This window comes from Apodemus sylvaticus, chromosome 8, assembly GCF_947179515.1.
Source record: "Apodemus sylvaticus chromosome 8, mApoSyl1.1, whole genome shotgun sequence".
Lineage (NCBI taxonomy): Eukaryota > Metazoa > Chordata > Mammalia > Rodentia > Muridae > Apodemus > Apodemus sylvaticus.
Window position 1 is genome coordinate 5,722,704 of NC_067479.1, and position 249,926 is coordinate 5,972,629.

At 42.8% G+C, this 249,926-nt stretch overlaps 3 protein-coding genes across 3 annotated transcripts; 1 reads left to right on the forward strand and 2 right to left on the reverse strand.

Moving 5' to 3' along the window:
* The first annotated feature begins 20,297 nt into the window (after positions 1-20,297).
* On the forward strand, positions 20,298-197,776 carry Uggt2 (UDP-glucose glycoprotein glucosyltransferase 2). The gene is made up of 39 exons (XM_052190641.1): positions 20,298-20,499; positions 31,144-31,226; positions 39,822-39,952; positions 40,382-40,494; positions 41,698-41,872; positions 44,945-45,041; positions 48,066-48,138; positions 53,748-53,848; positions 56,943-57,042; positions 59,254-59,314; positions 62,181-62,272; positions 65,267-65,417; positions 67,442-67,561; positions 68,299-68,384; positions 68,833-68,968; positions 72,389-72,520; positions 75,116-75,280; positions 75,452-75,575; positions 75,657-75,755; positions 99,787-99,878; positions 108,232-108,438; positions 109,310-109,441; positions 122,045-122,169; positions 122,987-123,082; positions 124,549-124,651; positions 134,283-134,362; positions 135,425-135,614; positions 138,395-138,553; positions 139,076-139,161; positions 141,500-141,584; positions 142,426-142,508; positions 146,178-146,273; positions 154,735-154,819; positions 155,419-155,601; positions 159,140-159,300; positions 160,228-160,342; positions 171,677-171,793; positions 174,467-174,593; positions 196,388-197,776. Exons 1-39 carry the CDS (start codon positions 20,342-20,344, stop codon positions 196,408-196,410), a joined length of 4,542 nt encoding a protein of 1,513 aa, XP_052046601.1. The 5' UTR covers positions 20,298-20,341; the 3' UTR covers positions 196,411-197,776.
* On the reverse strand, positions 188,355-188,901 carry LOC127691046 (ubiquitin-40S ribosomal protein S27a-like). Its single transcript, XM_052190645.1, has one exon. The coding sequence runs from the start codon at positions 188,863-188,865 to the stop codon at positions 188,395-188,397; it is 471 nt and encodes a 156-aa protein (XP_052046605.1). The 5' UTR covers positions 188,866-188,901; the 3' UTR covers positions 188,355-188,394.
* Positions 197,777-204,192: 6,416 nt separating the features above from the next.
* On the reverse strand, positions 204,193-242,263 carry Dnajc3 (DnaJ heat shock protein family (Hsp40) member C3). The gene is made up of 12 exons (XM_052190643.1): positions 242,046-242,263; positions 229,089-229,199; positions 223,889-224,013; positions 220,900-220,974; positions 215,012-215,164; positions 212,448-212,629; positions 211,937-212,056; positions 210,295-210,400; positions 209,949-210,069; positions 207,348-207,480; positions 205,535-205,683; positions 204,193-204,369 (listed from the first exon to the last, which is right to left on the reverse strand). Exons 1-12 carry the CDS (start codon positions 242,125-242,127, stop codon positions 204,212-204,214), a joined length of 1,515 nt encoding a protein of 504 aa, XP_052046603.1. The 5' UTR covers positions 242,128-242,263; the 3' UTR covers positions 204,193-204,211.
* Between the last annotated feature and the right edge of the window lie 7,663 nt (positions 242,264-249,926).

A 249,926-nucleotide genomic window follows, 5' to 3' on the forward strand; every position in this document is an offset into this window, starting at 1 on the left:
ACTTTTAATTGTGGTAGGATGTACATTATGTAAAATTGCTGTGCCCTTAAGTGTGTCACTTGGCTTCTCCTGATTCTTGGAGCTCATTAATAGAATTCCAAACTGGTGACTATGAGCTAGCTTTCCATAGACATCTTTCATTTCATAACATTTCATAATTTTTATTTCATTTAACAGAGTTCCATATGTTAATCAGGAACTTTCAATTCTATAAATTTTTGGGCCACATCTTTGGAGTTACAAAATCTCTCGAATACTTGCTTTGGGATCTTGGCATAATTATCTTAGGAGAGCAGATTATAGCTTAGATATAGACATAGACATAGATATAGACAAAATGCAGCAGACATGTCCTGGATATAGAAGAAACTCCCACCACTTCAGACATTACCCAGGGAACATGGCCCAACAGTCACACAGATACTAATTTACTTTCAGGGGAGGCTTTAACAAAGTTCATGTTTGTTTTTGTTTTTGTTTTGTTTTGTTTTTCTCTTAAATTTACAGAAGACACCCACAGTTCTTATGGATAGAGATCAGAAAGCAAGATGTCAGTAGGCCTTGTTCCTGATGTGAACCCTGTAGGGAAAATCCTTTGCTTCTAGTTGTTTGCTGGTCTTTCTTCATGATCCTTGAGCTGCTCCTGTAGCATTTCCATGAGTACCCGTTCTTCCCTGGTGGACTCAGACTCTGATGGTTGTTCTTTTTCTGCTTATAAAGACAGCGTTCATATGGCTACTAGATAAGGGCCAAGGCTGGCAGCCTTGTGTACATATAGTAAGCCCTGAAAAGGCTCTACTTCTACATACGGTTCAACGTGTCTTTCAGTGGGAATGCAATTTCACTCAACATAAGACTGGCTTGAGTAACTGCTTCCTCAGAGAAAATAGCCTATGGAGGACTTCTGGTGTTTAGGTTTGCCGACTTGACACAGCCTATAACCATCTGGGAAGAGCCTCCGTGAAAGATTGTCTAGCTCAGGTTGGCTTGCAGGCATGGTTACAAGGGATTTCCGTTGGGCTAAGTGAGATGAGAAGACTCAGCTGTATCTGGACAGCATTGTCTCTTGGGCTGGGCCCAGAACTATGAACAACAACAGCCACAATAACAACTATGATGATGATGATGATGATGATGATGATGACAGTAATAGTAATAATAATGATAAATGAGCTGAGCAGTAATCGTGCATTTATTTCTCTCCTCTCTTGATTAGATATGTGTTGAAACTATCTGCTTCAAGTTCCTGCCTTGGCTTCATCACAGCGACAGACTGTAGGCAGCAATTATGAGCTAACGCCTTCATCCCTATGTTGCTCAATGTCAGGGCATTCATCGACATGATAGAAGTGAAACTGAAATACTACTGTGATGCTCCCTGTCTTAGTCAGGGTTTCTATTCCTGCACAAAAATTTTAACCAAGAAGCAAGTTGGAGAGGAAAGGGTTTATTCAGCTTACACTTCTGCGTTGCTGTTCATCACAAAAGGAAGTCAGGACTGGAACTCAAGCAGGTCAGGAAGCAGGAGCTGATGCAGAGGCCATGGAGGGATGTTTCTTACTGGCTTGCTTCCCCTGGCTTGCTCAGCCTGCTCTCTTATAGAACCCAAGAACACCAGCCCAGGGATGGCACCACCCACAAGGGGTCCTCTCCCTTGATCACTAATTGAGAAAATGCCTCACAGCTGGATCTCATGGAGGCACTTCTCCAACTGAAACTTCTTTCTCTGTGATAACTCCAGCCTGTGTCAAGTTGACACACAAAACCAGCCAGTACAATCGACCCCTTGTCAACTTGACACACAAACACATCATTATTAAGCCTCAACCCTTACTTTCTTATTCATCCCCAAGATCTAAATTACTTTAAAAGTCCCACAGTCTTTACATATTAAAAGTTCAATCACTTCAAAATGTCCAATATCTTTAAAATTCAAAGTCTTTTAAAAATTCAAAGTCTCTCAACTGTGGGCTCCACTAAAATGCTTTCTTCCTTCAAAATGGAAACAAATCAGGGCACAGTCACAACCAAAAGCAAAACTCAAACTCCAATGGTTCAATGTCTGGGATCCAACTCACGATCTTCTGGGTTCCTCCAAGGGCTTGGGTCACTTCTCCAGCTCTGCCCTTTGTAGCACACAACTTGTCTTCTAGGCTCTAGCTACCTGTACTCCACTGCTGCTGCTGCTGTTCTTGGTGGTCATCACATGGTACTGGCATCTCCAAAACACTGCTATCTTCCACTGTAATTAGGCTTCACCAATAGCCTCTCATAGGCTCTCTTCACGGTGACAAGCCTCTGCCCCTATGCATGACCCCTTCAAGTCCTGGGCCATCAATTACAACTGAGACTGCACCTTCACCAATGGCCTTCTGTGGCCTCTCATTGTGCCAAGAGCCTCAGCTGCTCTTCATGACCCCTTCATGCCTTCAAAACCAGTACCATCCGGATGACCCTTACACAGTACCAAGTCCAGCCACAGCACAAAATACACTGTGGCTATCTCTGGAACACACTCTCTGTGCTCTCAGAAAGCAATTCCTAGAAGATTTCACCTCAGTGATGCTGGTCTCTTCTTAATCACTGCTAATTTCTTAACTCCAGCTAACCCTATGTTGCTTAATGTCAGGGCATTCATTGATGTGATAGAAGTGAAACTGAAATACTACTGTGATGCTCCCTGTCTTAGTCAGGGTTTCTATTCCTGCATATCATGTTGGGGAGGAAAGGTTACACTTATTCAGCTTACACTTCTGCGTTGCTGTTCATCACAAAAGGAAGTCAGGACTGGAACTCAAGCAGGTCAGGAAGCAGGAGCTGATGCAGAGGCCATGGAGGAATGTTCCTTACTGGCTTGCTTCCCCTGGCTTGCTCAGCCTGCTCTCTTATAGAACCCAAGAATACCAGCCCAGGGATGGCACCACCCACAAGGGGTCCTCCCCCCTTGATCACTAATTGAGAAAATGCCTCACAGTTGGATCTCATGGAGGCACTTCCCCAACTGAAGCTCCTTTCTGTGATAACTCCAGCCTGTGTCAGGTTGACACACAGGACACTAGCCAGTACACTCCCCGAGGAACCCTTAGGCTTCTTTCCATCCTCGATGGTAATCCTCTTCCAGGTACCGAGGGCTCAGATTTCTCCGAATCTCACTTTTACAACCGTGCCAGCTCTTTCGATGTGCCTCCACCCCTTGAAAGTTTGTAAAGAAGAGAAAGCGGAGCAAGGTGCCCACCCACCCCTCACTTCTGCCCCATACAAGGCAGAGGATTCACGATCCAGCCTCACACCGTCATCAAGATCTACTTTGCTTAGCATGGGGAAGGTCAGCCAGGTTACATAGAAAGAAAACACTGAAATATAAAAAAATAATTTCAGATCTCAGAAATCTGTCCAATAATTTGAAAATGTAAATTGTGAAAGTTAAACAATTCAAACATATATCATGAATCCACTTTGCCAGAGCTACGCACTGTGAGATATATATAACATATGATTCAGTGGTTCATAGCTATCTGTATGTTGATATTGTTTAGGGAATAATTTTTAATTACCTGAATTACACATATTTAAATTTGCATATATATTATTCTATTAGTTCAGTTTTACAGACTATGTATGTAGAGTATATATATATGAAATATTTTAATGTGTATGTGCCCTAATTATAATTGAACACAAGGGATGCCCATAATGATTTAATAAAAGGAAGAAAAAAATCAAAGCCCAAAGCAGTAAATCCATTTTAATTATGTGTGATATCTTGTGGCTACAGTTGTTATATACATATCCATTCATGTGTGCCTTTTATATTCTGTGTCGATTTTAATCTGCTTCTTTTGATGTTTTATAATTATGTCTACATATAAATCACCTCAGTTGAGAACTTTACATACTCATATTAATGCAAGGGATATGAGATGTTCATTTACATTACTGAAAGTAGTTTTTGTATATTTGTTACAGTTGTGTTCAGTGTGAATGGTCTTGTGGACTCGGTGATTAAATGCCTGTCACTTAAAATGCCTGAATCTTAAATACTCTATTTAAAATCGCGGAAATGATATGTTGTTATACAGACCCAATATTTTTGAGGAGAAAGTGTTTAACTCATGAAGGACTCTTTAGCTTAGCAATTTGGGATGCTATAATCAGAGAGTGATTCATTGTATTTCTCAAAGCATAAATCAAATACTGATTGCCTCATAATGTTCAGTTTTAGCTACAAGTGAACTGGGTGGTTTTTTTCTTTTTTGTTTTAGTGCATTTGAAATGCATGAGAATTTGTTTCTAATAGAAGTGTAAGGCTCAATCCTAATTTAGTTAAAGCTGAGTATAATATTAAAGCTCAGTCAATATGTCCTTCCTCTCAGGAAACTGTGCACTCATAAATTGCACTGATGGATTGAACTGCAGCAAACAGGAGTGTAGCTGCTGGCTTTTACCTGAGCCTGACGTAGGCTTCACTTATGTGAGGCATGTGAGAGCCATCTACAGAGAGTTAGGAAAAGAACTCTCCCACAGTATGAACACAGGAGCTGCAAGTGCATGCTTGTGGACAAAGACTCCTTGATGCTGACAGTCTGAAGACTGGATGTAGCATGATCTTGGAATGAATGCAAACCCAGAAAGCTGGCTCTTAGGTCTCAAAATCGCCTTTCATAGTGATAAACAGTGTTGACAGCGGCCTTGGCCACACACAGCAAGCACTTAGACGTGAGCACTGTCCGTGGCTCTATCTTCTCTTTGAACGCCACAAATGAAGTGATGGTTGATGTGACAAGTGAACTGCTCGGAGTTAAGGATGCCCAGGTAGCCAGTAAGATATTCCTAAGTGTCCTCACGAGGGCGTTTAAATCAGGCTGAGTGAAGGAAACACGTGGTCCAGAGATGGAGAAATGGTTTGCATTTTAAGAGTGTTTGTTTGCTGTTCTTGTAGGAAACCCTGGTTCAGTCCCTGGCACCCACGTGGCAGTTCAGAACCATTTGTAAGATGTTCTCCTCCAGCTTACATGCCCACCAGGTGTGCAAGTGGTGCACATAACATACACGCAGGTGCTCACCAAGCAACCGAGATGTGAAAAACAGTCCTTGAGACACACTGCTCTGTGAGTGCATGGTAACTTTCCCACCTGGGAGGAAAAGTCCTGACTTCTTTTCCTGAAATGGGACACCCATCTTTGTCTACCTTTGGACATTGGTTTTCTCCTGGTTCTAGCCCTTCAGACTATGATATTTATACCACAGCTACACATATTTTCAAGCTTTTGCCCTAAGCCTGAATCAGAAACACCATTTTCCTGGTTCTCTGGCTAACAAATGAGCAAACCGTGATATTAGTCAGCATCCATAACTATATGTCAATAATCACAATGAGCCCCTTCTCTTACGTACGCATCATTGGTCATTTCCTCGGGAGTGCTCTGGAGCTGGCAGCGCTGTTGGCTCCCTGACACTTCTATGGCAGAGCCTAGGAAAGGCAGTATATGAGAATCTTTGTTTAAACCATTACAGTTATAATTTAGTGACCATTCATCTTTCCCTCTAGCTTGACCATACTCCTTTTTTCTCTTTTTTTTATTGAATATCATCTTCATTTACATTGCCAATGGTAAAACCTTTCCCAATATCCCTCCTCCTGAAAGACCCCCAGCCCCTCCTCCCACCCCCTGCCTCCACATATATGCCCCTCCACCTGACCCATTCCCGCCTCCCCCCTCTCAGTTTCCCTTTGTTGGGGTATCTATTGAGCCTTTACCTGACCAAGGACCACTCTACCCACTGATGCCCAACAAGGCATTCCTCTGCCACATTTTTGGCTGGAACTATGTGTACCCCTTGGTTGATGATTTAGTCCCTGGGAGTCCTAGAGTATCTGGGTGGCCGAAATCATTGTTCTTCTCACAGGGCTGTAAATCCCTCCAGCTCCTCCATTGGGGACTCCAGGCCCAGACCAATGGTTGGCTGCTAGCATCTGCCTCTGTATTTGTAAGGCTCTGGCAGGCCCCTCCGGAGACAACCATGGCATGCTCCTTTTGGTATACACTTCTTGTAGTCCATAGTAGTGCCGGGGTTTGTTGACTGTTTATAGAATGAATCCCCAGGTAGGGCTGTCCCTTGAGTTTTTCATCTTAGCCATTCTGACCAGTGTGAGGTTTGACCATACTCCTTAAAGGCAAAGCTTTTGTGTTTGTTTTTTATTTGGTTCCAGCTCGCTGATTGGCTGGTAGGCTGGTCATTCAAATACCATTGGCGGCCTTAGAATGTGGTGAAGGTTCTTTACAAGTTCAGTGAGTGAATTCTTACAGCGCATGGTGCAGTCATCATCCCATTGTGCCTAAATCTAAAGTGATCCAATCCTGGGACAATTTGTCTATGCATGACAATATTGCTATAAACTAGCGCCTATAGATAATCATTTATCATTAAAAATATATTATGAGCTTCGTGTGGCAACACACACCATTAGTCCTAACGCTCGGGAGGTAGAGACAGGTGTATCTGTGGGTCTGAGCCTGCCTCGTCTATGTAACAAGTTGCAGTCTGGCTAAGGATATTCAGGAATAAACATGAAAGAGACAGAAGAAGAGGGGGGAGGGACAGAGGGAGGACACTGTAGTCGCCCAGTTCTCCCGGACACCTACATAGACAGTTTGATGCCACTTCTGGGGCAGAAATGTTGAGTGGTGAAACTATAAGTGAAAGTGAATCCTTGCTAAAGCAAGGCTTGTTGTTCCTTTTCTGTGGATTCATTCATCCAAAACATCTCTGAGAGCACTCTGGACCAAGTGCTGTTTTAGGCCCTGGGGATCCAGCACTGAAAAAGAACAAAGGCCTACTGGTACGATTTAGAAACAGAGACAAGGGAAATTCCTCCGGAGTCTGCATGTTTATTTGGTCATTGTGCTGTAAGGAACTTATAAGAATTGATGTGCCTATGTGGGAAAATTAAACTGTGCAAATACGATCTGGGACTAGCTGCTGTGGAAAGGGGCTGTGGTTCACACATAAACACTTCAAAACAGAAATGGCACCAAAATTAGATTAGGTATCTAAATTCCCTCAAAACTTTCTAAAATTTTTATTTTGAAACGTTTTCATCATGAAAAACAGTAAGTTTCAATGGAACATTCATTTAATTTCAACAACTTTTAATTTAATTTTTGAGAATTTCACACATTAAAAACATATTTACCTCATCCCCGTACCTCCTTCTTCCCTCTCCAACTTCTCCATGACTCCAAAATGCATAATCTTCTCTAGAATTAGTTTCATAAATGCATGTGCATACACACACACACACACACACATGTATATACACACACACACATATTACCTATGCACAACCTACAGAGTGTATTTAGTGTTTCTTTTATGTCCATGTGTTTAAGGCTGACCACTTGGGATTGGATAGTCAGGGACCTATCACAGAGAAAATGGATTCTCCCTCTTAGCAGACGCTGCTAGCTTGTAGCACTTTAGGAGTGGTAGCTTGTGAGATTTCCTCCATTCACCTTGGCATGTTGCTGGTGTTTACACAGGTCTTGTTAAGCCAGCCAGGTTGTTGAGATTTCATGGGGCTGTATCCCTGACATGTCCAGGAGACACCATCTAGCAGCAGGTAGCCTGGTCCTCGGATCCTAACAATCATCCTGCCCCCTCTTCCATGATGTTTGCTGGGCTTCACATAGGGATAGCAGTGTAAGTGGACCAGCCGGGGCTGAGCCTCACATAGGGATCACACAGTGTAGATGACCAGCCGGGGCTGAGCCTCACATAGGGATCACACAGTGTAGATGGACCAGCTGGGGCTGAGTTACCTTCTGCACTGTGACCAGCTGTGGGTCTCTGAAATCGCTTCCCTCTGTTACAAAGAGAATTATCTTTGATGACCAGTGATAGCCACACATCTGGGGTTGTAAGAAGTTACAATATAGCTAGGAATGACATTGGTTTAGGGAAACAACAGCAGGAGGTTCTCAGCTGGGGTCTGTGTCCTCTCCAACCACAAGCAGTTAGCCTACAGTACCAGGCATGGATCCCCACCTAGTGAGCAGGCTTTGCAATTTCAATGGTTTTAAAGTCCTGAGAATATATGCTTTTGCTAAATCATTTGACAGTGTTACTTTACAGAGTTTCATTTGTCTCCTAAAAATGCTGTTTTATAACACCTTATAGTAATCAATTCTACAGTCAGATCTCTAGGTCATAATCTAATTTTCACCCAGTTCGTCCTCAAACATTTTTAATAGCTTCTCTGGGGAAAAAATAGAAATACATTCAAAGTTCACACAGTTTATTTTGTTGGTTTAATTCTTGAATATCTTTTTTAAAAATAGTTTTATTTAGTACTTTGGCTCTGATCAATTACCAAGCTAAGTTGAAGAGAATATTTTTGTTTGGTTAGTGGCCTCTTTGTCAGAGGTGAATAGACATTTTTTTCTCTTCTGTCACAGTTGAGAAGAAATACTTTTAAAGAATAAATTTAAGATTCCCTTCTTATAGAAAGGAATTGCCTCACACTTAAGATTTAGATGAATAATTACTGATGTCATTGCTGGCTGAAGTGGTTTCTAAGTCTGGCATGAAGCCATTGTCACAGTGACAAAATGCTGATGTCTTCTTTAACCTCCATGAAACCACAAATGATGCTTCCCTTTCAGCAATTAACTGTGGGCTAATTGGAGATCACTCTCAGGGCCTGTTAACCCTGGTCACAAAAGAAGAGCGAAGACTCTGTGGAGCACTTCAGACTTTCCAGTGTGCTTTTAAATATCTTACAGGAATGGTGTGCTCTTACATGTGTTCTCACAGTGGTGTACTCCGAGTGTTGTAGCTTGGCTATGACTTGAGAATGTCAGCAGAGCTGAGGGTAATGCTAGCATTTGAGAAGAGAAAGCTAAAAGATCAAAAGTCCAGAGTCATCTTCAGCTACATAGAATGAGGCCATACGAGGCAGTGCGGCACAGGCCTTTAAAACCAGCACTCGTCATCGGACCTGCGGATCAGATCTGAGCCATACAGGATATCACTGATAGAGAATAGTTTAATATCTTTCATATTAATATCAATAGTATGCATTGGAAAATTCTCCCCAAATATACATTCTCTCCAAGTATGCATTGGAATATTATCCCCAAAATATACCCTCAGAAAGAGAAGAGCCACAGTACCACTTTGAAAGCATGATGTCATACATTTCTGAGCAAGTTTATCCTATAGCTATTTAGAGTTAACCACATTACAGACCATCTTCTGCTAGTACAATCCCAACTGAATCCCTTCTGAATCCCAACTGAGGAGAACGGAGAAGTGCAAGGTGAAGGGTGAAATTTCTGTATTTCTACTATATAAAAATGACCTAAACTGAGTCAGTAATAGGACTGTTGGTGTCAAGTTGACAAAACTAGCCAGCACACACACTAATGATATATTTTTTGAAAATTTATAACTTTTCTAGAAAGACATTTGTCTCATTTCTCTTCCTCTCCTTCCTTCCAAATCTGTTGGACTTTACTGCCCCCTTTTTGTTATATTACCGACAGAGACATATTTGTTATGCTTTTGACTTTAGCAAGAATGAATTTAAGGTTTCACTATAACTCATGATCCTTGTTAGACTTGAAAAAGCACTTGTTTTGCAGGTCAAAAAAGGTTCCACTTCTTTAGTTTGTGAAGTTTCTCTTTTTTTTTCAGCTTTGAAATGTATATTTACTTTCCTTTATTACCAATTTTATGTCTCTTCAGAAAAAAAATCATGTATCATGAAATAACAAGAGGATCCTGTGGGGAAACTGAGGTCTAGTCACAGTGTTAGTATCTCTGGTCACACTGATCAGTAAGCCCTCTTTGAGGTAATTTGCAGTATTTGTTTGAATTTTTATTATTTTGTATTTAAGTAATACAGATTTATTAAATTTGTATTTTTAGTGTGAAAGAGTATTACATCTTTATATTTGCTAAAAAGTGTCTTACAGGATACATCTTCAAAGAACAATCCACTATTTTACCTCAAAGCCGCGTGTGCAGCTGTCCATACCCTCTTGGAGTTCTGGAAAGCAGCTCAAACTCAGGATACGTAAAACTAACTCATCGGATCCCCAGGTTAGTGGCTGTCACTCTGTTCACCAGCTTGTTCAGGCCACTGTCCTGAGGACTATCACCCTCAGCTTGATCTCTTTCCGGTATCCTTCCCCCCAGATGCCAATCAACAAACGGAAGTCCGTGTCTCAATACCTTGAGTTTTGTCTATGTCCTTCCAACATGTACACTGAAACTCAGGGTGTCTGATACTGGACTCACTCCTTTCCCCTAAAACCAGCCCCAGACTTTCGACAAGTGGGCCGCCCCCTCCCCTCCGCAGTCAGGCCAGCTTGGCTCGCCGCCGATGTTCTACTATCACCGGGTCTGCTCCTTCTTCCTTAGCCCCGGGCCTTTCACCTTGCTGGTGTCGCTCAGCTGCACGATTCCCACCTTCTCGTCTCTGAGTTGTAGCTCTCAAGTTTATTCATACAGTGGCCTGTCTGGTGTGCTCGACAGTATACCTCCTAACTGAAACCAGTTTAAGTGGCACAGAATTACAGCTTAAAAGAAAAAAAAAGAGAAAAGAAAAGAGAAAGAAAGAAAGAAAGAAAGAAAGAAAGAAAGAAAGAAAGAAAGAAAGAAAGAAAGAAAGAAAGAAAGAAAGAAAGAAAGAAAAAGAGTAAATTTGTTATGTAAGTTATGTTAGTGGTTGGATTTGCAGGGAGAGGTGTGTTCAAAGACAAGAAGGTACTGGCCATCTTGGAAAAGGTCACATGAATGTCAGGTATAAAAAATATCTATTCAGACATATAAATAGGAGGTAGGAGTTTTGTGAATATATTTTCTTCAGCTGAGAAGTTAAAATTTCAACCAATTATCCAGTTATCGTTCATATCCTTCACATCAGGACTGGGCAGCTGCTTCAGGTCTTTCCTAAGCATCTCCAAAAGAGTGAGCTTTGCATTTAAGTGTGTTTAGAAGCCAGCGTGTTCTGGTCCACAGCATTAATCCTAAAATGCCAGCAAGAAGCCATGGTCATCCTTATTGATCATTGACAGCTGGGATCTCTTGATTTGTTTTTGTCACTGTGGTAATGCACTGCCAGACGTTTCCTCTTCCAGTGGGCAACGGCTGGCTCATCCACCCTGCGATGATTACTGTCAGCTCTCTTTGTGCGCACACATGTTTCAGAGAACACGATGGTGTCCCTAGCACCACTATGCTGATGCGGGCAGGCTCCACTGCGCGCCAGCTGGCGTCGCTGCTCTCCAAGACTGGCTGAATCGGAGATGAGCAAAAACCAAACCTGAACTACAAATCCAGAAAAAAGCAGCAGAGCAAGGCTGAGCACGAGATGGCGCCTGAATCAGCAGCGGAGATGATTCTGACAGTTTTCTTTTTTTATTCGATATGGTCTTTATTTACATTTCAAATGATTTCCCCTTTCCTGAATCTCCCCTCCCCGAAAGTCCCATAAGCCCTCTTCCCTCCCCGTGTTTCCTAGTCAACCCCCTCCCACTTCCCTGTCCTGGTACCCCCTACACTGCTGCACTGAGCCTTTCCGGGACCAGCGGCTTCTCCTTCCTTCTTCTTGGGCATCATTTGATATGTGAATTGTCTCTTGGGTACCAGACACACTGAAACTAATAGAAAAGAAACTGGGGAAGACCCTTGAGGACATGGGCACAGGGGAAAAGTTCCTGAACAGATCACCAATAGCTTATGCTCTAAGATCAAGAATTGACAAATGGGACCTCATAAAATTACAAAGTTTCTGTAAGGCAAAGGACACTGTCAAAAGGACAAAACGGCAACCAACAGATTGGGAAAAGATCTTTACCAACCCTACATCAGACAGAGGACTAATATCCAAGATATACAAAGAACGCAAGAAGGTAGACTCCAGAGAGCCAAATAACCCTTTTACAAAAATGGGGTACAGAGCTAAACAAAGAATTTTCACCTGAGGAATATTGAATGGCCAAAAAACACCTAAAGAAATGTTCATCATCCTTAGTCATCAGGGAAATGCAAATCAAAACAACCCTGAGATTTCACCTCACACCAGTCAGAATGGCTAAGATCAAAAACTCAGGAGAAAACAGGTGCTGGTGAGGATGTGGAGAAAAAAGAACACTTCTCCACTGCTGGTGGGGTTGCAAGCAGGTACAACCACTCTGGAAATCAGTCTGGTGGTTCCTCAGAAAACTGAGCATGATATTACCGGAGGACCCAACTATACCACTCCTGGGCATATACCCAGAGGATTCCCCAGCATGCAATAAGGACACATGCTCCACTATGTTCAGAGCAGCCCTATTTATAATAGCCAGATGCTGGAAAGAACCCAGATGTTCCTCAACGGAGGAAAGGATACAGAAAATGTGGTCTATTTACACTATGGAATACTACTCAGCTATTTAAAAAAACGAATTCATGAAATTCTTGGTGGGTCGAACTGGAGAATGTCATCCTGAGTGAGGTGACCCAATCACAAAAGAACACACATGGTATGCCCTCACTGATAAGCGAATATTAGCCCAGAAGCTCGGAATACCCAAGATTCTGACATTTCAAATCACAATGACTTCCAACATAAATTTTCTGTAAAGATATGACTTAAAATTCTCAGTAGGATTTAATGCCAAATCCACACCAGTGTTCCCACCAGTTTGGGAAATTTATGAACAGAAAACTCTGCTACATGAACATTAAGGTTTGATATGAAACTTGGAGACAAATTTATAAAGTGCCTGTTAGTTAACTATGAAACTGATTAAAGTCTAAAATTAAAATGCAATATAATCCACTAGAGATCACAGTACATAACAAAACAGAACAATACTTAGTTATATATTTTCGAATGCCATAGCTTGCCATAGCTTAGGGTATGAACAAGGCATTTAATTAGGATTATTTTATTAACTGTAATAATATGGGGTGCATTACTGTTAGTTTTGAACCAGTAAGAAGTTTTTATTTTTACAACTGGATTTCTAAGTCTCCATCAAGTCACTACATTGGCATTTTTATCTTCAGTCATATCGTATATGTTAACGTGTTCATGAAATACACTAAAATGCTTAAGTCCCTGTTGTGGAAAATATTTTAAAAGATCCTGCCATCTCTCCTGCCCGGCCAGGCCACAACACCACGTCCTGGCGGGGCCCTGCTTGGCCTGTTCTATCATGGCTCGATCCCAGAGCATCCCAGCTGTGTTCCCTCTCCGGCATAAACCCCTTTAATCAGCGACCCACATTCCAATAACCAAGTAAATCAAAACTTTTAAAGCTTCATTAACCAATCAGATTTATGTATACGTATTACAATTTACAAGATGTTAATACAATAATTTTAGAGCCAATTGATAACAATAAAAGCTTTATCCCAATATTTCTAACCTTATTAAAAACCCAGCTATTTGTGGCTAGTAAATGCCACACAGGTCCATGACTGAAACCAGGTCGCTGGTTCTCCCTTCTCCAGAGATCTGTCTCCCCCACTCCTAGCTCCGCCTCCCTTTTTCTATCCAATCACAGGCCTTCCATTGCCCTAATGGGATTGGACAGGGAAAATCCTGCAACAAGCCCCTAACCCCCAGATTTATTAGCAAACATTTAGGACATTTATTCTCTGGCCAGTGTTAATGGACCATTGAACCCCTCTCTTAACTTCTGAGACCGCGCCATCACATCTAGCTCTATCACTGGATCTTTGTTGTCGATGTTGGTTAACTGTCAACGAGACACAACAGACTCAATAAGAAGAGACTCAGTTCAGAGCTGACAGGGTCAGACAGGATTGTAAGTATGTCTGTGGAGAACTCTTGTTAATTGACACAGGAGGGTTCAGCACCATCCCAGCGCAGTGATTGTGGACTGTATGAGAAAGCTAGCTAAGTCCAGGCCAGTCAGAGGCAGCCGGCTGCAGTCCTTCTGTTTCTGTGTCAGGTTCCTGCTTAATCATGCCCTGACTTTTCTCACCTGGAGGTGAGAGCTGAAGTAAACTCTTTGCTCCTCTAAGTCGCTTTGGTCAGAGTCTTTTCTCACAACAATACAATGAAACTATAGCATGTCCTCATCGCCCAGCCTCTCCGAGATGCTTCTGAGACAGGCAGATTCCTGGGCTTGTTATGCAGGTCTGCTCTCCTTAGACCGCTCCTTCTGAGACATTCTGGATGACTCCTATGACTCCCCCGCGGAGGAATGAGAAAGAAAGGCCGGTTTATTTAGACTGAGGTGGGACAGCTGTGGGCGGAGGGAGCAAGCCACTGAAGGGAAGGTATTGTGTGAAGGCACGCCTGCATGCAGCGGGGACAGTGTAAACATCCAGGATCGTGAGACACAACAACCAGCACCTTCTCGGGTGTGCTCAAGTTCCGATTTTCTCCAGTACAGCTGCAACCCAAGGAAAGGAAGACCTTTGAGCAGACCATGCAGGCCTTTCAAATAGGGCTCTGCACATCTAGCCTAGAGCCTGGAATGCATTCACACTGGATGAAAACATCGGGCTAACGGTGAAAGTGAAAACCCTAAGGAGGAAGTGAGAAAAACAAAAAAATGGGAGCGGAGCCTCAAAACGCAGTGGAGACAACGAAGGTGAATGAAAAGGTTTATAGAGTCAGCTGATACTGTGAACCCTTTCACCCTCTCTTCATCTCTGTGTTCTAGTATCTCCAACTGAAATAACGTGCAAGGTGCAAATTCCCCTTTTGATGTGGTACTTGGTTGTCTCCATGTCTTTATCCAGATCCCCGCCCCTCTTCACCCTAGAGCCGAAGTATGAAGCCGAGAAGGCAAGCAGGAAGAATGACCTTCCCCATATTCCTCTAGCTAGCCAAGAATAATGGAATTCTGGCCTTTGAAATGGAACACATTGTTATTTGATCCCATTCACATCAAAGGTGGGTTCAGGAGTCTCACGAAAATAGCATTAACTGGTGTAAATTTCCTTGTCTCATAATACTTAATAGACGTGATTTTTTTAGCCCATCCAGCTGCAAATGCGACAGAGCAGAGATAATAATTTAACAGTAAATGCTGATATTTTGTTCTTTAGGACTATAAAGGCCCTTCTTAACTGCAACTCGACTTTCAAGCAATTAGAGTTGACTTTCTCCAATTAATCTCACATTGTGGTCATTATTTTAAGCTTGAAGATAGACTTATAGCAGACAATCCTTTATTGGCATTGCCTACAAAACTGTCTTTTGTCTTCTAGAAATTTCCACCCATGTCTTCTTTCTGTTTCAACTATTGCTTCAAAAGAGATACTTGGAGAAGGGATATGTGAGTTTTGCTCTGAGTCCACGACCAACAAAAGATGGCACCACTCTGAGCTGACTACTATATTTCTAGTTTGGGGGAGACAAGAGTGAGACTCTCTCACTAGCTTAGGCTGATCTTCACATAACTGTCAGAAGAAGTCTATCTGCTCTGCTGTGACACTAATTTTTTTATTTTTATTTTTATTTTTAGTACTGGACTTGAGCTCAGGGCCTCATGTTGGCTAGACACACACTTTCTTTCAGTGAGCTCTGCCACCAACCCTTCCCTGAGCTGTCCTTCAGGGAGTGGCCAGGGACCAACTGAGGCCAGTCTCTCAGGTTGTGTCTTCAGAATGATTAGTGAAGAGGAATGGAGGTCACTGTCTTATCCTTATACCATTGTGTAGAGTACTATCTTCAATGTGGAACTTCACTTTGAAGTTAATTCTACACATTGTGCTCCAAGACAACGTGATCATTTGAGAAATTAAAGCCACAGTGATATTTCACTTCACTTTTGGTGAGGATACAGAGACACTGGAATTCTTGTACACCCGTTCCCTTTGGGTGACAATGTGAAACGGTACAATCACTAAGGGAAGCAGTGTGGCAGTTCATCATAAAACTAAAAGTTCAGTTCCATAAGATGCAGCATTTCCACTTCAGGGTGGAGATCTGAAACAGCGGAAGGCAGAAGCTTGAAGGGATATTTCTGTAATCAAGTCCATGACAGGGCTATTGATGAGTGCTAAAATTTGGGAAAAGTTCCCATGGGAGGAATGAATCAATGAAATGTCCCTGTATGATAACAGGATATTGGGCAGCCCTAGAAATGAAGGCAATTCTGAAAAATCTGAAGCACGGAGAAAGCTTTTGAGAGTTATGCTAAGACAAACCAGTCATAAGGTGTTGCATGACTTTACACATGTGATTATCCAGCGGAGTCAGATAATAGGACCACAGAACACAGTGAGAGAGCAAACGATGAGCTAGCTCTCCTTGTGCCAGGGAAGTGTTTGTGATCCCCAAAACACAGACAGGAGCCCATCTGATACAAATCACAGCAGGATCTTTATTCCATAGGGCCCTTCATGCTGTCATGCAGGACGGTTTTGGGGTGGTGTAATGTGGAGCTCTGAATATCCTTTGGGCAAGGCTTTATAGTAAGCAGCAAACAGGAGGTGCAAGCATCTAATTGGAAGTCTACTGTGGCCTTAACATAATTGGCTGGTGCTGGGAGTCATATCATAAACTTAATTTCTGCTTCCCTGTGCATTGGTGGTCCTTAGGCAGGAGGTGGACTTGTAACCTGGGGGTGCCGGTTTTTTTGGGAAATAACCTAGGGATGCTGGTCTTGAGGGTGTAACTGAGAGACCCTGGTCTTGTTAGGGATTAGCCTAGAGACTGGAGCTAGGCTCTGGTTTTGTTGGGGGGAGGGGGCAACTTGGACACTAATGCTAGGTACCAGCCTGTTAATTTACCTGAGTTCAAACTTAGGTCAGGTTCTCTAAAATGGAGGCTGAACTTAAAAGATTTGGCCTCTCATTACCCTAGGGATTGGCTGCATGCGTACACTTGACACAGTAGACTATAGACATCTGTGTATCAATGTCTCTTATTTGCCTGGTGTGACAGGTGAGCTGAATCTGCCAGCTAGAGATCAGAAAGAACAAGAAAGGGTGAGTTTATTCAGCAGTAAGTCTCAGAAGCTGAAAACATTCAGGGTCTAGATAAGATTTCACAGCAGCTGGAAACCTCCAGGACTAAGCGTAGGTTGGCAGACAGAGGAGTAAGCTGATTGATTCAATCTACCTTCTCTCTTGGCCTTTGATTTTTTTTCTCTGCTTGGCCTCAAACTAACTGTAGCAATCTGTTAAATTTTCTGGCTCCTTCTCACTCTCTGACTTGTTCTGTCTTCTCCTGTGTCTCTCTTCAACCTGTCTCTGTATGACTCTCCAGGTAAAAACACCTTTTTTTTTCTCTCTCTGTGCTCTCTTAAATAGCTTCTCTTTCCTCTCTTCCCATGAGAGTTGGGGATATTCTGTTCTATCAAACCTTTCTCTGATTCATCACTGTGTCTGCCACTCATTTAGACATCACTTTCAAACATGGCTGCTTCTTTCTACAAACTAACTTTACCTTTATTGTTTGGTATTAAAGATGTTTGCTAAGGCTGAGCAGCACCACAACTAGGAACAGTTATCTTCTTCAGTAAATAACACAATCACAGTTCATGGTCTGATCGAATATCCTGCAACAAATCTTATATGGTTAAAATGACCAATTTTATATTTCATGTATTTTGCCACCAATAGTAAGTACTTTGACTTCACTAGCTATAAGTGTAAGTATAGGAGGTAGTAGTCAAATATCAAGTTTCGAGTTCTCACATCGTCAAAACAATTGATCTGGAACCTGCAGTCCCTACCTGCTGTTTGAAGGCCCCCTCGGTGTGCTGCACTTGCAAGCGTGCATGCACGCTATAAGGCACGCATGCACGCTATAAGGCACGCATGCACGCTATAAGGCACGCATGCACGCTATAAGGCACGTCGTTAGAGGTCGGGCAGCTCGGCTATAAAATGCCAGCTTAGTACACACAGAGCTCTGTTTCAATCCTGGGATTTCAAAAACAAACAAATAAAATGGAGTTGGACATTTGTAACTTATTTTAAATAAAACATAGAAAGTTATAAAACTGGATTTGCTGATCCTTAGATTTAAACACTCTCAACCATTATTCATTTGCTTATAACTTTGACATAATCTTGCCTGGGAAGGAGACATGGCAAATTCCTTAAGTTTATACATCCCATTGAAAATAAAGGGCAGGATGCTCTTGCATATTTAAAATATTCCAATTAAAACATGAGAATAGGGACTGCTTTACGACAAAGGGTATCTAAAAACAAAAGGGCGTTAAACTTCAGTTAAACTTTAAGACTTCATTTCAGCTCAGAAAATTAAGATTCTTATTATCTAACTTTATTCTCACACAGCACTATTACAATCACAAAACAAATGTAGCCCACTCTGTACCTTAAGAATTCCAAATGATTTATTCCATGAAACACATTTCTTATTATAAAGAGCCCATTAATCACTTCTTCCACATATAATGAAAACTGCTATCATGAATTTTACATTCATAGTACTCTGAAGTGACTAACCTTGGATTTCGTTTTCCTAAAAGAAAGGAAATGCTAACAAATGATTACATCTCTGAAATGTATTACATCTCTGAAATGTATACAGTTCGTGGCCAACCAAGGGGTTATCGACTCTTAGAACTTATTGATCAAATTTTATAATTTACTGACTTCAGAGTCCTTGGCCACTTTACTGACTTAAGTGTAAAATGTTTTTGGGGGGTTTGCAGTTGGGTTTTTCTACCTGCACCAGGCAATTACATAGAAAAAAAGAGTGTGAGGGTCACCTGCTCATGTCCTCTTATCTTCGAGCAAAGAAACAACCCTGGAGAGATGGTCTCTGTGAGAACATGTGCTAAAGTAATTTCAGTTGCTAAGAAAATACTGTAAGAGATAAAATGTGTAATTGCGTGAATGAATGGACAATATTAAGTGAATTTCATTCTCCCCAAAACAATAGTGTAGCACTCCATTTTTCCGAATTCAACACGAATTAAGATTCTTAGTATCTAACTTTAATTATTTTATTAACTTACTATCTCACTTGAGTTTGTGTCCTTTAATAATATGTTGCATGTAACTTACACAGCAAGTCATTTTTTCGAGTAAAGATTGGCACTCTATGAGGCATACATACAATTATGTATGCCAGTTAAGGCTGGTCTGTCAACATCGAATTTCCTTCCACCCCACATCTCAGCCAAACAAAACATGCTAACAATTCACAACCTACTTCTCCTCAGGCTCCATGACTGGAAAGTGAGTTCACTGCCCTTAGCTTCCCGCCTACCCACCAAGGACCTCCCGAGGCCCTTTCCTCGACATAAATTGTTACAGAAATGAGTGTGACCGGAGTTCTCAAAGAAAGGTGTCATCTACAGTAGGGAAATAAGTAGGCTCTGCGTTCGGGTCCTAAAGGGAAAATCCAGCGACGTGACAGCTGATGAAAGAGTCACTGGGAGAGAAATCAGTAGTGAAGGTGCCACTTTGGCACTGAGATTCACCTGAGCATGTTTTTAGAACAGCATCTTCTAAAGAGAACTAAACATGTGAGGGTAAATGAAATGTGTTCTCTCTCTCTCTCTCTCTCTCTCTCTCTCTCTCTCTCTCTCTCTCTCTCTCTCGTGTGTGTGTGTGTGTGTGTGTGTGTGTGTGTGCTGGTAGCTGGAAGAGGTGGGGTGTACCCACAGAGCAGAAGTGTGCGAAAATGGGATGCTCCTCCTGAACTATTTCCCCGACTTTTCCCTTAAATTTCACCCCTATAACATTTATGGATTTTTCCCCTTCTTTTTCTATTCAGCTGCAATCTTTTGAAGCAGCACCTCTCCACCTGGGCCTTCCAAGGGGCTGAGAGTCAGGATCACACTTCTGCATCATCCAAACGCAAATGCGACAGGCCTGAGATGCTACAGGAGACCACAGATGGCTGCAGGAGACCACTGAATGCTGGGGGCCGGGGAAGCGAGGTCCAATCCTCAGAACCAGCCAGAGAGCAGGGAAAGCGCACTGATAGAAAAATCACAGCCTGCGCCAGCCTTTGTAAGTAATTTCTCAGGCCTGTTCTCGCTCCTGCTTCCCCCTGGTGATTCTAACAGGAAAGCTGGCCCTCATCCAGGGGTCCCTGACCGCTGGGCTGGGGCAGCTCCAGCCAGTGATAGATTGGTCTGGAAGGCCGGGCTCCCCCAGACCAGGAGGGCGACCCTCCAAGGATCCTCGCGGCCGCCGGATGCCGGCGTCCACCCGAGGGCTGTCCCGGACTGCGCCCCTGGACCTCGCCGGCCACGCATGCGCACGCCCACGACCGGCGGAGTAACGGACTGCAGCTCCCCCCACCGGAAGTGGGCAGCGGAGCACCGGGAGGAGCAGACCCTAGCGTGGCGTCTCGCGCTTCCCTCAGCGCGCCATGGCGCGGGCCAGAGCCGCGAAGGGTCTGCGGCTGCTCCTGCGCTCCGTCGTGCTGTGGCTCGCCCTGCTCGGCTCCAGCACGGCGACTGCGTCCAAGGCGGTGACCGCCCACTTAGCTGCGAAGTGGCCCGAGACCCCGCTGCTGCTGGAGGCCAGGTGGGTGCCCAGGCCCGGCGAGCGCTGCGGCCGGGGAGTGGCTGCGGGCGGAGGGACCCTGCATCCCTAGGACACCCCTCCGGCAAGATGCTGCTCAGGCCTCGCGTCTCAGGGTCCGCTCACTGCCCCGCGTCCCCTCGGATCAGAGTCCCCTCATATCCGGAGCCCGCCCAGTCCTGAAGCCACTCCGAGGCGTTCTCCCGCCAGACCCCAGCATCCCCTTAGATCTGCAGTCCTCTGGAGCGAGCCCGCGCCCCCTCAGCATCAGGAGCCGCACACTCCATCCCCTCAGACCCGGAGGCTCTCTGGTCAGGTGGCTTCCTGTCCCTTCGCGCGCCCCGCCACCCTGAGCATCACTGCTTTCCATAGTCACTGCACAACTCTGCCCCTTACTCACCCCACCTTCCCCACGCGCCTACGAGTTTTAAAACTTATGTGTCCCAGGTTCATTCGTGCTCCTGCACATCTTGTTGACTTGGAAGACGGGATGTGGCATTTAGTGCAAGCGCTTATGAAAGGTTCTAGTCAGCAGATAGCGCTTTGGAGCACAATTTTGTCTCATATCCAAAATTAACAGTGGAGAAGGCAGCTTCTCAGTTACACCTTCCTCCCCAAATATCTCATTCAATGTTATTCATTCTGTGAAGTTACCTTGTAGAAAGCAGACATAGGTACTAGCTTTTGTTCTTTCGTCATCCAGCAAACAGAAATAGCAATCCTGCTTCTGGCCCATCCTTGTAATCCCTGAGGATTACATGAGTTTGTGGCTAGTCTGAAGTTACAGAAGGGAAACTTTGTCTCAGTTTTAGTTCTTTCATATTGAGCATAAGCAGTTTTGTAACTTTTTTTATGCATTTACAAGACAACATCCCATGGTTCCAAAAAAATAAAGGAAAAATTCATCACTATATTACATTGCCTTTATTTTGATGGTACATAGAGTTTAAGATTTTAGCTCAAACATGTCTGCTTCCTCTTACCCACACTGCCTCCTGGTAGTGCTTGCACCAGACCCCACACCTACTCCCCATCAGTCAATATTTTTTATTATTTATTTCTTCTCTCCTTAACTATCTGAACAGCAATTCCCCCCCCCAACCTCCTCTCTCCCTAAATCTCTCTGTTTTCCTTCAGAAAATAGCAGTCTTCTTAGGGATGTCAACAGAACATGGCATAACAGGTTACAGTAACACTAGCCACAAAAGACAGGATGAGGCAACACAATAAGAGGGAAAGAGCCCTAAGACAAGAGGTAGAACTAGCTGTTGTTATTTTGAAGAATGAATAGTCTTGAATAAGATATTGGTAAAAACGTGGGTATTGGAAATTAGTTATGGGAAGGGTTCAAAAGGAATGTATTGTTGGAAGTAAGAGGAATGGTGAGTCTTATTATACGCTGACAGTTGTGGCTAACTTAGGTTCAGCCGCGTGTGGACAGCTGTCACAGCTACCTGAGGAGATTTTCAAGAGGTATCTCCAAGATGCCACCTTGTAGCGCTTTCTGCACTGGCTGCAGCACAAAGAGACAAATGAGCCGTGCGGAAATGAGCTACACTTCATGTCTGGAAATGTTCTCAGACTGTTTATATTGGAAAGGATGTGAGAATTATAAAACTATATCAATGTGATCCAGAGAGATGGCCAAGGCCAGGAAGGGCTATGCCTTTTGCTCAATATAGAGAGGCGACTCCTGGATATATTCAGCCACTTCAACTGCAGCTGTCTTAGATGGCAATTCCAGAATACTTACAAAACTGTCTAGAGCAGGGTTATGGTGAGAAAAATAAGTATAATCAAATACTGTCTTATTAATGGATCATACCTTTACCTGTAGCTACTGTCTTAGTCAGGTTTTCTATTCCTGCACAAACATCATGACCAAGAAGCAAGTTGGGGAGGAAAGGGTTTATTCAGCTTACACTTCCACATTGCTGTTCATCACCAAAGGAAGTCAGGACTGGAACTCAAGCAGGTCAGGAAGCAGGAGCTGATGCAGAGGCCATGGAGGGATGCTGCTTACTGGCTTGATTCCCCTGGCTTGCTCAGCTTGCTTTCTTATAGAAGCCAGGACCACCAGCCTAGAGATGGTACCATCCACAAGGGGCCCTCCCCCCTGATCACTAATTGAGAAAATGTCCCACAGCTGGATCTCATAGAGGCACTTCCCCAACTGAAGCCCCTTTCTCTGTGATAACTCCAGCCTGTGTCAATTTGGCACACAAAACCAGCCAGTACAGCTACACAGTGCAGGTTGTGTATACCACATCTCATTCCTAAATAGTCTAAAACCCAAAAGTTGTTAATGTGAACATGACTCAAAGTGGAAAATTCTATACCTGATCTTATGGGACAGTAGCAAAATACAAGTGTACTAAAAATATTGTATAAAGTTATCTATAAGTTATGTATATGTAAAACAAATGAATTATGTATTTAGGGTTTGGTCTCTTCCCCAAAATAAGCATTCTGCATAATCAAAGATTCTAAAACCTAGGAAAGTGTGAACTGCTTATGTGCCCAGGTATATTTAAGCTGTGTGTTACTATTTGACCAACTGAATATTAAACTTACCCCTTATTTAAAGTCCTGTACCATCCCCAACTTTTTTTTATATCCTATATAGCATGTCTCTACTTTTTTTTTTTTTTTTTGGATTTGGTTTTTTCGAGACAGGGTTTCTCTGTATAGCCCTGGCTGTCCTGGAACTCACCCTGTAGACCAGGCTGGCCTCGAACTCAGAAATCCACTGCCTCTGCCTCCCAGAGTGCTGGGATTACAGGCGTGTGCCACCACTGCCTGGCTCTACTTTTAAATCTTTTACTTTTTGTTTTTAAGTCATCATTAAGATGGACATTTAAAGATGTTTTCACTCTCTTCTAAACTGGAGTAAATAATACTTCATTTTATCTATATGTCCTTGATTAGCTTTGACTCCCCTCTCCCCAGAAACTCTTGAAAAGTGGAGGATTATTTGGGATTTAAGCTGGAAGACTTGTACAATTTAATAGTTTCCTGTTCATTTTTATATTAGGGGTATGGGGTTGGGGTTTTTTTGGTTGTTTTTGTTTTGTTTTTTTTGATTTTTTGGTTTTTTGAGACAGGTTTTCTCTGTGTAGCCCTGGCTGTCCTGGAACTCACTTTGTAGACCAGTGTAGCCTTGAACTTAGAAATTCGCCTGCCTCTGCCTCCCAAGCGCTAGGATTAAAGGTGTGCGCTACCACCGCCCAGCAGTGATTTGTTTTAAGTAATATTGTCCATGTAAATAAGCAGTAAGTAAAATTACTACTTTGGCTTCAGAACTACTTGGTTTTTTTAAAAAATTTTTTCATTATATTTTTTATTATATATTTTTATTTTCTATATTCTTTGTTTACATTCCAAATGATTTCCCCTTTCCCAGATCCCTCCTCCCCATATGTCCCATAAACCTTCTTCTCTCCATCCCTTCTCCAATCACCTCCCCCTTTTTTCTCTGTCCTGATACTCCCCTCCAATGCTAGATCAATCCTTTCCAGGATCAGGACCCTCTCCTTACTTCTTCATGGGAGTCATTTATTATGCTAATTTTGCCTTGGGTATTCAGAGCTTCTGGGCTAATTAATATCCACTTATCAGAGATTGCATTCCATGTGTATTCTTTTGTGATTGTGTTACCTCACTTAGAATGATATTTTCCAGATCCAACCATTTACCTAAAAATTTCATGAATTCATTGTTTTTAAATGCTGAGTAGTATTTCATTGTGTAAATATACCATATTTTCTGTATCCATTTCTCCATTAAGGGACATCTGGGTTCTTTCCAGCTTCTGGCTATTATAAATAAGGCTGCTATGAACTCAATGGAGCATGTGTCTTTATTGCATGCCGGGGAATCTGTTGGTTATATGCCCAGGAGAGGTATAGCAGGGTCCTCCGGAAGTGTCATGTCCAGTTTTCTGAGGAACCGCCAGACTGATTTCCAAAGTGGTTGTACCATCTTACAACCCCACCAGCAGTGGACAAATGTTCCTCTTTCTCCACATCCTCGCCAACACCTACTGTCTCCTGAGTTTTTAACCTTAGCCATTCTGACTGGTGTGAGGTGAAATCTCAGGGTTGTTTTGATTTGCATTTCCCTAATGACTAATGATGTTGAGCATTTCTTAAGGTGCTTCTCAGCCATCCGAATTTCATCAGGTGAAAATTCTTTGTTTAGATCTGTACCCCATTTTAATGGGGTTATTTGGTTCCCTGGGGTCTAACTTCTTGAGTTCTTTGAATATATTGGATATTAGCCCTCTATCATATGTAGGGTTGGTGAAAATCTTTTCCCAATTTGTTGGTTGCCTTTTGGTCCTTTTGACAGTGTCCTTTGCCTTACAGAAAATTTGTAATTTTATGAGGTCCCATTTGTCAATTCTTGATCTTAGAGCATAAGCTATTGGTATTCTATTCAGGAACTTTTTCCCTGTGCCCATGTCCTCAAGGGTTTTCCCCAGTTTCTTTTCTATTAGTTTCAGTGTGTCTGATTTTACGTGGAGGTCCTTGATCCACTTGGAGTTGAGTTTATAAAGTGCAAGGAGATAAGAATGGATCAATTCGCATTCTGCTGCATGCTGACCTCCAGCACCATTTGTTGAAAAGGCTATCTTTTTTCCACTGGATGTTTTCCGCTCCTTTGCCGAAGATCAAGTGACCATAGGTGTGTGGATTCGTTTCTGGGTCTTCAGTTCTATTCCATTGGTCCACTTGCCTGTCACTGTGCCAGTACCATGCAGTTTTTAACACTATTGCTCTGTCGTATTGCTTGAGGTCTGGGATACTGATTCCCCCATAAGTTCTTTTCCTGTTGAGAATAGTTTTAGCTATCCTGGGTTTTTTTGTTATTCCAGATGAATTTGAAAATTGCTTTTTCTAACTCTATGAAGAACTGAGTTGGGATTTTGATGGGGATTGCGTTGAATCTGTAGATTGCTTTTGGCAAGATGGCCATTTTAACTATATTAATCCTGCCAATCCACGAGCATGGAAGATTTTTCCATTTTCTGAGGTCTTCTATTTCCTTCTTCAGAGACCTGAAGTTCTTGTCATATAGATCTTTCATTTGTTTGGTTAGAGGCACACCAAGATATTTTATATTGTTTGTGGCTGTTGTGAAGGGTGTCATTTCCCTAACTTCTTTCTCAGCCTGCTTATCCTTTGAGTATAGGAAGGCAACTGATTTGCTTGAGTTGATTTTATAACCAGCCACTTTGCTGAAGTTGTTTATCAGCTGTAGGAGTTCTCTGGTGGAGGTTTTTGGGTCACTTAAATAGACTATCATGTCATCTGCAAATAGTGATAATTTGACTTCTTCCTTTCCGATTTGTATTCCTTTGACCTCCTTATGTTGTCTAATTGCTCTAGCTAGAACTTCAAGTACTATATTGAAAAGATATAGTATTGAAGAGAGAGGACAGTCTTATCTAGTCCCTGATTTTAGTGGGATTGCTTCAAGTTTCTCTCCATTTAGTTTGATGTTGGCTACCGGTTTGCTGTATATTGCTTTAACTATGTTTAGGTATAGGCCTTGAATTCCTGTTCTTTCCAAGACTTTAAGCATGAAAGGATGCTGAATTTTGTCAAATGCTTTTTCAGCATCTAATGAAATGATCATATGGTTTTTTTCTTTGAGTTTGTTTCTGTAGTGGATTGCATTGATGGATTTCCTTATATTGAACCATCCCTGCATCCCTGGGATGAAATCTACTTGATCATGGTAAATGATCGTTTAATGTGTTCTTGGACTCGGTTGGCAAGAATTTTATTAAGTATTTTTGCACCGATATTCATAAGGGAAATTGGCCAGAAGTACTCTTTCTTTGTTTGTTCTTTGTGTGGTTTTGGTATCAGCGTAATTGTGGCTTCATAGAATGAGTTGGGTAGTGTTCCTTCTGTTTCTATTTTGTGGAATAGTTTAAAGAGTGTTGGTGTTAGGTCTTCTATGAAGGTCTGATAGAATTCTGCACTGAAGCCATCTGGTCCCATGCTCTTTTTGGTTGGGAGACTTTCTATGACTCCTTTCATTTCTTTAGGGGTTATGGAACTGTTTAGATGATCTATTTGATCCTGATTTAATTTTGGTGTCTGATATCTTTCTAGGAAACTGTCCATTTCCTCCAGATTCTCCAATTGTGTTGAGTATAGGCTTTTGTAGTAGGATCTAATGATTTTTTGAATATCCTCAGTTTCTGTTGTTATATCTCCCTTTTCATTTCTAATTTTGTTAATCTGGATACTGTCTTTGTGCCCTTTGGTTAGTCTGGCTAAGGGTTTATCTATCTTGTTGATTTTCTCAAAGATCCAGCTCCTGGTTTTGTTGATTCTTTGTATGGTTCTCTTTGTTTCTACTTGATTGATTTCAGCCCTGAGTTTGATGATTTCCTGCCTTCTACTCCTCCTGTGTGAAATAGCTTCTTTTTGTTCCAGGGCTTTCAGGTGTGTGGTTAAGCTGTTAGTGTATGCTCTCTCCATTTTCTTTTTGGAGGCACTCAGGGCTATGAGTTTTCCTCTTAGTACTGCTTTCATTGTGTCCCATAGATTTGGGTATGTTGTGTCTTCATTTTCCTTAAATTCTAAAAAGTCTTTGATTTCTTTCTTTATTTCTTTCTTGACCAAGGTATCATTGAGTAGAATATTGTTCAGTTTCCATGTGTATGTGGGTTTTCTGTTGTTTTTGTTGCTATTGAAGACCACTTTTACTCCATAGTGATCTGTTAGGAGGCATGAGATTATTTTGATCTTTTTATATTGTTGAGGTCTGTCTTGTGACCAATTATATGATCGATTTTGGAGAAGGTACCATGAGAAAAAAGTATATTCTTTTGCTTTAGGATAAAATGTTATATATATATATATATATATATATATATATATATATATATATATATATATATATATATATCAACTCTAATTGGTCCAAAGTCCAAAGCTTCAATTGGTTTCACTGTGCCCCTGTTCAGTTTCTGTTTTCCTGATCGGTCCATTGAGGAAAGTGCAGTGTTGAAGTCACCCACAATTATTGTGTTAGGTGCAATGTGTGCTTTGAGCTTTAGTAAAGTTTCTTTTATGAATGAGGGTGCCCTTGTATTTGGATATAGATGTTCAGGATTGAGAGTTCTTCTTGGTGGATTTTTCCTTTGACCAGCAAGAAGTGTCCCTCAGAGTCTCTTTTGATTACTGTAGGTTGAAAGTCAATTTTATCTGATATTAGAATAGCTACTCCAGCTTGTTTCCTGGGACCATTTGCTTGTAAAATTGTCTTCCAGCCTTTTACTCTAAGGTAGTGTTTGTCTTGGACACTGAGGTGTCCTGTATGCAGCAAAATGTAGGGTCCTGTTTACGTATCCAGTCGGTTAGTCTATGTCTTTTTATTGGGGCATTGAGCCCATTGATGTTAAGAGATATTAAGGAATAGTGATTATTACTTCCTGTCATTTTTGATGTTATTTTTGTTTTAATTTGATTGGTTATCTTCTTTTGGGGTTGATGAAAGAAGGTTACTATCTTGCTTTTTCCAGGATGAAGTTTCCCTCCTTGTATTGGTGTTTTCCTCCTATTATCTTTTATAGGGCTAGGTTTGTGGAAAGATATTGGGTAAACTTGGTTTTGTCATGGAATATCTTAGTTTCTCCATCTATGATGATTGAGAGTTTTGCTGGGTATAGTAGTTTTGGCTGGCATTTGTGTTCTCTTAAAGTCTGCATGAGATCTTCCCAGGATCTTCTAGCTTTCATAGTCTCTGGTAAGAAGTCTGGTGTGATTCTGATAGGTCTTCCTTTATATGTTACTTGGCCTTTTCTCTTACTGCCTTTCATATTCTTTCTTTGTTTATTACTTTTGGGGTTTTGATTATGATGTGACGGGAAGTATTTCTATTCTGGTCCAGTCTGTTTGGAGTTCTGTAGCCTTCTTGTATATTCATGGGCATCTCTCTCTTTAGGTTAGGGAAGGTTTCTTCCATAATTTTATTGAAGATATTTGCTGGCCCTTTAAGTTGTAAATCTTCACTCTCATCTATGCCTATAATCCTTAGGTTTGGTCTTCTCATTCTGTCCTGGATTTCCTGGATGTTTTGGGTTACAAGCTTTTGCATTTTGCATTTTCTTTAACTGTTGAATCCATGGTTTCTATGGTATCTTCAGCATCTGAGATTCTCTCTTCTATCTCTTGTATTCTGTTGTTGATATTTGCATCTATGGCCCCTGATTTCTTCCCAAGGTTTTCTATCTCCAAAGTTGTCTCCCTTTGTGATTTCTTAGTTTTTTCTACTTCTGATTTTAGATCCTGGATGGTTTTGCTCAGCTCCTTCACTTGCTTGTTTGTGTTTTCCTGTAATTCTTTAAGAGATTTTTGTGTTTCCTCTTTCATGACCTCAGCCTGTTGACCAAAGTTCTCCTGTATTTCTTTAAGTGATTTTTGCATTTCCTCCTTATTGGCTTCTGTATTCTCCTGAATTTCTTTCAATGATTTTTGTGTTTCCCTTGTAAGGGCTTCTAACTTTTGATCCATTTTCTCCTGAATTTCTTTAAGAGATTTTTTTATGTCCTTCATGTGTTCCTGTAACAGCATCCTGACCAGTGATTTTAAATCCAAATCTTGTTTTTCTGGTGTGTTGGGATATCCAGGACATGCTGTTAATGAAGAATTGGGTTCAGATGCTGCCATATTGCCTTGATTTCTGTTAGTAACATTCCTACGTTTGCCTTTTGCAATCTAGTTCTCACTGGTGTTAGTTGGTCTTATTGTCAATGCTGGACTCACCAGTGCAAACTGCCTCTTCCTAGCTGGCCTCCGGGTACACAACTGGCCTCTTGTACTGCCTGGAGACTGGGTGCTGTGGCCCAGACTGTTCCAGATCTGGAGGCGGAGACCTGAAGTCTCCTGCCAGAAGCCTCAGGACTGGATCTTCCGTTCTGCAGGGCGGGACTCTGGTTTTTATTTTTTTAATATAATAATATTTTTATTCTTTGATAATTTCATATATACAGTGAATTCTGGCCATGGATCTACCCACTGTTACCCCATATCGTACTGGACCACCCTCCTCACCACTCATGTCCCCTCGATTTTTTTTAAAAAAAGTAACCCTGTAGGCTTAGATTTTTCAAAATCTATTTTAATTATTGTTCTTGAACACCTCAACCTCCCTTTTAGCCCACCTGCCACCAAAGGTAGGGGAAGAAAGGTGAGGAGGAACCTGTTGTGGACCTGTGTAGAAATAGTTCTTTGGGACAGTTCCAATCTTTGTTGTCAGCAGCCCAGTCCACTAGCAAACAGCAAGCACGAATCAACAATGGCACCCCAGTCCACTTGGCAAAAACGAAACATCAATCAGCAGCAGTGGCTCGATCCAGAAGAAACCTTCAGGCCCAGTAGATCTGTGGATGTGGCAAGAAGCAGTCAGAACACCATCAGAAGCTCGTTGGTGTGTTTCGCTCCATGAAGTCAGGACAACTTATAATCAGCAAAGAATGTAAGAGTATTGTCAGGGAAGACCATCACCCACTCTCTGCTGGGTTGTACTTATACTCTATCTATCATCACACACCTCTCAAGCTTCCACTCCAGGAAAACATCGCGTGCCCTTTTACCAGGCGAGTTCTGGACAAGCATCATGGCTGTTCTCACCAAAACATCTTCTCCTAAGACAGTTTCCAGAAAAAAATATCACATGATACAACTGAGTCTACTGAGAAACCAGAAATTTCCACTTCTTAACCCGCTGAGTATAATTAGTGCTACCTACCAGGAGTGATACCCTCAAATAAAGCTGATTCTCCTTTCTCTAGAAGCCGTCAGTTAACTGCTAATAGCTTCTCAGCGTGGGTGGGGGCCTTATGAGTGTGCCCTGAGCTTTCAGGGAAGTGGTGCAGTATGGTCTCTTGAGGGATGAACACCCCACAGACACGTCCTCTTTACACTTTGGCCAGGTTTGAGTCGTTGTATTAATTTCCCTCCAGTGCTCAGAGCTTCTCAGTTGAGGGTCTGAGAGCTGCATTAACCTGAGGGTGGAAAAGTTCTTAGAAGGCAGCTTGGTATGTCCATCCCTCTAACATCCCCTCAGGTGGGCTTCCCAGAGTGCATAGCACCAGACACGAGCTCCCTCCTGCCTGTGTGCCTCAGGCCCAATCAGAACACAGGTGATTACTCACACACACACACACACACACACACACACACATGTTCTCACCACCCAGGCTGGTCACCATTGTAGTGTGGACACACAGACAGTTAAGACTGTTGATGAGTTTTTTCCTCAAACGGTCTGTGGTAGTTTGATTTCTTCGTGTCTTCTGGTCGTTAGCAATCTGCTACTATATATGACTTTTATATAGTATTTATAGAACCATTTTTGTTAATGAACAATAAATGATCATTATATTTACTATTTACCTTTAATGTTCTCATTTTTTCTTACCTTATTGATATTTTAGGAAGAAAAAAAACAAATTACATATTTCTAAGAAGTTAATAATGATAAGGAATTTATTTCCATATAGTGTTACAGTAAATGAATATCAGTAATTTAATATTATTTTTGGAGGTTTGTCATAAAGTATTATTTTGTTCTATAGCGTAGTTTATAGTATCTATTTTTTTTTGTTTTCATCTATTTAAACAGCGAATTTATGGCAGAAGAAAGTAATGAAAAGTTTTGGCAGTTTGTGGAAACAGTAAGAGAATTAGCAGTTTATAAGCAAACAGGTAAGTGATGTGCACATTTATACTTATTACATGCATTAGGTAATAATTAAATACAAACACCAATTGGGTTAGTAAATCTGAACGTTGAATCTGAAGGTTGGGCGGGCAGTTCTGTTGGGGGAGTTCTTGCCTAGTGTGCAAGCAGCCCAGACTTGGCTCACCAGCATTACCAAAGAAAGAGGCACTGTGGTGCGCCCTTGTGATCTTATCACCTGTGATGCAAAGGGTTGAGAAGATCGAGTCATTCTTGGCTCAATACTGAGTCAAATGTCAACCTGGGCGGCATGAGACCTTGTCTCAAAACAAGGAAAGAGGAAAGCCCTCTCTAAACGTGAAAAGATGTTTCGGTGAAAACTGCACTGCCTATTTTTTTAATGTTTTTTTTTATTCAATATATTTTTTAATTTACATTTCAAATTATTTTCCCTTTCCTGGCTCCCCACTCCCCGAAAGTCCCATAAGCCCTCTTCCCTCCCCCTGTTCCCCCATCCACCCCTTCCCACTTCCCTGTTCTGGTTTTGCCCTACACTGCTGCACTGAGCCTTTCCAGAACCAAGGGCCACTCCTCCATTCTTCTTGGACATCATTTGATATGTGGATGTCAGCTTGACACGAGCTAAAAATCATTTCTACAGAGAGAACCTTAGTTGAGAAAATGCCCCAACTCAAATAAATTTGTGGGCAAGCCTGTGATACATACACCTAGTAAGTGATTGAATGTTACCCAGTAATATTCTGGGTTATACCAGCCTTGGGCATGTGTTCCTGGGTATAGATGAAAACAGGCTGGGGTTGTGCATGGTGGTTGAAGTTGTCCTGATTGACATAGTATACTTACGGCAGCCTAGGCTATGTAACAGGAGGAGGAGGAGGAGGAGGGAGAGAGGGAGGGAGGGAGGGAGGACAAGTCTGTAAGCGGCCCTTGTCCATGGTCTGTCCCATGGACTCTACTCCAGTCCCTGCCTCCAGGGTCCTGCCCAAATTCTTGTCCTGACTTCCCTTTGTGGAGGACTGTGATTAGGACATGTAAACTGAAATAAACTATTTCCTACCTGAGTTGCTTTGGTCATTTTATTTTATCACAGCAATAGAAATGCTAAGAAACTATTGTAAGCATTTTTTAAAAAAATATAATGCCACGATGGCCCAGTAAAAGTCTGTAAAAATGATATTTTACAGACAGAGGCGAAAGAAAGAATGTCTCCTGGGAATAATGGACCTCCCCGTACATTTAGAAGCAGATAAATCTCACTTGGCAATTTCTTAAACTCTCCTATTTCCTTATAGCTGAGACATGGCCAAGCAAATATAGATATGTAAGAATCCATCTTATAACAAAAATTCTGCTTTGCTTCAACCATTTATGTTATTATGGTAAAAAGGGCATTCCAGAAATTCCAGTCACTAGTTCTAAGTCACTGCCTTTCAGGACAGATGGTTTCCAAACAATAGCCCAGACTAAGGATATCTGAAAAATCTTATGAGGTCCCTGCCAGAAAAATGAGTATTTGGGCAGGGTAAAAAGAATTTACATTTGAATTGGTTCCCTAGCCACCTCCCCCCACAAGTTAATCTAGTTCCATCTTTAGCTCTTGTTGCTTGCAGACAGGCTATCTCAGGCCCACCTGAATAGCAAGGGAAGTTTTATAAGGAACTGGCCTTTTGTTGTTACAGGCCTCACGCAGGGAGCCCTTAAGGAAAACAGCCTTTCTTGGCTTATACAGGTGTGATTCAGGATACAGTAATACTCAGGAAGACTCAGTTGAGAGGCAGACAGAGACAGTAGATACTTTTGATTTACAGAGAGGCAGTAGATTCTCTCTACCTGAGAGAGAGACACTCCAAGGAGGAATGAGTTAGTTAATTCATCAAGCTGTAGCCAGTTAGCTTTACCAGGCTGGAGGCTAGAGACTGCTACCAGAGCTAACCATTAGAGCTGATCGCCCAGGGCCCATGATGGCCTCAAGCATGGCACAGAGAAGAATGCAACCGGCAGACTAGGCAGAAGTACTCTTAAAAGACAGCGCGAGCCAGACAGCTTCCCAGGCTCTACAACGCTGCCATTTTCACCTGGAAGCTAGACATGAGAACGCCAGGAGGCTAGGTACGAGAACCATCCTTCTTCAGCTCTCGGGCCAGCACTACATCGAGACCAAGATGAAGAAGCAGTTTAGCTGCATGGGCCCTGGACTTTGGGTAAACACCCTGTATTGCCCGAGAAAGCCTAGCTAGCCTTTTACAAATGTATATGATGCTTAATTCGAGATGTTACCTTGACTGGACTTTGAGAGATACCTGAGAAATACACTCAGATTTTAAACCACTTCTGTGGTCATGTCAGTTTGTCATGCTTCCACTGGATCTGTGTCTTCCTGGACCAAGAAACCCTGCTTACTCCCGCGGCAGACCCACGTGGTCTGTAACAATATAACATCTATAGGAAAACTCAAATAATTAGTAATTATTGCATATTAAAGAAAAAATCAAAATTCCTGGGTTACCTTAATTTCTCTGATATGCTATTGGTTTTGCAGTGGGATTGTCTTTCTTGTTTTAGAAGACTAAAGTCCTAAAGAACTTTAAGACTACAGCAGAAGTGAGGGGAGCACGGAGACTTCCTGTCTCCTCTACGCATTCAGAGGAAGAGCCTCCTCACTCAGAGATCTTCACCCGAGTCCACTGGCCTGGAATGACACATTAGTGTCACTTAAAGTCTGTCGCTTAGACTCTTAGTATTGCACATTCTGTGAGTCTAGACAAACGTTTATTGGCCTTGCTGCAATTTTATTGCCTGCGTATTTTGCTTTTAAGCTCTTTATGATATTTCCAATAATTACCCTTAAAAATTCAGATAATGTGTTTTCATATTATCTATAAAATATAATTTCTATTTTTATATATGCCAAAATGTGTATATCTATTAACAGGTAATTACATATGTATATGTGTGTGTATGTATGCGTGTGTATGTGTGTGTGTGTATGTATATATATATATATATATATATATATATATATATATTAGAGAATATAAAAAATGAGGCCATTAAAGCTAGGTAATAGTAACAGAAACTATAGGGCTAATTGTTCTAAAGGAAAGATTAATTTTTTACTTTGAAATAAAATAGATGATATGAATGGAGAGTCCCATTAAAAACTAGAATCCTTAACCATATAGACACAGAAAACTTTTTACTCTAGATTATTAAATAGTTTTATTTTTACTCAGATGTAAATGGAAGATAATTAGTTTTAAGTATTCATTTGTTGCAGTCTGTTTGGCTTAAGCAACTTTGAAGTTTTTCTGTGAAATTCTTGTCTTAGATTCTAAAAATAAAGAGATCAGAAAAGCCTTTGATGCTATTTTAGCTAAATTTTTATAAAACATAGACATTTTTATTAAATTTATTTTCCACTTTACAACCCAATATCAGCCCTTACTCTCCTCCCAGTACTCCCTTATGCAAGTCCTTCCCCCATTTCACCTCCCCTTCCCTTTTGAGAAGGACACCCCCCTTAGGGTGTCCACCCACCCAACCTCACCCCTATTCTTGCACTTCAAGTCCATCAAGTCGCTGCAGGACAAGGTGCATTCTCTCCCACTGAAACCAGACAAAGCTGCCCATGTAGGAGCCGGGATCCACAGGCAGCAGACAGGCAGGCAGGCAGGAAGAGAGCAGGCAGGGAGAGAGGCAGCAGGCAAGCAGGCTGGGAGGCAGCAGGCAGGCAGCAGGCAGGCAGGAAGGGAACAGGGAGGCAACAGGTAGACAGCAGTCAGGCAGGCAGGAAGAGAGCAGGCAGCAGGCAGACAGGCAGGCAGGGAAGCAGCAGGGAGGCAGGGAAGCAGCAGGCAGGCAATATGCTCAGGGTCAGCCCCACTCTAGTTGTTTGGGACCCACATGAAAACCAAGCTGCTCATCTGCTACGTATGTGCAGGGGCCTAGGTAAAGCCTGAGCTCACTCATTGGTTAGTTATTCAGTCTCTGGGAACCCCCAAGGACCCAGGGTAGGTGACTCTGTTGTCTTCCTGTGGAGTCCCTGACCTCTTTGGATCCCTCAGGGTTAGCTTTCCTGGAAAGCATTATTTAATAACCATTATTTTTGTATTGAGAGGTTCCAGGCACTGCTTCAATGATGGTAACACGAGGATGAGTAAACATGATGGACACTCAGTGCTTCTTCATGTGGTGGAGGCGGCACATCAGTTGCGTACACTGTGACAGGGTGAGCGTCAGGTGGTGGAGGCGGCACACCAGCTGTGTACACTGAGACAGGGTGAGCAGCAGGTGGTGGAGGCGGCACACCAGCTGTGTACACTGTGACAGGGTGAGCGTCAGGTGGTGGAGGCGGCACACCAGCTGTGTACACTGTGACAGGGTGAGCGTCAGGTGGTGGAGGCGGCACACCAGCTGTGTACACTGTGACAGGGTGAGCGTCAGGTGGTGGAGGCGGCACACCAGCTGTGTACACTGTGACAGGGTGAGCGTCAGGTGGTGGAGGCGGCACAGCAGCTGTGTACACTGTGACAGGGTGAGCAGCAGGTGGTGGAGGCGGCACAGTAACTGTGTACACTGTGACAGGGTGAGCGTCAGGTGGTGGAGGCGGCACACCAGCTGTGTACACTGAGACAGGGTGAGCGTCAGGTGGTGGAGGTGGCACACCAGCTGTGTACACTGAGACAGGGTGAGCGTCAGGTGGTGGAGGTGGCACACCAGCTGTGTACACTGAGACAGGGTGAGCAGCAGGTGGAGGAGGCGGCACAGCAGCTGTGTACACTGTGACAGGGTGAGCAGCAGGTGGTGGAGGCGGCACACCAGCTGTGTACACTGTGACAGGGTGAGCAGCAGGTGGTGGAAGCGGCACACCAGCTGTGTACACTGAGACAGGGTGAGCAGCAGGTGGTGGAGGCGGCACACCAGCTGTGTACACTGTGACAGGGTGAGCAGCAGGTGGTGGAGGCGGCACAGCAGCTGTGTACACTGTGACAGGGTGAGCAGCAGGTGGTGGAGGCGGCACAGCAGCTGTGTACACTGAGACAGGGTGAGCAGCAGGTGGTGGAGGCGGCACACCAGCTGTGTACACTGTGACAGGGTGAGCAGCAGGTGGTGGAGGCGGCACACCAGCTGTGTACACTGAGACAGGGTGAGCAGCAGGTGGTAGAGGCGGCACACCAGCTGTGTACACTGTGACAGGGTGAGCAGCAGGTGGTGGAGGCGGCACACCAGCTGTGTACACTGTGACAGGGTGAGCAGCAGGTGGTGGAGGCGGCACAGCAGCTGTGTACACTGTGACAGGGTGAGCAGCAGGTGGTGGAGGCGGCACAGCAGCTGTGTACACTGTGACAGGGTGAGCAGCAGGTGGTGGAGGCGGCACAGCAGCTGTGTACACTGTGACAGGGTGAGCAGCAGGTGGTGGAGGCGGCATACCAGCTGTGTACACTGTGACAGGGTGAGCAGCAGGTGGTGGAGGCGGCACAGCAGCTGTGTACACTGTGACAGGGTGAGCAGCAGGTGGTGGAGGCGGCATACCAGCTGTGTACACTGAGACAGGGTGAGCGTCAGGTGGTGGAGGCAGCACAGCAGCTGTGTACACTGTGACAGGGTGAGCGTCAGGTGGTGGAGGCGGCACACCAGCTGTGTACACTGAGACAGGGTGAGCGTCAGGTGGTGGAGGTGGCACACCAGCTGTGTACACTGAGACAGGGTGAGCGTCAGGTGGTGGAGGTGGCACACCAGCTGTGTACACTGAGACAGGGTGAGCAGCAGGTGGAGGAGGCGGCACAGCAGCTGTGTACACTGTGACAGGGTGAGCAGCAGGTGGTGGAGGCGGCACAGCAGCTGTGTACACTGTGACAGGGTGAGCAGCAGGTGGTGGAGGCGGCACAGCAGCTGTGTACACTGTGACAGGGTGAGCAGCAGGTGGTGGAGGCGGCACAGCAGCTGTGTACACTGTGACAGGGTGAGCAGCAGGTGGTGGAGGCGGCACAGCAGCTGTGTACACTGTGACAGGGTGAGCAGCAGGTGGTGGAGGCGGCACAGCAGCTGTGTACACTGAGACAGGGTGAGCAGCAGGTGGTGGAGGCGGCACACCAGCTGTGTACACTGTGACAGGGTGAGCAGCAGGTGGTGGAGGCGGCACACCAGCTGTGTACACTGAGACAGGGTGAGCAGCAGGTGGTAGAGGCGGCACACCAGCTGTGTACACTGTGACAGGGTGAGCAGCAGGTGGTGGAGGCGGCACACCAGCTGTGTACACTGTGACAGGGTGAGCAGCAGGTGGTGGAGGCGGCACAGCAGCTGTGTACACTGTGACAGGGTGAGCAGCAGGTGGTGGAGGCGGCACACCAGCTGTGTACACTGAGACAGGGTGAGCGTCAGGTGGTGGAGGTGGCACACCAGCTGTGTACACTGAGACAGGGTGAGCAGCAGGTGGAGGAGGCGGCACACCAGTTGTGTACACTGTGACAGGGTGAGCAGCAGGTGGTGGAGGCGGCACAGCAGCTGTGTACACTGTGACAGGGTGAGCAGCAGGTGGTGGAGGCGGCACAGCAGCTGTGTACACTGTGACAGGGTGAGCAGCAGGTGGTGGAGGCAGCACAGCAGCTGTGTACACTGTGACAGGGTGAGCATCAGGCGTCTCTGCACGCTGTGAGGACCCGCAGAAGACAGCCCAGGCAGTGCTTGCAGCAGAGAGACGCTTAACATTTTCTAGTTGTGACTGCTTATTATCCAGGACATTTTAACATGATCCCAGGCATTTGGGCATGCAAATAGGTATAGAACCAAGAACCAAATGTTTAACCAATAGTAAGTCAGAAGGAAATTGATTTCAAAAAAATTAGGCCTACAAATAATTGTACCATTTATTAAAGATGTAAGCTAATTTGAAATTGAGTTTCACTAGTAAAATGGTTGTGCATGTTGTCTAACATATAATCCAAACATATATAAATTTGTTACTTACATGCCAAAGAATAACAGTAAGAAAACATTTAAATTTTAGAATTGGGGACATCACTCAGGCAGTAAACCGACTCTGCTGAGGCATGAGGCCCCAAGTCTGACCCTAAAGCCCGCGTGAAAAGGAAACCTGCCACATTGTTGGCTGGAAGCATGTGTACCCTTGGTTGATGTCTTGGGGTGTCTGGGTGTCTGAGGTCATTGTTCTTTCCATGGGGCTCCTTCAGCTCCTCCAGATCCTCCATTGGAGACCCCAAGCCCAGTCCAATAGTTGGTTGCTAGCTTCTGCCTCTTCATTTGTAGGACTCTGGCAGGGCCCCTCTGGAGACAGCCATGGCATGCACCTTTTGGTACACACAGCTTGTCGTAGTGTTGGGATTTGGTGGGGTTTTGGGAGGGGAGAAATTGGGAAAGATTTTACCATTGGCAATGTAAATAAAGAAGATACTCAATTTAAAAAAAAGAAAGAAACAATTTCAAGCAAAAAAAAAAAAAAGAATCTCCTTTCATAACATAATTAATTCTGATCCAAAATGCCTAGCAACAAACCTTTCACTGTTCAAAATAACAGTAATAAATAAATAATACCCCCAACAATGTCCAACCTGAATGCAAGATTGGGGTTTAGTAAAAAGCAGGCATGTAATAAAAAAAAAAAGATACAACTATATAGAGAATAGAAACCACAAGCAGTCTTGTTTGATTGTAAAAGTGCCGCTTTTTAATTTATTTCTCAAATTAAAAAAAAAAAAGGAAGCCTGTGTGTTCCGGTAACCTCAAAGACAGGTGGAGCCCTAGGCCTCCTGGCTAGCCAGCCTCGCCTACCTCGTGAGGTCAAGGACACAGAGAGACCTGCTTCACCAGCGATAGCATGATGACTGAGGAGTACTGCCCGAGGCTGGTCTCTGACTACCAAGTGTTGGCATGCTCGAACGCACAGACATATAACATTGCATTCTATAACTAAGCCATTACATTTCTGTATGTGCATAAAACATATGCAAAAAAACCACTTCTGCTCATAACACTCAGTAGCTGAGAATCTAAGCTGACTGTTTCAGCAAGCTCAGAGGGCTCAGAGCAAGGTGTAGACCACACTCAGGTAATGGAGTACTGAGGTGAGCGTTAGCTCTTTGAGGGCGTTAACGATGGAAGAGAATGGGGCAATGGCTGACGATTGGCATGAATGTATGGCTTATTAGGTTCTAATAGACAAAGCTTGTGTATGCCTGAAGTCACGTTTGAGGTATGTTTCTTGACATACTGTTGACATGCTGATTATGCTCGGCTCGCTGAAGCAGACGGAGTGCTTTCTCTCTCACCAGTGGTTTTCTGCTCACTTTACTACTCTCCGGTCTTTTTCAACTGCAGATTGCATTGGTAACTAACCCATCTGTGTAGTAACCCACATGTTGGAATATTTTGAAGTGAATCTTCCCAGTAGATTTTAATAGCAAGATTATTTTAAAATTATCTTCTTGATTGCTCAGAAAACACTGAAATAGACAAAATAATGTTTTCTTTAGAAGCTTCCCCAAACTTAAAATATGATGATTTGACATTGATTCAATTAGTTCTATAGGTGGGATGTGCCAGTAAACTGAATGTGAGATGCTAACATCTTTTTCCTTTTGTAGAATCAGATTACTCTTACTACAACCTAATTCTGAAGAAAGCTGGACAGTTCTTAGACAATATCCACATCAATCTCCTGAAGTTTGCTTTCTCTATACGGGCATACTCTCCAACTATTCAGATGTTCCAACAGGTAAAAATACTCAAGCATTACCTACTGAAGATGCATATCATAATATATATTAAGCTATTTAAAGTGAACATCATTGATTCAAAACAATTGTATATTTCCTTCTATAACATGTTCATCATTTTATTATCATTTCAGTCATTGATTTTGGCTGAAAAAAAGAAATAGAGTCTACTTGGAGTTAGGAAAACATGAGGACACATTGCCAGTGAAACTGCTTATAATAAAAATTTTATAGAATTAAAAAAAAAAAGAACTTCCATGCATGTATCTCCTAAGACAAGGTTTATTCTATTACATATTGCTTAAATTCTACTTGGAAAATATTTTACCTTAATTAGAACAGTAATTATTTTAACCAGAGTAACAGTTGAGGTTTAGGGCCATACTGTCACGATGAGCTGCTTAACGACATCATCGTTGGGGCTGTAGATCGCTGCTGATGAGCCACCACCTGACGGATGCGCCGCATTTGTGGTGATCCATGCGAAGCGCACCTGTAAAATCAAGGAAATTAAAAAGCTGCTGAATAAGGCTGCTTCCAGGTGAGTGCTGTGGGGAGAATCAAGAGAAGTGGCGTGTGGGGAAGAGAGTTGGAATGGGAATTTTAATATTCTAAGACATTGCACTAAGTTATCTGATGCTATTTATAGCAGTGTTTGTATGAAGCTTTTTATGTCGTTTAGTCCATTTTAAGGGTAAGGGGAAAAAAACTATGTTGCAAGTAGTTCTGAGGACACTAGGAATGTTTTTCATTATCACTGTGGGAGGAGGAGTCTGCCATCCCTTGCTTGCTTGCATATTTATCAGACACCGTGTAAATGTCTACATTTCTGTGTAAGGAAAACATCCCAAACATAGTGGCTTAGAGTAGTAATTACTTTCTATGCAATCTGAGCCCCTCTTCCACCTGGTCTCATCCTGTTTGTGCCTCAAAGACTGAAAGGGTGTGTAAGTGATGGTAACCAGCTTTACAAGTAAAGGTAGAACTTACTAGAAAGTGTAAATAATCGCATGTGCCTGGGAAATAGGTTGTTAGAACTGTTTGGAATGGCTGTGCGAGCCTACAGAACTCCCATGTGTCCTGAACCTATCCACCTGCCCGCCTGTCCACCTGTCTGCCTGCCCGTCTGCCCACCTGCCTGCCTGCCCGCCTGTCCACCTGCCCGCCTGCCCACCTACCCGCCTGTCCGCCTGCCAACCTGCCCACCTGTCCACCTGCCCGCCTGCCCACCTGTCAACCTGCCCACCTGCCCGCCTGCCCGCCTGCCCACCTGTCTGCCTGCCCACCTGCCAACCTGCCCACCTGTCCACCTGCCCGCCTGCCCACCTGCCCACCTGTCCGCCTGCCCACCTGCCCACCTAAGCTCACGCATAGTTCTTCGTATTAAAAACTAACTTTTTAATGAAGGTGTGCTTCTGTATGGCCTTTTATGTATTTGGAAACTACTTTCAGGGAATATGAACTGTAGTGAATGTAATTCTAATTAAATATAAATTTAATTGATTAAAATTATATTATTAAAATGTTCTTCTATTGACAATGCACCAAACTAGAAATTAAAGCATTTTTATAGTCACTTTTGGATAAACCAAATTTCTTCTTTTTTATTTTTACTTTCCTATTTCTATAGTTATTGACATTATGAATTCATTGATAGCAGAAAATATCAAGTATCAGGGTGTATGTCTGATACACTTGTTGACTCTCAATTCCTTTGAAAGTGTGTATTTTGTTTTTATTTTAGGCCCAGGCCTTACCTATTTGAAAGAGATCATAAGTTTCCCACAAGCAGTGAGAACTTACCGGTGATTATTCTCTATGCAGAAATTGGTACAAGAGCATTTGTGGAATTTCATAGAGTATTGTCTAAGAAATCACAAAATGGTAAAATCCTATATGTTCTCCGCCACTATATTAAGGTACATGTTTGCATTGTTTTTTGTTTGTTTAACTAATATTAGTAATTTGTGTTTTTCTCTTTTCTGACCCAGACTAAAGGTTTATCAATTTTATTTGTCTTTTGTATAGAAGACACTTTGATTTCTTGTTTGTTTTGGTTTCTGCAACCTTTCTGTCGCAGCACCATTCTGTTCCAGTATCTGGTGCTCCTTTCCTATATCTCCTTTAAAGTTTAGTTTTCTTACGTGCATCGGGATTCTTAGTAACCCTTGGGTTTCTGTGTTTCGAGCTGTTTCCTTTGTTGCTGCTGTAACATTTACTGTCAAACATTCATAAGGACCGCTTTAGTTGAGTGCAGGCATGTTTAGAACATGTTATTGGAGGAGAGCTATGAACAGAACCTGGGCTGCTCCAACCATTTCCTTCATATCTCGGGTTACTAGATCCTGAAAGAATCTTGCAATATTTTCAGAGTTACATTTAAAAAGCAGGGTAACAGCTGTGGTACACAAGCCACCGGGGGACTGGCCTATTCCATTAGGCATTTATGACTGAAATGTCTTCCCAGTCTCCTCTGTAGTCTCAATTTTTAGATTTTATCATGTGATTTTAGTGAAATCACTGCTATGTACTAGAAATGAGAAAATCCCTCTTAAATAATCTTAAAATTTTTGGTAAACTAGAATATGGCTATTTTAAATATCTACACTCCATACAATGATTAAAATATATAGCAGAAGCCTGGGTCCATTGAATGTGAATATGTTTTGTAAATATTAACATACTTGTCATGAGTTTGTGTGCCTCTAGGCCAAGCATTATTTACAAAGCAGTAAGATAGAAACAGTTCCTTTGTCAGAAACCTACAGTTAGTGGCAGGTGGAAAAGAATCTATAGTATCCTGTGTGTTTCAATAACAGTCAGGCAGTGGTGGTGCACGCCTTTAATCCCAGCACTTGGGAGGCAGAGGCAGGTGGATTTCTGAGTTCGAGGCCAACCTGGTCTACAGAGTGAATTCCAGGACAGCCAGGGCTACACAGAGAAACCCTGTCTCAAAAAAAAAAAAAAAAAAAACCAAAACAACAACAACAACAGCAACAACAACAAAAAGTGTTTCAATAACAATAGGAAATTACTAGAGGATCACGTGATGGGAGTAGAGTGTGCAGACAACACATTCTCTAGAGATGATTTCTTTAAACTCATAATTCTCAATCTTTTCCTTTCTTTGCCAGACGAATAGCAGCAGCACATTATGCATGTAACTTTCTACTGGGTGGAGCAGCCAGAGATAGGAGACATTAGCAGAAACTGGATGTAGGAGATAAAAGTGTATATTTATCTTAAGTTCACCAAGAATGATAATATGTCCCCTTGAGGATTGAAGCTCTGTCTTAAATACTCTTTGGAGAATATAACCAAAACTATACTTCTACTGGATCGTATTGTCCATGAGGATGCTTTGTACCATTAAATAATAACCTGCTACTTAGTGAATGGCATCTTCTCCGTTCACAGAAGCTGTCGTGTAAATCAATCGACATGTGATGTAGTGAAAATGCTCTTCCTTATGCTTCCTTGTGATCAGATGCCTTTTTGAGAGAGAAGAAGAGATAGATTTGTCTTACCTCTTTTGGCCTACAAGTGCTTCAGTTTACACATCCAAGCTTATTAGACCTTAATTCAGTTTAGATTTTAGTGCCTTTCAGAAGAAGAAAGTACATAGAAATTTAATAAACATTTTTCTTTTATTATGCAGGATCCAATTACTTTGTAGTACTGATAATAGAAACTGGCCATGTGGAATTGTATTTCCTTCATGAACTCTGACAAGATGTGTGGCCTTGCAACTGTAGTTTCCCAAGCCACCAGCTGCCATGTTGCTTGGGGTAGCTGAATGAAACTGAAAACTCTTAAATCATTTCAGCTTTTCCTCTCAGTGCATTTTTAAATAACTCAATTTGCCCTCAACGCAGAATTCCTGAGTTAAACTTTAGTGTGAGCAGTGGTTTTAAGTGCTGTGTATCCAAAGGTTATTCATACATGTTCTGATTTGGAAATAAAACAGACCAGGAGATAGGCACTCTGCCAATATACTTAATTTTAAGCCTAAGAAAAGCATTAGGGAAGATAAAAGAGGTATGCAGGCATATAGAACCGTCACTGTGAAAATTGTGCTAGGCAAAAACACATGGCTGCTTTTAAGAATGCAGCGCATGCAGATGGATTAAAACTAGCTTCTACCTGGATTAAAATCCAAACACAGGTGGTTGCAGCTCCATCGTAGGAGTATCAGCTGGAGATGAGGGAAACTTAGACTTCTTTCTACAATCATATCTATTCATCCGTGTTGCCTCTTGCAAAATGAAACGTGATTTGCCTTGCTTGTTGAAGGAATCTCTAGAGATACATTTTATATTTGTCCATTCCCAGAAGAAAATTAGCTACCAAAATTCTGATGAGTATTACAGATAAGTCATTACTTTGTGGCATTTGGAATACTTTAGTCATCAAGAGACCTGGAGAAAGATCTGAGTAAGATTTCCAAAGCACTAAGCACTGAGTGCTTTGTTGTCTCTCTCTCTCTCTCTCTCTCTCTCTCTCTCTCTCTCTCTCTCTCTCTCTCTCTCTCTCTCTCTCTCTCGTCTCTGGTTTCATTGTTTATTTTTGCCCACTCTCTGGTTGTCCTGGAACTAGCTACCTAACGAATGAGAAGCAAATGAGACTGAAGAATCCTAGCTAAACTTCTGTTAGGAAGGTATCATCAACAAAATTCTGGTCCTTTGAGAGACTGTGTAGAGAATAGAAGTGTCTCCCCCCCCCACCCCCAATTATAATAGTATTTCACAGTGGTTAAAAGCTTTTGTCTTGGGAAGTAACTGTAGCTTAGTGCTAGAGTACTTGCCTAGCACTTGCAAGGCACTGGGCACACACACACACACACACACACACACACATACATGTGCACATGAGCGCACGCCTCCAATGTTAGCAGTTTGCTGTGTATCCTAATATGGTGCGGGTACATAAATGTAAAGTGAGATGCTTAACTAAATGTTTCTTCTTTTTCTAAAATAAATGTATTTAAACAGAAACCAAGCTCAAGGAAAATGTACTTATCTGGCTATGGTGTGGAGCTAGCAATTAAAGATACAGAATACAAAGCACTGGATGATATCCAAATAAAAAGTAAGGTTTCAAATGTTTAAATAAGACTTCTCTCTTTTCTGTTCTTTGGCATTTTTCTTAATATAAATAATGTATTTGGTCATGCTCACCTCCCCTCCCTCCCCAGCACATGTTCCTCTTAACTCCACATCCCTTGATTTTTGTTATAACCCAGTGTGTCTGTCTGTTAGTGCTTCCCACGTGCATGTGTAAAGTAATTATTTTAATATAAATGTAAGCAGTGAAATAATCCAGTGACTGTATTTCTTTACCTTATGGTAGTCCCCAATCACCACACAGAGAAACCAAGATTTATTTCAAGATACACTTCTATAGCTGAACAGTTAAATGACCCATCTTAACCTCTTATGCTTATCTGGCTACCTCCCATCCCATCCCATAATACTTAGATACTATTTTTTTCTTTTCTTTTTTTTTATTCGATATAATTTTTTATTTACATTTCAAATGATTTCCCCTTTTCTAGCCCCCCACTCCCCGAAAGTCCCATAAGCCCCTTTCTCTTCCCCTGTCCTCCCACCCACCCTTTCCCACTTCCCCGTTCTGGTTTTGCCAAATACTGCTTCACTGAGTCTTTCCAGAACGAGGGGCCACTCCTCCTTTCTTCTTGTACCTCATTTGATGTGTGGATTATGTTTTGGGTATTCCAGTTTTCTAGGTTAATATCCACTTATTAATGAGTACATACCATGATTCACCTTTTGAGTCTGGGTTACCTCACTTAGTATGATGTTCTCTAGCTCCATCCATTTGCCTAAGAATTTCATGAATTCATTGTTTCTAATGGCCGAATAGTACTCCATTGTGTAGATATACCACATTTTTTGCATCCACTCTTCTGTTGAGGGATACCTGGGTTCTTTCCAGCATCTGGCAATTATAAATAGGGCTGCTATGAACGTAGTAGAGCATGTATCCTTATTACATGGTGGGGAATCCTCTGGGTATATGCCCAGGAGTGGTATAGCAGGATCTTCTAGAAGTGAGGTGCCCAGTTTTCGGAGGAACCGCCAGACTGATTTCCAGAGTGTTTGTACCAATTTGCAACCCCACCAGCAGTGGAGGAGTGTTCCTCTTTCTCCACACCCTCTCCAACACCTGCTGTCTCCTGAATTTTTAATCTTAGCCATTCTGACTGGTGTAAGGTGAAATCTCAGGGTTGTTTTGATTTGCATTTCCCTAATGACTAATGAAGTTGAGCATTTTTTAAGATGCTTCTCTGCCTTAGATACTATTATTGATCTGGCTCTTTGGGCTCCAGATGCGTTTCCACGATCTCTCTCCTGACCCTTTCCTCACGGGTCCAGGTCCTCCATCCTCCTGACACAGCTGAATCTGAATCTCTTGCTCACTCTCTCGCTCTCTCAGGCGATGGACATCCCACACACTTCTCTATTCTGCCCAGCATTTATTTGCAAGGCAGAGAATAAATGGTAAGAACTGTTTACACAAACTCGAGACTGAAGATTCTTGATATAAATATATAAAATTACAATGCTGTATCCAGATAAACAATATGTGAGGGCAGAGCAGTCAGCACTTGAATAGCACAAGGGTGAACTTGGCAGTGTACAAAGGCATTATGCCTGCACACAGGTGTGCTATGCTGTCTGCTAAGGTATGTATGCTAGTCTGCGTACTAATGGGCACTCCCTCTTAAAGAAAAGTGGCTGTCACTCAGCAAGCCATCTGTCACCAGTAGCCGTGAACTCAGGGTGAGACATGCTGACACTTCTGACTAGCTTCCTCTTATACGGGGGACTCAGGCTCCAGAGAGTCCCTGTGTGTGACAGCCGTGTCCTGTCCAGAGCTGAGCATAGCTAGCACGCCTGTCTGCAGCCTTGCCGTCTTCCCTCCGCTCTGCAGTCTTCACTGCCCTGAGGTGGCAGCGCTTTGATACAGATACTTCATCGGTGGCAGAGCCCTGGGGACATTGTTTAAAGAACAAAACACCAGAAATAAAACTTGGTTAGTTTTCCTGGGAATTCCATGGAGCATGCTTTGATTCTATTCATCTCATTACCCAACTCTTCCGAGATATACACCTTCTTCTCTGTGCACCCCAATTGTGTCTTTTTAAAAAAAAGAGAGAGAGCAGTTTGTACTCCCAAGCATTCTGGATGTATGGCCTTCTACTGGAATAGCACCACCTTACGCCCTAAAAGAAAGCTGACTCCCACTGCCAGTGGCTGACTGCCGGGCGTAAGCTGACTGCCGGCTGGGAGATGAGTTTCTAGTCTGCCCAAGCCTGCTCGCCCTTCCTAGCCCGTGTGTCTGCCTGTGCTTGGAGACCTTTCGCTTACTTTACTAAAGTTGTATATCTGTCTTCCTCATTTCCCATCAAGTGTGGTATTTATCATGAGAGTCTTTTTCCTGATACCTATCCCATCAGAAATCATGGTAGACAACAAGTTTTATGTAATGATTGAGTGCAGCAGATATTTTGTTAGCACGTGACTAAATCTGAGCATCCTGCATTCCTGTGAGGCCCAGAGCATCAGCAGAGGGGGTGTGAGCACAGCTGCTGCCCGTGTGTGATACACGGTGAAAGGGCAAACCCTCCACCTCCTTACCCCACTCCAGCTCTGTTGGGGACAAGACCTGAGTATAACATAATATACCATTATTTTGTGAGGTCATAAGTGTCTTTCTACAGACCCTTTGACTGTCTTTAAGATTGCCTGAATTGTGCAGACTCACATTTATTAGGGTGTGGCTCCACTGTGAGGCCTGTAAGCATAAACCATGATTTGCTGTGGGGCCTCTTTCTTATCACTCTGGTGGATAAAATAGAAAGTTGCCATGAAGTAATTTATATAACATTCATTATGAATATGCAGTATGTATCTAGGCCCATTCTTAAGAAGAGTACATATTTATTTAGGATTATGGTAAATATACAAGCATATATGTTAACCTTGTGCATGAAATAAATGTGCATGAAATAAAACAAATAGAATTCAATATATTGAGAGTTTCATGTTCTTTTCCTAGCCTACAAATATTTATTTTTCTTTACTGTAGCTACGACTGATACTGCTATAGAAAATGAGACTGAAGCAGACGAGGTTCAAGGGTTCCTTTTTGGGAAACTGAAGTGAGTCTAAATAGAAATGAAATTGCCTTTATTTTGTACCTTTGCTTTGAAAGTGGTTCATTTGATATGCGATGTTGGCACATGCTCTTTTTATAGATATATATACTGTCTTAGTTTTCAGATTCTATTATTGGGATAAAACACCATGTCAAAGAGCAAGTTGGGGAAGAAAGAGTTTATTTGGCTTACCCTTCCACATCACTGTTCATCACCGCAGGAAGTCAGGAGAGTCCAACAGGGCAGGAACCTGGAGGCAGGCGCCAATGCAGAGGCTGTGGAGGGGTGCTGCCTCTGGCTTGTTTCCCATGACTTGCTCAGCCTGCTTTCTCTAGATCCCAGGACCCCAGCCCAGGCATGGAACCACCCTCAGTGGGCCGGGCCCTCCCCCAGTCATCACTGATTTTAAAAAAACGCCTTACATCTGGATTTTATGGAGGCATTTTTTAAACTGAGGCTCCCTCCTCTCAGATGACTCTGTGTCACGTTGACATAAAACTAGCAAGGACACATACACTTTTATATGCACACCATTGTGTTTATTAAAGAAATTACAGACAGTTAATGTCAAAAAAGAAAGGGAAAGCAGACACCCAAACTACAAACATGCCTGACACTCGTGAGTTCCACCTGGGAGATGACCGCCATGCCCGTGTGCCGTGGATGTGCGTCTGCGATCTTCCCGCACGAGTTCCAGGGACTGTTGTGTACCGCGATCCATCGTGAGGTGGAGCCCTGCATGGGAGTCGGAGTCGGAGTTCTCTCCTCGTGTTGCTCTTGAGCGTTTCTCTGTGCTCACTCACACACATTCGTCTTGGTACAGCTTTCAGGAGAAACATATCAAGTTAAGATACTTGTAATTCTTTAATTTTGATACATACTTATAAATTTATCTCCTAAAATTTACTACCACATCCACCCTAGAATGTGAATGTTTCTGTTTTTTAGAACTGTATGAACAACATACTATTTTTAATATTTTTTTCAATGCATAAAATGATTCTTTTCTTTACAATTATTTCACTAGACTGTCATATTTTATAGTTTGGATTTTGGAACAGACAGCTATTGACAGTTTGCTGCAAGGTTTAGCTTCCTTCTGTATCCTTATTGGACCTTGAGTTTCTTTACTTAATTGCTTATTCCTGACCTTTGCTTTTTTTTTTTTTGCTATATTTTTGCTAGTTTTTGAAACATTTGCCATGTATTGAATTATATACTATTGATGCTTAGTTTCTTACTGATCTTAAAAATGAAATATACTCAATTTACTGTTGTGTCTAAATTGAAATTTGAATTTTATTTCTAATATGGTAGGGCATCCCTTAGGTAATTGGAAAATAGAAATTTGGAACTTTTGACAACTTGTGTATGGGTTTTAATCAGAAAAAAAAGGTTCTATAAACAAAGCCTCCAATTTTATAGAATCATCTAAGCCTTGAAACTATGCAATAATAAACATAATAAAACAGTGACTCAGTTATCAATGTTTGAGCCAGTCCTACGCTGCTCAGCTGCTGTGGTGAGCCACCATGGCCACAGAAACATGCAAAGGAAAGCAGTGTTTGGTACTTACGGCTTCAGAGCTCGAGTCCATTGTTGTCACGGCAGGCGGGGAGCATGGTGGTAGGCAGGTGTGGTACCGGAGGAGGAGTTGCTGGCCACATTCTGATCTATAGGCAGAGAGAGAGACAGAGACCCACCACACCCTCTGTTTGTGTACACCCTGTGGTGCTGTCTCCTTCTGGATTACAGTTGTTACATACTTGAATGTATGTGTGTGCATACATTTGTAAGTAAGAATGCATACTTACAAAGATTTGAAGCATAAAGGTTATATTGTAATAATGAAATCTTTACAACAATTTGTAATAATTAATTAACACTCTAAAAATCTTTATTACAAATGAAGACAAGAGAGGCTTGGGCAGTGCCTCAGTGGGTAAGGAGTGCTCACTGTCTAAGCATGAGGACCTGAATTCCAATCCCATTTTACCCATTGAAAAAAACCAGGCATGCCCACACAGTCTTAGTGTAGCCCCAGTGCTGTGGAGGCAGGGTGTAAGGAGAACTGGGTCTCACTGGCTGTCAGCCTGTGTGCAGGCCAAAACAGCTTGTCAAGGAGTAAGGCAGACTGAGAGCAAAAGATGTGATGTCTTCGTGGCTTCCATATGTGTGCACCCTCAAATACATGTGTTTACCACATACATACACATGTGTGCTCTACCCCACACATGTGCAAAAGATGACTTCTAAAATAAATGTTCTATTAATAATGTGAACCATGTCTACTTAAAATTATGGTGACTCCAACCAGGCAGTATACACTACCTGGTGGGGCCTGTGACTCACATTCAGCAGAGAACTGCCTGGTCTGGCCTCAGTGAGAGAAGACATACCTAATCCTTGAGAGACTTGAGGCCCCAGGGAGTGGGGAGGTCTGTTTGGGGGGGTGGGGGTAGCGGTGCTGTGTGTGTAGATGTGGTAGCTGTTTGTTTGCTTTGAGACAAAGTATGTGGTGATCTGGATCTCACCAAGTAGACTGGCTGGCCAGTGAGCTCCTGGGATCTCCTGTGACAGCCTCTCCAGTGCCTGGATCACAAGTGTAAGATGCCACACCAGGTGATTGTACTTTTGCAAACTGAGTTCAGTCCATGTCCTTGCTCAGCAAGCATTTTAGTCTACCCACCTCTTAGAACAATAATCAAAACAGATTTTTTTTTGTATTTACCAATTCAAGCATCATCTGTAGTAAATCATATAACACTTCAAAGAATTTTTGTTTTGAAAAGAGTAACTGAGTTGTTGTGGAAGAACTCTGTGAATATTTCCCCTATTATAAAATAATTTATAATTCCAAAAGACATTTGAAGGCATGAAATTTATTCCCACATAAAGTTTTCTACAAAATTAAAGGAAGTATAGATTTCAAGATATTACAACCTAGTTGAGAAGTGGAATAAAACCCTATTGTTATTAATTATTTGTAAGATGTATTAACTAGTACTTTGTGTGGCTAAACACTAAAAATTGAATCCAGTTATCTCCCTAAGGTAACATTGTTTCCAGAAATGTTATTCTTGCTCATTATCTTAGTCAACAAGATCAGCAATTTCAGTGTCTTAAGGATATTTGTAATATTAGGAGCTAACGGTTAAGGATATTTGTAATATTAGGAGCTAACGGTGTTAATAAAAACATTCTTTTAATTTTGCAAGCATACAGGACTCACAAACATGTCCCTTCGTGTGTGAAGAGCACACACACATAACATTGTGGCTAGCCTTACGCATGAGAACACACAGGCCTTTCTGGCCTGTTCTTCATGGTCAAACAGAATGGCAAAAACCAGAGAGGTCTATTGTTAATTATCGAAAGGCTACTTATATGAAGATATTAACATATAAAATTAAGACTAGATGTTAAAAGGGTAATCTAGAACAAGAAAATTTGGGTAAAATATTCTCTTATAGAACATAAATTTCTTCAAGATTATTCATGATTTTTGTAAACCACTAAGTCTGTATCAAGTATTATAAACTATTTTAAGTTATTGGTTCACATTATTTTTTTCTTAGTCACTATTATTTTATTACTTTTATTTTTTTTACAGTCCAGTACTCCCTTCCTTTCTTCTCTCCTTCCTTCCTTCTCTTCCTTTCTTTCCTTTTTGTTTGGGCAAGGATGAGAGAAGCGATTAAACAGAAGGGATCCACCCTAAGCTTCCATCTATGGGAGCATGTTTGAGCTGTCCTAGCCTAGGGTGTGTCTCGTGCTCCTGTGATACCGGCAGTGGGGAGACACCTCAAGAGCATGCCTGCCGCTGCTGTGCCAGCCAGCCTGCTGGGTGAGGTCCATGGTTTGTAAGGAATCTGCTCTTGGGCACCTCACCATGTCATTTTAAATACATCTTTTCTCCATTTTATTATTAGATATGTACAATACATTTTTATTAAACTTTTTCTTAGACATGGAAGCTTCAATTTTGGACTATTTACTATCTAAACACAATAACAACTAGCAAGATAAAACCGAAACTTAAAAAAATAAAAAATAAAAAATACCCTAAAAACAAAACAAAAAATGGAGGAAAGGGTTCCCAGAACTCATGAGGCAGTGATTACAACAGCAGTGTTGATTACTAAGTTCTGAGCAAATACTCCCTTCTTCCATTTCATGTGCTTTGACAATATGAAAAGTATGAAATAACACTCATGCAAATGTAGCTCTCTTACCTTGACTCCCTTCCTAGCAGCAAATGCAGATTATAGGCCTCATCCGTGCACTCTTGCTATAAAGAGCTCCCCTGCAATTCCATCTGCTCCAGCCTGTGGGAAACAGCTGAGATAAGGAATCACCCTCAGTATGGTCCAGGTAGAATCTAATTCAGAGGTGTCCTTCGGGGTCCCATCTGTCCATTTTCCTTCCTGGGTCCATCCCCAGGCAAGCACAGATGCCTGTGTTGCTGGGACCACACCTCCTGAGGGCGTGGTCATCCCCAGCTTGTACTGCTTCAGCCACAGGCAGGGTCTGAAGCCATGAGGAAGGACTCGGCCTTCCGCAGGCAGCTCTTGTGTGTTTTACATATTCGTGATTCTAGAATCTGAAATAGAATAATTGGGTGGTTTTGTCTTTCCTTAAAATAAATATTTGACCGGGTGGTGGTGGCGAACGCCTGTAATCCCAGCACTCTGGGAGGCCGAGGCAGGCAGATTTCTGAGTTTGAGGCCAGCCTGGTCTACAAACTGAGTTCCAGGACAGCCAGGGCTATACAGAGAAACCCTGTCTCCAAAAAACCAAATCCACCCCCCCCAAAAAATAAATATTTGAAATAGAAGTTTTTTTCTACTATCAGAAAAAATCTTGCCTCTTCTTTGTGTTTCTATATATTCAATAGTTCTTGGTGTCTCACTAATATACACTGGCTTATAAAAATAAATACAAAGACTTCTATTTAAACAAGAAAGGCTACAATGCCTTGATTTCTTGAGCATTGTAAGAAATAATATTAATATGATGTGTACAGTAAAACGCCATTTGACTACATTATTGTTTGACACTCTAAAAGATGCTTTGGTGTGTTTAACACTGGACAGTGCTAACTTATTTTAGCTTTTTATGTAAGTCAGAGGTGAAACTCTAAAGAAATAGAACAAACTAAGGTTTCATAAGAAGAATCTCTTTGGCCTTTTGGCTAGGACCAAGTGAAGATTGCTATGAGAAGCATGTCTGTAGTTGTAGAGTGGTTTCAGTTTTAAAATATAGAAGCAATACTTAAAAAGACTTAAAATGTAAATATTGGTCATTCTTCCTTCTGCCTTGCATCTTTTACAGGTCACGTTATATTTAAGGATCCATTCCTCTAGATTTTTGTTTTATGTATTTTAAAAAGACACACACACACAGAACACATGCATATGTGCACACATACATTCATACAGAGATATATCTTCCTCATTAAGTTCAATGACTATAGCTGTATCATAATTTATTAGCTTACTTCTGAATTATTAGCCTCTTTCTAATTACAGGAAAGGTTTCAAAAGTATACTGCTTATATCATAATTTGTGGTAAATGGTGAAAATTAACATTACTTAATATTCTCTTGCAGAGAAATATATTCACATCTTAAAGATAATCTGACAATATTCCAAAAGTACCTCACTGAGAGCAGCAAGGAAATGGCCCCTTTGAAGGTCTGGGAGTTACAAGGTACAGTACACACGTCATAAAGGTACAGTACAAGGTACAGCACACACGTCATAAAGGTACAGTACAAGGTACAGTACACATGTCACAAAGGACCACAAGTAATTGTGAAGATATAAATGGATATGAATTGTTAATTAAAACATCACACTTTAAAAATTATATGAAACATGGGTATTTGATACTATCATTCTAAAAGTTAACATGTATTTGCCTTCTCAAATACTTCAAAGTTTGTGGCACTGATTTCAGAGGCAGATGTAATGGCTCACGCTGTAACGTTAGTGGCTGAGCTCAGGCAAGAGGATCATGTTGAGTCCAAGGCCAGAGGCCTTACAGAGCTGTCGACCAGCCTGTGCACAGTGTGAGACTGATGCAGAGAATCCCCTGGAGGTGATGGGCGGCATCCTCTAGTGGACAGTCTCTAGTGAGCAGTCCGTGTTCTGAAAGCCAGCCTCCCATCTGTGCTCTTTCAGCCACGCTGATTGAAGGCAGAGGCAGCAGAGACCTGGAGGCAGGAGGGAGACTAGGGAAGAGAGAGTGTTCAGTCCTATGTGGGGTGACAGACAGGGTAGGAACAGGCATTGTCACATCAGGAAACTGCCACAAAAAATTAATTTTCAATAATTAAAAATCCACAATCCTCAAAAAAGTTTTATTAAATTAGGAGAACTTAGAACCAAATTTTACTTTTGGGGAGCATGTATAGCCGTAATTTCTCAGACCAGGCAGGCTTCTGATAGTTTCGAGCTCAGGCCTTTGGCTGGCACAGTCTCCCAGCTAGGTCAGTTAACTCCGCCATCTTGCCCATGACTGATCATGTGGCTGGCATGCTGGCACAGAATTATCAATTAAAAATGCAGTGACACACTTCATCCAAAGGAAAACGGCTCCCCGAGCAAAGGGTACTGGACTCAGGGTGTCAGGTCGGCAGCAGGTGGTTTCCTCACCAAGTTACCACACTGACTCTTAAATTTGGCCTCAGACAATTTGTGTTTCTTTGCCAGATTTTTAATGAGAAATCTCAAGTGAAAGGGCAAGCAGCTACAAACCTAGCAGTGTCTGGGCCAACAAACAAACAAAAGAGTCCATGACCAACTTTGGGCCAAACTTTTACTTATTTCCACTTTATAATTTCCCTTCTGTATTGTTTGAAGTGATTTAGTAAGTGCAGGCGTGCATCTTTTTTATACACATCTTTCCTCATGTCTTTCCCACACCGTTTTTAACATAGCGGCTTTACTAAGACATAACTCACACAGGAAACAGTGCCCCCTCTGAGCCGCAATGTTTGGTATTCAGAGTCCTGCAGCAGTGCCCACAGTGGCAGGGGACGTGAGAGTGTTCCCATCACTCCAGAACCATGCGCACACTCACTAGCACTCGCCAGTCTCCAGCTAAAGCTGAGGGGTTTCGGATTTCGGCAATTAAAAGGTTGTTCATCAGAATTTTCTGGACAAAATGGCATATGTAATACAAACTCTTTTACAATTGACTGAAATTCTTATAGAGCTTTCTTACATAAGCTGTCCTATTTACTGTCATATTAAACTTCTGAAGATGACGCCCTCTCCCATTTTGTAAAAAATTTAATATTTATCAGTTTGATATGATATGAAGGATTTTTTTGTTCACCCTAATTTTTATACACTATAAATGAAGTTTAAGTCTGATTAGTAGACTTTTGAAGATCATAACTTACAGCTGTAGTAGATGTTCAAGACAATTTAAAGTTCTGTGACTCCCGTGCTTGACTGCCTGATGAGTGTTCTGTTTGCTGTCCATGACCTCATTACTTGATAGTGTCGCTCAGCAGGAAGAGATGTTCGAAGCACACACTCAAGGCACACACACACTGGCAAGTCATCTTTGCACTGATACAAGCTCTTCTTTCTGGACTTTTTTTTTTAAGTATCGATTCTCAAAAAAGAGCTTCCTCAGAGAGACCTGTAAAATGGCCTGTTGGGTTTCATCATTAGGAGATATTTGTGAGCACAGACAGATTCACCGTAGTGTTGGGACTAGACATAATTGAGTAGGCTACAGAAATTGTAATGAGCATTAATTCAGCTAGTACTGATAGAGCTGGAGTGTAAGCCCTGGCCACTTAGCCGAGGCCGTCCCTGGAGACTGGCCTAATCCAGCTGATTCAAAGTTTTAGAGAGATCGCATAGACACAAAGTAGCCTTGTTATTTCAGAGTGGATTCTGTAACCACTCTGTGAGAAATCAAGACTCTCTTCTATGAGCAGCATGACTAAGGAAAGAATTTGACTTTAAAACAACTCTGACGCTTGAGATCAATGAGACCAAGATGACTGCTCCTAACATGTGTGAGCAGCTGTGGAGAACTGCGTGAATTTGTCTTTCAACAGAACTATCATTTGAGTAAAAATAATGCAAAGTATAAATTTAGTTTCATTTCCCCATAAATATAAACTGTCTCAAGAGAAGAGTCAGTGGACTGAGTTGAGTCCCTTTAATGGTTCCTTCACAACCAGCTCTTTTGAGCTGCTTTCCTCCTTTGTCTTTGTTTGTTCTTGAGAGAATAAATGCTACACTTGAACCCGGGCCCTTCCTACGAAAGGCTAGCTCTGCTGCTAAGTGATGTCCCTATCCCTGTTATTGCGAAAAACATATTTATTCTTCAACCATTTCACACATGTATAAAATGAGCATAGTTATTTCCAGTCCTCACCCTTACACGGAAGCCTTTTTCCAAGTAGTCTCCCTCTGTGTGTGTGTGTGTGCATTTGTGTGAGCACATGTGTGTGTGCACACACATGTGTATGCATATGTGTGTATGCATTTATGCATATATCTGTGTGTACACACCTGTGTGTATGTTTGCACATGTGTGTACCTGTGAGTGCATGTGTGTGTGCATATGCTTGTGTATGTGTGCACATACAAACCTGTCCATCCCATTAAGTTTAGTTAAAGTTGTTCACATGAACATGTTGGTTTGTGCTAAATACAATATAATTATCATATATGTATGTATCTCTGGGAAGATATATTGAGTAAAAATAGTTGTGTTAAGGGGAAATGTGTAAAACTGCCACATTACTAAATATCCTGGTGATTTTTTCTTCCAGATCTTAGTTTTCAAGCAGCCTCTCAAATAGTTTCCACTCCTGTTTATGATGCCATAAAGTTAATGAAAGACATCTCTCAGAACTTTCCTGTCAAAGCCAGGTATGCTAAAGTTCATGGTGCGATTATAAGCAGATCCCATTCAGTGAGCTCTGAGGATAACTGATTTCACAAAATGAAGACATCAGTTCTAGTGTGTATAGCTTTTCAGACTTCAGGACTCTTCATTGTATGTGTTTAGTTTTTATTCGAGGGAACTGTTAGATTATATATGTATGTGTAATGTGCCACAGAGAGAACTATTGAATTAGCAAACTGTTAGATTGTATGTGCAGGTATAATGTACTACAGAGAGAACTATTGAATTAGAGGCTAAAAGAACAAACATTTTTAAAATTTATTTTAGTAAGAATTATGACTAAGAAAATATTTTTGATCAACAAATAGTAAGGAAATATTTTTCATTCTTTCGTGGAAGATAATAAAAGTTATTATTCTAAAGAAGTACTGCCAACCATTTTTTTTTATGTTTTGGATTTCAAAATTGGTAATCTTTTAAATGTATAGAGTATTTTATGTAGTATTTTTTGCTAATAAGACATGTACTTTGAACCATTTCCAGGAAACACCGACAGTTGCATTAGGCATACTTTTCATTTCAATGCATAAATCATTTGCATATGCATAGTGACCAGAATACAACTTCAGATCTTATGAGAACTTACAAAATAATATAGCTCTGATGCATCTGTATTTTGTTTAGAAACAACCAAATACAATGCTATAGGTAATGTGAAATTAATATTTATTTAATCATAAACCTATGTTGAGACAGAAGTCACACATGTGTGTGACACGGGCTCTCCTGAGCTGGAGCAGCTTGTTCTCTTGCTCTGCTTTGTAAGGGTTGAATGCTAGATCTTTCTCCTCAAATATATTGTTTGGTCTATTTACTCATAGTTCACATTAAAGATTATTAAATGAAGGTAACTTTACATTTGAAAGATAGATAAATAATATCTGTTAGACACAAGAGATTCCAAAAACGTTTTATGGTCCCCTGAAAATAGAAAAGTTTGTAATTTTCCTTTGTGTGTTTTTAGGTTTTGGGGGTAGATTTTTTTCTGTGTATCCCAAGCTGATCTCAAATCCTCTCTTACAGCCTTCTCCTCCTAAGTAGGTAGGACTGCAGGCCTCATCACGGTGCTGCCTCCCTGACGAGAAGTAGTATAACAGTTGTAGAAAATGGGGGTTTAAATGTGATATTTTTATATATGTTTATATGATGTGCTTTAAGGACATTAAGACCTCTGACTCAGCCAGTTTTACATGGGGAGGAATTTTTAACATTCTTCATGTCTAAAACATAACATGTATGTACATGAAAATATATATTTAGTCATGACTTTTTAATAATAGTGGCTTTTGAAATTAGCTCAAATATAAAGTCAAATAATTTTAGTTTTAATAAGATAGTTAATTAACTAATGAATCCTGAATTGTAGGTATGAGCTACCATACCCCCTCACAATCTTCATTTAGATAATTTCTTTTATGTACACATTGACGATATAATGATAACATTTTAGGGATTTTGTAGGTTAGATAAAAATATATTTTAATTCTGTGCTTAAGTTATAAGACAGTGGCTCATTCTAGAGTGGCTAATAAGAAGTTAATATAATTCTTCCTCCTTATCTCTGAATATTATATCCAAAAATTTGATGAACCACGTTTGGAAAACATTCAAAGACTAATAGTATCTTTATTGAAGTTGAAGAGATAGCATCCTCATAATTATTCTAAATAATGTAGTATGACAACCATTTACATAAGAGAATAGTATGTATTCTAAATAGTTTATAATATACAGTAACATGTATAGGTTATATCCAATTAATTACAAACCATTTTTAATAAGGACCATGACTACCAGGCACAGATTTTTTCTATTTTTTTGAGGAAACAAATTTTTCATTTTTACCAAAGGATGACTATGTTGGTTAATTATAGGTTAATCAAAAAATTTAATTAAGCATTTTGGAAACAAAAGTACTGGTAAATACACTATGATAATACTTAATGCATATAGTGGAAATATATGACATTTTGAGTCTTTATTTCATGTGAAGGGAACACAATGTCAAAATACAGAGCCATTCTCAAGTTAGGCTACAGAAATACCCTCCTGCGGCGTGTGGAAAATACGTGTTCTCTAAAGTGTCACGCTCCATTGAAAACTTGAGTATCCGAAGCACTTACTGAAGGAAGCTTGCCTGCCGCTGTTATCACATGTCCTGTTTGCTCTCCCAGGTCTCTCACCAGGATTGCTGTGAACGAGCTAATGAGAAAAGAAATACAGGAAAATCAGAAGGTTTGCTGTAGTCATATTCAATATTTTCACTTTTCACAACTTAGATTTCTATTTTAATAAAAAGCAAGTGTTAGTCATTTTTTGATTGTTAAAATATTTCAAAGAGAGAAGGTGAGGTTTCTTCAGTGGAGTAACACAGGGTGTGTAAACACACTCTAGTCCAGGGCAGGCCCCATGCTGGGGAGTTAGGAGAAAATGAAAGATGGCAACTCTTTTAAGTACTTTTCTCTTTTCCTTCTTTCTTTCTGTCTGTCTAATTGTCTGTCTATCTTTCTTTTTCCTTGGTTTGGTTTCATATTTTTCTGCCTTTGGGGTTTTGTTGTCATTGTTCATTTGTTTTGATTTGGGGGTTTTTGAGCTTTGTCTTTTCTTGGTTTTGTTTTTTGAAAGAACATGAAGTTTCGTGAGCAATTGGAAAGAATCTAGGAGGAGTTGAGGGAAGAATATGATCAAAACATATTATTTGAAATTATTTTAAAACCCAGTAAATATAAAAAAAATTAATTTGAATCAGCACCATTTGTTGAAAAGGCTATCTTTTTTCCATTGGATGTTTTCAGCCCCTTTGTCGAGGATCAAGTGGCCATAGGTGTGTGGGTTCATTTCTGGATCTTCAATCCTGTTTCATTGATCTGCCTGCCTGTCACTGTACCAATACCATGCAGTTTTTAACACTATTGCTCTGTAGTATTGCTTGAGGTCAGGGATACTGATTCCCCCAGAATTTCTTTTGTTGCTGAGAATAGTTTTAGCTATCCTGGGTTTTTTGTTATTCCAGATGAATTTGTTAATTGCTTTTTCTAACTCTGTGAAGAATTGAGTTGGGTTTTTGATGGGTATTGCATTGAATCTGTATATTGCTTTTGGCAAAATGGCCATTTTAACTATATTGATTCTGCCGATCCATGAGCATGGGAGGTTTTCCCATTTTTTGAGGTCTTCTTCCATTTCCTTCTTCAGAGTCTTGAAGTTCTTGTCATACAGATCTTTCACATGTTTGGTAAGAGTCACCCCAAGATACTTTATACTGTTTGTGGCTATTGTGAAGGGGGTCATTTCCCTAATTTCTTTCTCAGCCTGCTTATCCTTTGAGTATAGGAAGGCCACTGATTTGCTTGTGTTGATTTTATAACCTGCCACTTTGCTGAAGTTGTTTATCAGCTGTAGGAGTTCTCTAGTGGAGTTTTTTGGGTCACTTAGGTAGACTATCATGTCATCTGCAAATAATGATAGTTTGACTTCTTCCTTTCCAATTTGTATCCCTTTGACCTCCTTATGTTGTCGAATTGCCCGAGCTAGTACCTCAAGTACAATATTGAAAAGATAAGGAGAGAGGGGGCAGCCCTGACTAGTCCCTGATTTTAGTGGGATTGCTTCAAGTTTCTCTCCATTTAGTTTGATGCTGGCTACCGGTTTGCTGTATATTGCTTTTACTATGTTTAGGTATGGGCCTTGAATTCCTGTTCTTTCCAAGACTTTAAGCATGAAAAGATGCTGAATTTTGTCAAATGCTTTTTCAGCATCCAATGAAATGACCATGTGGTTTTTTTCTTTGAGTTTGTTTATGTAGTGGATTGCATTGATGGATTTCCGTATATTAAACCAACCCTGCATTCCCGGGATAAAGCCTACTTGATCATGGTGGATGATTGTTTTGATGTGTTCTTGGATTCGGTTGGCAAGAATTTTATTGAGTATTTTTGCATCGATGTTCATAAGGGAAATTGGTCTGAAGTTCTCTTTCTTTGTTGGATCTTTGTGTGGCTTTGGTATCAGCGTAATTATGGCTTCGTAGAAGGAATTGGGTAGTGTTCCTTCTGTTTCTATTTTGTGGAATAGTTTGAAGAGTATTGGTGTTAACTCTTCTTTGAAGGTCTGATAGAATTCTGCACTGAAACCATCTGGTCCTGTGCTTTTTTTTTTGGTTGGAAGACTTTCTATGACTCCTTCTATTTCTTTAGGCATTATGGGACTGTTTAGATGATCTATTTGGTCCTGATTTAATTTTGGTATTTGGTATCTGTCAAGGAAATTGTCCATTTCCTCCAGATTCTCCAGTTGTGTTGAGTACAGGCTCTTGTAGGAGGAAATATTTTCCACATAAATCTTCAATTCTTATCATAAAATGTTTCCCATATTTCAATTAATTTAGCAATGTTTTACATGTCTACTCCTACTACTAGCAATGTTTTACTCCTTAATTTTCCATGAAAATTGTCACTTTTAATGTGTTTATCTGAAATATTTTCCATGTAAATCTTTAATTTTATCATAAAGTGATTTTATTTCCCCTTACTTCCCTTTTCAATAAATAAAAAAATTAAAATAAAAAAAATCTACCATAGCACCCCCAACCCATTCATGGCCTGAAGATCACTCCCCTACAGAGGCTGCTCCTATGAGACTAGCTAAACCAGAATCCTTGATCCAGCTGTATGCCATAAACCCTGACTCCTTGTTCATCTGTATGCAACAGCCCTGCCTAAGCCATCTTCAGCTGCATGCAGCAGTCCTACCTGTCCTTTCAAATCTATGTAACAAATACACTGAGCTTCCAGGGGAAACAAGTAAGCACGCGTGTGAATGTGTGTGAGTGTGCATGCTCTCTCTCTCTCTCTCTCTCTCTCTCTCTCTCTCTCTCTCTCTCTCTCTCTCTCACACACACACACACACACACACACACACACACACACACACATTTTCACTCCCAGAAGCATTTTCAGAGGCATTCCTAAGAAGTTCCTTAATGCCAATAACTACATGGCTCTTGCTCCTGTTCAGGAGCGCTGCATATAGTCAGTGTTCTGTAGTAGACTAAAATGTTTACCACTAGTGCGGGCTAACTGTTACTTTGCTTGATTTCTAGGACCTACGAGATAGATTCGAAATTAAGCCAGGTGATGCTCGTCTGTTTATAAATGGCCTTCATGTTGACGTGGATGTTTGTGATCCATTTAGGTAGGTGTTAAATTATTAATATAAACTATGATTTGTATAAAGATAAACATTTTTCTGAATTTATATTTGTCAAAGTGAAAAACAACATGTTTTAAAGATTAAGAAAATATTTTGACACATGATTAAACATCTTTATGGCTACAGTAGGAGTTTGATACATATATAATGTAAAATAATCAAATTGGGTGATTAGCATTTCTGTCATCTCAAAAGTAATTTCATTGTGTGAAGAACATTAAAATCAGATCTTCCCTGTACTTTGAAATGCACACTAGTGCTGTTAGCTGTACCGACCTGACCCTGCTGTACCGCGTCCTCACCATGTCTTCGCCCCACACTTAAATGAAGGTTTCTCGCTGTGTAATTCTTCCACGGTGGACCACAGCACACAGAGAGACATGAGCGATATGGCAGATGGTAGAACTTTAACTGCTGCATTACCCCAGACTGTCTTTCATTTAAAGTTGGGTCAGTATTACACAGGATTCCTTTGGGACTGGACTGAGCAGCTCTAGAATGGAACTGCAAACAGCCTAAGGTTTTTCCCCAGCAGAAAGGAATTAACCTAGATGGGTCAAATTATTTGTGTCCTGTCAGAATGCTGAGTGCCAAACTGGGATTCTTCACAGCACTCTAAGGTAGGGGGGTAGGTAAGGGGTGAGTGGGTGTGGGTTGTGCTTGTGTGTGTGTGTGTGTATGTGTGTGTGTGTGTGTGTGTGTGTGTGTGCGTGCGTGCGTGCGTGTGCGTGTTTTGGGAAGTTTTCTGGTGCAGTGCCCACTCTCCTGTAAGTTAAAATACGGACTCAAACAGAAGAGACATAGAATAGAGTCGGTGCTATTCTTACAGAGAAGCATAAAATGACTTTGAAAAGTTGATTCCTGGATCGTATGACAGTCTCATAACTATAGTACTTTAATTCAGTTATTCCATTTTAATTCACAGAATATGCTGTTGTTGAACTGAAATTTATAAAATTGTAAAATGTCAGTTAACAGTTTGGAAGCATAAGAAAATACAGATCCTTTCTTACCCTACCCACCCAGTGGGAGGGGGTGTAAGGTGTGTGTGTGTGTGTGTGTGTTAGTGATTTACAGGAAGTATGTCATAGTGTCACCTTCCCTACAGGGTCTTACTATTTAATCCTGGCTGGCTGTCCTGGAACTCTCTGTAGAACAGGCTGGCCTTGAACTCACAGAGATTCACCAACCTCTGCCTCCTGAGTGCTAGGACTAAAGGCTTGAGCCACTGTGCTCTGCTAATGCTAACAGTTTTGTTTCTAAAAGATGTGATGGCAGATTGTAGCTACCAGGATTCACTTAAAGAGTTGTAAAGAGTTGGCATTTTCAAGGTCATCACAAAAGATTGTAAGATAACGCAGGATGCAGAATAATGCCATCAGTGTGAGGGTAGCTGGATAAGAAAAGGGGAGGGAAAAAGGAGATAGAGAAAGGAACATGCCCTGCTACAGAGACATACATAGGAGGGTCCTTGTCTATTCCATAGCATTCTAGTCAGTGGAGAGTGAGGAATTACTATGGCCCTATAGTCTTTGCTAATCTTTCTTTGTTCATTTTTGTAGAATTTTTTTTTAGATGCACTTTTAAGTGAGAATTACATCACTTTCCCTCCTCCCTTTCTTCTTCCAGCATCTTCCAGGTCCCCCTCCCCAAGTCAATGGACTCCTTTTCTTTGATCATAAGCATTTAATATATGTATGCATGTTAATATTATGTTTATATATGAATGCATATGCATATATACAATCCGCTCAGTTTGTTTTGACTGTTCGTGTGCATATGGTTTTAGGACCGACCAGTCTGCACTGGCTAATTTATAATGGAGAGGCTAATTAACCTCTCTCAGCTATAATTAGTTCCCTGTATCTTTGTCTGTAGGGGACCTGGCAACATTTTCCTCTTTCTCCATTGATATTCCCATTGTTCTGGTCTTGCTTATATAGAAGTCTCTGGGAGAGATGGTCTCATAGCAGTCTTCCTGAGGCTCAGGCTCTTGCAATCTTTCTCCCCTCCACCCCCTACTTCCAAAATGTTCCATGAGCTACAGTCGGGGGAGCTGTGATATAGATGTATTCTTTGGGGCTAGGCTCCCCTTGATCTGTTGATGTATGCATTGTGTCCAGTTGTGGTTTTCTGTGGTATTCTCCGTTTGCTATAAAGAGAGGATTCTTTGAGGAGTGAATCGTAGACGGGCATTGCAGCTGGGTGGGGTATTAATTGCCTCTCTCCACTGGCACCTTGCAGAATCTTTTCTGGCACTGTGGAGGCTAGACCACAGGAAAGAGGCTCTCAGGCCAGATTCAGCTTGAGTCATCTGGTGGTATGACCTGTGTGTGTGCTGTCTTTAGCACAGGGGTGCACCCACAGCAGCAAAAGGCAAGCTGTGCTGTTTTCACAGTCAGTTGGACTACCCTGACAACCATTTTAAGGTTTTTCCTGCCCAGTATAGGAGTTTTTGTTAGTCTGTGGCTTTGGGGGAGTTTTTTCTTATCTTAATGGTTGTCTGATTTAATTCTGTTGAACTCCTCAAATACTATATATCTACAAGCATTAAACCTCTGGAGTCACAGCCCTTAAAGCCCTTTAAATCACTCGGTGGTTTTAAAGTAATACCATGCTGTAATTAGTTTCTTAGAATTAGTTACTTTGTAGACTTCAAATTCTAGATAGGCAACTTATTTTACATTGTTAATACACCACTGAAGTTTTAGCATGTAATAGGTCTTACAACATAAAACTCAAATATTTGCTTAACTGAATTTTAACACTGAATTAATTTCAAAATGTTTAAATTAAATTTAAAATATTCAAATTACTAAGGTAATTTTTAAATATTAATGTTAACCTGTCTTCTACACATGTGCATGTACACATACGAACATGTATATACACAATTGAAAAAAATATTATCAAACTTTAGATTTCCAAAAAGGTTTGACAAACTAAAATAAAATACTTTCCTCTCTGACTATAAAGTATTTTAGATATGCTGAAATCAGAAGGAAAGCTGCTGAGTGGCCTGAAGAGTCTTGGGCTCAGTGAAGAAGACATGAACAAATTTTTAAAATTAAATCCACCTGTGTGGGAACATAACTTTGTTTTAGACATTCGGCATTCTTCCATAGTGGTAAGTGCTCCTGCTGTTCCTTGTCCTACAGCCTTTGAATTGTTAAGGCTTAGCATAGAACTATGTGTGTGTAGTCTGTAGAATGCATGTCAGGACTGAGAGGAGGGAGCAAGAGCACAGATCCACTCTCTCCACTCGGTGGCTTCCCATGACAGCTGCTCTCATGACGCATGTCTCCAGCTTCAAGATAAAACAGTCAGAAGACAGAACAGTCCTGTGAGCACCGGCAGTCACCCGCACCAGCTAGTTAGATGTGGGGATGTGAGGACGCTGCCGGAACATGCTAAGACTCATGCCTGGGCAGCCTGCCATGGGCTCCTAGCTGCAGCGTGTGCTGCTGCTAACTGCACCATGCGCTGCCGCCTGGCGTCTGTAAAATCTGTCCCCTCCTGCTTTGCTGAAGCAAGGTGGTTCTTCAGAGACTGTTCTACAGCTGACAGTTGCTGCCCTTCAGTTCTCCCAGTCATCTCTTCATCTTGTGCTTTTTCCAGGCTCCAGTTAGCTCCTACTTTTCTTCCAAGTTCAGCTGAAAAAACCCCTTACTGAGAGAAAGTTTCCGAAACACTGTGGAGGTCAGGGGTTGGGGTGGTGGTGGGTTTGCTTTGGTCTGGTTTTTTGTTTGCTCGTTTGCTTGCTTGCTTGTTCTCCTTCACCTCTCCTGCTTCTTACAGAGTTTCCACGTGAGTTAAAGTGAGGACAGCTTTTCTGTCTCTCCTGGGTTTGTGCTAATCCCAGTGTACAGTTTCTAGAGTTCCAGGGAAAGACTCGGGACTTTAGTACTTCAGTCTTCTTTTCCTGTGGCAGACTGGGCTTGGGGTTCTCACTGTGTAGGTGGAGCTACCTCGTCCTCCTCCATTAGCTTCCGTAATGCCGAGGTGACAGCTGTGTACACCATATCCTCCCCATAATGTTTGTGGCTTTTTTTAAAAACATGAGCTAGAACTTGATCTAAAAAAACAAAGAACAGCAAAGCTAAAGTTGCTGTGTCGTCTCCATAGAACCTTGTCCAGGGCCTCGTGGGCATTCTTCTCCTTTGTCTTATATCTAGGGTGTGGCCCCACTGTCTGCAGTGGCAGTCCTTGGTGCTCAGCTCCACTCTGACCTATGGCCTCTATCTTCTTGGCACTGCAGTATTGGTTTCCTCCTGAGCTCTTGGGAGTCTCTCATCTGTCTGTGTGCGGGTGAGGAGCCAGCGGAGGGATCCCGCAGCCTCTCCCACCGTGCACTGGGGCCTTCCCTGCTGTCTCTTCTCTCCCAGACCCCTTTCTGCTCCCCACCAAGGAGAACAGAGTCGTAGCAGTTTGAGATGCCCGACCAGTGTATTTGAGCTCTCTTCCTCTAGGTTTGAAAGTGTCCTCTGGGACAGTGAAGTACAAGTGGATGCTTCCTCTTGTGCCTGCCCATCTCAAGGGCTAGAAGCATGGCGCTGCTGAGTGCTGCTTGTTACACTCACTTCTTGTCCTTGCATGGCTTCCTTCCGCTTTTACAGTGGCTCCAGGGCGGATGGCCAATCACTACTCCATGAAAACACCTGAGGGAAAGCGATTGCTAGCTTAACTGTAAGACTGTAGAATGGGAACTGGGGAAGAGTGCTTACTGGTTTTGCAGAGGCCCAAGTGCAGTTCCCACTACCCGAGTCAGATGGCTTACAAGGCTTGTGGCTTCTGTGTGCAGTTCCAGGAGGACCTGACTGACATCAGGCTTTGACCGTGCGGGCGTCTGCATCCGTGTACCCACACACCTCCCTCCCTCCCTCCCTCCCTCCCCACCGTCAGCCAACCAGCACACAGACTTTCACATGAAGCAAGCCTTTCTTTTTTAATGAGCCAAAGTTTTTGTTTTTGGAAGCATACAATTGTCATATGTGATATATTCTTTATTCAGTTGACTTTTTATATCAGAAATATAGAAACATCTCTATGTATGTTCATTTGCAGTTTAATACAGTAAAAAGTTTCTAAATTTGAAAGTGATGTAACTATCATCTTAATGTAGCTATAACGGGTTTCTGGCTTCTTTTCTAGTGGATTAATGACTTGGAAAATGATGGTTTGTATGTTAGTTGGCCTACAAGTTGCTGGGAATTCCTAAAACCAGTATTACATGGAACAGTCCCTTCTGTGAGGCGGAATTTTCATAATTTGGTGAGTCCTACATTTATATAATTTTTTTAAAGATGACATTCTTTTTGATTACCTCCCTGTTGCTAGCGGGCACATCCAGCGTAAGGAGCACTTGCCTGGTGCACCAAGGTGAAGCGGCCGTCAGAAATCAGAATTTCACTGTTTGCTAATTGTTATTCATCTTTCATATTGTCTTATAGTGATATTTGTACATATCTCAAAGGAATTTATAATTTGTACTACATTTTGAAGTTTAGTAGTCAAGAAAAATATATAAATTCCATTTTTATAAATGTTTATTGGCTTATTATTACAGTTCTAAATATTCAAACAACTTTTGTGAATTCTGACATATGTAGAGACACCTCAGACTGCATTGCACATGTCTGTATTTTCACAGGGACTCTGTATCTGTTTCCTGCGAGACTCCTTAGGAAGCAGTCGCAGTTAGGCTATTTTTAAAAATCTTCACAGAGGTCTAATGAACATGTGAAATGAGGTCTTTCATTTTGTAGGAAATATATACTTTATATTGTGTATCCACAAAGAATATCTTTAATCTTTTTAAGATTCCATATATAATTATATTTAATACATAACTATAATAAAGCTTCATAAATTATAAAGTTTTATATATTCAAGCTAGTTTTTTGAAATTTTGCATCTTGAATTTCATACTTTACATTACAAAAATTAGACCATATTTAATTTCATATAAATTCTAAGTCTTATAATAATGATTATGTTTACTCTTCTAGGTTCTGTTTATTGATCCTGCTCAAGAATATACCTTGGACTTCATAAATTTGGCAGAATTTTTTTATTTTAATGAAATTCCTCTTCGGTAATTGTTAACTTATATTACTAAATTAGAAAGTCTAGGGCTGCTTATAATGTGTCACAGAGAGTATGGCTGTGGTGTCTAAGGCAGCAGGTGTCACGCTGGGAACGAGGCCAGGGTTGTGGAACACTCTGTGTGCCTTCATGGGAGACCCTGCCCATCAAAGCTGAGCAGCGCTCTTGCATGTCTGTCTGTCTGCTGAGCTGAGGGGATAGAATGATTGCTCTGGAAATGTCTTAGGGCCACTTGCGTGTGTTTGGCAGTTTGCGGGACTGTCATAGCTGTGAGTATGTAGGTGAATAGCCATTATAATCAAACTTTTCAAATAATATTTCCTTCTCCCATATCTAATACATCCCTCTGATCTGGATGCTGCAGTGTGATATTTTAAGGAGTAATTTAGTATTATTCAAAAGATGGTTGTGACATTGTTGATTAATCCTCTTTCCAGAATTGGTTTTGTGTTCATTCTTAATGTGGACAATGAAGTCGATGGAACAACAGACGCTGGAGTTGCTCTTTGGCGAGCTTTCAATTATATTGAAGAAAAATATGATGTATCAGAAGCATTTATTTCCATGACACGTGTGAGTTTATGCACTAGATAAGGCTTTCAGAATAAACAATTTTCTTGTATCTCTATATTTATTATTGTATCATTTTAAATGTATGAAAATGTCCCTAGACTTTAGTGCATATAAATCTGATTCCTCAGATAGTCTAGTGAAATATATACCATTGACCCAGTATTATAAGCAGGCAGCAGGGCCTCTACCAAGGTATATCAGTTTACTTAGGTTAATCTAACTGTCTAAGTATCTAACTTGTATATGTGTGAACTAGAGAAAAACCTAATAGAAATGTTTTTTTTGAAATAGTTTCCTGAGCCAGGTCTTACTGTATTGCAATGATTAACGACACTCTGAATCTGGGGCCCCAACCTTCCTAGCGCTGTCTGTGTCTTTTAGTGCACGTCGCCATGCTGTGATGCACTAAACATACATGTATTATTGACACATATTATTATAGAGCAGTAGTGTTCAGAGGAAACTGTTCCCCTATTGCGATATTTGTCTATCACTTGCCTTTTAATTATCTTCAGTGGTGATCAGTATGCTACTCTTAGACAACACAATTTTAATACAAAGCAGCAAAAAAGCAAAGCTAAGTATGTGAACCAGTCTACAGACTTTGCTAAGTGATTTAACACTAACCCCAACCATATATAATTGTTTTGTTACTACTTCATAACTGTAATTTTGCTACTTTATGAAATGGAATATAAATATCTGACATGTAGGATATGTGATCTGTGACAACCCCCCCAGACGGGTGGAAACCGACAGGTTAAGAACAGCTGCTCTAGGTGCTTCCTAGACAGTTTCAAAGGGCCAGAGGGGTGAGGGACAGCAAGCTGTGTGAAAAGAGATGACACCGAGTCTGGGGAAGGTATGATAAAGAAAAGGCAGACATTTCTAAGAACATGGCTAAGGGAAGATAACAAATGAGTGTTGTGTAAGTAGTGTTAAATTGCTTAGCAAAGTCTATAGACTGGTTCACATACTTAGCTTTGCTTTTTTGCTGCTTTGTATTAAAATTGTGTTGTCTAAGAATAGCATACTGATCACCATCGAAGATAATTAAAAGGCAAGTGATAGACAAATATCGCAATAGGGGAACAGTTTCCTCTGAACACTACTGCTCTATAATAATATGTGTCAATAATACATCTGCATTAATTTTACCAACTTATTGGTTGCTATAAGGGTTTATAAGAAACTTGGTTTCACTTGGGCCTTTCATTAATATTCATCTGTATTATTGTAAAGGGGTCCATATTGTATTAAAAACTGAAACAAGAGGCTGGAGAGATAGCTCCGTGGTTAAGAACATTGGCTGCTCTGCCAGAGGACCCAGGTTCAATTCCCAGGACCAACATAGCAGCTCATAACTGTCTGAACTCCAGTTCAAGGAAACCTAGCATCCTCACACAAACAGATATGCAGGCAAAATACCAATGCACATAAGAAATAAATACATTTTTAAAATAAATTGAAACAAGATATATACTGAAACTGATATATACTGATAGATACTGGAAGTAAATTGCAAAGAAAAGTCACAAATTGCTAAGAACCTCATTAAAAGAATCTTTATCATTTAAAAAAAACCACTGAGAAAGTGAGAACATTACCAATATTAAATCTATATAATCATTTTATATTAGAAATTAATGTGCCTATCATAATTTGCACCTTTCACTTGCATTTGAATTGTCTGCTATATATTGTCTGCCATTTAATCAGAATAATGTTATAATTTCTTAGAAAACCACATTATTCTTGAAACCAAAGTTCCATCTCTAGATCTGCATCTAAATCATAAAACAGGATCAGTAACATCTTTTTCAATTATAATTTATCTAAAATAAATTTTAAATTTGAGTATATTATAATCATATTCTCCTCCCTCCAAGTCCTTCCAGAGCCTCTCCCCTTCCAAACTCACCCAACTTTAAATTCTTATTTAAATAAAAGCTCAATGATGACATTTTACTAAAGGAAGAGATGAGAATTGGAGAGATGGCTCAGTAGGTAAAGTGCTCGGTACACATGGAGGAGGACTTGGATTCAGATCTTCCACACCCACAACAAAGCTTTGTTTGCCAGTGCCCATCTGTAACTCCAGTGCTTGTGTTCAGACTGCACCAAGAAGATCCCAGGGGTGCTCTGGCCTGCCAGTCTAGCCAGACAGTGAGCACTGGATTCAGTGTAGAGAAAGAGAGGAGATATGCCAAGTCAGTCTCTGTCCTCCACATATGCACACACCAGAAGCTCAGCCACACAGACCTGTGCACACACATGTGTATACCACACAGACAATGCACACATGTGTATATACCACACCGATACATGCACAAATGTGTATAAACCATGTAGAAACATGCACACATGCATATACCACACAGACATGTGCCTGCGTGTATATACCATACAGACATATGCACACATGTATATATACCACACAGACACTTGCATGCATGTGCATATACCTCACAGACACACGCACACATAAGTGTATACCACACAGACGCTTGCACACATGTGTATATACCACACAGACACATGCACACACATGTGTATACCACACAGACACATGCACAAGTATGTGTATACCACACAGACACATGCACACATGTATATACCACACAGATATATGCACACACACATATATTCACAGACACATGCACACATGTATATACCACACAAATATATGCACACACATGTATATGCCACACAGACATATGCACACACATGTATATACCACACAGACACATGCACACATATATATGACATACCCTTTTCAGAAAGGAGAGATGAGAAAGAAGCATACAGAGATGCTTAGAACACAGAGTAGGCGAAGATAAAAGGACTACAGTCACGTGTTTACTGAAGAGCAGTCAAAGGAAAAATGAAGCATTTCTGAAATGTCATACTTAAATAATTTACAAATACATTTTAACAAACTTATTAAAATTAGCATCTAATTTGATTAAAATGCAATTAACAGAAGTTGTTACCATTTTGAAAATTATACAGTGTTTTAATTAATTTTTAAGTGATAAATCCTGGTGTAAGTGACCTCTTGACCTGTATATGATGTGCATATTTAGTACCGTTAGAGTTAATAGGCCACAGAGACAGATAATTGTAGCTCAATTGATGGAATACTTGCCAGCCATACATGAATCCCTGAGTTTAGCCCCAGCACTGCATAAACCAGATGTGGCACATACCTGTAACCCCAGCTCTGGGGCAGGGAAAACAAACTGGCATTTGTTCAAGGCCACACTTGACTGCACGGTGACCAACCCTGGGGCACATGTGACCCTGCTTCAAAAGCAACAAGCAGAACTTAAAAAACATCTTTGTTTTTACAAATACAATTAGGTTCTTAGGGAAAGAAAACTAATTGCTGTAAAAAGAAATACATCATTGTTTCCACAGATGTACCAAAAAGTGAAGGGTCCTCGTATGCTCACTGTGGATGATGTGAAGAGTGTTCTTCAAGATAGATTTCCTCAGGCCGACATTTTGGATATCTTGGGAACCCATTCCAAGTATGATGAAAGAAGAATGGTGAGAGTGGATGTAGTATAAAGCGAAACCCCAGACACGAGAGCAGCACCACAGGTCTAACTGCCACGTGAAATCTAAGCCGCAGTGCACAAAGGGGGTTGCCAGAGGCCCTGGGAGGACTGAGGAACATGAGTGAAGCAGAAGTCGGTCGTTCAGTAAGACCAGAAGTTTAAGAAGAATGTTAGACAGGAAGTGATTCTAACACCAATATATTTTCATACTTGAGATGCCTAATGAAAAGAAATTTTAAGATCTCTCATCACAAAAATGTTGAAGATAATTTCAGCTTTCTATCCAGTATTTATCTACTATGAGATGCCGGTGAACTTACAGATATATGAAATGATACATTGAACATCATTGGCTTATCTTTAGTAATTAATATTTTGGAATATGTAGGCTGCTTAATTAGAAGTTGTAGATTAGGAGGAAAAGGAAGAGCTGTATTTCCAGCAGGTAAATATTTTAAAGAGTTAACACACATGCATTGAGGGCTGGGAGATGGCTCAGTGGGTAAAGCCCCTGCCCTGAGAGCATGAGGACCTGAGTTCAGATCCCCAGGTCCCATGTTAAAACAATAAAACGCTGAGAATTATGGCACATGCCTGGGAGAGCAGCGTACCTAAGGATAATTGGCCAGCCAGTTCAGTCAGTAATGAGCTTCAGGCTCAATGAGGCACACATGGACGCACATGCATAAACACAGACAGACATGCACACACATAAACACACAAACACAGACACCAATAAGAAGAGGCAAAGAAGTAGGCATTCATCCGTCTACAGGGTTTTCCATAAACATATGAAGTTAAAAACATCTAAAACTAAGTCTGTCATGTCTCTTGTTACCCAAACTTATTGGGTGACATGATCCTTCTTCATGCCTTATGATAAAGAGTAGATAGGGTCACTGTTGTTGCCGACCACCTCTGCTGGAGGTGTGGCAGGCATCTGTGATGGTTTGTATGTGCTCAGCCCAGGGAGTGGCACTATTAGGAGGTGGGGCCTTGTTGGAATAGGTGTGTCACTGTGGGCATGGGCTTAAGACCCTAGTCCTAGCTGCCTGGAAGCCAGTCTTCCGCTAGCAGCCTTCACATGAAGAAGCAGAGCTCTCAGCTTTGCCTGTACCATGCCTGCCTGGAGGCTGCCATGCACCCACCTTGGTTATAATGGACTGAGCCTGTAAAGCAGCCTCAGTTAAATGTTGTCCTTTATAAGACTTGGTGCAGACGTGATACAGTACTGTGGTTACAGGCTCAGACTTCAGGTCAAGCAGATCTGAGTATAGGTGAAGTTCTGTCTCAACTATGATAGCCATTTGATATTGGAAATGACCTACTCTGCGTCTGTCCTGTCATGTGTGGAGTGGTGTAATAGTGCTACAGGTTGAACATCCCTACCCCATTTCCAAATGCTTCAGAGTCTAAAACTGTGTGATCATGATTTAGCATTTAGATCCTGGGTAAGAATTATGAAATTGTCTGTACCTATTCCAAAATTTAAATGCTTTTGATCCTGTATCAAAAAAAGGAGGACTTAATTGCACATAGATTTTTTAGGCTACTTGTGAAAATGTTGGTTCTAATAATAATCCTAACACTTAGTATCAAATGTCAGTGCATGACTTCTTCACAAGGTGGAGCCCACACACTGTGGTCCCTGTGATCTGCCTTCTGACAGAATCTCTCTGATCGCATATCGCCTATCACCCTGTATTTGTTGCCATCATCACCTGAACCACCATGTTCTCACTTCCCTTCCAGCTCTTGCTCTGCTCTCCCTTCACGTGGACTCTTTCTCCACTTTGTCTTCCTGGAAAACTTTAATTCATCTTTTAAGGCTTTCAGTGCCATTGTCTGACAGGAGCTTTTACTTCCCCTTCCTCTTCCTGCTCAACCTTCTTAAATGATCCTTTTGTGGACCCACTGGGAACCTTGCTTTAGTTTGTAAGTATTTAGCCAACTTCTTGAAGAACATCATTCAGTTCTGTTTTCGGTATTCATAATGTAATTCTCATGGATTTATTCAAGAAATGTTATCTGGCTGGGCAGTAGTGGTGCACGCCTTTAATCCCAGCACTTGGGAGGCAGAGGCAGGCGGATTTCTGAGTTCGAGGCCAGCCTGGTCTGTAGAGTGAGTTCCAGGACAGCCAGAGCTACAGAGAAACCCTGTCTCAAAAAACAAAAAAAAAGTGTTTACTGAATAATATAGATAAATGTTTTAGTTTTAAGTGTCATATTGAACATCAAGAATTAGCAGTACCATTACTGCTTACTTTTGTAAATAACTTTTGCAGCAACCAAAAAAATGTGTTTATGAATTGTCTGTGAATCTCCTACCACAAATAACAGAGCTCATTAGAGAATAGACAAAGAGTTGACAAAGACTAAAATATTCATAAGCTAGCCCTTGACAGAAGACATGGTGTGATTCTTGCTATTTGAAGATAAATAGATTTCATTTGCATGCACAGGTATAAATAACAAAATTGACAACTTTTCCTATGACTTAAAAATATGGCACTGTTTCCTCTTATCTTATATTTCTTTTTCAAAGACCCATATTTTGTTTGACCCTGATATCTTTAATAAATAGGAAGGAGCAAGCTTTTATAAGATGACTGGCCTAGGTCCTTTGCCTCAAGTCCTTTATAACGGTGAACGCTTTGACCTCAGAGAGCTGAACACTGAAGAACTGAAAGGAGCTGTTCTGGAAAAAATGGTGGACACATTTGTGTATCTACAAAGAGATGTTTTTATGGTAAGTGTGCATTTATAAGAAAATGACACAAATAATATAAGTATATTGAAATTTTTAATGGCATCTTAAGTTGTATAAATGTTATTACTCTGATCATTTAGGAATTCATAATTAAATTTATCAGATATATAAATACATGAAATAATAGGTTAATTATAATTGTAATTTTAGGGCACAATAAGGGATGAAACCAGTGCAATTGATTTCCTGATGGATAAGAGTAACGTTGTATCCCGGTTAAATTCTTTGATTTTGCACACTAAACCACAGTACCTTAACTTATTGTCTTCATCAGGTAAATAACTATTCTTATACTGTACTACAATGCTTATGGTGAATGTCTTAGTAATTTGATATTAAACATTTGTTGTTTCAGTAACTGCTGATATTGAAGATTTCTCGACTTTCTCTTTCTTGGATTCACAAGATAAGAGTGCTGTCATTGCAAAGCACATGCATTACTTAACTCAAGAAGGTAATGAGCTTATTTTCCTCTTATTTATTTCTAAAGTAATAAAATAAACTTTAGTAAGGTGCTTGTGTAACAAATGCTACTATAATTCTATTTTTAACCAGGGACTTGGATTTTAACTTGGCAGTTTATAATTCATTACAGTGTAGCAGTTGTTACAGGTGGGGAAAGTCGCTCCTCATGACCTCCATCTTATATGCAGCAGGGCTTCACGTTTGACCTTTTGCCTTTTGAAAAACATTTGCTAATGCATTTTTACCATTTAAAGAAAGTAATAAGACCTGTTCACAGCTATTTTCGTAAGTCTGTGAATAATAATGCAGTTTCTATATTAGAAGAGATAATAGTGCTTCTTCTTTATAATTCAACAAAATCTGGATGTCTTGCTGAAGTTGGGAATCACAATCAGAATAGGAGAAACAGAGACAGCTACACATTTAGAAATCAGAATTTAGGTTAAGAGAAATCTGCAGTTGGACCATAGATTTGTTAAGGTATAACTGACCAAGTGTCAAGTAGATAAAGGGACTTTGCTCAGTTTAAGTTTTCCTTTGTGTGCTCTGCTTTGAGATGTTTTGTTTTGTTTTGTTGACACTTTTCCCCTCTTTTTATTTTAATTGAAATGGATTTTTATATAATATATTCTGATTATAATTTCTTCTACCCCAGTTCCCCATATCTTCTCCCACCCACCTAAATCCTCATCTTGTCTTGATCTCTCTCATTAGAAAACAAACACTTGAAAGACTCAGTGAAGCAGTATAGGGCAAAACCAGAACAGGGAAGTGGGAAGGGGTGGGTGGGAGAACAGGGGGAGAGAAGGGGGCTTATGGGACTTTCGGGGAGCAGGGGGCTTGAAAAGGGGAAATAATTTGAAATGTAAATAAAAAAAATATCAGCCGGGCAGTGGTGGCGCACGCCTGTAATCCCAGCACTCTGGGAGGCAGAGGCAGGCAGATTTCTGAGTTCGAGGCCAGCCTGGTCTACAGAGTAAGTTCCAGGACAGCCAGGGCTATACAGAGAAACCCTGTCTCGAAAAAAACCAAATCCCCCCCCCAAAAAAAAAAAATATATATATATATATATATCAAATAAAAAAAAGAAAAAAAGAAATGCTAAGCAAGAAAAAAAATGTGGGAAGTCACAGTTTCTGGAAGTGGTCACTTTAGAAAGAAAGGCCATCGATACCTTATAGATTATCTGAGTATTGTTTGACTCTTGAAAAGCAAAACATTAAATTTCTCAGACCAACGCAGGAAGTTAGCAGTGGGCATGCTTGCATGGGTCCCTGCCAGCTTCTTCCCAAAAAAAAAAAAAGAAAGAAAGAAAGAAAAGAAAACAAACACTTCTTTTTAAAGATGAAAGAAAAGAAAAGAGTAACAGGCAAATCTGAATAGGACAAACAAGCAGGAAAAACAACAAAAGGAAAAGCACAAGAGGCAGATGCAGAGACACACACATTGGTGTGCACAGAAGCCCCCTAAAAGCACAAAATCAGAAATCATGCTATAAGCAAAAGACCTGTAGGGAGAGAATACAAAGAAAAAATGCATGCAAAGCATCATGAGATAAAAATACGCCTACAACTACCATTGGGTTCATTTCCTGTTGGCCCTTTAGATCTGCATCATTCAGTCCTGAGTTGTTCAGTGCCTGAGAGTTTATAGGCATCTCAACATTTCTGTGCTTGATAACCACCTTTAATTCATTGTGGTCTAACAGGAAGTAGACCTCAATGTTGTCTCAGTATCTTCTATCTGTTAAGAGTTGCTTTGTGTCCAAGTATGTGGCCAGTTATGGAGAAAGTGCATGAGGTGCAGAGAAGAAAGTATATTCTTTTGTGTTTGGGTAAAATTTCCTATAAGTATCTGTGAGGATCATTTGGTTTATCACATCTGTTAGCTCCAGTATTTCTGTTTAGTTTTTGTCCGGGTGACCTGTCTATTGGTGATAGTAGGTTGTTGAATCTCCCACTAACAGTTTGGGAGGATCAATGTGTGATTTAAGCTGTAGTACAGTTTCTTTTACAAATGTGGTTGCCTTTGTGTCTGGGGCATTGATGTTAGGAATTGAAATGTCACCTGGGTGGATTTTTCCTTCAGTGTGTATGTAGTGTCCTTTTTGTCTCTTCTGAGTAGTTTTAGTTCAAAGCCTATTATTAGATATTAAAATGGTTATACTGACTTGTTCCCTGGGTCCTATTGCTTGGAATAGCTTTTTTTATTTATCATTTTATTCATTTATATTTCTAATGATATCCCTCTTCCCGGATACCCCACCAGAACCTCCCTCATTCCATGACCCCTCTGCCCTCTCCCCTTTGCCTCTAGGAGGGTGTTCCTCCACCCACTCACCCACTCTGGCCTCACTGCTCTAGCATCCCTGAAACTGGGGCGTCAAGCCTCCCTCCCCTCCCACTGATGTCGGACAAGGTCGTTTGTCCTCTGCTGCATATGTATCTAGAGCCATGGGTCCCTCTGTAGTCTTTGGTTTGTGGTTTAGTCTCTGGGAGCTCTGGGTGGTCCAGTTAGTTGATATTGTTCTTCCTATGGGGTTGCAATCCCCTTCAGCCCCTTCAGTCCTTCCCCTAGCTCCTCCACTGGGGTCCTCGGGCTCAGTCTGATGCTTGGCTGCATGCATCTGCTTCTGTATAGGTCAGAACCTCTCAGGGAACAGCCATACCAGGTTCCTGTAAGTGGAACTTGGCATCAGCAATAGTGGAAGGGTGGGGGTTGGTGTCTGCAGATGGGATGGGTCTCCAGGTAGGGCCATCTCTGGATGACCTTCCCTTCAGCCTCTATTCCAGTTTTTGTCTCTGTTTTTCCTTTGGACAGGAACATTTCTGGGTTAAAAACTGTGAGCTACATGTGTAACCCCATCCCTCAGTTGGGGGCTGTGCCTATCTACTGGAAGTGGTCTCTACAGGTTGTATCTCACCTTTGTTGGATATTTCAGTTAAAGTCACCACCATTGGGTCCTGGGAGCCTCTCTTCCCTGGAGTCTGGGTCTTTCTAGTGACTGCCCCCAGTTCCCCATCCCCCACGGCTACATGTTTCTGTTCAATTTTCAGACCCTCTGTACTTCTCTCTCTTCTAATACCTGATCCCACCCCTCCCCGTTTTCTCTTCCCCTCCTCTCTCCCTCCCTCTACGTCCTATGACTATTATGTTCCCCATTCTATGTAGGATTGAAAGATGTACACTTTGGTCTTCCTTCTTATTAAGTTCCACATGGTTTATGAGTTTTATCATGGGTATTCTGAGCTCTTGCCTAATATTGACTTATCAGTGAGTGTATACCAGATGTGTTCTTTTGTGGCTGAGTTACCTCACTCAGGATGATATTTTCTAGCTCCATCCATTTGCCTAAGAATTTCATGAAGCCATTGTTTTTAATAGCTGAGTAGTACTCTATTATGTAAAATGTACCACAATTTCTATATCCATTCCTCTGTTGAAGGACATCTGGGTTGTTTCCAGCTTCTAACTATTATAAAAAGGCTGCTATGAACATAGTAGAACATGTGTCCTTGTTATATGCTGGGGTATCTTTTGGGCATATGCTCAGGAATGGTGTAGCTAGGTCTTCAGGCAGTACTATTTCCAAATTTCTGAGGAACTGCTGATTAATTCCCACATGGCTGAGAAGCACATAAATGCTCAACATCCTCAGTCATCAGGGAAAAGCAAATCAAAACCACCCTGAGATTCCACCTCACACAGTCAGAATGGCTAAGGTCAGAAACTCAGGGGACAGCAGGTGCTGGAGAGGGTGTGCGGAAAGAGGAACTCCTCCATTGCTGATGGGTCTGCAAGTTAGAATGTCATTTTCAATTCCTTTATGCTGAGCCGATGTCTAACATGGAACTTAAGGTGTGTTTCCTGGACACACTATGAAGACGGATGTTGTTTTCACATGTTGGTCTGTGCCCTTTGGTCAGGGAGTTGAGACTGCTGATGTTCATGTTATTGATGAGCAATGAGGAGCAAAATTCCTATTTCTTCATTGTGGTATGGGGCTTTTTTTTTTATTGAATATCATCTTCATTTACATTGCCGATGGTAAAACCTTTCCCAATGTGCCCCCTCCCCTAAGACCCCAACCCCTCCCCTTCCTTCTTCCCCCTGCCTCCTGCCTCCAAGTATATGCCTCTCCACCCAAAACACTCCCTCCTCCCCCCACCTCAGTTTCCCTTTGTTCCCACCTCTGTTGAGCCTTTACCTGACCAAGGACCATTCCTCCCACTGATGCCCAACAAGGCCTTCTTCTGCCACATTTTTGGCTGGAACCATGTGTGTCCCTTGGTTGATGGTTCAGTCCCTGGGAGTCTTGGGGCATCTGGGTAGTTGAAATCATTGTTCTTCCCATGGGCTGTAAACCCCTTCAGCTCCTCTAGACCATCCTCCAGCTCCTCCATTGGGGACCCCATGCCCAGTCCAATAGTTGGTTGCTAGCATCTGCCTCTGTATTTGTAAGGCTCTGGCAGGGCCCCCCAGGAGATAGCCATGGCATGCTCCTTTTGGTATACACTTCTTGTTGTGCATAGTAGTGTTGGGGTTTGTTGACTGTTTATAGGATGAATCCCCAGGTAGGGCAGTCTCGGGGTGGCCTTTACTTTAGTCTCTGCTCCACACATTGTCTCCCTTACTGCTCCTGTGACTATTTTGTTCCCTTTCTTAGAGAAACAGAAGCACCCTCACTTAAATCCTCCTTCTTCTTGAGCTGGGTGAATTGTAACTGGTTTATTTTGAGCTTTTGGGCTAACATCCACTTAATAGTGAGTGCATATCATGTGTGTTCTTTTGTGATTGGGTTGCCTCACTCAGGATGATACTTTCTAGTTCCATCCATTTGCCTAAGAATTTCATGAATTCATTGTTTTAAATAGCTGAATAGGCAGGGCTGGAGAGATGGCTCAGTGGTTAAGAACACTGACTGCTCTTCCAGAGGTCCTGAGTTCAATTCCCAGCAACTACATGGTGGCTCACAACTATCTGTAATGGGATTCTATGTCCTCTTCTGGAGTGTCTGAAGAGAACTACAATGTACTCATATACATTAAATAAATAAATATTTTTTAAAAATAGCTGAATAGTTCTCCATTGTGTATATATACCATAGTTTCTGTATCCATTCCTCTGTTGAGGGACATCTGGGTTCTTTCCAGCTTCTGGCTCTTATAAATAAGGCAACTATGAACATAGTGGAGCCTGTGTCCTTATTACATGTAGGAGCACCTTCTGGGTATATGCCCAGGAGTGGTACAGCTGGGTCCACAGGTAGTACTATGTCTAATTTTCTGAGGAATCACTAAACTGATTTCCAGAGTGGTTTTACCAGCTTGCAATCTCACCAACAATGTAGAAGTGTTCCTTTTTCCCCACATCCTCTCCAGCAGCTGCTGTCCCCTGAGTTTTTCATCTTAGCTATTCTGACTGGTGTAAGGTGGAATCTCAGTGTTGTTTTGATTTGCATTTCCCTGATAACTAAGGATGCTGAACATTTCTTTAGGTGCTTTAGAGCCATTTGTGTTTCCTCAGTTGAGAATTTCCTGTTTAGCTCTGTACCCCATTTTTAATAGGGTTATTCGATTCTCTGGAGACTAACTTCTTGAGTTCTTTGTATACATTGGATATTAGCCCTCTATCGGATGTAGGGTTGGTAAAGATCTTTTCCCAATTTGTTGGTTACTGTTTTGTCCTATTGACTGTCCTTTGCTTTACAGGAGCTTGGCAGTTTTATGAGGTCCTATTTGTCAATTCTTGTTCTTAGAGCATAAGCCATTGGTGTTCTGTTCAGAAACTTTTCCTCTGTGCCCACGTGTTCAAGATTCATCCCCACTTTCTTCTCTATAAGCTTCAGTGTGTCTGGTTTTATGTGTAGATCCTTGATCCACTTGGACTTGAGCTTTGTACAAGGAGATAAGAATGGGCCGATTTGCATTTTTCTGCATGCAGGTCTCCAGTTGATCCAGCACCATTTGTTTAAAATGCTGTCTTTTTTCCACTGGATGTTTTTAGCTCCTTTGTCAAATATCAAGTGACTGTACATTTGTGGGTTCATTTCTGGGACTTCAGTTCTATCCCATTGATCTTCCTGCCTGTCTACATACCAATACCAAACAGTTTTTATCACTACTGCTCTGTGGTAGAGCTTGAAGTCAGGGATAGTGATTCCCCCAGAAGATCTTTTATTGTGGAGAAGTTTTTGCTATTCTGGGTTTTTTGTTATTCCAGATGAATTTGAGAATTGCTCTTTCTAGATCTATGAAGAATTGATTTGGGATTTTAATGGGGATTGCATCGAACTTGTAGATTGCTTTCGGCAAGATGGCCATTTTTACTATATTGATTCTGCCAATCCTTGAACATGTGAGATCTTTCCACCTTCTGAGACATTCTTTGATTTCTTTCTTCAGAGACTTAAAATTCTTGTCATATGCTTTCACTTGTTTCGTTAGGGTCACACCTAGGTATGACATATTATTTGGGACTATTGTGAAGGGTGTCATTTCCCTAATTTCTTTCTCAGCCTGCTTATCCTTTGAGTAGAGGAAGGCTACTGATTTGCTTGAGTTAATTTTATATCCAGCCACTTTGCTGAAGTTGTTTATCAGCTGTATGAGTTCTCTGGTGGAAGTCTTGGGGCTGCTTAAGTTACTATCATATCATCTGCAAATAGTGATATTCTGACTTCTTCCTTTCCAATTTGTATGCCTTTGACCTCCTTTTGCTGTCTGATTGCTCTGGCTAGGACTTCAAGTACTATATTGAATAGATAGAGAGAGAGTGGGCAGCCTTGACTGATCCCCAATTTTAGTGAGATTGCTTCAAGTTTCTCTCCATTTAACTTGATGTTGGCTACCGGTTTGCAGTATATTGCTTTCAGTATGTTTAAGTATGGGCCTTGGGTTCCCAACCTCTCCAAGACTTTTGTCATGAAGGGATGCTGGATTTTGTCAAAAATCTTTTCAGCATCTAGTGAAATGACCATGTGTTTTTTTTTTCCTTTAGTTTGTTTATGTAGTGAATTACATTGACAGATTTCCGTATATTGAACCATTCCTGCATCCCTGAGATGAAGCCTACCTGATCGTGGTGAATTATAGTTTTAATGCATGCTTGGATTCAGTTGGTCAGGATTTTGTTCAATATTTTTGCATCAATGTTCATGAGGAGATTGATCTGAAGTTCTCCTTCCTTGTTTGGTCTCTGTTTGGTTTAGTTATAAGCATTATTGTAGCTTCATAGAGTGAGTTGGGGAGTGTTCCTTGGGTTTCTATTTTGTGGAAAAGTTTGAAGAGTATCGGAATTAACTCTTCTTTGAAAAGCTGATAGAATTCCCCAGTAAACCAATCTGTTCCTGGGCTTGCTTTTTTTTTTTTTTTTTTTTTTTTTTTTTTTTTTTTTTTTTGAAGGGAGACTTTTAATGACTGCTTCTTTTTCCTCAGGACTTATGGGACTATTTAGATAACTTATCTGATCCTGTTTTTTTTATTTTTATTTTCTATATTCTTTGTTTACATTCCAAATGATTTCCCCTTTCCCAGATCCCCCCTCCCCATGTGTCCCATAAACCTTCTTCTCTCCATCCCTTCTCCAATCACCTCCCTCTTTTTTCTCTGTCCTTATATTCCCTTCCCATGCTAACATTGGCACCTGGTATGTACCTAGAAAGTTGTCCATTTCATCCAGGTTTTCAAACACTGTTGAGTATAAGCTCTTGTAGAAGGATTTGATGATTTTTGAATTTCCACAGTGTCTGTTGTTATGTCTCCCTTTTCATTTCTGATTTTGTTAATTTGGATACTGTCTCTGTTTCCTCTTAGTCTGGCTAAGGGTTGATTTTTTTCAAAGAACCAGCTCCCTGTTTTGTTGATTCTTTGTATAGTTCTTTTTGTTTCTGTTTGGGTGATTTCAGCCCTAAGTTTGATTATTTCCTGACATCTACTCCTCTTGGGGGTATTTGCTTCCTTTTGTTCTAGAGCTTTCAAGTGCACTGTCAAGCTGTTAGTGTAAGCTCTCTCCATTGTCTTTTTGGAGGCACTCAGAGATATGAGTTTTCCTCTTATTACTGCTTTCATTGTGTCCCATAAATTCTGGTATGATGTGTCTTCATTTTCATTAAATTCTAAAAAGTCTTTAATTTCTTTCTTATTTCTTCCTTGACCAAGCTATGTTGAAGAGAGCATTGTTCAAGGTCCGTGTGTATGTGTGTTTTCCATTGCTTTTGTTTGAGCTTAAGACCAGCCTTAGGCCGTGGTGATTTGATAAGATACATGGAATAATTTCAATATTTCTGTATCTGTTGAGGCCCATTTTGTGACCAATTATATGGTCAGTTTTTGAGAAGGTACCATGAGGTGCTGAGAAGAAGGTATATTCCTTTGCTTTAGGGTGGAATGTTCTATAAATGTCTGTTAGATACATTTGGTCCATAACTTCAGTTAGTTTCACTGTATCTCTGTTTAGCTTCTGATTCCATGATTTGTCCATTTTTGAGAGTGGGGTGTTGAAGTCTCCCACTATTATTGTGTGGGGTGCAATGTGTGCTTTGAGCTTTAGTAAAGTTTCTTTAATGAATGTGGGTACCCTTGCATTCGGAGTGTAGATGTTCAGAATGGAGAGTTCATCTTGGTAGACTTTTCCTTTGGCCAGTATGAAGTGTACCTCCTTATTTTTTTTTTGACAAGTATTGGTTGAAAGTCAATTTTATTTGATATAAAAATGGCCACTCCAGCTTGTTTCTTGGGACCATTTGCTTGGAAAATTGTTTTTCCAACCTTTGACTCTTAAATAGTGACTGTCTTTGTCACTGAGGTGGGTTTCTTGTATGCAGCAAAGCATTGGGTCCTGTTCACGTATCCAGTCTGTTAGTCTATGTCTTTTTATAGGGGAATTGAGACCATTGATATTAAGAGATATTAAGGAAAAGTGATTGTTGTTTACTGTTATCTTCTTAGTTAAAGGTGAAATTCTGGTTGTATATCTATCTTCTATTGGGTTTGTTGAAAGATTACCTTGTTGATTTTTCTATGGTGTGGTTTGCTGCCTTGTGATGGTATTTTCTATCCATTATCCTTTGCAGAGCTGGATTTGTGGAAAGGATATTGTGTAAATTTGCTTTTGTCATGGAATGTCTTGTTTTCTCTGTCTGTGGTAATTGAAAGTTCTGCTGGGTATAGTAGTCTGGGCTGACATTTATGTTCTCTTAGGGTCTGTATTATATCTTCCCAGGCTCTTCTGGCTTTCATAGTCTCTGGTGAGAAGTCTGGTGCAATTCTGATAGGTCTGCCTTTATATGTTACTTGACTTTTTTCTCTCACTGCTTTTAATATTCTTTCTTTGTTTAGGGCATTTGGTGTTTTGATTATTATGTGACAAGAGGTATTTCTGCTCTGGTCCAATCGGTTTGGAGTTCTATAGGCTTCTTGTATGTTCATAGGCATCTCTTTCTTTAGGTTAGGCAAGTTTTCATATATAATTTTGTTGAAGATATTTACTGGGCCTTTAAGATGTAAATCCTTGCTTTCTTTTATACCTATAATCCTTAGGTTTGTTCTTCTCATTGTATCCTGGATTTCCTGGATGTTTTGGGTTACAAGGTTTTTGCATTTTGCATTTTCCTTGACTGTTGAGTCAGCATCTGAGATTCTTTCTTTTATCTCTTGTATTCTGTTGTTGATGCTTGCATCTATGACTTCTGAATTCTTTCCAAGGTTTTCTATCTTCAGAGATGTCTCACTTTGTGATTTCTTTATTGATTCTATTTCCAGTTTCAGATCCTGCATAGTTTTGTTCAGTTCCTTCACTTGTTTTTCCTGAAATTCTTTAAGGAATTTTTGTGATTCCTCTTTAAGGGCTTCTACCTGTTGACCCATGTTCTCCTGTGTTTCTTTTAGGGATTTTTGTGGTTCCTCTTTAAGGGCTTCTGCATGTTGACCCATCTTCTCCCATAATTCCCTATGGGATTTTTGTATTGCCTCTTTAAGGGCTTCTACCTGTTGACCCATGTTCTCTCATATATCTTTAAGAGATTTTTGTGTTTCTACCTGTTAACCCATGTTCTCCTGTATTTCTTTACGGGAATTATTTATGTCCTTCTCGAAGTCCACCATCAACAGTATAAGATGTGATTTTAAATCTAGCTCTTTTCTGATGTGATGGAGTATGCAGGATTTGCTGTTGTGGGAGAACAGGGTTTTGATGGTGCCATATTGCCTTGGTTACTGTTGGTAATGATCTTGTGTTTGCCTTTGGCAATCTCATTAACTCTGGTGTTAGCTTGTCTTGCTGTCTCTATTTTCTCTGTCCTGCAGGCCTGTGTTTCTGTACTCTTGGGATTCCCTTTCTCTCCAATGCCCTGTAAACAGCTGGTTCTCCAGGAAGTATCAGGTGATGGGGTCTCTCCTGTAGCAGACTTGGCAAGGGTCGAATGCCCTGCAGGCTGCTATTTCTCAAGTGCTCTGCTGATGCTGGATTTCAAATGCTCTGCTGATGCTGGTTCTAAAATGCCCCACTTCTACCAGTTTGAATGCACCTGCTGGTGCCAGTTCTCGAACGACTGGCTCCTGCCCATTCTCTAGATAGTATCAGGAAGTAGGCTCTTCCCCATGTCAGAAGGGGCACAGGTCTACCACATCTGACAGAACTGAGTGGTGGCAGTGGAGGAGGGAGGGGTAGAAGGGAAAGAAGAGGAGTGGTGATCTAGAGGTTGCTGGGTAGTGAGCTGCTCTGTGCCTCTAGGGATCTGGGGTAATTCTTACCAATTAACCTGCTCCTGCCAGTTCTCTAGAGAGTATCAGGAAGTAGGATCTTCCCCGAGTCAGATGTGGCACAGGTCTCTGAGAGCAGGATTCCCTCTAATCACAGGACTCCCTGCAGGTCAAATGCTCCCTTGCAGGATATATGCCCAGACAGCTGTAGAGCTGCCTAGCTCCTACATGCAGAAGGAATGCAGGCGGACTGTGTCCCGAGTGATCTTTCTGCACACCTAGCTGAGCTGTGTTAAGCTTATAATCAAGTATTTGACCTAGTTATAACTGGTATGGGGCTTTTATCCCCTCATTTGACTTGATTGTCTGAGGTTGTCCACCTTTTGTGTTTTTCTTGGGTGTGATTAACCTTTCCAGGTTGACATTTTCCTTCTAGCACTTTCCTTAGAGCTGGATTTGTAGATGGATACTGCTTAAGTTTTGTTCAGTCACGGAATATCTTTATTTCCCTACCTATTATGGTTGCAAATGCAGCAGGGCACAGTAGTCCGGGCTGGTGTCTGTGGTCTCAGCATCTGCAGCACATCTGTCCAGGCCCTCTGTCTTAGATTCCACGCTGAGAACTCAGGTGATACTCTAATGGTTTTTAATAGGAAAAGCTTTGTTTTATAAGCTTAATGTTCTGACTATTGCATGTTGTGGGGAATTTCTTTTGTGGTCCATTCTATGTTGGGGTTCTTTGTACTTTTTGACCTTCATAGGCACTGCCTTCTTTAGGTTAGAAATTTTTCTTTGACTTTGTTGATAATATTCTTTGTGCCTTTGGCCTGGATTTCTCCTCCTCCCTGTTCCTTTGTTCCTTTTATTCATAGATTTTGGGCTTTTCATGGTGTACTAGATTTCCTAGGTCGTATGTGCTTTGGTTTTTTGTTTGTTTGTTTGTTTTTGGGGGAGGGGTGGGGAGTTGTTTGGTGGTAATGGTAGGCTTTTTCCTAGACATTTTAAAAATGTTTTCTCTGACTGGGGTGTCCATTTCTTTTGTTGTTTTCCGTGCCTGAGAGTCTTGTTTCCATCTTGGGTCCCATCTGTGGGTAAGGCCTTCCAGGGCTTCTGTCGGAGTCCCTAAGTGTTTTCATCTCCATATCGCCCTCAGTTTGGGTTTTCCTTGTTGATTCTGTTTTCATGTTCAGGCCTTGAGCTGTTTTGTTCATTTCCTTGCAATGTTTACGTTTTCATATAGATCTCTCTAAGGACTCTGCCATATTCATAGGGGATATTTAAGGTCTTTGCTTGTGTTTCAGCTGTGCTGCTGAACTCAGGGCCTGCTGTCGCAGGGTTCTGGACCCGCCCGAGTGGAGATACATTGTCCTGGCTGCCTCTTTTATCATGGCACCTAGGTGTCCGTCCGGGACTGGGACAACTGTAGTGCTAGGTATTGATATCTGGACTTGTCCTTGTGGCTTGGGTTTGTGTTCCTTAGATTCAGATGCCATCTCCAGATCTAAGAGTGTGTATTGGCTGTGGGTTGCCTGGTATGGATTTCTTCTTAGAACCTGCTATGGTGTCGACTGGGGATCTAGTGTAGGACTTTTTCTAGGTATTGGGATAAACAACCAAGAATGGTGATTGGCTAGAAGGGTAGGGGGCTGAGAGGGTGCTCAAAAGAGAAGAAAGCTGCGTTTGCCAGGAGGATCAAATTTTCTCTGGTTTGTTTGTTTGTTTGGGGTTTTTTTTATTGTCTCAAGGAAAGCAAGTAAATAATCGATAGAAGAAAATGGACTTGGGTCATCATGTCTAAATGGCAGTATTCCAACCATTAGCGTGACCTAGAGATGTGATGAATTAGGTTGTAAACATAAATTCTATATTTGAGAGACTTAAAGCAAAAGACACAATTTTTACATGTTCATTTTGAAGTTTTTGAATTGTTGCAACTTTAATCAACCACAGCCTTACTGATAACTAATTACAGTGTGATAAAGATTTTAGTCAGTAGCTAATTTACAGAAAAATAAGTGAAATCCACCATTTACCATCTGCCATTAACTGAGGCATGAAGCATGGATACTGTTGTCTCTGGGAAGGTCTTCCTCTGACCGGCACCTCTCTGCGTCAGTCTCTTGAGAAGAGTGATGCTGACTCTAGGTCTGACAGTCTCAAGCCAGAGCTGTGACATCATTAATGGTGACCCCAATTCTATGCTACGCCCTCCTTGACCAATGGATATACTGACAATGAGAGCCACCAGTTGTTTGGATGGTTTAGCAATTAGGTTGCTTCCATTTGGAATATTATAATTATTAATTTACAATTACATAATAAATGACTGTAATAGTATAGGTCAGTAATTCAATCAGAACTCCATAGAAAACCTGGAACTCTGGAGTCATATATTCCTTGCCTACACAATTGTTATTTTTTTTTAATTCATTCTTTATTTATATCCCAAACCATGCTTCCCAATCCTGTCAGTCCCTCACAGAGTCCCTCCTCCTGTCCTCTATACCCTTCTCTTCTGAGAGGGTGGGGCCCCCCTGGGTATCTCCCCATTCTGGCATATCAAGTCTCCCCCTGACTTGTGCATCCTCTCCACTAAAGTCAGGCAAGGCAGCCGTGAAGACTGCTGAGTGACTGCCACATGTGTTCAGAAGCGGGGCTGGTCCAAAGGCTGGATGTCCTTTGGAAGGATGGTTGGTAGGTTGCTTGCTTGCTTGCTTGCTTGGTTGATAGCTCAGACTCTGACAACTCCCAGGGGTTGAGGTTTGATGACTTTTTTGGTCTTCCTGTGGGATTCCCATCTACTTCAGGGTCTTTGTTCCTTCCTCCAGTCTTCCATAAGTGACTCTGACCTCCATTTAATGTTTAGCTATGGGTAACTGCATCTGTTTCAGTTGGCTCCCATGTAGAGCCTCTCATAGGACAGCTATGCTAGGTTCCTATCTGAAAGCACAACATAATAATGGCAAGGACTGGTGCTCATCCATGGGATGGGTTTCCAGTTGGCCCACGTTATTGGTTGGCCTTTCCTTTAGTCTCTGTTCCACCCTCATTTCTTTTAGACAGGATAAATTTTGGGTTGAAAGTTTTGTGAGTGGGTTGGTGTCCTTATCTCTTCTCCTGGGAGTCCTGCCTGGCTACAGAAGGTGGCCTCTTCTGGTTCCATGTCCCCACTGTTAGGCTAAGGTCACCCACATTGACTTCTGGAAGCCTTCCTTCTCCCAGGTCTCTGGGACTTCCTAGAGATTCTCCCCCTCCCCCAAGCCCCAGGCTGCAGATTTCCTTTCATTCTCCTGGCCCTCTGGGCCTTTCTCCTATCTCTCCCTGCACCTGATCCTGCTTCCCCATTCCTCTCCCAGGTCCCTCTGCCAGGTCCCTCTCCCACCATTTTCCCACCCTCCCTTTGCCTCCTATGATTATTTTGTGTTCCCATCTAAGTGTGATTCAAACATCCTTGCTTGGGCCTTCCTTCTTGTAACTTCTTTGGGTCTATGATGTATATCATAGGAGTTCTATACTTTATGTCTAATATCTACTTATCAGTGAATATATACCATTCATATCTTTTGGGGTCTGGGTTAACCTCATTGTTATTTTTTAGTTCCATCCATTTACCTGCAAAATTTCATGATGTCATTGTTTTTAATAGCTGAATAGCATTCCATTGTGTCAAGGTACCACCACATTTTCTGTGGCCATTCTTTGGTTAAGGGACATCAGGGTTGTTTCCAGTTTTTGGCTAGTACCAATAAAGCTACTATGAGCATAGTGGAGAACATGTCCTTGGGGTGTGGTGGAGCATCTGTTTAGTATATGCCCAGGAGTTGGTATAGCTAGGTCTTCAGTTAGAACTAGTTCCAATTTTCTAAGAAACCGCAAGATTGATTTCAAGTGGTTTTACATTTGTAGTCCCACCAGCAGTGGAGGAGTGTTCCCCCTTTTCTACATCCTCACCAGCATCTCCTGTCCTTTGAGTTTTTTATCTTAGCCATTCTGATTGTTGTGAAGTGGAATCTCAGAGTCCTTGAACATTTCTTTAAGTGTTTTTCAGCTTTAGAGATTCATCTGTTGAGAATTCTGTTTAGCTCTGCCTCACATTTTTTAATTGGGTTATTTTGTTTATTGGAGTTTCAATTCTTCAGTTCTTTATGTATTTTGGATATTAGCCCTCTGTCAGATGGTGGAGTAGTGAAGATCTTTTACCAGTCTTCAGGCTCCTGTTTTGTCCTATTGACCATGTCCTTTGCCTTTCAGTTTCATGAGATCCCATTTATCAATTGTTAATCTTAGGGCCTGAGCCATTGGTGTTCTGCTTAGGAAATTGTCTTTTATACCAATGTGTTCAAGGCTATTTCCCACTTTCTCTTCTATTAGGTTTAGTGTGTCAGATTTTATACTGAGGTCCTTGATCTTCTTGGACTTAGATTTGTGCAGGGTGATAACTATAGGTCTATTTGCATTCTTCTACATGCAGACATCCAGTTAGACCATCATTTATTGAAGATGATTTCTTTTTCCACTATATGGTTTTGGCTTCTTTGTCAAATATCAAATGTCCATAAGTGTGTGGGTTCATTTCTGGGTCTTCAGTTCTATTTCACTGGTCTACCTGTCTGTTTCTATCACCATCGCTCTGTAGTATAGCTTTAGGTCAGGGATGGTAATTCCTCCAGAGATTTATATTGTTCATGATTGTTTTAGCTATCCTGGGTTTTTTATTTTTCCATATGAAGTTGAGAATTGTTCTTTGAAGGTCTGTAAACAGTTGTGTGGGAATTTTGATGAGAATTGCATTAAATCTGTAGACTGCTCTGGGCAGGATAGCAGTTTTCACTGTGTTAATCCTACAGATTGATGAAAATGGGAGAGCTTTCCATCTTCTGAGATCTTCTTCTATTTCTTTCTTCATGGACTGTCTTAGTCAGGGTTTCTATTCCTGCACAAACATCATGACCAAGAAGCAAGTTGGGGAGGAAAGGGTTTATTCGGCTTACACTTCTGCATTGTTGTTCATCACAAAGGAAGTCAGGACAGGAACTCGAGCAAGGTTGGAAGCAGGAGCTGATGCAGAGGCATGGAGATATGTTCCTTACTGGCTTGCTTCCCCTGGCTTGCTCAGCCTGCTCTCTTATAGAACCCAAGAGCACCAGCCCAAAAGTGGTACCACCCACAAGGGGTCCTCCCCACTTGATCACTAATTGAGAAAATGCTCCACAGCCAGATCCCATAGAGGCACTTCCCCAACTGAAGCTCCTTTCTCTGTGATAACTCCAGCCTGTGTCAAGTTGACACAGTACATGGACTCAATGTCATACAGATCTTTAATTGCTTGACTAGAGTTATACCAAGACATTTTATATTATTTGCGGCTATTATAAAGCCCAAATTCATCCATTTCTGCCCATTCATCCTATGTATGAAGGAGAGCTAATGATTTGTTTGAGTTAATTTTATATCCAGCCACTTTGCTGAATATTTTATCAGCTGTAGGACTTCTCTGGTAGAATTTTGAGATCAATTATGTATCCTACTATATCATCTACAAATATTGATACCTTGACTTTTTCCTTTCCAATTTGTATCCCCCATGATTTCCTTTTGTTGTCTAATCGCTCTACCTGGAATTTCAAGTACTATATTGAATAGATAAGGAGAGAGTAGGCAGCCTGTCTAGTCCCTGATTTTAGTGGAATTGCTTCAAGTTTCTCTCTATTTAATTTGATGTTGGCTGTTGACTTGCTGTATATTGTCTTTATTGTGTTTAGGTGCCTGCCTTGAGTCTTTGATCTCTCCAAGTTTTATCATGAAGGGGTGTTAGATGAGATGATCATCTGATCTTTGTCTTTCGAGTTCTTTATTTGTTTATTTAGTAGATTATGTTGATGGATTTTTCTTATATTGAACCATCCCTGCATCCCTGGAATGAAGCTTACTTGTTCATGATGAATAATATTTTTAGTGTGCTCTTAGATTCAGTTTGCAAGAATTTTATTGAGAATTTTTGTGTCAGTGTTCATAAGTGAAATTGACCTGAAGTTCTTTCTTCATTGGGTCTTTGTGAGGTTTAGGCATCACGGAAACTGTGGCCTTATAGAATGAATTAGATAGTGTTCCCTCTGTTTATATTTTGTAGAGTAGTTTGAGGAGTTTTGAGGAGTAGGTAGTAGCTCTTCTTTGAATGTCTGGTGGAATTGTGCACTAAATTTAAATTCATTTGTTCCTGAGCTTTTTTTTTTTTTTTTTTTTTTTTTTTTTTTTTTTTTTTTTTTTTTTTTTTTTTTTTTTGTTGGGAAACTTTTGATGACCACCTCTATTTCCTTGGGGGTTATGAGAATGTTTAGATAATTTTTACCTGATCTTAACTTGACTTTGGTACATAGTATCTGTCTGGAAATTCATCTATTTCATTTAGATTTTCCAATTTTGTGCAGTACAGGATTTTGAAGTAAGACCTAATGGTTCTTTGGATTTTTCTCAGTTTCTGTTGTTATGTTTCTTGTTGTTATGCCTCATAGTTCTTTTGTTTTTTAAAGCTTTATTTATTTATTTATTTTATGTATATGAGTATTCTATAACTGTCTTAAGATAAACCAGAAGAGAGCATTGGATCCCATTACAGATCCATTACAGATGGTTGTGAGCCTCTATGTGGTTGCTGGGTATTGAACTCAGGACCTCTGGAAGAACAGCCAGTGCTCTGTTGAGACATCTCACCAGCCCCTCCCTTTCCATTTGTGATTTTGTTAATTTGCATACTGTCTCTGTGACTTTTAGTTAGTTTGGCTAAGGGTTTGTCTATCTTATTGATTTTCTCAAAGAACCAGCTCTTGGTTTTGTGGATTCTTTGTATTGACATCAGCCCTGAGTTTGATTATTTCCTATTCTCTATTTCTCTTGGGCGTTTTTGGTTCTTTTTGTTCTGGAGCTTTCAGGTGTACTTTTAAATTGCTAGTATAGGATCTCTCAATCTTCTTGTATCTGTTAAGGTTTGGTTTGTGCCTGATTATATGGTCAGTTTTGGAGAAGGTTCCATGAGGCACTGAGAAGGTGGTATATTTTGTTCAAGGGTTGGGAAATGTTCTGTAGAGATCTGTTAAGTCCATTTGGTTCATAGCTTCTGTTAGTTTTACTGTGTCCCTGTTTCAATGACCTGTCTATTGGTGAGAGTGAGGTATTGATGTCTCCCACTATTAGTGTGTGTGGTTCAATGTGTGCTTTGAGCTTTAGTAGAGTTTCTTTGACAAATGTGCATGCCCTTGCATTTGGCCCATAGATGTTCAGAACTGAGAGTTCACCTTGGTGGATTTTCCCTTTGATGAGTATGAAGTGTCCTTACCCCATCATTTTTGATTACTTTTGGTAGAAAGTTTATTTTATTGGATATTAGAATGCGACTCAAGCTTGTTTCTTGGGTCTGTTGCTTAGAAGACTTTTTTCCAGCCCCTTACTCTTAGGTAGTGTCTGTCTTTGTTGGCAAAGTGTGCTTCTTTTTTTTTTCTTTTTTTATTAGATATATTCTTTATTTACATTTCAAATGATTCTTGTATGCAGCAAAATGATGAATCCTGTTTATGTATCCAGTCTGTTAGCCTGTGTCATTTTAGTAGTAAATTGAGTCCACTGGTTTTGAGAGATATTAAAGCCCAATGATTGTTAGTTCCTGATATTTTGATGCTAAAGTTGTTACTGTGTTTGTGTGATTCTCTTCTTTTGGTTTTGCTGTGAAATGATTAATTTCTTGTGTTTTCTTGAGTGAATCTTGTGTTGGAGTTTTCTTTCTAGTATCCTCTATAAGGCTGCATTAGTAGAAAGATACTGTTTGAATTTGATTGTCATGGAATATCTTGGTTTCTACCTCTATGGTGATGGAAAGTTTTTCTGGGTATAGTAGTCTGGGCTGACATCTGTGGTCTCTTAGGATCTGTAAGACATCTGTCCAAGATCTTCTGACTTTTAGGGTCTCTGTTGCGAAGTCAGGTATAATTCTTATAGGTCTGCCTTTATATGTTACTTGGCCATTTCCTTGCAGCTTTGTTCTGTACATTTAGTGTTTTGATGTTTCCGACCGCTTGGGGGTCCGCTGCGAGGGAACCAGGGTTTCTTGGTCCAGGAAGACACAGGTCCGGCAAAAACATGACAAACTGACATGACCACAGAGGTGGTTTAAAATCTGAGTGTATTTCTCGGGTATCTCTCAAAGTCTAGTCCAGTCAACATCTCGAATTAAGCATCATATACATTTGTAAAAGGCTAGCTAGGCTTTCTCCGGCAATACAGGGTGTTTACCCCAAGTCCAGGGTCCATGTGGCTAAACTGCTTCTTCATCTTGGTCTCGATGTCGTGCCGGCTCTGGAGCTGAAGAAGGATGGTTCTTGTGCCTAGCCTCCTGGCGTTCTCATTTCTAACCTCCTGGCGAAAATGGCGGCATTGTAGAGCCTGGGAAGCTGTCTGCTGGGAAGCTGTCTGGCTCGCGCTGTCTTTTAAGAGTACTTCTGCCTAGTCTGCCGGTTGCATTCTTCTCTGTGCCATGCTTGTGGCCATCGTAGGCCCCGAGCCCAGGGCCATCGTGGGCCCTGGGCGATCAGCTCTAATGATTAGCTCTGGTAGCAGTCTCTAGCCTCCAGCCTGGTAAAGCTAACTGACTACAGCTTGATGAATTAACTAACTGATTCCTCCTCCAAGTGACTCTCTCTCTCAGGTAGAGAGAATCTATTACCTCTCTGTAAATCAAAAGTATCTATTGTCTTTCTGTCTGTCTCTCTGACATTCTCTCTCTCTCTCTCTCTCTCTCTCTCTCTCTCTCTCTCTCTCTCTCTCTCTCTCTCTGACTCTCTCTGTGACTCAATTTAGTCTCTCTGAGTTAGTAAGTATAAACTGTATCATGAATCACACCTGAATAAGCCAAGAAAGGTTGTTTTCCTTAAGGGCTACCTGCGTGAGGCCTGTAACACAAAAGACCAAGTCCTCATAAAGCTTCCCTTGCTATTCTGGTGGGCCTGAGACTGCCTGTCTGTAAGCAAAATCAAGAGTCAACAGGTGGAACTAGATTAACTTGTGGGGGGAAGTAGCTAGGGACCAACTCAAATGTAAATTCTACCTTGCCCAAATACTCATCTTTCTGGCAGGGACCTAGTAAGATTTTTCACATGTAAATATCCTTAGTCTGGGCTATTGTTTGGAAACTATCTGCCCAGAAAGGTAGTAGACTAGAACCTGTGACTGGAATTTCTGGAATGTCTTTTTTACCATAATAACATAAGTGGTTGAAGCAAAGCAGAATTTTTTGTTATAAGATGGATTCTAACATATCTATATTTGCTTGGTTAAGCCATGTCTCAGCTATAAGGAAATAGGAGAGTTTAAGAAATTGCCAAGTGAGATTTATCTGCTTCTAAATATACGGGGAGGTCCATTATTCCCAGGAGACATTTTTTTTTCCGCCTCTGTCTGTAAAATATCATGTCTACAGACTTTCACTAGGCCACCGTGGCATTTTGATTATTATTTGACAGAAGGATTTTCTCCTCTTATCCAGTCTATTTGGTTCTGTAGACTTCTTAAACATTCATGGCCATCTCTTTCATGTTAGGGAAGTTTTCTTCTATGATTTTCTTGAAGATATTTTCTGGCTCTTTGAACGGGGAATCTTCACCCTCTTCTATTCCTTTTATTCTTAGGTTTGGTCTTTTCATTGTATCCCATATTTCCTAGATGTTTGTTTAGGGACTCTTTAGATATTTTCTTTGATCATTTCTATGGAATCTTCTATGCCTGAGATTCTCTTTCCGCATCTGTAGTTCCTGTTCCCTTTCCTAGTTTTTCCATCTCCAGGGTTACCTCCATTTATCTTTTGTTTATTGCTTCTATTTCCATTGTTAGATTTTGGGAACATTTTACTCATTTCCTTTGTCTGTTTGGTTGTATTTTCCTGTATTTCTCTGTCATGGCTCCTACCTGTTGGCCTGTGTTTTCCTATAGTTCTTTAAGGGAATTATAATTTGCATCCTCTTTAAATGCCTCTGTCATCTTCATTAGATGGAATTCAAGGCTACTGTCTTGCTCTTCAGGTGTGCTAGCATATCAGGGCTTGCTGTAGTTGGTGAGCTGTGTTCTCATGGTGCTATATTGTATTGGCTTCTGTTGATTATGTTCTTGCCCTTGCCTTTTGACATCTAATTGTCTCTGGCATTGAGCAGGCCTCCAGGGAGGCAGGTGGAGCTGTGTGTCTCAGGTGTTAACAGGCTTTCTGTGTTTCCTGTTAGAGCTGGCCTCTTGGAATGCAGGCAGAGCTGTGGGGCAGTGTGCTATGCATGCTGCTCTGAACCTTTGCTGGTGTAGGCACAGAGCAGACATCCCCCTGAAAGGATAAAAAATAATACAGCCTAACTCTAATGACCCCAAGAAATCAGAAGTTTAAAATGCTATCTCGCTTTGTTAGAAACTAGGTAAAAGGTCACATTCCAGAGCCCGCCCTTTGTTTAGACCTAGCAGAAAGGCAGTGAATAGGTGATCCTGGCCCCATAGAATAACTGGAATTGGGCTAAGCTTATCTTGCTTCTGTAAACTTATGCCACTACCCCTAAGCAGGAGTTCACGCAACTGTAGACATTATAGAAAACTAATTGGTCCACTGAGCGGGCTCCGATAATTTAAACTGATTGGCCTAAAAACTATGGAGTGGTACAAATCAATTGGCTCACATTTTGCGGGCTCTCCATGCTAAGAAATGATTGGTTTGTAATTCGTGGGCTTTGTCGTAAGCTTATAAAAGCTGTCGCAATTCGGCACTCGTGGTCCACAGTCCTCTAACCCTGCGAGGTGTATGGCTGTGGAACCCAGAATTCTGGAATAAGGAAACCCTCATGTTATTGCGTCGAGACCGTTTCTCGCGAGTGATTTGGGTGTCGCTTTCTGGGGTGTGGGGTGCTGGAGCACCCTCGGTTTTTGGGGTCTTACACCCCCGCATACATGAGGTAGAGCCCATGGTTGCTAGGCTTGCTTAGGTTCCCTCGGTGGAAGTGTCTTGCCTGCCCAAGTCAGGTTACACATCAGACTCGAGATGTATCATTTTTAAAAGTTCCATGGATTGAATCCAAATATCTCTGCATTACTTTTTAATAGATTTCAAAATGTTATGTTCAAAGGTGTTGTTCCTATAAGAAATCCAACATGTAATAAATATAGTGTGTTTCTCTCCTAGTGGTGAGAGAAACCATGACCTCAAGTGTGTCAAATAAAAGCAAAAGAGTCAAAGATCAGGCTGGGTTTTATCTCAGAACATCTCTGGGTATTATACCAGGTTATCCTAAAGCATCCAATTGGATTAAATCTCTCCCAACTTAAAGGAATATTAACTGAAAAGTCTTATGTCTACATTTATCATGAAGAAGAAACATACAATTTTGAGGATTTAACACTTGAATATTTTGGGGCTCAGGAGCGGTGGTGGTGAGAGTGTGGTGTGGAAGCAGAATCAGTTTTCCTGACTTCCTCCTTTAAGGAGAATGTTCCAGCCTTCCTGCTAACATTGGCTTCTGGTGGCTGCTAGAGATTGGACACCCCAAAGATTCCAGAGTGGATGGAGGGAGGGTCTTGACCTGTAGTAAAATCAATGTCACTTTTTATTACATTATTTTTTTCTCATTTATAAAGCTATGTTACTATAAATGTTGCTGCTACAGTAATAACTAGTTTCAAATATACTCAATTTTCATTACCTCAGGTTTTTTGATAATTATTTTGAATTAGTCACTTGGCCTACAGGACCAGTTTTTCTGTAGGGTGTACTGGCAGTATCATTTTGTGTGCTATGTACTGATGGTGGATGGAATTATAATTGTTAACTATGACATCAGAATTGAAAATGGGGATTGGAAAGAGCTCAGTCCATCGTGTTGGAAAAGCATGCATAGGTCTTAGTTGTGTCTCGTCTTGTAATCCCAGCTCTGTGGGGAGGTAGGGCAGGTAGATCCTTAGGCTCCCTGGCTAACCAGCCTCATCTAACGGGTGAGCTCTATGCCAGGAAGAGAGTTTGTGTCTCAAAGGGAGATGGACTGACCTGAGACACACATGAGGTTGTACACTGGCTGTGATACACATGTATGTTTGTGCACCCACATACAAATGTGCACCTACATGCACACATTTCCTCCTCTGCATTCCAGTTTTTCATTTGCTGTAGAGTTAGTTACTATAGGTAGTAAACCTTGGTAGAGATTAAATGATGTTAAACTGAAATTACTATCACTGTTTTTTGTATTCACTAGAGATCTTTACATGGTAAACAATAAATATCATGGGGTCTACCCTCCCCAAGGAAAAATATATATGGAAGGCAGTTTACAACAATGGGACCATGAAAGACATAGGACAGTTTTCTCTCCTGCTGAAAACATGTCATTACTGTCCCCAGATCATCATCATCATCATCATCATCATCATCATCGTCATTCTTCTCTTCTTCTTTCTCCTGCTGCTGCTGTTCATCCTCTTCCTTCTCCTTCTCCTTCTCCTCCTCCTCTTTTTCCTCTTCCCCTTCCTCTTCCTCCTCTTCCTCCTCCTCTTCTTCCTCCTCCTCTTCCTCCTTCTCTTCTTCCTCTTCCTCCTCCTTTTCCTCCTCTTCTCCCTCTCCTCTTCTTCCTCCTCCTCTTCCTCCTCCTCTTCTTCCTCCTCCTCTTCCTCCTTCTCTTCCTCCTCTTCCTCCTCCTTTTCCTCCTCTTCTTCCTCCTCCTCTTCTTCTTCTTCCTCCTCTTCCTCTTCCTCTTCCTCCTCCTCTTCCTCCTTCTCTTCTTCTTCCTCCTCTTTCTCCTCCTCCTCTTCCCCCTCCTCTTCCTTCTCTTCCTCTTCCCCTCCTCTTCCTTCTCTTCCTCTTCCTCCTCCTCTTCCTTCTCTTCCTCTTCCTCCTCCTCTTCCTCCTTCCTCCTCCTCCTCATCCTCCTCCTCTTCCTCCTCTTCCTCTTCCTCCTCCTTTTCCTCCTCCTCCTCTTTCTCCTCCTCTTCCCCCTCCTCCTCCTCTTCCTCCTCCTCCTCTTCCTCCTCCTCCTCTTCCTCTTCCTCCTCCTCCTGCTGCTGCTGCTGCTGCTGCTCTTGCTCATCTTCCCTGCTTCCTTTTTGCTGTTTTGTACGTGTTTGTTTCTGCATTTACATGAAATGGATTCCATATTCTCAGATAATTACAGAGAGGCAGAGAAGGTGCATTTAAAACACAGTTTTTTAATATCTTTAAGGTACTTATTTTGTGGGGGGTTTTAATGGGGAATGCTCTTTTCCTTTTAGTTTGATTGTAGAAAACAATATTTTGACTTGACTATTTGAAATTTCCAGATGCTGTAATATCCTCAGTGACTCTGTGGATCATTGCTGACTTTGATGTGCCATCTGGGAGAAAACTACTGCTTAATGCGTTAGAGCACATGGTGAGTGCGGGCTCCTCCTGCGTGGAGGGTCGTCAGTGCATAGACCGAGGAGACAAGTCAGGGCTTCACACACTAAGCTCCATTCAGACCAGGTAACTGACTACCCGGGACACACCGCTGCTCTCAGTGAGCCGTGTCTGCGCTTCAGTGACCTGAAGCAGCTTTGTCCCGCCATTGTCAGCACTGGTTCTCCAGGTTAGTCCAGAGGATCTCGGCTATAACTACAGTAACCTTAATTCTTCTTGTTAGAGGTAATTGTAAATCAATTCTTAGCATTGGTTTCTATATTTCAGGATATTTTTAAATGAATGTTTATATTTCTAAGTGAGCATATATGTGTATACTTTTCCCACCTGACCGTGAAGTTCATAAGTGAAGAGCTTCTTAGATAAGGATCACCCTCTCATGAGGATGTGATCCAGATCTGCCTCAGCTGCACCTGTGACAGGAAATAAGTGCCAGTCTGCTGGTGTGTGTGTGTGTGTGTGTGTGTGAGTGTGTGTGTATGTGTGTGTACTTAAAATATACAAGTATCTTTCTTTACCGCAGTTAATTTAAAATATTGCAGATAACCTAGTCATGCCAGATGACTTGGTGGGTAAAGACACACGTTGGCAAATCTGAGGCCTGAGTCCCAGCTGCAGGACCTACATGGTAGAAGCAAAACCTACTCCTGCACGGTGTCTATGACCTCACATGTATGCTACAGGATGTGCTCACACACATAAAAATAAATGTGGAATAAAGCAAAACTACTTTTCTTAAGAGCACTAATTTTGAAAAATGAGAATATTTAGAATCATAAAATGACATATTGGACATAGAGAGTGAAAAAGATAATCTTTGTTTAATAACGTTATCATACCTCTATAGGTTTTTTCCTGACCTTTAAATTGCTTTTCTGATTATTTCAGTAGTTAGAAATGAAGTTACCCAAAATTCTATGACTAATAGTTGCTATATAAGAAGATTATAACAAATCCTTGTTCATGAGCATGAATGCAAAAATGCTCAAAATATAAACATTAAAAGCAAATATTTAAATTGTCATATTTTACATATTGTGAACATATAAGTTATTAGAATTTTTCAAGTTGTTATTAGGTATGTTTATAATCATGGAAATTAAAACAAATAAGAAATTACATGTTAATGAATATACCATTTTGGTGCTAGCATCAAAAATACCAAATACTAGAAACTAATATAGCAAAGTTTAAAGCGTTAGAGAGAACATATAGAAGTCCTATATGAATAGAAGTGTGTACTATTGTCATTAGCGAAGTGGGTCAATACTGTAAAGGTATTATCTCTCCCCTAATTGATGTAAAGCATTATTACACCTCCAGTGGGAACATCTGTATCTTTTCAAAATTGTCACACTAAGTTGCAAATGTAAGCAAAGATCCCAGGAACTGATAATTACTAAAATACTTGTAAAACAGAGAAGTGGAGAATAATTAATTTGTCATTTCCAAACCCTTCTGTAATGCCTATATAATTGAAACTTTTTTTTTAATTCAAGAATAGGAAAGAGCAAATCAGTAGGAAGTAAAGACCCTAGAATCAGAGCCATGCCTATCTTATTAGCACTGGGATAAAGTTAGCCTGTGAGACAGTAGGAGTAGTCCTTAAAATCTCTCCACATTTGGCACCAAATATAAAACCAATTCCAGATGATGGTGATGGATGTAAGTCTTATGCATCAAAGAGCAAAATAGTAAACGCCTATGACCAGTGTCTTCATGACATCAGAACAGCAATTTCCAGTGGAAGGGAGGGAGGGAGGGAGGAAGGAAGAAGGGAAGGAAAGGAAGGGAGTAAGGAGGAAAGGAAGGGAGGGAGGAAGGAAGGGAAGGGGGGAAGGAAAGGAAGGGAGGGAGGAAGGGAGGAAGGAAGGGAGGAAGGAAGGGAGGGAGGGAGGAAGGAAGGGAAGGGAGGGAGGAAGGAAGGGAGGGAGGAAGGGAGGAAGGAAGGGAGGGAGGGAGGAAGGAAGGGAGGAAGGGAGGGAGAGAAGGAAATCTAATTATTTTAATGGTGGGGCCGAGTTCAGGGAAAGGCCAGTGATGTAGAGAAGGCTGCTTAGCATGACGAGTGAGGAAGTAAAGAAAGCAAGGCCCTGGTGCACCATCTATGTCTATCTGTCCTCCCCTGTCTGTCTGTCCTCCCCAGATGATTTAAGCTTAGATGACAGTGCAAAAGGGTCAAGATCTCTGATATAATAAAACACTAAGATATTACTAATGGGAGTGGCAACTGATACATATATTTTATAAATCATTTCACTTTAAAAATTGAAGGTCCGGAAATAATTAAAAATAAGTAAATATCTGTGTATAATGGTGTGGTACTCCAAAGTGTAAGAGGCTCAACTGTCCAGCAGCAAGCTAGATGAAGACAGTATTCCCCTCATGGAATTCTGTATACTACCAAAAATTACCACACGCCAACCATGTTTGTGAGGCTCATGCTGCAGAGACTGGTGAGAGAGCAAGAGCATCACATGCTACATTAACCCACTTACACCAAGTAGTTAAAGGGGCAATGCTAGAAGTGAGTGAGTAAGAAATGAAGAGACTTCCTATTGTAAGTGGCAGGAAGGGTAATGTTAGGGAGGGTGAGCATACTGACTGAGGATGAGGCTGACTGGTCAGGGGATGTTAGGGAGGAGAGTGCATACTGACTGAGGATGAGGCTGACTGGTCAGGGGATGTTAGGGAGGAGAGTGCATACTGACTGAGGATGAGGCTGACTGGTCAGGGGATGTTAGGGAGGAGAGTGCATACTGACTGAGGATGAGGCTGACTGGTCAGGGGATGTTAGGGAGGAGAGTGCATACTGACTGAGGATGAGGCTGACTGGTCAGGGGATGTTAGGGAGGAGAGTGCATACTGACTGAGGATGAGGCTGACTGGTCAGGGGATGTTAGGGAGGAGAGTGCATACTGACTGAGGATGAGGCTGACTGGTCAGGGGATGTTAGGGAGGAGAGTGCATACTGACTGAGGATGAGGCTGACTGGTCAGGGATGTTAGGGAGGAGAGTGCATACTGACTGAGGATGAGGCTGACTCCTCAGGGGATGTTAGGGAGGAGAGTGCATACTGACTGAGGATGAGGCTGACTCCTCAGGGGATGTTAGGGAGGAGAGTGCATGCTGACTGAGGATGAGGCTGACTGGTCAGGGGATGTTAGGGAGGAGAGTGCATACTGACTGAGGATGAGGCTGACTGGTCAGGGGATGTTAGGGAGGAGAGTGCATACTGACTGAGGATGAGGCTGACTGGTCAGGGGATGTTAGGGAGGAGAGTGCATACTGACTGAGGATGAGGCTGACTGGTCAGGGGATGTTAGGGAGGAGAGTGCATACTGACTGAGGATGAGGCTGACTGCTCAGGGGATGTTAGGGAGGAGAGTGCATACTGACTGAGGATGAGGCTGACTGGTCAGGGATGTTAGGGAGGAGAGTGCATACTGACTGAGGATGAGGCTGACTGGTCAGGGGATGGTAGGGAGGAGAGTGCATACTGACTGAGGATGAGGCTGACTGCTCAGGGGATGTTAGGGAGGAGAGTGCATACTGACTGAAGATGAGGCTGACTCCTCAGGGGATGTTAGGGAGGAGAGTGCATACTGACTGAGGATGAGGCTGACTGGTCAGGGGATGTTAGGGAGGAGAGTGCATACTGACTGAGGATGAGGCTGACTGGTCAGGGGATGTTAGGGAGGAGAGTGCATACTGACTGAGGATGAGGCTGACTGGTCAGGGATGTTAGGGAGGAGAGTGCATACTGACTGAGGATGAGGCTGACTGGGTCGGGGGATGTTAGGGAGGAGAGTGCATGCTGACTGAGGATGAGGCTGACTGGTCAGGGGATGTTAGGGAGGAGAGTGCATGCTGACTGAGGATGAGGCTGACTGGTCAGGGGATGTTAGGGAGGAGAGTGCATGCTGACTGAGGATGAGGCTGACTGGTCAGGGGATGTTAGGGAGGAGAGTGCATACTGACTGAAGATGAGGCTGACTGGTCAGGGGATGTTAGGGAGGAGAGTGCATACTGACTGAGGATGAGGTTGACTAGTCAGGGGATGTTAGGGAGGAGAGTGCATACTGACTGAGGTTGAGGCTGACTGCTCAGGGGATGTTAGAGAGGAGAGTGCATACTGACTGAGGCTGACTGGTCAGGGGATGTTAGGGAGGAGAGTGCATACTGGCTGAGGATGAGGCTGACTGGTCAGGGGATGGTAGGGAGGAGAGTGCATACTGACTGAAGATGAGGCTGACTGGTCAGGGATGTTAGGGAGGAGAGTGCATACTGACTGAAGATGAGGCTGACTAGTCAGGGGATGTTAGGGAGGAGAGTACATACTGACTGAGGATGAGGCTGACTGGATCAGGGGATGTTAGGGAGGAGAGTGCATACTGACTGAAGATGAGGCTGACTGGTCAGGGATGTTAGGGAGGAGAGTGCATACTGACTGAAGATGAGGCTGACTGGTCAGGGGATGTTAGGGAGGAGAGTACATACTGACTGAGGATGAGGCTGACTGGTCAGGGATGTTAGGGAGGAGAGTGCATACTGACTGAGGATGAGGCTGACTGGTCAGGGGATGTTAGGGAGGAGAGTGCATACTGACTGAGGATGAGGCTGACTGGTCAGGGGATGTTAGGGAGGAGAGTGCATACTGACTGAGGATGAGGCTGACTGGTCAGGGATGTTAGGGAGGAGAGTGCATACTGACTGAAGATGAGGCTGACTGGTCAGGGGATGTTAGGGAGGAGAGTGCATACTGACTGAGGATGAGGCTGACTGGTCAGGGGATGTTAGGGAGGAGAGTGCATACTGACTGAGGATGAGGCTGACTGGTCAGGGGATGTTAGGGAGGAGAGTGCATACTGACTGAGGATGAGGCTGACTGGTCAGGGGATGTTAGGGAGGAGAGTGCATACTGACTGAGGATGAGGCTGACTGGTCAGGGGATGTTAGGGAGGAGAGTGCATACTGACTGAGGATGAGGCTGACTGGTCAGGGGATGTTAGGGAGGAGAGTGCATACTGACTGAGGATGAGGCTGACTGGTCAGGGGATGTTAGGGAGAAGAGTGCATACTGACTGAGGCTGACTGGTCAGGGGATGTTAGGGAGGAGAGTGCATACTGACTGAGGATGAGGCTGACTGGTCAGGGGATGTTAGGGAGGAGAGTGCATACTGACTGAGGATGAGGCTGACTGGTCAGGGGATGTTAGGGAGAAGAGTGCATACTGACTGAGGCTGACTGGTCAGGGGATGTTAGGGAGGAGAGTGCATACTGACTGAGGATGAGGCTGACTGGTCAGAGGATGGTAGGGAGGATGAGCATACTGACTGAAGATGAGGCTGACTGGTCAGGGATGTTAGGGAGGAGAGTGTATACTGACTGAGGATGAGGCTGACTGGTCAGAGGATGTTAGGGAGGAGAGTGCATACTGACTGAGGATGAGGCTGACTGGCCAGGGATGTTAGGGAGGAGAGTGCATACTGACTAAGGATGAGGCTGACTGGTCAGAGGATGGTAGGGAGGAGAGTGCATACTGACTGAAGATGAGGCTGACTGGTCAGGGATGTTAGGGAGGAGAGTGCATACTGACTGAGGATGAGGCTGACTGGTCAGGGGATGTTAGGGAGGAGAGTACATACTGACTGAGGATGAGGCTGACTGGTCAGGGATGTTAGGGAGGAGAGTGCATACTGACTGAGGATGAGGCTGACTGGTCAGGGGATGTTAGGGAGGAGAGTGCATACTGACTGAGGATGAGGCTGACTGGTCAGGGGATGTTAGGGAGGAGAGTGCATACTGACTGAGGATGAGGCTGACTGGTCAGGGATGTTAGGGAGGAGAGTGCATACTGACTGAGGATGAGGCTGACTGGGTCGGGGGATGTTAGGGAGGAGAGTGCATGCTGACTGAGGATGAGGCTGACTGGTCAGGGGATGTTAGGGAGGAGAGTGCATGCTGACTGAGGATGAGGCTGACTGGTCAGGGGATGTTAGGGAGGAGAGTGCATGCTGACTGAGGATGAGGCTGACTGGTCAGGGGATGTTAGGGAGGAGAGTGCATACTGACTGAAGATGAGGCTGACTGGTCAGGGGATGTTAGGGAGGAGAGTGCATACTGACTGAGGATGAGGTTGACTAGTCAGGGGATGTTAGGGAGGAGAGTGCATACTGACTGAGGTTGAGGCTGACTGCTCAGGGGATGTTAGAGAGGAGAGTGCATACTGACTGAGGCTGACTGGTCAGGGGATGTTAGGGAGGAGAGTGCATACTGGCTGAGGATGAGGCTGACTGGTCAGGGGATGGTAGGGAGGAGAGTGCATACTGACTGAAGATGAGGCTGACTGGTCAGGGATGTTAGGGAGGAGAGTGCATACTGACTGAAGATGAGGCTGACTAGTCAGGGGATGTTAGGGAGGAGAGTACATACTGACTGAGGATGAGGCTGACTGGATCAGGGGATGTTAGGGAGGAGAGTGCATACTGACTGAAGATGAGGCTGACTGGTCAGGGATGTTAGGGAGGAGAGTGCATACTGACTGAAGATGAGGCTGACTGGTCAGGGGATGTTAGGGAGGAGAGTACATACTGACTGAGGATGAGGCTGACTGGTCAGGGATGTTAGGGAGGAGAGTGCATACTGACTGAGGATGAGGCTGACTGGTCAGGGGATGTTAGGGAGGAGAGTGCATACTGACTGAGGATGAGGCTGACTGGTCAGGGGATGTTAGGGAGGAGAGTGCATACTGACTGAGGATGAGGCTGACTGGTCAGGGATGTTAGGGAGGAGAGTGCATACTGACTGAAGATGAGGCTGACTGGTCAGGGGATGTTAGGGAGGAGAGTGCATACTGACTGAGGATGAGGCTGACTGGTCAGGGGATGTTAGGGAGGAGAGTGCATACTGACTGAGGATGAGGCTGACTGGTCAGGGGATGTTAGGGAGGAGAGTGCATACTGACTGAGGATGAGGCTGACTGGTCAGGGGATGTTAGGGAGGAGAGTGCATACTGACTGAGGATGAGGCTGACTGGTCAGGGGATGTTAGGGAGGAGAGTGCATACTGACTGAGGATGAGGCTGACTGGTCAGGGGATGTTAGGGAGGAGAGTGCATACTGACTGAGGATGAGGCTGACTGGTCAGGGGATGTTAGGGAGAAGAGTGCATACTGACTGAGGCTGACTGGTCAGGGGATGTTAGGGAGGAGAGTGCATACTGACTGAGGATGAGGCTGACTGGTCAGGGGATGTTAGGGAGGAGAGTGCATACTGACTGAGGATGAGGCTGACTGGTCAGGGGATGTTAGGGAGAAGAGTGCATACTGACTGAGGCTGACTGGTCAGGGGATGTTAGGGAGGAGAGTGCATACTGACTGAGGATGAGGCTGACTGGTCAGAGGATGGTAGGGAGGATGAGCATACTGACTGAAGATGAGGCTGACTGGTCAGGGATGTTAGGGAGGAGAGTGTATACTGACTGAGGATGAGGCTGACTGGTCAGAGGATGTTAGGGAGGAGAGTGCATACTGACTGAGGATGAGGCTGACTGGCCAGGGATGTTAGGGAGGAGAGTGCATACTGACTAAGGATGAGGCTGACTGGTCAGAGGATGGTAGGGAGGAGAGTGCATACTGACTGAAGATGAGGCTGACTGGTCAGGGATGTTAGGGAGGAGAGTGCATACTGACTGAGGATGAGGCTGACTGGTCAGGGGATGTTAGGGAGGAGAGTGCATACTGACTGAGGATGAGGCTGACTGGTCAGGGGATGTTAGGGAGGAGAGTGCATACTGACTGAGGATGAGGCTGACTGGTCAGGGGATGGTAGGGAGGAGAGTGCATACTGACTGAGGATGAGGCTGACTGGTCAGGGGATGTTAGGGAGGAGAGTGCATACTGACTGAGGATGAGGCTGACTGGTCAGGGGATGTTAGGGAGGAGAGTGCATACTGACTGAGGATGAGGCTGACCGGGTCACTGCCAGTGCTCTAGTTCTTGACCTACATAGTTATTTATGTAGTTTGATTCACTTGAATTCTGTACTTTTGTTTTATATATTTTATGTATATTTATATACTTATAACATGATGAAATATTTTATTGCCAAAAAAATTTTATATAAAATAGGAAGCTGATGGACTTGCTAATGATTGTTTCTCCTGCTGTTGTGCTGAAAATGAGTTATTCAGTGCAGTCATCATAGAAAGCCTAACAGTAAAAAGAGGTATACGGTAAGGTTAACAGGCTTGATGATAAAGAAGGATGTTCACCTGTGAAAGGTGCCTCCAGTACTAATCATCTGACTTGTCGATGTGTTTTGCAGGAAACAAGTTTTCATAGTCGATTAGGGATTGTTTATAACCCTACATCAAAGATAAATGAAGAGAACACAGCCGTTTCTAGAGGAATTTTAGTAGCTTTTCTTACACATAAAAACAACCTGTTGAGAAGCTTTCTCAGGACACTGGCAAAAGAAGAAACTGCTGAAGCAATTTATTCTGGAGAAAAAATTAAAACATTCCTTGCTGTGGTCAGTAAAAGAACTGTGTGTATTATCTGTATGTGTCTGTGTGCATCTATGGTACACTTCAAAAAATATAATTTATGTACTTAGAGTACCATGATTTGTAAAAATATTAATAAGTATAGGAAGTTGGGAATAATGTATGGCTGTCCCATGGGGCGCTGGTGTCTGTGAGCGGAGTTCCTAGGGCTCCTGGCCACAGGACTTAAGCCCCTGCCTACGTGTGCCAAGTGTATACTCAACATTCGAATTTGTTTCTCAGTCATGCTGACCATATTTCAAATGCCAGCTATCCATGTGTGGCCATAGTTACCATACTGAATGTACAGTAGAAAATTTCTAACATCGTAAGTGTGCCTGGCAACTTGCTAAAACTTCCGACCCCGAGGCCTAGTGGTATTCAAATAGAAGACACCAAGGTGAATTGTATGTATATTAAAGTCTGGAAAGTACTAAGAGCAAGAAGTGTACCTCTGTGAAGCTGTATAAGATCTTTTGCTGATTTCCTAGAATATCCTTTTAGTCCTTTTTATCTTAAATGCTACTTTTCAAGAGCATCTAATATGAGATCCTGAGTTCAGAATTTAATGAACATTTCATTGTGTGTTAAATTTTATTTAAACTGATGTTTACAAACATTTTAATAATCTATAAATCCCCCTTAAATGGTCAAATAATGAATAATATATAACCATATGTAAGTGGAACAAGATTTTAAGACTTTGTGAATGATTTGGCAAAAGAATATTATTTCTTTAAAATGTTCTTTCAGAAGAAAATATTTTAACATAATTTGAATAATTTTAATAATAAAGAGGAACTTACATGAATAAATTGTATTCTGTAACTTCATCTTTTGCTTCATTTTTAACCTCAGGAGATGGATAAGAATGCTTTTGAGAAAAAATATAACACCATTGGAGTAAATATTTTCCAAACTCACCAGTTATTCTGTCAAGATGTTCTTAAATTGCGACCTGGTGAGCCTGGGATTGTCAGCAATGGGAAAGTAAGTGGAATGTCTCACACTTTATTGGACACTAGTGCAATGCACAGAGAGCCAGCATCGTAATGTGACATGTTACACAGTCCATGGGTGGCACTCATATGTTGCACATTAGGCAGAGCTCAGGATAAATAAGACAGTGCAAGAACCCACTGTGCACCCACCCCAGCTGTGGTAACACCTTCATGTCATCTGTAGAACCCACTGTGCGCCCCAGCTGTGGTAACACCTTCATGTTGTCTGTAGAACCCACTGTGCGCCCCAGCTGTGGTAACACCTTCATGTTGTCTATAGAACCCACTGTGGGCCCCAGCTATGGTAACACCTTCATGTCATCTGTAGAACCCACTGTGCGCCCCAGCTGTGGTAACACCTTCATGTTGTCTGTAGAACCCACTGTGGGCCCCAGCTGTGGTAACACCTTCATGTCGACTGTAGAACCCACTGTGCACCTCAGCTGTGGTAACACCTTCATGTCATCTGTAGAACCCACTGTGGGCCCCAGCTGTGGTAACACCTTCATGTTGTCTGTAGAACCTACTTTGGGCCCCAGCTGTGGTAACACCTTCATGTCTCTGTAGAACCCACTGTGGGGCCCAGCTGTGGTAACACCTTCATGTCATCTGTAGAGCCCACTGTGCACCCCAGCTGTGGTAACACCTTCATGTCATCTGTGACAGAAAGCAGGGTGGTCTCCATGCATCCAACTTTACCTTGTTCAGGGACATGTTTTATGACAATACACCTTTATAGCTTGAGACAGTGTACAAAGCATATTTTTACATCTTTTTCTCCTGTGCCTTTTCCCTGCAAATTTTTTGTCACCTGACACTAGTTATGTAAATTCAAAGTATGTTTATGTAAATTGTCATGTCTTTTTACATGCTACAGTCCTTTATAAGCTATAAAAAGCACAAATTCTCATTGTGTTTGGAAAATGTACTATTATAGCTCATTAATTTATCTATTTCTCTTAAAGGCGTGATTATAGCTTCATCTGTAATCTTGTATGACATTATAGCTTTGGTATTTATTTATGTTGTGTACCAGCCATGTGAGGATCAGAGAGATAAATTGTGAGAGTTCGTTCTGTCCCTCCATCTTGATGCCCTCAGGATTGACTGAGCTCAGGCTGTCAGCCTTTCAGAATATGCCTTGGTCAGCCGAGTTGTTTAGACAGTATGTCTCATGCTGCTCTTCTTGTGAGTTGTTGCAGATCTTTCTGCTCAGTCTATAAACAAATACAGAATAAATAGATGATACATACTTATCAGTATTTTTGAGGATGAAAATCTGATTTTATTTTTTACCAGTTATTTCAGTATAAAAATTAGAATCTGATAAGTTTATTAAATAAATAAACTAATATGTTTGACAAATCTGCTTTAACATATCATAGAGCAAATCATCAAATTATCTTAAAAGTCCCTGACCCTGACCCTGACCCTGACCCTATCCTATCCTATCCTAAACTGGACTCTAAATTTTTCCACATTTTTCGTGAATTCTGTTCACCTCTGTTAAAGTCATACTCGTTGGAGCTGGAGGGATGGCTTAGCAGTTAGGAGAGATTTCTGCTCTTGCAAAGGTGTGTTGTGGCTCCTAGACACACACCGGGTAAGCCACTGTTTGTAGCTGCAGGCCAAGGGGTCCAGTGCCATCTCCTGGCCTCCACAGTTACTCCCAACACACATAATGTGCAGTCACACATAAAAATAAAAATAAGCAGCGGCAACAGCAGCAGCGGCTGGACGAGAGAAAGGTCCATCGGCAGCAGAACCAAGGTGACAGGGTCCAGGCAGGCCCTGCGCCCATGACCACTGGCCATCGCTGGCCAGCCGGGCTGCAAGCAGTGGCAGATTTACTGCGCCTTTCACCACACAGAAGCCACTTCAGAACTCTGCCAGTTACAAGAGGCTCTCCTCCTTCTTGGTTCTCGGACACCAGAGAGATCAGACAGCCTGAGGTACGCAAACAAGGCAGGCGTTGGCCTGCACCCAGGCCCTGGGCTGTTGGGGGGCGGGGTGGCCATCAGTGTGCCAACCTGGCCAGGAGGTTGTTTGCCCCGCCCGGCGTGCACACCACTATTTTGCCTACGGGAAGCCAGAGAGTTCTAGCAGGCAAAGCAGGCTAACAGGCATAGCCCGAGGCTAACATAGCGGGGGGAGGGGGGCCTAGGCCCCGACAGGCCCTGGACTACCCCCAGGACCAGGGCTGCTCGGTGGGCCATCTGTGTGCCAACCTGGCCAGGAGGTTATTAGCCCAGCAGACTCTCCCGGCACTTTCAGGGAGCTCAAGCATGCAGCCATCCTGGCCACCTGACAGAACCAATTAACACTCATAGCCCAAGGGGAACTTTGCTTGGACCTTAGCCTGCCAGGCTTTTGCCTAGACTCAGGGCCTGAGCAGCTAGGCTAGCCTTGTGGCACCAACCCGGTTGGGAGTTCAGCTGCCCAGCAGAATGATCAGCACGCGGAAAAGGTCCCGCAGCATACACCCTTCAGCACTCCCTGAAGGAGCAAACAGGCACCATCTGGTTCAGACACAATCTGGGGCAAAGCACACTAGGGCTGCAAGGGCACCCAAGAAGAGGACAGCACATCAGGAATCTGCAGCAGGGGAAACCCAGCCATCCAGTGTTGCAGAAATAGCCCTAGAGCCTCAAACACCAGCCAGAGACAAGACCAACTAACTCCAGAGAAGAAGATAGCAAAGGGCAAACACAGGAACGCTACTAACAGAAATCTAGGCAATATGGCAGCGTCTGAACCAAACTCTCCAACATCAGCAAGTCCTGGTTATGCCAACACACCAGAGAAACAAGATTTGGATTTAAAATCACTGGTCATGATGCTGCTAGAAGAACACAAACAGGACATAAATGAATCTCTTAAAGAAATACAGGGGAACATGAATAAGCTAGAAACCCATATAATGGAAACACAAAAATCACTTAAAGAAATGCAGGAGAATAAGGCTCAAGAAATAGAAGCCAATAAAGAAGAAACACACACACACACACACACAAACTTAAAGAAATGCAGGAGAAAGTGAGTCAAATGGCAGAAGTCGTGAAAGAGGAAACACAAAAATCTCTTAAAGAATTACAGGAAAACACAAACAAACAAATGACGGAACTGAGCAAAAGCATCCTGGATCTAAAAACAGAAGTAGAAACAACTAAGAAATCACAAGGGGAGACAATTTTGGAGATAGAAAACCTTGAGAAGAAATCAGGGGCCATAGATGCAAATATCAACTACAGAATACAAGAGATAGAAGAAAGAATCTCAGATGCTGAAGATACCATAGAAACCATTGACTCAACAGACAAAGAAAATGCAAAATGCAAAAAGCTTGTATCCCAGAACATCCAGGAAATCCAGGACACAATGAGAAGACCAAACCTAAGGATTATAGGTAGAGATGAGAGTGAAGATTTACAACTTAAAGGGCCAGCAAATATCTTCAACAAAATTATGGAAGAAAACTTTCCCAACTTAAAGAGAGAGATGTCCATGAATATACTAGAAGCCTACAGAACTCCAAACAGACTGGACCTGAGCAGAAATACCTCCTATCACATAATAATCAAAACCCAAAATGCACTAAACAAAGAAAGAATATTAAAAGCAGTAAGAGAAAAAGGCCAAGTAACATATAAAGGAAGACCTATCAGAATCACACCGGACTTCTCACCAGAGACCCAAAAAGCTAGAAGCTCCTGGGAAGATCTCATGCAGACTCTAAGAGAACATAAATGTAAGCCAAGACTACTATACCCAGCAAAACTCTCATTCACCATAGATGGAGAAACCAAGATATTCCTTGACAAAACCAAATTTACACAATCTCTTTCCGCAAACCCAGCTCTGCAAAGAATAATAGGAGGAAAACTCTAATACAAGGAGGGAAACTACACGCAAGATAGTTACCTTCCTCCATCAAACCCAAAAGAAGATAACCACTCAAATATAAAAACATCAAAAATGACAGGAAGTAATAATCACTATTCCTTAATATCTCTTAACATCAATGGACTCAATTCCCCAATAAAAAGACATAGACTAACAGACTGGATAAGGAAACAGAACCCTACATTTTGCTGCATACAGGAGACACACCTCAGTGTCAAAGACAAAAAACTACCTTAGAGTAAAAGGCTGGAAGACAATTTTACAAGCCAATGGTCTCGGGGAAACAAGCATGAGTAGCCATTCTAATATCAGATAAAATTGACTTTCAACCTAAAGTCATCAAAAGAGACACAAAAGGGCACTTCTTGCTGGTCAAAGGAAAAATCCACCAAGAAGAACTTTCAATTCTGAACATCTATCCGCCAAATGCAAGAGCACCCTCATTTGTAAAAGAAACTTTACTAAAGCTCAAAGCACATATTTTACCTAACACAATAGTTGTGGGGGACTTCAACACTCCACTCTCCTCAATGGACCAATCAGGAAAACAGAAACTAAACAAGGACACAGTAAAACTAATTGAAGCTTTGGACCAATTGGATTTGACTGATATTTATAGAACATTTCACCCTAAAGCAAAAGAATATACCTTTTTCTCAACACCTCATGGTACCTTCTCCAAAATCGACCATATAATTGGTCACAAGACAGACCTCAACAAATATAAGAGAATCGAACTAATTCCATGCCTCCTATCCGATCACTATGGTGTAAGAGTGGTTTTCAATAGCAACAAAAACAACAGAAGGCCCACATACACATGGAGACTGAACAATACTCTACTCAATGACACCTTGGCCAAAGAAGAAATAAAGAAATCAGAGACTTTTTAGAATTTAATGAAAATGAAGGCACAACATACCCAAATCTTTGGGACACAATGAAAGCAGTGCTAAGAGGAAAACTCATAGCCCTGAGTGCCTCCAAAAAGAAAATGGAGAGAGCATACACTAGCAGTTTAACGACACACCTGAAAGCCCTGGAACAAAAAGAAGCCAATTCACCCAGGAGGAGTAGAAGACAGGAAATCATCAAACTCAGGGCTGAAATCAATCAAGTGGAAACAAAGAGAACCATACAAAGAATCAACAAAGCCAGGAGCTGGTTCTTTGAGAATAACAACAAGATAGATCAACCCTTAGCCAGACTGACCAAAGGGCACAGAGAAAATATCCAGATTAACAAAATTAGAAATGAAAAGGGGGGATATAACAACAGAAACTGGGGAAATCCAAAAAATCATCAGATCCTACTACAAAAACCTATACTCAACACAACTGGAGAATCTGGAGGAAATGGACAATTTCCTTGACAGATACCAAATACCAAAATTAAATCAGGACCAAATAGATCATCTAAACAGTCCCATAACCCCTAAAGAAATAGAAGGGGTCATAGAAAGATTTCCAACCAAAAAAAAGCACAGGACCAGATGGTTTCAGTACAGAATTCTATCAGACCTTCAAAGAAGATCTAACACTAATACTCTTCAAACTATTCCACAAAATAGAAACAGAAGGAGCACTACCCAATTCCTTCTATGAAGCCACAATTATGCTGATACCAAAACCACACAAAGATCCAACAAAGAAAGAGAACTTCAGACCAATTTCCCTTATGAACATCGATGCAAAAATACTCAATAAAATTCTTGCCAACCGAATCCAAGAGCACATAAAAAACGATCATCCACCATGATCAAGTAGGCTTTATCCCAGGGATGCAGCGATGGTTCAATATACGGAAATCCACCAATGCGATCCACTACATAAACAAACTCAAAGAAAAAAAACCATATGATCATTTCATTGGATGCGGAAAAAGCATTTGACAAAATTCAGCATCCTTTCTTGCTTAAAGTCTTGGAAAGAACAGGAATTCAAGGCCCATACATTAACATAGTAAAAGCAATATACAGCAAACCAGTAGTCAGCATCAAACTAAATGGAGAGAAACTTGAAGCAATCCCACTAAAATCAGGGACTAGATAGAGCTGCCCCCTTTCTCTTTATCTTTTCAATATTGTACTTGTGGTACTAGCTCGGGCAATTAGACAACATAAGGAGGTCAAAGGGATATAAATTGGAAAGGAAGAAGTCAAACTATCATTATTTGCAGATGATATGATAGTCTACCTAAGTGACCCAAAAAACTCCACTAGAAAACTCCTACAGCTGATAAACAACTTCAGCAAAGTGGCAGGTTATAAAATCAACTCAAGCAAATCAGTAGCCTTCCTATACTCAAAGGATAAACAGGCTGAGAAAGAAATTAGTGAAATGACACCCTTCACAATAGCCACAAACAGTATAAAGTACCTTGGGGTGACTCTTACCAAACATGTGAAAGATCTATATGACAAGAACTTCAAGACTCTGAAGAAAAAAATGGAAGAAGACCTGAAAAAATGGAAAAAACTCCCATGCTCATGGATCGGCAGGATTAATATAGTTAAAATTGCCATTTTGCCAAAAGCAATCTATAGATTCAACGCAATACCCATCAAAATCCCAACTCAATTCTTCACAGAGTTAGAGCAATTCTCAAATTCATCTGGAATAACAAAAAACCCAGGATAGCTAAAACTATTCTCAACAACAAAAGAAATTCTGGGGGAATCAGTATTCCTGACCTCAAGCAATACTACAGAGCAATAGTGTTAAAAACTGCATGGTATTGGTTCAGTGACAGGCAGACGGATCATTGGAACAGGATTGAAGATCTAGAAATGAACCCACACCTATGGCCACTTGATCCTCGACAAAGGGGCTGAAAACATCCAATGGAAAAAAGATAGCCTTTTCAACAAATGATGCTGGTTCAACTGGAGGTCAGCATGCAGAAGAATGCGAATTGATCCATCCTTGTCTCCTTGTACTAAGCTCAACTCCAAATGGATCAAGGACCTCCACATAAAGCCAGACACTCTGAAGCTAATAGAAAAGAAACTGAGGAATACCCTTGAGGACATCGGTACAGGGGTAAAGTTTCTGAACAGATCACCAATAGCGTAAGTTCTAAGATCAAGAATTGACAAATGGGACCTCATAAAATTACAAAGTTTCTGTAAGGCAAAGGACACCATCAAAAGGACAAATCGGCAACCAACAAATTGAGAAAAGATCTTCACCAACCCTACATCAGATAGAGGGCTAATATCCAATATATACAAAGAACTCAAGAAGTTAGACCCCAGAAAACCAAATAACCCTATTAAAAAAATGGGGTACAGAGTTAAACAAAGAATTCTCACCTGAAGAACTTTGGATGGCTGAGAAACATCTTTAAAAAATGCTCAACTTCACTATTCATCAGGGAAATGCAAATCAAAACAACCCTGAGATTTCACCTTACACCAGTCAGAATGGCTAAGATTAAAAACTCAGGAGACAGCAGGTGTTGGCAAGGATGTGGAGAAAGAGGAACACTCCTCCACAGCTGGTGGGGTTGCAAATTGGTACAACCACTCTGGAAATCAGTCTTGCGGTTCCTCAGAAAACTGGGCATGTCACTTCTGAAAGATCCTGCTATACCATTCCTGGGCATATACCCAGAAGATTCCCCAGCATGTAATAAGGATATATGCTCCACTATGTTCATAGCAGCCCTATTTATAATAGCCAGAAGCTGGAAAGAACCCAGGTATCCCTCAACAGAAGAATGGATGCAAAACATGTGGTATATATACACAATGGAGTACTATTCAGCCATTAGAAACAATAAATTCATGAAATTCTTATGCAAATGGATGGAGCTAGAGAACATTATACTAAGTGAGGTAATCCAGTCTCAAAAGATGAATCATGGTGTGCACTCACTAATAAGTGGATATTAACGTAGAAAACTGGAATACCCAAAACATAATCCAGACATCAAATGAGGTACAAGAAGAACGGAGGAGTGGCCCCTTGTTCTGGAAAGACTCAGTGAAGCAGTATAGGGCAAAACCAGAACAGGGGAGTGGGAAGGGGTGGGTGGGAGAACAGGGGGAGGGAAGGGGGTTTATGGGACTTTCGGGAGTGGGGTCTAGAAAAGGGGAAGTCATTTGAAATGTAAATAAAAAATATATCGAATAAAAAAATAAAAATAAGATAGTCTTCCTTTCATTAATAAATTACTTTATTTACTTTATACCCTTATTGAAGCCTCCCTCCCTTCTCTCCTCCCAGGCCCTCCCTTTTCTCTGCCCACCCCCTCTAGTCCTACTTCTCTTTCTCCTTAGAGCAGGGGCAGCCTCCCATGGATGGCACCTAGCCTGCTGTATCAGACTGCAGCAAGAGTAAGCACAGCTTCTCCCACTGAGCCTAGACAAGACAGCCCAATTAGAGGAAAGCGTCCCAGAGGCAGGCGACAGAGTCAGAGACTGCCCTTGAGGACAAAGTTGCACACCTCAGGCCTGCATAGTCCCATGCATGCTGTCTGGCTGGTGGCTCGGCCTCTGGGAACCCCCATGGGTTTAGGTTAGCTGATTCTGTAGGTTCGCTTGTGGTGTCCCTGCCTGTCTGTTTCTTTGTCTTCCCCATCTTCCCCCAAACCCCATTTATTGTTTGGATGCGAGCCTCTGCATCAGTTTCCATCAGATGCTGGTTGAAGCCTCCTCTCTGATGACAGTTGTACTAGGCTCCTGTCTTCGAGTATAGCAGAGTATCATTAATAGTGCCATTAGCAGAGGTGTGGTCTCTCTCGCAGCATAGGTCTCAAGTTGAACCAGTCAGTCGTAGGCTGGCCACGCCCTCCATTTCTGCTCCACCTTTGCCCTTGCCTATCTTACAGACTGGAGAAACTGTGGGTCAAAAGTTTTCTGGCTGGTTATGGCTGGGTTGCTGTCCCCATCTGTCCGTTAGCCTAAGCCTTTTTTTTCTTTTTTTTAAAGAATCGTAATAATCTCTGAATAGTGCTGTTTTACAAACTGATTACAAACATTACTACTTATTAAAATAAGTATTGATTAGACTTGATAATGAGCAGTGCAGAAGCCCAGTGGTGACCTTACTTCCATGTCATGGAAAGAAATACAGCTTTTAAAAAACAGTTGTCAAGTGTATGATCATCTTTGGCTCCCTATACTGTCCCCTAGGCGAGCGAGTCTTAGGGGTGAACCGTGACAGAGCTGCACTGTCCCTGCGATGCATGTGCTGGGGGCAGCTAACGACAGAGCCTGAAGCAGTCGGAGCAGCTGATTTGTGCTGGCTAATGGGAAATGTGATTTTGATTGTTGTTCACTTTGAGTAGAAATGTACTTTCAAATGTCCAGCACGGTGGATGCTAATGTAGCAGTATGACCCTCATTGCAACTTTTCAGAGTATGATTATGTAGCAGAATAATCGTCTGTGGAACAGATTGTTTAATATTTGAAACCATTTCTGAATTTTACCATACAACCTGTCCCAATGGTAAGGCTGGAACATCTTTAGAGTTTCAATTGTCTCTAAATGACTAATAATGTGAATGCAATAATGGTTGTATAATTTCTGCCAGGTTTTTAATTTTAATATTTGAGACACTATTTCACTGTGTCCTCTGGAACTGTGCAGGGCAGTCTGGCTTTAGACTCACAGATACCTGCTCATCTCTGCCTCCCAATGCTGGGTTTTAAAGGGTGCCACTGGGCTGGAGAGGTAGCTTGGTGGTTAACAGCACTGACTGCTCTTCCAGAGGACCTGCATTCAAATCCCAGCAACCACATGGTGGCTCACAACCATCTGTAATGAGATCTGATGCCCTCTTCTAGTATGTCTGAAGACACCTACAGTGCACTCGTATAAAAATAAATAAATAACATAAAAAGGGGTGCCACCATGCCTAGATAATATCACATGACTTATTGCCAAAATACTAAAGAATTATATGTTTGTATATGCTGTTAGTAAAGTTCTTCTTGTACTTACCATGTCCCATCCTTTGTAAACCATACCGACCTACGTTCAGACTCAGTTGTTATACAAGCTGTTTAAATTTGCTGAAACTTGGCGGCATTGTGTGTACAATACGAGCTGTAGTCTTGTCAGAGGCCAGCTCCAGTGGGGTGTCCAGCACTCCAAGGAGATGCATGGTGAGTGACTGAGGTAAAGCAGGCACACCCTCACACGCGCTTGGTGGATGAAGCAAGGCTCTATCAACTCTGATTTTTCTCTTAGGCCTTATATACTTTAATGAAATCCTCCATGCAGGGAAAAAGTCACAATTACTTCTTAATCATGAATTTCAATCACACACAATGATTACAAGTTTCAGATTTTTAAAAATAAGTTATTCGAAGTTCCTTGCATGATTACTCAGTTTATCCTGTGGTTTCTTCCGCGCACGTGTGTGTGTGTGTGTGTGTGTGTGTGTGTGTGTGTGTGTGAGAGAGAGAGAGAGAGAGAGAGAGAGAGAGAGAGAGAGAGAAAGAGAGTGAGAGAGTGTGTGTGTATGTGTGTGTGTGTGAGAGTGTGTGAGAGAGAGTGTGTGTATGTGTCTGTGTTTGTGCGCGCATGCACATGCACATGTGTCCTATTTTTTTTTAACTGCCAATTTCTCTTGTATTGGCAGGTAGCAGTTTTCAGTTACAAGAAAGAAAATAGATGACCTGTTTTTCTAACTTAACACAATCCTTATCCATCTAGCATAGTTAACCATCTACATGTTCTTATATTGTTTTCATAGCAACCTAAATGTACAGTTACCCAGAGAACTTTAGGTCAGTGATCTTGTAGTTTTCTTGAGACAACAGAAAATCTGTTCAGTCCATTTAGTCTGCCTGCTGCACAGCTCCGAGTCCTCAGGGTGCACCGCCCTCATCAGCAGATTTACAGTTAAAGGCCAGGAAAATCTGATTTTACAGTGGGCACAGAGCTCAGTGACTGTCGTTGACCTTGAGCCTGTCCCCGGTAGCTGAAACTCAGTAGCCCTTAGCAACCAGGTTTGCTTTGCTCTTGTTCTCTGACCTTAGCAGGCCATCCACTAGGTAACTAAGAATGCGTATTTTATTTTTATGTTGTGCCCTAGGTTTTCTGTTACAAAGCAGCTGTCAAAACATCCTGACCTGATTTAATTCATTGTACATAAAACAAAACAAAATAAAACAAAACAAAAAACCCACTTTGGCCTAATCTTTTTAACCATACTTATTTTTAATTTCTCAGAAATCTTCAGCTAAATCATTAATCTGAGTGGCACTGCTTTTTGGAAAATCACCACCATTGTTATGCATTGTGATTGCATTACAGAGTGGGGAATTAGAACCCCCTCCCCCAAGGACAGTCATACAAGGCAAAAAACAGGGTGACAAGACAGCAACAAGTGCAGTGAGGGCTGGCAGCTGCAAGGGTTGGCAAGGCGCTGCCCCTCTGAGGTAAACTCACTTGCCTGCTGCTTAGGTGAGTTCTTTGCCAAGCTCCATACTGACTGCAGCGCCCCCTGCTGCATGCCCACTGCCATAGTGCACCCTGAGCTCCTTAATACGCCTTAATTAGTAAAGAGTTGGCATGCCCAGACAAGCTAACTGTTTAGTAAATGTTAACTTGTGTTTTCTCTTGAAATATTTGGGAACTGCATGGAAGCAGTAGGCCCACTGTGTACTTGACTTTTATGCAGGAGTAGATGACCATGGAGGAGCGAGCCTTAGAGAGGGTCACACAGTGTCAGCGGGCGCTCTGGTAAAGTTTGGTAAACTTTAATGTTGTGTATTATAGAACTCTACATTAATTTAAAATGCTCACGTTTCCCCAGGTGGTGGCAGTGCACACCTTTAATCCCAACACTTAGGAGGTAGAAGCAGGTGATTATGGGTTTGAGGGCAGCCTGGTCAACGGAGGGAGTTCCAGGACAGCCAAGGCAGTCCAGAGAAACTCTGTCTCAAAAAAAGAAAAAAAAAAAAGGAAAGAAAAAAAGAGCAAAAGAAACAAAAAATTTCTAAAAATTTTGCAATCAAGATGTAAATAACAGATTTTATCCTATTGTTGCTTAATTTCAGAGCTTAAAGGACTTTTTTCCACCTTGAATATTATCAGATCTTATACCCTATAAAGTACAGTACTTGGGAGATACATCCAGATTTTTGTACGATAGATCCTGAGGATCAGGCTCTTTCCACTGTTCGATGCTGTGCTTGGTTACACAGGTGAAGGCGAACCAGTTTCCTGGTGTGTTTAGTGACAGAGTCAGCCTTCTGTTCAGGGATAAAAACAAGGAAACAACCACTACAGATTGAAGCTACTTTTAAAGTTAAATTGATATAAAATCTTAAAAGTTAAAAACAAGTTTACATGAGTGCTTTTAGTATTACAGTGCCTGTTTCTGTGTTAAGACCCTGTGATTTATATTTACAAGGAAACATTATTTGACCTCTGATGTCACCTCTGAAAGAGTCTAGTCCTGTGTTCCGTGACTCTTACACTACATTTACTACAGAAGCAGCTGAAGAAAAGGTGTGAAGGACTGTCTGGAACCATTCTCTGTAATCTCCCAAGAGACAACATGTGGCTGCAACACATGTGACATGATAGTGGCCGTGTGGCCTACAGAACCCTCCACAGACGCTCATGGTGCTGTATAGAGCTGACATAGTGCTGGAGGAAACATGAAAAAGAAAAGCATCCTGAATGTCTTCTAGAAAATGTCTATCAGTAACACTATCTTCATTTTAAGTTCTTAGGACCTTTAAAAGAAGAGTTCTACAAAGAAGATTTCCACTTGCTTGAAAAGTTGTCATTTAGTGATTCAGTACAGAAAATTACAAGCATTGTTGAACATATGGAAATGGACTCAAAACAGTAAGTATTTAAAAGTATTAAGCAATTGGTTTGGAAGTTATGTGTTTAAAATATATATTATCTCCCTCCCTGTCTCCTTCTCTTCCTTCCTTCCTTTTTGGTTTTTCTAGACAGGGTTTCTCTGCATAGCCCTGGCTGTCCTTGAGACTCTCCTGCCTCTACCTCCTGAGTGCTGGAACTAAAGGCCTGAACCAACATTTTCTGGTTATCTATTTTCTTTTAAAGTTAGAAATGTTTTGATATTTAGAAAAATAAAGATACATAATAATAAAAGACTGGGAGAAGATGATCAATCCATGTAGAAAATAAGCAGAAAATAAATCATTCCCTTCCTCAGCATCCCTGACTGAGAACAGTGCTCCCCTCCCTCATCTCTGACTGGGGATACTGTGTCCCTCCCTCAGCATTTCTAACTGAGGACATTGCTCCCCTCCCTCATCTCTGACTGGGGACAGTGCTCCTCTCCCTCTGAATCCCTGATTGGGGAAAGTGCTCCCCTCCCTCAGTTCATTCTTTCTCTTTGTTTTGTATTCACCTAGTTCTGTCCCCTCCTCTCACAAGAGGAGCCATTTTTGAAAAGACTGTGCAGAGGTCTCATGTGTTTTATTTATACTTTGGCTTCAGCTGTAAATACCCATTGTAGGTGCTTCTTGTGTTGAGTGTGTTGCCTTACCCAGAGAAGTGTGGTTATACTGTGTGTCCTTTGTAACTCACTCCCGTGAGATAGGCCATAGCTGTACCAGAGTTGTTAATGGTACCATGAACTGTGACGTGCTCTCTTCCTGGAGGACTCACTCACTGCTCTCGGCTTGTGCAGCATGAGCGACCTGGTGATGAAAACAGATGTGCTGATTTCCTCATTGGCCGTGCGTGCCTCTCGCAGTGATGTCACACTACTCAAAGAAGATCTCAGGTAACACTGCTACAGTATCTGATGCTGTCTCTTCTACTGAACTGTTCAATTCATTCTCCCCAGTTGCCATGAAGTATTTACATTTTTATAGCATAATGAAAATTATAAGTTTTCTGTCCAGTAGAATAATAATACAAAGAGAAAAATATCTAGGACATAGCTCAGTAGTAGAGGATGTGTTTGACTTTCATGCATGAGGCCCTGAATTTAATCCCTAGTACCACATGACTAACACACACACACACACACACACATACACACACTCACCAAATGCATATACAAACACACACAAAGCTCATGTACACACATACACACACACATAAAATACAAATCTAGTTGTACAGCCTACTGAATAAAAACACACTTAGATATAAAGTTTATTCTTAGCATGATTTTTATTTAATGTCCAATATTATTAGTAACTTTAAACTTCTTCAATCGTAAATAATGCTGTATATTTTTGGTATGTGAAATACTCATTTTCTAAGTACTGGGCTTAGAACTGTAACATCACACATAGTTCACGTTGTTAAATGATGTCTTGGGACAAAAACGCAGTACAGACTTCAAGAAAGAATTAGTAGTTATCTGGGGAAAACTTAAAGCAGCAGGAGACAGATGTGTAGTTCAGCCGTAACAAGCCATGCCATGTGGTAGCAATTGGACAACCAGTTTCTACAGGCGCTGCAGTTTGGTAGTAGCTTGTAGAATTGTTGCAAGAGAATTAAGCAGCAACAATTGCAGAGTCGTGTTATCAGATCATCTAACCCTTATTTCTAACAAAATTATCCAAGACCTGTTGACTCTACTACTCTTATTATAACACAAATCATAGCTTCAAGGAAAATGAAGTTTCACTCAGTAATTATGTTTGAAGTAAATATTTTATTTCATTGTTGGGCATCAATCTTCTCACGGCAAAGAGACTTTCTCTAGCAAAAATGGCTATTCCTATAACTGTTCATGTGTAGCCCTTGATTTGACAAGCCTTTTTCTACTATCAAAGTCCTCCTTCATCTTAAAAAATGCCTTTATATGACTAGTGTTAAAGCAGTAGTTATGTTACATAGCCTGTACTTTGCAAACACACATATTATTGCTTATCGCCCACTGGCCTCTTTGTTTCCATTTCCCTTTAAATTAAGTCCATCTCTTAATTTATGATTTAGAGCAATGGAAGACAGACAGGAATGATAGGGAGAAGGAGGCAAAGAGAGGACGCTGGGTACAAGAGTAGTCTCACTCTTTAAAGTGTATTTTAATTGCATATTTATAAAATATTTCATTTTTTCAAATTCACTATACCTTTACAACATATCACACATATTCCAAATCTGCAGTTTTATTATGTGAAATAATCAGAATTTTTAACTAAACAACTCATAAGAATGTACGTAGCTAAGATCATGGTTATGTATAAGTTTTGTACAAACTTAACCTACTGTTTCTCTCACTTTTTGTTCTAGTGTTATAAAGATAAATCCTCCAGAGAATGACACGTTCTTTGATGTCTTTGCTATTGTTGACCCTTTAACAAGAGAAGCTCAGAAGATGGCACAGCTACTGGTGGTAAGATAACATTAGTTACACTAAACCTGTCATTTGAAACGTAACTTTCCATGTGTTTTTAAGTGTAATGGCGCATTGGTGATCTTCCTGGTTCTCTACATGATCTCACATTTTAGACACACACATACATGTGTCAAATACGTATTTCAGTATATAATAGTAGAGCTGGGCGCAAGTATGGCAACGTCTAGGCTGGGTGCTGCTACAACTGAGCTACTGTTCCCTACAAAGTCTATGCTGTGGCCCATGAAGTGTGCTTTGATGAATTGCAAGCTCCACCTATCAGCATGACTGGAAACGGCCTAACAAGGTAAAGCCAAATGAGTCCATAGAGAAGGGGCGCCAGTCACCTCAGCTGCAGGGAGGAGCAGATTCTACAGTCTCCACTCTTCACATCACTCCATCCCCAGCGAGTAGGGAGGCCCTGTCAGCAAGAGCAGGAGAAGGCACCAAGAAACCCGGGAGAGGGCTCCTGCGGGAGTCAGGTAAGTAGACCTGGGAGAAAGTACACGTTTATAAAGGAAGCTTCAAGTGCAGGAAGTAATGCTGACCACTCAGGCAAAGCCCAGGGAAGGAGGAGCTCAGGGACTGTATCCAGACACTCGGCTTCTGTCACAAGGGTCTGCCACAAGATGACGTTACGGTACAATGTGGTGCTTTGAAAATGCTTGGCCCAAGGAGTGGCCCAATTAGGAAGTGTGGCCTTGCTGGAGTACTGTGTCACGTGGGGGCAATGAGACCCTCCTCCTAACCTCCTGAGCCAGTCTCCTCCTGTTTACCTTTGGAACAAGATGTAGAACTCTCAACTCCAAGACCCAGAAATGAACCCACTCACCTGTGGTCACTTGATCTTCGACAGAGGAGCTGAAAACATCCAGTGGGGAAAAGATAGCCTTTTCAACAAATGGTGCTGGTTCAACTGGAGGTCAGTATGCAGAAGAACGTGAATTGATCCATTCTTAGACAAATGGATGGAGCTGGAGAACATCATCCTAAGTGTGGTAACCCAGTCTCAAAAGAACACTCATGGTATCCACTCACTGATAATCAGATATTAGCCTAGAAGCTTGGAATACCCAGGAGTGGCCCCTGGTTTTGGAAAGGCTCAGTGCAGCAGTGTAGGGGAATACCAGAACAGGGAAGTGGGAAGGGGTGGATGGGGGAGCAGGGGGAGGAAAGAGGGCTTATGGGACTTGTGGGGAGGGGGGATCAAGGAAAGGGGAAATCATTTAAAATGTAAATAAAGAATATATCGAATTTTAAAAAAAGAAGAAGAAGAACTCTCAACTCCTCCAGAGCTCTGCTCTCCCTGGATACTGAACTGAACCTCTGAGCGTGGCAGGCAGCCCCAACTTAACGTTGTCCTTTATAAGAGCTGCCTTGGCCATGGTGTCTGTTTGCAGCAGTAAAGCCATAACTAAGACTGTCTTCTAGCACTCAAGCCGCTGGAGACTGTCTAGTGACCTAAGATCACCGTGACAGGTCAGAGGTCATCCGTGTATTACTGTCAGCACCAAGGGGAGCACAGGGCCACAACACTAAAGTTCCACAAGTGATTGGAAATAATAGTAGTGAGAGGCTGGAAGCCACGCCCACCAGCCATTAATAAGGATGAAAGTGTAGAAGTCTAGTGTTTTTTGACTTATGTCTGTATCCCAACACTCAAAAACAGGCACAAATACTGTAAGTCTATGGCCACACTGGGCTGCATAGACATATTGTGTCTGAGACAGAAGGATGGAGGGAGAATAAGGAAGGGAGGAAGAGGGATGGAGATAGGAAGAGAGGGAAGGAAGGAAAGAAGGAAGAAAGGGAGGGAGGGAGGGAGGGAGAGAGGGAGGGAGGGAGGGAGGAAGGAAGGAAGGAAGGAAGGAAGGAAGATGAATGTTCAAGAAATGTTCTCAACTGTAGGCAACTAGGGAATGCTGAGAGCATGCAGGAGAAACAGGAAGAGCAGCCAAGTCCATTATCCCGGAGCGAGTGGTCAGCCCTGAAGGCCCATGCGTGCAAGGGACATTCCGCTGAGCAGGCCTAGTTACACCTCCCTGTATTTTTTTTCCTACATTCTTTGTTTACATTCCAAGTGATTTCCCCTTTCCCGGTTCCCCCCTCCCCATAAGTCCCAAAGCCTGCTTCCCTCCGCCCATTCCCCAATCAACCCCCTCCCACTTCTCTGTCCTGGTATTCCCCTACATTGCTGCATCAAGCCTTTCCAGGACCAGGGCCCTCTCCTTCCTTCTTCTTGAGTATTATTTGATATGTGAATTGTGTCTTGGGTATTCAGAGCTTCTGGGCTAATATCCACTTATCAGTGACTGCATTCCATGTGTATTCTTTTGTGATTGAGTTACCTCACTTAGAATGATATTTTCCAGTTCCAACCATTTGCCTAAGAATTTCATGAATTCAGCAGCCCTATTTATAATTGCCAGATGCTGGAAAGAACCCAGGTAGCCCTCAACAGAAGAGTGGATGCAAAAAATGTGGTATATCTACACAATGGAGTACTATTCGGCCATTAGAAACAATGAATTCATGAAATTCTTAGGCAAATGGATGGAGCTAGAGAACATCATACTAAGTGAGGTAACCCAGACTCAAAAGGTGAATCATGGTATGCACTCACTAATAAGTGGTTATTAACCTAGAAAACTGGAATACCCAAAACATAATCCACACATCAAATGAGATACAAGAAGAAAGCAGGAGTGGTCCCTGGTTCTGGAAAGACTCAGTGAAACAGTATTTGGCAAAACCAGAACGGGGAACTGGGAAGGGGTGGGAGGGAGGACAGGGGAAGAGAAGGGGGCTTACGGGACTTTCGGGGAGTGGGGGGGCTAGAAAAGGGGAAATCATTTGAAATGTAAATAAATTATATCGAATAAAAAAAATAACAATTAAAAAAAAAGAATTTCATGAATTCATTGTTTTTAATTGCTGAGTAGTATTCCATTGTGTAAATATACCACATTTTCTGTATCCATTCCTCCATTGAGGGACATCTGGGTTCTTTCCAGATTCTGGCTATTACAAATAAGGCTGCTATGAACATGGTGATGCATGTGTCCTTATTGCATGCCAGGGAATCCTCTGGGTATATGTCCAGGAGTGGTATAGCAGGGTCCTCCAGAAGTGTCATGCCCAGTATTCTGAGGAACCGCCAGACTGATTTCCAGAGTGGTTGTACCAGCTTGCAATCCCACCAGCAGTGGAGGAGTATTCCTCTTTCTCCACATCCTCGCCAACACCTGCTGTCTCCTGAGTTTTTAACCTTAGCCATTCTGACTGGTGTGAGGTGAAATCTCAGGGTTGTTTTGATTTTCATTTCACTAATGACTAATGATGTTGAACATTTCTTAAGCTGATTCTCAGCCATCTGAAGTTCTTCAGGTGAAAATTCTTTGTTTAACTCTGTACCCCATTTTAATAGGGTTATTTGGTTCTCTGGGGTCTAACTACTAGAGTTCTTTGTATATATTAGATATTAGCCCTCTCTTAGATGTAGGGTTGGTGAAGATCTTTTCCCAATTTGTTGGTTGCTGTTTTGTCCTTTTGACAGTGTCCTTCACCTTACAGAAACTTTGTAATTTTATGAGGTCCATTTGTCAATTCTTGATCTTAGAGCATAAGCTATTGGTGTTCTGTTCAGTAACTTTCCCCCTGTGCCCATGTCCTCAAGGGTCTTCAGTTTCTTTTCTGTTAGTTTCAGTGTGTCTGGTTTTATGTGGAAGTCCTTGATACACTTGGAGTTGAGCTTAGTACAAAGAGATACAAATGGATCAATTCGCATTCTTCTGCATGTTGACTTCCAATTGAACCAGCACCATTTGTTGAAAAGGCTATCTTTTTTCCACTGGATGTTTTCAGCTCCTTTGTCAAAGATCAAGTAACCATAGGTGTGTGGATTCATTTCTGGGTCTTCAATCCTATTCCATTGATCCACCTGCAGTTTTTAACACTATTGCTCTGTAGTATTGCTTGAGGTCCAGGATACTGATTCCCCCAGAAGTTCTTTTACGGTTGAGAATAGTTTTAGCTATCCTGGGTTTTTTTTTTTTTATTCCAGATAAATTTGAGAATTGCTCTTTCTAACTCTATGAAGAACTGAGTTGGGATTTTGATGGGAATTGCGTTGAATCTGTATATTGCTTTTGGTAAGATGGCCATTTTAACTATATTAATCCTGCCAATCCACGAGCATGGAAGATTTTTTCCATTTTCTGAGGTCTTCTTCAATTTCCTTCTTCAGAGACCTAAAGTTCTTGTCATACAGATCTTTCACTTGTTTGGTCAGAGTCACACCAAGATACTTTATATTGTTTATGGCTATTGTGAAGTGTGTCATCTCCCTAATTTCTTTCTCAGCCTGCTTATCCTTTGAGTATAGGAAGGCTACTGGTTTGCTTGAGTTGATTTTATAACCGGCCACTTTGCTGAAGTTGTTTATCAGCTGTAGGAGTTCTCTGGTGGAGGTTTTTGGGTCACTTAAGTATACTATCATGTCATCTGCAAATAGTGATAGTTTGAATTCTTCCTTTCCAGTTTGTATCCCTTTGACCTCCTTATGTTGTCTAATTGCTCTAGCTAGAAATTCAAGAACTATATTGAAAAGATATGGAGAGAGAGGACAGCCTTGTCCAGTCCCTGATTTTAGTGGGATAGCAAGTTTCTCTCCGTTTAGTTTGATGCTGGCTACCGGTTTGCAGTATATTGCTTTTACTATGTTTAGGTATGGGCCTTGAATTCCTGTTCTTTCCAAGACTTTTAGCATGAAAGGATGCTGAATTTTGTCAAATGCTTTTTCAGCAGCTAATGAAATGAACATGTAGTTTTTTTCTTTGAGTTTATTTATATAGTGGATTGCATTGATGGATTTCTGTATATTGAACCATCCCTGCATCCCTAGGATGAAGCCTACTTGATCATAGTGAGTGATCGTTTTGATGTGTTCTTAGATTTGGTTGGCAAGAATTTTGTCGAGTATTTTTGCATTGATGTTCATAAGGAAAATTGGTCTGAAGTTCTTTTTCTTTGTTGGTTCTTTGTGTGGTTTTGGTACCATTGTAATTGTGGCTTCGTAGAAGGAGTTGGGTAGTGTTCCGTCTGTTGCTATTTTGTGGAATAGTTTAAAGAGTATAGGTATTAGGGCTTCTTTGAAGGTCTGATAGAATTCTGCACTAAAGCCATCTGGTCCCGTGCTTTTTTTGGTTGGAAGACTTTCTATGACCCCTTCTATTTCTTTAGGGGTTGTGGAACTGTTTAGATGATCTATTTGATCCTGATTTAATCTGGTATTTTGTATCTGTCTAGGAAATTGTCTATTTCCTCCAGATTTTCCAGTTGTGTTGAGTATAGCCTTTTGTAGTAGGATCTGATGATTTTTTTAATTTCCTCAGTTTCTGTTGTTATAGCTCCCTTTTCATTTCTAATTTTGTTAATGTGGATACTGTCTTTGTGACCTTTGGTTAGTCTGGCTAAGGCTAAGGTTGATTTTCCAAAAAACCAGCTCCAGGCTTTGTTGATTCTTTGTATGGTTCTCTTTGTTTCCACTTGATTGATTTCAGCCCTGAGTTTGATGATTTCCTGTCTTCTACTCCTCCTGGGTGAATTAGCTTCTTTTTATTCCAGGGCTTTCAGGTATGCCATTAAGCTGCTAGTGTATCCTCTCTCCATTTTCTTTTTGGAGGCACTCAGAGCTATGAGTTTTTCTCTTAGCACTGCTTTCATTGTGTCCGATAGATTTGGGTATGGTGTGACTTCATTTTCATTAAATTCTAAAGAGTCTTTATTTCTTTATTTATTTATTTCTTCTTTGGCCAAGGTATCATTGAGTAGAGTATTGTTCAACCTCCTGTGTATGTGGCCTTTGTGTTGTTTTTGTTGCTATTGAAGACCACTTTTACTCCATAGTGATCTGATAGGAGGCATGGGATTAGTTTGATCTTCTTATATTTGTTGAGGTCTGTCTTGTCACCAATTATATGGTCTATTTTGGAGAAGGTACCATGAGATGCTGAGAAAAAGGTATATTCTTTTGCTTTAGGGTGAAATGTTATATATATATATATATAAACTTCAATTAGTTTCACTGTGTCCCTGTTTAGTTTCTGTTTTCCTGATCGGTCCATTGAGGAGAGTGGAGTATTGAAGTCCCCCACAATTATTGTGTTAGGTGCAATGTGTGCTTTGAGCTTTAGTAAAGTTTCTTTTACAAATGTGAGTGCCCTTGCATTTGGAGCATAGATGTTCAGAATTGAGAGTTCTTCTTGGTGGATTTTTCCTTTGACCAGCAAGAAGTGTTCTTCCATGTCTCTTTTGATGACTTTAGGTTGAAAGTCAATTTTATCTGATATTAGAATGGCTACTCTGTTTCCTGAGACCATTTGCTTGTAAAATTGTCTTCCAGCCTTTTACTCTAAGGTAGTGTTTGTCTTTGAAAATGAGGTGTGTTTCCTGTATGCACCAAAATGTAGGGTCCTGTTTATGTATCCAGTCTGTTAGTCTATGTCTTTTTATTGGGGAATTGAGTCCATTGATGTTAAGAGATATTAAGGAATAGTGAGTATTCCTTCCTTTCATTTTTGATGTTATTTTTATATTAGAGTGGTTATCTTCTTTTGGGTTTGATGAAAGAAGGTTACTATCTTGCTTTTTTCCAGCATGTGGTTTTCCTCCCAGTATTGGAGTTTTCAATCCTTTGTAGGGCTGGGTTTGTGGAAAGATATTGTGTAAATTTGGTTTTGTTATGGAATATCTTGTTTTCTCCATCTATGGTGATTGAGAGTTTTGCTGGGTATAGTAGTCTTGGCTGGCATTTGTGTTCTCTTCGAGTCTGCATGAGATCTTCCCAGGATCTTCTAGCTTTCATAGTCTCAGGTGAAAAGTCTGCTGTGATTCTGATAGGTCTTCCTTTATATGTTACTTGGCCTTTTTCTCTTACTGCCTTTAATATTCTTTCTTTGTTTAGTACATTTGCGGTTTTGATTATTATGTGACAAGAAGTATTTCTGTTCTGGTCCAGGCTGTTTGGAGTTCTGTAGGTTTCTTGTATATTCATGGGCATCTCTCTCTTTAGGTTAGGGAAGGTTTCTTCCATAATTTTGTTGAAGATATTTGCTGGCCCTTTAAGTTGTAAATCTTCACTCTCATCTATACCTATAATCCTTAGGTTTGGTCTTCTCATTGTGTCCTGGATTTCCTGGATGTTCTGGGTTACAAGCTTTTTGCATTTTGCATTTTCTTTGACTGTTGAGTCAATGGTTTCTATGGTATCTTCAGCATCTGAGATTCTTCTATCTCTTGTATTCTGTTGTTGATATTTGCATCTATGGCCCCTGATTTCTTTCCAAGGTTTTCTTTCTCCAAAGTTGTCTCCCTTTGCGATTTCTTAGTTGTTTCTACTTCTGTTTTTAGATATTGGATGGTTTTGCTCAGTTCCTTCACTTGTTTGTTTGTGTTTTCCTGTAATTCTTTAAGAGATTTTTGTGTTACCTCTTTCATGACTTCTGTCTGTTGACCCAAGTTCTCCTGTATTTCTTTAAGTGACTTTTGCATTTCCTCTTTATTGGCTTCTATCTTTTGACCCATATTCTCCTGAATTTCTGTAAATGATTTTTGTGTTTCCCTTGTAAGGGTTTCAACCTTTTGATCCATTTTCTCCTGTATTTCTTTAAGAGATTTATTTATGTCCTTCTTGTGTTCCTTTAACAGCATCATGACCAGTGATTTTTAAATCCAAATCTCGTTTTTTCTGGTGTTTTAGAGTATCCAGAATTTGCTGTTGTTGGAGAATTGGGTTCAGATGCTGCCATATTGCCTTGATTTCTGTTAGTAATGTTCCTACATTTGCCTTTTGCCATCTGGTTATCTCTGGTGTTAGTTGATCTTGTTGTCACTGGCTGGTATTTGAACCTCCTGTGAGCCTGTAAGGCTATTTCCGTACCACTAGATGACTGGGTTTCCCCTAGCACAGATTGCTGATGTGCTGACCTCCTCTTGGTTGCCATTGGAGCCCGCGTGTTTCTTGCCCCAAGCAATGTTATACTCAGGTTGTCTCTGTGAACCTGGTGCTGCCTGTCTGCTCCGTCAGGGAGTGAAGATGGCGGATGTTGCAAGGACCTTTTCCAAGTGCTGATCACTCTGCAGGGCAAATAACCCCTGACATGGTTGGCACACAGACGGCCTGCAGAGTTTCCCAGGCCCTGGGTGCAGGCAAAAGCCTGACGGGCTGAGACCCAAACAATGTTAGACTCAGGCTATGTCTGCATACCTGGTGCTGTCTGTTAGTTCTGTCTGCAGAAACTGTTTAAATAAATAAAGAAATGTTCTCAGAATTGGAAACCTCTCTGACTGGTGGCTTCCCTTTGGGAAACAGGCCACAGTGTAGGAAGTCACTCTAATGGATAATGCTAATTATCAAGTAAAGTGATAGTGTTGTGTATTCCATCAGAACTCCATGCTGGAAAAAAAAAAAAAAAAAAAAAAGAACTCCATGCTGTAGCTTTCTCAAACAGTAGACTATTTTAGGGGAATTTATTTTAAATACGTTTTATGAGTGCATTTATTAATGTAGATGATGACCATAGACTTTGATGTTGTTTGGCTTCGGAATATAAACAGCATAACGTTAACCTCATGGCTGTTTCACCATTCTTTCTTAGCATTTGTAAATCCTTCATGTAGGCGTTTCTTGAAATATAGAACTCAAATTATCCTTGATTTTTAGTATGCAACTTCCCTGATCCTGTGAAGAATCATTATTCAGAAGAAAATGTTATTTTATGTCTAAGACCTAGGTCAAGATAGAACTTATAAATAATCAATACAAAATTATAGAGATCAGAGAGACATTGCACATTACTTTATTTTTTGATAAAAATAATATGCTTTATTTCTGAGCAATTTTATTTTTACTTCATAAATTATAGAATAATATTTTGCACATTGGTTGTAGTTTCTAGCTTTGCTGGAGGGGAAACAAGTCATCTGCTGGTCTCTGTGGCAGTGAGTATAAGTGACAGGATGGGAGCTAAACCCCAGAGCTCTTGTACACCCTGTCTGTTATCATTCCCCACTAAGTCTGTGTTCTTGGTGTTATGTGTATATTTCTGTTTCTGCCTTTATCCATATTTTTATTAATAGCTTTTGATTTATCTGTGTTTTGTTCCATGGGTAGAGATGAGGGAGAATAAAATTCATTTTTTCCGTCTTCTTACTGATTTAATGATAAGACAAAAAAAAAAAACCAACTAGGTCATCCGTGTATAGTCTAGAACTTTCTCTTATGACACAGAGGGAAATTCTAAAGAGCTCAGAGTGTGGTAAACAGTGCTGTGAGGCCACCACTTTGTGTTTGCAAACCAAGGTTCCTGTAAATATATTACTTTTCCTTCAATGCTAAGGAAATTTAAAAGCTTTGAAAGTAAGTTATTTTAAGCAAAAGACTAGCAGCTTACAGTTGCTTGAATGTCAACCTCTTCTGTAACTTTCTGTGGCCTTAGGCAAAGAGGGTATTTAAGTGTGTAATGTGACAATGAATGTAAATTGCTTCTGCGGTACATGGTGCATAGCACATGCTAAGTAGCTGTTAGCTGTGGTATTGCTTAAAATTCACTATGAGCACTTTCCACAGGTGCTTGGGAAGATTGTAAATGTGCAGATAAAGCTGTTCATGAACTGCAGGGGTAAGCTGTCAGAAGCCCCGTTAGACAGGTGAGTGGACTCAGACACCTGCTGGTGCATGAAGGGCATAGAATCACTGTGGACTGCTCTGCTTGTCACTTCACTTAATTGCTGCAAAACTAAAATAACCCAACTCAGTAAATATATCTTAGCTTATTGCAGAAGTTGTATGAAGTTTTGTTTACAGACATTTTTAGAAATTTGATATATGAATATTTATTAGAGGTGTTTCCAAGAGAATGCAGTTAAGTCAAAGGTTTCAGGTTAATTATATTGTCTACAACTTTCCCAGACCCGCATTTCAGCGTGTCCTCTTGCATGTCATCATAGTCACTATTTGAGAAAGTAGTTTAGAGTCTCTGTCAGTGGCATGTGTGAAGGCTGTGACTTTGAATAACACTGCTTAGCAGAACTCAAACTCACTCTTTCTGCTTTTTGGTTCAGAATTGCTGCCATTGTAATCGCTTCTATTACTAGAAGGTTCTGTATCCTTTTGTACCTCAGGGCAGAAAGCAGTGTGCCCTGTTGTACTAAAAAAGCTTCTAAGGCTTATTAATAGATGTGTTTCTCTTGGTTACAACTCTAATCATGCATATACACCTGACAGAAAAGGTGTAATTGAGCTAATCTCTAGATTGTTTCACATACAGTGAATTTTATTATATATTATACACTTTTACCTTGAATCATAATTTTAAACAAGATTTTTTTTAATGATTGGAAGGAAATAAAATGAAAATGTAGAAAATAAAAATGGGAATTTTTAACTCATCCTTTGGCCCCTTGACTGACACCTCTTTTATATCTCATGTACTTTTTAGGCTGTTCATTTATTTTTTGTATCTCAAATTCATCACATACCTTTCTAGATCTCATCAAAGTTATTAAATGTTGGTCACTAATTGAAAGGTCTGTCCTATGGGTACAGAATTTTATTCAGAAGACTTGACATTCCCTTCACAGTATCTCTATCAAACTTTGAATGCATTTAACAGAAAAAAGAAAAATGGCCATTGGCCATTTTAAAATATTTGAGGAATAAATAATCATTTTAATTTTAGTAACAAAATTTTTTGTGTGCTTTATTAACAGCTTTTACCGTTTTGTTCTGGAACCAGAGCTGACGCTAGGGGATAACAATAGTCCTTCTCATGGGCCAGTGGCAAAGTTCCTGGACATCCCAGAATCACACCTTCTGACCCTCAACATGATGACCCCAGAAGGATGGCTAGTTGAAACAGTACACAGCAACTGTGACCTTGATAATATTAACTTAAAAGATGTAAGTTATTGTAGGAAGTAACTCGAGAAGAAAAGCTTGGGGCAGCTCCTTGCCTGTGACATGTGTCACAGTGAGCTGTAACATGGAGACCAGCATTCCGCTCGTGGTCTCAGTGTGCTCTTTCCTTCATTTGACATTTACTAAAGGTGAAGACAAATGAGCCTTTATGTGTCTGTGTGCGCATATACCACAGTGCATGTACTGAGGTCAAAGGACAACTTGTGAGAGTCAGTTCTCTCCTTCCACTGTTTGGGTCCCCCCATGGGCACCCACTCATACATAGACAGAAAAGAAGATTAGAAAAGGAAAGACCCTTTTGTCTTCGTGATCAGTGAGATCTCTTAAAGGGGTCTATTGGAGTCTCATAAACAGAATGAACAATGTGTATTATTAATATAATTTTAAAGATCCAACCCAAAACTGTGAAAAGTTTGCGTGGGAAAACTACTAGCTGAGAAATGAGGTGCTGCCTGACGGGGACAGTCCTGTTGTTCTTAGACCCTGAATGCAGGATAACTGAACATGACAGCAGGAAGGAGCACTGCTCGTGATCTTTTCAAAATATTTGGATGAGCAATAGCTGTGACTCTGCAGCTAGAAAACAAGATCCTTGGTTGTCATAGATGCAGGGAATAAGCAAAAAGATCTTTGGAGTCTGCCATCTTAGAGTCTGCCATCCTAGAGTCTGCCATCCTAGAGTCTGCTGTCTTAGAGTTTGCCATCTTAAGAGTCTGCCATCCTAGTGTCTGCCATCTTAGAGTCTGCCATCCTAGACTCTGCCATCTTAGAGGCTGCCATCTAAGAGTCTGTCTTCTTTAGAGTCTGCCATCCTAGAGTCTGTCTTCCTTAGAGTCTGTCTTCTGTAGAGTCTGCCATCCTAGAGTCTGCCATCCTAGAGTCTGTCTTCCTTAGAGTCTGCCATTTAGGACTGATGCTACTCTTCCTGACTCTGCCATTTCCAGTGTGTAATACAACATTTAAAGTATCTGTAACTATACCAGGATATTTTCAAATAATGTGTAGAGCCATTTCCTGAAGGAGGTTAGGTGAAGGACAGAAATACAGAAAATGAGCTTAACTTGGGTATACTTGTAATCTCAACATTTTAAAGACTGGCAAGAGGATTGTTTTAAGCTCCCTGCCAACCTGGGCTACATAGCAAGAGATTTGGAAGCAACTATAGTACTTATGTATAAATGTTTCTTTCTTAAGAACTGTTATCATAAAATTTTGTGCCTATAAGAACAAAAATAGCATCTTCTTTTAACTAAGTTCCTCCCTCTGAATTTCTTCCACTTTAAAAAAGTTGCTTTAATGGTTTTGCATATACTTAGTATATGAAATCCATCACTAGAATAGCAAAAATTAACAAATAATTCAGAACCTTAAAGTTGATTAAGCAAATGCTATCTGCAAAAAAATTTCCTTTAAAAAATACACAATTATATATCACACAACATTCTAGTTACTTCTGAGGTAGTTACACCAAAGAAAAATAACTATACAGTTTGGAATGTTTCCAAAGATGACTGAAAATATTTCTTACCACATTACAGTAGAATTGAAATCTTCCTATTATGAAATATCCCAAGCATTAACATCATCCACTCTCTATTTTGCTTAGCAAAATTTCCAAACTGTAAAAATTATGTACCATTTTGTTTATGTTTGTATTTGATCATGTTGTACATGTGAGGGAGAGAAAAGGGTTTATCTCTAAAATAAAATATTTATAAAGAAGAAAATTTACAAGGTGTTAAAATGTGCAAGCCTTTAAAAAAATATATTATGAATGGCAGACACAATGGTATATACCTAACTGTCCCAGCTGCCCGAGAGTCAGAACAGATAGACAGTGCACTTAAAGCAGGTAGAGTACCATATCCCATTCAGTGAGAAAGGACCAAAATCTATGTAGTGTGCATGTGCAAGTGGGAGAAAGACAGAGAGAGAGAGACAGAGAGACAGAGAGACAGAGAGAGAACCATAGCCTATTCAGTGAGAGAGAAAGAGTACCATAATCTATTCAGTGAGTGAGAGAGACAGACAGACAGACAGACACACACACACACACACATGCACACACAGAGAGAGAGAGGGGGAGAGAGAGAGAGAGAGAGAAGCATAGCCTATTCAATGAGACCCAGTCTCAAAACTTTCATGGAGACATTGATTTAGAGAAAACCATGTTTAATAAAAACATAAGCTATGCATATTTTCTTGGATTAAACCCATAAATTCAGTTGTGTTCATGTTTAAATGAATATTTGGTCTGTAGGTGCTTTCTCTTCTTTATGCTTGGTTCCACTGTGGAAAGGTTAATTTTTTAAATTCATGACATTTACTTGTAATTAAATAATGAACATTGATTTTTTTAATTATAAGAAAGCCACTAGGTGACAACTTGTCTTACATTCCCAGTTTGAAAAAGCACTACAAAATTTGCAAACTGAAACTGTTTTATGACTACCCACCTACACCTGCCTTGACGAGGGCTGTGGATACTGCTAGTCACGGCTTTCCCTTCCAGACGCACTGCCTCCTGCTCACTGTTGGTGGTGCACACATCGTGTAACTAGAAAATACCTGCTGTGGGAAGGAAAAAAATTAGTCATGACCTTTTGTCTTGAAAAAAATTAGTGGTTGGATCAGTTCACTCGTGTTAAAGAAAGATTGAAGTTATAAACCAAAGAACATTATTTTACTTAAGAATCATCTCCTTTGTTCATTACAAAATTTATAGGATTCATAATACCCAACCCATAATATGTTTCCCCCAGACGGAGAGAAGTGTTACAGCAGAGTATGAACTAGAGTACCTGCTACTTGAAGGGCATTGTTTCGACATGACCACAGAGCAGCCCCCGCAGGGTCTGCAGGTCACGCTGGGCACAAGAAGCAATCCTGTCATAGTTGACACAGTCGTGATGGCCAACCTTGTGAGTGTTCTCAATATTGAACTCATGCTATTCACCTTGGGGCGGGGGGGGGGGGGTCCTTAAGTTTTCCTGATAGTGAAGATAAATTCCTCTCTACTCTTAAGATGTATTTTACATTTCTGTGGTGTGTCTATATAAATGTCTGCCATATAGATGCAGGTGCCTATAGAGAAGTTGGCATCGGACCCCAAGCTGCCCAACTGCATGCTAGGATGCAGCCTGCAGTCTGCAGCAGCTGTTACTAACAACTGGACATCTCTCCAGTCCCTAATGTCGAATCTTTAAATCAGACAGTTGCTTTTAAAAATTGGAAGAGCCTGTCTCAAAACATGTGAAAGCCATACTTCTAGAATATGTTTTTATAGGCTTTTTTTGTAAAATCTTCTTCCTTGGGATTCATTTGTAGAATTTTCTTCCATCCCTAACAAATATTTTCTTGGCTAATTCACTTAGAATCTTTAATGAATAATTGGATATTCTTACTCATATAAATGAATAGTTTCCCCCCTTTCATCTTTAAAGGGATATTTTCAATTAAAAGCAAACCCAGGAGCATGGATACTAAAATTACGTGAAGGAAGATCAGAAGATATTTATGAAATAATTGGGTGAGTGATCCAGCCCACTCTTAAAGCTTTATATATAATTACTTGTTTAGTGTTGCATGTCAGATTATCAAAATGGTGATTAAAACTATTTTGCTTAAAAACTATTTGATCTGTATACAGGATAACAGAAAAACGGTTTTATAAGACTTATCTATTCTATAGGATTTTAGCTACTATCCATGCACAATAGTGAGATACTAACACACAACTGTGGCAGAAAATAAAAACAAATGCATAGCAGACAATAGGAAAGATGGACTCCTGTGACCTGCCACCTCCTCCAGCTGCTTGCAGCATAATCTTGGGAAATCCTTTATTTGCTATACTAAGAAGTAAGCGCAACCCTCCTAGAGGCAAAAGGGAAGGGGATGGGGTAAAGGGAGACCAGTAAGAGGGATAACATTGAAATGTAATCAAATAAAATGATTAATAAATAAAAAGGAAGTAAGTATAACTTTGCCCTGGACCCCAAAACCAAGGCTACCCCCAACAAACCTAGCACCTGGGAAGGCCCTCATAGCTCCAGACTTCAAGCCCTGCTGGTTTATGACCATCTCCTCAGCGGTCTGGTAGATCTCTCTCACTATTTCCCAGAATTCTCTCTGTCCCTCCCTGCTGGATGTTCCACCTCCCACTTCCTGCCTCAGTTCATTGACTTCTTGTTCACAGATGATGCTCATAAGAGAGTCTTGCTACAGTCCTCAAACATGAAACTGATAGAGCCAACTAGAAGAGGCATAACCTTTTAAACTCTTAAAGACTGCTCCCAGTGACGTCGTTCCTCTAGCACACCTCCCTCTCCCAAACAGCGCTCCCTGCTGGGACCAAGTCTTTCCATACATGAGTCTATGGGGACATGTATCATTTAAGCCCCCACATCATAGCTCCTGCAGTCGTGAGCATTCAACAACTGGCTCCTCACACGAATAAGCCTGCCAACCCCACATGGAATGGAGGAGCCTAGGTAGCCTTACCTCTGCTGATGCAGGGACGTGTGAGCTGCTGCTTCAGTTGTATATGCAGAGACGACTCCACTAGGGCAGTGGATGCAACTAGTCCAGGGGTCTCAGATGGCCCTGGTGAAATTAAATGGGTCATACAACAAAACCTAAACTCATAAATCTGGGAGGGACAGGTGGGGAAGCAGAGAGGTTATTAGAGGTAGGAGGCGGGTGAGGGCTGTAACAAGGATATGGTGAATATATATGTATATATACACATACACACACACACACATACACACACATATATATACAGATATAAGAAGCTATCAAAGAAATAACTTAATGTTATAGTAAAACTGTTTTTAGATCCCTGCAGTATCTGCTGGATTCTCATACACCACATATCCACCAGGCCACAGGCAATGAGGACTCCTGATGTGATTACTTCTTGGGCAAAAGCCCACTCTGCTGGGAAAATGTACTGCAGATCCACATGAAGATGAACATGCTTGAAATGCTGTTTAGATCAATTAATGGTTTTATGAAGTCCTGATTGATTTAAGCAGTTTTAGGAAGTTAATTTGATTTAAATGATTTTGGGAAGTTGCAGTAGTATTATACGAAAAGTTTAAAGTTAGAACCAAGATTTAAGTGTGCCCCTTCCTCCCAGACTGGCAGGAGCTAATGAGGAGGGGGTCAAGTGAGCACTCCTGTGCGCAGCCAGCACGCGATTGCAGGAGCAAACGAGGAAGGTTAGGAATAAAGAGCAAACAATTCCAGTTTGAGTGTAAGAGCAGAGAAGAGACAGTCAGTCAGTCCTACTGATCAGACTGCCAAAGAAGTTATAAGGTAGATGGTGACCGCTCCTTGGTAAATACAAGTTGTCATCAGCCAAGCACAGGAACAGCTTGCTGCTGTAGACTAGGCTCACTCAAGCTTTGTTAATCAGACAGAAGAATTTCTGCTTCAGGGTTAGGGTGACCTTGTGGAAAGAACGATGAATGGGAAAATGTTTAGTTAGGTATGAGTTTCAGAAGAATCCATAATCAATAATCCTGTTGTAATTGCTTTTTGTGTAATGATTTTAATCTATGTTTGAAGACTGTTTTTGTAGTGATTGTTTTTTAGAGACTATGTAACTTGTATCCGACCCCAATCACAGATTCCACACCTGCTGCCTGCCTTCATTTGCCCAGTGGTATTGAAGCTGGCCTTTGACAGATAATCTAAATTTATATTAATAGAACCATAATTAAATATCTAATTTTAATAGTATGGCATATATAAATTGAAAATGTAACACAAATAATTCTATTGTAAAGGAATTGTTTATATAATCAAAACTCTGATTTGTTCCTGAATAAACTATGGGTATTTGTGTTCCCCCACCTCAGGCACGAAGGAGCAGACTCTGAGACTGGCGGGGGCAATGTCATTGTCGTGTTAAACACTTTCAAGAGCAAGATTCTGACCGTGCAGGTGTGTGAGGCTGACACTTTTATACACTTTAGTGAGCACCTCTTTTCCTCTTAATTTTGTTTTTATATCAGCAAAAAATGTGTTCCCTAAGTCCTTGCATTGTAACTCAGTGAAAAGAAGGAAACGTTAAGGTCATGGAAGGGGGGCTTGAGACAAAAGGACAAATGGGGTTTGTGTTTTAGATGCTGTTTCATTAGAATATTTACTATCGCTACAACCAGAGATGCTACACATCTGCCTCTGTGAGTGGGCCAGGGACACGGGCTGAAAAGTTGGTCCTGAAAAGAAGTAACTTGTCCCTTAGAGAGAGAGTAGGGAAGGAAAGGAAAGATGGCATCTGTCCCTTAGAGAAAGAAAGTAGGTATTGTGCTGTTCTTTTTATTTAGTTTTTGAGATAGAGTCTCATATGTAGCCCTGGCTAGTCCATAATTTGCTCTATGAACTAGGCTGGCTTTAAACTCAAAGAGATCCTCCTGCCTTTATTTCCCGAGTATCTTCTGTCCCTTGTCCTTCCTTTTCCTCGTTAACCGACTTGCAGACCGTTTATGTCTTCTTTTCTATTAGAAACAGAAGTTTAACAAGAACCTTTTGGAATATGTAGTGTTTTAATTGCATGTGTCTGTTTGGTGATCAGGGCATGTGAGTGTGGGCAACACCTGCCTGCAGCGGCAGAGGTGCCCTCTCCCCTCCCCGCCCCCACGCTGTTATAGGAAGCTGCAAAACAGAGAGCACAGAGGACTTCCGCTAACCTACCTTCTTACATTTCTGAAGCTTTCTTGCTTTACATAGTATAGTTTATAATCACTTAAATTCTAAATTTTCTCTTTGCCATGTTATCCAGGTAAAGAAAAAATCAGGTAAAATTAAAGAAGATGTCCTTGCTGATAAACATGAAAACAAAGGCATGTGGGATTCAATTAAAAGGTAATTACCAATTACTGGCAATATTTTAATGACATGACTAGGTGGATATATGAGGAAACCTGCGAATAGCAAAAATCTACGTAAAGAAAGTGCAGACTCTCCCTCCCAGGAGGTGTAAGAGAAACACATAAATGCTGACATAGAAACTTGGGGCTGGCAGGAAACAGGCTGTGGGCTGAGAGGAAGCCATCAGAGAGCCCAGAGCTCACCGTGTGCATAAAGTTCCCAGAGGACGGGTGTCATTTAAAGAAGGAAACAGCTATAAAGTAGCTGAAAACAATATATACACACACAATGTATATATACATGAATGATGATATGTATGTGTGAATGTGCATATGTGATGTGTGTGTGTGTGTGTGTGTGTGTGTGTGTGTGTGTGTGTGTACCCAAGATCATAGCTGTTGGATCCTGACAGTGGAAGCACGGATAGACAGCTATGTGCTAGGAGACCTCAGCCAGCAGAGAGCACAGCAAGAACTTACTCTCAGAAGGCAGCTTCAGTGAGACAGCTCATTTTAATGGAGAGAGCAAAGACTATTTAAACCTTTAGGGGGTGAGTAAGGGTTATTGCTGTTGGGCCAGAGCACTGGGGATATCTTATTTGCGTAAGGAATTCCAGGTGCTGCTGGACATGAACTTACAAGAGGAAAAGAAGTTTAACCTGGCTGCCGGGCTATGTGACCTCCTCCGGTGGGCAGAGGTGGGGCACAGGGAACACCAGAACATACAAGCCTGGCATGGGGGTGGAGATCCTGCTCCTGCTAATCTCGGGACGAGAGTTCCAGGGTTTGTACCCCCCTTGTCCCCATCCTTGCCCCAGGCATACTCCTCCCAGTCCCATGACTCTGTGTCCACATACATAGATATATGCATGTACATATATACATATGTGTGTATACATATATCTCCAGCTGAAGGGACCTCAGAAAAGACTTCATAGAGTGTGGCTAAGATTCTTTCTACAGGAAAGATGAAATTCAAAGGTCGCAGTAGAGTGAAGGTACCTTGTGAGTTGAAGAAACAGTAGGTGTGATGCTCAAAAGTAGAAGGTAGTCCAGCGTGGCTGTGACATGGTCTGTGATAGGATGTGTCTGAGTCACGTGGAGTCCAGCGTGGCTGTGACATGGTCTGTGATAGGATGAGTCTGAGTCGTGGGGGTTAATTCAGGGCTTTGGGTGTAGGTCAGCAGTAGAATGCTTACCTAGGATGTGTGAAGCCCTGGGTTCGACCTCCAGGACACAAAGGGGCAAGAGGGTGACTGGGAAGAGAGGGTTTGGTTCATAGAATCCAATAATAAACTTGACAGTGTCATTTGAATGGTATGGTCTGGGGACTTTGTCCATCTCCTAATTCTAGCTTTCTTTGCCTCCTGTTTCCAGGGAGATGTTTTTAAAATAAAGTTTTACTGTCTTCTTTGCTAAAATACCAACAGAAGCTCCATAGATAATCCAGGTAAACCATCTACAGTGGAGTAGATGCTGACCTGCAGAGCCGTGTCCCACACAGACCTCCTACAATTAAATCAGAGGCAGAATGTCTCCCCTTAAACAGCGACTTACAGCTCGGAGGGGAAGGGAAGCAGGCTGACAGAGGAAGCTGTTTGCTAGAGATCCGTTTGGTAGAGACCTTTGAAAGTCTGTTTTAGAAATGTGAACCTTTCCTGATTTTATTCTGTTGCTGGGAAAACACCATAGTCAAGAATTCAGGGAGTTAAGGATTTATTTTCTAGTACTCCCATGGGTAACAGCCCATGACAGAGGCCAGGGCAGGAGCTCACACAGGAGCTTGAAGCTCAGCTGTGGAGGAGTGCAGCTTGCTGGCCTTGTTCATGTGAGCCAGCCTTCGGGGCTTCCTATGGGGGGAATGGTGCTGCCCACAGTGGGCTGGGGCCTCCTACATCAAATACTCAGGATTGTACCCTGCAGACGTGGCCACAGGCCAATCCTTCAATGGAGACACTCTTCTTAGATGGCTGTAGTCTGTGACAAATTCACAGCTAAAGCTAACTAGAACAGAACTTTCTGAGTTTATAACTTTTGGTCATCTTGATCAAAGATAAGAAACTTTAAGAAAATAGATTGAACATCCTAAATAAATTTGTTGTCACACAATTAGAAGCACTTCTACCATTTTGAATTTGGCCCAGTTTGTGCCTCTTTTTCTACAGCCTACTCTATGTTAATTAAAACTGAAATATTCTCCTATGTAGCAACTTTTCTTCAGAAAATTACAGAAAAAAAGATTTTAAAATACTGGTATTATAATAATATGTACTTGAAAGAATATTTTTAAATTTAACTTTTATTATTTTATGTATATGAGTATTTTGCCTCTGCATATATCCGTACATTGTGTCCTGGGTCCCCTGGGAATGGAGTTAGAAGGCTTTGTCACTTGCCATGTGGATGTTGGGAACTGAACCTGGATCTGCAGCCAGAGTAGCTTAAATGCTGAGAAGTCTTTCCAAACCCAACAAAGATATTTTTTATAAAAGAAGTATTTGTCAAGTCTTAGTCACTATAAGTAATTTGCTTATATAAAGCTTAGATTTTTAATTACATAAAATAATCAATCTGCATTAGTTATATACATCATGAATATCCCACATTAAGTTTTTTGGGGATTTGGGGGTAATTTTTTGTTTGCTTATCTAGTTTCTATCATTTTCTTTTGTTTGTTTGTTTCCTTTTATTGAAAATAGTTTTCCCCTCACGTGCTAATCATGGTTCCCCTCCCTCTTCACCTCCAGTCTGTGTCTGTGCGTGTATGCTCATGTGTGTGCCACAGGTGTGCAGTATTCTCGGAGGGCAGAAGAGGAAGTCAGAGTCCATGAGGCTGGGGTTGTGGGTGACTGTAAGCTGCCCAGAGTGGGAGCTGGGAACTGAACTCAAGCTCTAGAAAAGCAGGACTTTCTCCAACCCACCAAGTAGTAACTTCTGTGTATGACAATAGATAAGTCACGCACAAAGTCAGTGTTGCACACACCCATTGTCAGTGCAAGGGTCCTACTCCATTGCTGCCCACCATGTTTTCAGAGACAGCGTATCTTACTGACCTGGAGCTCACTGTGTGCTAGACTGGCTGGCACCTAGTCCCCAGGATTCTGCTCTCCCCCACCCAGCCCTGGGGTCCCATCGCTGTACCTGGGCAGGGGATCCAGGCTCAGGTCTCCGTGTACACAGAGAGGCCCTGTGCCGTTACGTCCTTTTCTCAACCTCTGTGGCATTGTTGAATAATGTTTGAGAGGAACATGTCTCATGACCAGCATTCCCATTCCTACGGTAATCGCAGAAGTCCTGTTGTCTGTGACTAACATGTACTTACTGTGTTGTTTCTTCCCACACTGTCGGTCAATTTAAGGTCCAGTGCATGAGATACAGACATGGCAGGCTGTGTGTCATTCCTGGTTCTCAGAAGAACTCTTGGAAGTCACAAAACTTCACATAAATATGGAGAATGGAAAAAGTTTAATTTCACCCCATGTCTAAGGAAAAGCTCAACAAACCTCAAATGATACCTCACACTTATTTATAAATATCTTATAATTGTCAGCACAGATGACTATTTAATAGTATTTTGATGCATATTATTTACATGCATAGAGTTATGTACTAAATATATACTAATGAATACTCGCAATCCTCTGCTGTGTGCTTCTATTACAAGCTTCACAAACAGTCTACATAAAGATGACACAAAGGAGAAGGACATCCTGAACATTTTTTCAGTTGCTTCTGGCCATTTATATGAGCGTTTCCTAAGGTAAGTGAGGAGTTTCTAATGTTTTTAGAAAGTTAAACATTTACACAGATCAGAATTCAGCAAAGTGAAAGAATGAACCTCTAAAGGAATGAATTTTTTTCCCAATTCTGCCATGGTATTAGCATACTTTCATACCAACCCTTATTATTATTATTGTTATTATTATTATTATTAGCTGCCAAATATGCCCAAAGGAGCAAATACCCTGGTTTTGTAACTTCTTCCTAAATAGTAACAATGTGTACACTAGTGAGCACAGAGCAGTGAGCACACAGCAGTGAACACACCCCAGTGAGCACACCCCAGTGAGCACACCCCAGTGAGCACACCCCAGTGAACACACCCCAGTGAGCACACAGCAGTGAGCACACCCCAGTGAGCACACAGCAGTGAGCACACCCCAGTGAGTACACAGCAGTGAGCACACCCCAGTGAGCACACCCCAGTGAGCACACCCCAGTGAGCACACCCCAGTGAGCACACAGCAATGAGCACACCCCAGTGAGCACACCCCAGTGAGCACACCCCAGTGAGCACACCCCAGTGAGCACACAGCAATGAGCACACCGCAGTGAGCACACACCAGTGAGCACACAGCAGGGAGCACACCCCAGTGAGCACACAGCAGTGAGCACACAGCAGTGAGCACACAGCAGTGAACACACCCCAGTGATCACACAGCAGTGAGCACACCCCAGTGAGCACACAGCAGTGAGCACACCCCAGTGAGCACACCCCAGTGAGCACACCGCAGTGAGCACACCCCAGTGAGCACACCCCAGTGAGCACACAGCAGTGAGCACACAGCAGTGAGCACACCCCAGTAAGCACACAGCAGTGAGCACACAGCAGTGAGCACACAGCAGTGAGCACACCCCAGTGAGCACACAGCAGTGAGCACACAGCAGTGAGCACACAGCAGTGAGCACACCCCAGTGAGCACACCCCAGTGAGCACACAGCAGTGAGCACACAGCAGTGAGCACACCCCAGTGAGCACACCCCAGTGAGCACACAGCAGTGAGCACACAGCAGTGAGCACACAGCAGTGAGCACACCCCAGTAAGCACACAGCAGTGAGCACACAGCAGTGAGCACACCCCAGTGAGCACTCCCCAGTGAACACACCCCAGTGAGCACACCCCAGTGAGCACTCCCCAGTGAGCACACCCCACTGAGCACACAGCAGTGAGCACACCCCAGTGAGCACACCCCAGTGAGCACACGCTAGCGAGCACACACCAGTGAGCACACACCAGTGAGCACACCCCAGTGAGCACACAGCAGTGAGCACACACCAGTGAGCACACAGCAGTGAGCACACAGCAGTGAGCACACCCCAGTGAGCACACAGCAGTGAGCACTCCCCAGTGAGCACACAGCAGTGAGCACATGCCAGTGAGCACACAGCAGTGAGCACACCCCAGTGAGCACACCCCAGTGAGCACACAGCAGTGAGCACACCCCAGTGAGCACACGCTAGCGAGCACACCCCAGTGAGCACACAGCAGTGAGCACACCCCAGTGAGCACACCCCAGTGAGCACACAGCAGTGAGCACACCCCAGTGAGCACACAGCAGTGAGCACATAGCAGTGAGCACACCCCAGTGAGCACACAGCAGTGAGCACACAGCAGTGAGCACACAGCAGTGAGCACACTGCAGTGAGCACACCCCAGTGAGCACACAGCAGTGAGCACACAGCAGTGAGCACACCCCAGTGAGCACACAGCAGTGAGCACACAGCAGTGAGCACACTGCAGTGAGCACACCCCAGTGAGCACACAACAGTGAGCACACCCCAGTGAGCACACAGCAGTGAGCACACACCAGTGAGCACACAGCAGTGAGCACACAGCAGTGAACACACCCCAGTGAGCACACAGCAGTGAGCACTCCCCAGTGAGCACACAGCAGTGAGCACACCCCAGTGAGCACTCCCCAGTGAGCACACAGCAGTGAGCACACAGCAGTGAGCACACCCCAGTGAGCACTCCCCAGTGAGCACACAGCAGTGAGCACACAGCAGTGAGCACACCCCAGTGAGCACACAGCAGTGAGCACACCCCAGTGAGCACACGCTAGCGAGCACACCCCAGTGAGCACACAGCAGTGAGCACACCCCAGTGAGCACACAGCAGTGAGCACACCCCAGTGAGCACACAGCAGTGAGCACTCCCCAGTGAGCACACAGCAGTGAGCACATGCCAGTGAGCACACAGCAGTGAGCACACAGCAGTGAGCACACCCCAGTGAGCACACGCTAGCGAGCACACCCCAGTGACCACACAGCAGTGAGCACACCCCAGTGAGCACACCCCAGTGAGCACACAGCAGTGAGCACACCCCAGTGAGCACACAGCAGTGAGCACACAGCAGTGAGCACACCCCAGTGAACACACCCCAGTAAGCAGACAGCAGTGAGCACACAGCAGTGAGCACACCCCAGTGAGCACACCCCAGTGAGCACACCCCAGTGAGCACACAGCAGTGAGCACACAGCAGTGAGCACACCCCAGTGAGCACACCCCAGTAAGCACACAGCAGTGAGCACACAGCAGTGAGCACACCCCAGTGAGCACTCCCCAGTGAACACACCCCAGTGAGCACACCCCAGTGAGCACTCCCCAGTGAGCACACCCCATTGAGCACACAGCAGTGAGCACACCCCAGTGAGCACACCCCAGTGAGCACACCCCAGTGAGCACACAGCAGTGAGCACACCCCAGTGAGCACACCCCAGTAAGCACACAGCAGTGAGCACACAGCAGTGAGCACACCCCAGTGAGCACTCCCCAGTGAACACACCCCAGTGAGCACACCCCAGTGAGCACTCCCCAGTGAGCACACCCCATTGAGCACACAGCAGTGAGCACACCCCAGTGAGCACACCCCAGTGAGCACACGCTAGCGAGCACACACCAGTGAGCACACCCCAGTGAGCACACACCAGTGAGCACACCCCAGTGAGCACACAGCAGTGAGCACACCCCAGTGAGCACACAGCAGTGAGCACACAGCAGTGAGCACACCCCAGTGAGCACACAGCAGTGAGCACTCCCCAGTGAGCACACAGCAGTGAGCACATGCCAGTGAGCACACAGCAGTGAGCACACCCCAGTGAGCACACAGCAGTGAGCACACCCCAGTGAGCACACGCTAGCGAGCACACCCCAGTGAGCACACAGCAGTGAGCACACCCCAGTGAGCACACCCCAGTGAGCACACAGCAGTGAGCACACCCCAGTGAGCACACAGCAGTGAGCACATAGCAGTGAGCACACCCCAGTGAGCACACAGCAGTGAGCACACAGCAGTGAGCACACAGCAGTGAGCACACTGCAGTGAGCACACCCCAGTGAGCACACCCCAGTGAGCACACAGCAGTGAGCACACAGCAGTGAGCACACAGCAGTGAGCACACCCCAGTGAGCACACAGCAGTGAGCACACTGCAGTGAGCACACCCCAGTGAGCACACAACAGTGAGCACACCCCAGTGAGCACACAGCAGTGAGCACACACCAGTGAGCACACAGCAGTGAGCACACAGCAGTGAACACACCCCAGTGAGCACACAGCAGTGAGCACTCCCCAGTGAGCACACAGCAGTAAGCACACCCCAGTGAGCACTCCCCAGTGAGCACACAGCAGTGAGCACACAGCAGTGAGCACACAGCAGTGAGCACACAGCAGTGAGCACACCCCAGTGAGCACACAGCAGTGAGCACACCCCAGTGAGCACACGCTAGCGAGCACACCCCAGTGAGCACACAGCAGTGAGCACACCCCAGTGAGCACACAGCAGTGAGCACACCCCAGTGAGCACACAGCAGTGAGCACTCCCCAGTGAGCACACAGCAGTGAGCACATGCCAGTGAGCACACAGCAGTGAGCACACCCCAGTGAGCACACGCTAGCGAGCACACCCCAGTGACCACACAGCAGTGAGCACACCCCAGTGAGCACACCCCAGTGAGCACACAGCAGTGAGCACACCCCAGTGAGCACACAGCAGTGAGCACACCCCAGTGAGTACACACTAGCGAGCACACACCAGTGAGCACACCCCAGTGAGCACACAGCAGTGAGCACACTGCAGTGAGCACACCCCAGTGAGCACACAACAGTGAGCACACAGCAGTGAGCACACCCCAGTGAGCACACAGCAGTGAGCACACAGCAGTGAACACACCCCAGTGAGCACACCCCAGTAAGCACACAGCAGTGAGCACTCCCCAGTGAGCACACAGCAGTGAGCACTCCCCAGTGAGCACACAGCAGTGAGCACATGCCAGTGAGCACACAGCAGTGAGCACACAGCAGTGAGCACACCCCAGTAAGCACACAGCAGTGAGCACACAGCAGTGAGCACACAGCAGTGAGCACACCCCAGTGAGCACACCCCAGTGAGCACACAGCAGTGAGCACACCCCAGTGAGCACTCCCCAGTGAACACACCCCAGTGAGCACACCCCAGTGAGCACACCCCAGTGAGCACACAGCAGTGAGCACACCCCAGTGAGCACACCCCAGTGAGCACACGCTAGCGAGCACACACCAGTGAGCACACTCCAGTGAGCACACAGCAGTGAGCACACCCCAGTGAGCACACAGCAGTGAGCACACAGCAGTGAGCACACCCCAGTGAGCACACAGCAGTGAGCACACCCCAGTGAGCACACAGCAGTGAGCACTCCCCAGTGAGCACACAGCAGTGAGCACATGCCAGTGAGCACACAGCAGTGAGCACACCCCAGTGAGCACACAGCAGTGAGCACACCCCAGTGAGCACACGCTAGCGAGCACACCCCAGTGAGCACACAGCAGTGAGCACACCCCAGTGAGCACACCCCAGTGAGCACACAGCAGTGAGCACACAGCAGTGAGCACACCCCAGTGAGCACACAGCAGTGAGCACACAGCAGTGAGCACACAGCAGTGAGCACACTGCAGTGAGCACACCCCAGTGAGCACACCCCAGTGAGCACACAGCAGTGAGCACACAGCAGTGAGCACACAGCAGTGAGCACACCCCAGTGAGCACACCCCAGTGAGCACACAGCAGTGAGCACACTGCAGTGAGCACACCCCAGTGAGCACACAACAGTGAGCACACCCCAGTGAGCACACAGCAGTGAGCACACCCCAGTGAGCACACAGCAGTGAGCACACAGCAGTGAACACACCCCAGTGAGCACACAGCAGTGAGCACACCCCAGTGAGCACACAGCAGTGAGCACACCCCAGTGAGCACACAGCAGTGAGCACTCCCCAGTGAGCACACAGCAGTGAGCACATGCCAGTGAGCACACAGCAGTGAGCACACAGCAGTGAGCACACCCCAGTGAGCACACAGCAGTGAGCACACCCCAGTGAGCACACAGCAGTGAGCACACCCCAGTGAGCACACGCTAGCGAGCACACCCCAGTGAGCACCCAGCAGTGAGCACACAGCAGTGAGCACACAGCAGTGAGCACACCCCAGTGAGTACACGCTAGCGAGCACACACCAGTGAGCACACAGCAGTGAGCACACCCCAGTGAGCACTCCCCAGTGAGCACACAGCAGTGAGCACTCCCCAGTCAGCACACAGCAGTGAGCACATGCCAGTGAGCACACAGCAGTGAGCACACAGCAGTGAGCACACCCCAGTGAGCACACGCTAGCGAGCACACCCCAGTGAGCACACAGCAGTGAGCACACCCCAGTGAGCACACCCCAGTGAGCACACAGCAGTGAGCACACAGCAGTGAGCACACCCCAGTGAGCACACAGCAGTGAGCACACAGCAGTGAGCACACCCCAGTGAGCACACCCCAGTGAGCACACAGCAGTGAGCACACCGCAGTGAGCATACCCCAGTGAGCACACAACAGTGAGCACACCCCAGTGAGCACACAGCAGTGAGCACACCCCAGTGAGCACACCCCAGTGAGCACACCCCAGTGAGCACACAGCAGTGAGCACACCCCAGTGAGCACACAGCAGTGAGCACACCCCAGTGAGCACACCCCAGTGAGCACACAGCAGTGAGCACACGCCAGTAAGCACACCCCAGTGAGCACACAGCAGTGAGCACACCCCAGTGATCACACCCCAGTGAGCACACAGCAGTGAGCACACCCCAATGAGCACACCCCAGTGAGCACACAGCAGTGAGCACACCCCAGTGAGCACACGCTAGTGAGCACACCCCAGTGAGCACACCCCAGTGAGCACACAGCAGTGAGCATGCCCCAGTGAACACACACCAGCGAGCAAACACTAGTAAGCCTCTTGCCTTTTTTTTACATGTAAATTTTAAAATGCATTTAAATTTCACTAGTTTGGTTTGATTTAGAATCGTTTTAAGTAATGTTATTACTTAAATGCATTGTATTTAATAAGGTGAGAAAAATAAATATAATAAATTTTCCTTTCCTTGTGAAAGAATATCATATTTGCAAAAAGAAGGAGGTCAGTGGAGAAGATAGTATTCAGAATTCAAAGAATATTTTTATTCATCTGGAACAACAAAAAACCCAGGATAGCTAAAACTATTCTCAGCAACAAAAGAAAATCTGGGGGAATCAGTATCCCTGACCTCAAGCAATACTACAGAGCAATAGTGTTAAAAACTGCATGGTATTGGTACAGTGACAGGCAGGAGGATCAATGGAACAGGATTGAAGATCCAGAAATGAACCCACACACCTATGGCCACTTGATCCTCGACAAAGAGGCTGAAAACATCCAATGGAAAAAAGATAGCCTTTTCAACAAATGGTGCTGGTTCAACTGGAGGTCAGCATGCAGAAGAATGCGAATTGATCCATCCTTGTCTCCTTGTACTAAGCTCAAATCCAAATGGATCAAGGACCTCCACATAAAGCCAGACACTCTGAAGCTAATAGAAAAGAAACTGGGGAAGACCCTTGAGGACATCGGTACAGGGAGAAAGTTTCTGAACAGAACACCAATAGCGTATGCTCTAAGAGCAAGAATTGACAAATGGGACCTCATAAGGTTACAGAGTTTCTGTAAGGCAAAGGACACCATCAAGAGGACAGATCGGCAACCAACAAATTGGGAAAAGATCTTCACCAATCCTTCATCAGATAGAGGGCTAATATCCAATATATATAAAGAACTCAAGAAGTTAGACTCCAGAAAACCGAACAACCCTATTAAAAAATGGGGTACAGAGTTAAACAAAGAATTCTCACCTGAAGAACTTCGGATGGCGGAGAAGCATCTTAAAAAATGCTCCACTTCATTAGTCATTAGGGAAATGCAAATCAAAACAACCCTAAGATTTCATCTTACACCAGTCAGAATGGCTAAGATTAAAAATTCAGGAGACAGCAGGTGTTGGAGAGGGTGCGGAGAAAGAGGAACACTCCTCCACTGCTGGTGGGGTTGCAAATTGGTACAACCACTCTGGAAAGCAGTCTGGCGGTTCCTCCGAAAACTGGGCACCTCACTTCCAGAAGATCCTGCTATACCACTCCTGGGCATATACCCAGAGGATTCCCCACCATGTAATAAGGATACATGCTCTACTATGTTCATAGCAGCCCTATTTATAATTGCCAGATGCTGGAAAGAACCCAGGTATCCCTCAACAGAAGAGTGGATACAAAAAATGTGGTATATCTACACAATGGAGTACTATTCAGCCATTAGAAACAATGAATTCATGAAATTCTTAGGCAAATGGATGGAGCTAGAGAACATCATACTAAGTGAGGTAACCCAGACTCAAAAGGTGAATCATGGTATGCACTCACTAATAAGTGGTTATTAACCTAGAAAACTGGAATACCCAAAACATAATCCACACATCAAATGAGATACAAGAAGAAAGCAGGAGTGGTCCCTGGTTCTGGAAAGACTCAGTGAAACAGTATTTGGCAAAACCAGAACGGGGAACTGGGAAGGGGTGGGAGGGAGGACAGGGGAAGAGAAGGGGGCTTACGGGACTTTCGGGGAGTGGGGGGGGGGCTAGAAAAGGGGAAATCATTTGAAATGTAAATAAATTATATCAAATAAAAAAAAAAAAAGAAAAAAAAAAAAAAAAAAAAAAAGAGTTTATACGAAGGATCACAAAGAATGCTTAGAAACATTTGAACTCTGTCCCTGACGATTTAAAGAGCACTTTCAGGAGCTCGCCTGTCTTCGCTGAGAAGCCTGGATGAAGTAGCCACGCAGTGGATTTCCAGAGTGCACGGGTCCTGTCTCTTTTGAAGGCCTTATATTTTCACACAGACACAGACAGACAGGCGTTGGTCAGGGACAGCCGACCCCACAGCAGCTCCGTGAGGTTTACTCCCTTACGTCCTTGCCTGTTGTCGCAGTCACAATGTTTGAAGGCATCACACTTTAACTCTGCACACTTCACAGTGTGTATTCATAATTCATCATTTCAAGGCCTCTGACTATAGATTGCATTAGGTTTGTGTCCATGTCCTGTCCCTTAGGATTATGATGCTCTCTGTCCTGAGGAACACCGAAACACCTGTGAAGTTCTGGCTTCTGAAGAACTTCCTCTCACCAACATTTAAAGTAAGCACAGTGCTAATGTGGCTAAAGCTTGATACTAAATTATTTGTTACCATTGTAATCTCTTAAAACATTTCCCTTTTCAATGGGAGGGTTTTAAATGTGTATTTGCCAAATAGTGCATGGGACTGGGAAGCATATGGACCGGGATGCTACAATACAGGATCAGCTTAGTAAATGAATCACTAATTAGTAAAACCATTCCCTGTATAAAAAACCTTGGCAAAAAGTAACGCCTGTTCAAAACAGTGTTTTCCTTTCTGACTCACTTGGTTTCTGCTTTGTGCAGAGCATAAACACTGAGAAATGCAGGCCACCAGCTGTGGGCGTGGCCTGGAGCAGGAGGCTGGGCCACAGCTGGCAGAGAGCTCACCACTGAAATGGCCCAAGTCCTCAAACACTCAGAGCCCCCCTCCAGTGGCACCCTTCCTCCAACAGACACATCTGCTGAGCCTACACACACACACACACACACACACACACACACACCCATTCAGTTTGGGAGCAAGTTTATTAGAATAGTGTTTAGGCAGTTTCCAATTCATTTATAATAATTTATAGTAAACTTCTGAAATGTCTTGTTTGATTTTTTATATGTTTAGGAGGTAATTCCTCACATGGCAAAGGAATATGGATTCCAGTATGAGCTTGTCCAGTATAAGTGGCCCCACTGGCTTCATCAACAGACTGAAAAGCAACGAATCATTTGGGGTTACAAAATCCTTTTCCTTGATGTCCTTTTCCCTCTGGCTGTAGACAAAGTCATATTTGTTGATGCGGACCAGGTAACAAAAGTAATCACTTTTATACTAGGCTTGCTTTGCATCGAACTGAACATGAACATAAGGATTTGCATTGCTCGTTTATTGTCACCGTTGCTTCCTAAACATACACAACATGATTTATCATATCCACTAAATACCTTGAGTTAAACGCACATTAGCAGAACATGGCAGACTTGAACATGTGATAAGAAGCACCGTTTGTGGAGGACATGGCCGTTCTGGTCTGAAACAGCCATTATGCTGTGTGATTTGGCAAGTAAAAATAAGATGTGTGTGTATTGTTTGTTATAAAAATCAGTTCCATGCACCTGTGCCGGTGTGAGCAGGTTTCTCCTGAGCTGCAGACTTGCTGGCAAGGTTGGCGGTGGGCACGGCCCTTCTCTCCTGGGTCCACCATCAACAGTTTCATTGACAGTGAAACCATCAAATTTCCATTCATCTGTGATTTACTTAGAAAAAGCTCTAAATTTAGCTGGAAAAAATTAAAAGCCACCTAATTTCAAAATCTATATATATAAAAGCTGTGGCTTTCACATTAGCTCATTTCAGGACATCTGTCATCATTAATCATGAAAACATTTGAAAAATGTACAGAATTTCTAATACACTAATACTTTAAGTATATATAAAGTTAATGCATGGGATACAATTTATATATCAAGGACAAAAGTGTATTTTCAAGTTCTATATTAGAATTTGCTCATAAGCATTGAGTAGGGCAGCATTTCTTTGTAAGTCCAGTGCTTGAGAGAGAAGAGAGGCAGGAGGATGAGGAGCTCGATGCCAGAAAACAGAGGAGACCATCTGGAAACAAGGGAGCCAACAGGGAGGAAAAGACTGTGGAGAAGAGAGCAGGGCCAAGGCAGGCGGGGGAGGGGAGAGCATCGTTGGTGGGGGCAGGGGGAGGACTTGGTCTTAGGAGATATTTAATTGTATAATAGTAAAACATTTGCCTGCCTTAAGTATAAGTCACTATGCTTTGTAGCTGACCTGCCTTCTGAGTTCCTCTGAGGCTGGAAACTATCACCTCTCTGTAAAGCTGCAGGGGATTAAATGAAAGAATTCATTACTAGTGCTCAGTTCTCTGGTGAGTCCGCCAGAAGCCTCTCTGGCTACACTGTTTTACTCTTTGTGAACCAGAGATGAAGGAGAGGAAAAGAAGGTGCTGTATATAGGCAAATATGCAGAGACAGGTATACATTCAAACATTTCTATGCCCACCACACTCTGGCCAAGCCAGACTGTCCGTCACAATAAACTCCACACATACATAGAGACAAACAGACATATACATTTGGATGGATGGATGGATGGATGGATGGATGGATGGATGGATGGATGGGTGGATGGAAGGTTGGGTGGGTGGGTGGGTGGATGGATAGATGGGTGGGTGGGTGGGTGGATGGATAGATGGGTGGGTGGATGGGTGGATGGATAGATGGGTGGGTGGGTGGATGGATGGATGGATGGGAAGGTGGATAGATGGATGGGTGGGTGGATGGATGGATGGGTGGGTGGATGGATGGATGGATAGATGGGTGGGTGGATGGGTGGATGGATAGATGGGTGGGTGGGTGGATGGATGGATGGATGATGGGTGGATGGGTGGGTGGATGGATGGATGGGAAGGTGGATGGATGGAGGGGTGGGTGGATGGATGGATGGGTGGGTGGATGGATGGATGGGTGGGTGGATGGATAGATGGGTGGGTGGGTGGGTAGATGGATGGGTGGATGGGTGGGTGATTGGGACAAAGCTCTCCAAGCCAAAACATTCAGCCAACAACTTTATTTCTTTTCTCTGGCCTTTTTATACCTTCTAAGACAAAAAATTCTTTAGAAAATTACCTCAGAGATAAAGTTACCTAAAATGGGAGTTACAGAAGGACATTGATATTAAGTTCAAAGCAGTGTTTCATTATAATATACTCATTAGAAATTCAAAGCAACTAATTTTTTGCTTGGCCTTGCCTTGTCACAGTGCACACCTGTGACTTTATTCTTGGACCTGAATGTTTTTCCTTGAACACAAAATTGTCCCAAGTCTATTTCTCTTTTTAGTGTAATTATGAAAGCTCATTGTGTTTCCTATTATGCAGCCTATATTTACTAGTCTGAGGAGTGGGCACATTCTATTCTTGATTCTAAGTTTATTACATCTTTCTAGCATCTAAGACTATCTCTAAAAACTATGTTCCCAAAATTATTTTAATCAAGTCAGGAATTCTATAGAATCATTATCTATGTGTCTATATAGCATCACTGCAAGATAATGTATCTTCGTAGGTCTGCAGAAATCTACTCCAAAGGGTGGATCAATACATAGTGGTTATTATATATTTAATAATAACAAGAAAAGCATATTAATAACAGGAATCTTTCCTAAAATGAATTTCTCCTGGGCCTTGCCGGTCAGAGCCAATCTATTGTAGATTTTATTCCAAGACAGGCTCATCTTGGGAAGATGGCCTGCTAGGTTTTAGCTTTTCCTGGTGGGCTCCCGACAGAAAATAAGGATGTCATTTACCCTCCTGTGCTGGTGTTTCATTCCCGCTCATTTCAGTTACTATAGTGAACACTTTAGTGCAGGAGAGGCAAGGAAAGCAGTAACCAAGAACCTCCACCCACGCACACTGAATTGATAGATGCTCCCGTGGGCCGTATAGATGGCTCAGCAGGGAAAGGCTCTGGCCTTGTGCAAACCTAACATGACCTGTTCAATCCCTAAAACCTAAGTAAAAGTGGAAGGATGAACTCTGTCCTCAGGCAAACACACACACAGCATACACACCACACACCACACCACACACACACACACACACAGGAGGCTAGGGGAAGAAAAAAAAGAGTAAGATTTTAAAATAGAATTCTCTTACCTTCCCTCAACATTTTCACTAGTATTCTTTCTGCAAGCTTGAGACAATTGAAAAGTAAAACACAGGGCAGGAGAAAGGGCTCAGTAGTTAGAAGGACTTTGCTCTTGTCTAAGACCCAATCAACAACTCCAGTTCCTGGGGATCCAGTGCCCTCTTCTGGCCTCTATGGGCATTGCTCTACATGGCACACAGACTTGCAAACACCCATACATATACATTAAATAAACAAATATTTTTTAAAAAACTGAAAAATTAAAACATGTTAACATTTTCATTTAAGCTACTTTTCAAATCAAGACTGACATTATGATTCAAATTAATATTTTCCAATATAAATTCATACATTGAGGAATTAAGTGTTGTGTGCTATTGTGATAGTTTACCCTTTCCCAAAATGTGTTTTTATAAACTAGCTTTCCTATAAATGATATGTATTCCTACTGGTAAGACCACAAATACAGATAAAGAACATTAAGTTTATGTTTCTTTTAATTTGTAAGAACAAGGAGGAAAAATTAATATGCAATAAATTCGTGTTCATGATGATATGCAGGCCATGCACCTTCTCTTTCTGTGCACTGTGCAGTAATGTGAAAATGACACAGAACAAGCTTATGCTCTGTGCAGTCTGCGATGTACAGAGACACTGCTCTCGTTGCTTAGATTGTGAGACATGACCTGAAAGAACTTCGAGATTTCGACCTGGGTGGAGCTCCTTACGGATACACTCCATTTTGTGATAGCCGCACTGAAATGGATGGATACCGTTTCTGGAAAACAGGATACTGGGCATCCCATCTTGTAAAAAGGAAATACCACATCAGGTAAGACAGGGCATGTTCTCCGTCATGGCTGATCAATGCACATTCACGCTCATAATGTGACTCCGTGAATCTGTGCATCCGTGAAGTCCTGGGTGTACACAAACTCATACGAGTTCTCGCACAATCTCAGCTCCTCTTTCATGGCCATGGAAACCGAAGCAGTCCATATCAGCTGGCTTGATCAGGCCTTCCTTGCCTAGTACTTAGCTGAACCAAGAGTTAGAACCAAATGATACGGTTCAGGAGTGTACACCTAACCGCTGCCGGAAGCAAGTTTGGCTTGCCCATTACGAAGTGCAGATGCTGTCTTTTAACAGTTTATTGTTTATAGGGCTATGAGTTTCATGAAAACCTGGAAATGTGTGAGGTGACCCTAAAGTATATAGGTTTTGCCACAGTTATATAAAACCTCAAAGTCTGCAAAAATACCAGAACACTGGACTAAGATTTATGAAAGAAACATGTTAGGTTCTGAGGTATCCATCCTGTTTGCTTCCTGTTGCTATGGTAACCACCCTAGCCACAGCTGTTTGAGGAGGACAGGAAAGGGTTTGATTCTGCCGCTTACAGTCCATCATAAAGGGCTGGCTGGACAGGAACTCCAGCAGGAGCCTGGAGACGTGCAATGCAGCAGAGACCAGCAGAGAAACACTATCCTAGCTCACTCTCCATTGCTCACTTGTGTACCCACAACCCAGTGCACAGGGATCGCCCCGCCCACAGGGGTCTGAACATCCCTACTTCAGTTATCAGATGCACTGCAACTGCAGATGTGCTCACAGGCCAGGCTGATAAAGGCATATCCTCAAGCATTCCCTCTTCCTGGGTGTGGCCACAAAACTGACCACACAGCCTGCGCAGGGACCACTGCTGTAAGGAGGGGGGCACAGGAGCAGCACAGACTGCTGAGGAGTGTTCCTCTTTCAGTGCCTTGTATGTGGTGGATCTGAAGAAGTTCAGGAGAATTTCAGCAGGAGATAGGCTCCGGGGCCAGTACCAAGCTCTTAGCCAAGATCCAAATAGTCTTTCAAACCTAGATCAGGTAAGTAAACTTTTATGACAAATTTTAATGACTAATTAAATTGTGTATAAAATGTTTCAATCCTTCATAAAAAGTTGTTTCTTTACCACATCTTTTACAAGCTCATTCTCTTTATACAAATACCTCTACTCACGCATAACTGCCTATTTGAAGCTCAGAGTATTTCTTAATCTAGCACTGTTCTCACTTTTCCCTTCCTAATCTGCTTACTCCTCCCTCTCTGCCTTGACCCATTTCCTTCCCTGTGACCTGTCCCATTTCCTTCTCTGATCTGTCCCATTTCCTTCCCCGTGACCTGTCCCATTTCCTTCCCTGTGACCTGTCCCATTTCCTTCTCTCTGACCTGTCCCATTTCCTTTCCTGTGACCTGTCCCAATTCCTTCCCCGTGACCTGTCCCATTTCCTTCTCTCTGACCTGTCCCATTTCCTTCCCCGTGACCTGTCCCATTTCCTTCTGTCTGACCTGTCCCATTTCCTTCCCTGTGACCTGTCCCATTTCCTTCCCCGTGACCTGTCCCATTTCCTTCTCTCTGACCTGTCCCATTTCCTTCTCTGACCTGTCCCATTTCCTTCTCTCTGACCTGTCCCATTTCCTTCTCTGACCTGTCCCATTTCCTTCCCTGTGACCTGTCCCATTTCCTTCCCCGTGACCTGTCCCATTTCCTTCTCTGTGACCTGTCCCATTTCCTTCTCTCTGACCTGTCCCATTTCCTTCCCCGTGACCTGTCCCATTTCCTTCTCTCTGACCTGTCCCATTTCCTTCTCTCTGACCTGTCCCATTTCCTTCCCCGTGACCTGTCCCATTTCCTTCTCTGTGACCTGTCCCATTTCCTTCCCCGTGACCTGTCCCATTTCCTTCTCTGACCTGTCCCATTTCCTTCTCTCTGACCTGTCCCATTTCCTTCTCTGACCTGTCCCATTTCCTTCCCTGTGACCTGTCCCATTTCCTTCCCTGTGACCTGTCCCATTTCCTTCCCCGTGACCTGTCCCATTTCCTTCTCTGACCTGTCCCATTTCCTTCCCTGTGACCTGTCCCATTTCCTTCCCCGTGACCTGTCCCATTTCCTTCTCTGACCTGTCCCATTTCCTTCCCTGTGACCTGTCCCATTTCCTTCCCTGTGACCTGTCCCATTTCCTTCCCTGTGACCTGTCCCATTCCTTCTCTGTGGCCTGTCTCATTCCTTCCCTGATATCTATCCCATTTCCTTCTCTGTAACCTGTCCTATTCCCTTCTTCTAGACCTGTCCCATTTCCATCTCTGAGACCTGTCTTACTTAGTTGCCTTCCTTTCCTTCATTCCAGTCATAACATACAGTCCTTCACATGCAATAAGCCTCCCTCTCCCTCTCATCTCTTTTGTGTGCTCATTAATCTTCAACAAAATTCATTCTCCAGTGTCCCTGAAGACACCTGTAAAGTGGGAATTGCTGGTTTCTTGGACATCTCAGTTAGGTTGTAATGTTGTTTTGCTGAAGCAGACACAAGTGATATTTAGAAAGAATATAAATATGACCCCCACAGACATTGGGAACTTGAGGGTTTTTTTTCTCTGCCTTTCTAATCTTTGCTGATAGCAGGCATCTATTGGTTCACCTTACATTGTGTTGTTGAGCTTTGCTTGAGATGATGTCATAAACAGAAACTCACGAAAGAACTTGTGAGGTTCCTACAGCTTCTTGCTGCTTCCCCAGACTTGGGCCAATTGTCAGGCCACTCAGTTTCTTCTGGATTGAGCTGTCCTTGCTGATTCATATGTGGGGTCTGCTGAGTGGACTTGACTGCCACTGCTGGTTCATATGTAGTGTCTGCAGAGTGGACTGGACTGTAGCTGCTGGTTTATGTGTGGTGTCTACAGAGTGAACAGAACTACAGCTGGTGATTCATGTGTGTTGTCTGCCAAGTGGACTGGACTGCAGCTGGTGATTCATTTGTGGTGTCTGCCGAGTGGCCTGGACTACAGCTGGTGAGTCATGTGTGGTGTCTGCCAAGTGGACAGAACTACAGCTGGTGATTCACGTGTGGTGTCTGCCAGGTGGACAGGACTACAGCTGGTGATTCATGTGTGGTGTCTGCCAAGTGGACAGAACTACAGCTGGTTATTCACATGTGGTGTCTGCCAGGTGGACTGGACTGCAGCTGGTGATTCACATGTGGTGTCTGCCGGGTGGACAGGACTGAGAAAAACAAAAACTGGAATCATCCCAAAAAACTATTTCTAAACAGGTCTACTTCCTCTGTACCTAATAACCTTTCTTTTCCACTACCTCTGATAGGTGGTGGGCTAGAGGGGAGGTTGAACTCATTAAAGTAAGTTGTAAAAAATATATACTTACCCACCTGACAAGCACCTTTCCCTCACATTCCATTAAATTATTCATTATTGCCACAAAACATTTCAGATAATTTAAGCAGATATGAAAGACAGTGCAGGGCGGCGGCGGCGGCGGCAGTGCAGCAGTGGCTGGTCCAGCTGAAGGGCCATCAGCAGTGGAACCAAGGTGACACAGGGTCCAGTTAGGCCCTGCGCCCACGGCCACTGACCTTCGCTGACCAGCCGGGCGGCAAGCAGCTGCAGTTGTGCGGCGCCTTTCCTGCACGGAAGCCACTTCAGAACTTGGCCTCCCACCCGTCAGGAGAGGTGCATCCATCTTGGTTCCGGACTCCAGGGATCGGACAGACTGAGGTACACAAATATAATCCGAGGCCAACACCGCGGTGGTCTGAGCCCGATGGGCGTTGGCCTGCACTCAAACCCTGGGCTGGTCGGGGGGCCATCAGGGTGCCAACCCAGCCAGGAGGTTTTTTGCCCAGGCCTGCGCACGCACCGCCATTTTGCCTGCAGGACGACAGAGAGCTCTGGCGGGCAAACCTGTAACAGGCATAGCCTGAGGCTAACAAAGCGGGGGTCTAGGCCCCAAAAGGCACAGGACTGACCCCAAGAACTGGGCAGCTTGGTGGGCCATCTGTGAGTCAACCCGCCCAGGAGGTTGTTAGCACAGCAGACTCTCCCTGCGCTTTCAGGGAGCGCAGGCGCGCACGCCCACCATCCTAGTCACCTGGCGGACCCAATTAACAGTCATAGCCCTAGGGGAACTTTGCTCGGACCTTGGCCTCCCAGGCTTTTGCCTGGACTCAGGGACTGGGCGGCCAGGCTAACCTTGTGTGCGCCAGCCCGGTTGGCGGATCGGCTGCCCAGCGGAGTGAGCGGAACACAGGGGAGGTCACAGCAGCATACACCGTCGGCACTCCCTGGGGTTCCATCTGGTCCACAGACACAATCTGGGGCAAGGCCTCAGGCGGAAGCCCTCAGCTCTACTCTCTCCGCTTCCGGATCCAGATCAGCCTGGGCGGCAGCACCACATCTCCAAGTCCTGCAAGAGGCTAGCTGGGCTTCCGGGCGGCCAGCTGGGAGAAGTCAGTGTGCTCCAGTGAATCCAGCGGGCCCCAGCGGGAGCCTTCGGGTGCCTGCTTTGGGATCTGAACAGCCTGGGCAGCAGCACCCTGTCTACAAGCAGTGCTGGAGGTAAGCTGTGCACCAGAGGCCAACTGGGAAGGGGCAGCTTGCACTGGTGAGTCCAGCACTGACAAGACAAACTAACACCAGTGAGAACTAGATGGCAAAAGGCAAATGCAGGAACGTCACTAACAGAAATCAAGGCAATATGGCAACATCTGAACCCAATACTCCTCTACCAACATGTCCTGGATACCCCATCACACCAGTAAAACAAGATCTGGATTTAAAATCACTGGTCATGATGCTGGTACAGGAACACATGAAGGACATACTTAAAGAAATTCAGGAGAAAATGGATCAAAAGTTAGAAGCCCTTGCAAGGGAAACACAAAAATCATTGAAAGAAATCCAGGAGAATACAAAAGCCAACAAGGAGGAAATGCAAAAAACACTTAAAGAAATACAGGAGAACTTTGGTCAACAGGCTGAGGTCATGAAAGACAAAACACAAAAATCTCTTAAAGAAATACAGGAGAACTTTGGTCAACAGGCTGAGCTCATGAAAGAGGAAACACAAAAATCTCTTAAAGAATTACAGGAAAGCACAAACAAGCAAGTGAAGGAGCTAAGCAAAAACATCCAGGATCTAAAATCAGAAGTAGAAACAACTAAGAAAACTCAAAGGGAGACAACTTTGGAGATAGAAAGCCTTGGGAAGAAATCAGGGGACAGAGATGCAAATATCAACAACAGAATACAAGAGATAGAAGAAAGAATCTCAGATGCTGAAGATTCCATAGAAACCATGGACTCAACAGTTAAAGAAAATGCAAAATGCAAAAAGCTTGTAACCCAAAATATCCAGGAAATCCAGGACACAATGAGAAGACCAAACCTAAGGATTATAGGCATAGATGAGAGAGAAGATTTACAACTTAAAGGGCCAGCAAATATCTTCAATAAAATTATGGAAGAAAACTTCCCTAACCTAAAGAGAGAGATGCCCATGAATATACAAGAAGCCTACAGAACTCCAAACAGACTGGACCAGAACAGAAATACTTCCCATCACATAATATTCAAAATACCAAATGTTCTAAACAAAGAAAGAATATTAAAGGCAGTAAGAGAAAAAGGCCAAGTAACATATAAAGGAAGACCTATCAGAATCACAGCAGACTTTTCACCTGAGACTGTGAAGGCTAGAAGGTCCTGGGCAGATCTCATGCAGACTCTAAGAGAACACAAATGCCAACCAAAACTACTATATCCAGCAAAACTCTCAATCACCATAGATGGAGAAACTAAGATATTTCATGACAAAACCAAGTTTACCCAATATCTATCCACAAACCCAGCCCTAAAAAGGATAATAGGAGGACAACACCAATACAAGGAGGGAAACTTCACCCTGGAAAAAGCAAGATAGTAACCTTTCATCAAACCCAAAAGAAGTTAAGCATTCAAATTTAAAAAATAACGTCAAAAATGATAGGAAGTAACAATCACTATTCCTTAATATCTCTTAACATCAATGGACTTAATGCCCCAATAAAAAGACACAGACTAACTGAATGGATACGCAAACAAGACCCTACATTTTGCTGCTTACAGGAAACACACCTCAGGGTCAAAGACAAACACTACCTTAGAGTAAAAGGCTGGAAGACAATTTTACAAGCAAATGGTCTCAGGAAACAAGCTGGAGTAGCCATTTTAATATCAGATAAAATTGACTTTCAACCCAAAGTCATCAAAAGAGACCCTGAGGGACACTTCTTGCTGGTCAAAGGAAAAATACAATAAGAAGAACTGTCAATCCTGAACATCTATGCCCCAAATGCAAGGGCACCCTCTTTCGTAAAAGAAACTTTATTAAAACTAAAAGCACACATTGCACCTAACACAATAATTGTGGGTGACTTCAACACTGCACTTTCCTCAATGGACCGATCAGGAAAACAAAAACTAAACAGGGACACAATGAAACTAATTGAAGCTTTGGACCAATTAGATTTAACAGACATATATAGAACATTCTATCCTAAAACAAAAGAATATACCTTTTTCTCAGCACCTCATGGTACCTTCTCCAAAATCGACCATATAATTGGTCACAAGACAGACCTCAACAAATATAAGAAGATAGAACTAATCCCATGCCTCCTATCTGATCACTATGGAGTAAAAGTGGTCTTCAATAGCAACAGAAACAACAGAAAACCCACATACACGTGGAAACTGAACAATACTCTACTCAATGATACCTTGGTCAAGGAAGAAATAAAGAAAGAAATTAAAGACTTTTTAGAACACAATGAAAATGAAAACACAACATACCCAAATCTATGGGACACAATGAAAGCAGTGCTAAGAGGAAAACTCATAGCCCTGAGTGCCTCCAAAAAGAAAATGGAGAGAGCATACATTACCAGCTTAATGACACACCTGAAAGCCCTAGAACAAAAAGAAGCTATTTCGCCCAGGAGGAGTAGAAGGCAGGAAATCATCAAACTCAGGGCCGAAATCAATCAAGTAGAAACAAAGTGAACCATACAAAAAATCAACAAAACCAGGAGCTGGTTCTTTGAGAAAATCAACAAGATAGATAAACCCTTAGCCAGACTGACCAAAGGGCACAGAGCAAGTATCCAAATTAACAAACTTAGAAATGAAAAGGGAGATATAACAACGGAAACTGAGGAAATCCAAAAAATCATCAGATCCTACTACAAGAGCCTATACTCAACACAACTGGAGAATCTGGAGGAAATGGACAATTTCCTTGACAGATACCAAATACCAAAATTAAATCAGGACCAACTAGACCATCTAAACAGTCCCATAATGCCTAAAGAAATAGAAGGAGTCATAGAAAGTCTTCCAACCAAAAAAAGCACAGGACCAGATGGCTTCAGTGCAGAATTCTACCAGACCTTCAAAGAAGAGTTAACACCAATACTCTTCAAACTATTCCACAAAATAGAAACAGAAGGAACACTACCCAATTCCTTCTACGAAGCCACAATTACGCTGATACCAAAGTCACAAAAAGATCCAACAAAGAAAGAGAACTTCAGACCAATTTCCCTTATGAACATCGATGCAAAAATACTCAATAAAATTCTTGCCAACCGAATCCAAGAACACATCAAAACGATCATCCACCATGATCAAGTAGGCTTTATCCCGGGAATGCAGGGTTGGTTCAATATACGGAAATCCATCAATACAATCCACTACATAAACAAACTCAAAGAACAAAACCACATGGTCATTTCATTGGATGCTGAAAAAGCATTTGACAAAATTCAGCATCCTTTCATGCTTAAAGTCTTGGAGAGAACAGGAATTCAAGGCCCATACCTAAACATAGTAAAAGCAATATACAGCAAACCGGTAGCCAGCATCAAACTAAATGGAGAGAAACTTGAAGCAATCCCACTGAAATCAGGGACCAGACAAGGCTGCCCCCTTTCTCCTTATCTTTTCAATATTGTACTTGAGGTACTAGCTCGGGCAATTCAACAACATAAGGAGGTCAAAGGGATACAAATTGGAAAGGAAGAAGTCAAACTATCATTATTTGCAGACGACATGATCGTCTACCTAAGTGACCCAAAGAACTCCACTAGAGAGCTCCTACAGCTGATAAACAACTTCAGCAAAGTGGCAGGTTATGAAATCAACTCAAGCAAATCAGTGGCCTTCCTATACTCAAAGGATAAGCAGGCTGAGAAAGAAATTAGGGAAATGACCCCTTTCACAATAGCCACAAACAGTATAAAGTATCTTGGGGTGACTCTTACCAAACATGTGAAAGATCTGTATGACAAGAACTTCAAGACTCTGAAGAAGGAAATGGAAGAAGACCTCAAAAAATGGGAAAACCTCCCATGCTCATGGATCGGTAGAATCAATATAGTTAAAATGGCCATTTTGCCTAAAGCACTATACAGATTCAATGCAATACCCATCAAAAACCCAACTCAATTCTTCACAGAGTTAGAAAGAGCAATTATCAAATTCATCTGGAACAACAAAAAACCCAGGATAGCTAAAACTATTCTCAGCAACAAAAGAAAATCTGGGGGAATCAGTATCCCTGACCTCAAGCAATACTACAGAGCAATAGTGTTAAAAACTGCATGGTATTGGTACAGTGACAGGCAGGAGGATCAATGGAACAGGATTGAAGATCCAGAAATGAACCCACACACCTATGGCCACTTGATCCTCGACAAAGAGGCTGAAAACATCCAATGGAAAAAAGATAGCCTTTTCAACAAATGGTGCTGGTTCAACTGGAGGTCAGCATGCAGAAGAATGCGAATTGATCCATCCTTGTCTCCTTGTACTAAGCTCAAATCCAAATGGATCAAGGACCTCCACATAAAGCCAGACACTCTGAAGCTAATAGAAAAGAAACTGGGGAAGACCCTTGAGGACATCGGTACAGGGAGAAAGTTTCTGAACAGAACACCAATAGCGTATGCTCTAAGAGCAAGAATTGACAAATGGAACCTCATAAAATTACAAAGTTTCTGTAAGGCAAAGAACACCATCAAGAGGACAAATCGGCAACCAACAAATTGGGAAAAGATCTTCACCAATCCTACATCAGATAGAGGGCTAATATCCAATATATATAAAGAACTCAAGAAGTTAGACTCCAGAAAACCAAACAACCCTATTAAAAAATGGGGTACAGAGTTAAACAAAGAATTCTCACCTGAAGAACTTCAGATGGCGGAGAAGCATCTTAAAAAATGCTCAACTTCATTAGTCATTAGGGAAATGCAAATCAAAACAACCCTAAGATTTCATCTTACACCAGTCAGAATGGCTAAGATTAAAAATTCAGGAGACAGCAGGTGTTGGAGAGGGTGTGGAGAAAGAGGAACACTCCTCCACTGCTGGTGGGGTTGCAAATTGGTACAACCACTCTGGAAAGCAGTCTGACGGTTCCTCCGAAAACTGGGCACCTCACTTCCAGAAGATCCTGCTATACCACTCCTGGGCATATACCCAGAAGACTCCTCACCATGTAATAAGGATACATGTTCTACTATGTTCATAGCAGCCCTATTTATAATTGCCAGATGCTGGAAAGAACCCAGGTATCCCTCAACAGAAGAGTGGATGCAAAAAATGTGGTATATCTACACAATGGAGTACTATTCAGCCATTAGAAACAATGAATTCATGAAATTCTTAGGCAAATGGATGGAGCTAGAGAATATCATACTAAGTGAGGTAACCCAGACTCAAAAGGTGAATCATGGTATGCACTCACTAATAAGTGGATATTAACCTAGAAAACTGGAATACCCAAAACATAATCCACACATCAAATGAGGTACAAGAAGAAAGGAGGAGTGGCCCCTGGTTCTGGAAAGACTCAGTGAAACAGTATTCAGCAAAACCAAAACGGGGAAGTGGGAAGGGGTGGGTGGGAGGACAGGGGAAGAGAAGGGGGCTTACGGGACTTTCGGGGAGTGGGGGGGGCTAGAAAAGGGAAATCATTTGAAATGTAAATAAATTATATCGAATAAAAAAAAAGACAGTGCAACCAAAAATTCTTATTATTTCTGTTTACTAAAACCATTCATATTCCTTTAGAATGCTTCAATTCTAGTTACAATATATGTGTATATGTGTGTATACATATATGTGTGTGGCTGTTTTTAGAGAAGAAATAAAATAGGAAAACATGGTAGAAAGGAGTTCAGAATGGCCAGTGAGGTTTGGGTTCTCAGTGTGAAGTAGGGCCATCTGTTCCCATGAAGGTGTCATGGCGGCCAAAGGGGTGCCCAGTGCTGCTCCCAGTGCTGAACGCGGCACTTTGTGTTTGAGGAATGTAAGAGCTTGGGTTATTTCTTTTGAGATTAAATGCATACCTACTTGTATGTATGTCACCCATAGTCTTGCACATGATTGTTCACAGCTTGATTTTCAACAGACAAAACCCAGAAACAATTTTATATTAGCGATCTCTTGATATATAACTTCTAACTATAAAGCCTGGAAGGAAAAAAAAGGCTGTTTCCATGTCAGGAGTCCGAACAGGCATAGCTGGATGCTCTACTGCACCTCTCAGTATCACCTTCTTTGGTACTTGATACCATGAGGCCTTCTCTGAGTTGTAGAACTTCTTCAAAAGCCACTGCACTACATAGTCATTCCTCTGCTGACTATGGGCTGCAAGCACTATTTGCCAGATGGCCTTATCACCGGAGCAAAGAAAGGTCTGAGAAAGAGGGAAACCAACAAAAATGAAGTCACAGTCTATATTCTTGGGTTTGTGCATTAACACATTAATTTTACATATTAATGGAACTCAGTGTGATATTTTCAACAGTAAATCCTGACTGAAGCCAGCTGCTCTCCCGTTGCTCACCCTTGGTCCTCTTCCCAGGCTCCAGTCCATACTCCACTTCAGGTTGGATTTGTTAATTGCCATGCATAGAAAAAGCATGAGATGTCAGTCTCTGTACTGACTGCCTGTCTCACGGAACATGGTGTTCTCCACCTCACCTTTGCTGCAGATGACAGGATTTGGCTTTTCCTTGACAACTCCATTGTATATAAATACTATAGTTTCTCTATTTGCTTTTTTGTTTTCTTTTGTATATACATGGTTTTATATATCTATATAAAAATTCCATATGAGATAAAACATCCTTGTCTTTCTGAGGCAGGCTTAATTTGTTTAGTGTGGTGCTCTCTGGTTGTAGTCATTTTCCTTCAGTATAATATGCTTCAATATAATTTCCTTCTTCCTGTTACAAGTGATGTCGTTTCCTTCTTCCTGTTAGCACAGGTGTCTCTTTCACTATCTACAGCATATTCTGAATAACAGTCCTCTCACTTGCAGATAACAGTAGAGTCATTTCTTCTTTTGAGTCTAAATATTTCTATTCCCATACCTTGTTTTACTGTACTTTTCTAGGACTTCCTCTAAGATGTTTAGTGGGACTGGTGAGAGTAGAACCCTAAATTCCAAAGCGTCGGGATACCTGGTTCATCTGACGCAAGATACTTTCATTAGGTCGTGTTTTGCTTAGGTAGCATGCTGAGAAATCTACATTTCTAGAGAGAAGGAAGGGCTCTATGACTGGAATATAAATAGATAATTAGTAACAATACACTAAATTGCTCTAAAAGACTGTCTTTAGCTACTAGGCCTATGTTTTTAAATCTGCTTGAAGCCATAGGCCAGCAATCCTTGCTTAGTAAGCTTGAGCGTGCAGAAACGGGAACTTGTTCTTGCAATATCTTTACCAACAAAGAGATGGGAAATTGCTTGAGAATGTGGAGAATGTGTGATGTTCCACACAGGTGCTGGAGCAGGCTCTCGGGTTAGAGCATGGCTGCTCTTCCAGACAGTCTGTTGGTTCCTGGCACTGCCAGCAGTGGCCTATAACTGTCTGTACCTCCACTTCCAGGGAATCCGGTGCTCTCCTCTGGCCTCAACAGGCACCAAGTACATATGCAGAGTGCACTTCCATATGGATGGACAAAGCAACCATACACATAAATAAAGATAAACATTTTTTAAATTTAAAAATGAAGTAACAAGACCAGGCACACATCAGCGCCTGATGCGTTATATCCTGGTTCTGATTGGCAAGACAGTAGAGAAAATGAGGCTGTGCACAGCAGGCGGCAGAGGCTGGTTCTCAGACCTTCCTCCTTGTCTGATTGTGGATGTGGTTCTAAGTCATGAGTTCATACATGATGTGACACAAAATTATTAGCTGAAGTTAGGCACGGCAATCTTCATATTTGGAGATATCTGAAATTGGATGGGTTTTTATGAAAATTTAAAGTCTAAGTGACAGCTTCAGTCTCTAGCATATTGTCTTTTTTCATAGGATCTTCCCAACAATATGATTTACCAAGTTGCCATCAAGTCTCTTCCTCAAGACTGGCTTTGGTGTGAAACCTGGTGTGATGACGAATCTAAGCAACGAGCCAAGACAATCGATCTGGTGAGCAAGTGCGTGGGCCTCAAGTACGCGTGAGCCACAAAGAATGGTCACATTCGAGTAAGAGGTCTCATGAGCCACGTGGCGCACACACGTCACCGCCTTGCTTCTCAAGCTTAGTCTCTGACACATTCAGTAAAGAACTGTTCCCAGGGTCCCTAAGCTGCCCCATAGCGTGCCGACTGTGCCCAGGTTTCCTAAGGTGCCCCATGGCTTGCTGACTGTGCCCAGGGTCCCTAAGGTGCCCCACGGCGTGCCGACTGTGCCCAGGGTCCCTAAGGTGCCCCACGGCGTGCCGACTGTGCCCAGGGTTCCTAAGGTGCCCCACGGCGTGCCAACTGTGCCCAGGGTTCCTAAGGTGCCCCATGGCTTGCTGACTGTGCCCAGGGTCCCTAAGGTGCCCCACAGCGTGCCGATTGTGAGGACAGAAGGTTAAAGGCAACTGGTACAAAGATAAATTCAAAACAAAGTGTAAATGGAACATGTGAGACCCGGGGATCTGTGAGAAGAACATGTCTGTGAATTGTGGGCAGAGGAGAAAACCAGAGTTTTCAGTCAATTAATAAACTAGGGATAGATACTGGCTGTGGTCTCTATCTGACAAGACCAAAGGGGAACTTTACCACAGTATATTACAGATAGATCCCCAAATACATAAAAAAAGAAAATATATTTTAAATATATGTATGCTTCAAGGGGCAAACACCAGTTCATTTATGAAAGCAGGTCCATCAAAATAAAAGCATATTTCTCAGCAGATACTTTAAAAACCATGAAGGCTTTGAATAATATATTTTAAACTCTGAAAGACCTTAGCTGCCAAGCCAAATACCAAATCCATCAAAACTTTCAAAACTAAAGGAAAGAGAAAACCTTTTCTGCAATCTCTCTACTAGATAGACTACTATAGAAGAAGGTAAACATGCAAACAGGTGTTGGGAGTACATCCTGAGTCCTGAAGTCCTCCTTGTCGGTAGGCGTTGGTGAAATGTCTGTACCTACAGTTGGAGGAGCTTTGGGTTTTGGATGCACAGGTGTCTCCTAGCAGGAGCACACACAGAAAGGGTGGCATGAAGTTTAATGTTGACACAAATCAGCTCTTTTTCAAAAACACTTAAAAATTAAGGAACATGGGGCTAGAGAGACGACTCAGTGGTTAAGACAAGGCAGAAAGCATCTACAGTATTTGCCACAACATCACCAGAATGGACTCTAGCCCAGTGGATAATATGTAGCCAATCCTGCTTCCTTCTGAGAGCCCCTGAGCAGGAGCTACAGCCACATTACCCCAGCACCCCTGCCTACCAGGAGGCCCAGGAAGTCCCACTCACAGTGTCTAACCATGTTCTAATCCAAAATCCCCAAGTGTTCCATACTTCTCCAAAAACCAAACAGGACAGCCCCCAGTACCAACCTCCGCCTTACTTGTCTATGGCTGTGATAAAACACCCTGATCAAGGCAACTTACAGGGGAAAAAAGCGTTGACTGGGCTGTTACAGCTGCACAGGGTTAGAATCCATGTCCATCATGGCATGGAGCATGACAGCGATCAGCAGGCATTGCAGCGCGGTGTTGCAGCAATTGCTGGGAGCTCACCTCTTGCTGAACAAGCACAAGGCAGAGGGCTAACTGGGAATAGCATGGACTCTGCTAAGCAGGCCCCGCCCCTCGCCTCTCCCAAACAGTTGCACCTACTAGGAACCGAGAGTTCAAGTGCGTGAACCTGTGGGGACCATTTTCATTCACCTCACCACATGAGTTTAATGGACAGAGAGGAAAGTTCCTGGAAGGAGGAGGGGCCTGGAAAATAGAGGGAAATAGAGGGCCACTGAGCTGCTCGTCACTCAGAAAACGGAGCCACTGAGCTGCTAGTCGGGCATTTTATAAAGGACATGTGGCAGAAAAGGTTGGGCCATGTTCTAGTTGCCAGGTTGGCCCAACCACAAGGTGTCCAGCTGCCTCCTCTCAGTTCCTGTCACATCTTTACTTAGGGCTGCCAAGCAAGGGGAAATGATAACAGAACTGCCCAGCCAGGGCATTTCAGAGCAGCTGCTTGGGGCTTGCTTCCCTGGCTAACCAGATTCTATTTCCTGTCGGCATCTACAGTAAACTGAAGCGCACGATTGCGTCCCTAAGATCTGAGTCCAGGCTTGTCCCCCAGTCTTAGTGATCCCTTGAAAGAGTTTGGACAAGACTCAGAGTGTAGCATAGATCACTGCAGAGCAGAGTAGTACAGTCTTCATTAGGCAAGAGGAGATGATTGCCAGAGAACTGTTGCTTCCTTCTACATAGTGAGCATGTCTTGTATTACGTTTTATGAGCTGTATCATGTTAGGCCTTTGTTCTGTGCGGGTGATAGGTAGGTCTGCCTTAGAGCAGGACGGGACAGAGTGACATGACACAGAGCAGAGCAGAGTGCATCGTTGTCCTTTGCCCGACAGCTGCCTGCTGTGTTCTCTTCTCAGACGACATAAAGGAGTGGACAAGCAGCCCCGCTGTCCTTTAGTCTGGCAATGTCCAGCCACCCAGTGCTTTTCACAACTGCATTACATCACGACTTCCCTAGTGGCATACCAGGCCCCCACGCTTTCCCTTTGTTTCCTGTAATGTGGTCTTGGTTGTTGTTGTTATTGAAGTTGTTTCTGTTTTGCTAACAATTTTTGTTTGAATTTTAGTGCAATAATCCCAAAACGAAAGAACCCAAACTAGAAGCTGCTGCAAGGATTGTCCCAGAGTGGGTCGGATATGACACAGAAATCCGGACACTATTAGAGCATCTTGAAAATAAGAAGAAAAGTGCGAGTAAGTGCTTGCTGCGCAGCGACATGTGATGTCTGTGTAGTGCTGGCAAGCTCAGGATGAGTCACAGACTGGCCTTGGTGAACCCATGTGTCATGTTAGTATCTCATTAAGAAAGGAGGTGATGTAATTCAGATTTCATTGTGAGACTGGAGAGAGGGCTCAGCAGGTAAGAGCACGGCTGCTCCTGCAGGCACTCAGGGCCAGTTCCCAGCACCCACATGGTGGCTCACAGCCACCAGTAGCTCCAGTTCCAGGCGTCTGACGCCCTCATCGGCCCCCCACAGACGCTGATCCCCTACATGGCACACACATACATGAGGGGAAATGCACACAAAAAATCAAATCGATAATATAATACATTTAAATATTTATTTTACATAGACTAAGCTCACAAGTTTTTATTAAAACATATATTAATTGCATATATTAATGGCTTTCTCTGCAACATTTTAGCACATTTAAGACAGAATATAGCTTTAATTCACATATTTATGTCAATGGGTAGTAAATTTACTAAAACTAAAACTAAAATTTACTAAAAGAAATTTTATTTCTAAGATGATATTAATTTCCCAAATGTGAAAGTCCAAACAAGCCCTCAAAACTAGAAAGAAAAAGTCATACATAGCTCATTAAAACCCTTGCTTCTGCCTTGGGAATTGTCATTGCTGGCCCAGGCTTCCCTGGTTCAGTCCTAGCATCTTTAACCATGAGGTGAAAGTCTTGGACTAGATGTTCTTCCACTTACATCTAAAACTTGCCATTACCTTAACATGGTTTCACCCAAAACAATCATTCAACAAAAGTGTTTGTCTTTCTAGGAATTTATTCATTTCATCCAGGATATCTAATGCCATGTCATTGAAAATTAATACTTAGTCTCTCATACAATACACTTCTACCCTATCCTCCCCCCAACTCCACACACACACACACACACACACACACACACACACACACACACAGATACACTCCACTCCTTCAGAAAAGAAAGACACCCCCCCCCCAGGAATGTCTACTGAATAGGCATAGAAAGATGCACCTCCTCTCATATTACAGCTGAGGAGGCAACCCAGTAGAGGAAAAAGGTCCCGAGAACAGACCAGAGTCAGAGACGTCCTCACATACACTCGCAGTGTTAGGAGTCACAGGGACAGCATAGACACAGAGGCCCTAGGTCAGACCCATGCAGGCTCCGCGCTTGCAGCTTCAGTCCCTGTGAGCCCTGGTGAGTCCCGGTGAGCCCTGGTGAGTCCCGGTGAGTCCCGATGAGCCCTGGTGAGTCCCGGTGAGCCCAGGTGAGCCCCATGAGCCCCAGTTAGCTGAGCCCAGGTGAGTCCCGGTGAGCCCCGGTTAGCCTGGGTGAGCCCCATGAGTCCCGGTGAGCCCCAGTGAGGTGATTCTGTTGACCGTGTTGTCCTGGTGTCCTCAACCCCTCTGACTGCTACACTCCTTCCAGCCCTTGGTTCTGAGTTTCGGCATCTGCTTCCACCAGCTGTGGGAGGAAGCCTCTGGTAACAGCTGGGGTAGGCACTGATCTGTGAGTGTAGCAGAGTATTATTAGGAACCCTTTCATTGACTTTTTAACCAGTCATGTTTGGTTCTGCTCTAGGCCTCTGGGCCATCTAGTTTCCAGTTCCTGTCATCCAGGCAGTTTTAGGCATGGGCTCCCACTTGTGGTATGGGTCTCAAATTAAACCTGTCATTGATTAGACCATTTCTACAAGCTCTGAGCCACCATTGCCCCAGCACATCTTGCAAGCAGGACAGGTTGTGGGTCAAAGATTTTGTAGCTGGTTAGTGACCCAATACCTGGATACCTTGCCTGATTACCGAAGATGGCCAGTTCGGGTTCCATATCTCCCATTAGCAGGAGTCTTCACTAGGGTCACCCTTATGGATCCAGGGAGTTTCTATTACACCAGACTTCATACTGTGTCCCAAGTCCCCCAATCCAGACATTCCTCCCAAGACTCTCCCTCCACTCCTCCCTTTGCACCAGACCCCTCATCCCTACCCACTGAAGCCCACCTGCAAAATCTATTCCCCCTCCCTGGGGAGATCCTTGTGTCCCCCTTGAGCCCCCCTTGTTACTCATCTTCTCTGGGTCTGTGGATTGTAGCATGCTTGCCCTTTACTTCACAGCTAATGTCCACTTATAAGTGAGTACATAAAATGTTTTCCTGAGTCTGAGTTACCTCACTCAGGGCAATCTTTTCTAGTTCCATTCATTTACCTGCAAATTTCATGACGTCTCTTTTTAACATCTGAGAAATACTTCAATGTGCAAATGAACCATAATTTTTATCCATTCTTTGGTTGATGGACATCTAGGTTGTTTCCAGTTTCCTGCTATTATAAATAAAGCTGCTTGTAGTAGGATAGGAAGTCCTTTGGATATATGCCCAAGAGTGGTATAACTGGATCTTGAAGTAGATGGACTTCCAAGTTTCTGAGGAATTGTCAAACTGATTTCCATAGCGGTTGTACAGGTTTGCACTCCCACTAGCAATGGAGGAGTGTTCTCCGTGCTCTATACCCTCACCAGCATGAGCTGTCCCTTGTGTTACTGATCTTAGCCATTCTGACAGGTGAAAGATGGAATCTCAAAGTGGTTTGACTTGCATTTCCCCAAAGAATAAGGATGTTAAACATTTCTTTAAGTGTTTCTTGGCCATTTGAGTTTCCTCTGTTGAGAATTCTGTTTAGATCTGTACCCCATTATTTAATTGGATTATTCGGTCTGTTGATGTCTAGTTTCTTGAGTTCTTCATATATTTTGGAAACTAAACCTCTATTGGATATGGAATTGGTAAAAAATCTTTTCCCAATCTATAGGATGCCTCTTTGTCCAATTGATGATATCTTTTTCCTTATAGAAGTTTTCAGTTTCATGATGTCCTGTTTATTGATTATTGATCTTTGTGGCTGTGCTGTTCTCTTCAGGAGGTTGTTTCCTGTGCCAACAAGAACAAGAGCATCCCTCACTCTCAGTTCTACTAGATTGAGTATCTGGTTTTAGGTTGAGGTCTTTGATCAGCTTAGACTTGAGTTTTGTGCAGGGTGATAGATAAAGTTCTCTTTGAATTTTCTATATGCAGACATTCAAATTGTCCAGCACCATTTTTGAAGATGTCTTTTTTTCCAGTATGTATTTGTGACTTCCTTATCAAACGTCCAGAGTCATATGTGTGACTTATGTCTGTCTGGGTCTTTGATTTGATTCCATTGATCAGTATCTCTCTTTATGACAGTACCATATGGTTTTATCTGTAACCCTGTATTGCAGTTGGGAGTGGTGAGACCTCCAGCAGCTCTGTTCAGGACTGATTTAATGGTCCTGGGGTTTTTGTTTTTCCGTATGAAGTTGAGAATTGTCTTTTCAAGGTATGTGAAGAATTGTGCTGGAATTTTGATGGGGATTGCTTTGAATCTGTAGATTGCCTTTGGTAGGATGACCATTTTTACTTGATAATCCTACAGATCCATGAGCATGGGAGGGCTATCCATCTGAATGTCTTTCTTTCTTTCTTTCTTTCTTTCTTTATTTATTTATTTATTTCTTCAAAAACTTGACATTCTTGTAATATCGGTCTTTCAGTTGCTTAATTAAAATTAACACAAGATATTTATACTATTTGAGACTATTGTAAAAGTGTTGTTTCCCTAATTTCTTTCTCAATCTGTTTGTCATTTGTATATAGGAGGGTAATGATTTTTTTGTTTGTTTTGGGGGGTTTTTGGGGGGGTGTATTTTTGTTTTTGATTTGTTTGTTTGTTTGTTTGTTTGAATTCAGTTAGTCTTGTATCCAGCTACTTGCTTTAGGAGTTCCCAGTAGAATTTTTAGAGTCCATTATGCATACTATAATATTAACTACAAATATCAATAATTTGACTTCTTCTTGTCCAATTTGTTTTATCTTGATCGCTGTTAGTTTTCTTACTGCTCTTGCTAAAAGTTAAAGAACTATCCTGAATAGCTAGGAAGAGAGTAGGCAGCCTTGACTTGTCCCTGATTTTAATGGAAATGCTTTTAGTTTCTCTCCATTTAATCTGATCTTAGCTATAGACTTGCTGTAATTGCCTTCATTATGTTTAGATATGTTCTTTTTACCCTTAATCTCTCCAGTAATTTTATCATGAAAGGTGTTGGAATTTGTCAGTGGCTTTTCTGGCATCTAGTGAGATGACCATGTGAGGAAGGGAGGTTTCTTTCAGTTTGTTTAGATGGTGGATCATATGGACTGACTTTCTTGTTGAATCATCTGTAGGATGAAGCTTATGTGAATTATCTTTTTGAGCTCTTAGATGAATTGTCGATGTCTGTTGTTATGTTTCCTTTCACTTTCAGATTTTGTTAATTTGTAGATTCTGCCTCCAACTTTTAGTTTGGATAAGGATTTGGCCATCTTGTTGATTTTTCTCAAAGAACCAACTCTTTGTTTCATTGATTCTTCATATTGTTCTCTTGTTTCTTTTTTCTAATTTGTATTCTTAGATTTTGTTTTAGAGTATTGTGTTGAGTGTTTTACATCTAGAGTTAACAGGGAAATTGGTCTATAATTCTCGTTGTTGAATCTATGTGTGGTTTGGATATCAGAGTTACTATGGCTTCATAAAATTAATTTGGCAATTACAGTGATAATTTTCATTTCTTAAAACAGTACAGAAATATTATAAGAATATGTTTTTGCTTTAATCTCAGGTGTGGGATATGGAGCTGCTTCAGACGTCCACAGCAGCTGATTGTGATTTTCCCCATGCTCTAGCAGGGGCATTTTGCCAGCTCAGATAGTTTTGTGATTGCGTGATGTTTGGAGAATATATAAATGTTAGAACTCAACTAGGGGTTTGGTTTTAGTGATGGGTTGTTGGTTGGTTGCTTTTGGTTGCTAGTGGTTGCAGTCTGTTAAGTAGATGTGTGCAAAGAAGAAACAAGAAGAGGAAATTCGATATCCTGATGGTCAAGATCAAACTTGCCCAAAGGAACTTGATGCCCCTATATCAGTAGGAAGTAATTTAATGAGAATGTTACCCCCTTTTCCCTCTATCCTTTTTTTCTCTCCTATCTCGTGGTAAGGGGTTGAAAAGTAGAAGAAGAGGGTGGAATTAAAAAGAACCAACAAAGTAGCCAAAAGACCAGCTATAGACAATTTCCTTTCTGTTACTATTTTGTGAAATAATTTGAGGAGGATTGGCATTAGCTCTTTGAAAATGTAGTAGGATTCTGTGCTAAATCTGACCCTCAGCCATTTTTTGGCTGGGTGACATTTAATGACTACTTCTTTTTTCTAGGGTTTATAGTTCAATTTAAATTGTTTATCTGATCTTGATTTAACTTTGGTAAGTGATATCTATCAAAAATGCTCATTCTTTTTAGATTTTCTTATTTTATGAAGTAGACTTTTAAAGTATCATCTAATGATTTTTTTTTTGATTTCCTCAGTGTCTGTTGTTATGTTCCCTTTTAGTTTCTGATTTTGTTAATTTGTATATTCTGCCTCCAACTTTTAGTTTAGATAAGGATTTGGCCATCTTGATTTTCTCAAAGAACCAACTCTTTGTTTCATTGATTCTTTATATTGTTCTCTTGTTTCTGGTTCTGTGATTTCAGTCCTGAGTTTGATTCCTACCATATACCCTCTTGGGTGTGCTTGCTTCCCTCCGGTCTAGAGTTTTCAGGTGTGCTGCTAAGGTGGCAGGCAGTATGAGATCCCTCCAATTTCTTCATGAAGGCACTCAGTGCTATGAGCTTTCCTCCTATCACCGCCTTCATTGTGTCCCATAAGTTTGAGGATGTTGTGTCTTCAGTTCATTTTCACTAAATTCTAGAACAACTTTGATCTCTTTATCTCTGCCTTGATCCAGTACTTATTCAGTACAAAGTTCTTCATTTTCCATGAGGTTGTGGGCTTTCTGTTCTCTCTTTTGTTGTTGAAACCCAGGTTTAATCTGTGCTGGTCTGAAGGACACAGGGGGAATTTTGTTTGTATCTGTTGAGACTTGCGTTATGACTGAGTATGTGGACAATTTTGGAAAAAGTTTCAGGAGGTGCTGAGAAAAAGTTATATTCTTTTGTGTTTGGGTGAAATGTTCTGTAAATACATTAGGTTGTTTTGTTTGTAATGTCTGTTAACTCCAATATTTCTCTGTTTTGTTTTTGTCTGGATTTCATGTCCATTTGTGTGAGTGGGCTCCCAGTATCAGTTGTGGAGGTCAAAATGTGATTTTAAGAGGTAGTAGTGGGAGATCGGCGGCGGCGGCGGCAGCGGCAGCGGCAGCAGTGGCTGCTCCAGCTGAAGGGCCATCAGCAGTGGAACCAAGGCGTCACAGGGACCAGTTAGGCCCTGCGCCCACAACCACTGACCTTCGCTGACCAGCCGGGCAGCAAGCAGCTGCAGTTGTGCTGCGCCTTTCCTGCACGGAGGCCACTTCAGAACTCGGCCTCCCACCAGTCAGGAGAGGAGCATCCATCTTGGTTCCGTACTCCAGGAATCGGACAGACTGAGGTACACAAACATAATCCGAGGCCAACACCGCGGTGGTCTGAGCCCGACGGGCGTTGGCCTGCACCCAGGCCCTGGGCGGGTCGGGGGGCCATCGGGGGTGCCAACCCAACCAGGAGGTTTTTTGCCCAGGCCTGCGAGCGCGGCGCCGCCATTTTGCCTGCAGGACGACAGAGAGCTCAGGCGGGCAGACCTGTAACAGGCATAGCCTAAGGCTAACAAAGCGGGGGTCCAGGCCCCAAAAGGCACAGGACTGACCCCAAGAACTGGGCGGCTTGGTGGGCCATCTGTGAGTCAACCCGCCCAGGTGATTGTTAGCAAAGCAGACTCTCCCTGCGCTTTCAGGGAGCGCGGGCGCACACGCCCGCCATCCTAGTCACCTGGCAAACCCTGGTGACTAGGGGAACTTTGCTCGGACCTTGGCCTCCCAGGCTTTTGCCTGGACTCAGGGACTGGGCGACCAGGCTAACCTTGTGTGCGACAGCCCGGTTGGCAGATCGGCTGCCCAGCGGAGTGAGCGGAACACAGGGGAGATCACAGCAGCATACACCATCTGCACTCCCTGGGAGTGCACACGGGCTCCATCTGCTCCACAGACACAATCTGGGGCAAGGCCTCAGGCAGAAGCCCTTAGCTCTACTCTCTCCGCTTCCGGATCCAGATCAGTCTGGGCGGCAGCATTACATCTCCAAGTCCTGCAAGTGGCTAGCTGGGCTTCCGGGCGGCCAGCTGGGAGAAGTCAGTGTGCTCCAGTGAATCCAGCGGGCCCCAGCGGGAGCCTTCGGGTGCCTGCTTTGGGATCGGAACAGCCTGGGCAGCAGCACACTGTCTACAAGCAGTGCAGGAGGTAAGCTGTGCACCAGAGGCCAACTGGGAAGGGGCAGCTTGCACTGGTGAGACCAGCACTGACAACATAAACTAACACCAGTGAGATCTAGATGGCAAAAGGCAAACGCAGGAACGTCACTAACAGAAATCAAGGCAATATGGCAACATCTGAACCCAATTCTCCTCTACCAACATGTCCTGGATACCCCATCACACCAGTAAAACAAGATTTGGATTTAAAATCACTGGTCATGATGCTGGTACAGGAACACATGAAGGTCATACATAAAGAAATTCAGGAGAAAATGGATCAAAAGGTAGAAGCCCTTGCAAGGGAAACACAAAAATCATTGAAAGAAATCCAGGAGAATACAAAAGCCAACAAGGAGGAAATGCAAAAATCTCTTAAAGAAATACAGGAGAACTTTGCTCAACAGGCTGAGGTCATGAAAGACGAAACACAAAAATCTCTTAAAGAAATACAGGAGAACTTTGGTCAACAGGCTGAGGTCATGAAAGAGGAAACACAAAAATCTCTTAAAGAATTACAGGAAAACACAAACATGCAAGTGAAGGAGCTAAGCAAAACCATCCAGGATCTAAAATCAGAAGTAGAAACAACTAAGAAAACTCAAAGGGAGACAACTTTGGAGATAGAAAGCCTTGGGAAGAAATCAGGGGACAGAGATACAAATATCAACAACAGAATACAAGAGATAGAAGAAAGAATCTCAGATGCTGAAGATTCCATAGAAACCATGGACTCAACAGTTAAAGAAAATGCAAAATGCAAAAAGCTTGTAACCCAAAATATCCAGGAAATCCAGGACACAATGAGAAGACCAAACCTAAGGATTATAGGCATAGATGAGAGTGAAGATTTACAACTTAAAGGGCCAGCAAATATCTTCAATAAAATTATGGAAGAAAACTTCCCTAACCTAAAGAGAGAGATGCCCATGAATATACAAGAAGCCTACAGAACTCCAAACAGACTGGACCAGAACAGAAATACTTCCCGTCACATAATAATCAAAACACCAAATGTTCTAAACAAAGAAAGAATACTAAAGGCAGTAAGAGAAAAAGGCCAAGTAACATATAAAGGAAGACCTATCAGAATCACAGCAGACTTTTCACCTGAGACTATGAAGGCTAGAAGGTCCTGGGCAGATCTCATGCAGACTCTAAGAGAACACAAATGCCAACCAAAACTACTATATCCAGCAAAACTCTCAATCACCATAGATGGAGAAACTAAGATATTTCATGACAAAACCAAGTTTACCCAATATCTATCCACAAACCCGGCCCTAAAAAGGATAATAGGAGGACAACACCAATACAAGGAGGGAAACTTCACCCTGGAAAAAGCAAGATAGTAACCTTTCATCAAACCCAAAAGAAGTTAAGCATTCAAATTTAAAAAATAACGTCAAAAATGATAGGAAGTAACAATCTCTATTCCTTAATATCTCTTAACATCAATGGACTTAATGCCCCAATAAAAAGACACAGACTAACTGAATGGATACGTAAACAGGACCCTACATTTTGCTGCTTACAGGAAACACACCTCAGGGTCAAAGACAAACACTACCTTAGAGTAAAAGGCTGGAAGACAATTTTACAAGCAAATGGTCTCAGGAAACAAGCTGGAGTAGCCATTTTAATATCAGATAAAATTGACTTTCAACCCAAAGTCATCAAAAGAGACCCTGAGGGACACTTCTTGCTGGTCAAAGGAAAAATACAAAAAGAAGAACTGTCAATCCTGAACATCTATGCCCCAAATGCAAGGGCACCCTCTTTCGTAAAAGAAACTTTATTAAAACTAAAAGCACACATTGCACCTAACACAATAATTGTGGGTGACTTCAACACTGCACTTTCCTCAATGGACCGATCAGGAAAACAGAAACTAAACAGGGACACAATGAAACTAATTGAAGCTTTGGACCAATTAGATTTAACAGATATATATAGAACATTCTATCCTAAAACAAAAGAATATACCTTTTTCTCAGCACCTCATGGTACCATCTCCAAAATCGACCATATAATTGGTCATAAGACAGACCTCAACAAATATAAGAAGATCGAACTAATCCCATGCCTCCTATCTGATCACTATGGAGTAAAAGTGGTCTTCAATAGCAACAGAAACAACAGAAAGCCCACATACACGTGGAAACTGAACAATACTCTACTCAATGATACCTTGGTCAAGGAAGAAATAAAGAAAGAAATTAAAGACTTTTTAGAACACAATGAAAATGAAAACACAGCATACCCAAATCTATGGGACACAATGAAAGCAGTGCTAAGAGGAAAACTCATAGCCCTGAGTGCCTCCAAAAAGAAAATGGAGAGAGCATACATTACCAGCTTAATGACACACCTGAAAGCCCTGGAACAAAAAGAAGCTATTTCGCCCAGGAGGAGTAGAAGGCAGGAAATCATCAAACTCAGGGCCGAAATCAATCAAGTAGAAACAAAGAGAACCATACAAAAAATCAACAATACCAGGAGCTGGTTCTTTGAGAAAATCAACAAGATAGATAAACCCTTAGCCAGAATGACCACAGGGCACAGAGAAAGTATCCAAATTAACAAACTTAGAAATGAAAAGGGAGATATAACAACGGAAACTGAGGAAATCCAAAAAATCATCAGATCCTACTACAAGATCCTATACTCAACACAACTGGAGAATCTGGAGGAAATGGACAATTTCCTTGACAGATACCAAATACCAAAATTAAATCAGGACCAACTAGACCATCTAAACAGTCCCATAATGCCTAAAGAAATAGAAGGAGTCATAGAAAGTCTTCCAACCAAAAAAAGCACAGGACCAGATGGCTTCAGTGCAGAATTCTACCAGACCTTCAAAGAAGAGTTAACACCAATACTCTTCAAACTATTCCACAAAATAGAAACAGAAGGAACACTACCCAATTCCTTCTACGAAGCCACAATTACGCTGATACCAAAGCCACACAAAGATCCAACAAAGAAAGAGAACTTCAGACCAATTTCCCTTATGAACATCGATGCAAAAATACTCAATAAAATTCTTGCCAACCGAATCCAAGAACACATCAAAACGATCATCCACCATGGTCAAGTAGGCTTTATCCCGGGAATGCAGGGTTGATTCAATATACCGAAATCCATCAATACAATCCACTACATAAACAAACTCAAAGAACAAAACCACATGGTCATTTCATTGGATGCTGAAAAAGCATTTGACAAAATTCAGCATCCCTTCATGCTTAAAGTCTTGGAGAGAACAGGAATTCAAGGCCCATACCTAAACATAGTAAAAGCAATATATAGCAAACCGGTAGCCAGCATCAAACTAAATGGAGAGAAACTTGAAGCAATCCCACTGAAATCAGGGACCAGACAAGGCTGCCCCCTTTCTCCTTATCTTTTCAATATTGTACTTGAGGTACTAGCTCGGGCAATTCGACAACATAAGGAGGTCAAAGGGATACAAATTGGAAAGGAGGAAGTCAAACTATCATTATTTGCAGACGACATGATCGTCTACCTAAGTGACCCAAAGAACTCCACTAGAGAGCTCCTACAGCTGATAAACAACTTCAGCAAAGTGGCAGGTTATAAAGTCAACTCAAGCAAATCAGTGGCCTTCCTATACTCAAAGGATAAGCAGGCTGAGAAAGAAATTAGGGAAATGACCCCCTTCACAATAGCCACAAACAGTATAAAGTATCTTGGGGTGACTCTTACCAAACATGTGAAAGATCTGTATGACAAGAACTTCAAGACTCTGAAGAAGGAAATGGAAGAAGACCTCAAAAAATGGGAAAACCTCCCATGCTCATGGATCGGCAGAATCAATATAGTTAAAATGGCCATTTTGCCTAAAGCACTATACAGATTCAATGCAATACCCATCAAAATCCCAACTCAATTCTTCACAGAGTTAGAAAGAGCAATTATCAAATTCATCTGGAACAACAAAAAACCCAGGATAGCTAAAACTATTCTCAGCAACAAAAGGAAATCTAGGGGAATCAGTATCCCTGACCTCAAGCAATACTACAGAGCAATAGTGTTAAAAACTGCATGGTATTGGTACAGTGACAGGCAGGAGGATCAATGGAACAGGATTGAAGATCCAGAAATGAACCCACACACCTATGGCCACTTGATCCTCGACAAAGAGGCTGAAAACATCCAATGGAAAAAAGATAGCCTTTTCAACAAATGGTGCTGGTTCAACTGGAGGTCAGCATGCAGAAGAATGCGAATTGATCCATCCTTGTCTCCTTGTACTAAGCTCAAATCCAAATGGATCAAGGACCTCCACATAAAGCCAGACACTCTGAAGCTAATAGAAAAAAAACTGGGGAAGACCCTTGAGGACATTGGTACAGGGAGAAAGTTTCTGAACAGAACACCAATAGCGTATGCTCTAAGAGCAAGAATTGACAAATGGGACCTCATAAAATTACAAAGTTTCTGTAAGGCAAAGGACACCATCAAGAGGACAGATCGGCAACCAACAAATTGGGAAAAGATCTTCACCAATCCTACATCAGATAGAGGGCTAATATCCAATATATATAAAGAACTCAAGAAGTTAGACTCCAGAAAACCAAACAACCCTATTAAAAAATGGGGGTACAGAGTTAAACAAAGAATTCTCACCTGAAGAACTTCGGATGGCGGAGAAGCATCTTAAAAAATGCTCAACTTCATTAGTCATTAGGGAAATGCAAATCAAAACAACCCTAAGATTTCATCTTACACCAGTCAGAATGGCTAAGATTAAAAATTCAGGAGACAGCAGGTGTTGGAGAGGGTGTGGAGAAAGAGGAACACTCCTCCACTGCTGGTGGGGTTGCAAATTGGTACAACCACTCTGGAAATCAGTCTGGCGGTTCCTCCGAAAACTGGGCACCTTACTTCCAGAAGATCCTGCTATACCACTCCTGGGCATATACCCAGAAGACTCCCCACCATGTAATAAGGATACATGTTCTACTATGTTCATAGCAGCCCTATTTGTAATTGCCAGATGCTGGAAAGAACCCAGGTATCCCTCAACAGAAGAGTGGATGCAAAAAATGTGGTATATCTACACAATGGAGTACTATTCAGCCATTAGAAACAATGAATTCATGAAATTCTTAGGCAAATGGATGGAGCTAGAGAATATCATACTAAGTGAGGTAACCCAGACTCAAAAGGTGAATCATGGTATGCACTCACTAATAAGTGGATATTAACCTAGAAAACTGGAATACCCAAAACATAATCCACACATCAAATGAGGTACAAGAAGAAAGGAGGAGTGGCCCCTGGTTCTGGAAAGACTCAGTGAAACAGTATTCAGCAAAACCAGAACGGGGAAGTGGGAAGGGGTGGGTGGGAGGACAGGGGAAGAGAAGGGGGCTTACGGGACTTTCGGGGAGTGGGGGGGCTAGAAAAGGGGAAATCATTTGAAATGTAAATAAATTATATCGAATAATAAAAAAAAAAAGAAAAAAAAAGAGGTAGTAGTGTTTCTTTTACAAAACTGGGTATCCTTGCATTCAGGGCATAGATGTTAAGTATTCAAACTCTCAATAATAATAGATAGAGAAACCAAGATATTCCATGACAAAACCAAATTTACACATTATCTTTCCACAAATCCAGCCCTACAAAGGATAATAGATGGGAAATGCCACACAAGGAGGGAAACTGTACCCTAGAAAAAGCAAGAAAGTAATCTTCTTTCAACAAACCCAAAAGAAGATAGCCACAGAAACATAGAAATAACATCAAAACAACAGGAAGCAACAATCACTACTCCTTGATATCTCTTAACATCAGTGGACTCAATTCCCCAATAAAAAGAATTCATATAATTGGGGTTTCCTCTGGGCCTGGAGCTGATCCTGTGCCACAGCTCTCCATAACTAAATACTGCTGGGAGAAAGCTGGTCTTCTAGCAGTACCAAACACCTCTGAGTATTGGTAAGAGCACGACTTCTGCTCAAATTCCTGGCCCAAAAGAAACCCACCCTGAGTCATCAGGACACAGAAACTAAGGAACAGCCGGGAACAGGATCCTTCCAGTTTCTGTCTACACCCTGGAGCTTGCCATCTCCCACAGCTTTCCATACCCAAATTCCTCCCAAAGAGATCTGGTCTCACAGGACTACTGACATACAGGCTTGCAAGAGGGACAAGCCACAGTCAGAGAGACAGCAAGACCAGCTAAACACGAGAGATAACCACATGGCGAGAGGCAAGGGCAAGAACATAAGTAACAGAAACCAAGGTTACTTCTCATCATCAGAACACAGTTCTCCCACCAAGCCCTGGATAACCCAACACACCCACCAAAAAAGCAAGACTGATTTAAAATCACATCTCATGATGATTATAGAGGACTTTTTTTTTAAACATGAGTTCCTGGTTTTTATTATCTCATACACAACTACTTGTCTTCTGGTTTGTTGAAGCAGTAAGTCAGACAATACTTGCCACAGTAATGCCTGTCAAAGTGGCTGCCCATGAAGACTCCAGCGCCACATTCATCAGAAGGACACTCACGACGGAGTTGGCTAATTTTGCCATTTTCATCCACCTTATAGTATTTTAGCACAGCCAACTTAACCTTCTTCCTCTTATGCTTATTCTTATTGGGAGTGGTGTAAGACTTCTTCTTCCTTTTCTTAGCACCACCACGAAGTCTCAACACAAGATGAAGGGTAGACTCCTTTTGAATGTTGTAGTCAGACAAGGTACGGCCATCTTCCAGCTGCTTACCAGCAAATATCAACCTCTGCTGATCAGGAGGAATTCCTTCCTTATCCTGGATCTTGGCCTTTACATTTTCTATAGTGTCCGAGGGTTCAACCTCGAGCGTGATGGTCTTCCCCGTAAGGGTCTTCACAAAAATCTGCATCGTGGTGGCGACTCCACCCACAATGGCGGATCTGAAAGGGATTATAGAGGACTTTAAGAAGAACATAAATAACTCCCTTAAAGAAATACAGGAGAACACAGGTAAACATAGATAGCCCTTAAAGAGGAAACACAAAAATCCCTTAAAGAATTACAGGAAAACACAACCAAACAGGTGAAGGAACTGAACAAAAACAGGATCTAAAAATGGAAATAGAAGCACAGAGGAAAATTTCCTGAACAGAACACCAACAGATTGGACTCTAAGATCAAGAACTGACAAATGGAACCTCATAAAATCGCAAAGCTTCTGTAAGGCAAAGGACACTGTCACTAGGACAAAACAGCAACCAACAGATTGGGAAAACATCTTTACCAACCCTACATCCAATAGAGGACTAATATCCAATATATACAAAGAACTCAAGAAGTCAGACTCCAGAGAGCCAAATAACCTTATTAAAAAATGGGCTACAAAGCTAAACAGAGAATTCTCAACTGAGGAAACTCAAATGGCTGTGAAGCACCTAATGAAATGTTCATCCTTAGTCTTCAGGGAAATGCAAATCAAAACAACACTGAGATTCCACCTCACACCAGTCAGAATGTCTAAGATCAAAAACCCAGGTGACAGCAGATGCTGGCAAAGATGTGGAGAAAGAGGAACACTCCTCCATTGCTGGTGGGATTGCAAACTGGTACAACCACTCTGGGAATTAGTCTGGCAGTTCCTCAGAAAATTGGACATACCACTTTCTGAGGATCCAGCCATACCACTCCTGGGCATATACCCAGAAGATGCTCCAACATATAATATGTTCCACTGTGTTCATAGCAGCCATATTCATAATAGCCAGAAGCCAGAAAGAACCCAGATGTCCCTCAACAGAGGAATGGATACAGAAAATGTGGTACATTTACACAATGGAGTACTATTCAGCAATTTAAAATGATGAGCTTCATGAAGCTCGAGAAGAAGGAAGACCAAAGTGTGGATGCTTCAGTGCTTCTTAGAAGGGGAACAAAATACTCATAGGAAGAAATATGGAGTCAAAGTGTGGAGCAGAGACTGAAGGAAAGGCCATCCAGAGACTGCCCCACCTGGGGATCCATCCTATATACAGACACCAAACCTGGAAGCTATTACAGATACCAAGAAGTGCTTACTAACGGGAGACTGATATGGCTATTTCCTAAGAGGCTCTAGCAGAGCCTCACAAATACAGAGGTGGATGTTCGCAGCCAACCATTGGACTGAGCGTAGGGTCCCCAGTGGAGGAGTTGGAGAAGGGACTGAAGGAGCTGAGGGGGGATTGCAGACCCATGGGGGAGAGCAATAGTGTAACTGGCCAGACCTCCACTCTGAGTTCCCATGGACTGGACCACCAACCAAAAACCCGTGTGGAGGGACCCATGGCTCCGGCTGCATATGTAACAGAGGATGGTCTTGTTGGACATCAGTGGGAGGAGCAGCCCTTAGGCCTAAGGGGATTTGATGCCCCAGTGTAGGAGAATGCCAGGGCAAGAAGGTGGGAGTGGGTGGATGGGAGGAGCACCCTCATAGAGACAGGGGAGGGGGGACAGATAGGGGATTTCCAGAGGTGAAACCTAGAAAGAGGATAACATTTGAAATGTAAATAAAGAAAATATCCAGTAAAAGAAAAAAAAGAATTCAAATATTTGGATGGATTTTTTTTTATATGTGAGTATGTAGTATTCTTTTCCTATCTGTTTTGATTGGTTTGGGCTTGAAGCCTACTTTGCCGGATATCAGAATGCCTACACCAGTTTCTTAGGTCCGTTTGCTTGGAATGTCTTTTCTCCAACCCTTTATTTTGAAGTAATGTCTAGGTGTGTTTCTTGGATGCAGCAGAAGGATGGATTTTGTTTTTTTGTTATTCTCTGTGTTTTTATTGGGGAATTAAGCCCATTGATATTGAGCACTATCAATGACCAATGTTTGTCAATTCCTATTATTTTGGAGGCAGTGGTAGTGAGTAGTGTGGCTGTATGTGGCTGTATTTCCTTTCTCTTTGTTTTGCTGGTGTGAAATTGTTTCCTCTGTTTTCATGGATGTAGTTCACTTCCTTAGGTTGGAGCTTTCTTTCTAGTGTCTTCTTTAGGGCTGGATTTGTGAAAAGTTTAAACTTGACTTTATCATGGAATAATTTGGGGTTTTTCTTCATCCATGATGATTGAAAGCTTTGCTAGGAGTGGGAGTCTGAACTGATATCTGTGGTCTCTGAGAATCTGAGAGACATCTGCCCAGGTCCTCCTGGCTTTTAGGGTCTGCCTTGAGAAGTCAGGTGTGATCCTGACAGTTCTGCCTTTATGTGGTACTTGGCCTTTTCCTTTGCAGGTTTTAATATTCTCTCTTTGTTCTGTAAATTTAGTGCTTTGATTATTATGTGATAGTGGGGAGGCTGTATGGGGCCTTCTTTTCTGGAACCATCTACTTGGTGTTCTGTGTCTCTTCTGCCTTTATAGGCATCTCCTTCTTTAGCTTAGGGACACTTTACGGTTTTGTTGAGAATATTTTCTGGGCCTTTGATCTAGGATTCTCTTTCTTCTAGTCCTACTACTCTTAGGTTTGATCATTTCATGGTGTCTCGGTTTCCTGGATGTTTTGTGTCAGGAATTTTTTAGATTTAACATTTTCTTTCACCAAGTATCTATTTTCTTCATCACATCTTCCATGCCTGACATTCGCTCTTTCATCTCCTTTATTCTGTTAGTGATGCTGTATCTGTAGTTTTTGCCTGCTTACCTGGTTTTCCAGTTCCGGTTTTCTCCCTCAGAATGTTTTCTTTATTGCCTCTATTTCCATTCTCAAGTCTTGAATGAACCATTTCCTTCATTTCCTTCCACTGACTTTTTATTGACCTTAAGGGATTTACTCATTTCCTCCATTTTTCTTTGTATATATTTTCCTCGATTTCTTTAAGAAATTTATTCACTGCTTCTATAAGGACCTCTATCATCTTCATAAAGTTGGTTTTACAGTCTTTTTCTTGTGCCTCAGTGGTGTTGGGATGTTCTGGGCTTGCTGTTGTAGGATAGCTAGGCCCTGGGGGTCACGTGTTGCCCTGGATATTGTTAACTGTGTCCTTCCTGCTGGTGTCTAGGCTTGTAGCTTTGGGGGGATTATAGGTCTGGGTGCCCCCATCTGGGTTTGTCATCGTTGGATGTGTTTGTTGTCCTGTTTTATCTCTGGCTTTCTGGCCCATGTGGTGTGTGGTTGAGCAGGGGGTCTCTGCCCGAGTTTGGGACTGGAGATCTGGTGGCCAGTGTGGCCTCTGCCCCAGCAGGGAGCCCTGCCTTAGCTAGGGCAGGTCTTCTGGCAGATGTGGCCTGTGGTTGGCAGGGCGGATCTGCCCTAGGGAATCCAGACAGTGGGGAAGACTGCAGCGAGGGTGGGTGGGTGGCCTCCCTGAGCTTCTGATACAGATGACCGGTGGCTGGGCACACTCCACCACCGACCTGACCCCAGTCCTGCTTCCCTTGTAGCAGCTTAGTAGTAGATAGAATACATATGTCCACATTTCGTTTATCTTTTCAGCCTGGACAGCTGGGCTGTTGGTATTTCTTAGCTATTATAAATAATGGTGCTCTGGGCGGTGAAGCAGCTCTTGAGACTCACCTTCAAGTCTTTTGACCTCAGAAATGAAATTTGACAAATGGAATGCTAGGTGTTGAATTTTTGTTACTCTCCATACTATTTCCCTAGGTCCCAGGTAGACCCGTGTTTTGGTTGTGCCCATCCCCCCGCACTGCTCCTTGTTGGAAGGTTTTGATGCTTCCTTTTCTGGCAGCTCTCACCTCAGTCTCACTGGTGGTTTTGTTTGCATTTATCTAATTATTGATTATGTGGAACATCTTTTTATATACTTATTAGCCATTTGTATATCTTTGAAGGCATGCTTGTTAAAATCTTTCCCCATTTTTGAATCAATTTGGGTTTTTTGGTGGTGGTGGTCTTGAATTTGGGGGGGGGGGGTGTTTGTTATTTTTTGTCATTGAATTCTGAAAGTTCTGTATTCAAGATGAACACCTTATCACACCTTACCACATCATTTGTGAGTATTTCTTTCATCTTGTAGATTACATTTCTCTTGAGAATGTACTGTTTAATGCACAGAGTTTCTAGGTTTCGCAAATTTTTTGCTTTTATTGTTTATGCCTTTGGTTTTACTGCGGGAGAAAGCATTGTGAAGCCCAGTGTCATTATCCTTTTCCAGGTTTTCCTTTAGGTCTTTAATATATTTGAGTTAATTTTTGTATATGGAGTAAGACAGTGACCAACTTTGCTCTTTTGCATGAGGACATCGAGTTTCCCCACTGTCATTTGCTGTACAGGCTATCCTTCCTCACTGTCTTATGTTGTAGAGGCTATCCTTCCTCACTGTCTTGTGGTGCAGTACAGGCTATCCTTCCTCCCTGAGTATCTTGTGGTGCAGTAGAGGCTATCCTTCCTCACTGAGTGTCTTGTGGTGCAGTAGAGGCTATCCTTCCTCACTGAGTATCTTGTTGTGCAGTAGAGGCTATCCTTCCTCACTGAGTGTCTTGTGGTGCAGTAGAGGCTATCCTTCCTCACTGAGTATCTTGTTCTGCAGTAGAGGCTATCCTTCCTCACTGAGTGTCTTGTGGTGCAGTAGAGGCTATCCTTCCTCCCTGAGCATCTTGTTCTGCAGTAGAGGCTATCCTTCCTCACTGAGTGTCTTGTGGTGCAGTAGAGGCTATCCTTCCTCCCTGAGTATCTTGTTCTGCAGTAGAGGCTATCCTTCCTCACTGAGTGTCTTGTGGTGCAGTAGAGGCTATCCTTCCTCCCTGAGTATCTTGTTCTGCAGTAGAGGCTATCCTTCCTCCCTGAGTGTCTTGTGGTGCAGTAGAGGCTATCCTTCCTCACTGAGTGTCTTGTTATGTTGTAGAGGCTATCCTTCCTCACTGAGTATTTGTTTGCATTCAGTAAGCTGTTTTGTGTGCTTATCTTGCCTTTTGTTATTTTCTTCAAGTATTTGGAGTTTCTTAAATATTATTATATAGTTAAGAACAACAGAATAAAACTGAAAATGGATAGCTAGCATGCATGGGTTTCCAATCTATTATGATGTCTATTTCTTCAGTAGAATGCATGCCCAAAAAGGAGTTAATTGATGGTTCTGGGCAGTAGGCATAGTATGCAAATATCAAGTTTTTCTCTATGTGTAATGTTGTATGTGTAATGAACAGGTAACATTCCATATGCTACTAGAAAAGGCAGATAAGGGCAATTTATTAATGAGTATCCACATCTGTGGGGCAGCCTCTGCTTTCTCCCTTATTTGTAAGCATTTTCCTTCAAGATCAGGATTCCATACGAGACTTTGGAATACAGGGCCCCATAGAGCATCTGCATCACAGTCCTCCCTCCAGGGTCAGGGATCAGAGGCTCCAAAGGAAGAGTTGGACATTTATAAGAGCCAGAGGTAGAAGCAGTTGGAGGACACACAGGAGGCACTGCATCCATCCGCTCACTCTGTAGGAACCATGACAGCAGACACAAGGCTTCACAAACGCACTCGCAGAGCGCAGCTTGGGCTGGGCACAATGGAGCAGGCATGTAATTCCAGCATCTGGTGAGCTCATTGTCAGCCTGGGCTACACAGCGAGCTCCAGGACAGCTAAGACGATATAGAAAGACCCTGTCTCCAAAACAAAACAAAAATCCCAGCACGGACAGGGGAAAGTGGGCATGAAGCCCCACCCTTGGCTGGGGAGCTATTGGTATTTGATAGCTGCTGGGGGGGTGGCCATAATTTTCTTTGGTGCTCTGATATGGTACACACTCCAGGACAGGCCCCACACCCAAAAGGAGTTGGGGAACACAAACTGAACTGGAGTTGATGGGGAAGGGAGGGAAGAAAGTGAGGGAAGGGAAGAAGGGAGAAAGAACACGTGGAATTGGCCAATAGAAGGTGGGAGAGGTGTGAGTATGATCAAAACACACCGAGAAACTCTCAAAGAATAAAAGATTATGTACAACATAAAGATCAACAGTGTTGGGGCTTTTTAACAAGTATGTTGCAGTTCTCCTCTCAGCCCAGCTAGCTCGCAGATAATGGAGGCTGAGCTGTTTCATCTATTTAACCAGCTTGGGGGCCCAACTGAGCAGTGTTACTCTGTTTTAATCCTCTAAGCTAATGAGGCTCCCTCCTGGCCCAAATCCCCATGATATTTACATTTTAGTTCTGATGGCTCTCTTGCCTCTGGAGTTTTCTCATGAGCTCTCTCCCTGTGGAATCTCCACTTCCTCTCCTGCTCCTCCCCTGCTATTAGGAAGTCCAGCCCTAGACTCTCCCCTGCCCAGTTATTGACTGATGAGCTAGCTTTATTAACCAATCAGAGTAATTGGGGAGAAATGTTTATACCACAGTGGGACAGGAGATTCTCAGGATTGCAGCCAGCTATTGGGGCACAGAAATCAGCATGGAATAATACAAAAATAATCTTTATACAATGCTCAGTAACACTCTGCTGATACAATAGAGTTCCACTTTTCAGTCTCTCAGTTTCTCTGTGCTGTAGGATCAGTGTGGAGTGATAGGCCTGCGTTTAGCACAGACCCTCTGCTCTGCACTCCTCACCTTCCTGGCCGACTTCTGCTGAAGCTCTCTATTGAGCCTCCCAGGCCACCGTCAGAAAAGCACCCTGGCTAGTGTGTGTGTGTGTGTGTCAGCAGAGTTGTTTTCCTAGATGAAGATGATCATTTGGAGCTCTGCCCCAATAGCATCTTGTGCCTATTTCACTCCTTTTATTATTCTCTTATTTTTATCATCTTGGGAATGAAATTAAATGGAATTTAAAGAAGTTGGGTCAAATAGGATCAGACTGCATTTCATTAATATTTTACATTCTGCCTACAAAATATCACTTTGTGTTCTGAATCCTCTTTACCCAGTTAGAGTATTTTACAGCTTAATAATATGATACTATGGAGGACAAGAGATCCTGGGCTACAGAGTCCTCATTAGACTTGAGCTTGCATCTGTATGGTACTTAGTATAAGTTGGAATGCTCTGTCCTCCTGTAATAGAAAGGACCACGTATACCTTCTTACTGTTGTACGTCCCTCAGTAATGGCAGGCACGTTGTGCGTGCCGCATAATCCTGTATTCTTAAAGGCCTCAGTCTAGTACTGTTAATGTTAAATAGCATGGGGTTGTAATCTTGTCTTATTATAGTATTTCAATGCTATTTCACGAAATGCTAATTGCATATATATGTATATGAATATATATTCATTTCCATAGACTTGTGTACATTCACATTTATAGGTGGTTAAAAAAGACATGTTTATGGTGCATCAGAATGGGTACTAAAATGTACAAAGAGCTGTCCCCACACTGAATGACAACATATAGATAATATATTAAGCAAGACTGTCAAAATTTGAATGTTTTATATCTCTCATTCCTTGCATACGTTTTAGATTAATTTTGTATTTTGAGATTTCAAATACTAAATCAACTTTCCATTCCCTGCAGTTTCAGTTCATGATGAACTCTAGCCTTGTTTTCAGAAGATGAAATATGATGAAAACCTGCCACCTGCTGGAAATTTGTGGAACTGCTAAGACTAGTAGGCCATTTGATTCAAATTGACATAGGTTGACTGTTTATATGCTTTATTTAAAACACATGTAAAGTTTTAAAATAAACCTAATTTATGTGATTGATGGACTCTTCCTTTTTGCCGGTGCTTATGGTGCTGCTGTTGTCATTGCTGCTGTTGTCGTTGCTGCTGTTGTCATTGCTGCTGTTGTCATTGCTGCTGTTGTCGTTGCTGCTGTCATTGCTGTTGTTGCTGTTGTCATTGCTGCTGTTGTTATTGTTATTGCTGTTGTTGTTATTGTTGCCGCTTCTCCTGCTGCTGCTGTTTTCACCAGCTAGTTTGATGTTGTCAGATGTCCTTGAAGTTTCTTGAAGGACCTTGTTGGTTTATATTCCAGCCTCAAGTACACCTATATTTCCTTACCCAAAAAAATGCATTTAAAATTACAGAAATCTGTGCTTTTTAAGAAAAAGAACTCATAGTTTTCTCTGAATTATTAAAAGCAAGCCCATTTTATACTTCAACAGTCATTAAATGGAAGTCATATTGCACTGTAATCATTTATCTTGAGTCATAGATTTTAATCTCGTGCTATATTTATGTTCTTCTGGATGTTGATAGGCATAGGCCATACTCTGTGGTTTTTTTAAGGACTAGATACTTTTACAGAAATCAGGTAAAGGGTGTTAAAGTGTTTACTCCTAAAGAAGCTAAGTAAAAGACTCCTATGCTGTGTTTAAGTAGATAAATAGGAATAGTCAATATTTTTAAACTACTCAAATATTCTATACTTACAGCATCTTGAGACTAGCATACCTCAGTGTCCTTTAGATTTTATCTACCCGCGTGATCTAGATGTGTAGTATAACCTGTGGCCTCTTGGCTACATGTGTGTGGTGGGCTGTGGACATTCCAGGGATAATTTTGAATAAGGCCCAGCATACCTGTAGAAAAAGGTTGGACACCTCTGACAGGTTCCATGTAACATGAGAATTCCTGTTTAAAAAGCTCTCTGGATTTGAGAAACATTTCATAGAGCCTCATGGCTGCCTAGTTCCAGTCACCCCTTCCAGATTCTGTCAGTTGCAGGTCATCTTGAAAGCTCCAGTGTAATGAGGAACCCTCCACATCTAGAGATGGGATGGTTCATCTTGGGGTGGGTTTGTGTACACTTCCATACTGAGATAGAAGTTATCTGTGCCTTGGGTCCTTTTAGCTCTTCAGAATTAATATTGTAATCCTGCTGTATCTGATAGTACAGCCTATAGAGAATCTGAAAAATGCACATATTTATCCACTTTCTGTAGCAAAATAATCCAAATAAACAGTTTACAGAAGAAAGGGTTTTTTGTTTGGTTGGTTTTGCTTTTTCCTCAGGGTTTCAGTACATGGACACTTTCCCACAGTGCTTTGGGCTCAGGAGAACACAATACTTCCCGGGGGGAGGAGGCTCACATCATCACTGCTGAGAAGCAAGAGATGAGAGAATGGGCCTGGGGCCTCTGTGCCATGAGGGCACACCACCAACAGCCGTTTCTACTGGTCTGTCCTCTTACAAGGCTCCATCTCCCACTTCACAGCAGCACCAGAGAAGGCTCATTTCTCATGTCTCATTTCTAGACAAGTAATATGCTGGAAAATCCAGATTTTTAATTATATCTTTCTTTGCAAGGACATTTTTAATAAAATAACCTGGGTTGGATAGTTTAATGCCAACTTGACAGAACCTAAAGTCATCTGAGAGGAGCGGAGCCTCTATTTAGAAACTGTTCTCATAAGATGGGGCTGTAGGCAAGCCTGTAAGTAAGATGGATATGGGGAGAGCCCAGCCAGTTGTGGATGGTACCACCATCCCTGGGCTGGTGGTCCTGGTTCTGTTAAGAAAGCAAACAGAATAAGCCACGAGGAACAAGCAGGCAGCACCTCCCACGGCCTCTGCACCAGCCCGTCCTTCAGGTTCCTGATGTTTGAGTTCCCATCCGGAAATTCTTCAGTGAACACTGTCAAAGTGTAAGCCAAATAAACCCTTTCCTCCCCAACTTGCTTTGGTTATTGTGTTTTCATCACACCAATGATAACCTTAACTAGGGCAGAAACTGGCACCAGGAGCGAGCTAATGCTGTTACAGACCCGACTATCTTGTCTTAGGGGAGATTACTAGAGGACTTTGGAATGCTGAATTAAGAAGCTGTGGAGAGATCAGTGGGCTGTTCTTGAGGAACTTACAAGAATTTGAGAACAGTGGAAACATTGGAGTCTGTTTTAGAGGGAAGCCAAGACTCTACTGGGTCATTTATGTGAAGAATCATCAGCTGGAACTGAAGAATTAGCTGTGGTTAACAAGAGATCAGAACCACTGGTGTAGAATCTTTGCTTGTTGGGACAAAAGATGCTGGTCTGCTGGGACAGAAGAATCGGCTCTGAAGAAGACAAGACCAACATCGCTGAAGTGGTCTTCTAGGAAGTATTTCCTAACGGTCTCACACAAGCTGTATTCTAGAGGTTGTACAACTTGCTGGCAGCCAAGCTCGGTAATACCCACCTCCCAGGTATGGTCAGGAAGAGCAGCTGAGGCTTGGCACCATGAAGCAGTCACAGGAGAGACTATTGGTGAATGTGCAGCCTGACTGCAGCAGAAGACCCCATCACTTTGGAGTCGCCAATACCATGGGACAAACACCAACAGTAGCAGCTATGCCGTGGAGCCAGGCTGAGCCTAGAAGACAGGCTGGGTGTGCTGCAGAGAACAGAGTCAGGGAAGGGCCACGGCCCGGAGGAGTCCAGAAGACCATGAGTGAATACTGGGCACTGGGTGATTTATGAAGTTGGAGTTGAGTTTTACTTTGATTGTGACTATGCCTTGGTTCTTCCATCTTGAAATAAGAATTTTTTTTTTTTTTTGTCAAAGTGTTTCCTTTGTTGGAGGGGGGGCGGCGGGGGGATCTTTACATTCTGTAACTGAGTAGTTTTTCACTTTCTCCAGCCCTAAAGTGTGACACATTTGTCCAGGCTGAAAATTAGAATACGAATACAGGCAGGTGTTGGTGGTACGTGTCTTTATACCCAGCACTCCGGAGTCCTAGACAGATGGATCTCTGAGTTCAAGGCCAGCCTGGTCTACCGAATGAATTCCAGGAGAACCAAGGGTTTACCGAGAAACGATGTCACAAACAACAACATACATACACACAACAACATACACTGACACACCAGAAGGTTGGACTCAGGTACCGATGGCCCAGTGCTCAGAAGCGAAAACTTTTGGGTGCTGCCCCAGCCTTTACCTTCACCACTCTTACTTTAGTGGATTTAAGTGAAAGCAAAGCTCGAAGTAAATGAATAGGGAGTTTGGAAGCAACCAACTTTCACAACTTAGTTGTTTATGCCAGACATCAAAGATCAAGCTGGGATAGTGGCTTAAGACTCCTCATCCTAACTCTCAAGGGAGCAGAAGCAGGATTTTTAAAAGAATGATTACAAAAAGAAAAAAAGAAATTGAAGAAAAGTGAGGAAATAGAACATTTCCAGTGAGAGAAGGACTTCCAAGAGGAAGTCACCAAAGCCCTTTGGTTTTGTCTCCTTAGGACCATGGCCTGAACTGGACAAAGGCAGTAGGTATGCATGCTAAGTTTCTGTCTGCGCACACCCATCTCCCATGGAAGGGTTTGCTCAAAATGAGGGGGGAAAGAAGGAAAAAAACAAGAGTTGCTGGGGTAGACTGCAGGCCTCAGGAGGACTGCCTGTTTTCAGGACTTGAGCCCAGACCCAAGGGTAACACTAACCGGAGCTGTGTCTTCTGAGGGAAAGGATGCTGTCCCCTCTGCCTCCGTCAGGCAGCACCGGCCGCCTTTAGCACTGACATCTGCTGTCATGGATCACCACAGTGGACATGGAGGCTCCTGACCTGGGAAAGTGCTATATAAATTTAAGCATTTTGTTTTTCCTTCAACATAAAAAAAAGTAACTAAAATTAATAAAACTGCATTAGATTCTAGAAACCACAGCACCATGTACTCATGTAACCAGGACACAAATGAATTGTGAGTGTTGAGATGAAGCCACTTGTTACGCTTTTATATTAAAAGCATATAGAGGAATAACCTACTTTTTAAGTCCAATTTTTCTAAGACATTTTCTAAGGCATAAGGAAGTGCTCCGCTCTTCCTGGTAAACTCACATAAAGAAATGCCCTTCGTCAGCTCAGTCCCTGATTCTGTGTGAGATAAAGGTAGAAATAGACTTCTAAGATGGACTTTCTTAAAGTTTTAAAGGATGAACATAAAGAAGCAAGAAAGTAATAGTTATGACCATAAATATTTTTATTAAATGTGAAAATACACGGGCATAAAAATATTGCCCATATTCATTGACATGTGTAAGCCCAAGTTGAAATAATTTTAGTTCCTTTTTTATTAAAACACTAAATTGAGATGGATTAAGTAAGGTTTGTCCCATTTAAAACAAATATAAACTTAAGAGTAATAATTTATCAAACATCTCTAATTTCTACCTCCCCTGTGCCCTGAATTTCTTTGCACAGGCATTTCAACCACAGACCGCGCAATAAAACGTGTTACTGTACACAAAGCCACTCGGTGGCTAACTTTACTCTTAAATCATTCAACAAATGAGATCATCTGTTTAAAAAAAAAAAAAAACCTCCCCTTTTACCATCATTCGAAATTACAGAGTAAATTCTGCCACTATAGAAAAGGAATGATACGATCTGGGAAAGGTGAGCGCGTAGAGATTAGCATCTCCTCTCCCTCCTTCACTCCAGCAAAGTCAAGCACAGTCAAGAAACCATCTCCACTCACCACTGACCGGGGAAGGCTCTGCAGGCAGGTTGCCCCCCCCCCCCCCCCCGCCCCCAGGCTTGCAGAGCCGCGGCTAACTGGTGCAGCTTGCCGGCCTCATGGTAATCCTCTCATACTCGTTTTGGGAATATATGTTTGCATTTGGTATTTCTGAAGTGGGACCTAAAGTCACAGTGACATGCTATTGCAACCCCACATTCTGGGATTACAGGCATGAGCCACCTGCTTACATTTAAAAAGAGAAATTGTAATTCCGATCATTATCAGAACTCCAATAACAAAATCTGCATACTGCTATTTAAAAAGACTTTTAACACTGACTACGGATGTTTTTAAATTAAGATGTTACATCCAATTCACATTAATAAACTATTGAGATGTTTTTCAGGTTTTCTTCTATTCATAGTAAGAAAGAGTAAAGTTTTAGAACTGAGAAATAAGAGGAGCGGCCCTATAGCAGAGGCTTTTCCGTCTTCCTGAGCGGCAGAGCACTGGACAGCACCCAATGACACTGCACTTAGGGTGCTGGGGGGGGAGGGAGGGAGGGAGGAAGGGAGGGAGGGAGGGAAGGAGCGTCTGCACGGGACAAAGCTCCAGCCAAGGTGAACTTCGATCACATCTTCTCAGAGTTACCACAAAGTCACGTGCAGTTCCTAAACACAGAAGTGGAATGTGGAAGTAGCTCTGCAAAAAAAGAGGGAAAGGCCGAGAACGCATTCTCAGGAATGTGGCTCCACAGCACGTGCCAGCAGATGTCAGGCAGGTGGCAGAACCACAGTTGACACTGGGCCTCATCTGGGACAAGCTGGACACTAAAGGCAGCTGACGGCACCCAGGCTGGAAGGACAGGACATCCTTATCTGACCTATCAGCACAAGAGAGCGACCTCGTCCCCTGCCACGGGATCTGCCTTTGGCACCAAAGTTTGCACTGACGAAGCCTAATGCTGTTACTTTGGGTTATTACAAGTGGGAGGGGAAAGGAAAAAAAGATCTCTCTGGGAAGCAAGAGAGAAGGCAGCCGGCTCGGGGCACGTGTCCATGCAGCCCTCCTCAACCCTGTCAGCACCCTCTAGCCTGCACGGTTCACATCGCTCTGAGGAGAGTGTAAGCACCGTGATGTCTCCTTTGCTCTGCTCGGTGAGCCCTGGGCTTTGCAAAGCAACTGTCAGTGACATCACAAAAGGAGTCAGTCTGACAGACAACTGCAACGTAAGGAGTTGACATAAGGTTACTAAGATTTGAAAAACACAAAAGTATTTTTTATTTTCCATTCAGTGTTTGACACTGGCTTGAACTGATTTAATATTTGGGCACGGAACTCACCATGTAAACCAAGCTGGCCCAAACTGAGGAATCCACCTGCTCTGCCTGTCTCTACTGCTAGGATAAGAGCTCCGAGTTTTCTTGCCTGTCTTGGATTTGAGACACTGAAGCGAAATGACAGCTGAACGGCTTGAAATGCATTTGTAGGTGTTTGGTAGGAAATAGGCTCCTAAGTAGAGGCAAAGGCTCTTAAATGGTTTGCCCGACTCAACTATGTAATTCCTGTTCTTTTCTCTATCTGCTCAGGATGACATGTCTATAGGTTAAGAAAATGATTTGTGCTTGGCTGCTACATTCATACTTCCTTCCCACAATTAACTAAAATGTTTAATTTTATAAAAGCAATATATTAGACCTTTATGCTTAAAATAGCTCACAGTGTTTTTAACAACAACAAAAAATTTCTAGAATAGAGGTGATAATTCTTACCAGAGTAATTCTTTTAAGTTTTCAATGCAGCATCAGTAGTTCCATAAATATTCAATATTCTTGATTTAGCAACAGATTTTTAGGGCAAAAATCATTCAGTATACAAATACTGACTAGTACATTTCTTAAAGACGTATCTGCTTTAAAGTAAGAGGGACAGGATGTCTCAGGAGGAAACGCCATCTATTAAGTGAGTGACAGAAGGTACACAGCCACGGTTGCGTGGATTTGCAAGATTCTCCTTTCTTCTCGGAGAATAACCAACCAGGGAGCATCCAGCCCTAAACCCCACAAACAGTGCAGTGGACACAGCTGGACTAAGCGCTTAAGAGGAGGAGATGCTGCTGCCTGGCCACTGCGCTGCCTGCTCGTGCTGACAGAGCAACTTTCCATTTCTCAACCAATTTTGTGACAGGAACTTTCTACCAAACAACTTGGAACTTCACTTACTTAAAAAGCATTTCAAACTGGCTTTCAACAGTATTGTCTAAAATACCACAGAGCCTCTTTCATATATTTTTACTTTGCTTAGTTTAACAATTAAATTCAAGTGAAATTGGTATTCTCCTATAGATATAAAATAACAACAAAAATACTTGCAGTCTACACCTGGACATGCGCCCTAGCACCTGCTGCTAAGTTTCCTGGAGCGAGATCGGTCCCTCCCCTCCCCTCCCCTCCCCTTCCCTCCTGCGGCAGAGCTGACAGCTGGGCTGGTACGGAACACACAAGGGAATGGACTGGCCGACCTCTAAGCACAACTGTTGTGAGAATCAGGCTCTCAGCTCTTCAGCCTCCTGTAAGAACACTGAGACACACCCATCAGGGATCACAGCTCCTCCTCATGTCAGTATGCAAGCCTGGATGGACTCTCTGCTCCAGGGTTGCGAATGTGCAGTCAATGCCTTGTGAACACCTCCACAGGATAAATACCTCAGGCCACTTCTCCCAGAAGTCATAAAATGAGTACAGGCTGCTTCGTCAGAAAAACAATTCCTTGCTTCACACCTCAACAGGCCCGTCAATCTTAAGTCTACAATAAGCACAGCATTTATCTTTAAAACAACTCTTTGGTCATGGACAAACTAAAAGATTTGTTCCGTTTTGTTTCCATTAGAATCCCAAACAAAATTTGTTTTTAATGTTAAAAATAATAATAAAGAAGAGGAGCAGTAAAATAGCTGGTTTAATTGAAGTGGAATTTAAATCTAAACGGTCCGCCCGAGCTGAAGGGGTTGAACCCTTGCCATGAGTTCCAACTTCTGTGGAAGGGGTTGCCGCCGCCTCCCTGTTGACTCTCTGCGTCAAGAGGGTCTTCTCCATCATCAAACTTCTTTCTCATCTCTAGAAAACAGCAAGTCAAGACCCAGATATTTATCTAAGGTATAGTACAAGGTTTTAATACTCAAATCCATAGTTTCTCATTCCCATCCTGAAGACAACAATTGCAAAGAGAACTCCCAAAGTCATGCTCGTCACAGAGTTACAGACAGCCTGTCATCACTCTCACCCCAAATGAAGTCCCTCAGGCAAGAACCTCATTGAGTCCCCTCCAGAGTATCTGAGGAGCGTCCTGGGGCCATTTGGCCCCACAGGTGAGGCACAACACTCCAGAAGGCTGCTTCCTCCCAAGGTGTAGCCTGTGACGGTCACCGAGGCACTCTGGAGGTTGGTGGGACAGACAGGACTCCCTTAGCACTTCCGAATCCTAAAGAACCTGACTGCTCCAGCCACTCACAGCATTACAATTTGCAATGCACTCTGCATTTAAGAAATAGAACAGTACCTACCATTTAATAACAAAGCCCCTACTGGATTACAACAAACTTGGGACAAAAGGCATTTCAATTCTGTAGTATAAATGGATGCACAGAAAAGATTTGCTCAAGAGGCAAAACTTGATTTCCTCATTGTTGAACCTTTCTAGCTCAAATTAAAGTGCCCATCCTCACACATAGGAAAGGCACAGAAAAACAGCATGAATGAGTTCCTCCTAGCCTGTCTCCTGCACATACATGTCACCCAGTAAGTCTGTTCCCGTGACTTGGAACAAGATTTCTGCTCGCATCCATGGGAGCACATGGGCCCAGCATGTTTGGGCCTCTCATCTTTGTAAGCCAGCCTGACATACTGGCTTCCTTGCCAGGCTCCTGAGACACTTGGGAATTTGGTACCAAGAATCATCCGTCACTGAGCTAGGACACTAAGAGGAGTCTGGAAGATGTGTGTGTTATGTTCAGGGTTGTTCTGTCATGACTGAAAAAAACAAATCTAAGAAGTGACAGGAGCTTGTTCAAGCAGGAAAAAAGTATTCCACATTCACTATTCTTTCCACTCCACCATTTACCCCAGAGTTCCCAACCTCAGGCAGGAAGACACTGGTGAAAGCACAGCCCTCACCAGCACCCGCCACCTCCAGCTCACACCTTGGCCCACTCCACACTACACCGGACCCTGCTTGGGATGGGAATAGGCAGGAAGAGTCGCTCCACTTCAAGAGCAGAGGTACCTGGGTCTGAGAGGACTTCTTTAGCAGCTGCTATGTCAATGAACTTTTTCTCTGCTTTTTTCTTTTCTTCTTCATTCTGGAAATTATCTGGATGCCACTGCAATGCTAATTTTCGGTATGCTTTAATGATTTCTTGTTTTTTGGCATTTCTGAAGGATAAGGGAAGTTATTCAGTAATTGTCAGGAAAAAAAAAAAACCTCCACATTCAATATTCTTCTTACTACACCATGAACAAGGATTCCCAAGCACATGTAGAAATGAAAGGGTCCAACTTCCTTTCATAAAACTCCGAGAGCTGTGCTAAGCTCCTGCCTGGGAAGGCTGCGGGAGAGCTCGCCTTGCACATGCCTCAGCCTGTGGTTCAGCACAGCACAGCAAAAGCACTGTAAGCTCTGTGTGTGCACAGCCTTGTTTTCCTAGAAGTTCCAAAGATGTGAGTCCAAGATCAAAGACTTAGCATACTGTTCTCGATAGTGAATTTTGTTTTTCCTCCCTTTGGGGGCCACAGGGATGGTTGGGAGCAAATACTGAGGACTGTATGCCAGGCCGGCCCACTACCTAAACTTTTTTTTTTTTTTTTTTTTTTTTTTTTTTATTATTCGATATAATTTATTTACATTTCAAATGATTTCCCCTTTTCTAGCCCCCCCACTCCCCGAAAGTCCCGCAAGCCCCCTTCTCTTCCCCTGTCCTCCCACCCACCCCTTCCCACTTCCCCGTTCTGGTTTTGCTGAATACTGTTTCACTGAGTCTTTCCAGAACCAGGGGCCACTCCTCCTTTCTTCTTGTACCTCATTTGATGTGTGGATTATGTTTTGGGTATTCCAGTTTTCTAGGTTAATATCCACTTATTAGTGAGTGCATACCATGATTCACCTTTTGAGTCTGGGTTACCTCACTTAGTATGATATTCTCTAGCTCCATCCATTTGCCTAAGAATTTCATGAATTCATTGTTTCTAATGGCTGAATAGTACTCCATTGTGTAGATATACCACATTTTTTGCATCCACTCTTCTGTTGAGGGATACCTGGGTTCTTTCCAGCATCTGGCAATTACAAATAGGGCTGCTATGAACATAGTAGAACATGTATCCTTATTACATGGTGGGGAGTCTTCTGGGTATATGCCCAGGAGTGGTATAGCAGGATCTTCTGGAAGTAAGGTGCCCAGTTTTCGGAGGAACCGCCAGACTGATTTCCAGAGTGGTTGTACCAATTTGCAACCCCACCAGCAGTGGAGGAGTGTTCCTCTTTCTCCACACCCTCTCCAACACCTGCTGTCTCCAACACCGCTGTCTCCACTGAGCTAACCCGGAGGCTTCCTGAGACACCTCACTAAGCATCTTAGAACATACTACAAGTCTTTACAGCTGTAACTTGCTGAGTCTCCACACTACCATAATTTAGGATTTTTCTGGGCATTAAAAATGCTTTCACACCAGGGACGGTAGTGCAAACCTTTAATCCCAGAAGCACATAGAGGACAGGCACGTGTACAGTACAACTTGAACTTTAGGCCCAGGGGAGGGCTTCCTTCTCACTCCAACCAAAATAAAGTGCTAGTGTACTTCTCAATTCTCCCCAAGAGTCAAGGATGGGAACTAGTGATGGCCGCCTTCACTCACCACCACCTCTATTAGTGCACTACTGGTCTTTATAAAAAATTGCCTGTAACATACTGAAGACAGTTCATGATGTTAAAGATTGTTAGAATAATATGATTGAGTAAATGAGTAAACAAAGAGAACCAGGAGCTGGATTAGCTTTAAAGCCGTTAATTAAATACAGCGTGCAAGCGTCAATCATTCACCTTTTCACTCCCAGGATTTTATAGTAATCGCGTTTCTGTGACTGCTTGAGTAACCGCTGGGCTTTCTCTAAGCCTTCCCGGATCTGCTGGTCATTCTCGTTGTGCTCCTGAGCAGTTTCATAGTCCTGAATGGCTGGCAAAATGTGTTAGGAAAATGCTGTCAGGGGAATCTGACTCGGTGCCTTTATGCATTCTACTGATGCCGGTCTAAGTCCTCATTGCCCAGCACTGCCGCTTCTAAGGCCTAAAGAGGGCCATTTTCATAATTTTGTTTAGACTCAACTCATAATTGAGGCAGGAGTTCTCGTTCCTGTTTGACAGAACTCACTGGTTGGTTTACTTGTCTACCCTCCCACGTTGTCTCCCCACACCTCCTTCAAAGTAGTTCAATATTATACAGAGCAATCTAACCACCACTGCGACTCAGATGCCCACTGCACAGCAGGGAGGACACTCTGTGACAGACTCAGACTCTTTCCTTAGACCGCAGACTCACTACGCCTGGGAGTTGGAAACCTAGGTGTGAGCAGATGGTGACTAGAAACCAGCTCACGGTGTCAGCCCCAGGGGCTGGGCTCTGATGAGGCCTAGTTGCAGAACTAAATTTACTTGTGTGACTTTAGAGAAGAAAACTATTCAGAATCTTAGACGTTTCCTCCAGAGCTCAGCTGGTCCTTTGCACTCAGTTTCTCCTCCGTGGCGCACGGCTCAGCCTGCGTACGGCCCAGTCCAGAATGTCCTCCTACCAAGTCTGCGGCTGGCCAGTCAGGGAAGCTTGACACACATTTTCTCAATAAACAAATTAAAGGATTTGAGACCAAATTCTATTATTTGTGGAAAAATAATGAAGAAAAAGAAATTTGTTTGGCTAACATTTATTTACCTTGGCCACAGTTAATTATATAAGGAGTGTAAGAAGGAACTTGAACAAATGATCAAATGACAAGCTTACAAACTGCAGCTACTTGTTCCACACTGACACCAACAGTGTCTACAGACACGCCCAGGGTAAGCAACTAACCCAGAGGCTAACCATACCCTGTGGTATTATATGGTGCTACTATTGTGATTCATCGTCAGGGAATTTTTTCCAACTTAGCTCATAAAGTACCACAAATATCAAGAGGTTTAAATTTACAACTAATACCCATAGCACTTCCTGCCCCAGCCCTGGAAGACAAACTCTCTGAAGGATATGAGAGAAAAGTATTTCAAGACACACAGATCTGCTAGTCATGCAAACTCGTAACTTAAAACATATTTACATTCTTTTCTTTTTTTTCCCTGAGACACAGTCTCTCTGTGTCCTACAATTTGCTCTGTAGACCAGGCTGGACTCACAGAGATCGGCCTGCTTCTGCTTTTTTAGAACTGGGATTAAACGCATGCACTACCAATGCCCGGCTCATATTTTCATTCTTAAATTTAAAAACTGTTACTCCATTTTAAATGGAGTTGTGGGGCAGTGCCCCACGTGGCACATGGGAGATCAGAGAACACCTGCGGCAGTGGCTCCCGAGCTAACAGTCGGCAGGCTTGCAGCACCACGCCCACTGAGCCACCTCACCATCCCCACTCGCCAGGTACTTATTAAGTTACAGTGTGCATATCTGTCTTACTATAAAAAGTGTAGAATTATTGGTTGTTTCCTGCGTGCACATGATTATGATTAAAAACAGGGACTGATTAGAACCTAAAATACTTTCTACAGCATACAATAGCTACGCATAATTTTCATTTTATTTCCTCAGATTCTACACCATAGGAGGTAATCTTTAAAACAGTAAACAATACATGGTTCAAGTCTACCTCCCATTCACATGCTCCTGCAGGCAGCCTGACAGCCAATGGACTATACAAATAAAAATTAAAATAGTATGAGGAGGGTGGTATGGTGGAGAGAATGAGAGATAATTCTGATTTAAACCCATGGGAAATCATCAAATAAATTTAAAAATCAGCAAAAGAATCCTAATTAAATGTTCATATAGTACTATTAAAAATGTGTTAAAAGACAATACATATGCTGTGCAGTGGTGGCACACACCTTTAATCCCAGCACTTGGGAGGCAGAGGCAGGCGGATTTCTGAGTTCGAGGCTACCCTGGTCTACAGAGTGAGTTCCAGGACAGCTAGGGCTATACAGAGAAACCCTGTCTTGAAAAAACAAACAAACAAAAAAGACAATACATGTAATGTGTTGTCTTTTGACTAACACATTACTGAGAGTGCTCCAGGACTGACTGCCATTCTGAGGCCCTCGTAACTTGTAGTAGGAAATTCCTAGCTCAGCTCACCCTTATGCTGCTAACGTTGGGAGGTCACAGAATCATCCTGTTAGACTAATGCACACTGTATGTATGTATGTATGTATATATGTATGTATGATACATACTTTCATATTCCACTGACCTGGTTTCAACAGAACTCCTTCCTCAGATGCTGTACCTATTATGATCCACTAAGACAGAATAATTACCAATTTTTCAAATTTTTAGCCATTTGCAGATAAATCTGTCCAAAATAAAATGTAACTGAGCATGTGCTGGCTTCATACAGTCTAACCTTTAGATGCCGCAATCAAGTTCCTTTGAAATTTACCTTCGTCATACATTTCCTCGATGAGATAGGCCTCTGCTCGGTCTTTCAGAGCATTGACATTGTCGGGTTCCATCTGTAAAACTTCAGAACAGATTCGAATGGCCTCAACCGGCTTCTCATCCTAAAAGCAAAAGTAAGAAGAGATGAGGCGGCCTGCGGTGCTCACGCCTCAGGGGCAGTGCCTCCTGCCATGCATGAGTCCCTGAGCTCAGTACTCAGTGCCACATAAATTAAAAACAAGCACTGTGGACCAGAGAGATGGGTCAGGAGTGTGTGCACGGAACAAACAAACACATTTTCAAGTCTATGTGGCCGCTGTCCCGTCTGGGAACACACCAGGCTTTACCTTAGAGAAGCAGTGACAGATCCTTTCTTTTGAGCGGACTGTGTACTCAGCAACGCTGGGCTCTGTTTTCATGACTGATTCATACTTGCTGGTTGCGTCTGTGTATCTATGAGATAAGCAGCCCGTGAGGAACAAGGAGATACTTCCAGAGCTGCAGCTACACCCTCTCCTCTCACTGTGTGCTGCTCAGTAAATGTGATGGAAGAGCACAAGACCTGCCTTCCAACAAAACCCGCTATGCTGAGTACAGAGACCAAGTCTCTGAAGCCTGCCTGGGGCAGATGACTCATCAGAGAAAGTCGCTGGTCACCAGACTGATGACCTGAGGTTAACGCCAAACTCACATGGTGGGAAGAGACCCAGACAGACTCTCCCTACACTCACAAGTAAATAGAATAACAACAGTTTAAAGCAGTGGCGAGGGCGTATAGGCAGTGTAAAGTTAAATGAAGAGACTCTGGGAACTCATTCTCCACACTGAGGAGAACCCAGCGGTAGAGCTGTGCTGGGCCGGCCATGCTCTGAGTGCTCGGTCACTGGCAAACGCTTGTTCATGACTCCCCAAAAACTATTAACAAAACAGACCACACACACACACACACACACACACACACACTGTGGACGGCAGGGAGCAGCACTGAAGAATAAACGCAGGACTTGGCCTCAAATTGCCGCTGAGCTGTCGCTCTGACCTAAGACGTCATGGGAAGAAAGCAGCATCAGTCAACGGGTGATCGTCAGTGAGTGCATGCCAGATAATAGAGTGGGCAGGAACACCATGGTAATATTCACCAACAAAGAGAAAAGGAGTATGAGTCCAAGAAGCTAGGTAATTACCCAGAGATTGTGCTAACAGAATACAGGCTCATCTCAAACATGTACATGGTTTCCGTTTCCATTTCTTTCAGACTTTTTAAAATGGTAAAACTATAGAAATAAAGGATATATTCACTGCTGCTAGAATCACCTAGGGACAGGAAAATAGTTGTGGCCATAAAAGGCAACCTAAGAGGGACTTTAGTAGTGATAGAAATAACCAACATCTTGATCCACGACATTAGTTTGCAAGGCACTGGGGCAGACAGAGTAAAGCGTTCTCATGACAGCTACGGAGGCATTATGGGGGTGGGGCGGGGTGGGGATAAGGGGAGGTCAGAGTCTACCTTGTACTAAGCAGCAGTGTGTGCAAAGTCTGCTCTTCAACAGTCCTGGCCCAGTCCATCAACCCCTACACCCCAGAGTTGGCATAGACACACACAAGCCATTGCTTCAAGTGGCTCCCTTGAAGAGGTCAACTTAAGCATCAGCAGCTCTCTGAGAGTTTCTCTCTGACTCCTGGCCTTCTCTGCTGTCCCACTGAGCTCACTCTCCCACCTCGCCATCAGCTCTGTACACCAGCACGGAGCTCCACGCGGCTCCCACAGAAACCTGTTAAGGCTAAACACTGCAGTCACACCCTGCGCTCTCAGTGTGTATAGTTCAGTGCCGAAGGTACAAAAGACGACAACCTGAAATAGCAGTGAAGATGCTCTGCAGTCCCCATGGCTTAGGGCTTGGCTTCGACAGCGTGGGTATGGTCCTGGCGGTGTCGCAAAGCTCAGTGCTATCTGGATCCCAACCACAGACAAGGAAAGGCTCCTACCTGCCGTCTCTGATCAGCTCTTCAGCTGACTCAATCAGCTTGTTAAGTTTCTTCACTTGCTTATAGTGTGCAAAACACCGCTTGTGATCCTGGTCAAGTTTCAGACATTCACGAACTTCACTGCTCATGTAATTTTAAAAAACAGAAACATCCCAAGTCAAGATAATTATTGAATACTTCTTCTAAGTAGAGAAATCATCATTAATATATTTTTCTTTGGAACAATGAAAACATGCTGACTTCATCATTTGCTATGCACATTGTTTCATAGTCACAGTTTAGCTTGAGTAAATAAAACAGCATTCTCATATTAGTAAGACTATTTCAGGAAGATAAACGATAGGATGTATATTATATATATATACACACACACACACACACACACACACACACAATACCTTAGAGATAACAAGTTATTTGAGTGGATATAGGTATTTTTAAAAGCCTTACTATTTCTATTAACATGATATGCACACTGTAGGAAGACTTGCTATGCTGTGCAGGAGCTGACCTGAGGGACAGTGCATGGTCTCCTAGCTGGTAGTAGAGTGTGCTGATTTTGTAAAATGCCTCTGTGTTGTCATTCTTGAGCTTTGAAGCGGCCTTCAAGTCGCTGATGGCTTTCCTGGGCTCTCCTTCCTTCATGAAGCACTCTGCCCGCAGCTCACGCAAGTCTGCATCCCAAACACAAACCTTGAGAAACAAAAGAACTAGACTTTAAGACACATAGTTATGCATTGATTCTTGCACCCTACATATTCATGTGCACACTGATAGACCTAAAAACCCTCAGCCAGTGTGATAAGGTCACTATTTTATAAGTGGTGTTGAGAACCCTGACACACTCAGTGAGTCAGATAGAATGTGACCGTCTCTTGAGTGTGCTTTACAGGAAGAGGAGATACACACACCACAAAAGGCCCTTTTCTGTCTTCCTCTCTTCCTCAGATTACAGAGTTTTACAACTGAATTTTAGAAAACAGCATTTGCACATTGAGTTCCATCCAGGTTTAATGCACAATGAAACCTTTCCGAGAGAGAGAGAGAGAGAGAGAGAGAGAGAGAGAGAGAGCGAGAGAGAGAGAGAGAGAGAGAGAGCACAGAATTCACTATTAGATTATTCCTACTCAAACATTTGAAAAGAATCAATATTCAACAAATTAAATTAATTGCTATAATTGAGAAAATCTAAGTTCTTTTTTTGTAATTCTTTGTTTGTCTCCTCTGTTGAGACAGCATGCCATGTATGTAAGCTGCCCTGCGATACCCACTGACCACCAGACCCAGTTAATCCAGTCCAGGTGTCACATCAGGGCACTGTGAATGCTGGGCAAAAGCCCAACTAACTGAGCTATACCCTCAGCCACAATCCTAGGTTCTCAATTAGCAAAATACTTACCCTGCCTTGATTACTAAATTTTTTTAAGATGTTCCTTCCTTTTTTCCTTCCTTCTTTCCTTCCTTTCCTTCCTTCTTCCCTCCCTCCCTCCTTCCTTCCTTCCTTGAGAAAGGACCCAAGGAGCTGAAGGAGCTTACAGCCCCATAGGAGGAACAACAGTATGAGCCACCCAGATCCCCCAGAGCTCCCAGGGACTAAACCACCAACCAAAGAGTACACATGGAGGGACCCATGGCTCCAGCTGCATATGTAGCAGAGGATGGCCTTGTTGGACATCAGGGAGGAGAGGCCCTTGGTCCTGAGAAGGCTCATTGTCCCACTGTAGGAGAATACCAGGGCGGGGAAGTGGGAGGGGGATTGGTGAACAGGGGGAGCAGGGATGGATTAGGGAATTTTCGGAGGGGAAACCAGGAAAGGGGATACCATTTGAAATAAAAATAAAATAATAAAGAAAACAATAATGATAGATTAAAAAGTTGTAAGTTGAGTATCATATTGATAACAAAAAAAGAAAAAAGAAAGAAAAAGGGGCTGGAGAGATGGCTCAGCAGTTAAGAACACTGACTGATCTTCCAGAGGTCCTGAGTTTAATTCTCAGCAACCACATGGTGGCTCACAACTCTCCGTAATGAGATCTGATGCCCTCTTCTGGTGTGTCTGAAGATAGCTACACTATATGCATATACATAAAAAATTAAATAAATCTTAAAAAAAAAAAAAACAGAATTTGTCTATGTCATATCACATGATTTCTTCTATAAATTACCGAATAAGAGCCAGCCAGGTGTGTTAGTATATGAAGATGCTTACATACATGTCTGGGGCAAATACAATTCCCAGGACCCACACAGAGACAGAAGGATGAACGTGACACCACAGAATCCATCCTTGGCCTCTCCAAGGACATCATAGTACATACAACTACACATATACATCACACACACATACAAAACTAACTTTTTAATTATCAAGTGAGTCCATATATCGCATGTTTACTACCAATATTACATTGAAGAGCAGTGAAAATGGTAATTATATTGATTATTTTCAGTTAGGCTTTTTTCTGAAATCCTTCTGAGGCTAGGAAATCCTACACTTCCTGCTCCCTACTGAACCCTCTCTGCTGCAGCGTTCTTCTCTCTGCCTTCTCTCTTACAAGGCTCTCATTATGAAAGTATTCCTCTTTGTTTCCGAACACCATCTTTCCTTTCTCTTTAAGTAAAGGGTCTTTTACCCATTACCTAGCATAGTATTCTCCTGAATAAATGAATGGAGTGAATGAATGAATGAATGAATGAATGTGGTACAGCAACCAGTGGGTAAAACACGTAATTCTCAACCTAGCATGGTAGTGCACCCTTTAAGCCCAGCACTTGGGAGGCAGAGGCAGGCAGATCCTTGTGAGTTTGAGGCCAGCCTGGTCTACATAGAGAGTTTTGAGTTACCTGAAATAGAAAGACACTGTCACGAAAAACAACAACAAAAATGTAATTCTCATTTTACAGCATACCAATATTTACTAAAAAAATTTAGTTCCAAATTTATATGACCAATTTTTAAGAGCTAAAATCCCAAAGGCCATTCTGTATCCCATCTTGGTTTTGGTAGTGTATGAACGTGTCACAGTGTCTAACACAGTCAGAGTGGTCGTCAGCTGCAGCACCTAAGAAACTTACCTCTAAAATCTTATCAAGGAAGGTTATAGCCGCAGTGTAGTCGGCACTGTCAAAGGCAGTGAGCGCCTGGGAGCGCAGGCGCTGCATCTCGTCGGCCTTCACGAGCTGAGCCTCGGCCTCCTTCTCTTCACTCTCGCTTGGATTAGATTTGAGCTACAGCCAAACAGCAAAATAAAAGCTTTAATCTCATAAATCCAATACCTGTAGCACACAAAGACCTCACCATTCCAGATACCATGGCAGAGTGCCCGAAAGAGCCGACCAGGCCGTGCCCGTGAGCGGAGCGATACGCAGGGTTGCTAGCATTGGGTTGCTCGCTCTACACCAGTAGGCAGCACACACGGGAGTGACACAGATGCACATTTTGCCATTTCTCACTGACAAAGTTATATTTTCACACAGCTTTTATAACTAGTTGACTTTAACATTATTTCCATATGTATGTTGTGTGGTGGAGCCTGTATGTCACAGTACAAGTGCAGACAGCAGAAGGCCACATGTGGGCTCCAGGGATTGGTTAGGCTTGACAGCATGTAACATTACCCACTGAGCCATCTTGCCAGCCCTTGTATAATTGCTTTTCAATAAAGTCTAAATAAAGGAACAAGTTAGTTACCTAAATCCTGAATTAATACCTTTTCTGCATTCTCTGTGCACGTCCTTAACAATGGAAAGAAGGTCACATGTATCAGGGCATGGCGAGGACTCCCAAGTGTAAGAACCGACAAGCACTACCAAAAGGACAGGTTCCTTATCAGTGCTGGGGCCTGAACCCAGGACCTCATGTGGCTACGCACTTCCCTTACAACTGAATCATACTCCTAATACTTTTGTGACAGTTCACAAGGAGGGGAGCTGTAGCTCAGTGACAGAATTCTTACAGAACACTATACACAACTAAAATCACAATGAGGTGAAAATTCGTTTCCCCTGGGATTACATATCAGCCTACTTTAAAATGTGGACATTCTCTACTAAAGTTAGTTACAGCTATTGAAGTACCTAAATTTGATCCATTTGAGGTAAAAATAAAATTATATTTTAATAGAGTGCTATGTATATTTGCATAATCTGAGTTTTTTAGGTTATACAGACACAAAATAAAAAGGCAAATGAAATAAATATTGGGGAGAAGTTATAAACAATATTACCAATTACCAATTATTGATATAACTTTATCTGATAATATTGGTAATCCCACTACAGCGCTTAGGACCTAGAATGTTCCCCTGAAGGTAGGTGTGTGTGCATGTGCGCGTGCGTGCGTGTGCATGCCTGTGCGTGGAGTGGGGGTCTCCTCAAGCATTATGGCCTGCAGCAAAACAACTATAGCCTGACTTACCTGGTGCTGGTTCAAATTTCTGGAGTCTGGACCAAGTCAGTTTATTTTAGACATATTTAAATACTGTATGATTTTGGAAAAAAGTTTCTTAGTAACAATTATCCCAATCCCGTGTCAGGCATGACTACACTGAAACTCTTACAAAGTACACTTGACCTCTACCATAAAAATGGGTTCTGTAGTTGAAGAGCCTAGGACCTGGTGTGGTCTCTGACTGAGATGGGCACAGAGGCTGCAGGCTGTACAGGCTTAGTGACAGCTCCCTAGGGACGGGTCGTACTGACGGAGAAGAAAGCCAATGATAAAGTCTAGGCAGAAAGACTCTCAACAAACATTCTGGGTGATCTGAGTGAGGCCTCGCTCTACAGAGATCAAAGGTCACAACACCTACTTCCAGACTCCTACATGGAAGACAGGTATTCACATCCTCCATTAAGAAAGCCCTGCACGATTAACTCTCTCCATGTCTCCATCACTCATGCATCTGTGCGCCCCGCATCCCTCTACACAAAGGCCCATCTGTCAAGAGGCTTCTCGTCAACCCTCCACCTAATGCTGTTGTGAAGTACTGGAAATCTTAAGAGGAAAGGGCCTGGTAGATATTTTAGGTATTGGAGGCCAATTTCAAGCCTGTTTCCTGACCCTGAGGTAGACAGGCTTCCCCTATCCATGACAGATTGCCTCAGAACAGAGGTAAGACTAAGGGACCAAATAATCATGAACTGAAACTTCTCACAGTATGAGCCATAATCAGCCACTTCTTCTCAGCTATCCCATGTACTGTCCTCTGTTACAGTCAAAGCAAGAAAACCCAGCTAGCAGTGAAGGCGGGATGTCTTGTGTGCACAGAAAAGGAAAATGACTGGCAGATGGTTACCTGGTGTAGCAATTTTGGGAAACAGTTAAAAATACAACAACTAAATGACCTAGTAATCTTCTTCCTACAGAGTAAGGACAGGAGATCGTCACTTTGTAAAGTTATCTGCCTGGAATGTCCAGTGCAGTACTATAGTAACAGCCAAGATACAGAAACAACTTGGGTATCCATGATAGCTTACCCTGGGGATCCCCCAGTGTTACATTCCTTATCATTTATGTAGATCTGAGTTCCTTCCAGCCAGGGACTGAGGTATTGCTGTGACAGGCCTGACCATGTTTTTGTTTGGAGGAATATGGACTTTGGAACTGTGGATTAGAAAATCAGTTGAACAATTTAAGTGGGGCTTAATAGGCCATCCCTAGTAGGAACATGAAAGACAGTGCTGCTTGATTTGAACTGTGGATTTGAACTGTTGGGCCTGGCCTAAGAGATCTCACAGGATATTTTTAGTTTATAGCCTAGAGATTATTTGTGTGATATTTCAGTGAAGAACAAGACTGCTTTCTGCCCTAGTCTGAAGTGTCTGAGGCTAAAGTGAAGAAATTTAGATTAATTGCATTGAAGAAGGGAATCTCTCAAAACAGCCTAGCATATCCTCTATCCTGTGATTCACTCTTATGAAGAGTGTTTGATCAAGTGTAGCAAGCTTAGGAAAAATACAAAACGTACTGTTCAGTATTAAAGGCACACCACAGAGTAGAGTGTAGCTAAATCCTGTGTTCCAGGAGACAGATTAGTGGGGTGGTGACTTTGTGGCAGGATCCCACCCAGCTAAACTTACTGTTTATGTGTTTGCAGTTGAACAATGGATGGTTATACAGTGTTAGGCATTATTAGGACCTGGTTATTGTTTTCATTTGGAAATAAGGAGATATAACTGTGTATCAAATTGACTAGGGACGCATTGTGATGGCTATTATCTACATATATTCTGCTATTAATAGTTTATTAAGAATTAAGAGTTTATAAGATTTATACTAGACTTTAAAATTAAATTGCAATTGACAGTTACCAAATTATCTAATTTTTACCACAATCAAAATTCAGGTTTTCCTTATACATGGTTGTAAGAGTGCAGATTAATACAGACACTGTGGAAAATAGTATGGAGGTCTTCCAAAGGTTAAAAAGTAGACTTAACATGTGACTGGCAATATACTTCCTGAGTATGTATCTGAAGGACAATAAATCAACATGCAGAGATAGTACATCCCCATGTCTTCTGACACCACTCACAAAGGCCACGGTACAGTCAGCACTGACGCTCATCACACATGAACAGACTAAAGACTACACAGAATGCACACACAGTGACATTCTTCAGTCACAAGAACGAAGCCATGTTATGTACAGAGAACTGGAGCTAGAGATTACGGGTAAAGTAGGCAGCTGGTCAGCAGGCTCTGAGGTCAGCCCTTCTCACCCCCCAGCACTGAGACTCTAGGTGCTCAATGTCAAATCACAGCCAGCTTGTTACAGGGGCACTAGGTCCTCATACTTAGACAGCAAGTGTGTGTGTGTGTGTGTGTGTGTGTGTGTGTGTGTGATCCTCTCAGTCCCAATATTTCATTCCTTAAGTAAAAACAAACCAGCACATATCTCATTACTATACAATCTGCTTTTCTTGTGAATAAATGGTAGAAGTATATGGACCCCAAAGAATTCTTTGAAAGCAAGTCCCCTCTGTCCCCATCAGTAAATGTTTGTTTCTATGCCTGTGTTATACCCATATACCCAGGATTACGTAACAAACTATTGAGTGGAAGAGTCACATGTGTGAAGTGTTCAAGAAGCCCCGACCAGGAGCCATGAAGCACGTTTAAGCTGACATGACTAGATCCCAGTGCAGGCTAAGCCAAAGCAAGTGAGCCTGTAACTGACTGAGTCGTCACATACATCAATTGGATGCACTCTATCTTCCAACTGTTAATAGGATTCTTTGATGCCAGCCAGTAAATATTAATTTGGGAACTATGACTCCTATACACATAAGGGTTTTTTAGCTATAAAATTACTATTTAAATACCTTATTACAAAGGAAAAAAATTGTCAGAAGCCATCTAGAAAAGGCTATGGCAAGCAGGTGAGTTTCCTGGAGATGGCCCAATATTCTGCATGGCTGCAATGCATGCACTCTGGAGAGGCACAGCCCAGACATTTCATCCCAGGACTGCTTCTCGCTATTGCTATGCCTTTCCTGACTCTATTACATAACCTAAGGATTCCTGGGCATCAGCCCACCCTATTGGGCAAATTTCCTACAGATAAACACAAAGATGAGTTTTTATAAATTAATGCTGTTTAGATGAATTAATGACTTTATAGAATTCCTGATTTGATTCAAATAATTTTAGGAAATAAGTTTAAGGAAATGTTTTTAGTTGTTTTATCAGAGAGATGTAATAGTTATAATCAAGAACAGAATGTGCCTCCTCATAGAACAGTAAGCAAAAGCAACATAATAAGGACACAATGAGCTTTCATAATTGCACTAAGAAGAGAAACAGGCACAGGCATACAAACAAATTTGTGATCAAGGAAGCACATTCATTCTGGGTCAGGTCCAAGGGTGAGGCCACAGGGTGCACTGTGATAAAGCAAGGCCAGGGAAACTGTGGCTCTGAACTCATAATGAGCTTACAGAAGGAAACACTGCTTTAACCTTACTACTGACATCCCTTTTCTGTGACATTTCATCTGTGAGGTAATTTTATAAAGAACTTTTGTCTAAGAAAGTATAAAAAGGCCAAGAGAAGAAATAAAGTGGGGCTTTGGGGCTCTGCTACATCCACCAAATGTGCCTATGTCTGTCTAGATGTATGTGTATACATAAGTATGTAGATATAGATGTAAGTATATACGTATGCATTTGCACTTGTGAAACTGATGACACTGGTGGTCGGGCCTGGCCAGAGAGTGAATAAGAGTGTGTGTGTGTGTGTGTGTGTGTGTGTGTGTGTATGGTGTATGTATGGAACTGTGTGTGTGTGTGTGTGTGTGTGTGTGTGCGCGTGTGTGCATGTGTGGTGTATGGTGTGTGTGTGTGTGTGTGTGTGTGGTGTATGGTGTGTGTGTGTGGTGTATGGTGTATGTATGGAACTGTGTGTGTGTGTGTGTGTGTGTGTGGTGGATGTGTGGTACTGTGTGATATATGGTGTGTGTGTGTGTCTGTGTGTGTGTGTGTGTGGTATATGGTGTATGTATGGAACTCTGTGTGTGTGTGTGTGTGTGTGTGTGTGTGTGTGTGTGTGTGGTGTATGGTGTATGTATGGAACTCTGTGTGTGTGTGTGTGGTGTATGGTGTATGTATGGAACTCTGTGTATGTGTGGTACTGTGTGTGGTGTGTGTGTGTATGGTGTATGTGTCGTACTATGTGTGTGTGTGCGTGCGTGCATGTGTGGTGTATGGTGTGTGTGTGGGGGGGTGTATGGTGTATGTATGGAACTCTGTGTGTGTGTGTGTGTGTATGCACGCGCGCATGTACGCACGCACACACACACACACACACACACGCACGGGGCTGACCTTCTCTGTGAGATTGCTGAAAGTCATCAGCGTTTGACCCAGGATAGTGAGAGTTAAACTGCCAGCAGCTATCAGTTTCTGGGCTCCAAAACAGTAACAGAGAGTTCCAAAGCCAGAGGTCTTGGAGCCAGGTAACTTACCACTCTCTTGAAGTCATCTTCTGCTTCATCAAGTTTTCCTTGTTTGAGTAGTAAGTGACCTCTCTGTAATCTTGCCTAGGAGGAAAGAGAGCAGCTGTCCTGAGTACTGTGGATTTCTAAACTTTCTTTAAAAATAAAGAATAAATAATGTAATCAAGTTAACAATATTTCTTTTTCCACTGTTTGTTTGCCTTATTACTGAGACAAATTCCTATAGCTCTAGAATGTGCATATGCTTACTGAAGTGTGTCTTCCTTAGAGGGTGCTTTGCTCAGCACAAAGGCTCTGTGTGGGAGCTCTTCTGTCCGCCGTCTAAGACATGGATCTCTTTTCACAGTGATGATCATGTACTGGAACTACATGGTGGCAACAACAACTATGTTCTGAGAGTCACCAACTCTTCAAAATGTGAAGTTAATGGTACATCCATTATACACACTTTTTATAGATAAGCTGGGTATCAATATCAAGCACAGGACCCATAAAGAAGATACAAGGGTTCTACCTGCAAGATCTATTCCAGGCCCAGTATCTTACTGTTAAAGGATACTTTCTGACATCATGCTAAATATTTTCCACAGAAAGTTGCCATGAGGCTCTCAAAGCTCCAGAAACAGGTTTGCTGTTCACTGAGCCTTCAACCTTTCACGTAAGTATTCACTATAGCCAGAATGCGTGTCTCTTCCCCTTCGTGTCTGACATTCCTCTTCTTCTAATACACGTTATCCTAGCCCTGCCACATATTATCTACTCTCTGACGACTCACTTCTTCTAAAAAAAAAAAAGAAAAAGAAAAAGAAAAGAACAGAAACCATAGATTGAAAGTTAGGTTTATGTATTACTTTTACAGGACATACAATTCCCCTAATCCTCTATCAAATACATCAACACACACATAAACAACCATTACAGCCATTTCAGCTAGCTAACGACTAATCATAATGCTAAGAAAATGGATTACTTAACCTTTGTAAAAGGTTATACTAAGCTGTGTCAAGTAATAACGTCAACAAAAATATGATAGTTGGGAATTCTATTTTAAAATAATATTGCAGCCATATTTCAAATCAAACATGCAGTACATGGCTATCAGTTGGCTTGAATTCTTCCTCTTAGGAATGAGATAAACTATAAATAATAGTTACAAAGTTAATTTTTAGGCCATTTTGACTGGCCCATATATGCACTCTGCTGATGCAAAAATCTCCTACACAGGTTCATGTGTTGGTATGTGATCCTCAGTTGGTGCTGCCATTTTGGGAAGTGGTAAAATCTTTAGGAGCCAGGGCCTAGCGGAAGGAAGCAGGGCACAGAGGACTACCCTTGGGGACAGCCATATCCTATCATGGGACTACGGTCTATTCTCTACTTCCTGTTTGCCATAACGCCACCTAGTTCCTCTTCCATAAGCTCCCACTGCCATGGTACCCAGTGTCCCCACAGGCCCATAGTCATGGAGCCAAGGCCTGTGTCCTGAGTACTGAAGCTCTGAATCTGTGAGTTAAAATGAATCTCTCTCATAAGTTGTTTATGTTAGCTGTGCTGTCACATTGATAGAACTAATTAATGCACCACCAAAGGAGTCCCCATACAACCTGTGACAGCCCTCACAAGACTTGTCAGCCTTTGGGTTAGGAGACTATAAGCTTCTGAACCTCTGAAGCTTATGCTGTGATGCCAGGAAGAACCACGCTAACAATGCTTGGAATCCACCAACCCACCCCCACCAAATGGGCAACTCTGTTTAATTCTTCCTAACTCATCCTTAAGTGAAACTGTTGTCAGTTGGCTGAAATCCTACTCAGCCTCTTCAGTCTCTCACATCTTGTCCTACATTCCACCCTTTACATGGACTTGTCTTTCTAAACCACGATGTTAATACTGCCAGGCTTCTGAAAAGAATCACCTAGTATACCCTGCGTGATGGCTGTTCCTGGTTGTCAACTTGACTCTACCTGGAATGAACAACCGAGAAATGGAGGGCACATGTGTGATCAAGATCATGAGGCTGGAAGACACAGGCTTTTGATCTGGATCTTGATATGGGATGACATATTCTTTGATCCAGATCTTTAGGCATAGTGGCCATGAAAAACTTAGGCCTAGGCAAGGTAGCACACACCTATAATTGAAGGAGACTGAGGCGAGCAGATCTGAGTTCAAGGCCAGCCTGGGACAGAACAAGTTCCAAGTCCAGGCGTGGTGGCCTCACCTTGAATCTGGGCCACACCTTCTGCTGGAGACCCACATAAGGACACTGGAAGAAGGAAGAGTCACTCTTCTTCACCTACTTGCACTTACTGCCAGCACATCTGTTGGAACTTACTTCTTCGGGATGCCAGCTTCCTCAGAAGACCTGCTGAAGCACCTAGCCTTGTGGGACTGAGAAACTGCTAGACTCTTGGACTGCCCAGTCCCAGCTGCCCATTGTTGGGTTAGTAGGACTGCAGTCAGCAAGCCATTCCATAACTTCCCTTAATACACAGAGACATTCCATAAAGTCTGTGACTCTAGAGAACCCTGACTACTGTTACTCTTCTGTACAGACCTTTGTTTTGTTTCGTTTTGTTTTGGGGCAGGTCTCTCTCTGCAGCCCCAACTGTCCTGAAGCTCACTGGGTGGACTAGGAAGTCAGTAAACTCGCAGAGATGAGAGTGCCTCTGTCCCCCATGTGCCAGCACGGGCAGTATCCATACAGAAGACTGCTAATGCCGACAACATTTTGAGTTTTGCTATTACTTGCTGTTGTTACTGAGACAGAATCTGGCTGCCCTTCTCACGCTCCACAAGACCCTCGACTGCGGGGATTCTCCTGCCTCACCGCCCAGCTGGCCATATACAGTTATGTGCTGCTATGAAGAGTTAGTGTAAGAAATCTGAATCTGATATCTGCTAATAATACCTAAGGCACCAATACTCACTTCAGGAAACAGGTTCCTTCCTGCCAGTTCCCTTAAGTTCCCCACTGATCAAGTTTTGGTGAACTTACTGCAGTGAAATCCATCTTCAATTCAATCACTTTCGTTAAGTCAGGCAGTGCTGCTTTGGATTTTCCCATGGCTAAGAAGACAGTAGCTCTCCTATAGTATGCAATATAGTTATCAGGGTCACCATCTGAAAATTAAAAGAATAGATATTAGCTGCTTTTGACAAAATAACCTGAGAAAATTACAGTTTACAATTTTATTAAGAATGGCAAACAGGCAATGGTAGAGCTCCACTCTAGTTCCAGCACTTGGGAGGCAGAGGCGGGTTGAGTCTTAGGACAGCCTAGTGTATAGAGCAAATTCAAGTCAAGCCAGGGCTATATAGACTCTCTCTGAAAAAATAAACAATCTTAAGAAAGGCACTGAAGTTAAGCACTTAGGATACAGTTGAGTGACACTGTGCTTGGGTGAGCTTGGGTGTGCTTGCGGTAGTTCCTAAAGGGTGGTCCACCCAGCAAGAATAACGCTCCAAGCCCTTCACCTTCCCTGTCCCGAGCACCTCCTCTCTGGAGGTGCATCTGTATCCTCTGTAATGTCTACTATCCTACACCAGAAAAGATGCTTGCCTAAAATCTTGGAGCCATTCTAGCACACTAACTGAACTTAAGAAGGGCTCACGGGACCCTGGCTCATACCTGGAGAGCTGGGCTTCTAAAGCGGACAGAGTCTTTCTCGAACCTACAGAATTTTAGACTACTACCTCCACATATACAGTGTCAGAATTTAACTGAATTATAAGACGCTAACTTATATCCAAAGAGAACCTTTAGAACTGCTCAGTAGGAAGAAATTTCCACACATCTGGGTAGACAGAAGTCAATGAAGTATTGTATGTTAGGTGAGACCAGAGTTTGAAATTGAGTTTTCTTCTACCTATACTCTTAGAGCATCAAATGACAATGGTTCAACATAAAAATGAAAAATCACCTTGCTTAGAGATACAGGGTCATTTGTGTGGTACCTTGTTTCCTTTCATTTCATCTTTAAAAAAGCAATAATAGCAAGGTCGGATGATTCGGTGGGTAAGCCTGAGTTCATGCCCCCTTCTCCCCCACTCCCCCTCCACACCCTGCAAAGCCCATTTAAAGCTTGTCATGTTGTCATTCCTATGGCAAGGTGCAAGGCTGGGGCCAGCTAGCCTGGCATATCCAACAGGGAACAAAAGCCCCCTTCTTAAACTACATACAGGGCAAAGCTTTCCTCCGACTTGTGTGTGTGTGTGCGTGTGCGTGTGCGAGTGCATGTGTGTGTGTGTGTGTACATGCATGTGGACACATACACAGACATATTATCTACAAAACAGTAGTTCCTGAAACTAGTCCACATCTATCATTCTATACGAAATAGCGATTAAAATAAGAATTTTTTGAAATCATACTCAGTAGCTAAGAGAACTGAACTCAAGTGCAATTCTCATCACAAACACCTGTGATTGCAGTACCAGGGAGAGCCACTGTCTCTGGTCTCCTTGAGTACATGCATATATCCCACACCCTGCCTACTGCTATTATTAAAAAGCACTATGACCCAAAGCCACTTGGGGAGGAAAGAGATTTCAGTTTATGACTCTCAGGTCACAATTGGTCACAAACGTAAGTCCAGGCAGGAATCTGGAGCAGCCGCAGCAGAGCCCACGCAGGCCGTACTGACTACTTGTTCCTGACACCTGGCTCAGCCTGCTTTCTTATAGCATCCAGGACCACCAGGCCAGGGTGCCACCGCCCACAGTGAGTCGGCCCCTCCTACATCAATCAAGAAACACCTTACAAGCTTGCCCACAGTCCAGCCTGGTGGGAGTTTCGCAACTGAGATTCCCCTGTCTCAGAAGACTCTAGCTTGTATCAAACTTGAGTTGGGCAGTGGGGAGACAGCACAATAATATAAACTAATTAGAAAACCGAACAAGATTGACGATCTACAATTCAAGTATGGGTGACTTGGCCCTAACAAGTCCATCATTTCTGAAGAAAACCTAAAGAAGGCAAATTATACTCAAATGTTATAAATGCTACTGTTTTTGAGACAGTCTCTCTTTGTGGTCCTGGGACTCCCTGAGATTCGCAGAGCTCTACCTCCCAAGTGCTGGGATTAATGGAGTGTACCACCATGCTCAGGTAATGTCCTAAACTTTGGTAATGGGGAGCAGTAAGACTGACTGCTTCACATGGAGATGTAAATTTTTATTCTTGCTCGAGCCTAATAAAACTAGGTCAAAGGCTTCATTCATTCATTTGAGAATCAGATAGAAGGGAAAACAAAACTATATCCAAGAGGTTCACAGGGTTACAGAGACAGCTCAGTAGTTCTGAGCACAAGTGGCTCTTACAGAGGACCAAGTTTTATTCACACGACTCACAAATGCCTGACTCCAGCTCCAGGTATCCCAAAATCCTCCTCTGGACTCCACAGGTATTAAAGGCATAGTACACACACATAAACACAAATAAAAATACATTTAAGAAAATGAACAAATAAGTTTGCAGTCTTTGACCTTGAGCACACCTGTGGAAAGCCCCCGAGCCCCTGCCTCATCTGTCCTCACTCCACAGGAGGCCCCGTGGTGAGCTTTCCACCTCCTATGCAATTACATGTCAGAGCAGGGGCAGGGTTAGGTTCTGTTTGTTGTTTTATTGTTTACTGAACAAAAAACTATTAAGTGTAATACTGGTTTTCTTACCAGGAAAATGAGGAAATCTAACATTTCAGACATCCCCTTCGTTAATGTACACCTTTAAGGCTGCCGTGGAGGCGAGTGTTAAAGCAAGGGCTTGCCTGGCACACAGGTGCAATGCCCAGGGCCAGGCGGACACACAGATGAGCACCTGCTCATCCACTCAGGCCTTACATTTAAGCCACTTGTACAAGCTGTCAGGGAAATGGGCTCCTTATCCTCATTTTCTTACAACACTGGACATGATAATGCCACAGTGTTATCAAAAGAGGACAAGGTTAAAAATGTGTGTTTTCTGTTACTTTAAAGAAGTAAAGATATCAAAAAAAAAAAAAAAGAATTCGGAAAGCATGAAATGGGACCTACAAGAAAGCTCAGTAAAAAAAAGACACACTTTAAAAATTATATCGAATAAAAAAAAAAAAAAAAAAGAGACAAAAAAAAAAAGACACAATGCCAAGCTGGACAACCTGATGCACACAATAGAAGGAGGTCACCTCACACACATTGTCCCTGACCCACCCCACACTCTCACTAAGGCAGGCACTTGCTATACCCCACACAGACAGTAGACGAGAATGGACGGATGGATGGATGGACGGACGGACAGATGGACAGATAGACAGGCAGGCAGAGATAGTGAATAAATGAATTTGCAAAGAAAAATAATGTCAAACCAAAACCTAACTGCATTTTCTGTCTTTAAAATAAATTCTAGCCGGGCAGTGGTGGCGGCGCAAGCCTGTAATTCCAGCACTCTGGGAGGCAGAGGCAGGCAGATTTCTGAGTTCGAGGCCAGCCTGGTCTACAAAGTGAGTTCCAGGACAGCCAGGGCTGCACAGAGAAAGCCTGTCTCAGAAAAAAATCCAAATCCAAAAAAATAAAATAAAATAAATTCTAGGCCGGGAGGTGGTGGCGCACGCCTGTAATCCCAGCACTCTGGGAGGCAGAGGCTGGTGATTTCTAAGTTCCAGGCCAGCCTGGTCTACAGAGTGAGCTCCAGGTCAGCCAGGACTATACAGAGAAACCCTGTCTCAAAAAAAACCAAATCCAAAGTAAATAAATAAATAAATAATAAATAAATAAATAAATTCTAACAGTAGGAGATGATTCTTCTGAGAACGCACTGTATTTTGTGGGAAAATTAACTGCCTCCCTCTCTGTCAGGTGTTGAATAACCAGTCTTCACCACCACAAACCAAGGTAAGACGTAAGTAAATAAAAAGACTCTGAGAAAAATCCTATTAAAAGACTCAGTCTAAAATTGGTGCTGTAGTCATACAGGAAGAAGCTTCACAGCGGGGCACAACGACAGACCACATTTAATGCAGTAGGCAGAGGTAGGAGATCTGTGAGTTCCAGGCCAATTTGACTTAGTTGACTTAGTAAGTTCTGGGATAGCAAAGACTCACCGTAGCTGGTGTTATGGAAAGAGAAGTCACCCAAAGAAACACCTAAAGGATAGCTGGGATCTGACTAATATTGACAAATCAGTGAACGAGAAAATCTCAAATCTCAAAAAAAAAAAAAATTCACAGAAATGACTATATTGATAACCCAGTCAAAGTATAGCACCCTGTGAAATTTGCCTAAGAAGGCAGAAAACTATGAAATACATAAGAAACTCTTGGTTCTTGTTGGATGTTTCATGCAATAACATGATGGGCTTTCTTATGACGTTTGCCACACAGATATGCCGTGTTCTCATTCTATTCAACAGACATTCACCCAGCTTCATCTCCCCATAGTCCCTCTTCCATTTTCATGTCTTGTGACCCAGCGAGGCTCACAAGGGCTGGATGGGATGACAGATGGCTTACAGAAGAACAGACTCCTTAGCCAGTGGCAACACCACTGAAGATGTTTCTCCCTCTCCTGGCAACCATTAAATGCCTCTCAGTACTCAGAAAGAGGGGCACCTCATGATACTTCCCCACACCCACAGTCTGCCAGCAGGTGGTGTAAATGGTTCTTTGAGCTTCCAGGGGAAAGATAAAGAAGTTCCACTCACAGCTGAGCAGTCAACAGTCCCTTACTCTCTACATTTAACCAATCACAAGTCTGCACAGTTACTACTGCCCACTGCAGAACAGTTTCTCAGACTGTCACAATCTTACATTATGTTTAATACCTACATGACTAAGCCTCAGTTACCTGTTTCTTATGTCTTTATACTCTAAAGAGTTTGTGTGTACATGTGTGTATACATATGTGCATGTGCGGGTGTGCCCAGATGCAGATCTGCAGCTGGAGTTGTGGGTAGTTTAAGCCAACAGACATAGGCACTGAGAACTCACCTTAGGTACATGCTCTAACCACTAAGCCCTCCCTCCAGCATCCTAAGTTACCTCTTCTGTTAGATAAGTATGCATTCATGCGTTGTGTGTTTATTAACCTAATTTATCCAGAACCCTGAAAATATGTTTAATGATTTATTTAACAAGTAATAATGGTTGAAGCTTTATCCAAAATGGAAGTTCTGACTAGAACTCAGAGGACAGCAAATGAGCGGTCAGGGTTATGATACCAACCGACAGCAGCGTGAAACTGAGACAAGGCATCGGCTAGCTGTCCAGCCGCAAGTAACTTCTTCCCCAACTCAAGATGCTTCTCTACGTCCGCATTGACTCCACACTCAGCACCTGAAATGTAAAGCAGTAAGAAGTTAACTTTCCATGAACCGATAAATAAAAAGTTAAAGACAACCTTTATCTGGCTCAGTCATCTACTAAAATGAAAAAGTCACAGAAGCTGTTTCATTTCACAGCATATAAAAATCTCCTAAAGTATACCTATATTCAATTCAGCCAACCAAAAGAATAAAACCAGTCCACAGAATAAATGAAAAATAGATTACTATTGGAGAAGTTATTCTGAATAATTAATTAGTCCCACTGAGTTAAAGCTGGCACACGGCCCACTTGTTATGCAAGCCTGATCCCCAGCACCACAAAAATGCCAGGAGGGCATGGACAAACGGGGTCCTTCGGGCAAGCTGGCTGGCTAGCAAACCGAGTGAAGGCTCTCGAGTCAGTGAGAACCAGTCTCAGTAAATAAAGACTAGAGCAGGGTTAAGGATAACACCTAACATTAACCTGTGGCTTCCACATGCACATGAACATAAGATACACAAGTACACATATACACATGCCACACATGCATGTGTACCTGCATATACGTTCATGCACTCATATGAACATAGACATATATCACATTTAAAAAAAACAAACTGCTTTGCTCTGCTAGAATGTCACCTTAATGAATGAATAGCAGACAGTCCGCTATGACATTCAGGGACTCACTGAACATCCGCAACACACCAGGCACAGGCACGGTTCTGAGTGAGCCCTGTCCCTTGAATCCTCCCCCCCCAGCCCCCCAGCAGACATTACAGTGGGAGACAGACACAATGAACAGTAAGTTATATGGAATATCAGATAAAATGACTATGGAATAACACAAATGATGGGAAGGGTCAAGAGGGAGAGGCCACTCCGAGACGTAATGGCCCAGGGCAGCCTTCCTTGAGAAGCCAACATGGAGGAAGAAAGAAGCCTGCCATGCAGACATGGAAAGGGGGCTTTTCAAGAAGAACCAGCTGAGGCAAAGGCCTTGAGTCCACGCTGCCAGAAACGGCAAGGAGATCTGGATACCTACAGAAGAGCCAGTCACAAAATAAACAATATGAAATCAAAAAGAAAGCCCTGAATGTCCTGCTTTGGATTTTGCTCTTGGGAAATGGAGCCAATCAGACACTTTAAGTAGAAGAATCTGAATAAGTAGGTCAATTATCTATAAATTGTCTCTTTACTCTGAATTCCTTCAACAGTTGCTCTGACATGATGCACTGAAGTGTTCAGGCACTTTTCCTTTACCATGGGGACAAGGCTGTGTCTGTTAGTAAAGGGAGCTGGAGAGAACTGCAGAGAGACTTCCTGGTTCTCTGCCCCAGCCACATGCACAGCCCCTCAGCCCTGGAACCACCTCCCAAAAAGAACACTGAGCACTCAGATTCTAACCTCTCAGCTCACAGCGTCGCCACACATCCATCCGTGCAAATAAGTTGACTGGCGCTGTAATCTGCACATGCTCTCATTGGCTCCTGCCCTCCTCTGCCCTGTGGACCACTCTGGTCAACACTGGCTAGGCTACCACTCTGGCTGAGTCACAACACACTGAGACCTCCTATGTTTGGCCATAATGGCGAAATGATGGAACAAGGGCTGAGATGAGGGCTGGACTCTTCCTATGCACTCAAGTACTTAGAGAAGAACGCCAAGCAAAGGACTGTTTCTCAGCTAAAGCCATTCCATAACAACTCTAGAATAACCACCCCACCCCCACCTCAGCAGTCACAAAGCTGGGCTAGCTAAAGCCAGCCATCAAAGTGTGAGGATTGCAGAATCCACACTGCAGTCTCACCACGGTCTCCTGTGAACACTGGAGCATCCGTAAGGAACTGGAACCTAGGCATTTCCAGTAGGAGCATGTTTGGATCCAGTTAAAACTGACTCTGGAAACCCTGTCCCTCTCAACCTCGTACCTGAAGCCGCTTCCCCTTCCTTGTCTAAGGAAGCTCTTTCATTCATATAGTTTTTCATTTAAAAACTATAAAGCTTTTTCTTCTTCTCTTCTAGTTTTCTACAGTATACAAGCAATCTGATAGTACATATTTATGTCAACAGAATTGGAACACTCACCTTTGTGCTCACTATCTGACCTTCACATGGTCTGATTCAATGCAACATAGCTACTTCTGTAAGTTCAGTAACAGTATTTCTTAACTTACCAGAAGTCTGAGTCTGATACATCTAACTACAGTGTATGAGATGGCACAGATCAGAAACTAGGGAAGATTTTATGTAGTGAATCAAACCTGGGGTTTACATGCAGAGGTGGCATGTGGCAACTAGGCTGGCACCTCATGTACACAGTTGTGTAGCATGGTTGCTTTACATATATGAGTAAGGAGTTTCACAGATTGGCAGGCCCAGGGAACCTTAGCTTAGTGGACTTTGAGAAACAACCTTCAAGCACTCTCTCTGAATTGTGCCATGGATGAACTCCAAGTACTTCAAACTGTGCTAAAACAAATAGAAAGTACCACAGCCAGGCAATCACCTTTACAAAATCAGTACTCAGACTGACTGATAATCAGTACTTCTGAAACATACAGAAGTCTATAAAGCCAGTTCTTACACAGCTTAACACTAAGAAAGAAAAATTAGTAGCACATGTATTTTTTTAAATTGTCTAAAATGTATATACACAGATTCAAAAGGTCTCAACAGCTATTTAAACTCAGCTCTAGCAGCAAGGATACAATCAAGAACAAGAAATAAACAAGATAATTTAGTGCCAATCTGATGCTAGGTGACAAAATGCCCGAGGAAAGGAGTAATTAATACAGTAATCAAATAAGGCTCCCTGAGTAGAGAATGTGTACCTTAAGACAACAGTAACAAGGGGCGGAGAGTAACACTGCGCGACACATGCCCAAATCACATCCAGGCAACCAAACCAATGCAACGAGCCTCCTCCTCGGGAAAACTCAGCTTCAAAGAGGAAACTAGATAAAGCTACAGACAGCAAAGGAAGGAAGGACAGACGACATGTTCAAAATACATCAAACTGCAAGCTAGGGAGCAAAATTTAAATTTTTATGTAAGTGATGAAGGAAGCCCCTAGAACTGGCTTTACAAGAAATTGAAGGTCTAATTTGTATTTTTAAAAGATTACTTTGACTGCAATGTGGAAGACAGACTGGAGTCAGATATGAATAGAGAGTACTGTTTGATGTAAACTAAAGACAGCATGTTGGATCTATTATGTATACAAATTTTATTTATGCTCTCAAAAGATAATGCATCTTGCTGTACTGACTACTTTTTTCCAGTAAAAGTGTATTAATATACTATTTATATATTTTGTTTGTTCGTTTGTTTTGGATTTGGTTTTTTTCGAGACAGGGTTTCTCTGTATAGCCCTGGCTGTCCTGGAACTCACTCTGTAGACCAGGATGGCCTCGAACTCAGAAATTCACATGCCTCTGCCTCCCAGAGTGCTGGGATTACAGGCGTGCGCCACCACCGCCTGGCGTATATTTTTTAAATTAACTAAAAAATGTTTTGTTTAAAATTATTACTAGTAATAAACATTTGATGAGGTGGTTTACCTGAAGAAAAGGCACTTGGCACCAACTATGATGACTGAAGTTTGACTCCCAACTGTTCTCTGTTCTCTGACTATCAGAGGGCTCCACAGCACATTCACAACCATACTCAGACAGACACCTCTAAAAATAGATTTTAACTGCTTAAAAATCATGAAACACTGTTGAACTATATAAAGTTTGAAAGTATAAAAGTATTACCATGTTATATTACATTATATCACAATATATCACCAACAGGACATGTTGGTAATACAGTCTGTCTTTGTTGTATAGTCCTAGAGATCACACTCAGACCTTATACACACTAAACTATCCCCTAGCCTAATCCTTACCTCTAGATTTTGATCTTTTAAAGGTAATTTCTAATATAAATTATACCCATAAACATGTATACTTCCTACCTAAAATCAAAAAGATTACACATTATTAATGTGAGTGAGTGGTGTGTACAAAAGTGTGGCATATTAGACTAGAAAATGACCCAGGGTCAAATCACGGTGAAAGCCCTGACTGAGCCCAAGGCTGCCTCTGCCATGGGTTTTCAAACCAGAGCCTGCTGTGAACCCTGAGGACGAGCTGGGACCTGTGGATCAGTATTCTGGGTCATCATTTATAGCAATCTTTCCATGAAAATTTCAGACCTTTCCCTGTTACATTCTCCCAGAGACAGAACCAAATCAAAGTACTCAATTTCTCAAATGAGGAAGTAAAAGCTAAAGTATGAGATAAACCACTAGGAAAATGAAGCCAGGCATAGTGGTACACACTTATGAAGCCAGGCATAGTGGTGCACACTTATAATCCCAGCACTTGATTGGCTGAATCAAGGAGATTGCCGTAAGTTCAAAGCCAGCTTGGGCTATACATTAAGAACCTGTCTCCAAAAATGGGAAAATGATTTCCTGATCCATCCATAACAATGTCCAAGACGGAAACAAGTAACATAAGAATTAAAACCCTACCATGTAACTAGGTACTTCTGTGTGTTTAAATAAAACTACCATGTACCAGGCACTTCTGTCTGTTTAGCTAACTTAATTTTCCCAACTCCGGATGCAAACATCTTTCATACTTTTATTACTGAAAAAACTGAGGCACAGATAAGTTGACAGTTCTAGCACACATTCGCCATGACTGCCAAACAATCCATTTCCAAAGCCACCTTTATTTTCCACACAATGTACAACCCTTCTCATGTTGCAGTATTTCAGCACTGCAGGTTAATTCTTAACCAGTGGGAGCCAGGAATGCATTTGTAATATTCTTATGAACTGCTATGTCACTTTATACTACCCGCTGCCCTAAATATTGAATACTCTTTCAATTTCTTTTGCTCTCTATGACTAAAAGGAAGCACTTAGTTTATGACCATACCACTCTGAACAAATCTAATCTCATCTGAAGGAGACATTTCTCATTTCTCCATCCCTTCAGAGTAAACCAATGATCTATATTTATAACTTTATTTACTCAAAATCCTATTTGGTTATATAAATTAATACTATCTCTATGCACATTCTCATGACCCACCCTATATCAGGCCCAAGCTCCCTGTGCTGGCCCAGGCTCACTGTCATCCACCCTTCTTCCACAACACACTTTCTGCTCTCACAGCAAAGCGAACTGGCTGCACTTCACGGGATATACAATGTCCTCCTACCTCGTGCTTTCACAGCACTGTTCCACAGAACAGCCTTTCCCAACTGCCCACCTCGAAAATTCTCACTCATCAAGATTCTGTCCTTGGACTAGGAATGTAGCTTAGCTTAGCTTAGCTTAGCTTAGCTTAGCTTAGCTTAGCTTAGCTTAGGGGTAAAGGGTGCTAGGTTCCAACTTCAACACCACAGAATGAAAGAAACAAACTGAACCGAACAGGTTCTGCCCAAATGCTGTCTCCACTGTGAACCTTTGCACCTGCCTGGCAAGAGCAGGAGTCCTTCTCACTCCCACCGTCCCACGATTCCCATACTCACAAATGCACACGTGCTCCAGAGGACCACTATCTAACATACTGCTTTTCACAGGTTAACCTGTCTCTTACAGCTCTGATCCAACCTTCTCCCGGCATTAATGAAAAGCAAGTCAGAGAGCAGAAACTATTCCCCTTACATCACACAGTTCAGTGTATTACATATGGTGAGCACTCAATATTTATTGATTAAATGAATATTTGCCTTCCTACTTGAATGTCTTCAAATTAAGTCTATAACACATAATTACCAAGTCCAACTGCTTATAAATGATCATAAATGATTCATCAGAACACTAATGTCTAAAAAAGGTTCCTTATAGATTGTTGGCTGTCTTGCAACATCTATATTCTGAGCCACAATTTTTATTCCATTGCTACACGTTGTGTGCGTATAATTTTCCAAGAGATAAGACAATCAAATACCATGTAATTTCTGAATCAGCACTGACTGAGCAGGTTTCTCCTAGACACCCGTCAATCATGGATCAACAATGTAAACTGGAAGAGGAGGAAAAAGATAACTAATCGTGTTATTCAGTGAGGACTGTGGCATAAGAAAATAAGGCACACACTTGTTGTACAGACATATATGTAGGCAAAACATCCAAACACATAAAATAAATAAAATCCTTAAAATAAATAAATGAAAGTTTATTACTAAGAGAACCAAAATACAACTCAGTAGCTTCAGGGACAAATGGTGACTGTTGATGCACAGGGTGTGTTGCAGTGCTGGGGGGATGATCCAGTGGAGGGAAGAAGTGAGGGCCAAGGAGAAACAACTTGTTCTGAATGTCCCCAAACTCATTGTGATCCCTAGCCCACTGTGCCAGTAGAGCAGCATTTGGGAAGTAATTAAGCTGTCAGTCTGTCCTTCAGACACGTGTTAGTGCCTTTTAAAAAAGCTGCAGGAACAGCTAGTGCTTTCGGCCCTGCCACCCTTCACCACATGAAACCATAGCACTCAGCCACTTTTCAGTGTGAGGATCCAGGAAGTCTTTTCACACACCTACACCTCAACAGAAGCAAGCTGAGACAGGAAGCTGACTAGGAAGCCTGCCTAGGAAGCACTGCGAGTTCATAACCAGCCTCAACAAGTTTTATTTTTAAAGATCAAACCAAGTTAAGTGACCTAGGACTTCTCAAAATCCAAAGTATTAATCAAGCTAAAACTCCTCAGATTGAGCAGGAATGTGGGCTGAGATGGAGTTAAGCTTGGCAACTGTGTTGTGGAAAGAATAGAAAACGGCCTATGTTGCTCTCCTCCCCAACAAAGACACCATCTTAGAATGACTTAAGTGGAGGGCAGCCTTCAGGCTGGCTCTGTTTGTAAGGGCGCTTTGCCACCAAGCCTGGTGGACCTGAACTTGATCCCTGGCGCCCATACCACATGATGGAACAAGAGACCTAGCTCCTGAAAGTTTTCATGTGGCCTCCACACGCAGTGCTGGCACACAGCCCAACTCTGCCCCACCCTCAACCCCTTCCAACTCGGTTGCTGTTGTTGTTAAGAATGAACAGAGCCAATTGGTGGTAACCCACGACTTTAATCCCAGCACTCGGGAGGCAGAGAGGCAGCCTGGTGTACAAAACTCCAGGACAGCCAAAGCAACACAATGAAATCCTGTCCAAAAAAAAGGAGGAGGAGGTGGTGAGGGAGTGGGATTTACTGGTGGACTTGGGTATTTAAGGGAAAGGTTTTTAAGTAACTGATTTTTCAAGAACAGACATACTGAAGAATTAAAATACAAGCCACACTGAGTGTGCATTTGAGATTGAGACTCTGTACTTGGAATGAGACTGACAATAAAGTTGTTTCCCTCCATCCGTGTTTATCCCTTAGGTACATACAACAAACCTGAACTTAATGGACTTGGGGATCTGCTGGATAAGGAAAGCCAAAGAATACAAAAGCAGAGAAACATAAGAGTGTACTTGTAATAATGTGGTTGTTGTGATGACCCACTAAGCTTGAAGAAAATAGATAAAAGATAAGGATGATTCCCCAAAGCATGTCTTATGTTACCTACTCTGTCAACTCTAAGGTAATGCATTTATTTTGTATACCTCACCACAGCACCATATAGCTTAACCTTAGCTGACTCATGAGTCTTTTTTAATATTCCAAAACTCCTAGTGACTAGCTCATCATATTTATCAATGTTATGTTTCTAAAGATACATAAAGGTTGAAAAATAAAGGATTGAGGTAACTGGGCTCCAGAGAATTTCTATGTAAACAAAGTTTAATAGTTCATTAATAAATCAAAAGAAAGCAGGTGTGTTAGGGCAAGCCTGAAATGCCAATACTCAGAAGGCAGAGGGGAGAGGATCACTACATGTCTGAGCCCATCCTGATAGACAGAGCAAATTCCAAGGTCCATCCAGAGTGAGACCCTATCTCAACACACACACACACACACACACACACACACACACACACACACACACCGGGAGGGGGGGGGGAGAGACCAATCAAATAGAAGAAGATCATGAGAACATAAACTTGACCACCATTAACTTCACGTGGGAGAATATGGCCTAGTGCTCCAGGGCAGCATGTCTCCTAGAGCAAGGCTGCAGACTGCCCCACAGAACGGAGGCAACTGCACCCAGGCACTCACTCTCACCAACGCTGGCTGCTGAGACGAGCTAAACCGCTGGCACTGCTGCTAACCTTATAACCTTGCTAAACAGCTAAAAATAATGTGAGGAAGTTATCTGATCATCTGATTAGATAAACTATTAGAATCATGCATTTAAATTTTCTCTTCATATTTAACTAATACCAAAGAAATCATACTAAAGGTAAAATATACTGTTAATTTATCGGTTTAAATAAAATGTATCACAACCTTTTGTTTGCAAAGATTTTCAAGTCTTTTCCCCATGATGGCCAAAATATATAGTTTAATCATGTATTTATTAACAGTGAATCAAAAACTGCATCCCTGATGTTCGCAGCCTTTGCTACACAGCCATCTCTCCCTTTGCCTCTCCCCCAGCTCCAGCGGAAGGAGAAGGGGTCAGTAAGGAGGTGTCCATACCATGGCTCACACAAAGCAGACTGCCCGCAAATCCACGTGGTTTAGCACCCAGCAAACAACTGGCTACAAAAGCGGATCGCAAGAGAGTGCCCTCTACTGGAGGGGGAAGAAACCTCTCCATTACAGCGTTTCAGGCCTGGCACTGTGGCACTCAGAAATCAGGCGCTATCAAAAGTCCTCTGAACTGCTGATTCGCAAGCTCCCCTTTCAGCCTCTGGTCGAGAAATTGCTCAGAACTTCAAAACAGATCTGCGCTTCCAGAGTGCAGCTATTGGCGCTTTGCAGGAGGCAAGTGAGGCCTATCTGGCCGGCCGTTTTGAAGATACCAACCTGTGTGCTATACATGCCAAACGCGTAACAATTATGCCAAAATATATCCAGCTAGCACAGCACATATGCAGAGAATGTGCTTAAGAGTCCACTAGGAGGGGAAACATTGTATTCTCAAAAAAATTTTTTTCTTCTTCCTGTTGTCAGTAGTTCTGAATGTTAGATATTTTTCCCCATGAGGTCAAAGGAACCTAAGTATATGCTTGTGAGTAGAAACATACAGGACAAAATCAGGTATTGGCAGGTTCTCCACATTCATTTGTGTGTGGACTTTTAATATAAATGCAAGATGTAAAGCATTAATGCAAGCAAAATGTTTCAGTGAACACATTTCAACAGTTCAACTTTATATAATTATAAATAAACCTGTTAAATTTTTCTGGACAATGCCAGAATTTGGATTTTTTGTTTTAAATAAGTAAATTTCTTATTGATGGCAACTAAATGGTGTTTGTAGCATTTTTATCATACAGTAAATTCTATCCATTCACTATACTTTTCTGAGTTGTCCTATGCAAGTATGTTTTTAATGTTGTCTGTCTTCTGTGCTGTCCCTGTCAGTTTGCTATTAAAATACATTAAACTATTAAAAAAAAAAAAAAAAAAAACCTGGGTTCCTAGCCTACCATGGTGGCACATACCTTAAATCCCAGCAGAGGCAGAGGCAGGTGACTCTCTGAGTTTGAAACCAGCCTAATCTTCAAAGAGTTCCAGGACAGCCAGGACTGCACAGTGAGACCCTAGGGGTAGGAGGTGGTTAGTTATGTCTGGTTCCTTAGCCTTAGTTTTGAGCCGCATGCAGGTCAAGTGGTGCCACACTACACTTACTGCTGGAGAGAGAAGACATAGGGAGAGTTGTATGAGAACAGGAAATGTGATATATGTTAAGAAAAAAGAAAACTATGATGACAAAATGTTTTTTGGTCTGTATTCATTCTCGTCACCAACCAAGCCATTAGCAATAAAGTGAAATAATCTTATTTGTAATGTGAGAATGCTAAAGGTGTCTGTGTATGCTTGACCTGTGTGTGTCTCCGTAGTGTGAGGGGCATGCAGCCCAGAACCTCAGCTTCCTGGAGCTGGAGTTGGTTGTGGCACCGGTGGCTGCGCTCACATCTCCTCCAAGGGCAGCAGCCTCTTAAACACCGAGCCATCTCTCCAGCCCCTAAAATTTTCTTTCTACTTAAAAATTCTATTTCTCCTGCTCTAGCTTTCTTTCAAAGCTTCTGAGAAGGGGAATTCAAAGAGCCAATGATATGTGCTTCCCTCTGGATGACAACAGAAGAGCCTAGTTTAAAGGGGTATTTTAAATCAGAAAAAGACAGACCAGTTAGGCCTGTCGCTACATTTTCTACAGTAAGAAACTGCGTCTCACATTTCCTGTTCTCATACAACTCTCCCTATGTCTTCTCTCTCCAGCTAGAAGTGTAGTGTGGTACCACCTGACCTGCACGCTGCTCAACACTGAGGCTAAGGAACCAGACATAACTAAGCTATTTAGGAAAACATAAGCTAATAATTTACCACTTTGTATCTTGATAACCCCATCACCAATTCTAGGGTGTAATAAATAGCATACCCCCTAATTCAATTCCTACATGTAATTTATTACACCAGTGATTCTTAAAATGTGGTCATCTGCGATCTTTTTAGAAATGCAAATTTCACTTTGCATCAAGACCTCCTAAAACAGAACTTCTGTGTGCCCAGAACTCTTAAAAGTATTCTATGTGAGATTCTGACATACAAGCAAGCTGGAGAACCACTGTTTTGGGAGGAAAAGCAGGTTTTAGTATTTTAGGATTTTTGTTTTGTTTTGTTTGGAGGAGGATTGTTTGGCCTTGGGTTTTTTGGTTTTAGTGTGTTTGTTTTTAGACAAAGTATCATACTGTACCTCAGAGTGACCTAGAACTCATGGTATAACTCAGGCTGGTCTTAACTGATGACAATCCTCCTGCCTTAGCATCTTGAGTGCTGAAATCACAGGTAGGAGCCAGCACACCTGGAAAGACCACTATACTGAACCTGCCAGGAAATCACCACCCTGTCACTTTTTAATTGGTAACTTAAAATGCTGATTTTGCTCAGCTGCCCAACTTTAAAATGCTTAAAATGGAAACTATCAACAATTTCCTGTCCCCACCTCATACAGAGGTAAATTTTATTTTTAAATATTTTATTTACTCTGTGTGTGTGCACACACACACACACACACACACACATATGTGGGCTCATGTGTGTGCATGGGTTCTCTCATTTTCTCATGTTCCCTCCCACCCCTGACCCAGTCTTCTACACACACACACACACACACACACACCTCTTTAGGTGCTTGTAGAACCAGAAGACAACTCCTGGAGTTGAAATTACAGCTAACTCACAGTAGCCTGATCTGGTACTGGGAATGCAACTCCAGTCTTCTGCAAGACCAACAAACACCCTAACCATTTCTCCAGACCCAAGATAAATTTTCATTAAGCTCTTGGAACACCAGTTCCCAGATGTGCAAAACGGAGACTATCACATATCTCTGTGGAATAAGAGATGGCTTACAGAAATGCTCTTTTCTTCTCAATCACCTGCCATTTTGCACAGGTAATACTCCTTGAAAAGGCAACACTGGCGTTCCCCAGAGGGGTGCCATTAGTGCTTTCCAGACAGGAAAACTCAGAGTTTTCTAATAGAAATACCACAGTAGAGAAATGAAATGCTAAAAGTCTTAATTCTATAAAGAACAGAAACTCAAATAAGGTGCTTGATCTACAAGCTACTGGAAAAGGTAAGGCAAACAAAAACAAGCACTTCTTTATCTGGAGAATAAATTGACACTAAACACAGCATAGACAACTTTCTCGTAAGTATCTAAAATAAGTCACTAATGAAAACTGGGCATGATCAGTGCAGATGGAAAAAATCGGAAAATGAAAGAAAATTAGAACATATGACGCATAATTAAAGTGGTCCGGGCCTCCAAACCCCAATCCCCTCACTTTTGAGGCTGACTCCAATGTCAAAATTACTGGTCTCGATATTGTCACAGTACAAATTCTGATCTGGGGTTCAAAGAACGTATGGTGATCAGGAAGCCATAACCAACAAAAATCATTCGGAGATGTAAAAACTTAAGCGTATTTAAAAAAAAAAAATTAGAAGAAACCCACATAGACTTTTATGATGGTTTCATCATAAACTATTCCCAATTTCAGTTCCTCAGTCCCCCCAAATGGAATATTCAACTGTTTACTCTTTCCTTGACAACTATTCCAGGACTTACAGGAATGAGGACAGAGCAGTGCCCAGGTCAGATGTCACTACAACAGAGTTACCAAGTTGGGAAGAGTTGTTCAATGGGCATTTGGGGCTTCAATGTTTAACTCCTCCCCGCTCTGATACCCAAGATAGGACAGGCCTCTATTTTTTGCTATTCTGTTGGGAGTAGCCAACATTCCAGCCTGGAGGCCAGGGTGAAACCTAAACGCTCCCTATCTCTTTTTAAGGAGACTTTTTTTTTTTTTTTTTTTTTTTGCGATGACTGGAAAAAGTAGCACCAGGGGACAAAAAGTTGAATGTCGCCTTGTTGGTAACTGTAGAGCCACAGACAGCCCAGCAAGTTTGGCGCTGGGTGGACTTCTCCAGGCACCAGCCTAAGTTGCGCGCCCGACGCGGGGTCGAGAGCGGATGGGGCTGGCTCCAGAAACGGCCCTCGCCGGCCACTCCTAAACCCGGACCCGTCCCGTGCGGGCCGCCGTTATCGCCTCCTCCCCACACCCCCGATCCACTGCCCCCCGGGCGCCGGACTCCCGGCTGCGCTGGCCCAGGCCGCCGTCCCGGCCTCGCGGCCCGCCAGTCCCTCCTCTCAACACACGGAACCGGAACCGGGCTCAGACCCAGCCTCGCGCCGCGGAATACCGCTCCCGTCCGGGACTAGGACCCGAAGTCCTCCCCGGGAACAGGGCGGGACTCACCTTCGTACTGCAAGTCCACCAGGACCAGCAGGAACGGGAACACCGCGCCCAGCCGGCTGCCCACCGAGCCGGGGGCCACCATGTCCAAGGGCGCCTGAGCCGAAGAGCAGGAAGATGCGCGGCCCAGCAGCCCGCGCGGCCAACAGCCCGCAGCGAAGCGCCCGCCGTCCGCTCAGTCGGTCAGCGCTCGGGCCTCGGCGGCGGCTGGCGCCTGGCGGCAGAAAACAGCGGTGGGCGGGGTCTGAGAACGCCACGCCCCGGGCCCCGCCGTCGCCCAATCGCCTCCCTCCTGGCCACAGAGCGGCCCAGCTCGCCTGGGTCGTGGTTGGCGTTGATTGGCTGCGGAGGCTACGCCCCGCCCCACCTCTGATAGGGTAACGTGGAAGCACAAGACGAGGCTGCGTCCGATGGTCGTGGAGCTGTCAGCGGGCTCCAAACCGCCGCCGAGCTCCGAGGAGGAAGAGGCTGGGGAGGCCGGGCTGCGGCCGGCCGCCGAGTCCGCATGCGCGGGCCCCAGAGCCCTTCTGGGCAGGCCTCGCGGGCTGGGTTGGCCGGGCGGAGGGTTCCTGGAGCGAGCCCAGGTTCCCTCGGGTAGGGTTGGGGAAAAAGGCGCCGCCGCCTGGGCTGGCAAGGCCAGAGAGTCTCAGGAAGTCTCCAGCGACGTCCGAGACGTCTGGATTTCTTGAATGAAATGAGGGAGGAAAAAAAACCAAATAGCCACTCTGTGGGTGAAAAAGGAAAAAGTTTATGTCCAAACTGCGAATGCTACCTCTCGGGAAAGCAGAGAGAAGCGCTGCGCGGGCTGGGCCAATAGTGTGGATTTATCTCCTGAGTTATATGGGACCTTGCCGAGCTAATAGACACCACAGTCGTAAGTTAATGGAAGAGCCACATGTCCCTTCTCCCAGAAATAAGAGAATGACTCCTCTTAGCAAGTAGGAACTTTCTTCAGCCCCCGCCCCCCCCCCCGAATGCTGGTTTTTGTCTAGATGCCCTACCAGGGGGAAAGGAGTTTCTTGGGGGACCTTATACTGTTGAGGTCTTCTAGTGAGTTGGAGATGCAAGAACCATTCTACAAAGTCTCCCAGTTGGTCTGGGTGGCTCTCTTAAAATCCACAGTCCTGTCCATAGTCTCTCCAAAGAAACTTTCAGAATCACTTTTGTTTTTTTATAGACTTAATGGTTTCCGGGGCTATTTCCTGCCCTAGGCTAAGTATCTATGGGTGTGTCATTGAAATGCTTCCACTGCCTTTAGCTCACCCTACATAACAGAGCCTGGCCCATTTCTTGCTCAGTCTTCAGCATTAGCTCTCTGCTTTCCCAAGCAATGACCTTAGCTGATTGGAATAAACTTTTCTCTTATACATCCACGGAGTGACCATTTCATTCAAAAAGATAAGAACTTGAACGAGATCAACCTTAAACTAATCAGGTAGATTTGACCATAACTGTTCTGTCTGAACAGGCACTATATGGCAGCAACGTTTTTACACATAGTTAAATAATGTGGGTTTGTCGTTCAAAGCTTTTGATAACTTAGTCTTACTTCCTGCATACAAGGACTTAAGCGTTATGATGACTTTCAAATGCAAAAAGACATGACTGCTCCTAGGTATGATAGAGGAGAAAGTTTATTGTGGGTAAAGGGGAAAGGGAGCAGAGATAGAGACATCTTGGAGAGTGGACGTGATCCTAAGCTGTGTGAGAAGAGGTGGAAGGGGACCAGGTGCAGCAGCCAAGAGGGCGAAAGGTTACACACACACACACACACACACACACACACACACACAGTGGCTAACCAAAAAGGCTGGGTTATATAGGGAAGAGCCTCTGGAGGAAAGAAAGCCCAGCCCCCAGGCAGGAGAGTTCTGGGTAAAGGGCTGGATTTGCCTGCTATCACTGTAACACATAGGGACTGGGGATGTTGGGAGAACTTTGCAATGTTAAATAGGACCTCAGTCATTTGTCCCAAATTCGGGACCTAACATATTTGTGATTTCCTGAAGATATACCACAAAGGATGAAAAAAGAAAGGTCTTGTTCTGTTCCAAACAAATAGAATGTAAAGGAAATGGTTTGTGGTTGGAAGAAACGAGTCCCTTGTGAGCCTTGGGGAAGGTAGTGGTGAAAAGCACACTATTTAGATTCAAGGAATCAGGGCTGTTATATAAATTGTCCTCATCTGTAGAGTATGACCCCGAAACCTCAGCAGTGTGGGATTTTATGAAGCAGGCTGTAAGCTGTAGTGGTGTCCTACATGCTGCTCTAACAGGCACAAAATAAAGAAGCTTTAGGGGTTTGTTGAAATGTGTGTGCCTTGTGAGACACGTAGCTCGCAAGGTAACATGCTAAAGGTAGGAGACACTTTCACTTTCCTCAAGTGAAGATACCACACAAAAGAGGCCCTCCTGGCCCAAGGAACCAACAAAACATTGAAGTATCTTGAAGGAGAAAACAGAAAATGTAAAAACAACTGTGTATGGTCCCTAGATGTGGCTTGCGATTCTGGCCTTGAGAAGAACTGAGAAGTTTCCTAAGGAGAGAAATTGTTTTTAAAACAATATAAAGGTGTGGTAGACTGAATAGCAAGGATCTTCAGTGCCGAGAACCTCTCAATGTTCACTGAGCAACCATCTAACAACCCTGTAGTATAAGAACTACAGTACACAAAGGGTCCCTCGAGAAAAGATGGTTTTACAAAAAGAAACGTCTCCTGCGTCTCTCGTGGCTGTGACCTGACAAGGAAGAACGGCTTGATAGCTCCCAGTTGTAGAGGATATCAGTGAATCAAGCCGGAGAGCTTGGCAGCTGCAGCAGTGAAAGCCTACGGACACAGTCCTCGGCAATCTTGTGGAATTAGGCAGCAGAGACGGGACCAGAAGCAAGGCTGGGCTGTCACTGTCAAGGCCCTAAAGGCCCTGAAAGCCTTCATTAGCCAGCTAGACCTTATGTACCAGAGGCTCTACAACTTCCCAAAATGGCGCTCCAGCAGGGGACCAGGTGTCACAGCAGTGATGTAACCTGGTGGTAAGAAGTAGAAGCAGGCTCTACTACAGAGCCTGGCCTTACAGCCTGCTAAGCCCACGGTAAGGGGTAAGGCCAAAGCACTGGGCATGAGACGCAATCAGTAGGTGAAACTTAGTCAATGAAATCCAGTATGCTGAGGAAGTGGGGAATGAATAGCAGGAAGTGGAGGAGGAAGGGGCCAAGGGGATCTTGCCCCTCACTGATTCTCTCCAGTGTCACAAGAGGCATCACATGTCTAACTAGTACTGAAATACAATCACAACTCAGAGTGCTCTCTATTCCTTACCACCATACCTCTTCAACCAAACCATCTTGGGCCAGGGGCCATCTTGTCAGGGACCTTTCAGGCTGTTGGAAGTAGTCTTAATATTATATTGAAAACAGGAAGTTAACAAAGAGTTTCAAGCAAAGAACTTACCTTATTGAAGTGTCTGTTGAGAAATTTTACAGGTCTAGCAATGTGATTGGGAAATTATCACACTAAGAAGAAAAGATGGACACAGCAGCAGAGACAGAAGCAAGCTAAACTGCAGAACTTACACGAAACAAACGGTAACAAATAGATGGGTATTGGACCACTGAAAGGATCAGGAATATATCTACAATAGTTTAGGTAACTAGATATTATCATTTGCTAATATCTAGTTTAGGTAAGTGAAGACAAAATGAAAATTGAGAGTAACTTTTAGCCATATTATGTTTGAAATGCTTCTTAGACATTGTCTTAGGGCTTTACTGCTGTGAACAGACACCATGACCAAGGCAACTCTTATAAATACAACATTTAATTGGGTCTGGCTTACAGGTCCAGAGGTTCAGTTCATTACCATCAAGGCGGGAACATGGCAGCATCCAGGCAGGCATGGTGCAGGAGGAGCTGAGAGTTCTACAGCTTCATCTGAAGGCTGCTAGGGAAAGACTGACTTCCAGGCAGCTAGGATGAGTGTCTTAAATCCTATACCCACAGTGACACACCTGCTCCCACAAGGCCACACCTTCTAAAAGTGCCACTCCCTGGGCCCAGAATATACAAACCATCACAGACATCAAAGTAGAAATATAAAACAGATGTTGTTCTACCTTCGGAGTTGGGAGACAACAACGGAGAAGAGGGGTTTTACAGTTCTGAGATGTGAGTGGACAAGATCCCCTAAAGACAAGATATAAAGAGAACCAAATACAACCATGGGAGTGGAGGGGGAGTAGGGTGAGTGCACCCATCCAGAGCAAAAGATGGAGAGACTACAAGGTCGACCCAGATTAGGAGGGAAACCACGGAGAGCGTAACCCACAGAACAGAAGACTGGAGTGCAGATCTGAAAAGGGGAAGCCGGGAGCTGAAATGCAAGGACAGGAAGGGCAGGGAGGCTGGATTGCTGACTCTGACCAAGGAGTCTCACTGAGGGCTGAGAACCAAAGCCAACGAAGCCCATGAGACACAGAGCAGGACATGATCAGATGAATGCAGCCAACAGACCTCTTCTAGGATCACAGTCAGCACCGCAAACGTTGGCAATTTGAAATTTTCCATAATAAAACCATTGTTGCTTAAGGAATATTAAGAGTCTGCTTCAAATGCAAACAGCGATGAGGTTATCTTGAGAGGGTGAGAATCAAGAGAGGGAAAAATATACATATTTTCCCCTGATAGATTTTATAGTATATCTTACAGTGTGTGTGATCTGATAGGGATTCTCAGTGATAGAGAATGAATATTGCCCTTTTTCTCAGAGTTAATCATTGTGGGCGGGGACTCATGATAAGGGAAGTTGATTGCTGGGGGAGGAGAAGTCCTATTTCCCAGTGTTGTGGCCACAGGTAAGTTACCACTGCTCAAGTAAACTCGCCCCATGAGTGCCTGTGCACAGAAAGATGAAAGCAGTGTGGACTCGGAAGCAGTGAGGGTTCTGCAGGACTGGGAGAGCACTGAGAAGGCAGCAGGGAGAGAGCAAAATGTCGTACCTATGTGCACCTGTGCAGTTGTGTGTGTGTTGTGTGTGTGCATGTGTGTGTACCTGTGTGGTTTGTATCTGTGTCTATATGCATGTGTGCTGTGGGTGTGCATGTGTATGTCCCTGTGGTTGTGTATGTGTGCACACATACATATGTGTGCCTGTGAGGTTGTGGGTGAACACGTGTGTGCAAGTGCATGTACACATGTGGCTGTGTATGTGCATTGTGACTGCATGTGTGTGCATGTGTGTGTATGGTTGTGAAAATATGACAAGTGGCTCCTGGAGATGCCTATGTCTGGAAGATGACACCCTAGAAGTATTCTGAGATATATACCCCATTGTACCCATTTAATCCTAGGCAGAGTAACAACCTCGATCCCTGCATTCGTTCTCTATGCCTGCATTATCATGTGCTGGACACAGAAGGTAAAAGGAAGCAAGCATTACTTGGCAGTAGCCACCTGAGGTCACCAGAGGCTGATTCTGCCTTTTGATTAGGCACAGCTTTTTTAAATTGGGTAGTGGTGGAGACCGGTTTCAATCCCAGCAGGCGTCTCTCTGATTGGAGGCCAGCCTGGTCTACAGAACATTGTCCAGGACAGCCAGAACTACACAGAGAAACCCTGTATCTTGATCATATTTGCTGACTTCCTCCAACACCACTGTTCCCCGGGCTCCCACAATACAGCTCCCTCACAACTTCATGCCTTTTCTTTTTCCTTCCTAACTCACTGAGTCCAGTTAACAATGCCCATATATGTACATGGGCATTAGGTTATCCACTGGGGCCACAACCCCAAAGAAAAGTAACTCTTGAACTGCTAATAGCCACTCAACTACAATTGGGGACTCTCCCCTTTCCATAATTGGATTTTTGCTGGCTCTATCTTGGCAAGTAATGCAGGTAACTGTGTGTGTAACAGCCATGACAAATCCAAAGCATTTCACAGTGCTCCTCCCAGCCTTACGTTCTTACAGCCTCTTCTTCCATGATGTTCTGCTCTGTGTGTGTGTGTGCACGTGTGTGTGTGTGTGTGTATGTGTGTGTGTTTTGGGTATGTGCTTGTGTGTATGCCTGTGTGTGCGTATTTCTCTGTGTGTGGTATGTATATGTCTCTGTGTGTATGTCTGTGTCTGTGTGTGTGAATGGATGAGTGTGTATGTATGTGTGTCTGTATGTATGTCTGTGAATGTTTGTGTGTCTATATGTATGTTTGTATGCCTGTGATATGTGTGTGAGTGTGTGTCTGTGAATGTGTCTGTATGTCTGTGAGTGTATATATATATCTGTGTTTTTATGTCTGCATGTGTGTCTCTGACTGTGTATGTCTCTATGTATGTCTGTGTGTATGTCTGTGAGTGTGTATATCTGTGTGTGTGTGTGTGTGTGTGTGCACGCACGTAAGTGTATGAGTATGTCTGTGTATGCTTGTGGGAGGTGTTCCTGTGTGTGTGGTGTGTGCTTGTGTGTGCGGTGTGTGCGTGTGTGTGATGTTCTTGTGTGTGTGTGGCAGGCAGAAGTTGGAGGACAGCCTTTGAAAGTTGTATTCTTGAGGGTGAACTTGTCAGGACCCTCTTTTCCTGTTGAGCCTTCTCAGTGTAGTCTTCCCTCTCTAGCCCTTCTGCAACAGAGACTCCAGGTGCAGCCACATCTCTGCAGGGTCTAGCTGCACACCAAGCAAGCAACAACAGCAACTCAGCGAAGGGATATGAAGTGCTCACACAAGTGTAGATTTTTATCCTCCTGCCATCTACAGCAGAGAGAGTTTGCCAACTTTTCAGTGAAGAACTAATGATTCCACTTTCAAACCCCAAGCCCCGTTGTTGTTATGGCAACCAGAATACAAAGAAGATGTAGGAATTTGCTAATTTATATCCTGAAAAACAAAATGGTTTTGGGCTGAAGAGATTGCTCAGTGGTCATCAACACTTGCTTCCAGAGGGCCTAATTCAGATCTCAGCACACACATCGTACAACTCACCACTGCCTGGAACTCCGGCTCCAGCAGAACCAACACAACCCCCACCCCACCCCCTTCCTGGCCTCTGCAGGTGCCTGAACACATGTGGCATGCATACAAATACAGACTATAAATAAAAGTTTTAAGTATTTTTAAAGTGTCCCCCCATGGACAATGCTGCTCTAAGGAGACCCGGGTAGATGAATGACGCCTCAGTACAAAGCACGAGTTGCCTCCCTACAAATTATTGGTCAAGGAGGCCTGAGAGTCCTCAGAGCAATACAGCTACTGCCTTTGTTCCGGGCTGCCTATCTTGATTAAGTGCTGCGGTGGTTTGAGTGGGCCTCGCCCAGGGAGCGCCTATGTGGAGGTGGCCCTGTTGGAGTGAGCAGTACTGTGGGCAGGGCTTCAACATTCTCTCTCACACTAGCTGCCTTTGGAACAAGAGGTGGGACTCTCAATGCCTCCAACTCCATGCCTGCCTAGACGCTGCCATGCTCCCACCTTGATGATACTGGACTGAACCTCTGAGCCTGTAAGCCAGCCCTAATTAAACGTCCTTTATAAGAGTTGCCTTGGTCATGGTGTCTGTTCACAGCAGTAAAACCCTAACAAGACAAGAGGTAAGGCTCTGTTCCAGAGGACACCACATACGTCCCGTACAGGACATGAGATATAATCTTGACCTGACCAGGAAACAGTCTTCCCATGGCTACTCTTCGTAGTGCTGGGAAGTGCGGTGTGGACTGTTGCAGGAGAAAAGGCACCCGTGGTCGTGCCCAGATCTGCAGCCCGCATGCTCCATGGCTCATCATTTGGAGAAGATGTGCCCACTGCCACATTACTGGCAATGTTTACAAAAGAATGTTTACTGGAGTATTACAGTCGTCGTCGTCATCTGCCGCCCGCTTCATAGAGCCAGCTGGGAAGGGGGAACC

Excerpts from the sequence above, each read along its gene's own strand:
- Uggt2 (XM_052190641.1), top strand. The coding sequence starts at position 20,342 with ATGGCGCGGGCCAGAGCCGCGAAGGGTCTGCGGCTGCTCCTGCGCTCC. Across the intron at positions 31,227-39,821 it reads AGCAGTTTATAAGCAAACAG|AATCAGATTACTCTTACTAC; the intron begins GTAAGTGATGTG and ends TTCCTTTTGTAG. Across the intron at positions 59,315-62,180 it reads AAATACAGGAAAATCAGAAG|GACCTACGAGATAGATTCGA; the intron begins GTTTGCTGTAGT and ends CTTGATTTCTAG.
- LOC127691046 (XM_052190645.1), bottom strand. The coding sequence starts at position 188,865 with ATGCAGATTTTTGTGAAGACCCTTACGGGGAAGACCATCACGCTCGAG.
- Dnajc3 (XM_052190643.1), bottom strand. The coding sequence starts at position 242,127 with ATGGTGGCCCCCGGCTCGGTGGGCAGCCGGCTGGGCGCGGTGTTCCCG. Across the intron at positions 215,165-220,899 it reads AAGATGACTTCAAGAGAGTG|CTCAAATCTAATCCAAGCGA; the intron begins GTAAGTTACCTG and ends GTTTGGCTGTAG. Across the intron at positions 205,684-207,347 it reads AAAATCCTGGGAGTGAAAAG|AAATGCCAAAAAACAAGAAA; the intron begins GTGAATGATTGA and ends CTTATCCTTCAG.